The sequence below is a fragment of the Rattus rattus genome, chromosome 1, assembly GCF_011064425.1.
Source record: "Rattus rattus isolate New Zealand chromosome 1, Rrattus_CSIRO_v1, whole genome shotgun sequence".
In the NCBI taxonomy this organism is placed as follows: Eukaryota; Metazoa; Chordata; class Mammalia; order Rodentia; family Muridae; genus Rattus; species Rattus rattus.
Genome location: NC_046154.1, coordinates 91,622,712 through 91,874,368, shown reverse-complemented (window position 1 = coordinate 91,874,368; position 251,657 = coordinate 91,622,712). Strand labels below are relative to the sequence as shown.

The window sequence follows — 251,657 nt, the reverse complement described above, 5'->3', positions numbered from 1 at the left end:
GGGGAGGCTTGAGAGGTGAGGGAACTTTCCGGACCTAGAGCCTTGTTGGAGGACGGATATCATTAAGGGCAAGCTTGGAGAGGGTATACGGCCTTACCATTTCCAGTCCGCTCTCCTGGCTTCCTGTGTGAGGGAATGTGACCTGCTTCCTGCTCAGGTTACCACTGCTGACTCTTCTTCCAGCACCATAAGCCAAAATAAACCCTTCCTTCTGTGATTTGCTTTTGGTGGTGGTATTTATTTATTTTTTTAAATCACAGCACAGAAAAGTAACTGATACATGACAAGGCAGAGACTCCGACTTCTGTGTTTATGGGCAGAGACAGGGAGCCAGTCCTGGCTATGGCAAGAGTTCATCAACACCTTTAGACTGATACCAAAAGAGAGGAGGCAGTCACCAGGCGGAACACTGGAAGCCCAAAGGAAGAGTCAAACCTCCTTGTCCTCGGAGGCATCCATTTCTGGGACCCCTCTCTGTTCAGAGAGTCTGTGACACTTACAAATACATTTTGCTTTTGCACTGCTCTGAACTCTTTTCTGTCATGTAATTCTTTAGCTGACAGAGAAAAAGAATGACCTACTAGCCAGTATCGTATACACACACCAAAGGAGTCAGGGTTGGTCTGAGCCCTGTAGAGGGGGTTTGCCAGCTTGGCTTGGGGAGGAGTGAGGTCAGATCCCAGACTTCAGAGAAAGACTGAAGACTTCAAAGTCAGTCTCAGGATTTACTAAGGAAGACTGCTCCTGCCTTGGAGAACCTCCAGAGGTAGACTTGCCTAAGACCGCCACCTCTGACCCCTGCCACTTCAGCAGCCTGCTCTCTAGCTCTCCACACACTTGCTCTGCAGAGGACTGCTCTCAGCTGCCTTCCACAGACCAGCTAAGAGCCGAGAGCTGTAATGTGCCAGCAGCCTGTGCAGTGCTGGGTACCCCTCTACTGAGAACTTTCCTGTGTGGGGTCCTATGCAAGTCTTTCCTGTTTAAATTGTTAATCCTTCATTGCAGATAAAAGGTCTCCTCACTTTTCTTCAGCTGTGGTCACTCCATTCTTGGAGGGGAGGGGAGGCAAGAACCCAGGGGAGTGTTAGACTGAACAGAGCAATGAAACAGAAGGAGTAAAGCAGGGCATTATCTGCACACATGTGAGAGAGGTCAGGGCCTGCCCTCCCAAGCCATGCTATGCTGTATACACTGTGCTGTCCCACACTGCCTCACGTCGAGATTGTCTGACCTGTCCTTCTCTACATGGGATCCATGAAGACTCTGGAGAGATGTCTTCCTAGGAATAGTATCTGGCATGTGGCTCAAACCTGATCACACACCCATTTCTATACAAGACAACGGCAAAGGGATAAAGATTGTATTGACCAAGATCAGGCATTCTCAGCCCCAGCTCCTGTTTCCTGGGTCATCCCTGCTGTAATTTGGTTTTGGAAAGGCTCCCTAAAGGTCCACGAAGGCTTTGCCCCAGTTAGAGGTTATTGGGAAATGGTGGGAAATGTAGAAGAAAGGCCTAGTAGGATGGCCTTGGGCTGTCGGGAGCTTTTCCTCCCACTAGATTGTGGGAGCCATCCCTTCCTCTGTCTGTTTTCTTCCGAGTCACGAATAAGCTTCAATTTACTCGTGAAATAGGAAGCTCTGCGGCTTGTTCTACCAGGATGTGCCTCCTCACACAGGACCAAAAGCACTGACCGGAAGCTTCAGGTCTCTGGATAAGCTGGTTGGCTCAGGCATTCATTAGAGTAAAAGTGGCCAGGACAACCCCCTACTGATTTCACGAGAATCCCTTTATGTAAGAACCGGACTCAGAATGCAGAATGTTCTAAAATTCTCCCAAGTTATTTTAATCTGCATTCAAGGTTAAGAATTACTACAGTAGGCCAAGCACTGTGGTGGCTTACACCTTTAATCCCAGCACTCAGGAGGCAGAAGGATCTCTATGTGGTTGATGACAGCCCGGTCTACACAGTAAATTCCAGGACCGGCCAGGGCTACACGGTGAGACCCAGTCAGTCTAGGAGGGAGAGGGAGCAGCCCCAATCATGAAGGAAAAAAAAAAAAAAAACAAACAACAACAACAAGTAAGCAAGCAACTTCTGAGCTTAAAGTCTCTTCTCTTGAAACTCTTCACCAAATGGAGAGAAAGGGGGAGAGCCACACTGAAGGACGGGGGATAGAAACTACATTTGTACACTCGGAAGTGAAGCAGAAATCAAGACATCCCCACATCCTCAAACAGCCAGAAATGAAGGGGATTCACCACCACCAAACCAGCCCCATAGAAACAGTGAAAGGTGTCCTCCCCCAGCAGTGGAAGGCTGCTATCCACCCCGGAGGTGTGAGCGCGTGTGAAAGCTAGCAGCAGAGCACACACCCCGGAGAAAGAAAATCAAACCTCAGCTTTCTGAAAAACCACCAAACCACGGAGATGAGCAAGAAAGCAAAATGTACACAGAGCACTGGGAGAAAAAACCAGTAAGCTTGTCTTCTCTTAGCCACAACACTCTCCAATACAAACAGGCTATTTACTCAAGGAAAGATATCAGTGGGAGAGACTCACTGGATGGGTGTTTTAAAAAAAAGAAACAACACAGACACAGTTACATGTGGTCCATAGGAAAGCATCTTCGCTGGAAAGGTATACACGGATAGGAAAGGGAGAGGCGGGGAAAGATCACTGAGCAAACATGAATCAAAAGGGAACAGGAGTCTCTGTGATTGTATTAAATCTAATTCATAATTTCATTGTGCTGGATTAGAAATTCTATTTAAGATGTTAATGAGCTGGGTGTGGTGACGTACTCTTTTAATCCCAGCAGAGGTAAGTACTGAGGCAGGTAGATGGATCTCTGTGAGTTCGAGGCCAGCCTGGTCTACATAGCAAGTTCTAAGCCAGCCAGAGCTGCATAGTGAGACCCTTATCTCAAAAAAGAAAAATAAGAGTTGAATGAGTACACTGTAGCTGTCTTCAGACACCAGAAGAGGGCATCAAATCCCATCACAGATGGTTGTGAGCCACCATGTGGCTGCTGGGAATTGAACTCGGGACCTCTGGAAGAGCAGCCAGCGCTCTCAAAAGATGAGCCATCTCCCCAGCCCTGAGAAACCCTGTCTTGAAAAACCAGCCTTGGATTCATAAGACCATGACTTAAAAAATTATTTTTAAAAAATCCAAGAGTCAATGAAGCGGGCTCTTCATTAATGACTGAATAAAATAAATAAATCGGAGAATTCAACAGGAAGAAATAGCTATTCTAAATAAATACACAATGAATACAGCAGCATTCAGTTATGGAATACAGGCACCATTAGCTATAAAAGGGGAGACAAATTAGAATATATTCAGACCCTTTTTGTATCTTACTCTATTAATATAATTATCCAAATGAAAACATCCACAAGAAAACATTAAATCTATACTGCAGGCCTACATGGTCTAACAGACCGCTGACCTTGCCTGACCTCCAGCAGACTGCAGAATGAGCTGCAGGCTGTATACTTCCTTCTCGTCAGCAAGGGAGCCCGTCCTCTAGGGTAGACCATAGGCTAAGGCTATACATAAGTCGAATCTCAGCAAATTCAGTATAATTCAAATCATGGCATTATCTTCTCTGAGATAAGAGTCAGCAAGAGAAGCTTTAGAAATTGTACAAATACGTGTAAATTAAGCAACATTCTCTTGAATGAACCAGCAGCCATTGAAAAATAAAATAAGAAAAAAAAAGGAAGTTTAAAATGTCTTGAAAGGAACAAAAATGAAAACACAGCATATTGGAACCGCCAGGATTCGGTTAAAAAACAAAACGAAGCCGTGTTCAGAGGAAGTCTACAGGAAAGAGTGCTTGCATCAACAAAGTACAAAGATTGCAGACACACAACCGAACAATGTATCATTTGGAACTAGAAGATAAGAACAAACAGGAACTTAGTAAAAGGAAAGAAATTACAAATAATACTCCCTGTGACAGTCCTGGGGCTGTGGAAGCGGAGGAGGCTCAGGTAGTAAAATGCTTACACTGAAAACACTGGGACCTGAGCTAATTCCCAGAACTCATACACAGCAAGCCCTGAGCGGTGGCCAGACACAGCTGGATCCCTGGGGCTCCCTGGCCGGCTTGGCTAGATTAACCAGTGAGCTTCAATTTAAGACCTCAAACTGTGACCGCTGGAAGGAGGTAGAGGAGAAATGCCTTAGAACAACAGCGTGACAACGATCTTTTGCGTCTGACCCTCCAAGCACACGACATGAAAGCAATAATTGACCAATGCGATCGCATCAAACTAAGAAGCTGGTCCTGCTTCTAAAAGGAATCAAAGAGCGAAGTGCGGGACGGCAGGCAAGACTTACGGACTTCTGACAAGGATTTGTTTCCAGAATCTATAAGGATCTCGACAGAGAAGGGAATCAGAAAAAAAGTGGATTACCTGGGTAGATACTTTAACAAAATGTATTAATGGCCAAGGAGTGTACAAAACATCGTCAATATCACTCATCAAGGTTGGGGATTTAGCTCAGTGGTAGAGCGCTTGCCTAACAAGCACAAGGCCCTGGGTTCGGTCCCCAGCTCTGAAAAAAAAAAAAAAAAAAAGTCACTCATCAACAGGGAGATGCACATCTAGGGGTTGGGGATTTGGCTCAGTGGTAGAGCGTTTGCCTAGTAAGCGCAAGGCCCTGGGTTCTGATCCCCAGCTCTGAAGAAAAAGAAAAAAAAAAAAAAAAAAAAGAAGTTATAACATCCCAGTTAGATTGAGTGCCACTGAAATAAGCGACGAATGGGGTTGGGGGACTGGAGATACCTCGGACTCAGTCTGTCTCAGAGGCTAAGAGGCACAATTATTCTTCTAGAGGACCAGAATTTGGTTTCCAACACCAACATCTAAGAGTTCACAAACCATCTGAAACCCCAGTTCCAAAGAATGTTTCCCTCTTCTAACTTCTGTGGGCACCTGCAAATAGGTCACACACACACACACACACACACACACACACACACACACACACACACACAATAATAGATTTTTTTTAAAAAAATACCAAATAACTGGTAAGGAGAAAGGAAGACACTCATATGCTATTGATGAGAATATGAATTAATAGTGATACTATTATCTCACTGAAGTATCTCAGATCCTTGACTGCAAGTTTCTGGTTGTGTCAAGTGGTGCAGGCTCACATGGTGTCTTACTGAGGCAAGACCCGTGAGAGGGCATGTGATGTTTGGCGAGAGTGTAAATAGGACTCAGCAGACAGTGACGGGATGATTGCATAGCTCCTTGTTGGTCTTGAGTCTCCACTGGAGTTCACTTTGTGAGAGGGCAGAGAACTCCTGGCCCTCCAGCTGGTCCTGGTCGCTTCCATTGATTCTCACCGATTTGGCAGGAGGCCTGGCGGTTTCTGCTGGATCGTGCCACCACTGCTGATTTCTGTTTGGTATCCTGACAAATGGAGATTGAAATCGCCCCCAAAGAACTGCTTCTAAACAGGTCCACACCCCCTTGTCCTTTTGTCTTTTCTCCTCTACCTTTGGATGGTGGGCTAGAGGTGGGGGTCGAAGCATTTGAGAACCCTTATTAAAGTAGGTTTTAAAATTATCTAAACCTACAGATAACTAGAACTTGAAGTCCTCTATGATCCGGCGATCCACTTAATATCCAGCATACTAAAGATCAATGTGTATGTTTAATACACCTGTATTCCCTCATATTACAGCCAGGTAGTGGTCCACGCCTGCAGTTAGAAAGCTGAAGCAGAAGGGTTGCCATCAATTTGAGACTAGCCTGGGCCTCGAAAATAATCCTCAAACCAAAAACTAAGAAGAAGCACCACAAGTTTAGAAGCAAACTTCCTTTTGTTGTTTTATGAGGCAGAATCTTGCTATGCAGTCCAGGGCTTGCCTGGAACTCACTGCCTTCTCGCCTCAGCCTCCCAGTCAGTGAATTACAGTCATGGACCACCACAACCCGCTTTCAATAATGTTCTCTACAGTCACTATTTAACCACAAAGGCCAACCATCCCGAGGCTGGGAAATCTTACTGTCAGTTACTAGCTGGGTCATGAAGAATACATCTAGGATATCCATTGAGCAAACAGTTTTACTTTCAGGAATGAATTCTAGAGAAACATGGGTTCTGAGCAAGAGTACGTATATGCCGAAATGTTTTTTTTACCGCGATACTTTATCATAGGGACAAGTTTGAAGATACCTAAATGTCTTAACTTTGTGTTTCACCACAGGTACAACGGATTACATTGACTCGGAGAACATTCATATGAAGGAAAACTATAAGCTACTTTTAAAAAGCTAAGGTAAGGAACCAGTAAGATGGCTCAGCAGGCAAAGGTGTTTGTCACAAAGGTGTGACTACCTGAGTTTGATCCTTGGAACTCCCTGAAAGGTGGGGTGGAGAGTTAACCCCACAGGGTCGTCCTCCACCTTCACACGCTCACCCGTAAGATACACGTTCACAGTCAAGTGCACATGATGTACACACACACACACACGCACGCACACACACACACACACACACACACAGTTAAGGTAGGTTTGTGGGGGGTATAAACATGAGCTCTGTGATACACTTACCTAAACAAAACCAGAAGTGGGCTCGCTAGTACATGCCTGCTAGTCCAGAATTTGGAAAGGCTGACGTGGGAGAAATATGAGTTTCAGGTCAGCCTGGGCTACATAGGAAGACCCTATGTTAAACATAAAAAAAACAAAACAAAAAAAAAACAAAACAAAAGCAAAACTATGTTTCAATACAGTGTAGCAGATATAAAATCTTCCCTCTGCTTTAAAACTCTATCAGAACTAATGTAAATGTTTCAGTCTTAAAAGAGACAGAAAATGTAATGATAAGCAAAGACCAGTGTTAGAGGAGGATGCTTGCCTCCCCTTTGTCCTCGAAATTTCATATCACCAGAGAAAATAGAAATGGAAGTCCAGCGATGAGATTATCCTACAATGATTGCATAGCCACTGGCAGTAATGAAGCAAGCAAAAGGAGACACAGGAATTCTATGGGCAAGGTTTGGTACCGTATCAGAAGCAATTGCCACACTCTGAAAATCCCAGGGATTTCTCAGAAGGCCACTCTGGGGCAGAGTGACCTGTCTTGTGTGAAAAGAAAATGAACATTTTCAAGGTATCCTTGACTGTTGTAAAGTCACTGAAAAGATCTGCTCTTGGTCATAACATACAGTTTGTTTATTTTTTTCTTTTAAAAAATTTTTAAGTTAAAAATTTTTATTTAAAATTTTAAAAGATTTATTTATTTATTATATATAAGTACACTGTAGCTGTCTTCAGACACACCAGAAGAGGGCATCAGATCGCATTACAGATGGTTGTGAGCCACCATGTGGTTGCTGGGATTTGAACTCAGGACCTCTGGAAGAGCAGTCTGTGCTCTTAACCGCTGAGCCATCTCTCCAGCCCCTAAATTTTTTTAACTTAAAAAAAAATATATTTGTGTGTGTGTGTGTGTGTGTGTGTGTGTGTGTGTGTGTGCACATGAAGGTACTCATGGAGTCCAAAAGAGGAGGGCTTTAGATCTCTCAGATCTGGAGTTACAGGTGGTTGTTAGCCACCAGATAGAAGAGCGTTTAATGACAAAGTATAATGATCTGGGTGCAGTATCTGTAATCTTAGCTCTTGAGAGGCAAAAGCAGGAACATTGAGCGCTCGAGGCCAAAACATTTCTTTTAGGGCTTTAAATTTTATATAAACTATTATATAAACTATTTTGTTCTCTCAAAACAGTTTTCTTTAAAGGTTTCTTTTAATTTATACGTATTCTCGCCTCTTGATGGCAGTCCTATAGGGAACCTCGTATTTTTTTGCCTTAACTCTAATTATAAATTGTCTATCCCGATGCTAACAGTGTCCTAGTGGACAAAATTGAATCTTAAAGTAACACCGCCACCTAGCGGTAGTTTTGACTGTTTGCCTTCATTTCTCTTTGGTGTGCGCATGGACGTCCAGGAGCCGTTGAGGCTGTTATTTGAGAGATTGTGAAATTGCTTCCTAACGCTTCTTGCAGTTCTACATTCCTTGCTGCAATGTCTGAAGGTTCCAATTTCTCCATCCTCTGAACACTGGTTATGTTCTATCCTTTCGATTTTAGCCATTCTAGTGGCTGCAAAGTGACGTAATCTCGTGGTATTTAGATGTATTAATGCTGCTAGGAGTTTCCGGTCCCGTCTGTTGCCTGTTTGCATGTCTTTTGGGGAGAATTTTCTATTCAGATCCTATGGGGTTTTTTGCTTTTGTTTTTGGAGTGTCCCTGAGTTGCTTAGTCTGAAACCATACTTTTGGTCTCAAACGATCCTCCTGCCTCAGCCTCCAACTGCGCTGTTTCTAGATCTTTGATTTTTTTTTCCAACTTAAAAATTTAGCTTTATTTTTTATGTGTGTGTGTGTTTTGTCTGCGTGTGTGTTTGGGCACAAATGTGTGCAGTGCTCACAGAGACAGAAGAGGACCCTGGGTCTTCTGAAACAGGTACTATAGACAGTTGTGAGCAGCTGCATAGGTGCTGGGAATGAATTTGAGGCCTCTGGAAGAGCAGCCAGTGTTCTAACCACTGAGCCATATCTCCAGCCCCTTTGATCACTTTTTTCTTTTATTGTATTTTTTAATTTACATTTTAAATGTTATCCCCTTTCCCGGTTTCGCCTCCAGAAACCCCTATCCCACCTCACCTCCTGCTTCTATGAGGGTGCTCCCTCACCCACCCACCCACCCACTGATCACTTTTTGAAACTACGTGTACCTGTGTGCCACAGTGACTACAGCTTGCAGAAGCCCAGTTCTCCCCTCCCATCAGGTGCATTTAAACTCAGGTGGTCAGGCTTGGCAGTGAGCGCTTTTACCCACGAACTCATTACAGTGGCCCCCCCTTGCCCATTTTAAACTATATGGCCAGTTATCTTTCTTGCTACATTGCCAGTTTTTTCATAAATGCTAGGTTCTAGGTGTTTATCTGGTAGAAGATGTTAAATCTGGTTGGGTATTCTATAGATTGCTCTTCTAATTTGCTCTTTTCTTTTCTAGGTGGGGGGTCTCATGTGAGCAGGCTGGTACCAAACTCACTGTGAAGTCAAGAATGGCCTTGAGTTCTCAATCCACCTACCTCCTCTCCCTAGTGCTCGAAGGACAGCTGTGTCCCACCATGCCCAGCTGTTTTTCCATTCCTTGATAGCACGTTTTGAGAGTGGCTGAAAAAGTCGCTCAGAGGCCTCAGGCAGGCATGGTAACCTGCCTGTAATTCCAGCCTTCGTTCCCAGGCAAACTGGCTAGGAAGATTAGCCGTGTTCTTCTGGTGAGCTCTGGGTTTGATTGAGAGACATTGCCTCAAGGGCATCAACCTTTAGCCACCACATGGACGCAAACACATGTGCACCACATAATTATACCACCACACATGTAAGAACATATAACTCACACAGACATGAAAATGGGGGGCGCAGTTGTTAGGGAGAAAATAAGTTTACTTAGTACCAGGTAAGGGTCAGCAAGCGGGTTGACAGTCCTGTAACTTGAGGCCCCTCTACCTAAGAAGTGCTAATCTGCTCGACCCCCATACCTTCTATCTCTCTTCTGGCTTGTGCTTCTGTTGCTGAGTCAAAACAACTCCAGGCTATGAGTGTTTACCTCCGGGTGTTCTTCTAAGAACTTCAGAGTTCTAGTTCTTACGTTTAGGGTTTTGAGTGGTTGTATGCCGATTTTCCCCCTATGGAGTGTGAAGGTGGGATCTAGTTTTATACACGTGGGTTTCTGGTTATCTTAGCATCCTTGTAATACAGTATGTTTTGGTTCAAACTGAATGATACCTGTATACTCGATGAAAGCGACTGCCAACAGATGGGTTTATTTCTCGACTCTAAGTCCACTGCACTGGTCCACACGCCTCCTTTATGCTAACACTACATTAGTTTTGTCTCTTTGTTTTGAAGATTTATTTAGTTTATGTATATGAGTACGCTGTCTTCAGATACACCAGAACAGGGTGTCAGATCCCATTACAGATGGTTGTGAGCCACCGTGTGGTTGCTGGGATTTGAACTCGGGCCCTCTGGAAGAGCAGCCGGTGCTCCTGACCGCTGAGCCATCTCTCCAGTCCCTTATTAGTTTCTGTTGCTGTTGTTTAACAGAACAGACATTTAAAGAGCGGTCTGATGCTCATCAGAAAGCTGAGCAGAAAGCACAGGTTTCCTCCTGCGCTAATGCTTTAACTGTTGCTGGACAAAATGTCTGACAGAAACATCCGTGGAAGGGTTTATTTTGCCTCACAGTCCATGCCCGTGGGGAAGGCAGCGGTTACACTGTATCCAAAGCCAGGAAGAGGAGAGAAGAACGATGTCGTTCGCATTATTTTCTTCTTTTGACTCAGCCTAAGAGCCCAGCCTATGAAACTGGGCTACCCAATCAGTGTGAGTCCCTCCTCCTCAGTTAAACTTTTCTATAAACGCCTCACAGGCAACATTCAGAGACGTGTTTCCATGGTGATTCTGAAGTCAGTTGGCAGTGAAGATCAGTCACTGACCTGTATGTCCTTTTTATCATTAACACCCCAAACTGGTGGCGTGTCAGAGTCGATGCAATCAATGAGCAGACACTGGCATGGCTGCCAAGTCTGAGGTTTACACCACTGTTCCTGTGTGATGTTGTACATTCTACGGTTTGGTCGTGTCCTGGGACATGTTGTGTGGCTCTCAGACAGAGTCCTACTCAGTTGTTCAGTGTTGCCCTTGAGCTCCCTACGTAGCCCAGGTGGCTTTTGGTCTTGTAACTCTTCTCCTTTCCAAGAAACTGGGATCACAGATATGTCACCGAGACAGGCGACTGCGTTGCTGCTGCCTCCTCCTCCTCTTCCTCTCCCTCCTCCTCCTGTTCTTCTTCCTCCTTCTCTTCTTCCTTCTTCTCCTCCTTCTCCTCTTCTTCCTTCTCATCTTCTTCCTCCTTCTCCTCTTCTTCCTTCTCCTCCTACTCCTCTTCCTCCTCCTCTTCTTCTAATTATTTTATTTTGGGGAGGCTGGAGAGCCGACTCAGTGGTTAAGAGCACTGGCTGCTCTTACAGAGGACCAGGGTTCAATTCTCAGCACCCACACGGTGGCTCAGAGCTATTCTAACACCAAGTCTGGGAATCTGACGCCCCCTTTGGGCCTCCAAGAAAAATGCATGCATGAAGTTCATTACAATATGCAAGCAAACAACTTGTGAGCAAAACACTTCAAAATTATTTTATTCTTTTAATGGTGGCAAAAGTGAGAAAATGTATTAAATAAAAACCCATTTTTTCCAGTGCAGGGAATTAAACTCAGGGTGGCATACATCCTGGAATGGCTCTAACCGTAAGCTTCATGCTCAGTGCCCTATCTTGACCTTTATTAAGTTCACAGCTGAATGAGAGCAAGTCCATCATCTATCCATCTACAGTATTTTAAAAAAACAAAATGCTATTTCTTTTTTCTTTTTTTTTCCAGAGCTGGGGACTGAACCCAGGGCCTTGTGCTTGTTAGGCAAGCGCTCTACCACTGAGCTAAATCCCCAACCAAAATTCTAAAACTCAAATTTTGTGCCCATTAAGCAATGATTCCTCATTTCACCTCTCACCAATGCTGGGCAAACACCATCTCTCTGTCTCCTTTCTATATTTAATGACTTTACATGTCTCATATAACTGCAGTTACATAGCATTTGTTTCTTATGATGGCCCTATTAACTTAAGGTTTTCAAGTTCATTCATGTTGCAGCATGTGCTAGCATGCATGTCCTTACTGCTTAAAACTGTGTAGTGTGGCTGGGAGTTATGAACACCCATGCTTACTTACCTAGCTGAGGTCACCTGACACGGCCAGCAAAAAATTAAACCAGGCTTGGGTTGGAGGGGCCACAGCAAGACAGAGGCTGTGACAGTTTTATTGATAGCAATCAGACTTTGTATACCCTTATTAGAAACAAAATATAATGGCAGTTGCCAGGATCAATACAGGTGTGGTTGCCAGGATACAGTGATGCTTGCAAGCTACGCAGGGCACACAAGATTAACGTCTAAGGGAAGAGCACTGACTGCTCTTCCAGAGGTCCTGAGTTTAAATCCCAGCAACCACATGGTGGCTCACAACCATCCGTAATGGGATCTAATGCCCTCTTCTGGTGTGTCTGAAGACAGCTACAGTGTACTTATATATAGTAACTCTTTAAAAAAGATGAATGTCAAAGACCAATGGTCCCGTCAGACTTCTATCCTTCCTTGGCTACCAAGGAAACATACAGAGAAACACAGATTGGTCTGAAGGCTTCACTGACTGAGGAGTATGAAGTCACATAGTGCCCCAGGAGCCATGCACTCTAACTTGAAAACTCTATAATGCCTCTCAAGGCAGCTAGACCGGGTCAACTCCATGATTCCCCACGGGGAGTAGTGGTGCATGCCTTGAATCCCAAAAGTTGGGAGACAGAGGCAGGAGGATCACTGTGAGTTTGAGGCCAGCCTGGTATACATAGTGAGTTCCGGGATGCTAGGACTACATAGAGAGACCTTGTTTCAAACAAACAAACAAACAAACAAACAAACAAACAAGCAAACGAACAAGACTGATACTACACGACATGCACATGCTACAGTAGGCTTACCATTCCCACCAAAGAACAAACACTTGTAACCTTTGGTTATTGTAAATAATGCTGCTACCAGTACAGTGGCAGGCGCACGAGACTCTCTTTAATTTGCTGGAGTTGTAGCTGGTGAATCATACATCAGTTTTTTTTTGTTTTTTTTTTTTTTCAGAGCTGGGGACCGAACCCAGGGCCTTGCGCTCGCTAGGCAAGCGCTCTACCACTGAGCTAAATCCCCAACCCCATCAGTTTTACTTTAACTTTTCTATCTTCTTATTGGATATTTTCTTTATCTACAATTCAAATATTATCCTCCTTCCCAGGTTCCCCTCTGGAAACCTCCTAATCCATCCTCCTATCCCCTGCCTCCATGAGGGTGCTTCCCGAGCCACCTACCAACCCACCCACTCCCTCCCACCTCCCTGCCCTGGGATTCCTCTACCCTGGGGCATGAAGCCTTCCCAAAACCAAGGGCCTCTCCTCCCATTAATGCCCAATAAGGTCATCCTCTGCTACATATGCAGCTGGAGCCATGGGTCCCTCCATGTGTACTCTTTGGTTGGGGGATTTAGTCCCTGGGAGTTCTGGGGTGTCTGGTTGGCTGATATTTTTGTTTTTTCCTATGGAGTTGCAAATCCCTTCATCTCCTTCAGTCCTTTCTCTAATTCCTCCATTGGGGACTCTATGCTCAGTCCAGTGGTTGGCTACAAGCATCTGCCTCTGTATTTGTCAGGCTCTGGCAGAGCCTCTCAGGAGACAGCTATACCAGGCTCCTGTTAGCATGTACCTCTTGGCATCCCCAATAGTGACTGGGTTTTGTGACTGCATGAAGGATGGAACCCCATGTGTGTCAGTATCTGGATGGCCTTTCCTTCAGTCTCTGCTCCAAACTTTGTCTCTGTATTTCCTCCTATGAATATTTTTGTTCCCCCTTCTAAGAAAGAGTGAAGCATCTGCACTTTGGTCATCCTTCTTCTAGAGCTTCATGTGGTCTGTGGATTGTATCTGAGCTTTTGGGCTAATATCCACTTATCAGTGAGTGCATACCATGTGTATTCTTTTGTAACTGGGCTACCTCACTCAGGATGATATTTTCTAGTTCCATCCATTTGCCTTAGAATTTCATGGAGTCATTGGTTTTAATAGCTGAGTAGTAATCCATTGTGTCAATGTACCACATTTTCTGTATCCATTCCTCTGTTGAAGGACATCTGGGTTCTTACCAGCTTCTGGCTATTATAAATAAGACCACTATGAACATAGTGGAGCATGTGTCTTTGTTGTATGTTGGAGCATCTTTTGGAATAGTACTATGTCCAATTTTTCTATATTGGATATTAGCCCTCTATCAGATGTAGGATTGGTAAAGATCTTTTCCCAATCTATTGGTTGATGTTTTGTCCTATTGACAGTGTCCTTTGCCTTACAGAAGCTTTGCAGTTTTATGAGGTCCCATTTGTTGACTCTTGATCTTAGAGCATAAGCCATTGGTGGTCTGTTCAGGAAAATTTCCCCTCTGCCATGTGTTTAAGACTCTTCCCGGGGTCACTTTTTTCTTCTATTATTTTCTTTTTCTTTTTTTTTTTTTTTTTTTTTTTTTTTTTTTTTTTTTTTGAGCTGGGGACCAACCCAGGGCCTTTGCGCTTCCTAGGCAAGCGCTCTACCACTTTCTAAATCCCCAACCCCTATTATTTTCAGTATATCGTCGGTTTGATGTGGAGGTCTTTGATCAACTTGGACTTGAGCTTTGTACAAAAAGATAAGAATGGAATGATTTGCTTTCTACTAAACGCTGGCTACCAGTTGAACCAGCACCATTTGTTGAAAATGCTTTCTGTTTTCCACTAGCTGGTTTTGGTTTCTTTGCCAAAGATCAAGTGACCATAGATGTGTGGGGATTATTTTTGGGTCTTCAGTTCTATTCCATTGTTTTACCTGTCTGTCTGTGTACCAATACCATACAGTTTTTTTTTTTTTCTTTTATCACTAGTGCTCTGTAATACAGCGTGAGATTAGGGATGGTGATTCCCCCAGAAGTTCTTTTATTGTTGAGCATAGTTTTCATTATCCTGGGTTTTTGTTATTCCAAATGAATTTGCAAATTGTTCTTCCTAACTCTATGAAGAATTGAGTTGGAATTTTGATGGGGATTACATTGAATCTGTAGATTGCTTTCAGCAAGATGGCCATTTTAGGATATTAATCCTGCCAATCTCTGAGCATGAGAGATCTTTTCATCTTCTGAGATCTTCAATTTCTTTCTTCAGAGACTTGAAGTTCTTGTCATACAGATTTTTCACTTGCTTGGTTAGAGTCACACCGAGGTATTTTATATTATTTGGGACTATTGTGAAGGGTGTCATTTCCCAAATTTCTTTCTCAGCCTGTTTATCCTTTGAATAGAGGAAGGCTACTGATTTGTTTGGGTTAATTTTATACCCAGTCACTTTGCTGAAGTTGTTTATCAGGCTTAGTAGTTCTCTGGTGGAACTTTTGGGGTCAGTTAAGTATACTATCATATCATCTGCAAATAGTGATATTTTGACTTCTTCCTTTCCTAATTGTATCCCCTTGACCTCCTTTTGTTGTTTAATTGTTCTGACTAGGACTTCAAGTACTATATTGAATAAATAGAGAGAGAGTGGGCAGCCTTGTCTAGTGCTTGATTTTAGTGGGAATGCATCAAGTTTCTCTCCATTTAGTTTGATGTTAGCTACTGTTTTGTTATATAACTTTTACTATGTTTATTTATGGACCTTGAATTCCTAATCTATCCAAGACTTTTATCGTGAAGGGGTGTTGAATTTTGTCAAATGCTTTCTCAGCATCTAATGAGATGATCATGTGTTTTTCTTTGAGTTTGTTTATATAGTGGATTATGTTGATGGATTTACATATATTGAACCATCGCTGCATCCCTGGGATGAAGCCTACTTGATCATAATGGATGATCATTTTGATGTGTTCTTGGATTTAGTTTGCAAAAATTTTATTGAGTATTTTTGCATCGATACTCATGAGGGAAATTGGTCTGAAGTTCTCTTTCTTTGTTGGGGCTTTGTGTGGTTTAGATATAAGTATAATTGTGGCTTCAAAGAATAAATTGGGTAGTGTTCCTTCTGTTTCTATTTTGTAGAATAGTTTGAAAAGTATTGGTATGAGGTCTTCTTTGAAGGTCTGATAGAATTCTGCACTATATCCCATCTGGTCCTGGGTTTTTTGGTTGGGAGACTTTTAATGACTGCTTCTATTTCTTTAGGAGTTATGGGACTGTTTAGATGATTTATCTGAGCCTGATTTAACTTTGGTACCTGATATCTGTCTAGGAAATTGTCCACTTCCTCCAGTTTTTCAAGTTTTGTTGAGTATAGGCTTTGGTAGTAAGGTCTTATGAGTTTTTAAAGTTCCTCTGATTCCATTGTTATCTCTCCCTTTTCATTTCTGATTTTGTTACTTTGGATACTGTCTCTTTGCCCTCTGGTTAGTCTGGCTAAGGGTTTATCTATCTTGTTGATTTTCTCAAAGAACCAGCTCCTGGTTTTGTTGATTCTTTGTATTGTTCTTTTTGTTTCTACTTGGTTGATTTTGACCTTGAGTTTGATTATTTCCATTATTTCCTGCCATCTAATCCTCTTGGGTGCATTTTTTTTTTTTTTTTTTTTTTTTTTCTTTTTTTTTTTTTCCGGAACTGGGGACCGAACCCAGGGCCTTGTGCTTCCTAGGTAAGCGCTCTACCGCTGAGCTAAATCCCCAGCCCCGCATTTGCTTTTTTGTTCTAGAGCTTTCAGGTGTGCTGTCAAGCTGCTAATGTATGCTCTTTCCAGTTTCTTTTTGGAGGCACTCAGAGTTACAAGTTTTCCTCTCAGCACTGCTTTCATTGTGTCACATAAGTTTGGGTATGTTGTGCCTCCATTTTCATTAAATTCTAAAAAGTCTTTAATTTCTTTATTTCTTCCTTGGCCAAGTTATTATTGAGTAGAACATTGTTTAGCTTCCATGTGTATGTGGGCTTTCTGTTGTTTTTGTTGATATTGAAGACCACTCTTAGTCCAAGGTGATCCAATAGGATGCAAAGGATTAAACCAGTCTTCTTGTTGAGGCCTGTTTTGTAACTAATTATATGGTTAATTTTGGAGAAGTTACCATGAAGTGCTGAGAAGAAGGTATATCCTTTTGTTTTAGGACAGAATGTTCTATAGATGTCTGTTAAATCCATTTGGTTTATAACTTCTGTTAGTTTCACTGTGTTTCTCTTTAGTTTCTGTTTCCCTGATCTGTTCATTGATGAGAGTTGGGTATTGAAGTCTTTCACTATTACTGTGTGAGGTGCAATGTGTTTGAGCTTTAGTAAAGTTTCTTTTCTGAATGTGTGTGCCCTTGCATTTGGAGCATAGATATTCAGAATTGAGAGTTCATGTTGGTAGACTTTTCCTTTGATGAGTATGAAGTGTCCTTCCTTACCTTTTTCGATAACTTTTGGTTGAAAGTCAATTTTATTCAGTATTAGAATGGCTACTCCACCTTGCTTCTTGGGACCATTTGCTTGGAAAGTTGTTTTCCAGCCTTTTACTCTGAGGTGTGTCTGTCTTTGTCACTGAGGTGCGCTTCCTGTATGCAGTAAAATGCTAGGTCCTGTTTATGTATCCAGTGGGTTAGTCTATATCTCTTTATTGGGCAATTGAGTCCATTGATGTTAAAAGATATTAAGGAAAAGTGATTGTTGCTTCCTGTTATTTTCGTTGTTAGATGTAGAGTTATGTTTGTGCGGCTATCTTCTTGAAAGCTTTTTGAAAGATTATTTTCTTGCTTTTTCTAAGGTGTAGTTTCCCTCTTTGTGTTGGAGTTTTCCATCTATTATCTTCTGTAGAGTTGGATTTGTAGAAAGATATTGTGTAAATTTGGTTTTGTCATGGAATATCTTGGTTTCTCCATCTATGTTCACTGAGAGTTTTGTTGGATACAGTAGCCTGGGCTGGCATTTGTATTCTCTTAGCGTCTGTATTACATCTATCCAGGATCTTCTGGCTTTCATAGTCTCTGGCGAGAAGTCTGGTGTGATTTTGATAGGTCTGCCTTTATATGTTACTTGATCTTTTTCCCCTACTGCTTTTAATATTCTTTCTTTGTTTTGTCCATCTGGCATTTTGACCATTATGTGACAGAAGGAGTTTCTTTTCTGGTCCAGTCTATTTGGAGTTCTGTAGGCTTCTTGTATGTTCATGGGCATCTCTTTCTTTAGGTTAAGGAAGTTTTCTTCTATAATTTTGTTGGAGATATTTACTGGCCCTTTAAGTTGGGAGTCTTTGCTCTCTTCTATACCTATTATCCTGAGGTTTGGTCTTCTCATTATGTCCTGGATTTCCTGGATGTTTTGGGCTAGGAGCTTTTTGCATTTTACATTATCTTTGACAGTTGTGTCAATGTTTTCTATGGTATCTTCTGCCCCTGAGATTCTCTCTTCTATCTCTTGTATTCTGTTGGTGATGCCTGCATCTATGACTCCTGATCTCTTCCTTAGGTTTTTCTATCTCCAGGGTTGTCTCCCTTTGTGATTTCTTTATTCTTTCTATTTCCATTTTTAGAATCTGGATAGTTTTGTTCAATTCCTTTGTTGAGGTAAATATTTAAAAACATCTAAACCTTTTATCCCATGTTAGCGCTGGCACCCATAAGGCCACATGACATCGTAGGGTATCTTGCACTGTCTTTAGTACTGGCACCCATGGGGCCACATGGCACTTGGTTCCCTTTTGACCTGCTCTAATACCAGCACCCATGGGGCCACATGGCACTACGGAGTATCCTTGTCTCAGCAGCTCCATGCTGCCCCCAACTAGTCTCTGACCCAGGCAGTCTGCGGGCCGTTCCAGTGTGGCACCTTGCCATGCAGGTCTCTACTGTTAGTTCCAGTACCCATGGGGCCAAATGGAACTAACCATAATGTATCTCTAATTAGTATCTTTCCCGGCAGCTCTCTGCTAGCCCCCAACTCTCTGGTTCCAGCTTTCTGATAAAATCAAGACTCAACAAACTGCAACCCAACAATCAGATTTATATGTTAAATTCTCAATCCACAATACATCTACACAATAAACTCACTATCAATTGACAAGGATATAAAACTCCCACCTCGATTAGATAAATTTGCCTACAGAAATCCATCCCTTAAGAAATATACATAACTACCTTTGCAATTCAAGGCCACCTGGATCTGGATCATCCTTCTCTGTCTCCATCTTTTTTTTTTTTTTTTTTTTTTTTTTTTTGGGACCTGGGGACCGAACCCAGGGCCTTGCGCTTCCTAGGCAAGCGCTCTCCCCCTGAGCTAAATCCCCAACCCCTCTGTCTCCATCTTGATTCTCCTCTCTTTCTCTCCTGCCTTACAAAGCTTTGTCCCAGTCGCCTTACTTTTTACTGTCTAATCATGGCCTTGACCTAATTTGTGCCATCCCTCACCTGTATATAGACATCAAACTACATTTCACCCTTTCTGTCTAATTTAAAAAAAATACTTTTCTCTCAAATGTAAGCTGAGCACAACTATTATCATTTTGTAATTTATAAAGTATAAACTATACCTAACACCCAGTCTAACATTTTATCAGCAAAACAGAACATTTAGTTATCTATTCCAGCTTAAGAAAGACTTAAAATCCATGTTATGCCCTGGCTGGCATGTATAGTCTCTTATAACTATCTAATTTAAATATGTCTTCTCAAAGTTAAACAGCTTGGGTAGGCTATGAGACTATAACGTGTTTCAACCCCATCAGAAATCTGCGAATGACGAATATTATCTGAAAATATAGGAAGCCTAACACAGCTTCCTGAACTGAGACAGGTTAAAGAGACAATTGTCTACTTGCACAGTCAGTCCCCTGTCAGCGACACAGGAGAGCAAGTCTTTGAAAGAATAAAAGGTGCAGCCAAGAAGTCAGAAGTTTAAAAATGCAACCTCACCCCTAAGAAGCCCTAAATACCTCAAATTCCAGACCCTGCCCTCTACCTATAAGTAAAAGGTCACATTTCTTGAGCCTGCTCTCCCAGGAACTAGATAAAAGGACTTAAGATAAGGTCCTTAGATATGCGATTCCAGATCTAGTAAAGATAACAGAAAGCTTCTTCCAGGAACTAGCTGACCATAAAGTTAGATTAAAATCTCAGAGAACCACCTTGAGAAGCAGGAAGCTTCTAGGAACTAGCGGACCATAAAGTTAAGCAGTCTTGAGAGACAGGAAGCTTCTCCTTGTGATTTTCCAATGACACCATCCCTGCCCACTTGGGTTGTGGCTTCTTCCTTTAAATACCCTTTCTCCCAGCCTCTCGGGGTTGAACTCCTGTGCCCCTGCATGGGATATGAGTCTCGACCCCAGTGCACTGATTCCTACCAATAAACCTCATGTTTATTCAGCAAGGATGGTCTCACGTGAGTTATTGGGGGGGCCGCATCATCCCGAGACTTGAGTGAGGGTCTCCCCGCTCTAGGGGTCTTTCATTTGGGGGCTCGTCCGAGATCAGCGACCACCCTCATCTCCGAAGACCCACTTGGAGGTGAGATAGCGTCTGTGTCTTTGTGTCTGTGTTTGTGCCGGCTAAACTCTGGGTCTGTATTTGCTACTCTGGGTCTGTATTTGCTCTCGAGTTCTGGAGTTCTGGTTTTGCAATTGCTCCCATCTCGGGCTGAGAGGGAGGCTCGTGTCTCAGGAGAGACTCAAGTGTGAGCAGTAGATGTGCCAGGGCCTCACCGACTGTGCTGCCCTGGGAGACGTCCCAGGTCGTCTGGGGAAACCCCAGGGACGCCTGGGAGATTCCCGTCTGGGTGCTGGTGAGGATTTGGTGATTCTCCTGGATTGGAGAAGAGACCCACCCTCCCGGTCGTCTGTATTTCCAGAGTGGTCTTTGTGTGTCTTAGGTCTTTGTTTTGTGTTAGAACAGATTCTGGTTGGGAAAGAGGAGTGATGTGGAATCCCTTCATATATGTTTTTGGTGTCACCTTGGGAAGGAGGAGTCAAGTGAAATCCATTCCCCTTCATCTGTCTGTGGTTGAGAAGGAAAAGTGATGTGGAATCCGCTCTCCTTCATCTGTCTTTGGTGAGCTCATGGAAGCTCCCGTCTGAATCAGTTCAGTTTTGTGGTGATCTCACTGCGGCTGCTTGTTTTTGTGTTTTTGTGCGCACTTTTGTTTTTTTGTCTGTTAATCTTTTGATTGTCTTTCTGTGTGACTGAATCGGCGGACCTCTATTTTCTGGACTCTCTTCTAGTTTTCACACCATTCCACTTGAGATGCTTGTTAGTAGCTGTTACAGGAAAGACAGAATCCTATAGAGGCCAGAAAAATGTTCCAGACACCGATGGAAGACCCTCACTTCTGCCTTTCATCTTCAGCCTTCTGGCCTAGGATCATCTGACAAACTTTTGAAGTGCAGAATTATGAAGGGCTGATCATTCTGGGTCAGCAGAAATTATCAGTCGACTATTCTGCAACGTGTCCTTTTCTGGACAGTATTTAGTCTGTACAAGAAATAGGCAATTTCTGCCCAGTGGCTATCTAGTCACAATGTATTACCTCACCTGGAGGTGGAGATGTTCAATTCCTTCCTTGAATCCACCAAAATGGAACTGTTAGGAGCAGATGATAAATAATAAAAATGTCACATTTTGTGAATTTCTGACATTTTTGAAAACCATCTATGTAAGTAATCTGGATTGTTGTCCATCAATTATCTTAATAAATTATCTTGAAAGCACTCTAACCATAAACTTAGAGCCATCAATTTGCTATCTGGCCCTTAACTCACAGGTTTAATCATCTCAGATTATTTTTTAAAGCGGTAAAGTACTGGGTATAAGCCTTGTATACTTAAATGTGTTGTGTAGGTACAATGACTATAATGAGAATAACAATATTAATTTTAATTTTAAATGAATAAGAAATTCATATCAAAGAAAAATCTAAACTTGTATCAACAAATTCTGTATCAGTGTAAAAGATTATAACTTTAACCTCGTAACAAATATAAGGATTTCTACCAAATGAGATTATGGCTGTACAATCAATTTGACCTAATTCCTCCTGTTAAATTATGACTATTTCTAAATTCTCTAGAAAGACAACCTTAGAATAACCACTTTGAGTCTCCCAAAGTTTAGGGAATCTGGGTGATGGCTCTTCAATAGCTTCTTCAAGCTGTATTGAGATATCCTGGGGTGGACGTAGGGGAAATGAGGAAGTGGGTTAGCCCTTAAGAAGGTCACACCAACAATTACTGTAGTCTCTGCTGTCTGTTTTGACTGGATCTGGGCTGAAAGTCCCTGATCAGAAGTCCAAGCGGGCCAGTTCAGCATTCTGACGATAAGTCTCACCAGGCTGAATATTCTTCAATCAATATATAAATCTCAAAACGAAATTTTAGAATTATCAAGATATCTTTTTGTTTGATTTTCTTGAATATAGTTCTTCAGGAAGAACTCTATCAAATCTAATCACTAGAACTCTGGAAGGTGTCCAAAGTCTAATCACCCTTTTTAAAAACACAAAGACAAAACCTTTCTCCTAGAACAACTTGTTCTTTAGTCTGTAACCAGAAAAGCTTGTATCTTGCACTCTCTCCCAGAGAAATAATATAACCTCAAGACTTGAAATCACACCCATTATGAAGATTAAAACAATTTAAGAAACTGGAGTAAACTAAACAAACTTGTATGATCTATCCTGTTAGGCCCTTTTAATCTGTCACGTCAGGAAATCAACTCAAAATGCCCGTGGAGCCCATGTTAAGCGAATCTGAGCCTCCTGCTGTGGTAATTTTCAAGTTAACCACAAACTCTCATTAGCCAGCATTGATGAGACATATGGCCTTAGCAGGATAATTCATAGAACAATTTAATCACATTTGTATGAATAACAATACCAACAAAAAGTAAGCAACTTGTCAAACTAAGATTTTAGCCCGAAATACATCTGTTAAGCTCTCTACCTGGAGCACCAGACTTTTACTTATTAATAACTTCTATAATATATGTCTGTATTCACTCTGCTTTGTGTAAGATTTCTATTTTATAGTAAGTTTTATTTTTTTTAAAGATTTATTTATTTATTATATATAAGTACACTGTAGCTGTCTTCAGATACAACAGAAGAGGGCATCAGATCTCTTTACAGATGGTTGTGAGCCACCATGTGGTTGCTGGGAATTGAACTCAGGACTTCTGGAAGAGCAGTCGGGGCTCTTAACCACTGAGCCATCTCTCCAGCCCTTATAGTAAGTTTTATAACTGGCAAATATCACCGTTCTCTGCTTGGAGTCAGTGACTAACATGCAGCTTGCCTAACCAGGATTTTAACTCAAAATTCCCGTGGAGCCCACGTTAAGCGAATATGGGTGTCCTGAACGACTTAAGAAAGCATTATATCTTTATAGCATCTTTAAAGCAAATAAACCAAACCTACAGCAGGGACCTAGCGCCTGCAAGCAGATGGCCTCTGTGTTTCTTTTGTTTAAGGTTCTTGTGATTATGATATCCCCCTCTTAGGAAATAAAACTTTTTCAGGCTGAAAATCTTTAATTTTTAGTGGATTCTTGCCTAACACGTTGGTTTGCCACCTGCTACAGTAAATATTTTTTTAAAAAAAGTCTAAATCTTTTTAACCCGAGCTAGTGCTAGAATCCATGGGGCCCCATGGCACTGCAGGGTATCTTTGTCTCAGCAGCTCCACAGGCCGTTCCAGCATGGCATCTTCCCATGCTGGTCTCTAGTGTTAGTTCTGGCACTCGTGGGGCCAAATGGAACTAATCATAATTTATCTCTAATTAGTATCTCTCCTGGCTGCTCTCTGCTAGCCTTGAACTCTCTGATTCCAGCTTCCCGGTAAAATCAAGACTCAACAAACTGCAACCCAACAATCAGATTTATATGTTAAATTCTCAATCCACAATACATCCACACCATAAACTCACAACCAATTGATAAGGATATAAACTGCCCACCTGGATAAGATAAATTTGCCTACAGCAATCCATCCCTTAAGAAATTGGCAATTCAAGGCCACCCGGATCTGGGTCATCCTTCTCTGTCTCCATCTTGATTCTCCTCTTCTCTTTCTCTCCTGCCTTACAAAAGCTTTGTCCCTGCCTTATTTTTTACCATCCAGTCATGGCCTTGACCTAACTTGTGCCAGCCCCACTTGCATATAGACATCAACCTACATTCCTTCACCTGTTTGGTTGTGTTTTCCTATAATTGTTTTAGGGATTTTTGCATTTCCTCTTTAAGGGCTTCTGCTTGTTTACCTGTGTTTTCCTGTATTTCTTTAAGGGAGTTATTTATGTCCTTCCTAAGTCCTCAATAATTATCATGAAATGTGTTTTAAAATCCAAATCTTGCTTTTCCTATGAGATGGGGTATCCAGGACTTGCTATAGTGGGAGAACTGGGTTCTGATGATGCCAAGTAGCTCTGGTTTCTGTTGCCTATGTTCTTGTGCTTGCCTCTCGACATCTGGTACTCTCTAGTGCTACCTGTCCTTTCTGTCTCTGACTGAAACCTGTCTCTCCTGTGATCCTGGTTGTGTCAGAACTCAAGAGTCCAGCTGTCTTTGTGGTCCTATGATCCTGAGATCCTGTGATCCTAGGATCCTGGGTGTGTCTGATTTCCTGGGAGCCAAGCTGCCTCTGTGATCCTGAAATCCTGGTCTGACTAAGCTCTTGAGATCCTGTTGTGTCAGAGCTCCTGGGAGTCATGCTTTTTCAGGGTATTGCTGAAGTGGGTGGGGGGCCAGAGCCCTGGGTTTGCTCCAGGCACAGGTACAAGCTGGAAGGAACTGGTGCCTTTGGCTGGAGGGGTTTGGGTTTCCTTGGTTCCTGTGGGGGACACAGTTACGCTGGGTGTTGAGAAAGTTGTTGTGGCCTTATTTGTGATCTCGAGTGTGTCAAAGGTCCAGTGCTCCTCTTGGTTGTGTCTATTCTCCTAGGAGTCGAGCTTCCTCTGTAATCCTGTGATCCTGGGCATTTCAGAGCACCTGGGAGTCAGGCTCCCTCTGGTTATTGTAAGAGTGGGTGCAGAGCCAGCACCCAGGTCTGCGCAGGGTCCAGGTTCAGACAGGAAGGGCCCTATACCACTGGCTGGATGTGGGTTCATGCATCCCTGGATCCTGGGGTACCCAGTTACTCCGGGTGTTGAGGTAGATGTTATGACCTCTCCTGTGATCCTGAACATTTCAGAGCACCTGGGAGTTGGGCTTCCTCTGAGTCTTGTGGGAATGGTGCAGAGCCAATGCCCCAGAGGGCACTGGTTCAGACTGGAAGGGCTTATTTTTACTTTTTTTGAGGAACCACTGTAGTGGGCCAGCCGTGTTTTCATAAGATCTCCAGGCGATTGTGGTGCTTGCTAAAGTTTGAGAACCACAGTCCTGCATGCGGTTCTATCTTCATTTGCACAAATCTTGCTAAGGTCTGTATCCATGTCCCAGCCTACAGGAAGGAGGAAGGAGGAAGGAGGAAGGAGGGAAAAGAAATGGCAGCAAGCACGGCTCTGTAAGGAAGTATGGTAGCTGTTCTTCTTGTTCCTAGGACAAAACACCTGACCAAAGCAACCTAGAGATCTTGGAGAAGCTCCCAGCTGGTGCAGAGGGAGCATGAGGTACCTGGTTACAACATCTAGACAGTGAGAAATGGGCATCTAAGAGAGAAGTGGAGTCAGCATATAAATCTTAAGTCCTGTAGCCCAGTGACTCACCTCTTCAGAGGTGAACCTTCCTAAAGGTCCCACAACCTCCCCAAACAGTACCACCTACAGGCTGGCTCAAACACAATGAGTCATTGGCAAGGAGGGGGGGTTAACTTTGTTTAAATCATAATAGTAATACAGAAGTTGTCTAAGTTCTGCTGATGTGCCACTGGCAAGAACTTCGTCTCATTACAACACTTTCCTATACAATGTTATCACTGTGGTTGTAGAAACAGGTGTTGCCCAGCCATAAAATGAACTCCTGTTCTTATATTTCCAGTTTTGTTTATGGTACCACTGTATTCCCAGGAATTTATAACAGAAATTTGGCAGTCATTTTGAACAACATCTTCTCTTCTTCACTCTGCGTATATCATTAGTTAGATCTGGTTGGTTCTAGTTCTTAAATCTTTTCCTTTCCCACCATTACTCCTTTGGGTCACATCATCTAACATTTTTCTTTTTCCTTTTAATTGGTATCTTATTTCTTTTTTTAAAATTTATTTATTGTATGTGAGTACACTGTCACTGTCTTCAGAAGAGGGCATCAGATTCTATTACAGATAGTTGTGGGCCATCATGTGGTTGCTGGCAATTGAACTCAGGACCTTGGCAAGAGCAATCAGTGTTCTTAATCACTGAGCCATATCTCCTGCCTATCTGATATTTTTCTTATTCATGACATTATTATAAGCTTCTGTGCCTCCATCTTCTTCAAAAGCTATTATTCATACGGCAGCCAGAAGAAACCCCAAAGTCTAAACCAAACTGTCCACATTGTAAACCCATACTTAATATGTCCTCTCCTTCTTACCCATTCCCAACCTCTAGCACTGCTTCTGTTTGTTTTGAAATAGGGTCTTACAATGCAGCTTAAGCTGGCTTCAGCCTCCTGAAGGCTACGTAGAGGCATGGGCACCCAAGGCTGACTTGTATGTTACATTAGTAACATGGAAGGTTGCAGATATTTCCAAATCACACATTAATACCTGTCAAAATGTTTAACATCAGTCAAAAGATTTAATTGCCTAACATTTTTTAAATTTCTTTGAGACAGGATTTCACTATGTAATGCCCACCTGCCTCTGTCTCCAGAGTGCTGGGATCAAAGGTGTGTGTCCCTGTGCTTGGCTATTTATTTTTATGTGTGTCTGTGTGTCTGTGTATGCCTGTTTAGGTGCCTGCAGAGGTCAGAAGGCATTGTGGTCCCCTGGAGCTGTAGTTACTGATGGTTGTAAGCCTCCTGACATGAGTGCTGGGAATAAAACCTGGGTCCTCAGGAAGAGCAGCACTCACTCTTAACCACAAACCCTTCTCTTCGCTTTGTCATTCATTTGCTTATTTATTTATTTTTTTAAGATTTATTTATTCATTATATATGAATACACTGTAGCTGTCGTCAGACAAACCAGAAGAGGGCATCAGATCTCATTACAGATGGTTGTGAGCCACTATGTGGTTGCTGGGATTTGAACTCAAGATCTCTGGAAGAGCATTCAGTGCTCTTAACCACTGACCCATCTCTCCAGTCCTTATTTATTTTTAATTTGAAGATTTAGTTTAGGGCTAGAGAGATGGTTCTGTGGATAAGAGCACTGGTTGCTCTTCCAAAAGATCCAGGGTTTGAATCTCAAAATCTACAAGGCATCTTAACAACCCTCTAACTCCAGATCCAGGGAACCTGGCACCCTCTTCTGGCCTCTTTGGGTAGTGTACACAGGAGGTGCACAAACATGCAAAAAGCAGGAAAAGCACCCATAAACATTAATAATAATGATGAGGAGGATGATAATTCAATTTAAATTTGCTTAGAAAAATTACCTCTAATAATTCAGGAATAAACTTTCCCCTAATGAACACCTGCCCCAGCCAAATAACTTAAGTCTTAAGTGTTGAATTTACAAAATACATTTTATGACTTTTATTTTATTCACTTTTTTCTATTAGTTTGCTTCTTAGCTGAACTGTCTCTGTCTCTCTTTATTTCTCTCTCTCTCTGTCTCTCTCCCCTTTTAGAATACATAGAAATAAAAGCAACATTATTGGAGAAAGAGGAATCTGAGGGGCACAGGGCATTAACACCTTTAAGAGTAAGGAACACTTTAGACGCATGAGGAGGCATCCTCTCTCTACCAAGAATTCTCTGTTACAGACAAATATACAAACCAGTCAAAGCAGCCAAGGGTCAATGGAGCATTGTCATCTGTCGCTAGCTTTTTTTTTTTTTTTAAAGATTTATTTATTTATTTATGTATTTATTTATTTATACGTATGTGGGTACACTGCTGCTGTCTTCAGACACACCAGAAGAGGGCATTGGAGCCCATCACAGATGGTTGTGAGCCACCATGTGGTTGCTGGGATTTGAACTCAGGACCTCTGGAAGAGCGGTCAGCGCTCTAACCACTGAGCCGTCCCTCCAGCCCTGTCGCTAGCTTTCTGAAACATCTGGAACTTACAAACTGGCTACTCACACCTCCTATGTAACCACTGAGATTATGAACTTTTCTACCTGCCGTGTTTCTCAAGTCACTTAAGAGATACTAATATTTGTTGAATAAGTACATTCTTCTATACTCATTAAGAATCATTATCGTAGGTCACAAACTCACATGTCAATAGATGACAGTTAAGGTGATAAAAGAGTAAACAGCCGCAGGTTAAGACTAATTAATAGTTTGATAGCCACAGGTTAATAATACATGATTTTTAATTTGAAGATTTAATTTAGGGCTAGAGAGATTGTTCCGTGGTTAAAAGCACTGGTTGCTGCTCTTTCAAAAGATCCAGGATTTGGCAAATAGGAGCGTACATATGTCTTATTTTTATTATTTTTTTTTAATTTTTTATTTTTTGGAGCTGGGGACCGAACCCAGGGCCTTGCGCTTCCTAGGCAAGCGCTCTACCACTGAGCTAAATCCCCAACCCATGTCTTATTTTTATGAACTAGGCTTTAGATAACAACCTCTTTAACATCTTTTTCTACCGCTACGAAATACAAAACAATTTCATTTCCAGGCTAGCTCAATTAGGTGTAACTCCAAGAACGAAACTGAATTCCAGAATCGACCTCATTCCAGCATTCATTCCAGGACAGAGGATTCCTTCTCCAAATTTGATTTCTGTGGCCCAAATATATGATGAATTCTTGTGGGAGACCTTTGCAAAGATCTCTTCCAGAAGCTCATTGACTGTCTCCAGACACTGGAGGTCAGGCTAAGTTCAGATTCAGTGGCAGCGAAAATGCGACGCTTACCGGCTTACGCAAAACCATTTTTCAGAGGTCTACAAGTGTTCTTCGGAGCGAGAGCCTTGGCTCGGGGAAAAACCGGGGAAAACGACGCCCAGCACCCTCAAGGCAGTTCCCGGAGCGCCCCTCAATCGGCCATCCTGCTGGCCCGGAGCCGGCGACGCGCCGAACTTAGGCAAGCAAGGAAAAGCCTACGTAGTACTGATGCTCTAGACACGCCAGTGGCCCACAGGAGAAACTGATTGTCATCGACAGACCCGGGAAAGGGGTGGGGCGGAGGTGTCTTCCAAAGCGCCTGCGCAGGGCGTTGGTTTCCTGGGTGTCGTTTGTGGAACTGCGGGAGACCCGCCCAGCGCCCGGTGTGCGCAGGCGCACACCGTCTTGTAGGGTCTCTGTCTTGTAGGATCTCTGTCTTGTAGGAGGGCGGGTTCCCGAGCGGGTCTCGGGGCGGGGCCGGGGGCGCGGCTAAATGCGGAGGGAAGGTTCTCCTGTCACTCACAGGTCGCTGCCGTTCCACTGCCACCAAGTTCTCTGAACTGCGAAGGTCATGCTGCCCAACACCGGGTAAGAGGACGGGGATGGGTTGGGTTTAAGGACCAGTCCGCAGGTCGCCCGCGCTACCCAGCGGGCGCGGAGGGGATCGGTGAAGCTGCCGCGCGCTCTGGAACTCCGGCTCGCGAAAAGATAGAGTTGCTGAGACCTGCGCGTGCACGGGACCCCAAAGTTGTGTACTACAGGGACTCAAAAAGTTGTACATTACAGGGGGCAGCGGTGTCAGATACCCCACAGGGAAAGGTTACGAGGGTAGGTGTTCCCCGTCTTCAGTTTGGCCTGGTGACAATGTTGCTTTCAGCTTCTAGGTGAAAGTTCACTTGGGACAATGACTTCAGATTTTCTGTTTGTCTATATGCTTGACTGTAGATTTAAAAATAAATAATCGTGTTTTGAAAACGCTTTTCAAGTTAATAGCGAGTTAAAGGATTTTTATGTTTGTTTGTTTGTTTGTTTTACTTAAAAATGAAGTGTTTTTACCCCAGCCTAGCCAGATGCGGTGACACCTTTTAATTCCAGCACTCAGAGGCAGGGTCAGAAGGATCTATTGATTTCAAGCCCACTTATTTATTTATTGACATATTTGGGCAGCCAGTCACTAGGATTTTACAAAATCAAAACAAATACCCATTAAATAATGTTCTTCCCATTTCTTTTTGCCCTTAGTTCCTGCTAAACTCAGGTAGATCCACTATGTTCTATAAAGTTTGAGTATCTTAAGGGGAGGGACAAGTAAGTTCATTCTGTAGTTAGTTTGACATGTATAGACAGCTAAAACACTTAAATAGTTCAAAGGATATGTCTATTTAAAAATCCAGTTTCTTTCTATTTGTATTCTTTGCACTTATCAATATATTTTGTATAACTTACAGGGACAACATCGCTTTTAGAAAATAGTAGTAGGGCTATTTAGGTGGTAGACTTGCCTTGCCTAGATTTAGCCTGGTTCGGTCCCCAGTGGTGGTGGGTTTACTGTTTACCCTGACATGTCTTGGGGTGTTCTTCCATGCAGCCTGTCCTTGTTCTCTTGTTTTGTTTTTGTTTTTTTGTTATTTTTTGAGACAAGGTTTGTCTGTGACCTAACTATCCTGGAACTCTCTGTAGACCAGGCTGGTCTTGAACTCAGGGAGTTCCTCCTGCCATGAGCCTGACCTTGTCCTCTTTAATGGTTGCAAATTATTATTGAAGACCTGTTTCCTAATGTTAGATTCTGAATCATTTCCAGCTGTTTTGGTATCTTTTTGTTGGTGGTGTTTTTATTTCATCTTTGCTTCCATTATTATTCTTTTGTTTTGTTTTGGTTTGAATTGAGTGTAACCCTGGCTGTCTTTGAACTGGTTATAGACCAGGTTGGTCTTGAACTCACAGACATTTGCCTGCCTTTGCCTCCCAGGGGCTGGGATGAAAGGTCTGTGCCACCTTGCCTGGCTTTCTTATCCCTCTATGTGTTTGTTTAAACATAGGATAAATGTACCATCTAGGATAAATTCTTGAAAGTGAAATTGCTAGAACCGAGAGAATTTTTTTTAATTTTGATATTGTAAGACAGACAGATATTCATCACCAAAGGAATTGCCGTTAAAAGCATGATTGAGAGTACTGAACCCAATCTAGCCAGTCTCAGGTTCCAAAGTTTGAAAAACTGAAGACTTGAGAATAGTCAGAAAGAAAAAAAAAAATACAAAACAAATGAAGTGAACTGACTTCTACAGATATTAAAATAGTTTAATAACAAGAGTAATTAAAATAGTTCTACTACAGATTAAGTAAATAAAGTATTTGGTAACACAAATCCGGTGGCAGGGTGAGAAGGCTCTTTATTATAGTTAAAATTTGTATTATTTTCTTCACTCACGAAGGTGACCCCAGAAGACATTTGACGATCTCTGAGAAGACTGAGTTGAAAGGGAGTGCTGAGTGGCGAAGCCCCTAGGTGGATGTCAACTTCTTACAAGCAGTAAACAGCCCCTGTCCAGTCCAAAGTGTCAGCTCTGCAGGGACTGAGACAGGGTGGTTTAAAGCCATTGCTGTGTCTTTTCACTGACCTGGTTTAACCAGCGAGGTGTTTCTGTCATTGTGTTGTGAGACCTGGGACAGAGTCCAGGGCCGCGAGCTCATGTTTAGGGAAGCACCCTTTCGGCCTCTCGGCCCCAACAGAGCTGGCACCACCAAGATTTTTGTCTGACCTCTGAGAACTTGCGCACTTATTTGAGAAATTTCATTCTTTATTGTGATTCACAAGTCCTCCTGTTTGAGTTTTCTCATAGCATTTGGCTTTGACTGCGGGACTCAGAGAGCATGAATAAATACGGAGTCAGAGTCATCGCTCTGTTCTCTAAGGCTTGATCGTTTCTGTGGCGTGCCTGTGAGGCCACACTAAGATCTGTTGTTCAGGGTGGTATTCTGTCTGATCTCTTTTTCTTTTTTTTTTTTTTTTTTTTAACTGGGGACCAACCTTGGGCCTTGCGCTAAACAGCAGCTCTACCACTGAGCTAAATCCCTCAACCCCTCTGTCTGATCTCTTACAGTCTTACACGGTCTTATTTAGTTATTTCATGATGCTGGACACTGAACTTGCCTGCTTTAGACTGGTTCTGAGCGACCCGCCCCTGGCCCTTACTTTTACACTCTTAGTAAACATTTCATACTTTATGGTGAATGTGTGCACATATGTACTGTATTCATCTTTTCTCATCCGCCTGAGATTTATTCTGGCCTAGGAAATAAGTTAGGAAGCCCACTTCGCTTTGTTCAGATGGCTTCCCCACCATCGCAACCACATTGACCTGACCATTCTTTTTCTTTTTTTCTATTTGTACCACTGTCATAAATGAAGATTTCATGTACATAGGGATCTGTTTCTAGACTCTGTCCTGTGTTACCTACTCTGTCTACTCGTGTATTAGAATCAAATAATTTAAATCACTCTAGCTTTATAAACCTTTAAAATCCAGAAAAGCCAATTCTTTCCTTTTAGGTTATGCTTTAGAAGCTTCTTGTCTATTCTTGGATATCTAGATTTTGAAACTAGAGCTTGAGGCTCGCTTGTCTATATTTTTAATTATTTTCTTTTTTAGTGGTTACATTTTCCATCCCATTTCCTCTAATTTTGAGAGGGACTTAGTAAATCAAAGTCTGGACTGTCTCTGCATTTGCGAGCCCTGGTTACCTGCCAGTGACATTGAGGAGAACACCCTTGCCATTGGTCTTCTGATCCTCACATGAGAGGGCCTTCTTAGATCTGGCTGCCTTTGCCACTCCTGCTTCCAATGCCCTGGACTCTGGATGAGGAGTATGCCCTTTATCCTACTGGGATTCGGTCCAGCTGGATACCAGGCAAAGGGACAAGCCCTGCAAGTCAGTAGTTGTCAGACATTTTCACATGACGACTTAACATTAAACATCTCTGTATTTGTATATTGTTTTTATTTTCATGTGTGTGTATCATGAGTGTTCAGTGCCCTTGGAGGCTATAAGAGGGTGTCAGGTCCCCTAGAGCTAGAATAATGGATGATTATGAGCTGTCTGGTGTGGGTGCCCAGGATTGACTCTGATCCTCTGCAAGAGCACAGAGCTCTTTAACCTCTGAACCATCTCTCTGGCTTCTAAACATCTCTTTAGTTTGTGTGTGTGTGTGTGTGTGTGTGTGTGTGTGTGTGTGTATGTGTACATTTGTTTATTCAGGGACTCACTGCTAGCCTGGGACTGGATAAGTAGGCTGGCCTTGAACTCACAACGATCTCTCTTGCAGTGTGCACTACCACAGCTAGCTTTGTATGTAGGTGTGAGGTATGGAATTGAGACCTGGATGCTTGTGTGGCAAGCTCTTCACTGACTGAGCCATCTCCCTCAGGCCTCTACAGATCTGCCTTGTGTTGTTCTGTTATTAACAGAATAGACGGAATCGTCGTTCTGACTTTTGACAGGAGACGACATTCTTTTTATATTCTCTCATCCGGCTCCCGGCCCTTGTCCTCATTTAGAAGACCCATATCTCTGTCAGTATATAGTTTTCATTATCTGAAATCTCAATGGTGGAGATTTCTCTGTCCTCCTTTCCCTTTTCTTCCCTCCCCCCTCCCCATCTCTCTCCCTTCTTCCTCTCTCTTTTTCTTTATGTCTTTCTTTCAGGTGGAGTCTCTAACCCAGCCTGGAACTTACTGTATATCCCACACTGGCCTTGAATTTTCTTTTTTTAACTCTGCCTTAACTTCTGAGAGCTAGGATTCCAGGCATGTAACCATGCCAGCAAGGAGTTTCTATTGCCACATGTCTAAACTAGCTGGTTTTTATTTCCTGTATGGTACTAATTATCAAACACCTAGGGCTTCATACACAGTAAAACATGCCCTGTTTGTTCTGCTTGGCTTGGAACTTGCTATATAGACCAGGCTGGTCTAGAATTTACAGAGATCTACCTTCCTCTGTCCCCTGCTTCTCAAATATTAGGATTAAAGGCAGGCACTCCCATGTCTGACAACGTTTGGTTGTCTTATACTCTTGTATTTCAGTATTCTATCTGGGAACACTTTGGCTCAAGTAAAGTATCAGAAAGGGGAAAGTATGTGAGTTGTAGATGATACAGTTTTCTGCATAAAAGCTAAAGTAACTTCTAGCATTGCTTGGCAAAACTGGACTTGAGTGTATGTTTCATTTATCTATTGTCTAATAAAGTACCCCAAGTTCACAGGATTAAAACAACTTATTCACAATTCTTGGGATACTTGGAGTTTTCTACCTCATGTACAGTATGCCGAGGTCAAATGTATGAACACACGTCTCACCACACGGCTTGCCCTCCCCCACACACACTCGCACTCGCCTTATAATTTAGCCGTGCAGTCACTTTGCGTATCTGGCTTCTTAGAGGGAGGTAGCAGAGACCGTTGTCACAGTTAAAGTTCTTGTCTCTGTTATAAAGCGTCTACTCCAGGAGGAAAGGGTTCATTTCAGCGCAGCACAGCCCATCACTGAGGGGAGTCAGGCAGGGACTCCGGGCAGGAACAGGAGGGAGCAGAAGCCATGGCGGAGGGCTGTTGTCTGGCTTGCTCACCATGCTTTCTTGTAGCACCCTGGACCACGAGCCCAGAAGCGGTATTGAGAAAGAGGGGGCACTTTCTCAACTGAGGCTTCCTCTTCCTAAGTGTGCCTGATGTCTAGTTAACTTACAATCGGCCAGCATAGCCATCTGTGTTATGTCCTATGGCTTGGAAGTCTAAGAGTTGGATGGCACTTCTATCACAGTCTTTTGGTCAACAAAAGCTAGACAAGGCAGAATTCAGGGAGGAGAAAATATGGTCATTTTCTTGATGGAAGGAGTGTCCCAGAATTTGTGGTCACCTTTGAGATTTCCATCTATCCGTAACAGTGTCATATAAGCTATGGTGTTTGGTATGTGAAGGGAGAGAGATTTCCGCAGCACCCTACCCTTCCCCCATTTCAGTTGGCTTTAGAATCATCTAGGTGGCACGCCTCTGGGTATGTCTGAGGAGCTGAACTGAAGATGGAAGGCCCACCCTCAGTATGAGGAGAAGCACCAGAGCACGGGCTGGGGCCTGAACTAAGCAGAAAGGGGGGAGGAAGAGTAGTAAATTGGCCACGGAGTTTGTCGCTGCAGTCACACTGTGACCAGCCACCTCCCTTTCCCACTACCATGCCTTCCCTGCCGTGAATCCCCTCAAACTGGAAACCCAAATAGACTCTCCATTGATTTAAAACATCTTTAATTTAATTTTATGTGTGCGTAGCTGGGTTTCTATGTGTCTGTGTATCCTACAGAGGTCAGAAGGGGGAGTAGGGTTATTTGAGCCTGGAGTTACAGGCATTCATGAGCTGCCTGAAGTGGGTCTAGGGATCCAATTTCTAGTCCTCTGATAGGACACTTAGCGCTCTTAACTACTGAGCCAACTCTCCAGCACCCCTCATTGCCCTTGAAAGGCATTACCAGACTAGTGGGACCAGAAACCAGTGCGTAAGGAGCAGGTTCACTGGTGGTGTGGAAGAAGTGTGAAGCCTCAAAGCCAATCCACTGGCCCCACTCCGAGCTCTCTGCTTCCTGTTCGAAGCTAAGATGTGGCTTCCCAGCTTCCTGTTCATCAGGCCTGCCTGTGGCCTCTCCATCCCTGCTGGGATGGTGATGGAGTTTCTCCCTCTGGCACAATAAAACCAAATAAACCCTTTGTCTTCTACCAGCTGCTTTGACATGGTATTTATCACAGCAATAGAAAAGTAACTAAGACATGATTGTTCCATATTTCAAAACCACCTCTGCCTGCACCTACACTGATTGTCTACCTCAGCAAAACCAGCAGGGACCTTCTGTTCCTTTGTTAACCAAGTCGCCTACTTTATTGTCATCTAACAGCAGAGTAGGTAGAACATTGAGAGTTAAGATGGAAGGTGTACCAGTTTGGGTATCTGTTGCTGTGAAGAGACACCATGACCATGGCAACTCTTATAAAGGAAAACATTTAATTATAGTTTCAGAGGTTCAGTCCATCGTGGCAAGGATGGCCACTTGCTGGTAGACATGGTGCTGGAGGAGGGCTGAGAGCTCTACATCTGGATTGACAGGAAGAGAATGGGACACGCTAGGCCTGGCTTGAGCTTCTGAGACCTCAAAGTCCACCCCCAGTGACACACTTCTTCCAGCAAGGCCACACGTACTCCAGTGAGGCCACACCTACCAATAGTGCCAGTCCCTATGAGCCTATGGGGCCGTCTCATTCCAACTGCCTCAGAATGAAATGAGATGTAGGGCTGGCAGGATATTTGGATCAGGGCCATTTCTAGTCAGCCTATTCTTGCTCCTTTAGGCTTGTTTAACAGCTTTACTGAGATGTAATCTGTACAGCAGTAAGTCTGTGGCTCTGTCTGCACAGAAAATACTGTCACCACACCCACCACACCCAGTATAAAACCTTTTTTTTCTTCAAGACAGCTTTTCTCTCTGTATCGTGGCTGACCTGGACCTCTGTAGACCAGGCTGGCCTCAAATTCAGAGATTCACCTGCCTCTGCCTCCTGAGCACTGGGATTAAAGGTGTATGCTACCACTTCCTTGCATTTTAAAACTTTTGTCAGCCCAGAAAGAAGCTTCTACCTGGGCTGTCAACTTCTAAACCCTCCCACTCCTGCTCCAGGAGCTGCTGATCTCAAGTCTCTATGGGTCTGCCTGTTCTATCCATGTAATTGAGTCTTGATAATGTGACGTGTGACTGCTTTCTTTTAGACCCTTTATCCATACCGTAGTATATCCTAGTAATTCATTCCATTTCATTACTGAGCACTATTCCACTTTGAGGGTCAGCCGCTCAATCTCTCCACTCATTAACTGATCCACATTTGGGATTTTTCCACTCTAGCTACTATTTTTAGAGAATTTTTTTAAAAGATCAAGTGCTAACAGGCATGGTGGTAAGTCCTGTCATCCTAGCACATGGAAGGCAGAAAGAAGCAGTAGGGTTAGAGGATCAAGGCTGGCCTGTGTGCTTGTCTCAGGGCTGCATCCCCAGCTCCTCTGTAAGGAAAGCTGGACGTGGGCATACTAACTTGTAACCCTGACACACCTGATAGCCCTGTCATGGGTAGGAGTGGGATCCTTAAGGCCACAGCTAGCTCGCTCAGTAGAGACCCTGCCTCAGGAGGCTTGGGTTGGAGAATGATTAGAGAAGGGGACCTGGTCCTCCTCTGCTCTCTGTGCATCCACTTAGTACATGCATCCCCTACACACATACATCCTATACACCACACAGCCTTCTTAATACTTTTTCTATGGAAAAAAAACCTTACATATCTTCTCCTTAAGATTTACTCTGTATTTGAGCAGATTTTGTTTGTAGATCTCAGTAAGATTGGCCAACTGCAGTTGTCATAAAGAATTAATCAGTCATGTACAGTGGCAACATAGTGGGTGGAGGTATAGAGGAAATCATGAAAGTGCGTGTGAGCTGGTATAAGTAAAACAGCGACGTTTCTGATAGGTCACCTTTGCTCTGTTTAGGAAGCTAGCGGGATGCACAGTCTTTATCACAGGGGCGAGCCGAGGCATCGGCAAAGCTATTGCCCTGAAAGCAGCAAAGGACGGAGCCAACATCGTCATTGCTGCGAAGACCACCCAAAGGCACCCGAAACTCCTTGGCACAATCTACACGGCTGCTGAAGAAAGTGAGTGTGACCACCGACGTTTCATACGGGCTGTCCTCACAGTGGCTTCAATACATAATTCCCTGTAGAGTTTAGTGTAAGCTCTTTGAAAGTTACTCTAAAAATAGCTGCACCTAGGGCCAGAGGGTAAAGAAAGGATTTTGCTGTCGAGCCCGACAACCTGAGTTAGGTTCCTAAACCCACACGGTAGGAAAAAATGGCTTTCCAAATTGTCCTCCAACCACAACACACATGCTATGGCATGTACATGTACGTTAAAAAAAACTAAAGAAATAATTCCAGCACTCTGGAGGCAAGGGCAGGTGGATATCTGTGAGTCCCAGGCCAGCCTGGTTACAGAGTAAAAACCAAACAAACCAAGATTACATAGACCCTCAAAAAAAAAAAAAAAAAAAAAAGTACATTTAAAGAACTATTTATTATGTGAGAGAGGGAGTTCTGACTACTTTTCACCTCTAGCCTCTTGAGCAATATGAGAGAGAGCCTAATTAAATCATATCTCGGGGCTGGGACTGTAAGTTGGAGATAGAAAGGCCTGGGTCTCATTCCCAGCACTGTGGGAGCTGGAGGTAGACTGGAAGTGAAGAGGAGACAGCTGAGGTAGAGCCGGGTGAACATGCCAATTGTTTTTAGATGTATTTATTTTGTGCACAGTAGCAAAAGCCTGTGTGTATGTATGTACACTGTTTGTTCCTGGTTCCTGCAGAGCCCGAGCTGGTCTGAAGCTCTATTTAGTCAGTCTGTTGTGGTTCTAAGACCTTGTAATTTATCTCTATTTCTCTGGAAAGGGGAACCTTCTCTTTTTACTATGGTGACGTTAGAATGAAGGTGTAATTCTAAATCCTTGAATGCTTTTCGTTTGCTTCTCTTTAGTTGAAGCAGCTGGAGGGAAGGCCTTGCCATGTGTTGTTGACGTGAGGGACGAGCAGCAAATCAACAGTGCAGTGGAGAAAGCTGTGGAGAGATTTGGAGGTAGTCCCTTGATTCTGACAGAGTCACTTGACATTGATAAAATATTGATAGAAGAACTTCCGGTTGAAGCCGGAAACCACGGGTAGTACCTGACCGCATTTGTGCTCTTCCCCTCTCCCTGCTTCCCTGTGTAACTGTCACATAAACCAGGCCCAGTTAGACGCGACATCAGAGCAGTGAGCGTGCAGGGAAGGTCACCAGGCTGTAGTCGGTCCTCTCTCTTGCCACTACAGTTTGGGGTACATAACTCACTGAAGCAGACTGGTATGTAGCAAGTCACAAACCGCTGTTCCCATCCTAGAGCTAATTAGCGCCCTCTGCATAGCAGTATTTTCCTGAAGTAGAGAACTTTTACCTTTTCACTGATGTTTTCATTTAATCTTATCTTTGTTAGGCATATAACTAAAAACAAGATATATTGCATTTACACAGAAACTGGATAGAGTACACAGAAATTGGGATTATTTTAGGGGTGCGTGTGTGTATTTCTGTTTGGGATTTGAAACTCAAGATCATTCTCTTTCCCCAGTTTCTAAGACCAGAAACGAGCCCTTCCCTTTAAGAACGGGAGCCTTGTGGAGAGGGAGACTAGGGTGCTTGCACAGGGCATGGGTCCTGAGGAGTACTAGAGAGGGTTTGGCCCCAGGGTCCTGGAGCCAGGGAGAGCAGATTGATACATAAGGGTTGAAGCTACAACTTGTAAGGACTCAGCCTCCTTGCAGCTTTCCTTGGAGCACTGTGATTGGCTGTATCCCCAAGGTGCCCATGACAATGAAAATCAGAAGCTGCTGTTTTGAAAGAGTTACTGAGTCTGCATCGGTATATTGATCAGTCATAGAGTCTAATTATATCCGTGTGTGTGTGTGTGTGTGTGTGTGTGTGTGTGTGTGTGTGTGTGTGTGTTATAGACCTATATGGTTTTATGTGTGTGTATCTGTGTGTTTGTGAATCAACTGAGGGGTCAACCATACAAAGGAAATGCTTTGTGTATATGATAGGGAGAGGGGAGGGGAGAGAAGGGGAGGGAAGGGAAGAATAGAGATAAGGATAAAAACTCTGACTTGCATTAAAATGAAAGTGTTTCCTTTGGTAACAGGAATTGATATTTTGGTGAACAATGCCAGTGCTATTAGCCTGACCAACACATTGGAAACTCCGACAAAGAGAGTGGACTTGATGATGAGCGTGAACACCAGGGGCACCTACCTTACGTGAGTCACAGGAGGAGCATGGGGAAGGAAGTCCCGATGTTCTCAGAGAACTTACTACTTAGAAACAGAGGGGGGGGGGTTGGGGATTTAGCTCAGTGGTAGAGCGCTTGCCTAGTAAGCACAAGGCCCTGGGTTCGGTCCCCAGCTCCGAAAAACAAAACAAAACAAAACAGAAACAGAGGGGGACCAAACGGCAGTTTAAAAGCTAGCTGGCATATTTGCCTCTCTGATTAAGCTAATAATATTAGTATCTGTCCTAATTAGGGCCCCATGTCTGTTATGAGACACCATTACCAAAAGCAAGTTGGACCAAAAGAGTTTGTTTGGCTTACACTTGTACATCATACTCCATCATTGAAGGAAGTCAGCACAAGAACTCAAAGAGGGCAAGAATACGGAGGCAGGAAGTGATGCAGAGGCCATGGGGAGTGCTGCTCACTGGCTGTATCAGTCTGCTTTCTTACAGAACCAAGACCGCCAGCCCAGAGGTGGCACCGCCCACAGTGGACTAGGGTCTTCCACATCAGTCACTAATTAAGAACATGCACTCCAGGCTTGCCTACCTCCTGATCTGTGGAGGCATTTTCTTAACTCAGTTCCCTCCTGTCAGATGACTTTAGCTTGTGCTAAGTTAACGTAAAACTAGCCAGCACAATACCTAAGGGCTGTGCTGGGCGTTTTCTTTCTTTTCTTTTTTTTCTTTTTTTCCAGAGCTGGGGACCGAACCCAGGGCCTTGCGCTTGCTAGGCAAGCGCTCTACCACTGAGCCAAATCCCCAACCCCACTGGGTGTTTTCAATACGATGTATAAGACAGAGCTTGTTTTTGTGAAAAGTGGGATGGGTTTGTAATGTTGATGGCACAGCTCACTAGCAGAGCAAGCTGACAAGGTCTTGTCCAATAGATGCTTTCAACGTAAGTGAGAGAGAGGCGCTCCTTCCTCTGAGAGCGAAGTTTGGTCTTATTGCCAGAACGGACTCAGTTTTTCCTGATTTATTGATTGGTTGGGTTCAGTTTCAGTTTTAATGGCAATCAGCTATAGTTTGCCGGTTCTCATTTCGGCCACGCAAAAATGAAACACCCTTGGGAGAGAAAGACAACTTACACAAAAACTCTGAGGAGGCATTGATTGTATTTGATGTGTAAAGTTAAAAATATGCTGAAGGTGTCAGGCATGGTGGTACTCGCCTCGGATCCCAGTACTTGGAAGGCAGAGGCAGCCGCATCACTGAGTTCAAGGCAGCCTGGTCTACAGAATGAGTTGTAAAACAGCCACGGTAACAGAAAAAAACCTGTTCAAAAAACCAAAAAGAAGGAAAAATGTTGGAATTGGTAACAGAGTTTTGTATTTGGAAATAATAGTTAATAACACTAATAATGGAGGCTGGAGAGATGGCTCAGTGGTTAAGAGCACTGACTGCTCTTTCAGAGGTCCTGAGTTCAAATCCCAGCAACCACACGGTGGCTCACAACCATCTGTAATGAGATCTGATGCCCTCTTCTGGTGTGTCTGCTAAGGATGGTGTACATATAATAAATAAGACATCTTTAAAAAAAAAGTGCTGGAGAGATGGCTCAGGTTAAGAGCACCCACTGTCTTCCAAGGTAAAATTCCAGCAACCCACATACTGTAAAGAGATCCGATGCCCTCTTCTGGTGTATCTTAAAAACAGTGTAATATATAATAAATGAATAAATCTTAAAAAAAAAAAAAAGAAAAGAAAAGAAAAGCAAAACAAAAAAAACAGTAATCAACTGCCACAGACCACTCAGACAGAGGACATGGTGGGAGAAGCAGGGCTCTGGTACTCAGGAAGGCACAGGTTCGGTGCAATGACAGACAGACACAACACACTCAGGGAGGTTTGAATCTGCTGCAATTTTACTGAAATCTGCTTTGTGGTTATATACAATGCTTGAACAGGAGCTAATTTTTTGGTCCCTTGCCAGGGTACACTCAAACAATAACCAAGAAAAAGTTTAACAGTTTACATGAAGTACAGAACAGAAAGCAAGACAGGAAATAAATTTTCCTGAGAATCAGACTGGTGCCAGACGGTGGTCATACACCTCATTTACCTCAATCTCTAAATATCATCTCTCGGATAACAACAGGACAGCCGGCTGTAAGGAATCTTTAGTCTTTTATTCTCTCTTAGCCAAAATTCATGTAATTGTCTTTTTAAAGATAGGATAGTTCCTTTTGATAATAGGCAAGCACAGGGACGTGATCTGGCCAAGTGTTCTATAAAATTTAAAGAATAATATAATACTCTGTTTCCATCAATATTAACCCATCTATCACCTTCTTCATCGTATGTCCCTGTGTAGGGCAATGGCTCTGCAGTGGTCCTGTATCCACTCATGCTGTCTTTACCTAAGGAGGGGCCCACCACCTTCCTCTAATTAAATAATGTTTTCTTCCATGTAACTACTTGATAGGAATTCCTAAATGTTTGGATTTTAATTGACGGGACTTTCCCCTATAATAGCCTTAATTCTTTCACAATCTAGGAGGTCTGGATTTTCCACAGTTAATTCTTCCTGTTGTAAGTTATTGATCACAACTTTTAGAGTTTCATTCTGTTTCTATTTAATTTTTGCTAGTGCTTTCAAAAGAGGCATGGTCCATAAAGACCAAATCGGGTCTCCATGTTCCTGTTAGTAGAGAAAGAAACAAAAGAGCCAGTATGTAACTCCCGGTCATACCTATTCCAATCAGCTAGGCAGAAAGTCTGTTCAAGTCGGCTAGGCAGAAAGTCGAGCAGGGAGTGGCCAAGTGTCTCCAGGAGACCACGCTCCGAGGAGCGCGTATCTCTGGCCTGCTGAGCACGGTCGTTTCATGTCAGACGGGCTCCACTGGGCTGGCGCAGCAGTCGACGCCAAACCTCTACATTACATACCAAAGGCATGTTGATTGCACTTTGTACTGGTAGAATAACTAGCATATGTTATGGTGCCCGTAGCAACTTTTTATTTCATGTCCATCCTATGCACTGTCTGAATCATCTCATTTAGATCCTTGGATCAGTCCTAGAGGTAGTGGGTATTACCCATTTCACAGTAACAATTCTGAGAACTAGAAGGCTGTGACATACAACAGGGCAGAAGCAGGATTTGAACCTATGACTGCCTCACAAGTATATTAACTGCTTCTGGAAATTGTGTGTTGAGGTGGGAGAATTTGGGACAGTTATGGTTGAAGATATCCTCAGTTGAACTTAACGCTAATATAGAACATTGGATTTTTTCCATCAAGCAGATCATGGGCTCAGGACATGAAGCAGGATTTCAAAGCATAAAAGTCAGTTCCTTTTATTATATACTTTCTAGAAAACAAAAGAACTCCACAAACAAGTTATACCAGACAGACCACTGAGCGAGTTCAGTTTCTCTGCAGAAGTCCTCTGAAACATAAGCTACTGAATTAACTTGTGCTTTCTCATTTTCAGATCCAAAGCATGTATTCCCTTTTTAAAAAAGAGCAAAGTAGCTCACATTCTCAATCTCAGCCCACCCTTGAACCTGAATCCCATGTGGTTCAAACAGCACTGCGGTAAGTGTTAGCCAAGGGGGAATTTCGTCTGACCTCAGTGGGAGAGGATGCGCCCAGCCCTGCAGAGACTTAATGTACCAGGGTGGGGGGATAACTAGTGGGGGGGGGCATGCTCTCAGAGGAGAAAGGGATAGGGGACGGATTGTGGAAGGGGCTGACTCGGAGGGGGGCCGTGGGCAGGATGTAAAGTGAATAGAAAAAAATTTATCAGGGCAAAAACAAAAACAGAAAATTGGTTGTTTCTACTCAAAAGTTAGTTTCTCAACTAAAGTATTATTGTTGTTTCTTTTAGCGTACACCATTGCCAAATACGGCATGTCTATGTGTGTGCTTGGAATGGCAGAAGAATTTAGAGGTGAAATTGCAGTCAATGCCTTATGGCCTAGAACAGGTTTGTACTTAAATCACTTAACTGGATTTGCATCCCTCCTCCGTACCTTGCTCAAACCCAGTGACTTAGTCATGTGAGGTGAGCTCTCTGTCAGTGAGCTCGTCCCCAGCCTCATCACTGACTCTTGTGAAGCATCTCAGGCCACCTGAGTCTTGGGAAACAAGGCCAACTGTTTACTGTGCACCGTAGCAGCCTTGCTGTCTCCCCGCCTTTACTTGGACTAGTGGCTGACTGCTTGGCAGCATGCATGATGGGAACATCACACTAGAACATATGCAGAGTCTCATGAAAACCAACAGAAGTGTTTCCAGCAAGTTCTGATGGATCTTTAGGTGGAAAGGCTTATTAAGGAAATGGTAGTTGTGGGTGGGCATATGACACACCTGTAGTCCCAGCCACAGAATGACCATTTGAGCATGGGGTTCATAGTACGCCAGAAGGTAGCAATGCTTGTGTAAGCAAAGTGGAATTAGGAAAATAGGATATCTCTAACCCTGGAGAGAAAAGCTTTTAATGTTTGTTTGCTTGTTTGTTTGTTACTGTTTTAGACAGACTCTTTATTATGTAGCTCTGGCTTTCATAGAGCACACTGTGTAGATCAGGCTGGCTTCAAAGTCACAGAGATCCACCTGCCCCCATCTCTGAGGCTGGGATAACTTCCAGCAGGGTAGGAAGGTTTCACCTTTTGGAGAATGTGGCTTTTGAGCATAGATTTGCAAGTGGTTGGAGCAGCCTTGCTGCTGAGAGGAAAGTGTTCAGGGCTGCGGCCTGATGAAAGATCCTGTGGGTGGAAATGCCTGGTGTCAGGATCCAAGAGCAGGGAGAATGCAGCGTACGGAAGGAAGCCAGAGCAGGAAATGATGTGCTGGTGTCAGTGAGGAAATGGGGGCCAGACAGGGGACTTTACTGAGTGAAATGAGTGTTAAACCTAGATTCTGAAGAAGCAAAAGGAAAAACCACTTAGAGGTGACTGAAATAACAGTTACTGATGCTGGTGGCCATGACCAGGACAGTAGCAGTAAAGGTGGGGAGAGGTCTGGTGCTGAGGTAATCCTGAGGTAGCAGCAGCAGGATCTACTGGTGGATTGGATGTGATAGGAGATAAGATGACGTCCATGATGACTGCAAGACTGGAGTAACCAGAGCAGTGGGTTACTTGACTGAGGTGAAGACAGCTTTAGATGAGCAAGATTAGAACTTGACTGTCAGAGCGTCTAGGTAGAGACTGCTGGTAGGCAACTGAACTCATGAGTCTGAGGTTAGCTGTAAGCTCTGGCGGATTATCAGCCACGAATGATAAAACAAATCTCGAGATTAGCTGACATCTGAGAAGTAGTGATAGGGCTATTGTCATTACAATATGTGGTTTGGATTGAAGTCTGGAAGGCAGGCAGGCCACTTCCAGGAACTGTAGTGGGAGCAGACGATCAGTTGTGTCTGTGTCACTACTAGCTCGTACAAAATGAGGACTCACCATTGTTTCCATAATCTGCCCATCTCCTCATGTCATGTACAACATTCACCGTGCAGTGCGTAGTGTGTAAGTAAGGTTGTCTTGTGTCTTCCTTACTGGAATGAAAACCTGGGGATGAAGATGGTGTCTTCTGAGTCAGTCTTATTGTAGGTTTCAGTGAATATGTTTTTAAAGATTTATTTACATATTTTATGTATGTGGGTGTTTTGTCTACATGTACATCTGCACTAGAGGCGTAGGATCCCACGAGATTACAGCAATAGGCATTTATCAGCTGCCCTCTGGTGCTGGGAATTGAACTCAGGACCTCTGGAAGAGCAGCCAGGGCTCTTACCACTGAGCCATCTCTTTAGTCCCAGATTTCAGTGCATATTGATAAATAGTAAGTGGTGATTGAGTGTATAGTATGTCTGCCTTCTGCTAGCTCTAAACTAGACATTCTGCACGAGCTTATGTAATAGGTAGACTTTGACAGGAAGGGTTGAGGGGATTATCAGGATTGACAGGATTTGCTGAGGCCTTGCTTTTGCTCTAAGGAATTTGTTTTAGGTGTTTTACCTGACACTTCAGAGCCAGTGGTTATTATTAGGCCCTAGACTTGATAATATTGAATTCACAGTTGAGTCCCTTGTGATGCATGGAACGAGGAATTACATACAGAGTGCTTCTGAAACACAGCAGGAGGGCCATGTAGCCCATGTTAAAGAGTTAAGAACAAGTTTCAAATGGAGATAGAAATTGAAATGTGATCTCCAGAGGAGGCTGGGGTTAGCAGGGAGAAAACTGGGCTCGTTGTTCATGGACAGCAGGAACAACAGGCAATGACATGCAGCGCAGGAAACCTGTGTGTGGTGGACATAGGAGACTGGGGGTGGATTTGATAGGCCTTGGCTGTCGTTTCCCACTGTACCTGGGCTTCTCCAGTACCTGAGCTTCAGGCTCACTGGAATGTTGGGTAGGGGGCACGGGCATGAGAACTCAGGCTGCAGTCTAATTTGCCAACTTAAGCAACCAGATTTTGTTCTCACTCGTGTGCAGAGGTTGGAACACAGGCTTCACATATGCTAGGCAGGTAGTCTAGAGTTCCTTCGTAGCCTGGAGGCTGGAATTGCAAACTATATTCAGTAGAGAGCTTTTGGAACGCCTTTAAAAAGAAGAGAGTGATAATAAGCAGAGGGGGAAACAGGAGTGATGAAGCCATTCCGTGTTTATGTCGGACATTGAATGACACGTGGGTGATTAGAGAGAGAGGAGGTGGGAACAGGAGCTAGACTGCCGCATTCTTCCTGAGAGAAAATTAAAGTAGACTCCGGAGGGTAGCGGAGCTCAAGGCAGGGGTGGGGTGGTGTCTGGTTCTGTTTTGGTTTGTTAGTTTTGTTTTTTGTTTTTGGGTTTTTTGAGACAGAGTTCCTCTGTGTAATAACCCTGGCTGGCAGCCCTGAATTGTCTGTAGACCAGACTGGCTTTGAATTCACAGAGCTCCACCTGCCTCTGCCCCTCAAGTGCCGGGATTGACTGGCAGCTTCGAGATATCTGTTTTTAAAAACATTCCCTCCTGTATAAAGACTATGTACATCAGGAGCAAGCTCCCTCTGCCACTGCCTTTCAAGGAAAAGGAGATTCATCCTAATTAGTAGAATGGATCCTTGGTAACAGAAAGTCAAAGCAAGAGCAGCCTGCTTGCCTTGGCTGGACTGAGGGTCGCTTCTGCACCCTGACAGCTGTGCCCTTCAGGGTTTAGTACTTTGACTCTGATGAATTCAACACAGACTGAGAAGGGACAAGGAGCCTTATTTTCTGCCCCCATATAGGATCTTTTCATAGTTTCTGCTGAGTAAAGGGAGCGACTGCCTCTTCACTCTTGTCTGGTCTAGACCAGTAGGAAAGTCCGCTTTGGAGCAGACTTACGCATGCAGGGATGAGACTGTCGGCTGCTGATTTGATAATGGCTGAAATTCCACTCACTAACCTTTCACCTCAGTGCTTTTTGTTAGCCGTAACCGGCTTTTCAACTTGCAAGACTGCTGTACGAATTCTGACCATTCCGCAGCAGAAATCAAAGCATGTTTGCTGTGCGGCTCACGAAGGACTTCTGCACGTGTGGTCTGTCGAGTAGCGAGGAGTCTGCTTGTTGTCTCCCAGTTCTGTATGGAGGAACGGCTGTGTTTGTTTCTGTCGCCCTCCCCATCCTTGTTCGGTCTATAGAACATTTAGTTCCCCGACCTTACTTTCCTTTTCATTCCCTTGGTAATTTTGACCCATGGTACTGGCTTGTTATTTCCATGTCCTATGGAGTCGTGTGTGTACATGTTTTCTCCACAGCCATACACACTGCTGCTATGGATATGCTGGGAGGAGCTGGTGTTGAAAGCCAATGTAGAAAAGTTGACATCATTGCAGATGCTGCGTATTCCATTTTCAAAAGGCCAAAAAGTTTTACTGGCAACTTTATTATTGATGAAAATATCTTAAAAGAAGAAGGAATAAAGGATTTTGATATCTATGCAATTACACCAGGTAATACTTATACTAGTTGAAAGTATTAATGTTTTTCCATATTTTATACAGTGAACATACCTGTTTTGTGTGTGTTTGTGCAATTATAAAACGACTATATTCTTTGACAAGCAGTTTTTCATCATAGAGAAAACCTCACCTTAAGAGATAGGGAACTAACAGAAGTGGGATTAGGGCTTTGAAAATGACATGATGATGATGTAGAAGGTTGTTTCAGTTATCCACTTCCAAAGTAGAAAACCAAATGTCTAAAAATCAGTCTTAGAAATCAGAGTGAGGACTTTATTCAGATGTATGACAGATGATAAAGGAGTAGATTATTCTTTTTTTAAAAAAATTAATAAAATCTTTTTAAACATTTATTTATGTATGTATGTATAGGAATGCTCTATTTGCATGTGTACTTGCATGACAGAATATGGGATCAGACAGAAGAGGGCATCCAATCCCAATAGTGGTTGTAAGCCACTGTGTGGTTGCTGGGATTTGAACTCAGGACCTCTGGAAGACTGGAAGAGCAGCCAGTGCTCTTAAACACTGAGACACCTCTCCAGCTCCCTTTTTGTTTGTTTGGTTTTTCAAGATTAGGGTCTCTCTGTAGCCCTGGCCGTCTGTCCTGGAACTCACTCTGTAGACCAGGCCTTGCTGGAACTCACAGAAATCCACCTGCCTCTCCCTCCTGAGTTCTGGGACTAAAGGTGTGTGCTACCACCACCCAGCTAAAATGTTTGTTTTTTAAGAGCACTATCTTAGACTATAAAGATGGATGAACAGCTCCTTCTTAAACATAGTGGTCTGATTTGAGAACTTCTAGAACTCTCCAACGTCCACTGTTTAAAAATAATTTCCTTCAAAATTATAGATGACTATGATAATGGGTTTTTTCTTTATGTGAAATATATTTATACTAAGCAGGTTGCAGTGGTCTTTACTAAACTCCCAGCTACTCAGGGATCCTATATCTTTTTCTGCACTCTGTGGGCTCTCATATACATGTACAGACCACCCCCCATACACACGCACACACACACACACACACACACACACACACACACACACACACACACACTGAAAATAAATCTAGCTGGGTGTGGTGGAACCTGCCTTTAATTCCAGCACTCAGGAGACAGAGTTGGGCAGATCTCTGTGAGTTTAAGGTCAGCCTGGCTACATAGTAAGACCCTCTCTGAAAAAAAAAAGGATTAAAAATTTTTAAAATAAATGTAGAAAACACTTGGCAGGTCAGCTCAGATTGAGAATGCAACTCTCCTCCTCACCGGCTCAGTGGGGTTTAGTGTGCCACCTGCTTTCTCTGAACCCCAATTTCTTTATTATTAAAATAAGAAAACAATTTTTTCTATATGGGATTTCAGAACTATGTGCAAAAATGTTCTTGGCAGAGTACCTGGCACATGCAATATTCAACAGTTAATATTTGCAAGTAGTAAAACAAGTTTATAGCTGCTCTAGTTCTCTGCCTGTGGGTAGATGGATGTGTGGGAGAACCCAAATAAGTCACACTCAGGATCCCCAGATTTGGAGCATGGTAAGAATCCCTCTGGGGCTTTCGTGTCAGTGGGGGGTGTTCTGGGTTCACCTCTGGCCTTGCACATGCTAGCAAACATACACTCTTGCCCTTAAGTGTATTTCCAGCTCTTGGCTTTCTGAGTCAGGGTCTCACTGTGTATTCAGGTTGGTGAACTCATGATCCTCCTGTGTATGCTCCTTAGCTCTGCGCTGTGGGTGTGTCGCATCAGACCTGGGTCACTTTAGGTTTTGAGATATGATGTTATTATGTATAGATTTTTAAATTTGTGGCTGGCAATCTTAGCACTTGGAGTAGAAGCAGAAGGAACGCAAGTTTGAGGCCAGCTTCAGCTGTATAGCAAGATCCTGTCTCCTCCCCACAAAATCCTGCCAAGAACTAACTATAATGAGGTGCTGTGATTTGGAGATATAACAAAAATGAGCTTACTCTTTCCCTAGGTCAGGGAGGAGAAACCTATAGTTCTGAAAGCTCTGTGACCCTCAGTTCTTTCATGCACGCGCCATATAGATGTCAGTTAATATTAAGATAATATTTTGATAGTTAACTTACTTTCTAACCACAACTGTTAGCTGAAAAAAGGCCTAATGAAAGAAAATAGCATTGCTTAGTTCTCATGATAGCAGACAGAGAAATGGAGAAAAGACCCGAAGACATGGATGCTGAGAAGCAAGAGCCCTGCTGTCAGGGTCAAGAGAGAAACTAGTCTTAAGCATGTTGGAGGGCTGTAGGACGACAGGGTCATAAGGATGGTAAACTCAGGCTCCTGGGACTATAAATAACAGCTCTTACTCGTTTTGTTTTATGGTTAGTCTTAGCTAGAAGGCCAATGAGCAACATGACAGGTAGTTTTAAAAATAATCGTATAGCACATGCCTTTAATCCTAGCACTCAGGAGGCAGAGGCAGGCAGATCTCTGTGAGCTTGAGACCAGCCCGTTCTGCATAGTGAATTCAAAGATAGCCAGGGCTATGTAGAATGACCCTATCTCAAAAAATCAAACAATAACAATAGCATCAACAACAATAATTACAGTGGCATATAAAGTAATGACTTAAATATGGTGTTTTCATACAGTTTGTTCTTGGTGTTCTTGCCCACACCCTTTCCCCATCACTCTGTACAGCACCAAAATTCATAGGGAAGCACAAAGACCCCAAATAGCAGAACAGTGCTGGAGGCATTACACACCTGACCTCCAACTCTGCTGCAGAACAGTAGTGACAAGGATATCATGGTTCTGGTGCAGCAGCTGACATGTGGGCCAGGAGACTAGAATTGAGGATCCCAGGATGAGTACACATGGCTGCAGTTACCTAATTTTTGACAAAGGTTGTAAAAATTAGGAGTGGATAAAAGCAGCCTCTTCATCAGATGGTGCTTAGAAAATAATAAACACCCCCCTTAATTAATGGGTTGATGAATTGAGTGGACAGTGGATAAAGAGGAGACAATTTAGTTTGTACAAATCAGATCTCCAGCCAGGATGGTGGTACATGTCTTTACTTCCAGCACTCAGGAGGCAGTGGGTGAGTTCAAGGCCAGCCTGGCCTACACAGTGAGAGATTATGTTTCACAAAACAAAGAGTAGAGAGGGGAGAGGGGAGGGAGAGGGAGAGGGACAGGGAGCAGGAGAAGAGGGGAGGGGAGGGGAAGGGAGGGGGAGAGGAAGGGAGGAGGAGGGGAGGGACGGGAGAGGAGAAGAGAGGAGAAGAGAAGAGAAGAGAAGAGAAGAGAAGAGAAGAGAAGAGCAGAGCAGAGCAGAGCAGAGCAGAGCAGAGCAGAGCAGAGCAGAGCAGACCTTCAGGGCTCTGGGGAATGGTTGAACATGTAAAATGCTTGCAGTGCAATCAAAAGACTTGAGTTTGGATGTCTAGCCTCAATGTACAAAGCTGAGTATATTTTGCATATTTCTAATCCCAGAGCTGGGAGACAGGGAGACAGTGACTAGCTAGGTCAGTGAGCTCAGGCTTCAGTGAGAGACTGTCTGCAATGTAGGTGGACACCCTAGGAAGAGGACACCTGATACCTTTTGGCCTCTACAAACGCAGACAAAGGGCTGTGCACAGCCACACATACATGTAGACACACATGCATATATATATATCCCTATATAAAATAGATATCTGGCCATCGTTCTATGGATTTGTAATACCAGTGCTTGGGAGGTCGAGGCAAGTAGATTGCTGCTAGTTTCCTGATCCATATAGAGAGTTCTAGGCTAGGTAGAACTAGTGAGGCTTTGTCAGAAAACAAAATGAAACAGAAAATTAGATCTTAAGATGAAGTCTGTCATAAGGGAAGCTATAACTGATTTACATAAATTAATCCAACATATTAGATCAAGTAATTTAACAGTTAGTTGCCTGGGGGCTCTTCCCATAGACACAAAAGGATTTTTTTAAAAAGAGATAAGAATTTTATTAAAAGGCTCAAGGGACCTTGGTGGGGGAGCTGGCGGAAGGACTGGAGGAGCGGAGGGGGATTGGAACCCCATAGGAAGAACAATGTCAGCTGGCTGGACCACCCAGTGCTCCCAGGGACTGGACCACTGACCAAGGAGTGCACAGGGAGGGATCCATGGCTCCAGCTGCATATGTAGCATAGGATGGGCCTTGGTTCTGTGGAGGTTTGATGCCCCAGTGTAGGGGATGTTGGCACGGCAGGGTGGGAGTGGGTGGGGGAGGGGGAAGAGGGTGGATGGGATGGGGGTGTGTGGAGGGGTAACTGAGGAGATATCATTTGAGATGTAAATGCAGAAGTAATTAATAAAAAATAATATATAATACAAATATTTTTTAAATAATTTTAGTTTTATAAATTAAAATTGTATTTAAAATTTATTTTAAAAATATTTAAAAAATCCTTATTGTATAATTATTGTAACTTGATTATTTGGGGGTTAATTTTCAGGTCACCCCTTGTTACCAGATTTCTTCTTAGATGAACACCCAGATGCAGTTATAGAGGAAAAAGAATCCTATGGTAAGAATGTAGAGCATATTTTACTTTACTCTTTCTTTTGTGTGTGTGTGGATTTTGCCTGCATGTCTGTCTCTGAACCGTAAGTGTGCCTGGTGCCGCAGAAGTCAGGAGGAGGCGTTGACTTCCCAAGTGGACGGGGTTAGAGATGGGAGCCGTCGTGTGGGTCCCAAGTGGACGGGGTTAGGGATGGGAGCCGTCATGTGGGGGACGGAGACCAGGGTCCTCTAGGAAGGTGTCTTGTGTCCTTCACTGCCGAGTCATCTCTCCAGCACCAAGAGTCTAGAGTATGGTGTTGATCGATCGATTGATTGACTGATTGACAAGGTTTCACTATGTAACCTTGGCTGACCTCAGACTTACAGAGATCCACCTGTCTCTGGGCACCACTATGTCGAGGTAAATCATATTTTAAACAAGAAGATACAAATGTAAACTTAGTTTCGTGTAAAACATAGAGTTGATGTTATGACAATATTGTCTTCTGCCTCTGAGCTCGTGGCTCTCAAGCTTCCTGATGCTGACCCATTAACACAGTTCTTATGCTGTGGTGACCCCGAACCATAGAATTACTTTGTTTCTACCTCAGAACTGTAATTTTGCTAGCTATGAATTAGAATGTAAATATCCTATATGTGGATATCTGTATGTAACCCCTGTGAAAGGGTTGTTTGACTCCCCCCTTCCCTCGGGTCTTGACCAACAGGTTGAGAACCACTGCTCTAAACTATTCTGGAACTTATACATATTATGTAAAATTCTTAGTTAATTCTAAAAAAGGATGTTTTGTTTTATTTTGGTAGCTGTCCCAAGTTTTATATTTTCCTCGACAGCCATCTTTAGATATTTTACGTTGTTATTTGGAGGAACTGTGTCCTATCCAGCACAGTCTTCACAGTTGGTCCTATGTGGCCATGTTATCAGGGAATTCATTTCAAAGGAGGTTTTGGGCATGCCTCGTTTTCTGTTTTTTTCTTTTGTAACTCAGAGACAAGAAGTCTTGAATTGGTATGTGTGCGTGCACGCACACGTGCCTGTGTTACATTTTAATCTTTGTGATCTATTTAAAATAACACCTGAACTGGAGAGATGGCTCAGCGGTTAAGAGCACAGACTGCTCTTCCAGAGGTCCTGAGTTCAAATCCCAGCAACCACATGGTGGCTCACAACCATCTGTAATGGGATCCGATGCCCTCTTCTGGTGTGTCTGAAGACAGTGACAGTGTACTCACATACATTAAATAAATACATCTTTTAAAAAAGCTTATAAGAATAATTTTTCTTCTCACACATGGGTATGCACATTGTGTGGCACACATGTGGAAGTAGGAGACTCCTTGGGAGACGGTTCTATAGGATTTGGAGATAGAACTTAGGTTCATGATGTGAGGGAAGGATTAGGTGGATATATTTTACTTACAGACAAAGTAATATTTATTTGGCTACTAATTCAAGCCAAGTCTTGCAGATCTCTTTCTTACCATGACATCTTCTTTTTTCATTTGGTTTTATAACTCAGATGGGCCAACCAAAAAGGTAATTATTTTTTTTTTTTTTTTTTTTTTTTTTTTTTTTTTTTTTGGAGCTGGGGACAACCTATCCTCCAGGCAAGCGCTTGAGCTAAATCCCCAACCCCAAAAGGTAATTAATATCCTCCAATTGCAGTTACTTTGTGCAAACATTTTATTGTTTAGGAGTGACTTTGTTTGGTTTGGGTGTTTGTAACCTATTTTAAAACCCGACCTTTTACTTAGGAGAGAGAGCTTTTCAGCATTCACAGCCATAACTGACATGGTTGGCTGCCTTTCCCATCAGTTGTGTTTATGCTTCAGATGCCACCTGATGCATTTAAAATCATTTGGCCTCATACTGCCAAAACTTTAAGGCTCTTTATGCAAATTGCCTTACAGACCCTGTGTCAGAAGTGAAAGAAGAGAAGCTGCAGTTGCAGGAGCAGCCACAGCTGCAGGAGCAGCCACAGCAGCAGGAGCAGCCACAGCAGCAGGAGCAGCCACAGCAGCAGGAGCAGCCACAGCTGCAGGAGCAGCCACAGCTGCAGGAGCAGCCACAGCAGCAGGAGCAGCCACAGCTGCAGGAGCAGCCACAGCTGCAGGAGAAGCCACAGCTGCAGGAGCAGCCACAGCTGCAGCAGCAGCCACAACAGCAGCCACAGCAGCGGCCACAGCCGCGGCCACAGCCACAGCCACAGCCACTGCTGCAGTCAGCGCTACCACCAAAACCACACTTTGGAGCTGTGGAAGAGACATTTAGAATTGTTAAGGATTCTCTCAGTGATGAAGTCGTTAGAGCCACACAAGCTGTCTATCAGTTTGAACTCTCAGGTGAGGACCGTGTCCCACCATCTGGAGCTTTTAGAAAACATAGGGCATTTTTGTTGGAAGAAAGCCAGCCTTTGGTACCCAGATAGTTAGCTAGATCCAGGACTACTGAATATAGATACTCAAAAACAGCAAGTAACTATCGGTTCATATTTTCAAGTAAAGATTTGTTTATGTGGAAACAGCTGTAGACTACATTGTCCCGCCATATACTTTCAGTGTTAGAGATACAGTCTCAAAAAAACCAAGCCAAAACCAACTCTTCGTGTTTTCCTATATAATAAAAGTAATATACACTACTGGTAGTTTTAAGAACTACTATAGCTCTGTTATATGTAAACTTTGTTCTCCTTTATGCTGTTCTCTGCCTAATTGTAATCTTCCCTTCTTCCTTTTTGTTTCTGAATTCACGGTCTGTTGCTTCACTCTTTATTTTTTTTTTTGTCCTAAACTCGCTGAACCCTCCATGCTTCTGCTGTGACCTATCTGTCAAAGGCTTAGTTCTGGATTAATCTAACTGTCTGGTTTCCCCAGAGCTGCAGCAAAGTTACCAAGTCTTGTTAGACAAAAACCGAAGCAGTAACATCAGGCGGACTGGTAGATTCCTCTTCAAATAGGTCTGAGCAGCACCTTAGACTTCCTTTCGTTAGCTTACTGCCTCATTTTCCATGGCAGATTACTTTCAGAAACCTGCAAGTTGAGCTTCCTGCATCAGACATAAATCAGTCATCATAGGCCCTCCTCTTCCTCCCAGGTGGATGGAGCTTTTCCCGGTATTGCCTCCCAAGCTTGATGACTTTACATAGACCCTTCCTCACATGTAGAGTTGGACCTGACAGACAGTGACAGTGAAGTAGTCCATGAGTGACACTAGCCATTCCTCCTCTGGTCTCCTCAGGAACTATTCTGCTAACTGTGCCTTGGTTTGAACTTGTGCACATGCAGCCTCCTTTCCAGCGGTTATTGTAATGTTCTCAACTGCAGTCCATCTTTAAGACAGAACATAACAGTAATCCCAAACCACGCTCCCTGTCTTTTTCCTTCAGAGCCACACTTACTTTCTCTGAAGCCCATTCTATTGAACAGAGTTTTCTCCTTCCAGTTTCCTTTGTTCCCCAGGGTTTGCTTTTGCAGTGGTCCTAGATGAGGGCTGTGCACCAGTGGGTTTATCAGCCCTCCCTGCAGCCCCTCTGCAGGAGCCAAGGTGCTTGGGCACTGTCACTTCTGTGTGAATTTCACTGCTCCAGCTTTGCTGTCCCTCTATCAACACACCCATATTACCTCTGTTTCCTCTTTGGAGAAGAACCTGGCTTTTCCTTTTGTTACTCAGTGATCTTCAGAACCTAGCACAGTGCTTAGCCTATAGTAAGTGCTGAGTCTGATGGGGGTGTGAGGATTTTAGCCAGGACAGCATGCTAGGGGATTACTGTAACTGTAGTAATGACGATGTGGGTTTCCACGTAATTTGTCTGTGCAGGTGAAGATGGGGGCACGTGGTTTCTGGATCTGAAGAGTAAAGGCGGGAAGGTTGGACATGGAGAGCCCTCTGACCGGGCAGACGTAGTGATGAGTATGGCCACTGAAGATTTTATCAAAATGTTTTCAGGTGAGTTTTTCAACTATCTTAGTTCACTTGTTTTAAGTGGATAGTTTTGGATATTCAACTTGTTCCTTTTCTAGATAATCAAGGTTCAGAAACATTCCCAAGAATGGGAGTGCCCTGTGCTGAATGCATGTGGTCTTGAGAGGCTGTTCTTAGGCTGCCTCTGTCTCACCTCTCCCTCAGCTGACAAATAGAAAATTGAGGTAGATCCTTCTTTTCTCATCACTGAGAAGCTAACGATGTAACATTGGAAACAATAATCCACAAGGACTACTAAGTAGGCTTCACTCTACCTGAACTAACACACTGTATTTTCAGTATGGCCACTGGAGGCTAGAAGTCAGCAGCACCTCCCTCACCAAATGCCATAAAGGAGACAGGACTGCCTTGTGCCCCAGTACCTGCTTATGTAGGATCTCTATCCTGGGAACCTTTCCCATGATTTTTGTGTTCTGCCCAGTTAGCTCTAAAAATACCAAAATAATTTTAAGGGTGATTTGTTCTATTTCTTCTATTAGAATACTATTCAAATTGGTAAGTTAACACAAAATCTAAAAAGTTAACAACAATACTCTCAACTAAGGCATTATAATATTCTAACCTAAAAATCTTACATGTAAGGAATTTTTTTTTTTCCGGAGCTGAGGACCGAACCCAGGGCCTTGAGCTTGCTAGGCAAGCGCTAAATCCCCAACCCCACATGTAAGGAATTATAAAGTATCACTCATATCTTTGTTAAATGGTATCAAAGTATAGTGTGTGCCCTCCAAAACCCCCTTTTTCAGATCTAATAAGGGATGCTCATGTACATTGTACAGTTTGTATATGATGTTTCAATGACTAAAGTGGAACTAGTGTGTGCGCGCTCTCTATATGTGTGTGCTCTGTGTGTGTGTTCTCTATGCATTGTGTTCTCTTATGTGTGTGTTCTTGAAGCATGTGTGTTCTCTGTGCATGTGTATTCTGTGTGTGTGTGTGCTCTCTATACATGTGTGTTCTCTGTGCATGTGTGTTCTCTCTGTGTGTGTTCTCTATGTGTGTGTGCTCTCTGTGTGTGTTCTCGAAGCATGTGTGTTCTCTGTGCATGTGTATTCTGTGTGTGTGCTCTCTATGAGGTGTGTTTTCTATGTGTGTGTGCTCTCTATGCACACACACATAGGTGCAAATGCCCAAGCATATATACACATGTAGAGGCCAAATGAGGATGTCTGCTCTACCATACTCTTCCATAGTCCCTTCTGACATGCGCTCTCTTGAATCCTGGGGCTAGGCTGGCAGCTAGCAAGGCCAGCAATCCTCCTTTCTCGGATCCCCACTCTGCTGGAGTTACAGGCATGTGTGTAGACACTCAGCTCTTTGCTCAGGCCCTTAAGCTTGTGCAGCGAACATTCCTACCCACCAAACCATCTCCCTACCCTCTTCAGCTTCTACAGTAGCATTACCTGTTTATTGAACAAAACTAGAAAAAGCAATTAAAAAAATAAAAATTATTTTTTACTACACTATTGAAAGGACAACCATCAATTCATTTGGATTAGCATCTTATATGGATTTATGTCCACAAATATATATTTATATATTTGTGTGTGTGTTTATAAAAACAAAATTATATCATTTGATGATCTTTTTAAACTGTACATTATAACATTTTAATTAATTTGTGCCTCCTGTCATTTATAATAGTTTGGAGTATCAAAAACTATGTTTAAGCTGGGCAGTGTTAGTGCATGCCTTTAACCCCATTCTGGAGGCTTCAGAGTTTGAAGCTAGCTTGGTCTATAAAGTGAATTCCAGGATAGCCAAGGCTACACAGACAAACCCTGATTTGAAAAACCAAACCAAACCAAACCAAAACCCTATTTTCTTATTAGAGATTAAATAGCATTTTTGTGCATTTAATAATGATCAGTAAATATTTGTTTGTTTGTTTTTGTTTTTTGAGACAGGGTCTCTCTATGAACTCCTGGCTGTCCTGGATTTTGCTATGGAGAACAGGCTGGCAATGAATTAACAGATATCAATGCCTCTTAAGTACTGGGATTAATGATGTGTAACACCACAGCTAGCCTAAATGTTTGGTAGAAATGAATCGTAGATTTTTTTAAAAAATTAAGATCAGTTTCAATTAAAAATGTATTATGCTGGTTAAGGTGGCACAAGCTTATAATCCCAGCACTTGGGAGGCTAAGGCAGGGAGATTGTGAGTTCAAGGCTCTATGTAGTTTGAAGTCATTCAGAACTATCTATTAAGACCCTGTTTCAATAAACAAAATGAAACAAGAAGTCATTGACAGTGTCTAAATTGAATAAGTTAAATATACCTAATATCTATTGTGTAATTGTTGTGGTTTAAGAATGAATTTAGCTTGAGAGAAAAGTGTTTTTCACTAGGGCTGGAGAGACGGCTCAGTGGTTCAAAGGACCAGCTGCTCTTTCTGAGGAGAAATCCTTGTGGCTAACAAGTTTCTGTAACTCCAGTTCAGGGAATTTGACAAACCCTTTTCTGGCCTTTGCAGGCACTAAATGCACATGCTGCATAGACATATATGCCAGCAAAAACCATACCCATAAAATAGATATAGGTGAATCTTAAAAAAATCATTTTCGTCATTTTATAGAGGTGGTGACCGAGACTCTGATAAATTAACTAATCATCCCAAGATCAGATACTGAGTAACTAGATACTGGAGGTAGGATATGAATCTATATGTCTCCATAGTTATTCTCTAAACTTAGCTTATTATTCAGGTGTGGGGAGGTAGCTGGGTGATGGGGTGTGGCGAGCATGCACATGCCACAGTGAACTGGTGGAGGTCGGGATAATTTTGTAGAAAAAGTGCTGGGCGTCTGACTTGTGTTGTCAGGCTTGCACAGCAAAGGTCTTTACCTGCTGAGCCATCTTGAAGGCCCCGCTTGCTCTTAATTATTCTGCTGCTCTGACTGACCTTCTAATCAATGGGTTGGTGAACCAGCATCTTCCTTTGCATTACTTTAATACAGGACCTCATGTCGTCCAAGCTGGCCTAGAAAACTGTATAGCTGAAGATGAACTAACCCTCCTGTCTCCCCTCAGAGCTGGCACCACCACTCATGGCTCAGTGGCTGCTTTGACCTTTCCTTACAAGCTTGAGACCGTGGGCTTTCCGCTTCGGTCTGTGAGTGAGTGTGTTCTTGCATTTGTTGACGGATTCCCCAGGTCACGAGTTATGGGAGGCACATTTTATACCGGCCGTTTAGATTGGGAACATCCCGCCTTTGCCCTTTCATTGTATTTATGAATGCCTTCCTTAGCATGGGTACACATAAGACCTGGAGCCTAAGATGTCTCTCTTAGAGATCGCAGCCATTTCTATGTCTATTTATCCAGAAGTACAAAAACCTAAGATAACAAATCCCTCTCTTTGACCAGTAGAGGTCACTGTGTGGCAAAACAGGAAGTAATAAAATAAACTGTTGATAGGCTCAATGGCACATGCCTGCACTCCCAGTTTATTAGGGGGCTGAGGCAGGCTGATTGCTTGAGCTAGAAGTTTGTGGCCAGTCTAGACAACAAGGTGAGGTCTCTATCACTTAAGGAAAAAGGAAAGAAAATAAAGTAAGATTACCTTATCTGAGGAGGCGTGCATATGTGTGTATTATTACATTGTGATTAGTAACTTTCTTTCAAAGTTTTTTTCTCTATAGTTCTGCTGTTTTTAAAAAATAATTACCATCTTACTAGAATCTTAAAATTTTGGGTTAGATTCCCCAAAATTGCTAATGGTATTGAACCTTTAAAAATGTGCTTGTTGGTGTCTATTTCTGTAGTGTCTTAGAGAAATGCTTATTCAGTCTTTCTTTGTACACGTTTTAGTAGTATGCATATGGGTGTCTTGTTTGCATGTGAGTCTGAGCACCACTTGCATGTCTGGTGCCCATGGAGACCAGAAGAAGGTGTCAGATCCCCTGAACTGAAGTGGAGCTACAGACTGCTGTGAGCCCCATGAGAATGCTGGGAGCAAACTCAAGTTTTCTAGAAGAGCAGCAAGTGCTCTTAGCCACTGAGACATCTCTTTAGTTCCCTCCTTTAAACTGAGTTGTTTTGTCCATGAATTTTAAGAATTATTTTATATTTCCAGGTATGCTATATGTAAATACTTCTTTTTTATTCATTTTAAAAAAAAGATTTATTCTATCTATCCATCCATCTATCTATATCTATCTATCTATATCTATATCTATCTATAAATGCTGTCTGCATGTACGCCTGCATCCATCCATCTATCTATTTACCTATGTATCTATGTATCTATCTATGTATCTATGTATCTCTCTCTCTCTCTCTCTCTCTCTCTCTCTCTCTCTCTCTCTCTCTCTCTCTCTCTCTCTCCATGCTCTGTCTGCATGTACGCCTGCATCCATCCATCTATCTATGTATCTATCTATGTATGTATCTATCTATCTATCTATAAATGCTCTGTCTGCATGTATGCCTGCGTGCCATAAAGGGCATCAGATCTCATTACAGACGGTTGTGGGCTGCCTTGTGGATGTTGGGAATTGAACTCAGGACCTCTGGAAGAGCAGCCAGTGCTCTTAACCCCTGGGCCATCTCTCCAGCCCCTCATTCACTTTCTTGATGTATTTTGAAGTAACATTTTAGAAGTTTTGATAGGAGTATAGATTTACCTTTTTGTTGTTGCTTATGCTTTTAATGTCGTATCTAAGACTTCCTGCCAAATTCAAGGATACAGAGTTAAAGCTGTACCACTCGTATCAGCTACTTTTCGGTTGATAAATGAGGTAAAATGCCATGACCAAGACAACTTACATAACAAAGAGTTTATTTGCCTTCTGGTTTCAGAGGAAGTGTCCATAGGGGAGGCATGGGGCAGATGCACAGAAGCTGAGAGCTCACATCTCAGCTACACATGAAAGAGGGGAGGGGAGAGGGAGGGAGGAGGGGAGGGGAAAGAGGAGAGGGGAGAGGGGAGAAGAAGGACTGGGAGTGGACAGGGCTGTAAATTCTCAAAGCCATCTTGAAATGGTGTGCTTCCTCCAGTGAGTTTCACATCTGACCAATTCTGTACCCTCATACCTAACCAACACCACAAATTGGGGACCAGGTGTTCAAATATAGGAGCTTACAGGGGACATCTCCATTTAACACATAATACTCCTGTGTTAAGACTTTAAAATTTTACTTCATAATTTAAGTCTAGATCCATTTTGAGTTAATGTTTTACTGTGTGTGTGAGGGGGGGTGGTGAAGTGTGTGTGTGTGAGGTGTGTGTATGGGGTGGGTGGGTGTGCATTCCATGGCACTTCCGTGGAGGTGGAGGACAACATTATAGATTCTGTTTGCTCCTTTAACCTTTATATGGATTCTGGATATTGAACTCAGGTCTCTAGGCTGAGCGATCTCTTCAGCCTCAATATTGTTATTTCTTTATTATTACTACTAACCTCCAAAAGCATGGAATATTTTCGGTTTTTTGCTTCTGCACCTACATTTCATATGTCACAGAGCTGAGAGGTGGGATAGGCCACTAATGTACCCGACATATGTTGTTCCTTATTGGAGAGATGAGCAATGTCTAAATTGGCAGAATGTTAGAAGTTATAAAGGCTGGGCATACCTGAAGCACTGTCATCCATGAGCTGCGTGGCTTTGGCTGAGTTAGAATCCTCTGTGAGCCTCAGTTTTCCTATTAACCTTCTGCTCCAGGTTGAACTGGCACTGAGTTAGTAGTAAATACAAGAAGGGAAGGTATCTTTCTCTGTAGACCAGTATTATTTGTTAGTTGCTACAATTCTTCCTTCCTTCCTTCTTTCCTTCTTTCCTCCCTCCTTCTCTTCCTTTTTTTTTCTCTCCCTCTTTCAATTTTTGGAGATAGGGTTTCTCTGCATAGCCCTGGCATCCTAGAACTTGTTTCTGTAGACCAGGCTGGCCTTAAACTCAGAGATCAACTTGCTTCTGCCTCCCAAGTGTTGGGATTACATAGCTATAATTCTATTTGTAGTGCCTACATTTCTCTGGTTGAAAAATGCTAACATGAACTTTTGTGTTCATAGACTATACTTAAATAATTTTGTAAATAGTGTGTATGTCTGTCTGTGTGTCTGTGTGTCTGTATGTGGGTATGCCCCGGTGTGTGCAAGCATCCTCAGAGACCAGCAGCATCAGACTCCCTGGAACTGGGGTGCTGGGCGTTGTGAGCCACTGGACATAGATGCTAGGAAACAAAGTCAGATCTTCTAAAAGAACCCCTAGCCACTGAGCCATGTCTCCATCCCTACACACTATACTAAACATAAAAACATTTAGTGTATGTGTGTTTCCATGTTTATATGAGTACACACATGCGGGCACCACTGTGCATGTGTAGAGGTCAGGGACAGCCTTGGGTGTCAATCCTCACTGTCCAGCTTTAGACAGGGCGTCTTTGTTGTTCATTACTGTATATGCCATGCTAGCTGTCCACAAGCTTCATGGATTCTCCTGCCTCTGCCTCCCATCCCAAAGTTGGAACACTAGGATTGCAGATGTGCACTACAGTGCCCAGCTTTCCTTGGACTCAGAGGATTTGCACTGCGGGCCTAACACCTGTGCAGCAAGTACTTTACCCCTGAGCTATCTGCCCAGCTCCTAACCACTGTAGGTGAATGGTCTCAGTTGTTTGTCTTGACACAGTGTCACTGTTTAGCTCAGGCTGACTTTGAACTTACTATCTGCCTGACTCAGCTCCCAAGTGCAACAGTTACAAGATGTATGCCATCATGCCCAGCTTAATAATCATTCAGTAAATATTTTGTACATTTTTATACCATTTCATTTCTTCATTTTAAACTTGAAACAGTTAAAGAGTTTAATGAGCTGTAACAGATTGGAAAATTAAATAACATAGTATTTGCCCACCAGAATTCATTGGGGGCTATGTTTCTTTGGTACTGTGACCAGCATATGTGTAAATGTAGCATCCTTAGTTCTTGCCATTACCTTCTGCTGACTGTCTCTTCCGTTATCTTTTGTATTGTAGGGTATTGTTGACATCCAAGTCAGGAAGTGAGAGTCCCTAGATAGTAATGTGACCTGCTGTGTAGACATCTCTGTAACTCTGGAATTCTTCCTAGAGTGCATGTTCTTCAAGTGCCTCATTCCTTAGGACACTAATGTTGCTCTCTGTCTCATTTCTCATTTTAGGGAAGTTAAAGCCAACCATGGCATTTATGTCAGGAAAGTTGAAGATTAAAGGAAACATAGCCCTAGCAATCAAATTGGAGAAGCTAATGACCCACATGAATTCCAGACTGTGAAGGACAAGAAGTAACAATGTTGACTGTTCTCCTTAGAAGTAAGAAGCTCAGCAGTTAAAAATCTGTTGTCTCCCCCACTGTCTTTAAGGACATATATGTTTGTTCTGGAAAAAAAGTAGAATTCTGTATCTATAAGACTTGAAATTGTAACTAAAACAACTAGCCAATCAAGTATGAGTTTAATTAAGTGACATCCTACTACATTGTGGTTTTTCCCCAATTTCCCCTCTATGCCTTTATTTCATTCATTGCCTTCTTGCAGAAAAGTATGTATCATGAACAACCAATTGGTATCAAGGAATAAAATTAGCTGTTTACAAAACTTCTCATGGAAAATGAAGCTACTTTATCTTCACAAAGACAGGTGGGTGAGAGTTGGGTGAGGGAATGTAATTTCTGTAACTCTGACTGGCTTGGAACTCACCCTGTAGACCATGATAGCCTCGAACTCACAGAGATCTGCCTGCCTCTGCCTCCTGAATGCTGGGATTAAAGGCGTGCCCCCCCCCCAAACCTGGCTTTTCTTTTTTTTTTTTTTTTTTAAAGGACTTTTGTTTTGCCCGGCAGTGTTTTATAGACTTCGGAGCATAATACGTGCAGGCAAAATTTTGCTTAACTTACCATAAGCATTTTATATTATTGATCTATTCTACATACCTAAAATTTTCAGCTTTTCCCTTTTTTTCCAAATGGGTTAAGCCGACTGGCCTTAAACTCAGGACAGTCCTCCTGCCTGAGCTTTCTTAGTGCTATTATTCTAGACGTGAGCCACAGTGCCTGGCTATGTTGAGTTTTCAAGTGCTAACATATAAAAATATAGTTAATTTTTTTTTCTTTTTTCTTTTTTCTTTTTTTTTTCCTTCGGAGCTGGGGACCGAACCCAGGGCCTTGTGTTTGCTAGGCAAGCACTCTACCACTGAGCTAAATCCCCAACCCCAGTTAATTTTTTGAGTATGGCTTATGCCCTGCAGTAGTCAAATCTATTCATTACCTTCTCAGCTTCTTAAAAACAGATTTTTTAGATCATGTTATCTTCAAATAAAGATGAATTTATCTCTTTTTCCATTCTATGCGTCTTTGATTTCTTTTTCTCATCATATTGCGCTGACCCATCAATATAATGGTGAATATTAACGGTAAGAACCTGAGGAATAAAGGAAGACCTGTCTCAAGACCAGAACAATAAAAACAAAACTAATGTCATCCAATACACAAATCACTATATAATTTATTTACTAAATGTATATACAAGCTTTTTCCCTCCAGAGTTAACCAACCAGCATCACAATGAATTAGAACCTTAAAAATTCCCTTGTCTTCCTCTTCCTCTATCCCTTCTTTCCTTTGTCTCCTGTGTGGAGTCAGGGGACCACTTGTAGGGACTCAGTTCTCACCTTCCACCATGTGGGTCCTCAGGATTGAATTCAGGTCATCAAGTCTGGAGGCAAGCGCTTAACATACCAAGTCACCTTGGCCCCAATCAGAATATTTTATCACCTGCCCCAACATACACTTTAGTATATGTCCCTGTCAACAAAAGATTTCAGCCCTATGCAACTTCCTCTTGTTACTGACTCGCCTGCTCGACATGTGTGGAGACTCACGCTTCATTCCTAATAGGCTGCCTTCACCTGGTGTAATATTACCAAGGTCTATTCATGCCATATATATGTCAAAATTTGTTTGATACATTTGTTGCATTGACATGCGTTTTGGGGCTTTACATAAGTCACTTGAAACCCTGTTATGCCCTGTCACCGTTGGCGGACTCAAACTTTCCTTCTTGCTCAGGGATTCAGGATTCATGCCAGGTATGGCTCTGTAAAATTCTGCCTCAGTGGCTTATGATACAGTTCACTTGTTTTTCATACCCGTGACTCAAACACTTTCCAAAAAGCTTTCACTTCTTTTTAAAATTATTTAACTTTATGTTTATGAGTGCTATATATATGTATACTATGTGTGTTCCTGGTGCCCAGGGACAGGTTAGAAGAGGGCATCAGGTTCCTGGAACAAGTTACAGATGGTTGTGAGGCACCATGTGGGTGCTGGAATTAATCCTAGGTCTTTTGTAAGAACAAGATCTAACTTTTGGTCATCAGTCTAGAAAGTCACTATTGTGGATTACAGTCAAAACAAATAAAACACATGACAAAATCACAAGGAACATTTCATTCCTTTTTACTGTCAACGAAATTATACATTTATCCCTTTACAGATGGACATTTGAGTTTTTCCAAGTTTGGGGCTATTATGAATAATGCTGCCTGTGAGTGTTCATTTGAATTATTTGTGATGATATATTTTCATTTTTCTTGGTTATATAGCTAGAAGTTCTGCAGCATTGTAAGTAATTTTTTTAAACCTTTGGCATGATTGCCATTTCCAAAGTGCATAGCACCCTTCAATCCCACTAGCACCAAATGAGTTCTCATACCCCCACATCCTCATCAGAGAGTGTTTCCCGCCTTTGTCATATTCATCTTAGAGGATGCACAGTTGGCATCTGTCTTAGGGTTTTACTGCAATGAACAGACACCATGACCAAGGCAATTCTTATAAAGACACCATTTAATTTGGGCTGGCTTACAGGTTCAGAGTTCAGTCCATTATCATCAAGGAGATGGCAGCGTCCAGGTAGGTATGGTACAAAAGGAGCTGAAGTGTTCTACATCTTCATCTGAAGGCTGCTAGGAGAATACTAACCTCCAGGCAGCTAGGACTAAGGTATTAACACCCATATCCACAGTGACATACCTACCCCAACAAGGCCACACCTTCAAATAGTACAACTCCCTGACTTAAGCATCTTCAAACTACCACATTCCTCTCTGTGGTCCTCAAAGGCTTGTTCAAACACATGAGTCTATGAGGGCCATACCCAGCCATAGCATAATAAAAATGTACAATTATTCCAACTTCCAAAGTTCCCATAGTCTATAGCAGTCTCAACAATGTTAAAAGTCCAAATTTCAAAGTCTCTTCTGAGATCCATCCAATCACTTAACAGTAATCCCCAAAGCAAGACAGGACATCAGCTGGGCAAACTCCAAACTCTACATCTCTATGTCTGATGTTAAAGCAGTTTCCAGATCGCCATTCCTTTTTCATCTTTGTTGACTGCCACAAAGTTCTTTCTCCTGGGCTAGTTCCACTCCCTATTAGTAGCTTTCCTCAGCAGATAGCCCACGGCTCTGTCATCTTTAACATCTTGGGGTCTCTAAGGCAACTTCAATGTTACAGCTTCTTGTTCCAATGTCTGGGATCCACTCACAATCTTCTGGGCTCCTCCAAAGGTCACTTCTCCAGCTCTGCTCTCTGTAGCACTCTAAGCTCAGGTTGATCCAATCCACTGCTGCTGCTGTTCTTGGTGATCATCCCATGGTATTGTCATTTCCAATACACTGGGGTCTTCCTCTGCAACTAGGCTTCACCAATAGCCTCTCATAGGCTCTCTTTATGGTGCCAAGACTCAACTTTTTTTTTTTTTTTTTTTTTTTTGGTTTTTTTTTTTTGGAGCTGGGGACCGAAACCAGGGCCTTGCCCTTCCTAGGTAAGCGCTCTACCACTGAGCTAAATCCCCAGCCCCCAAGACTCAACTTTTTTTATATGACCCCTTTGGTCCTGGACCATCAATTACAGCTGAGGCTGCACCTGCACCAGTGGCCTTCCCTGGCCTCTCACAGTGCCAAGCCTCAACTCCTCTTCATATCCCATTCGTACCTTCAAAACCAGTACTATCTGGGAGACTCTTACGCATTACCAAGAACAGCTGCAGCACAGATACAACCTTGGTGATCTCTGGAACACAGCTGCTTTGTACTCTCAGAAAACACTTCCCAGATTTCACCTCAGTGATGCTGGTCTCTTCTTAATTACTGCTAATTTCTTAGCTCTGGCTAATCACCACCAATTGTCCCAGTAGTCCCTTCTATTCTTGACTCTAAAGCCAGAGCCACATGGTTGAAGCTTCCAAGTTCTCCTGCTTGCTGGGGCTGGAGCATGACTCCCTTTATCTATTACCAGCTTTCTGTTTTCCAACTCCCTCACTACCTAAGCTTGGCTGTCCTGGAGCTTGCTCTGTAGACTGATTGTGAACTCAGAGATCTGCATGACTCTGTCTCCTGAGTGCTGGCATCAAAGATGTCTACCACCATGCTTGGACTTAAGCTTTTTGTCACCTAGAACTTGCTCTGTTCCAGGCTGGAAACTCAAGAGATCTCCTTGGCTTTTGTTTCCTGGGATTAAAGTTGTGTACAACTAAATTTAGCTGGGTGGATCCTGTCCCAAAATCCCACTCCCTTAATCTGTTATCTCCTAGAACATAGAATTCAGCTTCATTCTACTTCCTAGTGTCCCTTTAATACTTAAACCATATATTTTGTATTTTTCCTTTCTTAACTTGCTCCTTTTCATTAAAATGTTCTTCTTAAGAGTGATGCTTGCTTTGGGAGCTGTGAGGTGAAGCCGAGCAGGAATGGCTCTGTGGACCTCTGTGATGGGACATCTGGTGGAATCTCACAGGCAGGTAGGTCAGTGGTGTATCTCAAAAACATAATGCACATAAAGCCAATGATGGTATGAGAATAGTGGACAGAAGGGATTTCTGAAAAACACTTCTGAGGCTTTGAAAAAAAAAAAAAAAGAGTGATGCTTAGGGGCTGGAGAGATGGCTCAGTGGTTGGGAGCACTGACTGCTCTTCTAGAGATCCTGAGTTCAAATCCCAGCAACCACATGGTGGCTCACACCATCTGTAATGGGATCTGATGCCCTCTTCTGGTGTGTCTGAGGACAGCTGCAGTGTACTCATATATAATAAATAAATAAATCTTAAAAAAATTAAAAAAGGACTTTAGTAACCACACAACAGAATTTACACCAGGCTGTTTTGAGACTTCCTTTTTCAAAGCAATTAATCTAAATCTCTTCACTTATTCTCAGGCAGATTCTTCTGCCAATGGCAAAAAGCAGTCACATTCTTCACCAAAATATGACAAAAACAGTCTCTATGCCACATACTGAAATTCTTCTCCACTGAAACCTCTTGGGCCAGGTCTACCCAGCTCAAATCACTCACAGCAACAAAGTCTTCCATGTTTCCACTAGGATAGCCCATTAAGCCCCACTTAAAGGATTCCACTGCTTTCTAAATCCAAAGTTCCCAAATCCACATTCTGCACAAAAGCATGGTCCGGTCTATTATAACAGTACTCCAACTCCTGGTACCAACTTCTGTCTTAGGGTTTTACGGCTATGAACATGGCAACTCTTACAAGAACAACATTTAATTGGGGCTGGTTTACAGGTTCAGAGGTTAAGTCTATTATCATCAAGGTGGGAGCATGGCTGTGTACAGGTAGTCACGGTGCAGGAGGAGCTGAGAGTTCTACATCTTCATCTGAAGGCTGCTAGAAGACTGGCTTCCAGGGATCTGGGACTAAAGTGACACACATACCTCATCAAGGCCACATCTTCAAATAGTCCCACTCCCTGGGCCAAGCATATTCAAAACTACCATAGCATCCTATTGTGGTTTTTGGTTTATATGTCCCCAGTGGACTCTATTTTGTTATTTTAAAGTCCTAATGTACTCAAAGCCTCCATTCTGTCATGTATGTATATTAATCACAGCTATTCTAAGGGTTCTATCTAATGACTAGGACATCTGGGACGTGTATATGTTTTGATAGTCCTCTTTTTCATTTTGGTTTTTAATCTTTTTTCCTTGTTATATATATGGTACCAGATATTATGTATTAAATTTTTTTAAAAAGCTCCTCCACCAAAGATTTATTTTTTGCAGGCAGAATATTGGAACTTCATCAACCAGGGATGGAAGTAGTTCAAGGCTGAGTTGTAGACATTGGTGGGACCAGTTTGATCTGATTTTTCTCAAGACAATTTGGTTCATAAACAGCCTCAGTTGAGACACTGAGAGGTATTTGACCAGAACCACCTTCCTATTTAATAACTCTTTCCATTGGTGTCTTAGGGTTACTATTGCTGTGATGAAACACCAAAAGCAAGCTAGGGAGGAAGGCATTTATTTGGCTTACACACACACACACACACACACACACACCACAGTTTATCATTAAAGGAAGTCAGGATGGGAACTCAAATAGGGCGGGAATCTGGAGGCAGGAGCTGATGCAGAGGCCATGGAGGGTGCTGCTTTCTGGCTTGCTCCTCCTGGCTTGCTCAGCCTGCCTCTTCCAGAGCCTGTGACCACCCGTCTCAGGATGGCCCTACCATAGTAGGCTGGAATTTCCCACATCAATCACTAATTTAAAAAATGTCGGGGCTGGAGAGATGGCTCAGTGGTTAAGAGCACCCAAATGCTCTTCCAGAGGTCCTGAGTTCAATTCCCAGCAACCACATGGTGGCTCACAACCATCTGTAAAGAGATCCGATGCCCTCTTTTGGTGTATCTGAAGACAGCTACAGTGTAAAGTAAATCTTTAAAAAAAAGTCTATGTCTTACAAGTTGACCTACATTCCAGTCTTATGGAAGAATTATCTCAATTGAGGCTACCTCCTCTTAGATGTCCCTAGCTTGTGTCAAGTTGACATAAAACTATCCAGTACCATGAGAGAGCTAAAGATAATCTCTTTTACAATATTTTCTGAAGCAGCTTCTTCTCATTGCTTGGTTTCTTGTCCCTTGTGTTGCAGGTAAGGAATCCACAAGTGCTTTGGGGCAAATAGGTATATAGAATGACTGTTTTTAAAAGCAATTACATACAGTTAATTGTGGCAAAAGTAGAATATAAAACTTAGTTTCTCAATTACTTTTAAGATGTATTGGTTGTGTTAAATATATTTAAATTTCTTATTTATGTGTATGCATCTGCATATGTATGTTCTGGTGTGGCTGGGTGCTCATGGAGTCTAGAAAGGTGCGCTGGCTCCCTTGGAGTAGAGCTGCAGGTGTTGTGAACCATAGGATGTAGGTGCTTAGAACTGAGCTTGGGTCTTCCGGAAGAGTAGGAAGAACTCCTCACCACTACACCCCCTCCTGCCCTGAGATTTACATTTGTAATATTTACTTTGTGTGTTTCGTGTGTGGTATGCATATGGAGGTCCAAGGACAACTTAAAGGGACTGGATCTCTTCTTCCACCCTGTGGGTTTGGGATTGAACTCAGGTTGCCATGCTTAAAGGCAAACACCTTCACTCACTCACTTAACCTGAGATTTTGTTTTTAATGCAATCTGTACTATGTACGTATGTATGTATGTATGTATGTATGTATGTATGTATGTATGTATATTGCATGCGCGCGCGCACACACACCACACACACACACGCACATGCACACGCACACACACTCAATTGTGCATTCTCGAGCATGGACTTTGTAGGCAGTATTGTATTGCAATGTCAATGTTAACTATGCTTGAGAGTAGGACCTATAAGTTCCTATTTTGCCTTTTCACACGATTTGGGCAATGTCAGCTATCTCAGGAACATGGGATCATTTAGAATTTGTCCATTTTTGTCGATTCTGGCATGGCTTTGGTAGGGATAGAATGACATGGTTCTGTTGTGCCTCATTTGAGAGTACAAAAGGCCAGCCAGGAGCTGACTCCAGCAATGTAATCACATTAGGGTCTCTTTATTATAATGTGGGCTTACTAACCACTAGCCCACAGGATGGTTTGGTGAAGCAAACTCTCACTGGGACAAGGTTTTATAGAAAATGGAAGCAAGTGAGGGGGTGTCCATTCTGGCAAGCATCTAGTTGAATGTCTATTGTGAGCTGAAAGGTGGGTGCTATGAAGCAAGACCGTATACAATCACAAATGGTCTGAAAGTACATCTGAAACAATCAGACTAATCTTTGGTTGACTGTTGCTAGGAAATAGCTAGGGAGTGACTCTGGCCAAGGACAAGCCATGGGGTCCTTCCTGGGTGCAGCTTGGGTAAGGCTGTGGGCCAAGTTCTCAGGTCTTTTTTTTTTTTTTTTTTTTCCTTTTTAAGATGGAGGCTAGTCACAAGATGAAGTAGGTGTGGCCTCTCAGTTCCTGCCCCTGAGACAGGGCCAGCAGTCATGGGCCTCCACAAGTGCTGATGGCTGTTGTGGGCATAAGGCTTGTTTGTATAATAATGTACATGTTTTCACGATCCTCTGAGGAATGTCCTCCCTGTTAACATTAATAACTCCATGATAATCAGAGACAGAGTAAGTCCAGGAGGCAAAGGTGTGGCTAAATTCATAGCAAAATGGTAAACACCTGGAACCTTTAGGACAGCCTCTATGGCTGTGGAAAAGAACCCTAAAAACATGAGTTGGAAAATATATAATTTCTCAACTGTGCTAAAATATAAGGATGCAATATGAATTCTATAAGGAGCTTCACAGATGTAAAGGAACAGAGGCAGCTGTGCTATGGGCCACCGTGTCAGGAAGATGCTAAGGGAGAAGATGAAGAGAGTTAGGGAGTGGTGATGGAAAGGTGAGACCCCACTCACTACATTTTTTTGTTGGTGTTGATGATTACAAATGCAGGCAGATTCGGGGTTTCAGGATCAGCCTGAGACAGAGCTAATTTAGTCCAGGTGTGAATGGTAATCTAAGGATAAGCTCCCACCAGTTAAATTTACAAAAGCCGGTGATCTCTGAATTCTTTTGCAATGTTAAAAAAGGAAAAAAAAATGTACTTGTCCTTTTCCTAAGAGTCAAGGGACTAAAGTCACAGAATGCTGATTCACCAGATGGTCAAGAGGGAACCTGGGATAAATGAATTGATATGTAAATAAAATCTGGGATTTTGGTCTGCAGGAGGTGAGCTAACAAAGCAATAACAGTTCTTTTTTTTTTTTTTAGAATGTTTTCTCTAGTGAGAGCTGAGCTATCTGGAGATCTCTGGAGAGCAAATATAGTTCAAGACTTCTTTCTAACAGGATTTCTGATTTTCGTTGGAAAAATCCACGGAGATTGAGTACAAATCTTTTAGAAAGAGTACAGCTCTTTTAGAATTTTTGTAGCTCTTTTAGAGTTTTTTTTTCCTAACAAATTTGGTCAGAAATCCTAAGAATTACTTAGAGAGCTGCCAAGCATTTAGAATGTTTTCTAGCAGCTAGCCAGAGAAGGCTGTCTGAAGAGTGACTACAGCTCTTTAAGAATTTTTCTGGCTTTATGATTTTGATCAGAAAACCCAAGAATTACTTTTAGAATTTTTCTAGGCCTGGAGAGATGGCTCAGCGGTTAAGAGCACCCGACTGCTCTTCCAGAGGTCCTGAGTTCAATTCCCAGCAACCACATGGTGGCTCACAACCATCTGTAAAGAGATCCGATGCCCTCTTCTGGTGTGTCTGAAGACAGCTACAGTGTACTTATATAAATAAAAGTAAATAAATCCTTAAAAAAAATGATAATTGCTGCTTAAAAAAAAGAATGTCAGCCTTAAAGTCTTCAGGATTGTGAGGGCAGGTGGAAGCTGCCGTGCAGGAAAGAACTGACTGATGGGCAATTGAAGTTATCTGATGTCCGGATGACCCTGGATCTTTCATTTACAATCTCCTACATTCTCATTTCTCACCTACCCCAGCGGTAGGAATGGCTGAGATTTCCTGTCATAGGAGGAGTGAGCCCAACATGTGGATAGCACCTAAGGCTGACCAGGTTATTTCTAAATAACTTCCTGCCATTATAAATGTCTCAGAAAGGACTCAGGTCTGTGAGAAGAAAAGGAAGTCTGGAGCCAGACTGCTTTGGATGAATCTGAGCTCTAATAACAAACTATGTACTCAAGATTTTTTAGTTTCTCTAAGCCTCGGTTTCTGAAAACTAACACTATAATCATCTTATGAACTGCAATATCACTTCTCAGTATGTACCTGAAAACACAGGGCTGGAGCGATGGCTCAGTGGTTAGGATCACTAGTTGCCCTTCAGGAGGACCCGGTTTTGATTCCCAACCCCCACAAGGGAGCTCCCATTTGACACCCTCTACTGGCCTGGGAGGGCATCAAGGGCATCCCCAGTACAGAGATATTCATGCAGGCAAAACACCCACACACATAAAAACAATTAAAACTTGTAGCTAATTTTCCATAGAAGAGCAATGTTACTAGCACCAGCTTTGTGGCGTTCTTAGGATTACCTGAATTAACAACCCACTAAGTCTTGGCACAAACGTAGCAGGTAGGTGCTATGAAAAGGTTTTTAAACGTACAGCCTTGCCTCAGTAGTGACATGTGTTAAGTAGCCTTCAGGCCCTTGTGTACCAGAGCATCGGTCTGAGAGTTTTAGCTGTTACAACGGCCCCACTCCCTAGGTGGGATGAGTGTGTAGATGCGAAACTTCAGCTCTGAGTTCAGCGAGTCTATTCTTGAGCCAAATAAGAAAGATGGTCCAGCAACATGGATTCATATTGCCCTGAGAGTCGTGCTCCACTGTGGAAGTAGTTACATTAGCTTTTTAAAAATTAGTTACAGAAGAAAGTCCCTAAAATCAAGGCATTTATCAAATGCAGGGACTGCAGGTCAGTGGATTACAGCAAAGTGGGCCACAGGTTTCAGGTACTGATGAGACTTGTAGCTTTCGACTCAGTGGAAGCCAGTAGTCAGCTGACAATACATTTCTTCTTATTATTAATGGTGGTTTTGCCTGCGTGTATGTCTGTGCACCACTGTGTCAGTACCGTAGGGACTGAGCTCCAGACTGTTGTGAGCTTCTGCTGGGAATCAAACTTGGGTATTCTGGAAGAGCAGCCAGTGCTCTTAACCACTGAGCTGTCCCTCCAGACATAGTAAAGGTTTTCCTAAGGCATGAGGACATTAAGTTTGATGGGTAGGCAATACATGCCTTCCAAAGGAACAAAAAATGCCCAAGCTAATTTAGCTCTGGTCTGCAACATTTTAACTCTTCACAGTCATGAAGTTAAATTATTAAGCCTTGTAGAATCTTTAACACCCTGCAGCATTCTTCTTTTTTTCCCCCGAGTGTTCCGGTTTATTACGGGTGTGTAGGTATGATGCGGTGGGGCATTAGGATACTATGGAGTAAGTACACTGTGGGTTCCAGGCCACCTGGCACAGCTCTGGTTGAGGTGTCTGTCACACACCTCTAACGCGATCAGGCTATGCTTACTTCAAGTGTTTAGGAAGTGCTTGGAGACCGGGACATCCCACACGCGAGGAAAGTGGCAGAGACCGTGGGTTCTGTACCTGTCGGAGCGGCGGGGACTGAACTCCGCCGGCTCCGGGCTGCGCGCGTCGGTGGCAGGAGCTTGGCCCGCGCCCTGGTAGGGTAGCGAGCGCCGCGGGTCGAGTGCCTTCCGCGGGCGTCGCTACACACTTCCTGTAGGTCCCGCCGCCTGCGGAGCGCTTCCGGTGCCTGCTGAAGCCGGGGTCCGAGCCCCGCCCGCCCCCTCTCCGGCCCCGCCCGCGCGGCCCGCCCCCGCGCTCCAAGCCGGGCGCGCGGAGCCCGGGCGCACGGGCGGCGCGCGCCGGTGGCCGATCCAGGCTGGCGCCCGCGCCCCACCGCACCACCGCCGTCACCCGCCGCGCAGCCCGCGGGGCACCCTTCCCGCTTCACCGACTCCGGCCCCGGGGCCTCCGGCCGTGGTGCTGCCGTCCTCCGTCCCGCCGTCCCTCCCCGTCCAGCTCGGGCCGCCGGGCTCTCGCAGGCCCCACCGCCCGCGTTCCTATGGACAGACGCACAGACACCTGCAGGTGGGTGAGAGCCCGCTCAGGGCTGGGGAGCAGGCGAGCGCGGGGCCTTTGTGTGTGGGCGGCCGCGCCGTGACCCTCAGAACCTTCCTTTTGTCTGCTCCGGGCCAGCGAGGCGGGAGGGCGCTAGGGGCGGAGGGGTCTGCGGGCGCAGAGACCGGCGCGCACGGGTTCGCGGCCCGCGGCGTCTTGGCGGGGACTGTCCGTGCGCCGGCGTCCCGGAGCCGGGCAGGAGGGCGGGACGGAGGAGGAACGGTCTGCCCAGCTAGTTGCAGACCGGTAAGGCGCCTCGGGGCTCTGCCGGACTAGCTTGGTTGTCGGGAGTTACCGGGAGGTGCGTGTGGGGCGTGTAAAGGAACGTGCGGCGCTTTGCTCCCTTATTTATTGTTTCTAACGGAGGAGGGTTCTCTCCCAAACGCTCCCCCCAGTCTGAGGCTGCGCACAGTGATTTGTGTTTGTTATCAAATAGATCAAGATACCTAGTGTCCTGGAGAGAGGAGGTTGAGCTGACCAGCAACACGTCAGATCAAACAAACAAACAAACAAACAGAAATATGCGGTTTATGTGGTTTTCTTACAGCTGTCTTTAATTTAAAAATGTAAAGGTCAGGTAATGACTTAAATGGAGAAAATCGAACATGGTTGATTTAAAAAAAAACACTTGTATTTATTTTTGTTTTGAAGTTTTGGAGTAAAGTTTTTTTCTCGTGGTCGTTAGGATTATCACTGATAGAGTAGTCTACCAATTAAACAGTTAACCGGAGTGCCCTGTAGTGACCGCTTTTACGGTAGGGCTTGCATCAGAGAGTAAAACACAATGATAGTCTTTCCATGCGGGCTAAAACCTTTGTTTTCCGTTTTAAGAGAGATTTTTTTTCTTTCATAGCATGTGAAGAAAACGTGATGTTAGAAGTGATTTTCCCACCGGTATTTCCTTATTTTACATGAAGCAACTATGTATTCCGTGCATACAAACCAAGGATTGGGTTGGTTGCTTGTTAGATACAGTGTTTTGAAAGGTGTTAGGTGGCAGCTCTGATTTTTCTTATTTGATTAGCTGGCTAACTTCGTGAACAGCTGCTATTATGTTCATATATGATCAAATGATAAATGAAGTCCAGTAAGCATTCATAAAGTTCATTTCATAGACTCATGTTTTCTATGTAGATACGGGTTTATGTCCTATGTTAATCTGCTTTTTCCTCACTTTTAGAAACTTTATTTTTGTCGACTGTGAGAATTCATATTGGCATACTTAAGTCTGACTGTTACCTGGGAGTGGTTTTTGGATTCGTTTTTAATAGTTTTGAGGAGCACTGAACAATGCTAGGTACAGCCATTTGGAGAAAGTGGAAGATTCCTTTAAAAAAAAAATCTAAATTTGAAGGGAAAAATAATATAGTATGAAAGCTCTTTAAATTTCTATTAAATTGTTAAAGATTCAAGAAAAAATATAATTCAATGCACCTTTATTCAAATACCCTATTTTTATCATAAAAGACTTTAATATGCTTTAAAAAGTGACTTTTTGTGAGAAAAAAAATTTACCCTAGATTCCTGCCCCAGTTACATTATGTTAATGATATTGTATACTGAATTTTTATAAGTTATCAGAGTATACATTTGTACAGGATTTATGTTTGGAGGCAGCTACATCAACCATAGTTGATCAGGTTTTGTTGTGACTTCCGGTCTAGATTAGTTAAATGGATTTAAACTACACAAAGGATCAACTCTGTGTTTGTTGCTCTGGTCCACCCTGGCCTAAACCTTTCTGCCCTCCCTTATAGATAGGTTAAAGAGGAGTTGAATTGGGTCTGGTATCGTCAGGGACAGGGAGTTCGAGAACAGCCTCCGAGTCGCATCTCTTTGGCACTGGTTGAAATACTGCAGAAGACAGGCTAGCAAACTGAATTGATTGCTGTGTATCTGTTAGGCAGTCAGTGGTCAGTGGCTGTGATAAGACTGAACAAAGCATCTCTGTGAGATGGGGGAGGTTAACAGAGCCAGGGTTGTGCTGGGAAAGCCTGGGATCAGCACTCGGTGCCTTTATCTGTGCTGGCTGGGAGACAATACCTTGCCTTCTCATTTCTTTCTGACTGGTGTGTCCATGTTAATTTTTTCTGTTTAACTTAACAGTGGTGTAATCAGAAGCATTCCAGAGTGGCTTATATGTATTTTTACTTGTTTCCCTTTTGCTCAGTTGATGTCTATGCAGGCGCATACATTAATTCTTTATCCTGATGGGCTTCTTTTTCTCTTTTAACCTTACAACAAATAAATGCTCCTTGCAAAAATTTTGTATCAGTTGGCCTTTAAAACAAAGTTGCCATTTAGCTGTCTTTTGTTTTCCTAAGCTATGCTAAGCTGTCCTTAGTTAAATCTGGGAGACCTAAAAGTCTACAGGCTTTTTCAGAACTTCCCTATGCTTGGTACTATGGTAATAAAATAGAAAACTGGGAGGTAACAGATTTGCTCTCTAGAGACCTGTAACTTTTGGTCTTGCCCTTTCCTATGATGACTTTTGGTGTGATTGTGTCCATATCCTGGTAGCACACACACACCTGCCACCCCACCCCTGCCACCCCCCTACCTCCCCACCCCCCCCACCAGTCCTCTGTGGCCTGGTGAGAGGAGTGATAAGAACTACTCATTGCAGGTCTTGTCATTTTGCGCTAAGAGCACAAGCCCATGCTGCTTGCTGACATGCAGAATTCATTCTTGGATTAATGTCCTGGTACCAGATGTATGAGGCTGGCTCTGAAGAGACTTTCCCTCCTAAATACTGTCAAATAAAGAAGCTGAAGGTTGGAGAGAAGCCATTTATTTGGAACAGTTTTATTTTATGACAGTTTGTGTTTATAAAGAAACCTGCTCATAATATTTACTTGAGGGATCTACATGGTACCCGAAGAAGCCCCACAGGTTTCTTACCCGCTGGCCCTCCCACTCCCCCACCCCCCCTTTGAGTTTCCACAGAGCTTAGCTGTTCTGTGATACTTCTTGAGTTTGCTTCTGATTAGTTGATTTATGGACTTTATTTACCAGCATGATTGGAGAATTCTTTGGCTAGTCTGAAATTGCACTCTGTCTGTGCTCTGGTCGGTTTCCTAGGAAACAAATGTACTGCATAGATTCCATAATGAGGACTGTGGTTGGCTAGTGACTGTGTAAATTCTGTTGTTTGGTAAAGCTTAGTCTCAAATTCAAATAAAGGTCAAGAAAGCAAAAGTAGTGAAAAATGCAAATTTGGGGATTTTGTTTTGTATCCAGTGCCACCGAGGCTTCTCTGGAGAAAGGCAGGCTCCCCAGTAGTGTTCGTTTGTTTTGCGAAGTCTTACACTTGAAGCAGTTGGGAGATCTTGGTATCTCATACTAGAGATGCTGGTACCTGAGGTTGTTGCTGAAGTGACAACAGCAATGTATTTCAGAAACCTGTTCTTACACTCTCAAATCATGTAGAGAACAAAGGGGCAGGGTGTAGAACATCAGGAATATTTTTATACCTAGAAGGAAGTAACATGTATATTTCAAAAAAAAATTACGCAACTTCTCATGAAATAGAACTTTAAAAACTTAAAAGTATTAGAGGAACTTCTATAAAAATACATTAAAATCATACCATACACTGATGTATTTATAATCCTGTTTTTTTATTTTCTTCTGATCTATCTGAACTTTGCCCTAGAACTGCAAGTTAGAGACCGACTTTCCTCTCTTCCTTACTCCCCTCTGGAACTCTGGCTTCTGTGGCTCTAGATACAGGATGAAGAAGCAGATAGTGCAGCTGCCGGTAGGCAAAGGAAAGACAAGAAACTTACGGAGAGCCAGACCTCCACTAAAACCACTGCCAATGTCCCTCCCTCCCTCCTCCCCCTCCCTCCCCCTCCCCCCCCCCCCCCCCCCCTCCCTCCCCCCCCCCCCCCCCCCCCCCCCCCCCCCCCCCCCCCCCCCCCCCCCCCCCCCCCCCCCCCCCCCCCCCCCTCCCCCCCCCCCCCCCCCCCCCCCCCCCCCCCCCTCCCCCCCCCCCCCCCCCCCCCCCCCCCCCCCCTTCCTTCCTCCCTTCCTTCCTCCTTCCTTCCTCCCTTCCCCCCCCCCCCCCCCCCCCCCCCTCCCCCCCCCCCCCCCCACCCCCCCACCCCCCCCCCCCCCCCCCCCCCCCCCCCCCCCCCCCCCCCCCCCCCCCCCCCCCCCCCCCCCCCCCCCCTCCTCCCCCCCCCCCCTCCTCCCCCCTTCCCCTTCCCCCCTTCCCTCCTCCCTCCCCCTTCCCTCCCCTCCTTCCTCCCTCCCTTCCTCCCTCCCCCTCCCTCCTCCTCCCTCCCCTCCCTCCTCCCTCCCTCCCCTCCTTCTCCTTCCTCCCTCCTCCTCCCCTCCCTTCCTCTCCTCCCTCCCTCCCTTCCTCCCTCCCTCCTTCTCCCTCCTCCTTCCTCCTCCCTTCCTCCTTCTTTCCTCCTTCCCCTCCCCTCCCTTCCCTTCCTCCCTTCCTCCTCCTCCTCTCCCTTCCTTTCCTCCCTCCCCTCCCTTCCCTCCTCCTTCTCCCTCCCCTCCCCTTCTCCCCCCTCCCTTCCTCCCCTCCCTCCCTTCCTTCTTCCTCCCTTCCTCCCCTCTCCTCCCTCCTTCCTCCCTCCCTCCCTCCCTTCCTTCCTTCCTTCCTTCCTTCCTCCCTTCCTCCCTCCCCTCCCCCCCTCCCTCCCTCCCCCCCTCCCCCCCCCCCCCTCCCCCCCCCTCCCCCCCCTCCCCCCCCCCCCCCCCCCCCCCCCCCCCTCCCCCCTCCCCCCCCCCCCCTCCCCCCTCCCCCTCCCCCTCCCCCTCCCCCCCCTCCCCCCCTTTCCCCCTCCCCCACCTCCCCCTCCCCCCCTCCCCCCCTCCCCCCTTCCCTTCTCCCTCCTCTCCTCCCTTTCCCTCCCTTCCCTTTCCCTTCCTCCTTCCCTCCCTCCCCTCCTTTTCTTTTTTCTTTCTTTCTTTTTTCTTTCTTTTTTTCTTTCTTTCTGCTCTACAAAGTGAGTTCAGGAACAGCCAGGGCTAAAATGAAAAAACCCTGTCTCTGGACAAACAGCCCCCTAAACCCCTTTTTTTCTATTGTGGGACTTGCTATGTCAGTCCCAGTTAAGGATGTCTATGAACTGTTGCTCTGGGAGGACTTGGCCTCCCTCTATATAGCATCACACTATGGGTGGCTTAGACAAGAGCTTATTTCTGATAATCCTTCGTGGTAGAAACAGGAGGTCTGGGTTTCTGCATGGTTGGGTTCTTCTGAGTTCCTTAGATTGGTTTCCTTCTGCCTGTCTATGTCTTCATTTTATTTTGTAAAGACGTCAGTCCCTGGAAGGATTATGTGGATTAGATTACCTATACGACTTTATTTTTGTCCCCGCCAGCGGGGACCCAGTTATTCAGGGTCCCGAAGAGGCTTTCTACCTGTGGGCCAAAATGGGGGTGAAGAGAAGAAGGAGACCAAGCAAGATTCTGTTGTCAAGGTCTCGTTTATTGGGATGAACGTTACAGCTTTTAAGGCTTTCAGGTAGGGGGAGTGACCTTTGTGAAATATGAAGGAGGGGGAGATGAGGGTATAGGCAGTGATAGCTGGAGGCAAAGAAGTCAGGCAATGAGGTCAGGTGGTGGAGACACTGGGTGTTGACTGAGGAGATAACTGGTATCTGCTCAGGGAGCTGAGGCATCCCTTGAATGTTATCTTCCTGTGCCGTAAATTCATGGGAGAGGCTTTCATTCAACAATCTTAAGACTTATGGCAGTCATCTTAGGGGTGAGTCTCTGTGGCCAAACAGCCCAGAGTCACCTAGCCACTTTGAGCCATGCAGTCAAAAAGCGGCTAGGCCCAAATCCAATATGGCTCCGTGCATATTTTACCTTAATTACTTCTTTTGAAGGCCTTAGCGCCAAAGATAAGTTACCTTTCTAAGGTGCTGGTGGTGAGGACTTGAAAGATGGGTCTGAGGATGCAATGTGTCCATAGCACAGCCTCTACCTGTACTTACTGGGAGCCCTGTGCACATTCTCACTTTGTTCTGTTTAGTGATTCCTAGTGATATGTGTGTGTGTGTGTGTGCGCGTGCGCGCACGTGTGCACATGCAGGTGGACATGAACCTGTCCGTGTCCACCTGTGGAGGCCAGAGATGAGATAGCTTGTCGTCTTCAATTACTCTGCATCCTTACTTTTTGAGGTAGGATTTCTTGCTGAACCTAGAGCTTAATTGATTCAGTTTGGCTGGCAGGGCAGTGTGCTCCATGATCCTGCTGTCTCTGCGTCATCACAGGGATCGGCATTACAGCTGTGCACTGCTGCACCTGACTTCTCGGGCTCTGAGCCCAGGCCCTCATATTTGCGCTCTCTCTCCAGTCTAAGGTTGGGGAGAAAAAAGTAAGACAGGAGTGTGGGATTGAAAATAAATACAAATATAAGATGTCTTACTAGGTGCTTTTATAACTGACTAGTACAGCACAGTCCCTTTAGAAAACTCGAAGGTTTCTCAGCAAGGCTGCTGGTTTAGCCTCTGATGTGTGGAGTCTGACTGTAGCCCTTACATTTGAATGAATCACTGAGTGTGTGGCATAGTCTTGGGCTTTCGTCAGGTTGAACAGAGGAATGGACATTTGGCTCAGGTAGAAGCTGATGATGTGTTTGGATTTTTTTATGCTAACGACCAGAGTTGCTCCCTGGACCTCACTGCCAGGGGGATTGTACATCTTGTCAAATTTCTTTGTGTTGTGACAGCAGTGTTCTTTTCTCGATGTATATCTTCGGTGTCCGAGTAGGTGTCCCCCTGAATCATTCACGTGCCTTCCAGCATGCTGGCACTTTTGATCCTGAATGTACATGGTTCCATGGGTCAGGGTCTTTTTAACCTATTGATTTGTCACTGAGTAACAGGATCAACTACAGAGCAATGTGTCAACTCTGCTATTAAAAGTAAAGTAGGTAAAGGCTTTATTTTATTCACACTTTTCATATTTGTTATTAATGGTTAAATTAGAAATTTTTGGAATACCAGAGGACTGCATGACCACGGTCAGTGAAAGTGTGAATGCTGCTGATTGGTGACTTGTGAGGACAGGCTTCCTCTGGTGCTGTTTGGTACGATTGTGCTGCTCTCTAGGGAGTTACGCACCATCCTGTGGTTAGTCGTCTAAGTTAAACAGGAGTTTAGGAAGTGGTTCTCTGCATCCTCACTCCTGTCTCCTGTACATAATCAAGTCTCTGGATTCATAGTTACAGTTTCCAAGATTTTATGTAACTTGTGCAATTGTTCTAAAGTCTACAGTTAAATACCTACAGGGAGGGAGGTGTAGCTAGTGACACAACACTTGATTACTTTGCACAAGGCCCTGGGTCTCATTCTCAGCATGTATGTACACAAGCAGTGTGTGCATTCTTCATGTGTAACACAAGCCCTTAGACAGCACTGTGGTGGTTAGAAGTTCATCACATCCTTATAGATGACTCATGTGAAAGATGTTTTTTGCTTTTTATAAGTAAAGCTGTTTATGCATTTATACTTTAAAGGTATAGATTGAATAAAATTTCTTGTATTGACTAATTTCTTGTATTTCTTGTATTTCCCTGCTCAAGTATCTTTAAAAAAAAAATGTTACTTTACTATAGTGATGGGCAACTTGTGTGAGAGGTCAGATAGTGACCCTCTTAGGTTTTCAGGTCATGCTTCTGAATTATAGTTATTTACTGAGCATCTCAGAAGCAGTCAGGGGAATATGTAATGTACACACACAAGCACTGTCTGTGCTCTGTTAAGAGATGTTTGATTGGCCAGCCAGACTGTGAATTGCAATTCGTTACAAATCATAGTTCACAGAATCTTATGCTGCTGTATTGGGTAAAGTGGACAGTTGTCACAGAGGGCTGAGGATTGAACCCAGTGCTCCTGTGTGCTGTATGGGCAGTGTGCCATGGAGCTCTAGCTCCGGTTTGGGTTTTCTTACAGGCAGCTTTATCTCTGCTTATACACCTAAAGGCATTTCCCACTCTGAAAGGAATGTGCCAGAGTATTAACTGCTTCTTGTTAATTCCCCCAGATATATAATGCAGTTTACTATATCAGCCCAACTACGTTAATCTATTATAACCTTTAGTGTTAGTTATATTTCATTTTCTTTGGGGAGCTCCTGTGTTATACATGCTAGATCATCCTGGCTTATCTTTTAAACATAAACCTTTTCTATTTTTAAAGCAGGGCATGAGTATGTAGCCAAGGCTACCTTGGAACTTGCTATGTAGACTAGGTTGGCCTTTAAATCACAAATCTGTCTGAGCAGAGATTGAATATGTTGTAATATCTGGCCAATTACATTTTTAAAAATAATGTCTTCATACTTGCTTACTTGTAAAACAAAATACACTTTTTATTTAAGTGTGAAGTGTTCCTTCACATGTAGAGGTCAGAGGACAGACAGCTTTCTGCTTACGGTGGGATCGAACTCAGCTTGCACCTACTGAGTCACCTCGCCAGCCCTCCTTTACTTTCTCTTTTAAAATATTTATTTATTTATTTACTTATTTATTTGTGTGTGTGTGTGTGTGTGTGTGTGTGTGTGTGTGTGTATGCGCGCGCGTGTGCATGTGTGAGGGCACCCATCAAGGATTGAGGAGAGAGTTGGTTCCCTTGGAGCTCTGCAGTTGCAGACAGTTGTAAGCAGCCTGGCATGGGTTCTGGGACCTGGAGTCAGGTCCTCTAGAAGAGCAGCAAGTGCTTTTAACTGCTGTGCCATCTCTTTACTCCCACCCCACTTTACTTCAAAAATAAGTAGGTTATTCTTGAATGTGTGTAAGGTGTACGTGTGTGTGAGTGACACTGTGCATACAGAGATCAGCAGACAGCTTGTGGAGTCAAATTCCCGTCTCTGCTGAGTGCTGGGGTAGCAGGCGTGTGCCACCTTGCCTGGCTGTTCCCCGTCTTTCTGTGACATCCACCTACCAAGCTTTCGTGTTCCTTCCAGTGTTTCTGGTCTTTGTCCTTTTCTTCTTAGTCTATCTTGAATTTTCTTTGTGCATCCTTCGTCCTCTAGACAGTGTATGTTTCCAGCATTTTGTGTCTAACTGTCCCTCCACTCCCTACCTCAGCTGTGCTGTTCCTTCTGTCTCTGTCTTTCTGGTCGAATGTAGCCCAAGCTGTTCTTGAGCTCCCTATGTAAGCAGGGGCACCTGCTTTGTACCACGTTTGGGGTGCGCCTTTACTGGCTTCAGTATTTGGTTCTTGTTCAGTATCCTCATGGAGCCTTTCACGGGACAGCTTGGCTCTTCCTCCTGTGTAGATTAGATAAGATGGCTGTGCCTGTACTTTAGAATGAGCTCGCTGTGCTAGGGATAGGAAGTTGTCTTAGATTCATGCTTCAAGGTTTTTCCCCTTATTGCCCTTGTGAAGTACCTTTAAACATGGCCACTCAAAAGTCAAAGCAGAATACTATTGTACACTCATTAGAATGGAAAAAGATGGAAATTTAGCAAGTGAGAAAATGCAGCGACTGATACTCTGCGTTGCTGTAGGAATTATACATTGGTACGAGAATGTAAATTGGAACAAACAAATTGGAAAGCTGTTTGGTGGTCTCTCCTAAAACTAAACACTTGCCTGCTTCACGGCGCTCAGTGATTCCACTTGGACATGTTTACTGCCAAAGTAAATGTACTAGGATGACTGGTATAGCGCGGTTTATAATATCCCCGAACAGAATCTTCACTGTGACCATCACTATAGTACATGGTAAAGTGTCACATTGAGCTAACCAAACAAATCACATCTCATAGTATTGATATCTTTGTCTCCTTCCTTAGTGGTCCGCTTTGGTCAGCTGGATATTAGGAAGCCTTACTGCCATAGCAGCTTCATAAATGCATAGACATTGAGGGGAATATTGTCCTGAGACTATAGACAGAGCCCCAGGCCAGAGGCTGTGTGTGTGTGTGTGTGTGTGTGTGTGTGTGTGTGTGTCTGTCTGTCTGTCTGTCTGTCTGTCTGTCTGTGTCTGTGTCTCTGTTTGCGTGTGTCTATGTGTGTGTCAGTGTCTGTGTCTGTGTGTGTGTGTGTGTGTGTGTTTGTGTGTGTGTGTGTGTGTGTGTCAGTGTCTCTCTGTATCTGCGTGTCTCTGTACGTGTGTCTGTGTGACTACCTAGGGGAAGTAGTGGGGGCTCCTTGAATGCAGGGAATGTTCCATGATCTGGTTGTAGGCTGTTATAAACAGTTGGGAAGTAGTAGGAAGATGTTTACTCATTGTTTCCTGATTGCATATCATGTTAGAACACAATGGAAGATAAACTGAGCCTTTCACATAGCCTCTTCTCTCCTACTGTCTGAGGTTGCCCTTTCCCGGTGTCTGTCCCTCCTTTGTGTCACCCAGTCCTCTTTGGTCGGTTGACTCTTGTATGAACAGCTTTTTTCCCCAGGGTCTCTTAAGTCAGTGTTATGGTTGGAGCATGAAGTGTCTGCTTAGGCTGGTGTGTTTAGTGTTTGGTTCTTAGCTGATGGTGATGTTTGGAAGTTCTGGGAACTTTTGAGGTGAAGATGGCTGGAGGCAGTGAATCACTGGGGCTGTGTTCCTGCTCTGGCCTCTTCCTTTGTTCCTTCTCTCTGCTTCCTGGCTGCTTCGAAGTGTGCTGCTCTGCTGTGCCAAACCCTCTCCACCATGATGGACAGACCCCTAAACCGAGCCAAAATAAATCCTCTCCCCTTGAGTTGTTTCTCTCAGGTCAGGGCAGCAGCAGAACTAGTGGAGTGGGTGCTTTGTGATGGCCTGGAAGCTTGAGAACGCGATCAGTTGTTTGTTGATACAGTTTTACTGAAATGAGGGCTATCTTGTTAAGGGTAAAATTTGGAAATTTCATGTCTTCTGTCTTTTAAAATTAGCAGAACTGAACTCTCATACACATAGACCCTTTTGATCCTACCTAGATGATCAGTTTTTCTGTTTATCTAAATAGATATCTGATATAGATCTCACATCTAATGTCTAAATGATAAGCCAGTACTGAAGGTAGTTTAAGTCTTTTACAATGACAGGTTTGTTAATGTTTTCATGGCAGTTTTGGTTTAGAAATTCACTTTATCTGGCCATTTTCAGAAAACTAGGAGCTCAACATTAGTGGGTTTCTCCAATAGTGAAGGTTAGCATTTTGGGGAAGTTCACTGTTTAACTTTTTTGTGGACATATTTCCTTGATGAGTTTAAGTAAAGCAGGCGTGCCTGTGTTTGCCTTTGGAAATGGAGGTCAACAAGCGGAAACCTTTAAAATTATTTTTCTTTCTCTGGACAGTGTCTTACCTTTGAAGTTTTGTATCTTTAGTCCTAGTTCCAGAAAGCATCAATCAGTCCTACTGACAAGTCCATTAAATTGACTGACTTACCCGTCTTATTTGAGTAGCCTTTGAAGATATACCTATGAAATGTTAGCTGAAGTGTCCCTGTGCTCCCTGCAGAGCAGCCCTTGAAAGATAAGCATTGTCTGATATCTTAGTCTTGCAAGTGTCTTCTCTCTTGAACATAAGGAAAGATGCGTAGTCTTATAAATAGCATTTCTCCATGAATATATTGTACTTGTGAACATATTTGATACATGAATTTTTGATTTGTATGTATCCTACTTAAATTTTATCCAACTGGCTATGTTCTTTCTGGCAGTCAAAAGTCTTACCACAAAGTATGTTTTCTATATACACTTCTTTAATGATGTATACATTGATATAAAACCTCTACCTCCCATAAAGGAGTTGACTTTCATATTAAAAATTAGTTTTGAAGCCAGGTGTGGTGGCACATGTCTGTAATGCCACCACCAAGGACAGTGAGGCAGGGGGATTTCTAGCTGGAAGCTGCCTTGGGGCTGCATAAGGAGATATCCTGCCTTAAAAAAGTAAGTAGTAATTTTATAAATTTACCCTGTTGCTCTCCTTTTTTAGGTCATTTTGCTGTTGACATTGGTGTGCTTCGTGTGTGTGTGTGTGTGTGTGTGTGTGTGTGTGTGTGTGTCACATTGAGAGAGCCCCACGCGGATGCGTGTGCATGGTGGAGATGAGGATAACTCTGGGTGTCATTTCTTAGGCTCCTCCACCATCTCTCTCTTCTTGTTTTAAGAAAGGTCACTCAGTGGCCTGCTAGTAGACTAGACTGGCAGGCCAACCACACCAGGGGTGGTTTGAATAAGAATGGCCCCATAAGCTCATATAGGTTAGGTGTAGCCTTGTTAGAGGAAGTGTGTCACTGCTGGTGGGGCTTTGAGGTTTCAAAAGCTCTTGCCAAGTCCGGTCTTTCTGCTGCCTGGATGTAGAACTCTTGGCTACTTCTCCAGCACCGTGTCTGTTTGCCTATGATCATGCTCCCCACCATGATGATAATGGACTAAACCTCTGAACCAGTAAGCAAGCCCACAGTTAAACGCTTTCCTTTATAAAAGTTGTCTTGATCATGGTGTCTCTTCACAGCAGTAGAACAGTGACCAAGACAGAGGTAGGTACCAGGGAACGGGGTATCACTGTCCATGCTGTTTGTTGGCAGAATATAGAGGGTGTTGAGACCTGGGACTAGAGCAGCATTTAGTTGGGGGCTTGCTTTCTTTCAGAAGAGTTGCCTTGGTCGTGGTGTCTTCTCAGTGACTAAGACGGGACACAAGGGCCCTCCTGCCTGTTTGTGCCTGTGTATAGAGTCACTCGAGCACACACATGGCCATGCCCGGCACTTTCTTTCCTTCTCTTTTTCTTCCTGCCTGCCTCTCTTTCTGTCTTTCAGACAGTCTCACTGTGTAGGTCAGGCTGCTCCCAAACTCAGAGAAATCCACCACCTTCTCCCAGTTTTTTGTTTGTTTTTTAAAATGTGGTTTCTGGGGCTCAGACTCAGGTCTCTGCAGTGCAAGGCAGGCACTTTACCAACTAAGCCGTTTCCCCAGCCCATACCTGTCTTCCTAAGAGTATACTATTGATCTGAGAAGCAGGTATTTTCTTACATACAAAAAGCAACAATATGGGATTCTAGATAGTTTTGAGAAAGGTTCACCAATAAAAAGATCAATTGACTATATACTTAAACTTGCCATTGTAGGAAAACGGTTGCTCTGGGGTTAGCTCAGTGAGGTAGAATATTCCCTCTTATGCACAAGGCCCCTCAGTGTTACCCGCAGCACTGCAGATACATATCCATCTGTCCATCCATCCATCCATCCATCCATCCATCCATCCATCCATCCATCCGATTTTAAGAAGGAACAATCAAGAAAATGTAGTAATACTATAATAAAGAATTGATGTCTTTTTGATGTGGTGGGGGTTGAGACAGAGTTTCTCTGTGTAGCCCTGGCTGTCCTGGAACTTGCTCTAAAGACCTGGCCCGGCCTTGAACTCACAGAGATCTACTTGGCTCTGCCTCCTCAGTGCTGGGATTAAAGGTGTGCACCACCACCACCTGGCCAAGAGTTGATGTCTTTCAACATTGTGTTGCTTATTTAATTTTAAATTTGATTTGTTGTATATGTATTGAGTATGTATGTGTGTGTATCCACCTTCTGTGGATCCTACCAGTTCTCTGGGTTTTAGAGTTCACACCCCACAAGGAGGTTCTAGTCGCTGTATTCCTTGATTGTCCTTTGGAAAGCAATTTGACAGTGTGTAAACTGAGGACACAACTACTCCAAGGTATGTTTGAGGGAGAGTGCAGCTAGAGGCATTTGGAAGAGTTCAGAGCAGAGAGGAAATAGTAAACTGAACATGATCAACATACTAGACAGGGCCATGAGGCATGGTTATAGAGCAAGAGAGGAAGACAGAGGCAAGAGAGGAAAGAAGAGCGTGTATAGTTGAAGTAGTAGGTTTATAAGGGGATGAGAAACGGGAAAGCCTGCGAGCTGGAGAAGCTGTTAGGGTGATGGGTCGAGAAGAGCCACAGGTACAAAGTGAGAGACTGGCTGAGCCTGGGGGCCAGCATGCTCTGTGGTGTGTTAATAGGCTCCACAGAGAGCCATTGGCCCCTTCTGACAGTGATAAGAAAATGGCTCCTTTGCTGGAGAATAGGTCCTAGAAATTGGGGTGGGGGTGGGGGTGGGGGGTGGAGTTTCCTTAGGACATGATAGGAAGTTTCAAGAGCCATGAATAAATGCAATCACACTAGTTTAGGAATTCTAATATAAGGGATAGAAAAAAGATACACATCTAAAGCTGATATCCCCAAACCATTTGTTGTCTGTAGTTACTTGTTTGTTTGAATCTTGTTACTTAGTCCAGGGTAGACTTGAATTTGCTATGTAGTTCATACTGACCTAGAGTTTGCATTCTTCCTGCCTCCACTTTCCAAGTCCTGGGATTACAGTGTGCCGCCATGCCCAGCACTGTGGTTCCTTCTGTGCTGCTGTGCAGAGTTGAGTACTTAGGATAGAATCCTTGCAGAACAGAAAATATTTATTAGGCAATTGCTATGTGTTGGGTACTTTTCTGGTCCTGTGAAGTCAGTAAAGACAAAGCCCTCTGCCTTTATAAAAACTTTGATTTGAGTAGGGCTGAGAGACCAAATGAGATAGAAGAGCCCGTAAGAGATAGGTGTTTAAGAGAAAATAGCAGGGAAGAGGGATGAGAGATACTTCAGGCTTAGGGCTTGACATTTGAGATAAGAGTTAACCAAAACCGAACTCACTGAGCTAGGCACACCATAGTCCTAGCACTTATGGGGCAGAGGCCAGTAGATCTCTGTGAATTTGGGGCCAGCCTGGTCTATATAGTGAGCTCCAGGCAGCCAGGACACTGTAGTGAGACCCTATTTTGACAAACAAAAAAGAACTTACTGAAAAAGTGCCTTTTATGTACAGACTTAAAAATAAAGCAAGATGTTTAGAGCAAGTCCATAGAAATATGTATGATGGGCTGGAGAGATGGCTCAGCGGTTAAGAGCACTGGCCACTCTTCCAGAGGTCCTGAGTTCAATTCCCAGCAACCACATGTTGGCTCACAACCATCTGTAATGGGATCTGGTGTGTCTGAAGACAGAGACAGTGTACTCACACACATAAAATAAATAAATAAATCTTAAAAACAGAAAAAGAAATGTGTCTGGTGAAGCTCAGGGTGCAGTGGAGTGAAAGGAGTGAGTGTCAGAAGTGAGTGGAAGAGGAAAGGCCTGGGGAGATGATTGGAAGGGATGGAGAGGGTGTGTGAGATGGCCAGACCATGTAGAAGCTTGTGGCAAACAGAAAATTCCTGCTGTAAAGTTTCAAATAGAAAAAGAAGGGAATAACACTTGTCTTCTACATCTGCCTAATCCTGACAGTTAGCTTAAATATGCATACAGAAAATTCATCGAAAAACTTACAAAAGTAACTGTTAATAGGCTGTTAGTGTAGAAGGGCACAATAGAAAATTTACTGAAATGGCTTCTCCATTTCTCCATTAGGGGGAAGGTTTTGTTGTAGATGAGGGAGGGAGGAGAGAGAGAGAGAGAGAGAGAGAGAGAGAGAGAGAGACAGACAGACAGACAGACAGACAGACAGAGGCTTCTGGAAGATTACAGAGCAAAGAGAGAAGTAAACAGACTGGACATAGGGCTGTCTTCCATGGAAGGGAGAAAAGAGGGAGAGAAAAGTGGAGATACAGTTGGTGTGGGGACCTTGCCATTATGGAGGAGGTGAGAAGGGCTTTGAAGTGTCTGATTGGATACTTGTGAATAGAGACTGTAGGAGCCTGGAGGCCAGCATGGGCTTTGGTCTCCAACCACAGGTGTACGTGAAAGAGTCGTATGTCCCTTCTGCCAAAGGCAGATGAGGGAAGTGACTCCTTGGTAAGCAGGTGGGACAAGACTCATTTCTGGAATAGGGACTGCCTTTTGGAGTTCGGAGGGCTGGAGTTTCCTTTGGATCTGGCACTGTACGTTACGTATTTTTTTCTTTTGCTATACTTCTAGAATTTTGCTGTATTTTATTTATTTATTATGCAATTTTAAAAGTGTGTGTATAGGTCAGAGGGCTCTTTTCCACCTCCCCACAGGGTTTCTCTGTGTAGTCTTTGCTGTCCTGGAACTCATTTTGTAGACAGGCTGGCCTCAAACTGAGACATCCACCTGCCTCTGTCTCCTGAGTGCTGGGATCAAAGGCATGTGCCACCACCTGACTCAGAGGCTGGCTTTCCAGGAGTGCATTCTTGCCTTTCATTTTGTGTTTTGAGGCAAAGTCTTTGTTGTTTCTGCTGCTTTGCTATGTACCCCAGGCTAGCCCTCCATGGACTGTCTTCCCACCTTCCCCACACAGCTTTCCCACACAGGTTCTGGGGATGGAATTAGGGTTGTCAGGGTCATCAGTAAGCTCAGTTACTCACTGAAGCATCTCACCAGCATTTAAAAAAAAAGGATTTTTTTTCTTTTTTTTTAGCTCTACCACTGAGCTAAATCCCCAACCCCAAAAAGGATTTTTAAAAACACAAAAGGTTTTGTATATTTGTGTCTTTGAAAATCTTTGAAATTAAGTATTTCTGTCTTCCCAAGGTGGATGTAATGTGGTTACCGAGAGCAGACAACAGTATCTTTAGCTGTCTAAGGAGTTAGGTTTTCTTACTGTTGATCTTCATGTGTTTGAACCAAGGGACCGTAGAAACTATTTTCTACCCTTGCTTTACTCGATGAAGTAGCCAGCGATCTGGAGAAGTGAAGCAAGCAGGCTTCTGGCTCTTTTGATAGTTTACATCTTCTATCATTTAATCTGTGACTTTCTCGCACCTGAGTGGCTTTTGTGATTGATAATTTGACTAGTCTTCGTTGAAAAAATAAAGTCTTTGTGGAGAAAAGAAGTCTAAGTCTGTTTCAGAAATCACCACAGCAGCGCTGGCCTCAGTAATAGGCACTTTGGCCTGGTTAAGAGCAAACTTTGGCCTCAGTCTTACTGGCTTTGAATTTGTTCTTGGTCACTGTTAACTACTTTCTGGCCTGTAGGGACTGTGCTTTCGTTCCCACATTTACAGCGATGATGCTTCATGTGCAGTACATGCTTCAGAGACTTGTAGTTAAGAATTAAATGAGCTCCTGTGGGTAGAGTGCCAGGCACAAAGGAAATTATTACCGAAGTTTAAATATCTGGAAGACTCCATCATTTCCCTGCCCCCACCCACCCTCCATACCCCTCATGCTCAGAAAATTGAATTCAAGAAAAATTTTAAGCACTCAGTGGTTAAAAGCACTGGCTGCTCTTCTGTAGGCCTTAAGTTCATCTCCCAGTAACCACAGGGTGGCTAACATCTCTAATGCCAGTTCTAGGGTATTTAACTTTCTCTTCTGGTGTCCTTGGGTACCAGGCAAAGGGTGGTGCATATATGAGCATACAGGCAAACACTCATATACATAAAATAAAAATAAATACAATCTTAAATCTTCAAGTATTTATGTCTTTAAAGCCATCTCTCCAGGCCCCCGAGATATATGCCTTAAAGCATTTTTTATTTAAAGTATTGTGTTTGTGTCTTACAGGTCACACAGGTGATTTATTGTGGGCATTTTAAAGCTAGCCCTCTTAATGCAGTAGTATCAGTCATGCACATTTGTGGGCTGAGTGCAGCCTTCTCAGTTAGTTACTGAGTTCTGAGGGAAGGACGCTTGTTTTATTGGCGTTAGACGTTGTGATGTTCTCTGAAGTGACAGTGCTCTGAAATGTGGGGCAGGATTGAATGGCAAGAGGCAGCTCCTAGAAAGGCTGCTCATTTGCTGGAGTGGGCAAGGACTCACTCTGTGCGTATGTAGGTCAGCGTGGTGAAGAGCTTGGTGAACAGACACAGAGGTGAGGAGCGTCCAGTGGAGAGTGGTGGTGACGTAACCACCCTCCAAACATGCCACCACAATCCTGGCATTTGCATATTCTCTAACTCCAGATGCTAAAGACCACTGACCTCACATAGTGACTGTAACCTAAGGACACGTCATTTACAAGTTTAAAACATTTCAAAATATGACAGTAGTTTGGTAAAATTGAAGAATGGAGAAAATGAAATTTAACTCTGTGTACTATGTATGTGGAAAATAATTTGAGATTATTTGTCTCCATTGTAGTTACGGACAGATAACTTTATATCCAGAGGCTGTCTCTAATCTAGTTTGTATTTGTGGCTATTTGGGGCAATGTGTAGAATTCTATTAGTTTCTATTAAGAAAAATGGGAGCAATACCTTTAAGAGGTTTCCTAGCCCCTATGGTGAGATAGAACATTGCAGCCTAAGGCTGTGGTGAGCAGAGTGATCGCATGAGGGCAGACTTGAAGCCAAGCATGGAGGAGCTCTGAGAACACAACACTCCCTTCAAAGGCAAGCTGCCAGTGGCCTCCCTTCTCTCAGCAGACCTCGTCTCTCTTTTTTTCTTTTTTTTTTTTTTTTTTTTTTTTTTTTCTCGAGCTGGGGACCGAACCCAGGGCCTTGCGCTTGCTAGGCAAGCGCTCTACCACTGAGCTAAATCCCCAACCCCAGACCTCGTCTCTTAAGTCTCCACCATGGCCTGGTAATGAATGCTTCAAGTCATAGCTCCATCAATGCTTTAATCATGGAGTCCAGAGCCCTCAGGGTCCAGACGCTTCCAGAAAGGCATCATCTGGCTACCAGGCCTTCAGTGCATGAGCATTTCAGGGGGGTGGGGAGGGCACTTTATATGTAGACCACAATGCACCAGTTTAACCCTAAAAGAGTAACAGGACAAATGTCAGGAGACATCATGTATTTCTACTACACTAGCTTACCACAGACATCCTTATGGTTCTTTGCAGAACCATAGCTTGTAATGCAGGCTTTCTGTGGGCATGTTAACCGTGTCTAAGACCTGAAGGGGACAGCTATTAAGTGTGGTGGTTTTGTAGTGAGTTCTAACAGGTCTCAGGTACTTACACACTCAGTGATTATTGCTTTTATTAATGGTTGTGGTATTTAATTGAACCTAGAGGTCACTTAGAATTTTCTTTGTGCCCTATCACAGGCCTCTGAGAAATTATTTTTAAGGTGTGATTAATATTTATGACTTAGTAGGCAAACTAAAGGTTTTAGTATTTGGGGGTGGAAGGAAGGAAACAAGGAAGGAAGGCATGCATCACCAAAGCCCCTCATGCATCAAGAAAGCATGACATGGGATTAGCATTTTCCCCAGCTCTCCTGCTAAGCCAGGCTCAAGTCCAAGGACTGGCTTGTGACTTTTAGATTCCTCAGGAACACCTTTGATGTTACTTTCTTCTGGGTTTGGGTTGGTGATGTGTGCATAAGAATGCGAAGGAGGATGTGTGGAAATAAGAAAATTACTATGAATGAATGCTTTGGCTTAACTGTTTTTTTTTTTTTTTAAATAGACTTTAAATAGACTTTTTTTTTTTTTTAAAGATTTATTTCTTATATATAAGTACACTGTAGCTGTCTTCAGACACACCAGAAGAGGGCATCAGATCTCATTACAGATGGCTGTGAGCCACCATGTGGTTGCTGGGATTTGAACTCAGAACCTCTGGAAGAGCAGTCAGTGCTCTTAACCACTAAGCCATCTCTCCAGCCCTTGGCTTAACTTTTTGAACGGGGAGTTTTTCTTCTGTGTTACAAGAAGCATTAGTATCAGCAGAGCTTCTGGACACCAGTCCTGCTTTCTGCCCTGGCAGTGTCAAAGTGTTACCCAGAGACACTGTATCTCTCAGCTTTTTTTTTTTTTTTTTGGTTCTTTTTTTGGAGCCGGGGACCGAACCCAGGGCCTTGCGCTTGCTAGGCAAGCGCTCTACCACTGAGCTAAATTCCTAACCCCTGTATCTCTTAGCTTTATTTGTAACTTAATTATTCTGTGTTTTTAAACCCCTTAGAGAATTGGTCAACAACTTTGTGTTAGGCATACTCTATCCCAGGCTAACTGGGGAAATCACTGTAGCACAAGATGGCCTTGAACTCACAAGAGTCCTCCTATCTTCAACCTCCCTAGTGCTGGGATTTCAGGCATGAAACATCACATCCAGCTGGATGTACAGTTTGCTTTAGTGCTAGAACCAAGGCCAGAATTTCTGCTTGCTAGGCAAGTGCTTGGCCACTGAGCCCTACATTGTAGTGGTGTATGGAGCTTAGGATGTGTGTGGACTTAGGCCTGTCCTGCTAACATGCTCTGGTTTCTGCTTGTACTTCAGCATATGACTTTTGTCTAAGAATAGAAACTTAAGGTGTGAGGGAAGGAGAAGGGAATGAGCTGGGCTGCTGGGAAAATGGACTTGTGAGAGAAGAAAGAGTAACATGGTATTTTTTTCATAAGAAATCTATTTAAAAAAAATCCAGATAAAAGTACTAGTAGTGTGCATGTGATTAAATTATTCTTCTGCATTATATGTTATAAAGATACAGTGTCTTCCCACTGGTGTGTTCACAGAAGGATCTAGCAAGGAAAATTAAAAAGCTTACATTCTCATTTTCATTTCTAAGGGAATAAAGAGGGAGAATTCATTATGTAAAGCATTACAAATAAGCATGTATTAAAGCAGCTACATATGATGATGGCGTATTGTCGAACCACCAAGAAAGATAATTTGCATGGAAGGTGATTATTCAGTAGGGCTTTAATTTACAAGAAACATTCCGCCATTTAATTGAGCCCTTTCCACACATGGCTTCACTTCAGTGGATTGCATTTGCTGCGTGCACATGTACAGTGTCATCAGGAGGGTTAAAATTCGATTCAGTCTGACTGGAAGGTAAAACAGCAGCTGAATGCCGTGTCATAAAAGTATACATTATTAAACATCCCAAGATTGGTTTTGGAATCAGTTTTCTGTTGGCTGGTTTGTGCTGTAAAGCTGATGGCTGGTTTTTTTTTCCCTAATAAGATTTTTATATAAGATTATTTGCCTCTTTTGGTCACTAGTTAAATTATATGGTTCAATTTAAAAATTTTTGAGTTTTATATGGCCATTTATCTATATTATGTTATTGTGAATTGATCAAACATAGCCAGTATTCATAGTTAGTACAAAAAGAAAACTATTCACTAATAAAAAACGCACTGAATGAACTTTTCAGCAATTAGCTGATGTGTGATTAAAATGTCCAGAAAGATAATATATTGTAAAGTTTTAAAGATGTACTTTTTATTTTGATTTATGGTCTTGGTGTGTGTGGATGCATAATTCTCTCCTTACAGATGTCTAGGTCAGAGGATAGCCTGTGGAAGTCAGTGTTCTCCTTCCATCTTGTGAGTCCAGCTTGGCTGCAAACATCGTTACATGATGAGCATCTTCTCCAGCCCTGTCAAAAAGATTGTTGACTGGGTGATAGTGGGGTCTGCCTTTAATCCCAGCATCCAGGAAGCAGAGGCAGGTGGATCTCTGTGAGTTCAAGGCCAGCTTGGTCTATAAAAGACAAAACAAAAACTTCCTCCCTTCCCTTCCCTCTTCCCCCTCTCCCCCTCTCCTTCCCCCCTCCCCTCTTCTTCCCCTTCCCCCTTTCCCCCTTTCCCCCCTTTCCCCCTCCCCTCCCCCCTCTTCCTCCCCCCCTCCCCCCTCTTCCCCTCTTCCCTTCCTCCCCTCCCCTCTTCCTCCCCCCCTCTTTCCCCCCCTCCTCTTCCTTCTTCTTCCTCTAAATAGAGAAAAGGTTTTGGGTGAGCCTGGAACTGACTCCTTGTGGATATTTAGTCTTTGAGACATTTAAAATTCTTACTGTGGACGGAAGCACTGAGCTTATGTGTCAGGGAGGAGACACTGAAGTCCTGCAGGCTAAGTCAGCAAAAGAGGATGCCAGCACTATGACGGCCAGAAGACCCGCTGTGTAAGAAAGATAGGCGAGGAAGGAGATAGAAATCTTGGACAGGAAACCATAGGTCGATTACATTTTCATGAAAAGAAATGGCAGAGTATTTGTGAGAATAAGAAGGAAGCTTGAAGTGGAGGTCGAGGAGGCTAAACTTCTTTCACAGTGTGTCCACCACATGTGTGATGAGTGAAGACTTTTTGCTAAGCATAGGGAGGGGAGTGGGTGAGGGTGAAATTGAACAACTAATAAAACTAGTGAGAACGGATTGTAAACAGCCGCTTTGTGAAGAGGAGCTCGACTGAAGGCAGATTGTAAGAAGACACAGAGGGTAGCCCAGAAGGTGGCTTCCCTTGCGTGCATTGCAACAGCCACCTGCATGGTAACTAAGCGGGTCCACCTCTTCCTTAGAAGTTTGCTCCTGAAAGCTGACGTTTTGATTGTGTAAGACCCTGAGTTTTGAGGCTCTATAGGACTAGTTATTTGTAAGATAAGAAAGGTTGAAATTGTTTAGAAAAAGACTGGATGATATTTTAATTATAATATTATTTGTTCTTTGAGAATTTTGTACATGCATGCAATAAATTTTGATTGTATTCAGCCCATACACACACTTCCCTCCAACTCCTCCCAGATGCCATTCTATATTTTCCTCCCAATTCCATGTTGTTGTTGTTGTCTCCCCAACTCCCCCAGTGAGTCCAGTTAGTTTGGTCCAAATAGACCACTAGATGATATCTCTGTACTGGGCAAATCTGTCAGGATATTTTTGGCTATGTACAAGAGGCCTGGATAACTTTATAAACTTTCTCTACAGTACCTTACAGAGTAAGTACTAGTACCTAGCTGTTAGCTAGCCGTTTTGTTGTTCAGTTGTTTCTCTCTCTCTCTCTCTCTCTCTCTCTCTCTCTCTCTCTCTCTCTCTCTCTCTCTCTGTGTTCACAGGGATAAGCATGTGCTGTGGTGCTCGTGTGGAGTTCAGAGGACAGCCTTTGGGTGTCAGTTCTCATCTTGCACCTTGTTAGAGACAGCTTCTCTTTGCTGCTGTGTCAGCCAAGCTGAAGTCTTTGAGCCTCTGAAAAGTCTCTTGCCTCCCCTTGTATTTCTCCCTGTAGTGTTACTGTGAGATTATAGATGTTTATGCTATCAAGTCTGCTTTTACTTGAGTTCATGGGATCTGAGAGTTAAAGATGCTTAGGGGCCAGCCTAAGTCTGCTGATTCAAACCTTTTGAGGCTGAAACTGTTTTTTCTTTTTCTTTTCCTTTTTTCAAGAGTGAACATTTTTCAGTTTTTCCTCTGCTGTTTATGTGTCATTTAGCTACTAAACACAGGTCTGCAAGCAGAGCTGAAGAAAATCACCTTTGACCCCTTTTCCGAGGTCCTTCTTTTTCTTCTTTTCTTTTATTGGATATTTTCTTTATTTGCATTTCAAATGTTATCCCCTTTCCCAGGGTCCCCTCTGGAAACCCTCTATGCCACCCCCAATCCCACCCCACCCCCACCTCTATGAGGATGCTCCCCCACCTACCTACCCACTCCCTCTTGCCTCACTGCCCTGACATTCCCCTACACTGGGACATTGAACCCTCACAGGACCAAGGGCCTCTTCTCCCATAGATGCTGAACAGGCCATCCTCTGCTACATATGCAGTGGAGCCATGGGTCACTCCATGTGTACTCTTTGATTGGTGGTTTAGCCCCTGGGAGCTTTGGGGTGTCTGGTTGGTTGATAATTGTTGTTCTTCCTATGGGATTGCAAACCTCTTCAGCTCCTTCAGTCCTTTCTCTAACTCCTCCACTGGGGACCCTGTTCTCAGTTCAATGGTTGGCTGCCAGCCTCTGTATTTGTCATGCTCTGGCAGAGCCTCTCAGGAGACATCTATATCAGGCTCCTGTCAGCAAGCACTTCTTGGCACCAGCAATAGTGACTGAGTTTGGTGGCTGCATATGGGATGGAGCCCCAGGTCGGGCAGTCTCTGAATGGCCTTTCCTTCAGTGTCTGCTCCATATTTTGTTTCCGTATTTCCTGTGAGTATTTTGTTCCCCCGTCTAAGGACTGTGAAACTGTTTACTTAAGCCCACTGGGTTATATTGGTGCCCAGAAGGTTTGAGAGGCACTAGATAGAGGTAAGAACAATTAGCAGTAACACTAAGGACTCACCTGGATTTAGTGGTCTCTGTGGGCAAGCCATCCTTAGGTTCTGTTGAAGCAAGAGGGGAGAGGAAGAGGAGTGTGTACATGGGGTTGTTATAAATGATGTGCTGTGAGTTCTAAGTGATCAAATGACAGGGTCAGCTGAGTCAGAATAAGTCCATGACAGGAACTCTGACATAGATCTGACCGACCCAGTCACAGGCTCTCCCAGCTTCCTAACCTGTGTATTTAGACTGTAGAATGGTTTGTTAGAAGGACAGTATTTGCTGGAGAGATGGCTCAGAGGTTAAGAGCACTAACTGCTTTTCTAGAGGTTCTGAGTTCAGTTCCCCAGCAACCACATGGTGGCTCACAACCATCTGTAACAGAATCCCATGCAGTCTTCTGTTGTATGTCTGAAGGCAGCTGCAGTGTACTCATATAAATAAAAATAAATACATCTTTTTAAAAAATGAAACAGATGGAACAATATTTAGTTGAAAGCTTGTTATTTCTTGGATTGCTTTTTCTCCCATATAGTCTAGGCTGGCTTTGAACTTAGGATTCTCCTGTCTTCACCTCTTGAGTACTGGGATAAAGCTGTGTGTAACACAGCATTTATTTTTTTCTAGTCTGGGTAAGTCTTGTAACCTCTGAACCAGTTTTGGAATCACTGTGCAACTTATGTGCCTAGCAATTGAGCCTTGTTCAGAGTGTGAAATAGATTTATGGAGACGTTCTATGAACTATGACGTGCATTGCCTGAGTCTGTGTAACACCATTTTCATACTACTTTTCGCCTTTTATAGCTTGTATTTTATTCATGAGGTATTTTTGCCTCATAGCTATGACAAAAGTACAAATCTTGGAGCAGAGTGTGGAAAAGGTGTTGCGACTATTGTAGTCACTTGCCTTTTAATAAAATTCTGTCTTAGAACTGTACCGACTTAGACTGCAAGCAGCGGCACTGTACCCACACACTCAACCAGTGTGTGTGCACGCACGGTGTGTGTGTGTGTGTGTGTGTGTGTGTGTGTGTGTGTGTGTGTGTGTGTGTGAGAGAGAGAGAGAGAGAGAGAGGGTGGGGTGGGGTGGGGAACAGGTTTATTATGATAAAGAATTGGCTTACATGGTTATGAAGACTGGGAAATCACAATTATCTTGGAGCCCTAGGAAAGCCAAGTGTATAAATTCTTATTGGAAACTTTAGACTTGGGGCCTAAGAAGGACAGGTGTCCCTGTTCAAAGACAGGGAATGATGTCTTAGATAAGAAAGCATTGAGTTTCCTCCTACTCTTTTTGTTTGTTTGGATGAGTCTAACATTTTGGGAGTGGGGAGCTGCTTGCTTTACTTGGTTTATGTGTTAATTTCATCCAGAATTACTCTTGTATACATACACAGTAATGTGTGACCAATGTTCAAGTACCCACTAGTCAAGAGAACACCTAAATTTAACCATCATCCCATCAGAATGATGATATTTTGACAGTGTTTTTAAGATAATGGACGTCAGATAACCAGGATAGTGGTCTCTGAGAGGTGACAAACATGTGACAGACTCAGTGGCTGCCTCACCACACTCACTGTGGTGGAGGCTGAATAGCTGCCAGAGTTAAGGTGGAACTGGGAGCTGTGGAGGCCAAGCTCAAAGCAAGTTCATGGGAAATGAAATTATCTGTTTTCATTAGGGTTTTACTGCTTTGAAAAGACATCATGACCGGGGCAACTTTTTTATTTTTTAATTTTAAAGATTATTTATTTATTATATATAAATACACTATAGCTGACACACCAGAAGAGGGCATTAGATCCCATTACAGATGGTTGTGAGCCACCATGTGGTTGCTGGGAATTGAACTCAGGGCCTCTGAAAGATCAGTCAGTGCTCTGAACCACTGAGCCATCTCTCCAGCCTGTGGGGCAACTTTTATAAAGGAACATATTTAATTGAGGCTGCTTAGAGTCTCATTGGAGTCCATTTTCACTATGCTGAGAAGCATGGAGGCACGCGGGCAGACGTTGCTGGAGAAGGAGCCCAGAGTTCTGCATCCTGATCTATAGGCAGCAGGAGACCGTGCGTCACACTGGGCATAACAAACACAGGGGCCTCAAAGCCCGCCCGCACAATGACACGGTTCCTCCAACAAGGCCACACCTCCTAACAGAGCCACTTTTTTTTTTTTTTTTTTTTTTTTTTGGGTTCTTTTTTTCGGAGCTGGGGACCGAACCCAGGGCCTTGCGCTTCCTAGGCAAGCGCTCTACCACTGAGCTAAATCCCCAACCCCAACAGAGCCACTTTTATGGCCAAGCATTTAAACACATGAGTCTTTGGGGGCCATACCTATTCAAACCACCATATTTGCTCACAGATGTCATGGTCCAGTAGAGAAGAACATCAAGAGATTCAGAAGGAAAGAAGGAAGGAAACTTGCAAGGTGTAAGATCAGAACACACAGATCAGTTGTGTTTTATATCACACAAAACCCAAGTTTTCTTTAAAGTATCATCTCAGAGAATAAAATACATTGAAATTAATTTAACCAAGGTGGTAAAAGACTTGTATAGTGAATATTACAAAACATTGCCAAAGTAAAGAGTCACTAAATGAATGGAAATGTGTTCTGTGCTCATCAGTGGAAATGTAACATTGTTAACATGCCAGGACTCTCCAAAGCTATTCTTACCAGAACTGTAACAACAGTTTTAAATGGAAAATGACATCTCTGAATTAATTTGGAGTTGCAAGAGGCCCTAAATGGCCAAAATAGCCTTGAAAAAGAACAGTAAGATGCGTGTGGTTGCGCATGCCTTCGATCCCAGCACTCACGAGTCAGAGGCACGAGAGTCTAAGATCGACAGGCCATAAGTACAGTAGTGTCTGTGTCCAGGTGGCTTTCAGAGTGTGTGCCACGTCTACTCCGTGAAGTAAAGAAAAGTTTCCTCACGTTATGCTGGAGCGATTGTATTTCTGCATCCAAAAGAATGAAGTCATATCTGTCCTTCGCCGTACCTCAGAATAGATCAGCCACCTAGATGTGAGTCAAAACCGTAAAGCTTGGAAAATAGAAAGGAGTAAATCTTCATGACCTTGATTTGTGCAGACTTTAGATGCGACATCAAAAGCGCAACGACTAAAGGTTAGTGGGTGGGGGTTAACTAAGTAGAAATCATCACATTTTAGAACATAAAATATCAGTGATATCACAACTAAAATTGATATATAAGCCAGAAAGTCAGTAAGAATGCAAAAGACCAAACAAAAAAAATCCATCAACCAGCTTCATGTAACTAATTGATAGTTGTGGAACATCTCACGAAGTCTTAGCGAGTCACTTTGTACAAGTTTATGTGGAATACTGACAGAAGGAGCTACATCCTGGCCTTCAGGATGACGCAGTGCGACTTGGTAAGTTGGGAACGTTTGGACTGTGCGGGGTAGTTCTGTGACCACAGTTGGAAGCAGTGGAGGATGGTGAAAGCCCTGGGAAATCCTCAGATACTTACAAAGGTGTGAGCCTGGTGTAGCTAACTTAGAGACCACGAGGCCTGCCTTGGGGTGTGGGGTAGCAGGAAGTATTTTAAGCCAAATGAAAATGAAATCACAACCAGGCAGAGTAACCCCAGCATTTGGGAAGAAGAGGCAGGAAGATCAAACCTTATCTCAAAATCAAACACTAAAGCAAATGCAAACCTAAGCAGAACATGAAAACACAAACAGTTGTGAGAAGCAGCTAGAAGAGCGCTTTAGGAGAGATCTGTAGCAAATAGACAAAGTCGTCTAGCTTTTCCTGTAAAAAAGAAACGACCAAGAAGAAAGCAAATGATAACTGAAAACAGACTATCGGAACTAAAATCTGAAAGAGAAAACAGTAGAGGAAAAGCAATCAAGAGTTAGTCCTTGGGGTCTCGGTAGTAAGCGCACTTGCTGCTCATGCAGAGGGCTGGTGCGTCCTCCATTATACAGCTGGTGACCTATGACTGTGTAACTTTATATACAAAGAGTCTGAGGTCCTCTCCTATCGGTGGATGGTCACTGGCCTGCCAGCTGCCCAAGTCATGACACAGAGATCTTTTATTAATTATGAAAGCTTGGCCTTAGCTTGGGCTTGTTCCAACCAGCTCTTGTACTTACTAACCCACTTACTGCAACCTATGTTCTGTCACGTGGATTGCTACTTACTCTGTTTCGTACATCCCACTTCCTCCATGCTCATTCTTCCCCACAGTTCCTATCTTTGCCCAGAAATCCAACTTCCTATCCTCTCCTGCCTTGCTGTCGTCCATCAGCGCTTTATTAAATCAGTCAGAAGGTGTTGGATGGAGCATTTACAAAGTATGATGCAGCCATAAGAATAACACTACTAAAGTCCGGCCTGCAGTCAGGTCTCTGCTGGTACAGAGGTCAGCATTGGAATAGTACAAAGGCAGCCTTTACGCAGTGCTCACAAAGATCCCCGGACACTGTTCTGACTCCATGGGCACCAGGTGCACATGTGTGCACATATATGCATGCAGGCAAATAGTCATGCACATCCAATACATATATAAATAAAAGATGTGTTCTTTGAGAAGCCTGTTGATAATTTTAGAAAATTTTAGAAATACATTTCCCAATCCGACTAGAAAAATAAGAGACACAGACTGGGCATGAGAGAGACCATCAACTTTAGTACCAGAAGGCACTAAAAAAAGACAGTAACAGATTTTTTTTTTTTAAGATTTACTTATTTATTATATATAAGTACACTGTCCCTGTCTTCAGACACACCAGAAGAGGGCATCGGATCCCATTACAGATGGTTGTGAGCCACCATGTGGTTGCTGGGAATTGAACTCAGTCTACATAGAGAGCCTCAGGGCAACTAGAACTATGCAGAGACCCTGCCTCCAAACAGTCAGGATATGGAGCCTAAACTGGCCATGTCCTGCAGGACTTCCAGTGGAGGGTAAGGACAGCAGCCCACCCACAGAACCTTCAAACGTGTTTTTCAGTGCAGGTTGTTCATTGAACCTGGAGCTACTGGCTAGGCTACACTGGTTGGCCCGAGAGCCTCAGAGATTCCCATCCCTGCCTCTCCAGTGCTTCCATACCCAGCTACCTGGGTATTGGGGATCTGAACTCAGCCAGCACTTTGGCAATGGAGCCATCTCTGAAATCCTCTGTATCAAGCCAGGCCATGGTCATACACGGCTTTAATCCCAGCACTTGGGACACTGAGGCAGGCAGATATCTGAGTTTGAGGCCAGTCTGGTCTACAGAGCAGGCTCCAGAACAGTCAAGGCTACATAGAGAAACCCTGTCTCGAAAAAAGAACCAAAGCAAAATAAAACATAAGAAAAAAAACTTAAAAAAAACCAAAACAAGCAAACAACAACAACAAAAAAAACCACACAGCAACAACCCAAGAAAACCATGTTAAAACTTAGAAAGTTACAGCTTTAGACTCTACAGTTAATTGTGTTACCCCAATAAAACTTTTTTTCCCCTAAAGTTAAAATAGAGAAAGTGTAATAGGAATGGCAAAAACAACAATGAACTTAAAATTCGAATGCTTCACTCCTTCTTTAAAAGGGGAACAAGAATACCCTTGGCAGGGAAGAGAGAGGCAAAGATTAAAACAGAGACTGAAGGAACACCCATTCAGAGCCTGCCCCATATGTGGCCCATACATATACAGCCACCCAATTAGACAAGATGGATGAAGCAAAGAAGTGCAGACCGACAGGAGCCGGATGTAGATCTCTCCTGAGAGACACAGCCAGAATACAGCAAATACAGAGGTGAATGCCAGCAGCAAAACCACTGAACTGAGAATAGGACCCCCTGCTGAAGGAATCAGAGAAAGAACTGAAGAGCTTGAAGGGCTCGAGGACCCCATATGTACAACAATGCCAAGCAAACCAGAGCTTCCAGGGACTAAGCCACTACCTAAAGACTATACATGGACTGACCCTGACTCTGACCTCATAGGTAGAAATGAAGATCCTAGTAAGAGCACCGGTGGAGGGGGAAGCCCTGGGTCCTGCTAAGACTGAACCCCCGGTGAACGGGATTGTTGGGGGGGGGGCGGCAGGGGGGGGGGGAGGGGGAGGGGAACACCCAAAAAGAGGGGGAGGGGGAGGGACTAGGGGGATGTTTGCCCAGAAACCGGGAAAGGGAATAACACTTGAAATGTATATAAGAAATACTCAAGTTAAAAAAAAAAAAAAAAAAAAAAAGAAAAAAAAATGTTAACCCTGAGTGACTGGCTACCAAGCCCGTTCTCGGTGGCTGTTGTTGGTTGTGGTTTCTCTCTAGTTCTTGGAAGCGTTTTGTGTTATTAATAAGGTCTGTTAACTAACATGCAGTCTAATATACATGGGATGTTTATAATGCTGGATTTGTTATGACATCTCAGAACTGCTTTAGGGTCTACTTGAAGTTCTGTAATTTTCCTTGTTATCTTCAGGATATCATGCTTTATTACTTATAAAATTAATTTCAGAGAAACCCCTTCTCAAAGGCCCCTCTTTGGACCTTGTTCTAAATTGCCTTGTTCATCTGAACATTACCACACCTGAATTTGCTCTTCTTAGGGTCTGGTCATGCATGCTCAGTGCTTAAAGGATAAAGAAATATTGTCTGAGGCAAATTAGGTGTAGCAATGTGGGATCCTTTAGTTCTCTGAGGCATTTCCAACAGAGATATGTTTCTGCAAGCCATTCAGTGAGTGAATGCTGGTATACCTTTTAAAGTATAATTTTTTTATTATATATTTCTTTACTTACATTTCAAAGGTTATTCCCCTTCCTGGTTTCTTGTCCATAAGCCCCCATTCCCTACCTTCCCCCTCCCCCATACAGGTATTCCCCCTATACATCCCCCTTATTGCCCTTTCCCATATTCCCCTGTACTGGGGGTCCAACCTTGGCAAGACCAAGGGCTTTCCTTTCCACTGGTGCCTCAATAATAATGTATTCTCTGCTACCTATGCAGTTGGAGCCCTGGGTCAGTCCATGTATAGTCCTTTGGTAGTGGTTTAGTCCCTGCAAGCTCTGGTTGGTTGACATTGTTGTTCTTATGGGGTTGCAAGCTCCTTCAACTCTTTCAATCCTTCCTCTAATTCCCCCCAAGGGGTAAAGTATAATTTTTTTAAAAAGTAATAACTTGCTTCTAATGAAACAAGCAGTATGTAATTTGATGGCAGTGAATTGTATTAATGTAATTGTTAGATTATTATAGTGATATTTCTATAAGTATTGATAAACATCATCTTGTTCCTAATTATATGATATTGCAGAAAGTTGATCATGTACAAGAAAAGGAGGGGTTCAGCCTCTTATGACACCATCTTAATTTTTTTTTATTGGATATTTTTTTATTTACATTTCAAATGTTATTCCTTTTCTGGTTTCCCTTCCAGAACCTCCCACATTCCATCTCTCCTCCCCCTTCTTCTGTGAGGGTGTTCCCCCACCCAACCACCCAACCCTTCCCAACCCCTTCCCTAATATTCCCCTACACTGGGGGGTCCAGCCTTGGCAGTACCAAGGGCTTCTCCTTCCGTTGGTGCCCAACAAGCCATCCTCTGCTACAAATGCAGGTGGAGTCATGGGTCTGTCCATGTGCACTCTTTGGATGGTGGTTTTGTACCCTTTGGATGGTGGTTTTGTACCCTTTGGATGGTGGTTTTGTCCCTGGGAACTCTAGTTGGTTGGTATTGTTCTTATGGGATTGCAAACCCCTTCAGCTCCTTCAATCCTTTCTCTAACTCCTCCAATGGGGACCCCATTCACAGTTCAGTGGTTGGACGCTAGCATTCGCTTCTGTATTTGTCATGCTCTGGCAGAGCCTCTCAGGAGACAGCTGTATCAGGCTCCTGTCAGCAAGCACCTCTTGGCATCAGCAATAGTGTCTGGGTTTGGTGGTTGTATGTATATGGGCTGGATCCCCAGGTGGAGCAGGCTCTGAATGGCCTTTCCTTCAGTCTCTGCTCCAAACTTTGTCACCTTATCTCCTCCTATGAATAGTTTTGTTCCCCCTTCCAAGAAGGACTTCTTTCTTTTTTTTTCTTCTGTTTTTCCCCTTCTAAGTCATCCTTTTTGAGCTTCATGTGGTCTATGGATTCTGAGATTTTGGGCTAATATCCACTTATCAGTGAATGCATACCGTGTGTGTTTTTTCTTTCTTTCTTTTTTTTTTTTTTTGTTATTGGGTTACCAATCAGGATGATATTTTCTAGTTCCATCCACTTGCCTATGAGTTTCATGTAGTCATTGTTTTTGATAGCTGAGTAGTACTCCATTGTGTAGATGTACCACATTTTCTGTATCCATTCCTCTGTTGAGGGGCATCTGGGTTCTTTCCAGTTTCTGACTATTATAAATAAGGCTGCTATGAACATAGTGGATCATGTGTTCTTGTTATATGTTGGAGCATTTTTGGGTAGATACTATCTTAATTAAGATCAAAGAATACTTAAGTTCTGTTTGGGAAAGTGGCCAAGTGAAACAGCTGTTGGTTATTGAATACTTTGGCTCCATTGATTAGATTGGTTAGTAGAAAAGGCATAGAGAATTAAATGCTCTTGCATTCCAACCCTAGGTATAAGAGAGAAGACACAGGAAGATAAGCGTGCCACATGCATTTAGTCAGGGGTGTCTAATTCATTCTCCCTCGGTGGCCTGGAGTGGAAGTGCTGCCTTCAGCTGAGGGCAGCATATGAATGTGCTGACCTCAGATAGCTGGGGACAGAATGAAATTGATATCTCACATAAGTTGTGCATTATTTATTGCGTCTGATAAAGCAGCAACATATGTTTAGTGCTTTTACCTCTGCCTATGTGATACTCTGTACTCTAGGAGTTATAGGTCCCACGTCGACTCTTCTACAGTAAGAGCTTTGGCATTCTATATGAATTACCATTCAGAGACCTAAACTGCAGAGGAAGGAAGGAGGACCAGTGAGAGAGAAGTGTAGACCAGAGATAAACACTCTGCCACTGTGGGGAATGGAATTTCCACTATAGTTAAACACTAGACGTGATTCTGACAAAATCAGTATAAATTTTTAGTTTTTTAAAAAGACTGTAGCTGTCTTCAGACACACCAGAAGAGGGCATCAGATCCCATTACAGATGGTTGTGAATCACCATGTGGTTGCTGGGAATTGAACTCAGGACCTCTGGAAGAGCAGTCAGTGCTCTTAACCACTGAGCCATCTTTCCAGCTCCAAATTTTAATTTTTTTTTCTTTTTCTTTTTTTCAGAGCTGGGGACCGAACCCAGGGCCTTTCGTTTGCTAGGCAAGCGCTCTACCACTGAGCTAAATCTCCAACCCCTTTAATTTTTAAAAACAAGACATCAAAGTAAGAAAACTAGAAATGGTAGCTGGAGATATGGCCCTGTGGGAAGGTGCTTCCTGCACAAACATGAGATCCTGAGTTCCCCTCTCAGCACCCACTACAAAGCTCCAGGGAAAGTGGGGGAGGGCTCGGGAGGAGACAGTGCTGGATCCCAGAAGCTCACTAGGCAGCCGGAGGAGTCAGGTGTCTCCTGGTTTGGTGGTGAAGAGAGCCCGCCTTTAAAAAAATATATACACACACCTCATAAGTAGGAATAAAAAGTGGAAACTAGACATACTCATGTCCTGAGATTTTATTGTGGAAACCATCTCTAGACCACCTGTGGCTTGGGTCAAGACTTCCTGTTGGCCCTTTCCACATCTGCATGTGGCATGCAGTGTTTGCAGTTAGGAAATGTTGACTGACTTCTGTTTACATTTGGTCCGCTTTCCTTCACAGGACGTCCATGCCGCAATCAGTAATTTCCATCCTTATGTTACTCACGCCCTTCTCTGTAGCGCTTTGCCTTGTTTTCTATCATCTTGCAGACTCCTCGCCCTTCGTGTTTAATCTGTGTATTCTTTAACCTTTTCACAAAGGGATTTGGCAGTCCTGTTTCTGGAGGGATGTTGCCTTGCCTAGCTTCCCTGTCTTAAGCTGGTTGGTGGAGGAGGCAGAGACAAGCAGCTCTCTGGTTCTGAGGGCAAGCTGCTCTAAATCGGGAGTTCCAGGACAGAAGGAGTTATGTAGAGAGACTGTCTCAAAAGTCCTAAAGACTTCTGTGGCTTTTTTCTAAATAATCTGAATCATTTAAAATAGTATTTTAAAAGAATGTCTCATTCTAATTTTTAGTTTTATTACATTTTAGTCATAAACCTATATGGTATTTGCCTTTGGGAATTTTGAGATTTGTTTTCTATGCATAAACTTTTTTTTTTTTTTGAGAAATGTGCCCCTAAAGTTTTAGAAAATGGAATATATCCTGTGTAGTCCATTCATTCCAGTTTAGTTTAATTATTCAATGCTTTTTATGTTTCTTAAGCTCCTGTTTTAACTTAACTTTTCATATGACTGAATACTTTCTCTTTTCCCCCTCACAGTGGCCTCTGAGCACCTCTTCCTTTTATTTGTGTCACATTTGGTGTCTCTCTGGTCCCTGGGCTTCACTATACTGACTGTCTGTTTAGTGCTGGCATGACTTCTGGCACCTCCAAGCGGCCCACAATTCCTGGCTTAGTTTTACACCAAGGGAACAATTGGTTTGATGGAGGCAGACATTCTTGTTTGCTTTGACCATGGGCCCAGACCTTCCTTGACCCATTTTATTTCTGTTTATTATGTTTACCTGCAGCCTTAAAGTTAAACATCCTTACCCAGACTGGAGACTAAAAGCCCAGCATCTAACAGAGGAGGACTTGGGGCAGTTGTCGAAGCTTAATCTTGGGTGAACGCCAACATCTAGCACCTGCCTCTTCACAGTGGGTAGAATAGAAATTTGAAATGGCGTGGTCTGGATTGCTTTTACAATGGATGGTGAGGGCAGGGGACATACACACCAAGTTAATGGACATAGATGGCTTGGATTATTAGCAAGGTCCAGGGTATTTGATGATAGCTGGACAGTGTCTCTGTGACACAGCACAGCTGCTTCCATTGGCAGTCACCACCTTCACCTCAGATACCCATTTATTAGCAGCTACTGTTTATTCTCCCTCCCCACAAAGCTCCTCATCTGAGAAGTGACTCAGACACACATGCTTGGGGCAGAGAACCGTTGGTAGAACACTGGGGATGCACACAAGATACCTGTTTTATTAATTGTATTCTTTGTTGGCCAAGTGTTTCCCATCCATACTTTCTTGTATTAAAAAGGCCCTGAAGTTAATGTTTCAGTGATACACACAGTTCTTAAAGAATTGTATATGGGAAAGGTTTAAGAGGTTCTGAGCAGCTGGGGATTTGGCTCAGTGGTAGAGCGCTTGCCTAGCAAGCGAAAGGCCCTGGGTTCAGTCCCCAGCTCCGGGAAAAAAAAAAAAAAAAAAAGTAGTTCTGAGCATAACATTGTTTTACAAAGGTGAATGGGTGAGGAGGGTACGAGGTCCCTGTGCTCACAGATGAGTATTAGGAAACCAGGGATGTTAAACATACAGCGTTGTCTCTTCCAAGGAAGAGACATATGACCTGTTTTCTGCCCAGAAGGCTGAAATGGATGTGGTTAATAGCCTGGTGACTTGTGCACTATCTGTATGACAGAGATCACACCAGATCCTCCCCAGACCTTTAAGATGTCCACAGAACCCATCTTTATGGAAGACATCACATGAACTTTACAAAGAGTTCTGATGAGCCATGCCTTAAGCTTTATTGTACACATGGGGTTGAGTTGATTATATCAGGAAACTTTTTTCCAAATTGTGCTGAACTTAATATGCCTAAAATAAACTGCCTGGTTTCACTCTCAAAGTTTGAATCAGCCCTGGCTACTGGGTTGGTGAACCAGACTTCCTTCTTGTTTCTGATGATACTGTGCTGTCCTCTGTTGTTTCAGAGACCCCTCACAGATGTGTGAAAACACAGAAAACCAGAGTGCAGACAGGATAGCTGGATCACAGGAGTTAGGTCTTTTGTTGAGTTATAACCATTCACAAATCTTTGCCTTTGGCTGCTCCGTGCTCCAAAGGTATCTAGAGTGACACAGACAAGCTGTACCTTAGGACACTCAAACAGTATAACAGAGATGCTTTTTAAACTATACATAACCTAATCTATTAGTGCATTCTCTGCATCTGTATTCCTTTTAGAGGAGGGGAGGAGCAGAGATAACATAATTCAAGGTGGCCTCTAATTTACCAGGCACTAAAGAGATCTTACTTCCTGATCCTCCTGAGTGCTGGGATTAAAGGTATGTCACCATACCTTTACTACCCTGGTACATGTGCTGGGGGTTGAAGCCAGGGTATATGCATGCTAGGCAAGTACTGTACCAGCCAAGCTACTTCCCTGGTCCAACTCTTAATTATACATGTGTATGTATATGTATGTATATATTTAAGTATTCATTGTAGAAGAGGACCGGCTAGTTAGCTTTTTGATGTTATGTGTTGGGGTGAGGGGTGCTAAGGATAGAATCCAAGGCCTTGTACATGCTGGGCACGTACACATCACTGAGCTTCACCCCAGCCTTTAGCAATCCTGAAAGTCCATAAGACCCTGGAACTTTTATAGTTGAAGGAGGACTGTATCTTCATGCCTCCAAATGGTCAATAACCTTTAGTAAATGAGGATTGCATTTCTCAGAGATAATAAATCTCTGATTGATTCTGTTATGTATTAATTTTAGCTTTATACTTCTGGTCATAAGAGTGGTCTGAGAATCACTCTGTATTAATATTCTAAATATTCTAAACCAGTTATTGGCCATCTCTAGACCTTAGACTCTTTAAATTTTTTGTACATCTATTTTATGTGTATGGGTATTTTGCATGCATGGATGCCTGCGTACCACTTTCATGCCTGGTACTGGAGGGTATTGGGTACCCTTGAAACTGGTGTTACAGATGTTTCTGAGCCATCATGTGAGTGCTAGGAATTGAACCTGTGTCCTCTGGGAGAGCGGCCAAGGCACTTAACTGCTAAGCTATCCATCACTACTGAACCTCAGATTGTTTGAACAGACTCACCTTGCGTTTTTTTCCCTCAGAATTCCCCACACAGGAGATTGCAACCAGTGTGAATAAGGAAGACACACGCGTTCAGATTTTGGGCAGATATAATTTTGTCAGAGAAATGGGTATTAAGGTATTAAGTAGGTATTCTTCTCTGTGACGGATCAGACGGTGTTGCTACTGTGCAGTTCTAGAGTTCAAACCTGATGCATTTCCTCCTGTCTGATGAGGTTCTGGTGCCTAATCGGCTGCCTGCTACCCTCCTCTTAGGACTATAAGCACTAAAACTGTTCTCTCCTGGAGTCCACGGCTGCTGACCTCCCTGGAAGCATTGCCCGTCTTGAGGAAGCACGCATTTCCTGTGGCTTTCGTTTATTAGTAACCGTATGTTTCCAGTAATGGTGAGGTGGTTTGATTCTGGAGACCACTGGTGGTCTGCTCATTGTCTGAGGGACTCCTACTCCTAATGGTGCCATTACTCCTGTTTTGCCGGTGTTTATTGGCTGCGGTTATTCATATGTAGAAGGAATTGTCTAGTACCTATTATATAAAGCAGAATTTATCACGTTTCTTGTATAGTTTTCTAGCTTTCACAGGGCTTTGCGACTTTATTGCCTCTGAATGACAAAACCCAAGTCCTTGATTATTATTGTGGTTTTGCCCACCTATTACACTGCATGCCCACAGTGTGAGCATCTCAGTTAACAGTAATGTGGAATACAGAGAGGAAAAGACAGGTTTCGGGGTGGCTGTGACCCTAGTTGTTGGATGTAAGTTGAAAAGTTCCTTCTGTGTTCTTTATTATTTTATTTCTCCATTAAGTAGTTAATGTGTGTTATTGACTCTTCCAGGTTCTTGGCATCCATGTTAGTCCCTTATGTACCAGTATATCAGAATACCTGAAACGGGGCCATTTATAGTCATCAGAAATTTGTCAGCCACAGTTGTAGAGTCAGGGGAAGGCAGAGCTGAGGACTGGCAAAGGCCTCACTGCTTCGTAATGTTGCAGACGGTGAGTAGGTGAGGGAGCTGAGAGGGGCAAACATTCCCTTCATTAAGAAGCCAGCCGCTGTGAAGATACAGCGTCCATGGCCAGTGGCCTTTAAGTCTCACAGTTGAATCAGTGGGATTGGAGGAAGCAGACATTCAAGCCATAGCAGTTTTCTGTGGCTTGCAGGGACATCTCTGGGACGGCATTAAAGAGGTAGAAGTCGCTCCTTCTGTAAGCCTTCTGTTTCTAGTGATGTTATTCAGACATTTAAGACATATTCCCACTCCAGGACTTTCATACTTACACTTTGTCTGGAATGTCCTATGCCCCGATTGTCATATGCCTTGCCTTTTGTAGTTCTTGGTTTTCAGTTTAGGCACTCCCTTTTGAGAATGGCCTCCCCGGCCAGCCTAATTATGGTTTCCATGTAACTCTTTCTGTCTGTGCCTGGTTTAGAAATGTTTTTCCCCGATCAGCCATAACACTAACTACATCTACATTTCTCCCATGATTGACCATTAGGCATATGTAGCCACTTACCTCTCACACATTCACACATTTATTTTCTCTCTTTAATTTTTTCTTAATTTTTTTATTTTATGGGTATGGGTGTTTTGTCTGTTCACCATGTGTGGTCAGAAAAGGGTGTTGGGGCACCTGGAACTTGAGGTACAGATGATTGTGAGGGGCCACGTGGGTAGGAACTGGAGCATGGTCCTCTGGAAGACTCTGCACTCCTAACAGCCCATGTTTACTCTCTTGACTGTCTACTTTCACCCAGCGCTAGAGTACAAGCAGTCCTGGCCTGTCCCCTTGACCTCGTGGGTTTATAATTTTAAAGCAAACAGTGTTAGTCAAACACAGTCAGTCCTCATTATTCCCAGCTGAGTTACAGCAGGAAAACATGCTGCTTCTTGCTGTGGTTCTCACATTATAAACAAGTATAATTTTTGTGCTCAGTGTACTCCCATTATTTTCACTTCATTTGTTTTGTTTTTCTGTTTCCTCTGTGTATCCCTGGCTGTCCTGGAACTCACTCTGTAGACCAGGCTGGCCTCAAACTCAGAGCTCCAGCTGCCCCTGCCTCCCGAGGGCTGGGATGGAAGGCGTGTGCCACCTCGCTTGCCAATTTTGACATCTTTGTACTTCGTGTGTTTGTTGTTGCTCCTTACACTGGCTCCGAGTACTTGTTAACATGTAGTGGTCCCGAGCAGAAGCGGGCTATGATGTACCTACATGTTTGATAAACTCTGTTCTGGCATTGTTTAAAGTGCTTGCCCATGGCTTACATGAACCAACAGTGAACATATATAGATGTGTTTGAAACAAAGGTTATGCACTGATTGGCTGCTAAAAGCTAAATGAACAGATGTTAGTAGGAACATAATTCAGTGCTCCCTCTAGAGCCGTGGAAGGTACGTGCTAGTCTGCTAATGAAGTGTCTGCTGTAGGAGCGGTGGCCAGCTAGGCGCAGTGACTTCATAGGACGCAGCTACCACAGGGGTGCATACCATTTGCATGCTGTGTAAGTGTAAAGAGAAACAGGAGGCTATGGCAGGGTTTAATTGTGGAGTACAGAGGCCTCTTTGGTTAATTTAGAGGACCAAAATCTTGGGAAGTAACGTCTTCATTTAAGGTTTGTAAAATAAGGAAGCATTTTAGTCATGAGTCATGCCACTCCCTTAAGTGCCAGGGATCAAACCCTGTCCTCAGCAAGCACTCCCACTGAACCCCATTTCCAGCCCTGCTCTGTGTGTGATCTTGCTGCTGTTAGCCTGTTAGCACAGGATGGAACTGGAAGAGGAAGCAGCAACTGGACTGCATGACTTCAGAGGCTCTGCTGAGGAGCTTGGAATACGTAATGGGAGTACACTGGGAAGTTTCAAACTGGGAGCCAGGTGATTGGCTTTACATGTCTGAAAGATCTGTCTCCTGCGAGGGGAGTGGTTTGGAGAAGGGGTGGTATGGAATTACAAGTTAATTATGTGTTACTATAATTTAGCAATGGCTCAGTCTGCCTGTATTTGCTCACTGGTGCAGTTTGCCACCCCGCCCCACTCTACTTCTGTATGTCATATGGGTCATTCTGCCTTGTCCTTGTGCACTAAGTCCAGAGGGCTACGATCTGTTGAAGTCATCACCTTACTATTCCACTGTGAATAACACACCCCCTCCTCCGCCCCCTGTGACTCCCCAGACCTCTTGAAGGCCTGGTGTCTGCCTGCATTTCAGTCTGTGCCCATCATTGTGTTTTGCTTAGCATTTAATTTCCCATGTGACAGAAATACCACACACACACACACACACACACACACACACACACACACACACACACCCCCCTTACCCCCTCTTTACCTGTTCGGTGCTTGTTTATCCTGCTTTGCTTATGAGTCCTTTGTTCTTACCATTCCTGGGGTGCATGCTTTGTAGATGCTGATATGGTGCCCTGTGCTACCCAAAACAAGAACTTTACACTCCCTTACTATTCTGTATTCTGTATTAATTCCCCCTCCTCACAATTAGATTTTATTCAGTGTGGTAGGTTGTTTTTAGTGTTCCCAGTGCCATGTCACTTTTAGATTATGGGAAAGATGTAGTAAACATTCGTTGGATACTTGTCAGTTATAGTGTATTGCGTGGAGTGGGGTGGCACATGCCACAGTGTGCCCATAGAAGTCAGAAGAAAACTTTGAGGTCGTTTTCTTTTTACATCTTTGAGATTTCAGGGATTGAACTCAGTTCATAGAATTTTCATGACAAGCACCTTTCTGCTAGGGCACCTCTGACCTCAGTCACTGCTAATTTGTTGACCACAACTAGTTGATACTTTTCTTGATAGCATCTTTTGGTGAATGAAGCAAATAAAGGAATAACGATGAGTAGCAGGAATAACAGCGGTGCTACAAAAGTATTTGCTTATTTGTTTGTTTGTTTATTTTTTTGTTCCTAAATTGCATATTGAATGAGCCCATGAAGATGATTCAGAGGTTAAGAGCACTGATTACTCTTTTAGGAAACCTGTGAGGACCAGAGTTCAATCTCCAATACCCCTATGGCAGCTCACAACCGTCTGTAACTCCAGAGGGTCCGATATTCTCTTGTGGCTACTGCATACTCCAAACATGCTTGTGCACAGTCCTACATTCAGACAAAACACCCATGAATGAGAAACAGCCTGCGTAATTTGGCTGTTTGAACACGTAGTCCCCAGTTAGTGGAACTGTTTGGGAAGGATTAGGCGTTGTGGCCTTGCTAAAGGAGGTGTGTCATTCAAAGAATTACAATCGGGAAGTTCACAAAATGAACAAGGCTTGGGAGCTCTGCTTGAAGGTGACAGAAGCAGTAAGTAATTGCTAGGGAAGGAGAGACTCTTTGGTGGGGCTGCCTGCAAGTTGCCTAGGGAACTGTAATGATGTTGGTTTGGGCTTTTGAGTCATCCTGGTAAACTCATTGATTCAATAATCAATACTTGAATAGAATCATTTCTTTTGTTTGTGTATTTTCTGTTTGGTAAGAATTGAGGCTCGTTCATGTCTCTAGGAAAAGTCACATAACACATACTCTGGATTAGAATCCAATATTTATTTTCTTGCTCAGGTCCTAGCTTTGTCAGCTTCATGTCTCTAGGAAAAAACATCCCTTCCCCCTTCCTTATGTCACCTCCCCATAACACATACTCTGGGATTAGAATCAATATTTATTTTCTTTTAGGTGGTGGCTTAGTCCCTGGAAGCTCTGGTTGCTCAGATTGTCCTAAGCTTTGTCAGCTTTCCCGAGTTCAGTCTCTGATTCGTTGACTTCTCCTGTGTCTCTTCATTACATCTCTGCTTTTTTTTTTTTAACCATTTTTAAAATTTTCTGGTACCACAAGGTTCTCAGCTGTCAGTTTAGAAAATTTAAATAATCTCAGTGATATGGATTGGCATGAATGAACCAGGATGTGAACAGATCTGAATACTTTCAATATTTCTGGGTATGAAAAAGTATTCCTTTAATTCAAAACTTGGGAAGCAGTGGCAGGTGGATCTCTGAGTTTGATCAGGTCTACAGAGTGAGTTCCAGGACAGCTAGGACATGTAGAAAAAAACTTGTCTTGTAAAACAAAAAACAAAATTAATTTTTTCAATTTTGAATTTTTTTGTGATTATTTGTGTAGCTAAATATTGTGTGTATGGCTACAGGTTTTTTTTTAACTTTATTTATTTATTTTTTTTCTATTCTTTTTTTCTATCTGGGGACTGAACCCAGGGCCTTGCGCTTGCTAGGCAAGTGCTCTACCACTGAGCTAAATCCCCAACCCCTATTATTTTTTTAAAGATCTATTTATTTCATGTATATGAGTGTCACTCTCTTCAGACACACCAGAAGAGAGCATTAGATCCCATTACAGATGGTTGTGAGCCACCATGTGGTTGCTGGGAATTGAACTCAGGACCTCAGGAAGAGCAGTCAGTGCTCTTAACTGCTGAGCCATCTCTCCAGCCCCAAGCCACAGGTCTTTTAAATAATTTTTTTCAACTTTTTATTGGGTCTTTGTGAATTTCACGTCGTGCACCCCAATCCCACTTATCCCCCTCTCCTCTCATACCCATCCGCCACTTTTGCAATCTCCCCTGCAATGGATAAAAAAGTAATCTCGTAGAAACTTTAGTTAGTGTCACGGTGTATCCAGCATTCCCTTTGTCTACACTTCTTTGCTTGCAAATGTCCACTGTAATGACTCAAGGCCTTTTGGCTTCTGCTACTTTATCAATACTGAAACCTCCTGTTGTTGTTCTATGTCACAGAAATTCTGTAGTTTGGACCAGCCCCTTCATGCAATCCAGCAGTTCATCAATGGGGTAGACATTGGAATGGGCCAATTCAAAACCCTTGATCTGAGCCTGAGAGGTGTCAGAGATGGTCAGCCCGTTGGCTCTCATGCCCTCTGGACTGACTCCCCAAAGCCCTGCAGATCAGCCCCAGCTCTACTCTGCTGCTCAGGCGAGGTGCAGAGCATGTTCTGGGGTGCACAATCACAGCCAGTCCTCCCACTCTCACAGTCCTGGGGCCAGCTCTCTTATCTGCTGTAAGTGGTGAGTGATGAGGGAGGGGAAGAGGTGTCTCTCCCTTGTCCTTGTCACTGCCCAGCAGACAAGAGGCAGGGCCAGCTCTTCTGTGCTCACACACTTGGGGCCCCCGCTAGCCTGCAACTCCCACATCCAGGGACAGCGCTACTGTGCTGCCCAGGCAAGGTGCAGGGCCTGCTCTGTGCTGCAGCAGGTGGGGATTCTGCTCTCCTGCCTGCTGTAAGTGGTTGGCCATAGTTTTGTGCTTCCTCAGTTTGTTGAGATACAGGTTTCCAGGTCACAGTAGAGACTCGATGTGCCTTCTGCTTTCAGCAGCTCTCCAGATGCATCAGACGGCCGTGCTGAGCGGGAAGATTGCTTCGGCTAAAAATGCACTCCACAATATTTGGCTTTTGGTTGTAATTACCAGTCATGCTTGCCAGAAATTAAGTTTAGCTTTCAAAAGCCTAGAATTGTTAATGTTTTCTCCTCTAGCTAAATCTCTCCGAATCTGTTATGAAACTCAACAATTCCATTACACACCCAGGCAGGCTCTGCTCTCCTGACAGTCTCTAGTAGAATGACATGCCATGTAACTCAGGCTTGACCACAGCCTTGCTTCCAGGAAACTGGTTCCAAGAACAAGTGAAGGACTAGAAGAAAAAAAGCTAAAATCTCAATAGTGAGTCCTTTTATGGTAGAACACCTCTCTTCTGTTTTTAAAGTAGAAACGAATCGTCATGTATTACTATGTAAAGAGGTTTGTTTTTTGTTTTTGTTTTTTTTTTAAAGAGAGTTGTGGGATAGAGCGGTCTTTGGTTCCTCTTTTGGGTTTTATTCCAGATACTCAAAGTTAAGAGGCCTTCTGAAAACAATCCTACTTGGTTTTCCGTATTATTCACTGACTCATTTTCATAATATGTTAATCTTTTCCGATTTCTCTGCATTTTGTTTACTAAAATTAGTATTGAATGGCTCTCCCCTGCTATCATACAAGGCAGGTCAGTAGAAAGGTTAGCATCCTGTGTTGATGTGTTCCACGCTCCAGAGTCGGCTTCACTGGAGCAGAGGTGGTGAGCCTCACTCCAGTTAGGTCACAGTCTGTCACTACTGCAGTGCTGTCAGACACCCATGGAGATAATCTCACATTCCTCCCTGAGGGGCCTCATGGCCCCTGAGAGAGATTCCAGGAGCCTTTAGTAGTAAAAATACCTCATTGTTTAGCTGCTTCTAGGTTTTCAGCTTCTGGTGGTGTGGGAAAGTTCATGACTCAAGCTTGGAATTTGAAGAGCAGCCTTTTCAGGCTGTTAATCCTTGGTATGAGTGTGTGCGTGTGTGGGGGTGGGGGGGGAGGTGAGAGAGAAAGAAAGAGAAAGAGGGAGTGAGGGAGAAGGAGAGGGGAAGGGGGGGAGAGAGAGAGAGGAGGGGGGAGGTTGGTTTAAAGAGCTATGTTCTAGTCTTCAGATATGTTCAAGTTAGTGCAATTAAAGATGGATTTTAAATTTCCTAGTAAATTAAACTTCTCTTCATTCACTTTTGCTTCTTTTTCTCTTAATGAACAATACTTTTTGACTTAACATTTAGAAACATATTTAAAGACACACCTCATAAAAATGACCTTTGACACTAATGACCAATACCCTGTCTCTTCTTTCTAACTGGGAAATACATGCCAGAGAGTGGTGGCAGGATGATCATCTCCTTGGATATGTACCGGTGTATAATGGTTTACCACGTGTGTAGAAGAACAGTGAGGGATTACTGTAGCATCTGGTTGTCCCAGCTGGAGTTAGGATTGTAACACTAAGCACTGGGTCAGCATTTGAGCAGTCTTGTTTCATGGGGTTATGGGATTAGGTTCTGTGGGCTACAGAGTACCGCAGTGCAGCATAAGTAGGAGAGTGCTCCTGTCAGCAGAGTGCTCGGGACATTTTCAGAGTGGGACTTGTCAGTGCACTAGCATACTAACCAGCAGCTGGACAAAGCACCTCTTTTCTTTGAAGCCAACAAGGTAGGCTTTAAAAGCAAGTATAGCCACTTGTCTTATCTGTGCACAAAACTGTCCCAAAGTTGAAAAATAGCATATTATATAATAAAACAACATAACTTGAAATCTAAGCAAATTCTTTTTTAGTTGTTTGTGTGTGTCGTGCCCCCCTACAGGATGCATTTGTAAGCTAGAGGACAGCGTTGGTGTGGCTCCTCACCAGGTCTAGTTGTTTGCCTATGTTCTGTGTGAGCCAGGCTAGCTGGCTTGTGAGTTAGGGGTGGGATAAGCGTCTCTGCCCTTCACCTTGCCAGCAGCATCAAGACGGAAAGGTGCTAGCTATTGCTCTCAGCCTTGCAGTCTCTGGATGTTTGAACTAAGGTCCTCATACTGCTTCACCCACTGAGCAGTCTCCCAGCCCTAAGTGAAAATTTTCTAGTACTCATTTTTTTTTTTTTTTTCCGGAGCTGGGGACCGAACCCAGGGCCTTGCGCTTGCTAGGCAAGCGCTCTACCACTGAGCTAAATCCCCAACCCCTAGTACTCATTTTTTAACATGCAGATAGTATAACAAAAATTCAAACACACAGATAGTATAACAAAAATAAAATCTCCCTAAATAATCTTACCTTCCTTCTCCAAAATTAAGTATATCTTCCAGATTTATAAAATAATGCTCATATGATATTAAAGTATATGTAACTGCATTTCCACTAAACAGGTGATTATAAAATAGCTCCTATGTCCTCCCATCGATTTTAGTCTGATGCGGAGTGGGGTCATGCTTGGTCTCAGAGCTTGTGTTGGGAAAGAGAACAAATCTTTTCACGTGTGAGTTCCCGGGATCAAACTCAGGTTGTCAGGCTCAGTGGCAAGCATCTTCCCCTGCTCTTGCTTCCCCTGCTCCGACAGCATCTCACCATGCCACTCAGGCTGGCTTCGAACTTGCTATGTAACCCAGGTGGACACTAAACTCTTGGCCTTCCTTCCTCTCCCCACCAAGTACTGGTTTTTACAGGCATGTACTATCATGGTTAGCTTTCCCTACTTTAAGTAATGGGTTAGCAGACACACATGGTTAGCTGCTGTTGTTTTGCTTATGTTTATGATATTCTGGGTGAGTGTGGCTTCCAGTCACATTATTAAACCATATCTCAAGATTACTTTTCGTAAAGCTGCGTGTTCTTCAGGGGTGTTCTCACCATATGATTATAGCATCAAAAGAGGCGTGCTAGACAGCCTGGCAGGCCAACAGTAAACCATAGGCCTCTGGTTTCACTTTTGCTCTCAGCACTGATTATTATCTTATTTAACATTCATATGACATTTGCTTATTTGTGCTTATGCATGCATGATTGTGTACATGCCATGATGCATGTGTGGAGGTCAGAGGACAGTTTGTAAGAGTAGGATCTCTCTGACGCATGCATGATTGTGTGCATGCCATGATGCATGTGTGGAGGTCAGAGGACAGTTTGTAAGAGTAGGATCTCTCTGACGCATGCATGATTGTGTGCATGCCATGATGCATGTGTGGAGGTCAGAGGACAGTTTGTAAGAGTAGGATCTCTCTGACTACCGTGTGGATTCCCATGTGAGTTCAGGATCAAACTCAGGTCGTCAGGCTCAGTGGTAAATGCCTTTACCTGCTGAGCCTTCCTGTCAACTCCAAGTGAGTTTTCTCCTCCTACTCCTCCCCTTCTTCCTCTTCCTCTGCCTCCCTGTTTCCTACTCAGTGTGTGTCGGGAGTGAGGATGAGGAGGTCAGAGTAGTTGTTCTTTCTTCCATATGTTGGCTCTGAGGATCTAACTCAGGTCGTCAGTCTTCAGGGCAGACACCTTTGCTGAATGAGCTATGTTGTCGGCCTGCACTTAATTTAAAAAAATTATGTATATGTTTTGTAGTTGTAATATCATTATGCTCTTCATCCTAACACTCAACAGATAGAGGTGGATCTCTCTGAGTTTGAGGTCAGCTTGGTCTACATAGTAAAGTCAAGACCAGCCAACAAGCTACATTGTGAGTGAGACCCTGTCTCAAAAAATACACATAGACAGACAGACAGGCAGGCAGGCAGACAGACAGACATATAGACAGACAGGCAGAGGGCATGGCTCTGTATGGGGGCCATAGCCCAGAGGTAGCAGATCCCTTGAAGCTGGCGTAACAGAGGGTTGTGAGCCACCTGATATGGGTGCTGGCTACCAAACAGGAGAGGATTTGTGAACATACGGAACGTAAAGGGATTTGGCCGCTTTCCTTTCCTCACAGTCCCATTCTATCTGCAAGTTGACTGCTCTTTTCAGTGAGGAGCTGGATGTAAGGAGGAGCCTTTGGCTCCATTACAAGTGAATATAAGAGAAACTGGCTTTTCTCCCACGAACATTTTGGATCAGGAAATAGTGGATCTTGTTTGTAGAGACAGACTCTCTCAGATTCAACTGTATACCTAATTATCTTAATTAATTTCAGAGGTGTATGTGCCCATGCACATCATGCTTTCGTGTGTGTGTGTGTGTGTGTGTGTGTGTGTGTGTGTGTGTGTGTGTGTGTGTGTAGAGAGAGAGAGAGATAGATAGATATCAGTGAGTTTGTTATGGAAACTATATGGCTGTACAAATGACCATAAGCAGTGAAGCCGAAGCACAAAGCTGACCAGTCAATGACTTAGACTGTAGCAGGGTCACTGTACTTCCCTCTAACGAGCAAGGTAACTGTAGTTTAGATTTTACAGACACGTGTCTTGGAGCTTATAAGATCACTTGCGCTCTGCAGGAGATCAAGGCTTGTTGTAAAATTGTATAATGAAGGATAAATGCCAAGAATGGATAAGCAAGCCAGTGGGACACCATGAACAACCCAGACATCTGTGATCTTGTCAATGGATTGTGCTGAGCAGTTAGACATGGAAAAAATGAACACTAAGCATGAGCACAGCACTGAGAGTCTGAGTGAGGTTTCAGATCTAAGTGTTGGTGTGAGGTAGGTAAATACTCGAGAAGCCGGGTCTGTGCTTTAGGAGAGGGGCACAGACATTTGAAACAATAACAGGAAGCCATGATCATCAAGGAAACATAGAGGACCGCTTTGGTGTTAGAACTACCTTGTTGCCAGAAAGTGTGATGCAAGCCGCACAGTGGGGCAGGTCACTTCAGCACTTGTAACTGACAGAGAGATTCCTATCAGAGCCTTAGTGGAGTGGGTTCCTGCAGCCAGATAAGATAGGCAGTGCTATGGAAAGAGCTCTCAGAAGCTGAGAAGTGTATGGCCCAGGACTAGTTAACAATCAGAAGCCGAGAAGTGTATGGCCCAGGACTAGTTAACGATCAGAAGCTGAGAAGTGTATGGCCCAGGACTAGTTAATGAGGACATGGCAGGGAAACCCTGCAGGTGGGCAGGAGACTCTGTTACAGTCTCTTGGGAAAACTCTAGTCACCACAAGTATAGATAGAAAACATCTCCACAGTTGGATAAATGAAATTTGTCTTGAAATTACACCCAAAGCAAAAAAATGAAAGAAGTTGTCCTTCAAACAGAGAGATATAGGAAAAACTTCTATAATAACAAGAAAAAAAACCATGGTAGGAAGTATAAGCAACTTAACAGAAATAGAGAGAAAGGGAAACATGGAAACACTGCAGTAATAAAAATGAAGTAAAAGAAATTGGGCTGTGTGCTAGTTATTAGGCTAGATGTAAACAGATTAAACTCTCCCATTAAAACGTAAATCACCCTATATGTGTTTACAGACTTTAACTCCAACATTGGGGAGGCAGATCTGGGGAGACAGAAGTAGGTGGATCTCTGAGTTTGAGGCCAGACTCATTCTGAAGAGATACTGGGGAGGGAGGAGTGTTAAAGTACTCCTGGAACCTAACTGAGTAGGAGAAATAAAGAAGAATTAAAAAGTATAGGGACAGAAAACACAGTAAATCCCAAAACAAAGCAATCGGTAAATTGCAAGTTCATGCTCTTGAGTTAGACAGTTCAATGCATAATCACATATGAATGTGCAGTGTATTAGGCAAAAACAAACAGGCACAGGGGAACTTGTATCATTCCAGGATTGCATGCTGCTTTTGTGTACGCTGTCCGTATGGGATTCAGGTACTAAATGCAGTTGGGAATTACGATCAGATACATCAGCTGGGCTATATTTGGTGCCCACTCTTACTTTTGCTTCACACTGTTAAATGGTTGATCTTTCTAAAACTTATTACTCTTAGAAGTGTAATATAATACAACTGCTTTGGAAACAGTCTGGCCCTTTTTTAGAGGGTTAAACTTGGGGTTGCTGTATAATTCAAGTTCTACTCCTAGATTATTACTTTCTATGAGTATTAAAAGCAAATGTGGGTGTGAGGTGTCAGTAAAATGGCACAAGTGGTTTGGGTACTTGCTGCCAACTCATGTCAACACGAGTTCAGTCTACACTCATAGCCTACACAATGAAGGAAGACGACTGACTACTGCAAATCTGTGCATGTGCCCTGTGTGTGCGCACCAGGAGTGCAGTCATAGAGCACTTGCCTAGCCTATGCAAGGCCCCTGGATTTGATCCTTAGCATTACATAAAACATGCTTGTACATGCATGTTTATAATGTGTAATTTATAAAGTAGAACAGCCAGAGCTGAAGAGATGGCTATGGTTAAGAACACTGGCTTCTCTTCTTGAGAACCCAGGTTAGTTCCCCACCCCCAGACGCTGGCTCACAGCTGTCTGTAACTTGAGTTCCAGGGGATCCAACACCCTCTTCTAGCTTCATGGATGCCAGGCACACATGGCATGTATATACAGTCATGCAGCTGAAACACTGTACACATAAAATAAAACTAAATAAATCCTGAACAAAAGCCAAACCGTCTAACTGCCTGTCAGCTAACAGGTAATTAAAACGTGGAGTTTCTGTAGAGAGGGAGGGGTATTGTTTGCATATAGAAGGATGTGAACTGTAATACAGATGCATCTTGAGGATGATGCTAAATGAAAGACCGAAGTCATAAAGAATTACACATTTCATTTGCACAAGCAGGTGAACAAATGTGTAGGCATTAAGTGATGTGGTGGAATAGAAGTAAATGTTGCTAGAATAGGAAGTTTCTTTTAAGGGAGATGAAATGCTGTTATGTATTATTTGTTTAGAGACGGTCAAACAGTGTAGCTCAGACTGGCCTGAAACCTAGGGTTCCCCTGCCTCAGCTTCCAGAGAGAGTGCTGTAGTTGTAGAACGTATAGCTGTACACATCCAGCTAACACTAGTCCAAAATTGATTATGGTGATTGTTTTGCAAAAATACACCAGAACTATAGAATTATATGCTTGAAATTGATGTATTTATAGTATGTGAGATATGGTATATGAAATAGATCATGATATAGTTGCTCTGGACGACAAAATACAATTAATTAGTTCATTGACTGTAAATGAACTAATGTGTTTGTGGGGTGATGGTGTAGTGAGCAAAGTACTTGCTGCGCAAGGAGGATCTGAGTTTGGATCCCAAGCAGTGACATAAAAATCACTAGTTATGTGGCCCGAGTGCTAGTGAGGAGGGGCCAGTTTTGACAGGCAGATCCCTGGGCCTCCCTAGCCAGCTTGTCTAGCTAAAACAGTGAGCTCCAGGTTCAGTGAGACTCCTGTCTTAGAAAAGGTGAGAAAGTAATGGAGGAAGACACTCCAAAGCTAACCCATGCCTTCACGCGTTCCCACACAGGAGCACAGCTATGTTTACATGTGCACATGTGCATACGTATATTAAAGATAGAGAAACTGTATGGTTGATGAGTTTGTAAAATGACGATACTGCATAGAATGTGTGTGGATGGAATTATATGGATATGTCATAGATATGTGGATACATAAACTAGGCTCCCAGTATGGGTCACCCAGGTAGGAAAGTCTATTAGGGCTCTCTGGAGAGAGAGATGTGGTGCATCCAGCCTGAGGGCTTTGGAACCAGAGAAACTGATGGAATTCTCATGGCAAAACTGGAGAACCGGGGGCTGCTGTTCAGGCCCTAGACTCAAGTCCATCCATCCATAGAGCTTATGTGTCAGTGTCCAAAGCCAAGAAAGGAAGAGACCAGTTTGCCTTCTGTGTGTGCTTTCTCCAGGTCTGGCTGACGTGTAGTTGGAAAATCCATCTTTTTGCAAGTACAACAGTTTACCAGATAGAAGCAAATGACGCTCATAGCTCTGCTTTATAGAGCGTTCATTTTGTCAATTAAACGTATTAGTTGACTTGTAAGAATGTGGCTCTTAAATATATTCAGGGGATATGAGTACATTCTTATGGATATATTCCTAATGAATCTATTAATATTTATCAGATTTTAAGCTGAGTTCTAAGCTTTTCCAATATAGAAAAGAATAGGTCAAGAATATAGGCTATGAATATGAATATATGCTGATGAAAACATGAATATATTCTTGGTGAATATATTGATATTCATTAAAATTTAAACTAGGTTTTAAAATGTCCCAATATGGTCAAGAACATAGTTCATGAATATGAATATAAACTTATAAAAATGTTCATGAATATATTCATGTTCATTAATTTTAAACTGTATTAAAAAAGTTTTCCCAACAGGGCAGGGAAGAATGTATTCATGAATATATTCATAAGGAGGATATATTCATGAACATAATCATTATAGAGAATATATTCACATTTATTGAATATATTCACAAAGAATATATTCACAGGAATGCTAGCTTATCATAAAACCCTTCACTTTTTTTGCAATCCAGAGAGTTCCTAAAAGCTGCTGCAAAGCAGAGTAAAAAAAACCAATGTACTAAAATTTCACTGAAGTCTTCAAAAAGGGAAGAGTTAAATTTGACACATTCAGCAAACTGTGCTGCTGATGAATGGGCTCCCAGCAAATGGCCTTGCAAATTAATTTAGAGCCCGCTTTCTCAGCATCAAAGGAATCATCATTTATTATCTCATCTACTCTAGGACAACAAAGACAGAAGGAAGGGTTTTGTAAACAGCTAGGCTACGTGAGTGCAGCACAGCGAGACCATGGGAAGTGGGGGCAGCGTCCTTGTGTGGCCTCGGGTGTGAAGGCCTTCTTCACCCCTGATATCTCTGATGGGCAGTAGCTCCCAGGGTTAGATGCCTGCATTTGGGAGCAGACACCACTCACTGACCCTTTGGCTGACCTCGCCTTCCCCCAGTGAGGTATGATTTACATGTGGTAAAACAGAACTTTGTAAGTGCTACATTCCAAAAATACGTGTGAATGCACACACACCGTGCTGGTAATCCACAAAGTGCCCTTCGCCCTCCTAGTGATACAAACTGACTCCTGTCACATGGAGCCTTCTGCCTGTTCTTGAAATTTGTATGTGTGGTTTATGCAGTATTTATTCTGAAATGTATTAGCAGTGTATTTATGATGCTAGCCTGTGAACATACAACACATTTTAGTTTGTTCTCCTAATGTGTACAGTGTTTTGCAGTTTGTCAAGAGTAAGACTACTATTTATGTTGTTGTGTGTTTGGGGCTACGTATACTTATTTCTCGGTGTTTGGCATGTGCACATATCCCAATCCATCCTAAGCAATAGATCTGCTCTGCTTTAAGACAAAAGTAGTAAAGCAGGAAGTTTATAAAAATAAGCATTTGCATAAGTATAAATATATATTTTGTTTGTCCTATAATTTATTTCTCACATCTAGCTCTTGATCTTCTGTAATTCACTGTTTTACTGATGGTATTTGGTTGTAGGAGCTGAGGACTCAGTGTAGTCACCATCCGCACGATGATATAAGTTAATCTTACTCTGAACAAGCGAGCTGGGAAGTCACGTGGCTGGCTTTGCATCCACTTCATCTTAGCGTCTCAGGAGTTCACAGGAAGAGACCCCAAGGCTTCAGACAGTCTGTTGCCCTGAGATCAGTGTGAGGTGGTTTGCACAGCTCATTTCTACCCTGGGCGAAGCTCTGAGCAGCTTGAACACTTGCCAGCAACATTCCAAATTTCTCAGCCCATTTAAAGACCTAAATATTATTACATCTCTTAACATTTTATGGGTCCCAAAAGTAACCATCTATTTCACCAAGCAAAAAAAATAATGATTAAATGTAAGTGGATATTGAGTTTATTAGAGCCCACGTGTTTGCTACAGATTTTGTGTATAATATTGTCTAGTGTTTATACAAAGAATGACAGACTCACTTATCCTCTTCATGGACTTTACCATAAAACTATGATCTTCTGCAGTCTGATTTATATTGCCTATGTGGTAATAATTACCATTTCTGATTAAACATACTTTATTGTATGTAACAGATGCTAAATGTTTAATTTTAATGACTACATATTAGATTCTTAGATTAATCTCTTTATGAATGATTAGTATTTATAAGAAAATTTAGCTGAAGCATAAGAATCATTTGAGCATAGTTTTTTTTTAATAATAGTTTATCATTTCTTATGTTTGTGCCACTGTCTTGTCTGTTAACTAACACAGGATATGGACACTAAGCCTTTTGTGTGTCTTTTGTCATGATAAAGGCACCTTCTTTTCTTCTGTGTACCTAATGACTCTCCTCCCGTTTTCAGACATTTTCCTTTTTAGTTAACATCTTCAGTTAGTGCACACAGTAGTGTGTTTATTGGGATGTTTCGTTTGTATTATTTTTCTTTGCTTATGTTTGTTCTCCTGCTGCCCTTCCCAGTCTCCACTCCCACCGCTCACTGCTGGAGCTCTCATCATAGATGTATAGATCTGTACGTGTGCGCGTGCGCTCTCTCTCGCGCGCTCTCTCTCGCGCTCTCTCTCTCTCTCTCTCTCTCTCTCTCTCTCTCTCTCTCTCTCTCTCTCATTTTGGTTAATATGATGACTCCCAGCTCCACCTGCTTCCCTCAAATTCCATGATTCCATTGTCTCTACAGCCCCTTAATGAGACTCCTAGGCTGGCTCCATTTCTTGGCTTCTGTGAGTTAATTCTATAAATATGGATATGTGAGTGAGGTTGGCTGGCCATGTCTCTGTCAGGGCCTCAGGCAGCCTGCACAGCCTACGCCATCATCTGACCAGAGCACTAGGGAGGGAAGAGAAGTTTCCTTGTTTTTAAAATGGCAAAAACAAATGCACTTAGGCTCAGGACTTGTTTCAACATATCTGAATGTGAAGTATCACTGTTTCACCAGGATGGGAGAGAAACATTCACTATTTTATATTCTCTTTAACCTCTCCACTAATCTGTGACTGGAGCCACAAAATGGGTTCCCAAACTCTAGCATTATTTTTCTATGTATATTAAACACTAGGTCTGGGCTGGAGAGATGGCTCAGTGGTTAAGAGCACTGACTGCTCTTCTAGAGGTCCTGAGTTCAAATCCCAGCAACCATGAGGGCTTATAACCATCTGTAAAGATCAAAGATCCCTAATTCTGGTGTGTCTGAAGACAGCTACAGTGTACCCTATATAATAAATAAATAAATCTTTAAAAAAAAAAAAAAAAAAAGCTGACTGCTCTCAGTGGTCCTGAGTTCAAATCCCAGCAACCATGGTGGCTCCATGACCATCTGTAGTTCTGATGCCCTCTTCTGGTGTGTCTGAGGACAGTGTATCATATACCATAAAATAAATAAACAAACAAACAAATAAATAAACACTAGGTCTGTGCACAATGGGTAGGTTACTTTCAACAGTGTAAGCTGATTTAGCTTTAGAAATGAGGATTATAACGACTTAAAACCAAAGATCCTTAATTGCCTGAGTCATCACGGGGCCGTGTGCCCTTGGAGCAGCTCCCATCTGGTGGTGCTCAGGTGGGGAGTACCATGACGGGTGTGGACAATGACAGGGTTCAGGAGCATCTCTCAGGATGTATCACACTGTAGCAGTTAGCTTTGCATTAGAACTTTTTGTTTTGGTGTGGTTTTTGAGACATGGTTTTTCTGTGTGGTCCCGGCTGTCCGGGAAGAAGATGGGCTGGCATAACCAGCATAGCATTGATGAGAAGGACCGCGCACTAGTCAGTATATCCAGCTACTGGATCAGTGACGCGGCCTACAAAAGACGGAGCAGCCTTTTGGACTTGGCTCATATTTTTCACAAGTCATTATAAATGTACAAGAGTCACTTAGAGAATGAGACTTTGTACATTTATAAAATAACTCAACAATCAGAAGTCATTGTACTTCTAAAGCTAGCAAAAGTTTTTAAAATAGGGCAGTTGGCTAGAGTGGAAAGGAAACAGACACATGCTGTAAAAGAAGTCAGGTGGATCTGCTCTGAAGGTAGTTTGACTAAAAGAATTAAAGAATTCTATTTTTATGCTGTATCTCGGTACTTATCACAAAACAGAAGTATATTAAAAAGATGATCTGGAGCTGGAGAGATGGGTCAGTGATGCTCTGAATCTTGAGACCATTTCTCAGCTCCAGAAGAACACCTTCTGGTTTTCTTGGGCACAAGAATATACATACTCACATACATATACATACACACAGTCACTCACACAAATACATACATACACGTACACACATTCATATACACACTCACATATGCACACATACACACAAATAAATAAAAATGAAATATTTTTCTTAAGAAAGTTAATATAAAAAGATGCTTATTGTTACATATATATTAATAAGCAAAACCAAACTAAGCAAAAATAATCAAAATTCAAGGCCTGATTAATTAGAATTACTGTATTGTTAAAAATCCTATAGGATTGGGGTGGCGAGACAGCCCAGCAGTTAAGAGCCTTTGCTGCTCGTAGAGAGGACCGGAGTTCATTCAGTTCGTAGTATCCATGCAAGGGAGCTGACCGCCACTTCTATTGCTACAAGCTTTGGAGAACTTGACACCTGCTTTGGCCCCTGGACATGCACTTGTACACACGTGTGCCTACACAGGCACAAATCTTTTTTAAAAAATTATGCAGTTATGGTGTTCTAATGCAAACTCTTAGTATTGGTTAAAATGTTAGTACAAACACATCTTCCCTAGAACGTGTGTCAGTGTCTAGGGATGCCCTAATAAGCAGGTCATGTGTTCTAACCTGAGCCCTAGGTGGTGTCAGCTGGCGTGATCTGAGAAGCGTCAGTGCTCCCTTTCCAGTTGTCTATAGTCAGCCAAGCCAGACGTTTCACTGACTCTTAAAGCCAAGTGGAGGGGAGGGCCTACTAAGAAAAAAGAATCAAAATCTGTAGGAAATCTGGAAACTAAGAAAGGAAGATTTCACACACGCACAGATGTACACAGAATGGAAGATGACCCAGAAAGCTAATTAGCCCAGAGCCAAAGAAAAATCTTTCTCCTTCCCACCCCCCACCATTTCCCAGACAAATTAGAGGTGAACTTTCCAAAAAAGAACTCAGACTGCCCCATAAATCAGAGCCGAGGGGCCTGGTTTGGAGTTGCTGCTGTGTCTCCTTGTACCAACCCTTCAGATTAGAGCCAACCTCCAGGCACCATTTTGAAATGGTGTTAAGAATAAGTGAACTTGAGCTGGAGAGCTGGCTCAAAAGTTGAGAGCACTGGCTTCTCTTCCACTGCTGGGTTTGATTCCCAGCAACCAGATGGCAGCTCACAAACCTCTGTAACTTTAGTTCCAGGGGATCCAGTGTCTCTTCTGGTCTCTGCTGTCACCAGGCAGACAGGTGATACACAGACATACCTGCAGGTAAAACACTCATATACATAAAAATATAATTTTTAATTAATAAAAATCTTATAGCCAGGCAGTGGTAGCACATACCTTTAATTGTAGCACTCAGGAGGCAGGGTCAAGGATTCTGAGTTCAAGGATAGCTTGGTCTCCAGGACAGACAGGGCTACACAGAGAAACCCTGTCTCAAAACCAATGAAACAAACAAAAAGTTCATAAAGGAGAAGAAATGAACAGATTTGTAGTTTTAGCCACCAGAGACATTCTGGACACCGTGAATAGACTGGGAAAGTTGGGGGTCAGGCTGAAACCGAGGCTTTATGTCACACTGTGGGTGATCGTAGTATTTACCCTCTGGCTTTATTAGGTACCTCTTAGTGCCAAGTACTGGGGCTGCTTACTCTGCTGTAACAAAACACGTGAGACTGCATGGCTTGCAAAGACCAGAAATGTATTCTTACAGTGTGAAAGCTGGGAAGGTAAGGATGAAAGGTGCTGTCAGATTCCGTGTTTGGTAAGGAGCGCTGGCTTCATTGATAGTCCTCCTCTAGCAGCATCCTCACATGACAGAAGATGGGAGAGAACAGAGGCCTCTGTGTCTTCACACGACACCAAAGCAGAAATGCACAAACAGTTTTCTGTCTATAAGGTACATTTATGAAGGCAGAACCATGATTCAGCCATTTTCTCAGGGCTCTCTCTTAATATTGTTACAGTGGGGATTAAACTTCAGTGTGATTTTGGAGAGGATCACACTATGCCACCATGTAAATTTCATAAGCTACACAGGAGCTGGGTAAGCTGGTGTGCTCCTTGTACTGGTGTCCCAGCACCCAGGAGCAGAAACAAGAGGGAGAAGGCCAGCCACACAGTGGGATATTCGCGCGCGTGTGTGCGCGCGCGCACACACACACACACACACACACACACACACACACACACACACACACACGGAGTGATGGAGAGAAAGGATAGGGTGGTGGTAAATATTGTTTGAATATTTCTACCCCACTATAGATCATTTAGTTCCCAAATAAAAGACACAAACCTTTATGCTTATAAGAAGCCTTAAAACTTTAGAGCTGGGCAGAATCAACCTTATTATTTTGTGTTATTTTGTCTACTTCCTGTCAGTAACCCTGAGGTATCACTTGCCACGTCCTGCCTGGGCCACTCCTACTCCCAACAGGCTGGCCCTCATAGCCATGTGCTCTATCCCCCTGCCCCATGGTGGCTTCCTTCTTCCTCCCCTCACTTGTGGTCTTTGCCTCCAACCCCAAGCCTGGGAACCTTCTTTCCAGCCCCTCTTCTGCCCAGCCCAGACTGTAGGCACCTGTGGATAACGTGGGAACGAGGTTATGAAATAAAAGCTGGTGTACATGAGGATCTGCTCATCTTGGAGCAACCAGATCTTGGGTACAGAGTTTAGCATTTGAATACAAACAGCACTAGACTCACCCCTACGTTCTCCCTTTTTGTTTAAATCAAAAGGCTCTTTCTCTTATAAAAATAAAAAATATACAGTAGGAACTATTATGAAATCTGTGGTGTAATAGTTACATTCATAATGTCCAGTCCATTTGTATTTGTCAGTTTAGGGGAAAATATTCTATCATTTATCCTACCTCGGCGAGTTCAGAGGTTTGTATGTAAATTCTTTTCCTTATCATCTCAAGCATTTAAGTCCTCTAATTTTCATAACTTGCATTACCAACCTTACATTTCTGCTCTTGTCCATATTGCTCAGACTGCAGATGGGTAGCACTGTGTCCTGCTTTTTATGTGGATTCTGTGGATTGCACTTGGGTCTTCAAGTCTGCCTGGCTAGTTTGTATCTTTAACCTCTGAGCCATTCTCTCTATCCCCAATTCCTGAATCTTAATAAACATATTTAAGAATCTCAACTCTGGGTTCAGCCCTTAGTAGCCAACAAGATAGTGACGCCCTTTACTGAGGTCTGAGCGAGCCATTAAGGCAGTGCATATCCTCAGAGCTGACCAGATCCACAGAGGAGCTAGTGAGATGGAGCGGGAGACAGGAGGAACGCCAGGACCAGTGATGAATAATGGAGACCCAGGGACATTGGCAGTGCAGTGTAAGATCTGTAGATGCTGAGAATTCTCTAAATATAACTGTTAGGTCTCACACCCTGGACAGAGGGCTAACTTGGGTGTTAATATGTTACCATATTAAAGCAAGCTCTGGCCACATGCTTCTCCCAGCATCCCTCAGTCCCTACCTTCTTCATGGTCTTCTTGGGTAGCATATCCTATCTACTACCCCTGGCCTTACCTTTCTCCAGTTTCTCTGATTCCTATTAAGCCAGCCATTTTGGTTATGTGGCCCCTTTTGGCTGTTTTGGCCTCTTTGCCTCCTGGTTCCAGGCTCTCCCCTCTCCCCTTTCTCCTCACATGGCCCAGTCCAGTCTGCTGGTCATGTCCACCCTGGACTCCCCCACATGTCTCTGCCTCTGCCTGTGTTTTTCCCTTGTATCTATAATAAAAACTTCAAGCCCTTTTATTCTTTTTTTATTCCGTAACATATTGTTCACTATTCGACAAAATTGATATGCCTTTGAATTAAGAAACTTCAAATACTTTTAATATAGCTGAGAAAATTAATTCAGAATAAGTATGGAATATCATTTTTAATATGGAAGTTTCACTGTGAAAATTAGAATTAAAAATACTTAAGCATAGATAAGTTAGAATGGTTTTCAAGGAAATAAAGATTTGCCTTCAAGAAATAAAAATACAGCTGGAGGAATTTCAGACAAGGTGGTGTGTGTGTGTGTGTGTGTGTGTGTGTGTGTGTGTGTGTGTGTGTGTGTGTGTGTGTGTGTGTGTGTGTGTGTGAACGTACATGGGAGGGCAGGTGTGGAGGCCAGAAGTTGTCTTTGAGTATCTTCTTGTTTCTCTCCACTGATGCTTTGAGGAAGGGTCTCTCACTAACCCTGGCACTCTTCCTCCATTGCCTGGCTGATGGACTCACTCAGGAATCTGCTGTCTCCTTTGTGTGACCCCAGGGCTGTGGTTACAGACAGATGCCACTACATCTGGCTCTGTGTAGTGCTGGGGTTAGATTTAAGATTCTCATGCTTGGGACACAGGCCTTCACTAAGTCCTTCCTAGCTCAAGTGATGTACAATAGAGAAATAGATCAGACTATAAAATCTGAATGAGAAAGTATGGAAAATTTTGTGCTTTTACGAAGGGACCCTAATATTCAAACAAACAATTGATTTTTAAATTTTTTTTGCATCTGTGAGGAAAATGGTCTTCAATATTTTCAAGTGTCAAACCTTATCTTGATGTTTATTGAACTTATTTCAGAGTTTGTTATGAGTAAAAATAGGTTACTCACACCCCAGTGTTGCCATTGCCTACCCTACCCTCCTCTTCTGGAACAATTAACATAGCGTTCAGCACTTGTCATTTTGTTTCTAAAATGAGTCAGAAGAGAGGAGTTATTAGAACGAGATATGAGTAGCTTCAGGTCTCACTCCCATGAGCAAATATGTCACGGTAATGAGACAGATACATCCTCCCTTCCTGAGAGACAGTGATTTATATAAGACTTGTAGGCAGAGTGTTACCACATTTTTAAAAGGTCAGCAACTGCGTAAGAAAGAAAACACACCTCTGTCTGACTGCTTTATCAGTTCTGTGAGTTTCAGAAGGTTGCAGTGCTACAAACCATAAACTCTTTTAACACTTAGTAATTTTGAGAGCTAGTGGCTGGAGTTTCCAGAATTGAACCAGGCCTGTTGGTTCCTTTGGACAAATAAGAGCTTATGTCTGAGTCAGGGGGTGTTGGGGAGGGGTGTTGGCTAGAGTTTGAACTTCAGCAGCCAAGAGGATAACATCAATTATTAATATTGCTTTGGATATTAACTGTCAAGAGTCTGTACCTGATAACCAGATCTCCATGGGTGGAGAACACTATCTAGAGAGAGCATAACATGGGAAGAAAACACTGCTAACAGCAGGTAGGAAAGAAACGAGGAGCCGCAGCAAACCAAGGTGAATGGTAGAGGCAGTACCCCGGGAGTCAAAAGAAAGGGACAGACAGCAGAGAAGCTCAGGGCTGGGGAGACCAGAGACCTGGGGACTGGCTTTCTTCCTGTGGAGGATGCCAGTGAAATTGGCCAAGGCCTTTGGACTGGAGAGGGCGCCTCTTATTCTCATGCTGTTCTCAGAAGTCTAGACCCAGCCAGCTTAGCTCACTCCTAAGGTGGGGTCTTTAGCATCTAGGACAGACTCTTTGTTTGAAAGATACCATTGCTCTCTTGGCCGTGAACGTCGGGGAACATGAGGCAGCATAAGAATACAGTATCATTTACTGTGAGAAGGAATTTTCAGGTTTTCTGCTTACTGTACTTCTTCACATGGGCTATAAAAGCATGAAGCATCATGTCAAATATGCCTGTTGATAGAACACCATTTTTTTTTAATTTCATATATTTTACCCCTCTCTTCCCTTCAACCTCTCCCAAATCCTCCACTTCTCAAATTCATGGCCTCCTTTTCTTTATTTTTATTGCATTTATGCATTTTACCTATGCATACATATAATGGCTGCTGAGTCTATTTCTTGTCACTTGTAAGCGTATGTTTTTAGGGCCTGACCACTTGATATTAGATAACCTGCTGAGAGTTCAGTATGGGGAAGATTGATTCTTCCTTTCTCAATAGTGATTAATTGACTGTGTTCTTTGTGGTGCTTTGTGAGAGCCCTCCTGTCCGTGTTGCTTTTCAGCTGGTGGTGTTTAAGTAGCTATATTGTTGAGACATGAGTGTAGTTTCCCTGTCAAACCTAGAAGACTCAGTCCTCCTAGGCCTCTGGCTCTTACACTCCTTCCTCCCCAGTTCCTCGTGTTCCCTGAACCTGAGGTGTAGAGGCTGTGTTGGAGATACTGCAGGGCTCTATCAGGCTCTATCAGGCGCCCAATGAGTCGTTGTCTAGATTTTTGACCAATCGGGACTTTCTGTAATGGATTCTGTCGCTTTGTTGATGAGGGGGTCAGAGCTTCACTTACTGTGCCTATAAGGGTAAGTATTAAGAACGCAGTGGAAGATTATACTGGTTTGGAAAGGTAGCAGGTTCCTAGGCCTCACCAGCCACTGGTAGTTGACCAAGATTTTAGGACCAGACATTCCTACTGAATGGGGCCCTAAGTTCAATTAGACAGCAGTTGGTTACCCCCACCTTTGGGGATACCTTGCTGTGCTAGCCATTGTGATTTATGGCCTACACAGCTGGGTAGGACCTTTGATTCCTTTTCTCCCTCCTGGGTAGCACCTTCTGACTAGGTGGTGAAAGAAAGCTAGGCCTCTGGGAGGCCTTTGGGTCAGACTCTTGTCTCCCGGTTGGTCCTGTATCAGAGAGTGTAGAACAACATGTAAATGTGATCTGGTGGTGCAGCCAGTGGAGAGATTGGTGCAATGCAATCAATGCACCTCTTGTGATGGCCTTCATCCTTCTCTATGCTGAAGAATGAAGACCTCTATTCAGTGTAAACTGAAAACTTAAGACCGTGAATAATTAGACTTGCTAAGAATTTTGAAATATTCAGATTTTTTAATACTTATTTTTAGGTGTGTAAGCGTCTTGCCTGTGTGCATCTATGTGTATGTAACTGCACTGCATGCTTGCCTGGTGTCTGTGGAGGCCAGAAGGAGGGTACTGGATCCTCTGGAACTGTAGTAAGGCACGTGTGGTTTCAGGAATCCAACCTTGATCCTCTGGAGCTGCGACCCAGCCTTGGGGTTTTTTGTTTTTTATTTTTTTTTTTTGTTTTTTGGGGAAAAGCATAACTAGTTAACAAAGTGTGACTGTGTGTCTCCGTGAGAGTGAGGAGCAGCACAGAGCTGCTGTCCCCACCCCCACCCACCTGCCACTCTTCGAGGGGGTTATTGTTCCGTCTCACTTGAATTCCAGCTTCTAGTTTCATCTTTTCCTCCTGTCATCAGAATGGCTCTAAAGTCACTCTCTTGCTTACAATTAAGTAATGCTTTGCTGTCATCGCCACAACGAAATATTTCCACGAAATATTTCCGTGACCTGTAATACCTTTGTGGTTAGAATTACATTGAATCTACAGCTGGATTAGGAGACAATCTAAGTATTTCGACTTCTGAAATACACTAATATGGTTTACCCACTTATTTGTGACATGCTTATTTTTTCTCATGTCTTTGTACTTTAATTTTTCTCTCCCTGGGTAGCCCTGGCTGTCCTGAAACTCGCTCTATAACCTGGCTGGCCATGAACTCCTAGAACCAGCCGCCTGCCTCTGCCTCCAAGTGCTAGGATTGAAGGTGCGTGCTGCTATCCCAGCTGCTTTGTACAGAAGTCTTCAGCATCTCTTATTAGACTTGCTCCTGTTGCTTTTGCAAGGTTTAATAGTGTTTTCCAGCAGTATTTGGTGAACTCTCTTGGTCTTTAAACTAAACAGGCCTGCCTGCCCCTTACGAATAGGAAGGGTCTGATTTCCTCCTCCCACATGAGGCCTTCTCAGTGACCTCCGCTGTTTTGACCAATCTCAGTGGTTGGATTTCCCAGGGCAGTGTTGAGTAGAAGTGAGAATAAGCGGACGTTCATGTCACATTCACTCAGAGGAAATGATCCATTCTCTCGCATTAAAATATGAATATTAGCCACAAGTGTTCGTAGGTGTTCTTCGTCCATTTGGGGAGTTTTCACAACTGTTACCAGTTTGTTAAGAGGATTTTTTCCCTGCACTTGTGAAGTGATCTTTTGGATTTTCTCCTATAAACTGTTAGTACCTTGCATTTTGTTTGTTTACTTATCTATTGACTTGAATGTTCTGCCTTGTACTTCTGGGATATATTTTGCTTGGTGACGATGTTACCTATATCTGTATTACTGGATTCCTTTTGTTAATGATTTTCGAGGGATCTTTACATAAGCATTTGGAAGTAGTTACAATTATAAGTTTATTACAACAATGTCATCTGTAAGGGTTAGGCTTTCCTCCTTAAAGCTAGTGAGTAAACCCCCCCCCCTCTATTTATTGTTTTTCAAGACAAGTTTTCTCTGTAGCCCTGGCTACCCTTTAACTAACTCTATTGGCCAAGCTGGCCTTGAACTCAGATCCTCCTACCTCTGCCTCCTGAATTCTGGGATTAAAGGTGTGTGCCACCCCCCCCCCTTTTATTTATGTAGAAATAGAATTTTGCCATACAAGCAGGCTAGCCTCAAATTCATAACCTCCATTCTTCAGCCTCCCTGCTGCTGGTATCACAAGTGTGTGCCTCAATGCCCAGCTTCCTGGGATTTTTTTTTTCCCCTAGCATAACAGAATTTACCAGTAAAACTATCAGACCTTTTACTGAAGGACATTTAAAAAATGAGTTTGTTACAGAAATCTTATATGTGAGCACCTGAGATTGGGTAGTTTTAAAACAAGCAGTAAAAAAGGCTTTGAAGAGTTAGGACTTGTAAAGATTGTCCAGCAGGTTGAGGCATCCAATGCCAACTGGAAGCCAGCTTTTCACTTCAGCTTGACTACTAGCTGGTTTTCTTGGGTTTGGGGAAAGTGGCATAATGCTTTTAGATCTGAATATTATTTTCTTTAAAACAATTTTCCTCAAACTATTGAAAAGGTTACTCCCGTGGTCTGCCCTGACTCTAATTCAAGGTTGATAGTTCAGTTCCATTGCTGTTTAAATGCTTGTAAAGGGCAGGGCAGTGGCTCAGGTAAAGTGCACTGCACAAGCATAAGGCCTTCCGTCTGCATCCTTAGCACCCAGCTATGATGACTCACACCCATAATCCCAGTGCTAGATCAGGAGGCTGCCTGCAGTTCACTGGCTAGAGAGCCTGGCCCAATCAACGTGCTGGTTCAGCAAGAGAGTCTGTCTCAAAGGAGTGGAGGGGACAGGAGCTGGAGAGACAGCTCAGCAGGTAAGAGCACCGACCGCTCTCTCAGGGGACTTAGGTTCCACTGTGGTACACAGATACACACGCAGACAAAATGACAGTATACATACAATAAGTAGGATTGGGAAGCAGCTAAGGAGGACCCTCAGGTCAGTCTCCATCTCCCGCAGTCATGCAGTACACCCGTGTCCACATGAACACATACACCAGGCACATACATGCAGAGACATGCACATTCACAAAATGAAGATGAGCTACCATGAAGAGACGCAGAGGCTGAGGGATGCAGGAAGAGCCAGAGGCCGCAAGAAGTGGATAGTGCTGGGCAGTGTGTACCCGGGTCTCATTGGTTCCACCATGCCTGTAGCTCAGGACTGCCTTGTGGGAAGAGAGAGTCTAAACATGGTACGGACTGCACTGAAGGCTGGGTGGTGTTGCAGGACAAGTGCACAGTGCATAGCCAAGCAAGGAGCAGCCCGTCTCCAGCAGTGTCCTTGGGTTCTCTAGACACAGTCTCCTGCAGGATGATCTATGGAACCCCAGGCATTCACACCGTTTTACTTGGTTCCATTTCAGCGAGCACTTTGCCTTTTGAGCGCAGGTCACCCAAGCAAAAGCTAGAGACTGACTTCAGTCTTCAGTGGACAATGCTAGTGGGGATCCTTGAGCTAATGCTGACCCAGGTGGCTCCTAGGCATTTGCTTAATGCTCCACTGAGCAGGAGCTGAAGTTCCATTAGGTAGTGCAGGCTGGAGGGTGGGAATAAGTCCTGGCTACTGCCTGAGGAGTTCTGGTTACTGCCTGAGAGCCCAGGCCACTGCCTGACGATGGGCTCTGTTCCAACAGGGGGTTCCTTGCCCGGATCTTTGGCGCCCCCTACAGAATGCAAGCAGTAATCCTTGCTAGTCAGGTCTACCTGTAGGAACTGCTTGTGCCACAAGCCCTGCCCTCTTCCCAGCTGCCTCCTGTGGAGTGTAACTGACTATCCAGGCTGTTTTGTCTGAAACTTTATGTTGAAAATTCTTAGATGTTTTTCAGGCCTTCTTTACCCAGCTTGACCAAATCCTGTGAGTTCCTGGGTGGTAGACTTTCACTGAGGATGCGGACTGCTGCAATTACCTGTAGGATTCTGTTTGACTTCTGGTTGCCTGCCTCCTTCCCAGTAGGCTCCTAACAGAAATTTCTAGTTCCAGGTCTGGTATTACTTCTCATAGGAGAAGCAATGGTGAGCCCATTTGGTCTGTGGTGTGTATTCACTATGGTGAGAGCAAAATTAATGGGCTAGTGACCCAGTCTGGGTTGAGTGCTTCAAAATATATTTATTGAAAAGAAAAGTGATAACAAAATAAATCTAACAGTAGGAGCTCATCGTTCTGATTCAGGTATAAACCTAAACAAATGTAAAACTCAGCTTCGTAGAACAAACAAATTCCAGTCAGCGTTACCGTGACGGTGGCCCAGACCTGAGGTAAAACTCCCCTGCTGTCATTATGCCGGCTGGTTATGTTGGCAGACACTGGAAGATGCACTGAAGAGGTAGGAGCTAGAGGATCGTGAGTCTGAAGCCGGTCAGGTTACACCTGTGAGCTGGAGAGGTGGCTTGGGGATTAAGAGTCTGTACTACTCTCAGAGCGAAACCAGATTTGGTTCCCAGCACCGTATCAGGTGACTCGGGCACCTGTAACTCCAGCTGTGGGAGAATCTGGTGCCTTTGGCCTCCAATGCACCATCACTCAACATGCATATGCCTATACACAGGCACACATGTAAGTTTAAAAAATGCCGGAGATGGGATGTTATAAAGAGCACAGACTTTAGAGAACAACATAAGGTCAAACATTAGGTCTGCTGCTTACTTTGTGTGAGCACCTTAATTTCTTCTCATTTATAAAATTAAGGCACTAATCTAATTCACTGAATCAAATTATATTTAAGTAATTAGGTTGTTTATACGTCAAGCCCCACAACAGTGCCTGACAGCAGGACTTGACCATTAAATATTAATAATAATGTGTTTACATCATTGGTGTACAGACCTGTAGATGGAAGCAGGAGGCAGAAGCCAGGGAATCTCAGTAAGTTCCAGTGCATCCTGGTCTACGGACCAAGTTCCAGGACACTGAGGGCTACACAAAGAGACCCTGTCTCCAAAAAAAAAAAAAGAAAAAGAAAAACAAACAAACAAAAAACAGAAAAGAAATAGTATTGCCGGGTGGTTGGTGGCGTGCACCTTTAATCTCAGAATTCCCAGGGACGCAAAGGCAGGTGAATCTCTGAGTTGGAGACCAGATTGGTCTGCAGATAAGAGTTCTGGGACATCCAGGGCTACAGGGAGAAAAGAAAAAGGAAAGAAAAACCAAACCTATAGATGGTGCTGGTCTCAATGTTAGAACATCTGTGTCGTGTTTCAGATTTTAAAGGTACATGGACTGTCTCTTGCTTACCATGCAGGGTTATGTTAAAACACTAGACGCTTGTTCACTAGTTTAGGGTAATCATATCTCACACGTAGATGTCTCTCAGAGCAGGAGTCCTTTGGCTTTGATGTTTAGTGGCGTGTCACTTGGTAACTGTATGATGCTGTGTGATCTATTTTGTCAGCCATATGAGGTGTGGGGAATACCGTGTGGAGACAGTTTCAGTCTCTGAGAGTGACCAGGGCAGATAGAGCACGCTGAAGGCCTTTGTGTCTCTCTGTCTAGCTTTCCTCTCATCTGAAGACTCCACAGGCCTTTGTGTCCGCTTCCCTCCCCATCCTTCTGTCCTACTTACAGCCCAGCCAGGGCTTGCAGCCACTGGTTCTGACTCCACCTACTGGTAAAGGAATGATTTAACCCTGTTTCAGTTGTTTATCCTTGGGCCCTCAGAAGGCTTTTTACCTCTACCTGGAATGAACGGTGTCATTTCAGGAATTTAGAATGGCTGTGATGTGTGGCTCAAGAACCCAAGGCTGCCCGTTCTTGCTGCTTTGCACACCTTTTCTATGTTCTTCCTTTTCCTCAAAGACTTCTTCTTCACCTGCTAAGTTTAGTGCCTCAGTCCCTCCTTGTTCTCTAGCGTCCAGCAGATTTGACCTTCCCACTCTCACGTTCACCCTGCAGTGGATCCACACTTTGCTTTCAGCTCTGTCTCCAGGAATGCCGTTTACTAGATGATGGTGGTGAAGAACAGCCCTCTTGCTTAATGCAGATAGTGCCACGTTTCCTGAAGGACCGAGCAAATGACCTCCTGTCACGCTGGAAGAGAATACAGCATGAAGAAAGGCGCCCCCACTCCAGCCCTGCTTCTCTCTCTTCATTGTTTCTTTATTTGCAGGAATTGTAGCAATAAAGGAAACTAACAAACTTTTCTTGAAACTCTGTCCTGTGTGGACGGCCGCTGTCTTACCTTTCCCCCTGTTCCTATGCAGTGGTGATTTCTACGTGCAGCCTACAAGCACACTTCCTTTCTTTATTCCAAATGATTATAGTTGGAAAAGAATGAATTGCGATGTGGGAATGTCTTGGGTAATAACAGTTTCTCATTCTGGTTATTTCCCTTAGGAAAGACACTGCTGATCCTGTAACATGGAGGATTGTCTTCATACCTCATCTGAGAATCTGTCCAAACTGGTCAGCTGGGCCCACAGCCATGGGACCATTTGCAGCCTCATTCCAAACCTGAAACACTTGCTGTCTGAAGGTTCCCATGGGAACCTGACTGCAATGTGGGGCTGCAGTGCTGGCCATGCATACCACTGGCCACTAACAGCTACTTGCAGAGCTGGGTCCCAAGAGAGGGTTTGTTTCCAGGACAACCGAAGTTTTAATTCTGATAGTCCCAGTATAATTGGGGTGCCTTCTGAGACACAGACTAGCCCTGTGGAAAGGTACCCTGGGAGACCTGTGAAGGCAAAGCTGGACTGTAACCGGACCAGAGACTCTTGCGACTTCTCTTACTGCAGTGAGCCCTCTGAACTGGATGAAGCTGGCGAGGAGTATGAAGACGAAAACACACTGTTTGACATGGTTTGCGAATCTTCTGTTACAGATGAGGACAGTGACTTTGAACCCCAAACCCAGAGGCCTCAAAGCATTGGTCGCAAAAGGCCAGGAATAGTCCCATCTTCCATCCATTCAAGTTCCCAGGGACAGATGGTCGATGAATGTAGTAATGATGTCATCATCAAGAAAATCAAGCAAGAGATCCCAGAAGATTACTACATTGTGGCAAATGCAGAGCTGACTGGAGGAGTGGATGGACCAGCCCTTTCACTGACACAGATGGCCAAACCCAAGCCCCAGACTCATGCTGGTCCCTCCTGTATAGGGTCTGCTAAACTGATTCCCCATGTAACATCTGCCATCAACACGGAATTAGACCCACACATTATGTCAGCATCCCCCTCCGTGATCTCCAGACCCATCATCCCAAAGACTGCTAGAGTATCTCTGGCTTCACCAAATAGAGGACCCCCTGGTGCCCATGGCACTGCCCACCAGGTGACCATGCAGATGCCTGTGAGCACATCACATCCTAACAAACAGATCAGTATCCCTTTGTCTGCCCTGCAGCTGCCTGGACAGGATGAGCAAGTTGCTTCGGAGGAGTTCCTGCCCCATTTGCCTAGCCAGGTCTCATCTTGTGAGGTAGCCCTCTCTCCCTCTGTTAACACAGAGCCTGAAGTGAGCTCCAGCCAACAGCAGCCCCCTGTTGCTCCAACCATAACCACTGAAGCCACTGCACAGTGCATTCCAGGTATGGAACTCGAGGTGACCGTAAGTCCCTCATCCGCGTCCCTAAGAGTTCTGCGCCGTCAGCACTTTTAAGCCAGTTGGTTTAGTTAGCGAGAGTACAGTGGTTTCCATTCTCAGACAGAAGCAATGACATAGGTTACATGTAAGGAATACTGTGAAGGAACGCCATCTGAGAAGACTCCATTCAGCAGACGCACCTTAGAGCCGAGGCGGCAGCTGTAAGACGGTGCTGTTGATGACCAGACTTAAGGCCATCCAACCGTAGCTGAACTTGTTATAGTAAATTTAGTTTTGAAAAAGTTCCTTCTCCTGTTAGTATCAAGGCAGTTAAGCCAACTGATGTTGAGTAAGGTCTGTGATATTGGAACCAATTTCCTACTGCCATTCATTTTAGTTAGTGTGATGACATAACTTATTTTTAAAAAAGCAACAGGTAACTTCTTAAAACAAGGGTTTGATCCTGTCTTAAAGCGTAAAAGACTCAGGTAACACACATCTCTGGAGTGGGCCAGCTCGGCCCAATGCACTCTCTTTGACAGAAGTGTAGGCTTCCCATCCATGGCGGCTGCCTCTACAGTTCTGATGCTAATGCTCTTTAGTTTATGCATCTGTTGATTGTCAGAGCTGTGAAGGTGGTTTGTGCCCACACTTCGGGGTCCACAAATCTAAAAGGACAGACACGAGTCCTTTTATGGACAAAGGGTGAGCAGGCACAGAGAACGTAGAAAGCCGAGCACTGTAGCACATTTCATTCTTTTCAAAAGAGCCGTGTGTTTGGGGGGAACGACTTCCTCAAATTAAGTTGCTTTTACAGTACACATTGACAGTTTCATTGTCCGCCTGAGGTCTCCAAAGGGAGCTTAGCACCTTTCTATCACAGTCCTGCACTCAGTGATGGTTCCTGCTGAGAGCGTCATCTAGTGTGTCTTGTTGCTTTGAAAAGTATGCTAGTTGAAAAATCATACATTTTTATTTGGTTGCTTTTCTTAACAGTTTTATTGAAATGTGATTCACATTTTCTGAAAGACGCCCTTTTCCTTTTAAAATGTATTTTATGAGCGTTTCTGTGCATGTGTGTATGTGCACATGCGTGGTCAGTTCCCAGGAGGTCAGAAATGAACATTGGCTTGTGAATCATGGGTACTGGGAACTGAACCCTTGCAAGAGCAGCAAGTGCTGTAACCACTGAGCCACCTCTGACACTAGAAGTTGCTGCCCTTTAAGTGCTTGTGCCCCCCCCCAGAAGCCCCTGTCCCACAGCAGCCACTCTCTCCTCAGTTTGTGAGAGCAACAGCTAATGCGCTCACTTTCTGTGAAGTTACTTACTCTGTATTTCATATAAACTATGGCCTTTTCTGACTTTTCTTTGATTTAATGTGGTGCTTCCAGGATTAGTCCATATTAGAGAATTTTTATTGACATAAAAGTATGTCATACTTTTATTTTTCTTCAACTGATGGTGACATTTGGGCTATTTCCACCTTTGGTCTGTTTGCTACTATGAACATTTATAGACAAGCCAGTCTGTGAGCATTTACTGTGGTTTTCGTGTGCGCATGGCAATGCCTGTAATTAGACCTCAGTATGGGACTGCTGCGCCCATGCTCACTATGTTGTAAGTTTCCAGAAGCCACTAACCTACTTTCTCAAGATTTGATTTAAAGTCTTAGCACTAATGCACAGAGGTTTCTGTTTCTATGATGTCACTAACACATTATTTTCTGTGTTTTAAAAATTGTTCCTTTACTCCCAAAGCACAGGAGGCAGAGGCAGGCAAATCTTTGTGAATTTGAGGCTAACCCTGTTACACAACAAAGACACCCAGGGCTACATAAGAAGACCCTGTCTTAAAACTTACAAACAAAAAATTGCTGTTATTGTGTCTCTATTATTCTAATAACTAATGATTTGAGCATTTTTTTCGTGTTATTGGTCACACACATCATACACATACACACATATTTCTTTTGACAGTTTTCAGATTCTTTGCTCATTTTAAAGTTCAGTTCTCTTTTCTACTTGAGTTGCAAGAGTTCTCTGGAGTTCTTTGTATTCTGGATGAAAGTCCCTTGCGTGGTTGGCAAGTGTTTTCTCCTATTCTCTAGGTTCATACGCTTACCCATTCGTTTGTTCATTATGTATTCATTCATATATTCTTCCTCCCCCCCCACCTTGTCCCCCCTCTCATAGGAAAGTCTTGAACTTCTGATCTTCTTTCCTCCACCTCCCAAGGGCTAGAATTACAGGCATGACCATGCCCAACTATGCTTGCTTTCTTTCTTTACAGTATTTTATATGTTAATTATTGTATAGTCCTGTAGGCATAGGCCAGTCTTCATATTGCGGCAACAACAGCACATGTTTATCAAGCAGCAAACATCTTTACACTGGTCAGTGTGATTGTTAATATGTGGAGGGTGTGATAGTACTTGTCATTTAGAAGGTTGGTTTAGCCCCTCATTCTTTTAAATAGGAGACAGCCTGGCAGAGCTTTCTATATTCTCAAATTGCATTTAATGAAACAATTCAGAAATACATTTTCAGAGTTTTCTGATGTGTTCACCAGTGTACTAAGACTGCTTCTTTGATCCACACTAACCCGGGAAGCAAGTTGTGGAACCCAGCTGTAAACCGCATTTGAATGTCAGTGTATAATGATTTGGGAAAGACATTCAACCTATTTGAAGAAGACATGGTTTTTGTTTTGTATTGTTTTTCAAAACAGGGTTTCTCTGTGTATCCCTGACTGGCTTTAAACTCACTCTATAGACCGTGCTGTCCTCAAATTCAGAGATCTGCCTCTGCCTTCCCAGTGCTGGGATTAAAGGCGTGGCCACCATCACCACAGCCCAACAAAGGAGCAGTTTTAATTTTTTCTTTAGTACACGTGTTACATTAGGGCTCTTTTTTTTTTCTATTTAATTGTGCCTTTTGTATCAGCTGTAAAAATTAGGCATGACCAAAGATAGCATGTAATGCGTCCAGCCATGAACTGATCTGGCATTAGTGGCATTACTCTCACAAGGAGAATTTGACAAGGAGAATTCGTTTGGCCTAGAGTAGAATGTTCGAAAAGAGCACTCTAGAGAATCAGTAATGGCAGGTTTCCAAGGTGGTTCTCATGTTCTGGCCCACCATTCTGAGGAAAGATACCAAATTTCAACATGGTGTTGGCTTCAGAGAAACTAGACTTGAAATAGCAGTGAGATTAATAAAAATCTAATTGACACTTCTGTTTTTGGGAGATTTACATAAACAGCATAATTCACCGTGACTCCCTGGAGTCCAACCTAGGTTCCTTATCTTAAATTTTTGATTTTAACTTCCTTACCTGTGTTTGTGTATTTATTTATACTTGATCATACACATATACAAAACTGTGTGGTTACAGTATAAGTGGACTCTGCACTGTTAATGTATAAAGCACAATTGTGACTAAACAAAAGAGAAAAGCCCTGGGGCGGGAGGACAGCCAAAATTAAGAACAGGCACTTGAACACCGTGGAAGCTCAAGTCTTTATCAGATCATTACAATAATACTACATGGCTTTATAAATTCTATTTAATAATGACTGATAAATGTAAGTGACTCATGGAGTCAGCCTAACACAATGAGAAGTTATTCCATTTTTAGTGGTATTGTGTAGTCCATTTGAATACATTAATAGTAAACTGAGTCACCACGGTATGGCTTTAAGGAAGTCAGAGCCCCTTCCATTGGTGCTATTTCACCAAAAGTGAGCTGAGATAGGAACTCTGCTTCACTCTCCACATCTCTGCCCGTTCACCTGAAGGTGGCTCTGTGAATTCGTCTCTGTGTCTAATAAATGGCTTCACTCTCAGTTTTATTGAACAGCACAAAGCATTATACAGGGAAAGAATGAGGGCTACTTTACAAAAGCCTTTTAACAGATTTTTACATGGAATCAACCCCAGCTGATCCAGATAACAGTAGTATTTCAGATGTCACTGTTAATGAAGCAATATCCACTTGTTGTGGTCAGCATTTATGGTTGGCACTCATTTTATACGATGATGTTCGTCTCTGTTTTTGATGTGTTTGTCAAATGATTATTAAACCATACAGGTATTACTCTAGGAGCAAGGCATGGGGGTGTACGCCTTGTAATTCCAGTTCCAAGGGGAGGCAGATCTTTGTTAAGTCTGAGGCCAGCCTGGTCTACATAATGAGTTCTGGGAGAGCAAAACACAAACAAACAATCAAAAAAAAAAACACAAAAAAAAATTACAGCCGTGCATTAACTTAGGTTGTAAAGACCGATTACATAAAAAATCCAAGACAGTAAGGTTGGTTGTTACATTGTTTTCTTAAAGGCAGGTTAAACAAGCTACGTGCTCAGTGGCAGTCTTAGTGACCTGGAGGTGTATTATTAATTTTGTCTGTGGAGTCCAGCAACAGTTCCAGTTCTGGTCTTTTAGAGTGTAAGAGATGTTGCTGTAACTAGTTACCACGGTACTGATAATTCCTTAGGGTCTGTTCCCTGGTAGGAAATCATCCTTGTTTCGGTTCAGAATTGAATTCCTAAAGTTGTGACTTTCACGTCTTTCCTGTTGTTTGACTCAGTGGACTTCAGCAGTAAGGAAAGTGGGCAGACTTCAGTGGAATTACTAGCAGTAGCTTCTATTCCATTAACTTTCAAGGTTTCTATGACTATAGCTCATTTGAGCGAAATTTAAAGCCCTGTCGTCTCGTGAGTTACGTTTTCATGTTTGTTTCTTAAATATACTCATGCATAACCTTCTGTGAGGTTGTACTGGCTAGTGTTATGCAACTGGACACGGGCTAGAGTAGTCCTAGAGAAGGGAACCTCAGTTGAGAAAAGTTTTCTGTAAGATAGGGCTGCAAGCAAGCTACTAATAAAGCATTTTCTTTATTAGTGATTGACGTGGGAGGGCCCAGTCCATGTGGGTGGGGCCACCCCTGGGCTGTTTGTTGGTCCTCTGTAAGAAAGCAGGCTGAGCGAGCCAGGGAAGGCGCAGACCAGTACACTGCACCCCTCCATGGCCTCTGCATCAGCTCCTGCCTCCAGGTTCCTGCCCTGTTTGGCTCCTGTCCTGGCTTCCTTCAGTGATGGACTTCAATGTGGAAGTGTCAGCCAGGTAAACCCTCTCCTCCCCAGCTGGCTTTTGGTCATGGTGTGTCATCACAGCAGCAGTGACCCTGACCAGGACGAAAAGCAGATCTATCCATCTGACAGGATTTACAATCACCCAGGAGACACACTTGTCCAGAGAGGACTAAGGAAGGAAGGCCTACTCTGAAGTGGGCGGTATCATCTGTTGGCTGTGGGTGACTTAATAAGAAGAGAGAGCCAGGCGCACACTAGCATTGCCCTGGCTCCATGTTCTGCAAGTAGTTGCCACAGGCTCCCATTGCCCAGGAGCCACCCACGAGCGTGCCAACCTCTTCGCTCAAGTTGTTTCTTGCCAGGCATTTGGTCACAGCAGTAAGAAAAAGAACTTATTTCCTCTCAGGTTCCCTTTTATATTTACAAAATAATTTTAGCATATGTGCGCGCGCGCGCGCACACACACACACACACACACACACACACACACACACACACACACATGGCTCCGAAGCTACAAACTTGTATAACATGCTACTATCATGAGTGATGGGGTGATTGTACAGTGGCAGGGGCTTCTGAGTCTAAATATAGCTAAAATTACAAAAGGACCATGAAAGTATAATTGATAAAAAATAAATAGTGTGTTTTTAGATCACACACCATGCATGGAGTTTGTAGGACCTGAAGTTGTTTTGGGTGAATGAGTTGGGGCCAAGAATTAGCATACTCTTTTGGGGGAGTATCTCGGATACATTTATTGATGCCATCTTGTAAATGGTACTTAGATAAGTATACAGCGATGTTCTGGGGTCATGTCTAACATAGTTTGCTTAAGCTTGGCCGACATGATTCGTTTTGAGTGAACTCAGGGAGCAGTTAATGATGTCCGTGGGCAGGTGCAGGATGGGCTAATGTGGGTGTTTATTGCTTGGCTTTAAACTAAACTATCTGAGTTTAGTTAACAGTGTATGGCTTTTGTCAGTACTCCTGTTTTAATGAAGGTCATTAACCCGATTCCTACCCAATTTTGTGGTAAACCTGGGTCTAGCAGGCTTCGTGGGGACCCAGGCATTCTTAACAAGGCTTTGAAGCAGCCTGCAAGCTCTACTCCAGTTGTGTTCAGCTCGCTTTAAAACGGTCCTCAGTGAGAACTTAACCTCAGCTTACAACGGTGAACCCGAGAATCTCGAGGAGCAAAGACCAAATCTACTATTCACTTAAAGCAAGCTGCATTTTGAGGTGCACCTGGGACTGCTCCACCCTAAGCAAGGTTTGAGAGAGCAGCCCCTGCTGGCCTCTTGAAGTCCCTTTTGTAGAAGGCATAAGGTGTTCCCAGCAGGAGAGAGCTGGCTGATACACACTGTTAGAAAGAGACAATGAAAAGAGAAGGAACAAACGAAGTGTAAGCAGCCTGTGAGTGGACCCAGGCAGTTTACACAGGCCTAAGAATTGGGAACGTGTCTTAATTACAGTGGAACCTTGCAAGGACTTGACACAGAGCAAGCAGCTTACTCAGCCTTCTTAACTGCACACAGAACCCTTGCCCAGCAGGTCTGTTGTTTCCCCTGGTTTCCCATTAACCTGCAAGGAATATTCTTCCTGATTTGGTCTCACAACCTAACAGTTTAACAGATTTTTTTTATTAACTTCAAAATTTAGAGAAATATTAAGCTTTTTGACTCTTGTAATAACATTTACCTTAAAAACAATTCATTGTAGAAAGATAAAAACATTTTCTTTCGGGCTGGAGAGATGGCTCAGCGGTTAAGAGCACTGACTGCTCTTCCAGAGGTCCTGAGTTCAATTCCCAGCAACCACATGGTGGCTCACAACCATCTGTAATGGGATCTGATGCCCTCTTCTGGTGTATCTGAAGGCAGCTACAGTGTACTCAGATAAATAAATAAATAAATCTTTAAAAAAAAAAAAACCAAACATTTTCTTTCATTAAATTTTTATTATTTTTCATCTGAAGTGGTTTTTTTTCTGTTTTCTCTCTCTTTTTTCTTTTTTTAAGGCATTTTAAGCTAGTTTAGTTAAAAACCAATAAATAAACACCCACATTAGCAGAGGCTTTCACAGTCAGAATCATTAACTTCACTGTCTTCCTCCTCCACATCTTGTGTCTTGGGAAGATCTTCGGGGTGGCCATAAGAGGTGGAGCTGCTGTCTCCTTGTCAGGCTGGACTTCACCTTCCTCTTCAGGACCTGTTAAAGGACCTGCCTACCTAAGGCCGTCTTCTTCATCTTCCTGTGTGTATGTGTAGGCGTACATTAAACTGGTTAGAGAGTTTTAGTTAGCATATAAAGGGGTACACTCCTCCGTCACCTCCAAATGCTTTGCTGTGTATTGGGTGTGTGCCGCACTCCAGGGCCCTCACACACTGCCTCGCCTCACAGGCATCCAGCGCACTGCGCTGCGGTACCCTGAGGTCTGATGACCACTGAGCAAGACAGAGTTGCCTATTGTGTGGTAATCATGAGACGGCTGTTACATGCAGCCTGCCATTGGCCGAGTGTTGACATGTGAAACCTGAATGTGTTAGAGCTAATGCCCAGTCTGTCATGTCTGTTGAAAATATATTGGTCCTAATTTTGTTGGTGCTATCTTAGGAAATATTAGATTTTCTTAAACTTTCTTGTGATAACAGCTCTCCTTCTTGTCTGTTTAATCTGACATCTTTTCTGCCTTTGGTATTTTATTCAGAAAGTCCTTTCCCTACCTTGAGATCAGATAGTTTGGTGTGTCTCAGTGGTAGAGCTGGCATAGGTCCCAGACATTTGCAATGGTTCAGAAGAACATTTAAAGTGGTTGTGTGGGGCTGGAGAGGTGGCCCAGCCGTTAGGAGCACTGGCTGCTCTTGCAGACTACGGTGTACTTCTCAGCACCCACATGGCGCTCACACCTCAGCCGACGGCAGCCGACACACACTTAACTGTCTGCACCTCTGCTTCTCCCATGTCCCCCTCTCTCTGACATTTAAAACTCTAAAGTAGAATATATTGGGGGATGGGATTTGATATTGTTTTCTGCAAGGTTCTAGAATAATTTATTGAATAGTTCCCATACCAGTGAATTAATGTATCACATTTTTGTTTACAGTTGAATCGGTTTCTAGTTTTCACTTCCATTGTTCTCTGTGTATTTCTCTTACCATCTTTACCCTAAGGCTTTGTTAGGAAACACACCATGTTCAGAAGGAAGTGCTATAGGCTCAACTGGTCACTGTCCTTTTTGAAAAATTACTAATGTAAAATTGAGTTTAATGAGCTTCTAAAAATTAATAAAGGTGTATGTTGCTTCCTGTTATTTGGTTCCTGATGACACAATAATTAATGGTTTCTTTTGTCAGAAATAGAAACCGAGTTAAACCGGAGGGAAAAATTAATTGCCTTATAGATCTTCAGGCAAGCATTTCTCCAGAGTGCAGGTGCCATCTAGTTTCTGCTGGCTTGACCTGGGCTTCCTTCACAGCACTCGCTTCGTCTCCAACAGCTGATTATGTGTGCAGTGGAAGTAGTTGTAGTAGCTGCTGTCAAGTCTGTCAGTGTAGAACCCACGTCACAGCATGTATACTAACCCCTGATCCATATTCCTCCAAGATGTCTGTGCGTCTTCTTGCAGGAAGGTCCTGTCTACCCTTTCTCATACTTCTTACAGGAAAGTGTGAGACAGAAGTGTTGAACGATGAGGGACCGTCAACAAATTCAAGTCTTTTTACCATCATCTTCCCTGTGAAGGAGTCCTTGTCTGATAACTATGGAGCAGGCAGCCTGGCTGTACAGAATTTAAAATAAGATAGTTTTTAATTGATGCCTCCTGCTGGCTAGCAACCACATTTACAAATTAACAATGCGTTTCTAAAAACCAAATGCAAAATTGTAAGCTGAGGCACTGAGGAGAGGGCCTGAGCTCCAATGAACACTGAGGACCAGTACTTCCTGCCAGCGTTGGCGTTGTGTCCTCCTTAGAAAGTTCTGCAGGCTCGTTCACTTGCACTCCTTAGGAAGTGAAGTCAATTCTGATTGTAGCCTGAACTCTTGCTTTCTCTCCCCCTTTTGTCTCCGGGCTATGCCCATTCCTTGTCCACAGGTTAGGCTGTTAGATTATATCCCCAAAAGATGTAAGGAAATCATTTATTTTTCTGAGAATCCTTTTTGAAAGGCGCTAGACTTTAAAGATTATCTATATATCAGAAGCAAGGAAGCCATGTGTGTCTTAGTTTCCCCACTAAGCATCTAAACAAGTCATTGCATTTGACAGTTTTTGAGATCAGCTAGCTATGTGATATGACAAACACTTGTGCTGGGGTGGTGAAGAATCAAAGATGAATGTCTAATTCCCTGTCTGCAGATACTGTTATTTAAAGGGGGCAGACAGACCACCTATTTCTGTGTGTAAGATGTAGTGAGATACGGTGTAGAAGAGTTGATTCGGCTTTCACGAACACGTGGAAGAGCATTGCAAGCAACACGAACAGAGACGGTGACTGTGAACACACGAGGAGTATCGAAGAAATGAACAGAGACGGTAGGACTGTGAACACGTGAGGAGTATCGAAGACAGCAAGGGGTTGAGTGTGGCTCGAGAGCAGATTCAAGGGAGATGCGAGGCTAGTGCGGAAAGACAAGCTGGGGGCAGGTGTGAAAGCTGTGCCTATGACGTCCTAGTGCCCTCACAGTTCATTATCTTACAAGAACATGGTTTATAGGTGTTAGCAGGTAAGAGTGACTGCTCACAGCACACTGAAGGCATTTGGAGAAGAGGGACAGATCATTGTCAAGGGCAGAGTGGAGATCCTTGTTGACTACACATCCCCTGTTTAAAGGCACAGCACAGTTTAGACAGCACCAAAGTCTCCAAGACACAGAAATCTTCAGCAAAGCCATGTGTGCAGTGCTCTGGGTGGACGAGGTTCTAAGGCCTGCTACAGCCATTCATTCACCTGCTAATTAAGCAAAGGCCCACTGTGAGGGGGAGGGAGAGGGGAGGGGAAGGGGAAGGGGAAGGGGAAGTGGGGTGAGGAGGCTCAGGTTGATGGCACTAACTCCCAGTCCTGCTCCCTCAAGATCACCTGGGTGGTTCTGAGTGGGCTCTGGGCCCTGCTTGTGATCCCAACGCTTGGGAGGCTGAAGTAAGCGAATGACAAGAGCACCGTGCGGGCTACATGTCAAACCCCAGTCCAAAAATAATTAAAACCATTTCTTTTTTTTTTTTTTTTTTAAAAAGAACAAACTTGGTTCCAAATAATTGCTAAAGTGTGATTCTGTTAATCGAATTGAATGACTTTGTAAAACTAAGTTGGTTGCCTTTGGATAACACATTTATTAGGAGTGTTTTAGGGTGATTTACGACTAAGAGGGAGTGGCTAGATGAGCAATTAAGCTGCGCTGATAAATGAGAGCCAGTGCTCATAATTTATTCAGGACTCTTTCTCCTCGGCTACAAATGAGCCTGGCTATGTTAAAATTGTAAATTTATTTTTGCAGCCAACTGGTAACCTGGCTCTAAGATTTAAAAATAATATCATTTACTGTGTAGCCCTGCATGGCCTGGAACTCAAGAAATCCTCCCGCCTTTGCCTCCAAGTGCTAGGATTAAAGACACGCAGCACCATGCTTCACAGGGGCTATAATTCTTAGGTCAAAGCAGCATGGGTTGAAATGAATCTTTTTGGTGTTTGTAGCTGAATTCTTAATTCAGTATAAAGCAATTTCAATTTTTTTCAATTGTTTTATTTCATGCATATGAGTGTTTTGCCCAGATATATGCCTATATACTACATGTGTGCCTGGTGCCCAGGGAGGCCAGGATAGGGTATGAGCGCCCATGGAACTGGAGTTACATGCTTGTGACTCACTGTGTGGGTGGGGAATCCAATCCAAGTCCTTTGCAAGAGTAGCCAGGGCTTTTAACCGCTGAGCCATCTCTCTAGCTCCTAGAAAGCAGCTTTTAATATTGCAATTTACAGACTCTAACATTTTATGGCTTTAAAGTCTTCTAGCACAGAGTCTCACTATGCAGCTCTTGGCTGTCCTGAAACTGACTGTGTAGTCAGGATGCAGAGATCTGCCTGCCTCTGCCTCCCGAAGGCTGAGACTAAAGGGCGTTCTCTACCTCCCCCAACTTTCAACTGATTTATTTTTGGTGGGTACTTCTGAAAAATGAGAACTAAGGACAGACTTTTGAGAAAAATTAGGTAGAAACATTTTTCTACTTTCATTCTTTACAACGTATTTCTTTTTAAATTTAAAGTAAGTTTTTAAATGACAAAACCCAAAAACTGAGAAAGTGATAACTTTGTCTCTTTGTGTTAGGCTTTTCCCAGCTGCTCTGAACTCAGACAGCTTAGCCAGCCATAACTAACTCACTGACACAAATTCAAAGGCTGAGGAAAATCAACACAGCTGTAAATGATTTCTATACAGAACGAGTGATTCGGTGGCACCCAGAAGCCCATTCTTTCTTCATTTCAATTATTAGTTTCAGAACTGACAAATTTTGAAAGGAATGAAAAGGATTTGTTTGACTAGGCCCTGTGAGCCTGCAGGTTGGACAGGGCTATGTCTCGAGGTAGCAAGCCAAATGAGTTGTCACAGACCAGAGCCAAGTGGGACTGGACGCAGATAACACTGGAGGGAGAGAACCACTCAAGCCCCACCTGTGAGACTTGGACCTGTATAACTGGCAAGTTCTGGAAATGAGGACAGTGGATTTGGTGAACAGCCCTGCAGCTTTTACAGGCAATTCATGTACATGAAATTGACCCATCTAGGTCCAGCGATGGTTTCTAATAATAGTCCCAGAATCGTGCCCCTCTCACTGCCCTCTAGTGTTTGTGAACTCCATTCCTCTTGCTTTCCCCCACCCCCTACCTTTACCTTCAGTCCTTAATTTTTATTTATGCTCTTTTTTATTTTTTTAAAAATGTTATTTTTAAGATTTCCATCCATGTTTGTGAACTATATTTTTTATTTTATGTATATGGGTATTTTGTATTTCTGTCTTTGCATCCATGGATGCCAGAGGAGTGAATCAGATCCCCCGGAACAGGATTATGAATGGTTGTGAGCCACCATGGGGGTGCTGGGAATCGAACCTGAGTGGGTGCTCTGGAAGATCAGCCAGTGCTTTTAACTACTGAGTCATCTTTCCAGCCCCTCAATGTGTATTTTATTTCCCCAACTTTCCCCTCCGAACTAGACGCTCCCCCATGTCTACTTCCCAACTTCATATCCTCCTTTTGCTGTCAGTAACTCATGAGTTCAGTCAGTCTCACACACACACACACACACACACACACACACACACACACACACACACACCCTACCTCATCTGTCATCACACAGGTTCAGGTTTTCATGTGGACAGATGTTTCCCGTTCTCTTGACATGGACCTCAGGGGTGAGCTTGGCAGGTTACACAGTACCTCTGTGTTGCCATCCTGAGGACTGCTGAATGGTTTCCGTAAATGCTTGTGCCATTTTGTTTCCCATCAACATACGTGGCTCTAACTTCCAGATCCTTGCCAACTTATGTTGCATTTTGCCTTTAATTATAGCTAAACCAAAATTGGATGTGAAGTGCTGTATCTCATTGTAGTTTGAGTTTACATTTCTGTAATGAATGATGATCATGAGCCTATTTTCATTGTGTGGCCATATTTAATACAATAATTTTAGAACATTATAAGCACCCGTATGTTTCTCACTCACTTCAGCAGTGACTAGTAAATCCTGCTACTTGGGTACAAGTGTGTGTGTACAAGTCAGTAAACCATTATTCACCTTTCTTCATCTCAGTGATTTACAGGAACAAAGCTGTTGATTTCCCTATAGAAGTACATATAGCTCATAATAATTGAAGAATAATAACATATAAGTACAAAGTAATACTGTAGTAGCGAAGCAGTGTCTTTGAGCAACACAGCTCAGTGGTCTGCAACATAGTCACACAGTCTGTCTTAGTACACGAAGAAAAGATTAGATTTGCCGCTTTTTATTTGTACTAAGAATTCAGTGTCATTGGTTCTTAATATATTGAATGACAGCAGGGTGGATGGAAAGGCGGTAAGGTGGAGCACCACTTTTGGAGGAGTTAACTCAAAATAATTTTTACCAATGATCTATGTGTGTTGAAATGTCATAATGAAGCCCATTATTTTGTATGCCAACTAGAAAAGTTAATTTTTTTTTCTTTTTCTTTTTTTCGGAGCTGGGGACCGAACCCAGGGCCTTGCGCTTGCTAGGCAAGCGCTCTACCACTGAGCTAAATCCCCAACCCCGAAAAGTTAATTTTTAAAAATTCAGCTTTTCCATGTAGAGGTGTACAACCAAGAAAGTTTGAAGGCCTCTAACATGGTCAGTAAATAAAGTAGTTAAATGTAGTTGAGAGTTAAAGTAACTTATAGTACTTACTTTAATGACTAAATTTCATTCAAGAAGAAAAAAAATGACTTCATATAAAAATTATACTAGCTATTGTTTCTGTGAATCCGAGATTTGATTCAAAGCACACAGTTATGTCTTTTTTGAAAACAGTGTCTAGAATCTTTATTTCCAGATAACTGTAGTTGTCTAACGTTATGTGATGGTCAATGGGTGATGGTTCCCTGCTACAGAGGAGTCAGCTCGTTGTCAAAGGCCTTGCTTTTCTCTAGTGCATATGACTGGATGCTAGAGTGCTGAGCTACATAGGAAACATTTTTTATTTTGCAGCAAGGTTTTTTAGAATGTGCTCTATTGTCATCACTGACCCACTTAGAGAAATTAGCATCTTCCTTCTGTCCATTAGGTTATTGCTTCTTGGGTGGAATTTAATGAATATTAATAACTCAATTCAGAAGGAGGTAATTTATTAGAGTCTTACACATTTCCATTTTTATGTTATTTGTTTTCCTTGTGCTTTATGTACCATACGTCTTTTACTTCAGGTTGATTAATAGCTGCTTTTTGTTTTTTTGCATTATTATGCATTTTCTATATAAGATGTCTTCATATTTTTATTTGTACTGACTAAAATATGCAGTCATAAAATGAGGTGTAAACAGAAAAGAGGAAGTGGTTTCTGATCGCAAGGTTCTGGTAACTTGTGTAGTGGATATCACGATTCATTTCATGCCTGTCGTAGGATACCTCATGTTATGTTTGCTCTCAGTTGCCAAAGCCAGAGAAATTGAACAAGCTCATGACAGGGACCATCACATTCTTCAATTCTGTTGAGCTAATGAACTGATGACATCGATAACTCTTGGATGTTTTGAGATGGGTTGCCCCATATAGCCCTAGCTATCCTGGTACTTACTACATAGACCCAGCTAGCACTGAACTAACGGAAATCCTCCTGCCAAGTGTCACACACCTGACAGAGCAATGCTTCCCTTCCCAGCCCCTTTGAGGATGTGGGTCATTGCTGGCTAGCTCACTGGCCAGGGAGTGTAGGAGCAGCAGTAACAGCAGCACTGCAGAGGCACTCATTATCTCTAATGACTGTAAAATTACCTAAAGGTAATTCAGCTCTCACATGCGGTGATAATGGAATGATACAAACCCCACTTTACAGATGAAGACGCCAAGTCACAGGAAGACGAACGTTACTGGAGGTCAGTCATACTGTAATAACCAGGTGGGGTGTACGGTTCCCACCCTGGAGTGTGGTGCCCAGGGTCACATTCTTGACCCTGGTTCTCTTGAGTCTTCACAGCCTCCTCACTTGCAAAGCAATGCTCTACACCTAATAGCAGCGTCTTCTCTGTTTGTGTCTTCCAAACACCTCACTGCCAAAGCTCCTCTTTCTTTCCTACTTCTAGCCTCCAACTCCTCTGTCTGTCCTCACAGAAGTGGGAAAGTCAGGGTCTGACAGCTGCGGTGCACAGCGCAGAGGCACTGGAAGCTGTGCCTCTCACGCTGAGGCACTGAATGTATCCGCTGAAAGTTGAAACAGATATACAGACAGTAAGACCTCTAGAAGGAAGAGGACATTGGCTTTCAAGGTGGCTCACTCAGCAGGTGAAAGCACTTTGTTAACTGCCCAGACACCGGAGTCCAATCTCCAAGGCTCACGTCTGTAGGGAAAGACCTGACTCCCAGACGTTGTCCTATGCCCTCCACACACACCGTGGCACACACGTTCACCAAAAAGCAAAAAGTAATAATAAATCACTTTTAAAAGACTAGGACATGACTTTCTGTTTTGCAGCTTTCTGTTTTTCTTAACAGTTTTATTGTTTATGTTTTGATACTCATTAATTCACTTACGTGTTTATCAATGCCTGTTCCTCACTTCTTCAGTCATGGATGGATCCATGTGTAAGTAAAGCCCCTTACTTCATGAAGCTTATGCTCTAAGGTTCTTCACATGTGTCAGCCAGATAATCACACAGGTATGCCATGCGTATTGTTAGAGACGCTGTGGTGAGAAAGATGTGAGGACCAGTCGGGTCAGGGGAGGCTTTACGAAGATCTCTGAGGAATGGCCTTTGGCTGTGAGTGAAGGGAGAGACCACGAGAAATGGAGGGCAGATGTGTATTCCTAAAGGAGGACTTTTGTTGTACAAACCCTTTAAATAGACACACTCCTAAGTCACTGAAGGAAGACATTTGAAAACTTGACAGACACCATTGTGGGTGGGAGTGGAGGCTGGGACTGGTGCTGTGGATCAGGGCTGGTGGTAGAATTTCATGGAGGCCGAGCAGGAGAGCAGCCTGGACAGGGGTGGAAATTAGAAGAGTTTTCTTTTTTAACCTTTCCCCCATTCTTTATGAGTTTCACATTATGCCCTCCAATCCCACTCACCTCCATGTCCCCCGCACAGTGTGCCCTCGCACAGTGTGCCCTCGCACAGTGTGCCCTTGCCCAAACAGCTTTACTTGCCAATGTTCACTGCAGTGAGTCGTTGGTGTAGTTCGAGGCCTCTGGCTTCTGCTACACCATCAATACTGGATCCTCACTGGGACTCCTCTAGATACCCTGTTGCCCTGTGCCATGGAGATCCTGAGGTTTGGATCTGTAGGACCAGCCCCTTCGTGTTTGCTAGCAGTTCATGGGTAGGGTAGATGTTGGGCTGGGCCAATTGAAAGCCATGGACCTGGGCCTGGGTGGTAGCAGGGTTGGTCAGCCCACCACTTTCCCACACCCATACTACAAGGCATGGTCTCCAGCAATGCCCAGGCTAGCTCAGCATTGCCCAGACTAGCTCACATAACGCTGCAACCTTCAAGGGGCAGGACCAGTGCTCCTGCCCTCATGCCCTTGCCCTCTGCTGCACCCTCGCCACCAGACCCAGCTCTGCTACACTGCCCAACAGAGGTATGGGCCCAAGTGCTGCAGGCGTCCCTCCCTCGCTCGTGCCCCACACAGTATGTGAGGGACCAGCTCACCTGAACCCTGGCCATCAGGACCTGCTCTCCCAAGTGCACAGCTCTTGGACAGTGGCAGCCCAGACGGACTTCTGAATGGCCTTTGGTGGTAAAAGGAGCCAGAGACACTGACACAGACCCTGCTGTTCCCATGCACGCTAGCATCTCCAGTTCCTCCTGTCTTCACAGTGCTCAAAATGGTCTCCTTCTCCTTCTCTCAGATCTGCCCATCGCACACTGTGGTGCTCATCACAGTGGCTCCCTGTGCGTCTTCCCTAGAGTCTTGTTCTCACTGCAGTGTGAGCAGTTAAACTAGCCTGGTAGTGGCCAGGAGTGCTCTAGAGGCAAGTGAGGAAGGGATTGATTTCTCAGTAACTGTGGATAGTAAGTTCAATTCCAAATCCTGAGTGGCGGGAAGGAATGTATCAGGAATGGTATCTTACTAGGCTGTGTTAGCAGCGGATTGCCTTCTGAATATATGAGAAAGCTGTATTTCCTGGGAAAAATAAAATAGGACACAAAAGGAAAACAAAGACTGCAATTAGAACAGAATGGGCTCTGTTCTTGATAACTAAAGGGTAGTGTTTGTAGTTAGATTTTAAGTGGAGGTCTGAGGGTGTGGGTCAAGCCTTAGAACATTTTGCTAGTTATGTTTAACACCTTGGTTCGTCCTTAGCATTAAAGTGTTGGCTTAAATTTTTAAAACCTACTTTTAATAAGAGTTCTTAAATGCTTTAACCTCCCTTCTAGCCCACCAGGGGTACTGGAAAAGAAAGGTTGTTAGGATGTGGGTGAAGTGACCTGTTTAGAAATAGTTCTTTGGAGCAAATCCAGTCTGCTCTGTCAGCATATCAGCAGTTTGGTTTACACGAATCAGCAGTGATAGATCGATCCACTCACAACACTCACAAAACAGCAACAGCAGGTTCATCCAGAAGAAGCTTCCGGGCTTTACTGTATGCTGCTTAGAAGTCGTTCCTTGGGACAGTTTTAATCTCCTATTGTCAGGATACCAGCAGTCTAGTTCAGTAGTGGCTGGAGAGCAAACAGGAATCAGCAGCATTGGCACAACCCAGGAGAAACAGCCAGGCCTCTGCCAAATGGGCACAAGTCAGCAGGAGCAACCAGGGCCAGCAGGGGCTCCAGGAGGAGTTCTCTATCTTGCCTCTTTCAACAAAGTGAAGATCAGCAAAGACTCGAGACCAATGAAGCATCGCAAAGCTAGCTATGTAAGCCCAACGTCATGATCTGTTGAGCCCTGTTTGTATTCCAAACATCACTTGTCCTCTGCCTCAGCAAAACATCCAGTGAGTCTGTATGAGCTGACATATCCAGAAACTCCCATTTCACTCTGCCAGTCGGCCCGAGGCCACGGAAGGAGCAAGAAGCTACCAGAACAGCACCAGGAGTGTTTGGTACAGTTCTTTCTATGAAGTCATGACAAACAATGACCAGTAAGGAATAGCAAGGCATACAGACACCACCAGTGTCATCCACCATCTGTTGAGTTGTAGTTATACTCCTCCTTGACATCATGTGTCCTTCCACCTGTGTCTACTTCAACGAAACATTCATTCATGTGTCTGCTTTAGCAAAGCATCCTTTCACCCGTGTGCCCCAGCAAACCAGCATTTGACATAACTGTGTTTAAAAAACAAAACAAAACCGACAAACCCAGAAGTTTCCATTTCACTAAAGGAAGGAGAATGTAATTGGAAAACCAAAATGTACCCTGTGTCAATCTCCAGGGGATTGAGTGATGGTCTTATGGGTAGGTTTTGTCTTGGGAGGGGGTTGTTTTGATTTTGTTGTTGTTGCTTTAATCTTTGCTCTGTTTTTTATTTCCTGGATGGGATTTATATTATCCAGAAATCCCTTTTTCATGTATGAATAATTGCCCTTTTAAACCATCTATTTCTTTAAAGTTGAGCTACTTAGAAATTAAAAGTTAGGTATACACAGCAAAGTCAGGGGTGTGTCAGCTCACTGAGGTGCAGTGCTGTCAAGGCTAAATTCCTGAGGTGCAGTGCTATCAAGGCTAAATTCCTGACTATGAGGAAACTAATTTTTACTTTGGGAAATGATTTACTATTGAATCTTTCAATGTTTCTTTTAGGGATCATGTTAAAAGCAGTGGAAAAACATGTATGGGTTGGTTGAAAATGCCTGTGTAAGATACTCTGCGCCGTACACTTAAATTAGTAAAGAAGGAACTATACAAGGGCTAGCCGCCTGGGTGCAGCTGCGGCTTCATCACGGAGTCTGTGGGAAATGTAAATGTTGACTCCGTAATGAATTTATGTGTCTTCAGCCCTGCCTCCAGTCAAGGAAAGCAAGAGTGAAAAGCAGGATTGTTTCTGGATCGTATATGCTCTGCTGTATTTCAGAGTCTGCTGGCAGCAGCACACTGTATATTTTATGTATTACACCAGCGGCAGATATGCAGACACATCAGAAGTTACTCTTGATTCAGTGCCTGGCAGTGTAATAAAAAAGCGATGGTGGTAGGGGTGTTCTATGGTCTCTAATAAGCAATATCTCAACAGGCCCTGTCAGAATCTATGAAAAGTCCCCAAGATGATGTATTATGTTAATTACCGGCGTGTGGCTTTCATGCTGTTAAGCCTACAAATGCAGCTACATTTTGAAGTTGATTTAAGAATATATTTCAGCCAAGATGAAAGTGCTCCTTATTGTGATTAATGTCATACAATATTTATTCTCTTGTTCTCCTTTTGCCTTTGCTTTGGAATGCTTAATTTCTTTCCCTAAGTACAAATTAACCTTGAGATTTAAGCTTTTTCTAGTTTATTTTTAAACCCATTAGATGATCTCCTTTTTGGCGTTTAGTGTCTTATTTTGTTAATTTAAGAGGCCAGCATTTTGAGAGAAAACCCACAATTGTGCCATTGTGTAATTCTGTACTGAATCCTTCAGCCACCATTGCTCATAGTGACACCGTAGATCTGGAGTGGATACAGTTTCCAAAAAGCTGTTTGAGATATAAACTGCCCATAACAAAGTATTTTATTACACATGAAGGTTTATAAAGGTTTACTTATAAAGGTTTGGGGAAATTAGCAAATGCTGTGCTATGCTATGAACAAGCATCAACCGTGGGACTCAGTTGAGACAGAAAGACTATTGTTTTTTGTTGGTGGTGATCAAACCCAGGACTCAGGATTGGCAAGTGCTGGCTCTGTCATTGAGCTTCATTGCCAGCTGGGATGGGGAGATGCGGGCTCAGTGAGTCAGAACACATTTTCTAAGCAGTGATGCAGAAGGGCAGAAGATACATTGTGTACCCAACACTGAACTAAGTAGTATACTTTGCTATCTTACCTGACTTCCATACAATGCTTTTAAGAGATACAATTTTTTTTTCTTTTTTTCGGAGCTGGGGACTGAACCCAGGGCCTTGCGCTTGAGCGCTCTACCACTGAGCTAAATCCCCAACCCAAGAGATACAATTATAACCACTTCAGCTGAAGAAACTAAGGCTTAGGTTTTAAGACAGACATGAGTTTATGTAGCTCAGCTCAAGCACTGCTTCTAAGATTTGAAAAGGATATTATGTTGGCAAAGATCTATTGACCATTGGCCACACTGCCTATGTCAGATGTAGATTAAGATTTTAAAAGGGTCTTGCAATTAAGTAACAGTGTTAATAACTTAATGATTCCAGGGGCTGGAGAGATGACTCAGTGTTAAGGGTGTTTAACTGTTCTTGCAGAGTTCAGTTACCAGCACCCATATTATGATTCACAACTGCCTGTAACTCCAGTTCTGAAAGCCCCAACCCCTCTTCTGGCCGCCACAGTCACATACATAAACCTAGTAACACAACAACAAGCCTTACAGTGGGACTTTCATGGACCTGCCTGTGGTATGAATAATGACACCAGACTTCTGTCACAGTTTAAAGCTTAGGCTTTTGCTGGGGCAGTCTCCCAGCTGCCATTTAAATGTAACCTGAAAGACTCACCTGGTGGCAGCTCTGTTGCTCTCTGCTCCCCTCCGGCCCTGTCAGTTCTCCCTCTTCTGTATTCCCCTCTCTGGGCCACTTCACCTGGAAGTTCTGCCTCTTCTTCCTGCCCAGCTATTGGCCAGCAGCTCTTTTTTATAAGCAATCAGCAGCCTCTAATGCCTCTCTAGATTGCCTTTAGGCAGATGAGGAAGAAAGAATGTTTACAAAATAGAAAACCCAGTGACTGGCCATAGAAATGACAATACCAGAATCCTGCCTGCACTTGGCTCTCTGCCAGTACAGAATTACCTATTGAAAATACAGAGGCACACCTTCATACAAAGTAAAAAGAAAAGAAAAGTAACCCCAACAAAACCGCCCTAGTGTTTAGCAAGTGTCTTGCCTGGGAAGTGAAAATCTCAGACTATAAACCCTGCTCTGTAGGTAATGGATCTGAGACAGCCTGGGCGTGGGCTTCCTGTAAGGAGGACGAGGCCTTTGCAGGCACTCAGACTCTGCACTAATGGGCCATACCTGTGTTATAACCATCTCTGGACTTGTTAAAAATGTAGACCCCTGTACAGTGATAGCAATAGATTAGTTCCATGCTGTGTGGTCTCACCCCCACCTCTCAGCTTTGTGGTCTGATTGAGTTGATAGAGAGATAGCTAGTGGCACAGATAGTGAAGAAGCAGCCCTTTCCTTGCACTTGAGACTCCACGTGTTGGATTAGTAAATGGTACGACATTTTGTGGTCTATTTACTTTTCCTCCTGCTGAGGATATTCTCCAGAGGCTATGTAGTCACATGGTGTACCCATCCAGGATTAAAGCAGGTGACAGATGTCATTGAGTGAATTTTGGTTGGATGAACTGCACTATTCCTAGTTTTATGCTCTCTCTCTCTCTCTCTCTCTCTCTCTCTCTCTGTGTGTGTGTGTGTGTGTGTGTGTGTGTGTGAGATGTGTTATACTACAACTGGGAATAATTTACTGGTCAGGTGACAACAGTAGCAGAGTCACTTGGCTTCACTTAGTCCTAAAAAATAGCGTGGGTTTAAAGTTCTAGCAAAAGACAGAAAGCCAGTAAGGCACAGGCTTAAGAGAGAAGAAAGCCAGTGACGTTTTAGTGTATTTTATGGCAATTGTAAAATTTTCACAATTCCCTATGCTTAAGGCAAATGTAGCTTACTGTTGTAGATATTAAGAGCTGTTGCTACTTTCAAAAATGAAGCATAAATGTTGCCACATAAGTTTTTATGGTCACTAGCAAATTTAGGTTGCCTGTTTCCCAAGATTGTCAAACAGGAATCTTATTTCTCCAACATAGAAAGTCATAAGAAATTTGTTTTCTCAAGCAAAATATGTCTGTGAAGAAGTATCTCATCAATATTATCAGTCAGTGCATTATCTTAGTCAAGATCAGAAAAGGAAGAGGAAGCTGTCCTCTACTTTTATAGATACATAGATTCTGATACAGACTTTTGTTAAAGCATTATTTGTTTTCTTATCCTAGTAGGATGAAGATGCTATCTTGTAGCAGTTTGTGTTATTCTGGGGTGTGTGTGTGTGTGTGTTTGAGATGGTTTTGCTATGAAGCTAGACTGGCCTTAAACTCACAATACTGGCCTCGGATTCCGAAGGGCTATATATATAGGCTTGTAATACTGTGCCCAGCAAGCAGTTTGTTGTGATGGCTAGAGAAACACCCATTTCATACATCATTATATATAGTCGATTGCCAACTGACCCCAGCTGACTGTTAACGGTGTTAAAAATGGGTCAGGTGAGGCTTTGAAGTCTGATTGTGATACCACAAATTTAAATTCCTGGCCCTTGCTTTTTTCTTAATGCTTTCTAAATGCAGTTGGCACAGTTTCTGAAGTGAACTAAGTAACCACCAGATAGGTCAGTAACTGCCCTTTAACCTTAGTGCTGACTCAGCAGCCAGGGCTTGCCGAGCACTCATACCTTTCCAGCCTTGGGGTTGAGTCTCTTGGGCCCCCTGTACAGAGGGAGACGGATGTAGAATAATCAGCACGAGCCAAGCAGCAACGGCAGAGAAGGAGGGAGGGGGGATAGCAGAGGTGAGGATGGCTGCACGTTTGTTTGTTTGTTTGTTTGTTTGTTTAGAATGTAACCTCTGTCGGAGTTTTGACATTTGGGGCTTCTTTGCCTTTAGCACTGTCTGTCTGGTCGTCCCACTGGTCTAGCTTTCTCCTTTCTGACTGTCCCCTAAACAAGAGTCAGCACTTTACACTTGTGAGCTCATCTTTGCCCTTTGCTCACACAGTTTCTTCAGGGATGCCCCACCATCCTTTGTTGCTTAATCAAATGGTACCCGACCTTCCTCTCCCTCCATAGGTCACAGACAGATGAAGCTCCCTTACAGCTCAAGTTCGGAGATCTCAACTCCCACAGAGGCTGCAGCACCTCACAGCGTGGCCTGTTGAACTAGCTTTCTGTGTATAGCCAATCTCCCTAGCTGTGGCATCATCTTCACGGTGGTTAAGGATTTGTCGTTTTACCCTCGGAAGTTCTACAAATGCTCCAGGCTAATGGTACCCATATGTGTGGAGTCATTGCTGATTCCAGCCTTAGCTTCCTGCATATAAATCTGCTCACCAGATATTTTATTTTTCAAATGTAAAATGCATTCTTATTAATAAGCTCATGGACTTATCGTTCACTACTTAGTTTATAGAGAATTAAAACGTTCCTTTGCTAAGCGAAAGGTAAGACAGAACACTCCTTGTTGTACATGGGAACAGTAAAGAAGTTAAACAAGGGGAGTCCTTGTGTATCGCTGCAGATGTACGGCTTTAATATCAGCGCACAGGGATGCCATAGCTAAGTTTGTGCCTGTTTTAAATCGAATGTGGCAGCAGCAGAAGCAAATGCGCCTGGATCTAAATCTAACATAGATCTCCTCAAATTAAATGAGAACATAAGATACTGCACTAATTATGTGTGCTTCCATGTCATCTCCTAACAAGGAAGGGAATAATTGGATTAATGGAGCATGGAGACAGTGAGCTGTGGGGAGCTGGGAAGTGTTCTGGGCGGCTGGCGACATTTGCTGAAAATGCTGGTTTTCTTCACGTCATTTGGACTAGTGTCCTAAAGATTGACTTCAGTTACTATAATCTCCCAAAACTTGTCAACTAGCCCACTTCAGTCCTGGCCTGTCACTTGGTGTATAGGTGAGGTGACCCAGCTCAGCTGTAGAAAAAGGGAGGAAGTTCTAAGGTTTCAGGCTGCTGCCCAGGTGGGTAGGCAGACACTGAGGGGAAGATGAAGCTTTGCAGGGTAGCTCCTTAGATCCTAAGTTACATGCTAGGTCTCTCTCCAGTGGTTAGGCTGTTGGGTGTACAGGCAGGTGGAAGCAGCAGGAGACATTATTTTCACCCCTGCAGGTTTACAGGATTCAAAAACTTGATCTAGGAGCTAGGGATATGGCTCAGTTGGCAAAGTGCTTTCCACGTAAGCATGTGCCTTAGTTAGGGCTTTACTGCTGTGAACAGACACCATGACCATATAAAGGACAACATTTAATTGGGACTGACTTATAGGTTCAGAGGTTCAGACCAATATCAGGCTGGGGAGCATGGCAGCATCCAGGCAGGCATGGTACAGAAGGAGCTGAGAGTTCTCCATCTGAAGGCTGCTGGTGGGAGACTGGGCATTCTTAGGCAGCTAGGAGGAGGGTCTCCAAGCCCACCCCACACTTCCTCCAACAAGGCTACACCTTCTAATAATGCCACTTCCTGGGCCGAGTATGTGCAAACCATCACAGCATGAGGACCTGTTCAGATCCCTGGTACCATAAAAGGCTGGGTGTGGTATTGTGTGCTCATAATTCCATTCCTAGGGAGGCAGAGACAAGAGGATCCCTGTGACTAGGTCAGCTAGGCTAGCACATTGGTGAGTTCTAAGTTCAGTGAGGGATTCTGTCCCACGCGCTACCTCTCGCCAGCAAGAAACACGCGTGGACATAGGAATCCTAGCTGCGACCAAACTTTATTAATATCTTAAGGAGAAGCCCCCGCGCGCCCGCATGGCGCGGCTATATACACCCTAGCGCGGCGCATCCACACCTGATTGGTCGCTTACCCATGATCTCATAAGGCACACCCCGGAATGGGCAAAGACCTGGCACGAAGGCACTCTTGCACATGCACACACAGTTAACTTCCTGAAAGGAAGTCAGCTGGCGCGGCAGAGGCCAGCGCCATCTTGTCTAGCTCGGCCTTCCACGTGGGGCGCAGTGGAAGCCAGCGCCATCTAGTGGTGGCGAATGTTATTGCGGCCCTCTACATCTCCCCCTATTTATTTTATAACAGTCCTGATTTATTTTATATTATTTTATAACAGTCCTGATCACCCTATCGCGTGCAATGAGGAAACCTCAGCGATGTGGAAGGGCTGATCAAAGGATCATTGAGTCTCTCTCATCCCAGTGCAATGGATCCACAGATCCATGGGGTGCAAGAGCAGAGAACTCGGATACCGAGAGAGAGTCTCTCTCATCCCAGTGCAATGGATCCACAGATCCATGGGGTGCAAGAGCAGAGAACTCGGATACCGACTAATATTTTGAAGATAGATAACCAAATTCCAGGGGAGGCCCCATGTACAATGGCCACAAGTGCTTGAGTGATAACGGCCTTGTCACGTTTCTGTTGAGATCTGAGCTTGCAAACCAACCATAGTATGAACACTAATCCACAGCATAGGGCTGCACCAAACAGAGCCACTCCCGATAAGTAGTGGGCATCTCATCTGGTTCACCTCAGCTGTTACCACCAAGGGCCGTAGTCAAGCCACTCCTATAATAGAATTTAGAATTTCCAATTGTTAGTAACTACTCCAGAAAGTTTACCCACTGTGCTTGTCTAACAATAGATTGGGGGAGGATAACTCCAGACACTGCAGACACAATGTCTGTAGCAGTAATGGCTGCTACAATAGCAGCGAAAGTGTCAAGGTCTTTTCCAGGACAGTTCAGGATCAGTCATTTTTCTCTGGAACAACCAGCAGGCAAGGGAAACATGTTTGAGATCTGTACAACCAGGGCAGAGTTCCCCAGTCCACAGCAGCTACAGTCTGTAAAATGACCAGTTAAGGCAGCAAGAGTCACCAGGGAAAATGAGGGGGGCAGCAACGCATGGAGTTCAGTCTTCTCCAGCAAGCAGCAGTGCACAGAGGGTCAGAGAGCGGGCCATAGTGGGATGGGACACACGCAGCGGTAACACTGACTGCAGCAACGCCAAAATCTCTGTGATGACAAAAGGTGAAGGGGAATCTTCTATCTTCCTCTCAGGGCAGAGGAATGACTCCAGGGACCCAAACCAGGAGAGCTGAATCTTCATGTAACCAGGATCAGCAAGTCTCAGCAACCACTCAGGCAGCTGGCACACTCTTGTAGCATCCTGTAGAAAAAACACAAACATTCCCTCTTCCCCATATAAAATATCTGGACAGGATCATGTCAATATGTGGATCTCTCTATTTCACCCAGGCAGAAGTATGCCTAGTTGTAGGGTGCCATAAACTTTGGCATCCAAATTTTAAAATTGAAATAAAAGGAGCATTTATTTAGCATACAGGGATAACTCCCCCTTTCTATTTATTAAGATATAGTAAAGATATTATTTATTAAGGTAAGTCTTCGAGGATTAAATTGAGGACACTGAGCACTTGTATTTATAAATTGACTTGTATACCAAATTATTGTCTCCAGCATTATTGTTTTGGATATATAAAGAATGAGATTTTTTGATTAATTGTTCCTATGTAAGGCCTACAATCTGTCTGGTATCATTGTCCTCCCTTGTTAAGGAGCCAAGGCAATCCAGTTTGAGTTCTTAAATGTCCTATAAAGGAACAGTACTTAGTGCTCTTAACCACTAAGCCATTTCTCTAGCACCTCACAAACTTTATTTACCTAAACATAAGCATTAATTAGAAATGTCAAATCCTGTAAATATTGTCTAATTTCAGTCTTACTAGAAATCCCTGAGCTGGCAGGGCGGGGCTGAGAATTTAAAGTAAGCAAATGGAGTCTTCTTTTTTTCATATCAACTCTATTACCATTTTCAAATTTAGGTATGAGCCTAAGGTTTAAATCAGTTGTCTGAGCCAGAGCACTGAAAGGACAGTGAGTTGTCAGACAATTTATACTGAAATCACTCACTGATTTTAAGTAGAAAACCTGTCTCTAATAAAGCATTAAGTAATTGAAATCAATTGTAAACCACAAGCCACACATTGGCTATCAGTATATGAATTGAAAGCTTGATTTAAAAACAGTGGCTAAACTACGGAATTTAATAATCTGTGTTGAAGCAATAGAAACTCAAGAGAATAAACAAGTGATCCAATCATACATGTAGCCTTTTCATTAGATGAACCACCTATAAATACAGTAAGCGCATTTCCTATGGGTTGTATGCACAAATATACAGGAAGTACAAAAGCATGTAAAGAGTAAAATTATCAATTTTGTCTGAAAAATTTGTATATGTAATAGGCCAAATATCAGTATTTTGTAGTAACCAATTAACTGTTGTTTGGAATAAGATATGTTTTACCAGGTTTCTTTTTAAAATACTTCCATGACTCTAGTCTACAACTCTGTATTAACACAGCTGAAGCTTTATCTCCAATGTGCATAACAAAGACCTAAGTCCTCTGGTAGGGTGAGGTACTTAGCCAATTAACATATCCTTAGAAGCTTGAAATTAGTTTCAAATATTCTTTTCTGGAGTAGTGCAACAGCTACTTCCCAAATGTTAAAGCTCATTTTGAGAGCAAAGATTTGTAGTAAAAATTTCCATATACATTGAAAGATTTAAGTTCTAACTTTTTACATTGAAGAAGCAACAAAATTACCTAATACAAGGCTGTTAGCAATCCTCTAAATCTATCTTGAAATGGCAGTTGGAGTAGGTAAACTGGCTGTAATGTTCTCACAAGTTCCAAAACCTCATCAATCCTATGTAAATCTTGTAACAATCTCTACCTATTTGATTTTTTCTTAATTAAAAATAAGTTTGAGTTAGTCAATGTAACACTGGCAATCCTTAATCACAATCTTTAAGTTCTCTTTGTAACACCAGAGCACAACCACAAGGTCACCTGAGTTCTGAGTACGTGCCTAGGCAGCTGTCCTTGGGGCAGTGGAATTAGCATTAAAATACCGATAGCTTCAGGGCAAACCACAACTTTGGAAAGCAAAACTCGACCTCTAACAAACTAGTACAAAGTTTGACTGCCAATTCCTATATATGAACGCACGATGGCGTAGTCTCTAGTACCTCAACAAAGAGACATTGTCCTAAATTCTTTTAGAAGCCTGGTTTCTAGGATAAGAATTCCATAAAAATATTATCTCAATTTAGACCTGTTTCCCTAGGTTGGCCCATGTCACATGTTATCTAGAATGACTTCATCCAAATTATAGTTTTAAGCCAACCTTTTGTTACCAATGTTATACCTTTTAAACCATATCCAATAACTTGAAAGCCAATAGTCCATAACCAAGGCAAGTAGAGCATATTTACACATTTAAAACCAATCAGAAACAAAATTGAAGTGGCTACACATATCTTTAATATTTAGACCAAACACCATTTTTACCTTTTTAGCTATGATTTTAAGAGAAGCACCTTGTCACCTGTTGAGTCAAATAATAAGTCAGGGATTTCTCTAAGATAAACAGCTCTCAACTCTTGTACCAAAGAAGCTGAGAAGCTGCTGGCGCCTTTAAGATCAGCTCGTGCAGACGCTTAGCTTCTGGGCAACTTCTCCAGCTGACCTATGTTCCTAGCTACAGGTGCAGGGCTCTAAAGGCCTGATTGAAACTGTTTTTTATTCATTTGTTCCCTTTTTGAAACGAGTTAAAACCAATCAAGGTGTAAACGACCGGCAGATAAAGTTTTTACCATTTTTTCTTTTGAACATGAAACATAAAACATTTAAACAACGAGAAACAAAAACCATAGACATACACTGACAGACATGGGGACATCCTGGTGCACCAGGGACAAACAATAGACAAAGAGGGAAAAAACCAGATGGTGTTCACGGTGACTATCCACTCGAGTGGAGTCGATATGGACGATGGATTGTCTCAATTCCTGGACTAGTCCATCAATGTGTTGAAACCCAGTTCCTGTAAGATACTGAGATATATTATCTGAGCAGCACGACTGACGTTCGCCAATGGTATGGAAGTGAAACACAGTCCTGAATATTTTTACTCACAACCCAATTACATTAACTCCATCAAGCTGTGCATGGGCATTGAGATGTCCTTTTGTTTGATTCTCCTGAATAAATTTTCAGGCGGTCTGCCTCTATCAAGCCTAATCAGTATGATTCTGCAAAGCTGTCGTGTCGGCGCACGGACGCCGCGGTGTCCGGCGGGCCGGCGTGGGAGCTTAATCACACCTTTTATAAGCACAAAGACAAAATTTTTCTCCCAAAATACTGTGTTCCTTTTATCTCCTCCCTTTTTCTCACCCGGGGCGTTCTTTCCCCAACCTTTCGCTTCCGCGTTGGAAGGGCCTTTTTTCTTAGGTGCACCTTTTCTCTTTGAGCTCCGTAATTCCTTATCTAACCCTGTTTCTGACATGCCGCCTTGCCCTTCCCCCCAATGCTCTCCGCTTTGCTGTTATAACTGGGCAGCTCCCACGCGACCTCTGACGCCGTTTGGCGGTAACTAGAAACTCAAAGGTCAATAGAAAAAGCCCGAGGGCGGCCAGAGCAACCATAGAGGCTCCTGCCGCATCCGGCAAAGGAGTGAGATGGAACAGATCAAGGCTAAACATGGTCTCTCAGAGTCTTACCCGCATTCCGCAGCTTCTGGATCCCTTCCATGAAATGGAGGCCCTCCTTGGCACCTGGCGATGGTGTGGCTTTTGTCCCGGGTTCTCGGCACCAAATGTCCCACACGCTCCGTCTCGCCCGCAAGAAACACGCGAGGACATAGGAATCCTAGCTGCAACCAAACTTTATTAATATCTTAAGGAGAAGCCCCCGCGCGCCCGCATGGCGCGGCTATATACACCCTAGCGCGGCGCATCCACACCTGATTGGTTGCTTACCCATGATCTCATAAGGCACACCCCCGGAATGGGCAAAGACCTGGCACAAAGGCACTCTTGCACATGCGCACACAGTTAACTTCCTGAAAGGAAGTCAGCTGGCGCGGCAGAGGCCAGCGCCATCTTGTCTAGCTTGGCCTTCCACGTGGGGCGCAGTGGAAGCCAGCGCCATCTAGTGGTGGCGAATGTTATTGCGACCCTCTACAGGATTCTCTCAAAAAATTAAGTGGAAGGGCTGGAGAGACCGGTAAATGATAAAGGGTTGACGTGCAAGAATGAATTTGAATCCTCAGAACTAAATCTAGGTGTGATGATCTAGAATCCCAGGCCCTTTGTGGTGAAGTGGAGGAAGAGGTCCAGATGCTTGTAGGCAAGCTAATCCAGTCTATGCATAGGTGACCTGCCTCGGGATGGAAGGAAAACTGAAGGCTGTCCTCTGACCTCTGCATGTGCACCCACACTCGTGCAAGTGAGTATGCACATATGACATGCAAGTGCAAGGTGGGGAGCAGTGAAGATACCCATGGTCAGCCTCGGACCCATACCAAGTTCAGTGCACACACCTGCACATACTAGACACAGGTACACAGGGACACACACAGACACAGAAAACACTTGGTTTCACTGGAAGAAAATGATTTGTGTCTGTGTTCTTGGCTGCCATACCCTGCTTTGTTAACTTTCCCTGGCCTTTGAGGTTTGCTGAGATGTTGGATTTTATGTGGTGGAACATCACAGTGCAGAGAGCGTGAAGCGGCTGCAATTGCACAGCCATGCGCAAAGCTGAGACAAAAAGAAGCCAGGCCCAAGGTTCTGTTCATCAGCATAGCAGTAGGCTGGCCAGCCAGCCAAGCTACCATATTTCAAGGAATGATGGAAGACGGAATTTTTCTGATATAGTTCACAGGTTCACAGATATTCTGTATGTTATATGTAATTTAAAAAAAAAAACACTTTTAAAAGGAATGGAGCACAAACTTCTAAAACTGGAGACAAATGTGTGATAGTTGTGGTTTGGTTTTACTGTTGGCTTCCTCTGGCCTTACTTGATTTTCTTATCAGCTGATAATGCCTCACTTGTACAGGGTTTGAAAAGCATTTCTTTGCTCTATTCATGCAGAGTGCAGGAGAGTGTCTGTCTTCCCTTCCAGCTGCATTCCAAGCTGCTTGAAAAGAGAGGCTACCACAGCTTACTTGGCTGGTCTCTAGCACATGCAACATGTACTTAAGTAAGCTTGAAACCCAGCAGAAGAGAGGGAAAGCCTTTGGAGAAAGACCGGGCTGAGAATGCCTTGAGGAGGTCAGCTCACAGTGCAGTAGGTTGGAACTGCAAATATGGCTGAGGCAGATGTAGGAGAGCTGCCCACCTGGTTGGGGTCCGGGTCCTGTGTGACTCCTGCAACACATCAGCCCTTTCACAGCTGTCCTCAACTGCCCTGCAGCAGCTGCCCCGGGCTTCTCTGAGTGCCATGCACCTGGTATATGCTCACACGTCCTGAAATCATCCCTCGTTTTTAAATTGATACCCAAAAGGTTTTCAAATCAAATTTCAACTTCCTCCTCTTCCTCCGCATCCTCTTCTTCCTCTTCCTCATCTTTCTCTCTCTCTCTCTCTCTCTCTCTCTCTCTCTCTCTCTCTCTCTCTTTTTTTTTTTGCCTTGCGCTTGCTAGGCAAGTGTTCTACCACTGAGCTAAATCCCCAACCCCTCCTGGTGGGATTCAATGGAGTTACTGAGTAGCCATGGGCACGCACACTGCACAGGTGTGACAGGTGTAATAGATGGATGCAGGTGACAGGTACACAGACTCAGTCTCAGAGCTCAGATGAACGTGAGGGTCTGGAAGTTTTTTTCCCTGAAGTTGCCTGTGAATGTTTATCTCCTGGAAAGCCTTTGAAGTTTGAAAACTGCTTTTAGATATTTGCGTAGCAGCCAAAGTAAACACGTGCTGGCCTCGGCCTCTCCATGTGAATATGGGACTCCGGGAAAGCAGCTGGTGAAAGGTTACACTCAACCCCTGCCTCTTTGTTTTTAATGAAAGGAAAGCTGGCGTCTTTGTTAATATAAAAGCAGTTTCAACTACACAAAGAGACTGAAAGTTTGGCTATTGAGGCATGAAGTCTGTTTGTGCTTGAATTTTAGAAATGTCATATGTCAGGTGTGCCTATGTACATAAGAAATGTGGAAATCTGTCTTAGAATTGTCATTCTAAAGAGGTGGTTATTCCTAGATACACAGTAATGTATGATAATGTTTTATAAAAAGTAGTTTATTCTGTAGAAAGCCTGCATATTAAAACTCTATTATTGGTTTAATAATTACAAAGACTATCACTGAGCAGTCTTGCAAATTAATCTACAGTCTTCCTTTATAAATGCTTCCAATAAACAAAATGCTATTGCCTTATAAACAAGAGTCCTGAGTTGTGTTCTTTTGTTTTAAATTAACTTCTGTGCTTCCCTCTTTAAGACAATAGAAAACCCAGTTTCATTGCATATCAGCAAATAGGCTGGTTTTCTATTGTGTGATTCTGAGTTTTGTCCAGACCATGTCTGATACACAGAACGGGTGTTTTTTTTTAAACCAAGTTGTTTTGTTTTTAGTAGTTTGTTTGTTTGTTTTTCATTGACTTGGTTTCTCTGTGGAGTCTTGGCTATCCTTGAACTATCTGTGTAGACCAGGCTGGCCTCAAACTCACAGAGATCCACTTGTCTCTGCCTCCCAAGTTCTAGGATTAAAGGCTACCACCACCTGGCTAAACCAAGTATTTTTATTAGTAAAGTTAAGGTCTCAAGTTTAAATTAAATGTTACTGAAAGGAAACCACTTAAATAGCAAGTCTTAGACATTTTTTAAAAAATGGATAAAATAGAGTTTCTTACACAGCATATAGGCATAGAACTTGGCCTTTCTGAGTCTGGGTAGGCTTTAAATTTAGACCCCTGCCTCCTGAGGAGCTTCTTAGGGAGCAGGAATTATAGGCTAAGTCACCAAAGCTTGGTTTACCAAGTCTGCTTCCGAGTCTCACCAGGAGCATAGAGATCCTGGTTAAAATGAAGATTCCTAGGCTTGCTGCCAAGTAGTCTGTTTGCTTAGCACCATAAATAAGTCTGAAGCATAGTAAAGTATGAGGCCTGCCACCTTGGACAGTGCTGCTTAATGGATGACCCATAGCTTATGCCACAGTCCTTTCGGCAGAAAGTGGATGATAAATCAAGAAAACAAACCACTGAACCAAGATAGGCCCCCTCTTTTCGCCTCAGTCATAGCGTCTACATTTAGTGTTTCCTCGTTACCATGAAGCTTAGTCCTGATTTTCCTTTAAAATAGTAGATACATTCTGATAACTTCATCACAAACTTTGGCTGTCCATACGGAATCCTTAGAAACTGCACTGGCCTGCATTCCCACAGGAGAGCAGGCGTCCAAGCAAACTGCCATGGAATGCACGTAGCCCTTTCTGAGCTGACTTCCATGATGTGTGACAGTAACAGAGCCACCAGTGGAGCCAGGGCTACCTCCAGTTCACAGATGGAGTGATTGTCCCAGTGGAGGAGGGGTGCCTCACACGCACATAGGACAGAATGCACATCTCTGCCCACGGTTTTCCTCAGAGACTACCCTCAGTGTCCCCGTTACTATAGACCTTCACTCACTAAGCTCCATGACTCGGGGCTAGCAAGATGGCCACGCCAGCCTGGGGACCTGAGGTCAATCCCTGGAGCTGCACGAAAGTGGAAGGATCTGCACCTAGACCCACTCACATGCTAATGCGCACACACCGCACAGTAACAACAAAACATTTTTAAAAAGACGCGCTCTCCGGCTGGAGAGGTGGCTCAGCGGTTAAGAGCACTGACTGCTCTTCCAGAGGTCATGAGTTCAATTCCCAGCAACCACATGGTGGCTCACAACCATCTGTAATGAGATCTGGTGCCCTCTTCTGGCCTGCAGTCACATATGCAGGCAGAATGCTGTACATAAAATAAAATAAATAAATCTTAAAAAAAAAAAAAAAAAAAACGCGCTCTCATTGTCACGTCCGGTACATTTGTGAATCTGAATTTGGCTTCAGTAGTGTGAAAAGCCCAGCCCATCAATGCCAATCTGAAACATTGATCCTTCTTTCCCTTTTTTGGTTATAAGAGGAAACTGTATTTCAGAGTAGCGAGTGCATTGTCTGAACTCACCCACGCCCTCTTTGTCCCTCCCCTTCCCCGTTTGTTGCAGACCAGGATGAAAGGGCGGCTGAGCTCAGCAGGGAGCAGAATGAGAAAACCATCAGGAGCACGCAGACCGCGCTCCGGAACTTCCGGGAGTTCCTCATCAGCAAGTACCCGGCAGAAACCAGAGAGATCTATGTCATCCCTTGCAAGGAGCTAGATGCCTACCTTGCCTCCTTCTTCGTGGACGCCAGGCAGAAGGATGGGTCTGAGTATGAACCCAACAGCTTGGCGAATTACCAGTGTGGGCTGGAACGGTACCTGAAAGAGCACAGGTATGGCTACAGCATCACCAGGGATAAGGAGTTCAAGCGCTCCCAGGAGGCCCTGAAACAGAAGCAGATCGAGCTTCGCTGCAAAGGCAAGGGAAACAAGCCGCACAAGTCCATGAAGCTCACCTTTGCCGATGAGCTCATCCTGCGGAAGAGGGGACTGCTGAGCAGGTACAACCCCGAGGGTCTGCTCAACCTCGTCTGGCTCAACAATACAAAAGCTTTCGGCCACTGCACAGGTTTCCATGGATCCACCTTGAAATGGGGTGATATCCGGCTCCGCGTCACAGAAACTGGGCTTGAGTACTTGGAGTGGATGGGTCAGGACACTGGTGATTTGAATGCCAAAACCAAGAGAGGCGGGACAGACTCCCGAGTTTACGCCACCCAGCATGCCCCACAGACCTGCCCGGTGCAGGACTATAAGGAGTATGCGCAGCGGAGGCCTCCTGCCATGCGCTATGAGGACGCCCCCTTCTACTTGTCCATCAAGCCTGTGGTGAACTTGGCAGCTCTTCACTGGTACAATTGCCAGGCCCTCGGCAAGAACAAGCTAGCCAAGATGGTGAAGACCATGTGTGAGAAGGGCAACATCCCCGGCAGGAAGACCAACTTCAGTGTCTATCAGAGCTGCAGCACCTTGTCTGAGGCCCAGAGCAATCAGCTGGTGCTCATCTGCAACAACCTGAGCCAGCAGGCTGCCCAGTCCGTGGCTGGCCACGCCAACAGCGGCAATTTCATTGTCTCCTCTTACGACTCGTCCTCGGACACGGCCTGAGCTCGGTCAAGACCTCACTTTGGATTCTGTGTCCCAGGAAACCCTCTGCGTACTGCATCGCGTCCCTTCAGCCTGCCCTCACTGCTAACTTTATAAAATGCAAATCTCTATTTTTCTTTTTACAGATAAGCCAGTGGAAATAGTTTAGTATTACTAACAGTATTTGTAGGCTTGAGACCAACACGTGTGCTTGTGGGAGATGACATAATTGCTGTTACAGACTTGGCAAACCATAGTGGTTCTCAGGCAACTGAAGAGAAAGATTTCCGTTTAAAAAGACAGACAGACAAACAAGTCAGAAAGGAAACCGAGAGTCATTCAAGACACTGTGTCCTCAGCTCCTCCTCCTGCCTCACCTCCCGCTTTTAGTCTCCTTCATAGATGGATTTATTTTTTTAATTTTTAAAGATTACATATGAATCAGGAGACCGCTTTCCTGCTCACGCAGTGTTTTGAGCCAGATGAGAAAGTGGCGTCGTAAGGTCAACATGAAGTTATTTGCGTATATTTTTAGTATAGAGTCTTAGCTGTGCCTCGTTTTTCACCGGATATGGAGATCCCACCACGTAAAGAACTTTCCTTTGGGGAGGTGGGGTGTGGAAGAGGAATAAAGGTGCCATTCTTTTTTGTCTCCTTAAAAAATAATATGCAAGGTCTGCTGGGGGCCGGGGGGGTGCTGTTCCCGAGCTCATTCTTAGTGTGGCGCTCGGACCTCAGTAGAATGTTGTCAGTGAAAATGAGTTTGATCATCAGATTTACAAGAAATCTAAAACTACCAAAAACTTTGGGGATATTCGAGTGTTAGATTGTATGTCAAGCATAAGGGAGAAGGAAGAGAATGAATAGAGGCCCCACTAAAAAAACCTGACGCATTTGCAGAGCCACGTTGACTGAAGCTGCAGTGTCCTGTTACTATGTCTAAGCGCTAAATTCCACTCTGTTCCCTGGGGGTTACTTAACTCTGAGCTTAGGGTCAAAGGAGCATTAACACCCATCTTAAACCACAATATTTTGTTACCAGGGTTAGCAGAATCCAAAGCATCCCTTAGTTTCTTCTCAGTCACTAGAAATGCTTTTACCTGTCATAGTCTGTCGTATTCTGTCTGGTTTAGCATTTGTCATGTTTTTAGTCTTTGTTTTCAAGTCTTGTAGACTGCAGTAAATTATTAGTTAAGAACTTCAAAAATCAAGTAAAATAGAGCTAAACTGAGCTGAGCTAGGATCCTCCCCATCCTGTGCAGTCAGTGAGATAAAGGACTGCAAACCATCATTGGTTTGTCATGTCCGAGCGCCCTGCTGGGGCAGGTGTTTATCCTTCAAGTCAACCTTGTAACTCACACTAGCTTGGAAGGGGGTGGGATTTTATATTATGATAAAAAGGCAAATGTTTTTATTTGCTTTGCTAAGTTGTCACAGAGCCAAGCTTTCCTGTGGCTAGGTGGCTCTTTGCATCAATAAGTAATAAGCACACAAGGACTTCTAGGCTGTGGCCTTCTAGTGCAGAAGTGGCAGGTCTGCCTGGGCCAGTGTTGGGGAGATTATCTCCATGAACTTGTCCTTCCAAGAGAAGCATTGGTAAGAAAAGGTGTGTATTAATTTCTATACAAGTACTGTCTACATCTTTTGAACAACCTTAAGGAGAAAGTAGGTTATCTTCATTTCAGGATGAAATTATAAGTCGGTTAGATGAAGAAGTAGTAGTCTGCTTTCCCACTCCAAGCTTTTTCTAGTCACCCTTTTCAGTATGAGCTAGGTGTTGGTTTGAGCCAGACATGAGAGCAGAGCCTTCCATTGCCGAAGGCTGTCTGCTTTAAAGGACAGTGTGTCACTGGGCTGCACGATGTCCTCAAACTCACCCCCAGTTTCCTCCACTTTTAAACACAGGCCTCTCTCCCAGTTCCTCTGCAGAACTTCCCACTCGCCTTCCTCCTCTGGAGCTGGTCCACGAGCTCATGACAAGCCCGTCATAAGGGAGCTTTTGGAAGGCTGTTTTTATGTGCTATGCCTGCCGTCTTTAAGGTTTCTTTAAGGCACAGTCTGTAAATCCTGTTGTGTTGACAGCAGAGTGTTTGAGAAAGGCGGCCTGTCACAGCACTGAACTGAGAGAACAGACTGGCAGTGCTGAGTCCCTGATGGTGTGTGCTGAGGACTGGCCGGGAAACCTGCCCTGCAGACACCCAGACAACAGTACATCAACAATGTGAATTGTTTATTTATTTATATTTTTCTGTGAAAACTAACCAAATAGGAACACTGTGATATTTAGATTAAAACAACCTTTTGAAAAATGGCTTACTAGAAGAAGCATAGCCAGTTTAGAATCTCTTTAATTAAATTTTAAGAGTCTGTGACTACCTCGAAATTCTGTGTTTTTATCTAAACAATACTGAGGACATACCACTGCCGGAAGCTGTTTTTATTATTTGGAATTTAACTTAAATTATTCCACTCTGGCAGAGGCACATGCCAAGGTTTATCGTGGGTATTAGGGCTAGTGTGGAATGTTTCATACATAAGGTATGACAACTATTAAATATTTATATCATAATTTTTAATATCTTTTTTTTCCCGGAGCTGGGGACCGAACCCAGGGCCTTGCGCTTGCTAGGCAAGTGCTTGCTCTACCACTGAGCTAAATCCCCAACCCAATTTTTACTATCTTAAATGTTACCTGTTAATTCATTTTCTCTTAGTTTTTTGTTGTATTTAGTTCAGTTTGGTACAGGATTTCACCACGTAGGCTGAAATGGCTTTAAACTCCTAATCCCCATCCCTCTACATGAGTACTGTGGTTACAAGCAACACTATATACAGCTTTTCCCCTAATGTATTACCTGATCTGTAATATATTGCCTGCATTTTTTTCTGGCATAGGTTAAGTCTCTATTTTCAGTTAGATTCTTATTAGTGGAAACCTGGCATTAACTAACACCAAGATCTGTGATAATAATGAATTTATTGGGATGAAAATTTATGGCCACATAGGCAAATATTTATTGAATATTTAGTCAGTGGGAAGTCAGTAAAGCTGTATAAAATTCTTCTTGCTTTCAAAGAAAATATAAAATGATGTAATGAAAATTTCATTTTGATAACCCAGCACCTACCCACCCCACCCCCCAGTCTCTGTACTGATCCCATTCTGTCTTGTCTTCCGAGCTTTGCGCTTCTGCAGTTACGTAAGCCATTGAGCATTCCACTTTGCTGCAGTGTATCCCACTTTGAGTATTTTATGAAGACTTTTCCTTAGAGCTTCTCCGAACGTCAGTAATACGGTGAAGCCCTTGGGTGGTGGGGTGGTCCCTGTGTTCACATAGCACATGCACATAGAAGAACACAGTGTGTCTCTGTAACGGGTGCCTCTACTTGTCTTTACTAGTAACCATTTTGAGTGATTGTCCTTCATGAAGAAGAAAAGCAGATAGTTTGCCCAGGTCACAGAACGAATAGGTAAGAGCAACTGTCCCTGAAGGACATCTGGGTCCCAAGTCCTGTCCTCTGTGGCTACTGTTCCGGGCGTGGCTTGCCTGTGCTCCTGATAATCCTGCAGGAGGCTCTCTCAAGATAAACTCCCTGGTGTAAGACAGTTTTTTTGAGAAGGGGCCCAACAGGTAGGCTAGGCTGTCATTTCCTACGGCAGAGAGATGGGGCTGCCATGAAAACTTAAGCAATTCTCACCATCAAACAGGTCTGAGAACCCAGGCCTCTGCAGATGCCGTGCTTCCATCACTGCTGGGTTCCTATGGTAACAGATTACCAACAACTCTGAACTACTGTTCTAAGCAGAGAAAAGGAAGATGGATCGCTCAAGGTCCAGCATAACTTAAAAATTGACCCACTGGGTTTGCTAGCACTGAATGAAAGGTCCTATTTGGTATTAAAGGTTGTGGTTTCTTAAAACTATACCATTTCAATATACTAAGTTGAGGTTTAGTGCAATCCATGATGAGTTAGAATCAATATTAGTTAGGTCTTGTTAATAAAACCATTGTCTTTGTTGAATTGTGATCTCAGAGGTTACCCCTAGAAGGGACCTAAGAAGTTGTCTAGTGATAGCCAGGATTTAGACTAGGAAACCCTCTTGCACTGAGGTGATAAGGAAGACTGGTACCTCAGAAAGGACATATGCATGTCTACACTCACACATACTCACTGGGTACCTCAGAACGCGTACTCACGCACGCATGCGCACTTCACACTTACTGGAGTTTCTTGGGCCTCTTTTCCTTTGAGATGCTGTGCTGAGTGGGTCCATGTTTCCTCAGTTAGACACTCTTCCAGTGTTCATCACAGCAGGAAACAGACCCCACCCCACACCACAGAGAGATGAGGTCAGTACCCGAGTCTGACCATCTTGTTGGGACTAGAGCTATCGAACCCTGTCTGTATATAAAACCTTGGTAGAATTTAGAGAATTCCCACCTACGTGGACGTTATCCCTGATTAAAATGTGTATGTCTTCTTTTCCAAACTTTATTTTCAACTCATGTTTTTTGTCTTGTTTTCTAAAGACTGAATCTCACTGTGTAGTTTTGGTAGGCTGGAAGCTCATAGAGATCTGACTGCCTCTGCCTCTGGAGTGCTCAGATTAAAGGTGTGCACCGCCATGCCCAGAATTAGCCCTCACGTTTTTTTTATAGACTGTTTGAATGTGAAACTTCACTTTTCACTGTACAGGATTATGTCCTGACTTTAACCATGCTTCATTGAGAAATGTATTGAGGTAACCTCTAGTATAATTGGCTCTTAATAAATGTCAGTTTGTTCCACTTACATTTAGTTTTCGGTTACACTTGGGGAGGCAGACTACCCACATCTTAAGTATTGGATTCTAGTTGTAGACCATGGACCAGAAGGGAATTTCTGTCCATTGGCATTCTCTGGGGATCAGACCGTACAGTAGCCGTATTACTGGTCTGAGACATAGTTTGTACAATCTGACTATTTGAGACAGACCTTCAGTTGAAAGGATTACATTTTATCAACACAATTAAGATTTTCTAAAGTGAATCTGTTTAGTGATAATGAAGAGGGAATGGTAGCCGATGACACAGGTCGGTAGCAGGGAGATCAGAAACAGAAACGTGCTTCTTGTGTTAGCTTGACTTTTCTTCAGAAAAGGAATTCAAGCATAAGAAATTTCCCAGACATAATTTAAAAACTTATCAGAATCAGTGGAGACAATAAGAAATTTTAGAATTTTTAAAAAATACAGTGTAATTACTTGTCTTTTGCAGACCGTCTGTCTTGGTGTGACACTGGAGTTAGCATTTCTACCATTCTGCGTTTGTTTCAAGTGGGAGCTTTAAGAATGCTTTGGCCTAGTTTTCTCGTTTGTGGTAGTTAGAACTAGGAAGGCATCGCTGATCTAGACTCCTAACAGTTACTGTGCTTACAGTGTGAATAGTGGTTGTTGGTTTTCTGTGTTACAGCATTTTATAAGTCACATACCTTAAACACTTTACTATTAATTTATAATTGATTATTTATACTGGGTGTCCATACTTAGTATGAGTCCAGCCAGATTAACCTTATCTAACTGAACTTTTATACCTATAATCCATATGTTACAACTTTTAAAATAGCATTTATAATTTTAAAAACTTTGCTTTATAACGCATTTGTTTAAAAAAAAAAAAAACTTGCCAAAAACTGTTACACTTTCTATGCATCGTGTGATGACTGAGTGACTCGAAGGCTTTGCATGTTGTTGTAGGTGCTTGTCACGGTGTTTATGGTGTCGTCGTGGGATTGTTAACCATCGCTGCTATCACTGTATACTGTAGTTAGGCTGTGCTGCCCACGTGTGTGTGCTGTGTGCGACTTGAGAAAGTAGTGCTTCGTCCAGTATTTTGAGCCAGCACTTAGTGGCTTCTTCGGAAGGAAACGTAGTTGTCATGTAGTGCCAAACTACTGTTTCATGTGTGTCATTCCATTCCAGAGAGAGCTTTCCTGCCACACACCTGCAAAAAAAAAAAAGGAAAAGAAAACAATTCTGTTTTGTTTTTAAGTATTCCATCACTGAGAATTTTCTTCTTTTAAACTTGAGTGTTTTTACTGTAAAGTCCAGTAGAAGACAGTGGGGCAGCACAGCCTCCCTGGTTAGGTATTTGTAGATTGAATGGTGTAACAGCAGAAGCCTGTGAGTGGACGCGTTGTCTTGGGTGTCATGGCTCCCTGCTGGAATTGCGTCTATAAGAGTAACTAGTAATCTAGGGGCTGGAGAGGTGTGGTGGCTCAGTGGTTAAGAGCGTGTACTGTTCCTCCAGAGGACCCGAGTTTGATTCCCAGGTAACATGTCAGGTATCTGTAATCTAGCGCCAGGCCAAACCTCTGCACATATTTAAACGTAATTAAAGATGATAAAAATTGAATCTGAAGAAGAACTTGATGTGTACTTTATAGTTCCTAGCGTCAGCTTTTGTGTTGAGTGTTTACTTAGGGTTGTGAGGTGTTTCGTGGCCTTACGCCCATCAGGTCTTTTTGCCTGCCTGTCCGTTTAGTCCCCAGTGTTTTCCTCTTGCCTCGATGGTACCATAGACACTAAAGACAGGAACAAAGCTACTTTAACAGATTAACTCCGTCTACTGTATTCACTCAAAATTCAGCACAGGGGAAACTATCATTACACTCTTACTTATTCTCTTACAGCAGTGGTTAAACTATCATAAAATATTAAGCAAAGAAGGCTGCTTCTGAAAGAGCCTTTTACACCAACATGCCAAAACCCCCTCACTTACTGCAGGTTCCCCGTCAGTTCAATAGGTAATAATTACAAGATTCCTTTCATGAAGGAATAATCTCCTTATTACATGGAGGTTTTTTGTGTGACTGTCAGTGGCATAGTGACAACCAATGCTATGTTTAGACACATTGGTGCTAGAATTACTGATCCAATTCTAGGATTATTAAAACTAATTCACCAAGGCCCCTGCCATGTCTTTGCTTAGAGCAGCAGTTCCCAACCCATGGGTTGAGACCCTGTTGGGGGTGTTGAATGACCCCTTCATGGTTCACTGTCAGATATCCTGCCTATCAGATATTTATATTACAATCCATAACAGTAGCAAAATTATAGTTAGGAAGTAGCAATAAGAACAATTCCATGGTTAGGGGAGGTCACCATAGTATGAGGAGCTGTGTTACAGGGTCACAGCATTAGGAAGGTTGAGAGCTTAGAGAAGAAAGAAAGGCAGATTTAACTGAGCGTGGCAGACAGAATATGCTTTAAATGTTCACCCCTCCATGAGATAATGAAGCAATAAAGAAACTGAGTTCTACATGGTGCAGCTTTGCTGTGGTCACCCAGCCCCGGAGCCACACCACAATGTTTCTTGATTCTCGTACTGGGAGATTTCAGACACCAAAGACTGGCCTGGTGGTCCCAGTGACGCAGTCTGAGTTCACAGTGGGCATGTGGGCGTGTGTTTGGATCCTGCTGTCGGCTGTCCTTTCCACTCTCGGATCTTCTGTTTCGAGTATCTCTTTTTTTTTTTTTTTTTTTAAAGATTTATTCTTTTATTATTTATAAGTAACACTGTAGCTGTCTTCACACACACCAGAAGCGGGCATCGGATCTCTTTACAGATGGTTGTGAGCCACCATGTGGTTGCTGGGATTTGAACTCAGGACCTCTGGAAGAGCAGTCGGGTGCTCTTAACCACTGAGCCATCTCTCCAGCCCTCGAATATCTCTTTATGCTAAGGCCTTTATGTCTAGAGTAGTTTTTTGAACAAACACATATACTTGGTGGGTTTTTAATTTATTGTCTCTATTTCCCCTGTGACTGTAAACATGTTTGTTGCTAGAGTTGGACATAGAGTTGCCGGATCAACCTTGTGCTAGGGATCATTTCCCTCTCCTGTGCGGTAATACAAACATTTCACTAAAATCCCAGAGGCCCAAAGGCTGCTGAGGAGACCGGAGTCAGTCTGTGACACAAGTGTGGACGACAAAGAAGCACCTCATGTCTTAGTGGAACGGAGGCTGCATTCAGCTCCAGTGAGGTCCTCTGCTCTGGTTATAAACTACAGACATGTGTTTGTAGCTCCTTTTCTTCCATCCTGAGGACTTAGGGAATAAAAAGACAGACGTATCATTGTAGTTTTATGGTAAGCACAGTTGATGCTTAGGGAATGTCATGAAACCACAGAGGGCTGTGCCGTGCTTTGGGAGTGTGTGACTTGCCCGAGATGGTCGGTTGGCATCTTCTGTGTGTTTTGTAGCCCCTGGCTTCTTTCTATATGATTTATGTGGGGGGAAAACATGTATCTCTGTTGCTCAAGTCATATTCTTAAAGTTTCTTTCAAGCTGCTACAATTATAACTTGTGACAGGAAGTAGAGAAGGGTGAGTCCAAGTGGCAGGAACGTGTGTTAACGTGTGAGATGTATGATGCTCTCTAGGCAGGCGATCTCTACCTGTTGGTGTTTGTAATAATATGAAGCTTTTGTGACTGAGTATATACGGTATCGTTTTCGTCTTTATTTCACTGCTCACCGACCTTTTATACTAAGACGCTTTGTGCTGCTCAACTCACTGTTTGGTTCATTACTGTCTGTGTACTTGTGCTTTAAATAAAACTCTAGCTTTGTGTCCCCGTGGTCGATTCCATCGTCTATACAACGTTTGCCTCTTAGGTAGTGAGATTTTCTTTTGGTTTTTATATTTGTTGGAACAGCCTAAAATTTATGGAAATAAGCAGTCCAATAAATTCAGTCGGTGCGTGTTGATGGCGTCTCCAGTGAGGGTCTGTTTGCTCACACTGTCTTTTCTGTATTTGGGCATGACAACCAGTTTTCAATTAATAAATTATTTTCTGTGAAGTAGCTGTTTTTGTAACTTTACCAACTTAAAAAGCAGGTCAGGGGTTGGGGATTTAGCTCAGTGGTAGAGCGCTTGCCTAGGAAGCGCAAGGCCCTGGGTTCGGTCCCCAGCTCAAAAAAAAAAAAAAAAAAAAAAAAAAAAAAAAAGCAGGTCAATTTTGAAGAAAAAATCAAATTGTTGGCCTGGTATACTGCAGTGGCCCTGGGTTGTTGTCTGTGTACAGAGCCAGGTATTCCATATATGTGTATCTAACCATGAAGGGAACAGCCCCGAAAGAGGAAGCATTTATGTGCACAGCTATTTACAGAAACAGGTAATAAAATTCTTTAGTAATGGCTCTGTAGCTGGTTTATTCATGGGCTTGGTGTAGCTCCAGGCCAATTTATGGGACAGAATACTCCATAGCAGATATTTAACTGTTTGTTTGTGTATTCATTGTGGAGGGCGTGTGTGTGTGTGTGTGTGTGTGTGTGTGTGTGTGTGTATGTTTTCTTTCTGCATGTAGACCCTCTGTGAGCCCTTTTTTCTTATCTCCACAAAAGGATCCCACAGTTTTTAAATACCACTTTGTGCAGATCTAAACACATAGTGGCAGGTTGTAGAGATGGTTCAGAGGTTAGCACGGGCTTCCAGAGGACCTGGGTTTATTCCCAGCACCCACATAGCAGCTCACAACTGCCTTTAACTCCAGTCCCAGGGGATCTCACACTCCTTCTGGTGTCTGCAGGTACATACATGTGCACAGACATACATGTAGGTAAAACCCTGATACCTGCTTTAACAGGCATAGTCTACTGTTTGATCCCCAGATGGTGGCAGCAGATGGAGGGAGATCGTTGGAGATTTGGGGTCTCACTTTGTGCCCCAGCTGACCTGGAACTTCCCTTGTAAATCAGGCTGGCATTGAACTCAGAGCACTGCCTCATTCAGCCTCCCTAGTGCTGGGATTAAAGGTGTGTAGCACCACACCTGGGTGGACCTTAGTATTTTAAAGTATGTCGTTAACTGTTTTGTACAAATATGCCACGGTCTGTTTTAAAATACCTTAATTCAATTATATTCTATTTCTTTACTTTTATAAATTCCTGTTAACTCATGCATACACTTTTGTGTTTCTGATAAGATCCCTTAGACATTTTGAAGAAAAAGTCTTAGATCAAATAAAAAGGAAGGTTTTGTTTTATCCCACATAGTTCCAAAGCCCTAGGGATTTTTACAATGTACAAAAATAATGTATTCATCCTTGCTACAGGACTGAAAGTACTATGGAATCAACAACATGATATGCATCCTTCCGGACTTTTTAAATGAAATTATAAATAGACAACCTTAATTTATTTTCGTGTCAAAATGGCATCGTCCTGCACATGTTATCTGAAAGCAAATTTCCCTTTCTAGCTTTATATCCTGGGGCTTGTTTCCGTAAGCATGTAGAAGGGTGGCACAGCTTTTAATGACAGCCTGTAAACACGCGTCCTCTAATTGCTTCTCCATTAATGAGGTCTGGTAGACATCCTTATCTCTGCACTTAGCTAAAAAAGGCTCCATGAAAGTTCAGACGTAGACACCATGTAATGTTGGCCAAGGTTGCAGCTTCTTTCCCATATTCTGCCCATGTTTAGATGCAGGGTTTTTTAAATTTTATTTTTGTTTTGTTTTGTTTTAAGTCTTTGCCAATTTGTTAAGTGAAATCGGTCTTGTTTTAATTTTAGTGTCTGACTGTTATCAGTGTGTTTCAGTACTGGTGTGCCTTCTGAGTGTTTCCTCGTGAGTCTTCCCTCGCTGGTTTCCAGAAGCTTGCTTGTCCCATGTCCTTTGCTGCCCATCTTACGAACGTTTTCTCCCACTGGACTCCCTGCCTTTTAGAATTCCTTCAGCACCAACGTCTGACCTGCTCACCTGCCTTTGTGCCTTGTGGGCTGGATCATGTGACAAAGGCTTTATATCTGCACTCCCCAGATTCTGCAAATCATCTCCTGTGTGAGAACAGCTTTTTAAACACGAACCACTTAAAAATGTGTGTGCAGTGAGGGGGGTGCGTTAAAATATGAATCAATTTTGGTTTTTTTCTGACTTGACAACCAATTAATTCTTTTTTAATTTTTTTCTTTGTTTGTTAAAACAGGGTTTCTCAGTGTAGCCCTGGAACTTGCTTTGTAGGCCAGGCTGGCCTCAAACTCAGACATCTGCCTGCCTCTGCTACCCCAGTGCTGGGATTAAAATCATAAACCACCACTCCATGCTTGGTTTGTCACATTCTTGTAACACATTTATATCTTAGGGCTCGGCCTCCCAAAGTTTATGTTTATGACTGTCTTCCTCTTTAAAATTCATTTATAAAACATTTTTACTCTCTCAACTAAGCTTTAAAACTAGCCTGAGTAGGGCTAGAGAGATGACTCAGTGGTTCCGGCTGCTCTTCCAGAGGTCCTGAGTTCATGTGTGAAGACAGAGCACTCATATACATCAAATAAGTAAATATGTTTCTAAAATGTATATTTAAGATTAGGCTATCACAAAGGGAGTATCACAAAGGAATTACTTAAAGATTACTTGAATAAAATACCTAATTGACTCCTCCTATCCACATTATATGGTAGTATATAACACTTTATCCAGAAAGTATTTTTTAAAGGTGTATTTGTTTATTTTATTATATATAAGTACACTGTAGCTGTCTTCAGACACACCAGAAGAGGGCACCAGATCCCATTACAGATGGTTGTGAGCCACCATGTGTTTTTTGGGAATTGAACTCAGGGCCTCTGGAAGAGCAATCAAAGTATTTTTAATCTTAAGGAATTTTGGGTTGTTTTCTTAAGTGAATTACACAGAAAAGCACACAGACTGTTAATTGATTTTTTTTTTCCCTGAAGCAAATGTTTCCACAGCCCCCACACAGAGGAATAAGAACCTGGAAGTCTCTTGTGCTCTCCTGGCGTCATCGACAAGGCTACTACTGTATGACCATTCACTTACTTTCTTACTATCGTGCTTACCAGATTCACTCGTGCTTTTACAGTTTATTCCAGTAGTTGATTGCTCACCATTGCACCATGAGAATGAGTCGTTGAGTGTTTTGCAATGTCAGTGTAGTTGGTGTTTTATAGACAAAGGACAGTCTTCAGTTTGGGGCTATTATGCTGTTAGATTTTGGTAAACATTCATATGTGCTGTTGATACGTATGTATACATGTATGTTGGGTATGTTGGGATGCAGTATCATGGATATCATAAATACATGACCAACATGAGCAGATGCTGCCGATGGGTTTCGAAAGTGGCCATGGCTGTATTCTCGCCCCAGCAGAATTCATTAACATCTGGTGTTTCTTCTTCATTGAAGACGTTTTGCTTGTGCATTCGTGGATGATTCCTGGACCATTACTAATTTTACATGAAGTTCATTAAAGTTTTATCTTTTGTGTGTGTGTTGGGGAGGGGGATGTTTCCTGAGTGTGTGGGGTTGTGCATGCATATGTGTTCATGCATGTAGTTCCCTCAGAGGCCAAGTGCTCAGTGAGCATTGGGTTCCCTGGAACTGGAGTTCCAGTGTGAGGTGCCTGCAGGGTGCTAGGATAGAACCCGGGTCCTCTGTAGGAGCTTTAGTGAAACATGGATGATCCTTCTCTCCAGGCCCAAGTGTTGACCATTTCTAATTGAACTGTCTGTCGGCTTTCTCATTTAAAAATGTCTGGCTACTCCAGAGCTGATATCTTAAGGTTTTGTTGTGTTTTGTGTTTATGTTTATGTTTTGAGACAAGACCTCCTGTACTAGGCTGGCCTTGAACTCACTATCTGGGTTACAGTTTGATTAATTTGAAATTGTTGTATTGTTCTTGTTCACGGTATGAGGTAGCAATTCAGTTTTCTTGTTTGTTTGTTTTTTTAAATAAGATTTGTTTTTAAGCCCTTTAATCTTTTATTTTTTTATTTTAAAATTTTTTCTTAGCTCTATTTGTTTATTTATTGTGTGTTTGAGTGTTTTGTGTGCATGTATCACATGTCTATCACATCCATGCTTAGATCCCAGGGAGGTCAAAAGGTGTCCTGGGACTAGAGTTCCAGATGATTGTGAGTGACCATGGGAATTGAATTCTGTATCCATTGCAAGAACAAATGCTCTTAACTACTGAGTCATCTCTAAAGCCCTCATATTATTGTAAAGACTTTTGTGTCTGCTTAGTAACTGAGTTGGTCTGTAGGTTTCTTTGTTTTGTTCTGTTTTAGTGGGAAAGGTACGCTGCCTTATAAGTAGTTGTGAGTAGGTAGAGGAATTGCTCTGTGGATGAGAATACTTTCTACTCTTACAGAGGGCCTGGATTTGCTTCTTAGCACCCACATCAGGTAACTGAGAACTTGGGGATCTGACACCGTCTTCTGATGTCTGTTTGCACTGTACACAACCACAAACATACACATAACTAAAACTAAAACTAAATCTTACAGAAGATATCTAGGTGTGCTGGTGAATGTCCTTGGGAGGCAGAGGTGGGTGGAAAGAAAAAGTAGTTTTATCATTTTGTTCCCTAAAGGTAGGGTAATTTGCTAGTGAATTTCATCTGAACCTGATGATTGCTTTCAGAATATCTTAACTATAGATCCACTTTCTGTAGGCTGTGGAAGACTCTTCTAACTTTATAAATTTTCCTTGTGTTTTAGCAAGTTGTATCTTCTTGGCATGTGTGCTTTCTACTCAAGCTCTAGGTCTACTGGCCTCGTGCTGTTCATGATCTTTCTTCTCTTTGTAAGCTCTAGTGATATTTTTCATTTCTGGTGTAAAACTCATCTTTCTCCACTTTCCCTTGCTAGTATCTAAAATCTTGTCTTTTTAAGTTCGTCTTGGCATTTCCTCTTTACTGTAGGTCGCTGTTCCACTTCCTTCTGGTTTTGTTCCTTCTTTTTTTTTTTTTTTGGAGCTGGGGACCAAACCCAGGGCCTTGTGCTTGCTAGGCAAGTGCTCTACCACTGAGCTAAATCCCCAACCCCTTGTTCCTTCTTTTAACATCACTCGGCGTAGTTCTGTTTCCTTTTCGGAATAGTTGGTAGTGTTTCTTTTTGAGTCTACACAGCTGATGTTATCAGTTTCTCTGTGGCCCACAGTAGCTGCCTCCTAGATCTGGGGCATGCTGTACTGTCCTCCTCATGCAGTTTAAAATGCCTTCTTGTCCCATGAATTCTGTCTGTCCTCAGAAAGAAGATAGTATTTGTCAGATGCGTGTGTGTGGTGCTTGCACATCTGTGTGTAGTATTGACTGTGTTCCCATGTCTTCATATGCGTGTGTGTGGTGCTTGCACATCTGTGTGTAGTATTGACTGTGTTCCCATGTCTTCCCAGGGCTCATCTTTGTGTAAGGATGCCCTGTGTTCCCAGTTATCCACCGGTACATATGTGGGTTTTTTTCCTGTTTTGTGCTTTCATTGTCTTTGGGGGATCAGTGGGAGTGGGGGACCTCTGCTGTGCTTGTATATCTTGGCAAACAAGATGTTATTTGGTTTTTGTGTGCTCACGTGTCCAGATTCAAATCTAGGTTATTAGGTTATCAGTAGTCACTGGTAGGAATTCAGTTTCTCTGAGGGTTCCCATTCGATGCATTTGGACAGAACCCACATCTGCAGGTAATATTGAACACAATGTTGTCCTAGTGGATTTCAACCAGCAGTAGCAAGTGGCTGAAATTCTCATAAATAGGTTTCCCCTGATAGGGCTTGAAAGAAGGCTCAGTGTGCTCAGAGCACTGGCTGATCTTTCGGAGGACCCAGGTTTGGTTCCCAGCACCCAGATGGTGACTGTCATCCTCACTAAATTATTCTCACTGAGATTGTGTCCCTTCAGTACCTGGTACCATTGGTGTCATGATCAGTGAGTGCCATCAAACTCGAGTCTAGAACCGGATCTACCAGTGACTAGCTCGTGGCGTCAACAGCACACTTCTTGCACAGTGATGGCTCTGTGGGATACATCTGATGAGTGTATGAAGCTACCGAGATGTCTGGTGCTGTTTCCTTGTCTGTAAACAGGTGTGATAGTGTACTTGCTCACAGATCACACACCAGCTTTGCAAATTGGCTTCCGTTGATGTTAATCTTATTAATGTCAAGAAAGTCCTACCAGTTTTGGAAGTGGTGAGAACATCACTCCTCAGTGCTTCAGACAGTGCTCGTGCCTGCTCAGTGTTGCTCACTCCTCCCAGAACCCGGATGGTAAAGCAGTTTGTGTGATCCAGGGTTGTGGCAGGATCACGTTGTCAGAAGTGACATCAGGTTTGTGAGAAGCATAGAGATCATCACCATTGGGCACATGCCTGAGGAAAGAGAAAGCAGATGTGGAAACACGGAAAAGGGAGGTTCACATGTGCGGACAGACAACTTCTAGAAGAAAGGTTGAAATCAACGAGTGTGTTGAAGGGCTGGAGAGATGGCTCAGTGGTCAGCACTGGCTGCTTTTCTAGGTGACTCAGGTTCAATTTCCAGCACACATATGGTAGCTTACAACCCCCTGTAACTCCAGTCCCAGGGAATCTGACGCCCTCTTCTGACCTCTCTGGACACTAGACATTCATGTGCTACAAAGACAGACATGCGGACAAACACCTATACATATTATTAAGTATTGATTGTATAGCGCGCGCACACACACACACACACACACACACACACACACACACATGTTGGTGCATGTGTGCTGCTTCTGGGTACAAGAGGATTCTGGGAGTCCATGGAGCCATGAAAACCAAGGCGGGTTAGGTAGAGTGAACTCCAAGACTGCACTTGCTCTATCGTCCTGCTGTCTCTCCAGGACCTGGCCAGATTGTGCTTGAATATACATTCCTCAGTGGGACACTTGGTTTTATCCTCTAGAGTGTAAGGAAAGAGCAGCTCGTGGGTATGGATTTGATTTTCTTTTGACAATTTAAACTGTCTTCTTATCTGAAGATGAGCTTACCCCTCTGTTCCTTAACACTGCTTCCATTTCACCTTCTACTCAAATTTGAAGCTGGTCAGTGATTTGTGTAATCAAGGCTTACGTCAATCTACTCCCCACGAATGCCCGTGTACAGACGTGGGTGTGAGGTGTAAGTGTGTATGCATCATTACTTGGGGGAAGAGATTGAGAGCTCCATTTACTTCAAGGCTGCTCCTGATGGCGCCCAAGTAACTTGAAGCTGTGTTAACAAAGGATGAGTTTCCTTCAGTCTTCCTCCCTCCTATCTTTTTTTTTTTTTAATCTTTTCTAACTACTTCCTTTCTTCTCATCTTTTGCTACTACTGTTGGTAGAAATGCTGATTTTTCTAGTGGTAATTTTAGAATTTTCTAGTATTGACTCCATCCTATTATTGAAATGTTTGGAAGTGTGTTAGCCAATGACAAAATGATCAGGGTTAGAGACAAGGCATAGATTCTCGTACATGTAAATAGTTTTTGGAGACAGGATCTCCCTGTGTAGCCCTGGCTGACCTGGAATTCACTATATGTAGACCAGGCTGGCCTTGTGGCATAGAGATCTGCCTGCCTCCTGAGCGCTGGAATTAGAGGTGTGCCCCACCACTAGAAATGGCTAGAAATTTCACTCCTTTGCTGTCTTTATGGAGTTCTTTGTTACTTAATATCATCTCAGGATGAAACTCGCTAAAGGAGGGGATGGCACATTAATGTCTCTATTGTTTTTATTTCTAGCTTATTCTACTAAGCTCAACAAATTTCCTGTATTTAATATTAATGATGACTTGAATGGTCTGTGTACCAGTGCAGTGAGCCCAAACACCACCAAAGCCACGAGGTACGCCCTAAATGTGTGGCGCTACTGGTGCATGACCAACGGGCTCAAAGACCACACCGACATCACCAAGGTGAGTTCGCTAATTCTCTTGGCTAACTGCACTGAGCTTCCAGTTGCCAGCCATTGTGCTAACTGCTGTGAAGGAACATAAAATACAAAGAAAATTATCCACAGAACAAGTAGGATTTAGAGAGTTTTGTTTTGTTTTGTTTTGTTTTGTTTTGTTTTTTTTTGGTTCTTTTTTTCCAGAGCTGGGGATCGAACCCAGGGCCTTGCGCTTCCTAGGCAAGCGCTCTACCACTGAGCTAAATCCCCAACCCCGAATTTAGAGAGTTTTAATGAATGTGTGTTTGTTAAAATATTCAGGAGAATAAATTCAGGCACATTTCGAGGGAGAGATAGGGGTTGATAGAACTAGAAGGTGAGAGGTCAGTAGAACAGATGATGTGAGAAAGAGAATGGAAAGGCAGAGCCACTTGGCCTCAGTCTGGCTGGACTGAAGCACATCAAGGACTCTCAGGTGACAAGCTCGGGGTCTTGGTTTTGGATTGTTTTGTTTCGTTTTGAGTTTTTTGAGACAGGGTTTCTCTGTGTAGCCCTGGGTATCCTGGGACTCACTCTATAGACCAGGATGGTCTTAAACTCACAGAGATCCACCTGATTCTGCCTCCCAAGTGCTGGGATTAAAGGTGTGCACCACCACCACCACCACCACCACCACCACCACCACCACCACCACCACCACCACCACCACCACCACCACCAAGGGGTCTTGTAAACACTGGGAAACCACTGAAGTCTCTTGGTTTTCCATACTGCATGATCGGATTGTGAGAGCTGTAAGTTTCTAGGGTCAGGCAGGAAGGACTACATTAGAGTTTTTCAAGCAGGAAGGAACATAATAAAAATGGTATTTTAAAGAACGTAATTGGGAGTTATAAACAAATTAGTTATCTAGTATCCTTAGCCCCAGTCCCTTTGTAAAATTATTTGAGATTTGTGAGTAGTGGGGGAAGATTCAAATGGAGGGAGGTTGACTAGAAAGACAATGTTCTGCCTTGAATGCATTCCTCTAAGCCAGGGTCCAGATGGGCATAGCCATCAAGTTGTTGGGATTGTGAGCTTGGAGACAGTGGCAGTGGTGAGGCAGAAGCATGGATCTGAAGGTCTCACAGCCAGAGCCCATTAGTTGAAACCTGACAGCATGTAAGACTTCAGAGTGTGGGTGATGTCCTTAGAGATCAGTAAAGCCGAAACGGAAGCCTGGGTTTCTCCTTCCGGCAGCATGGCACATCAGATTCATTACACATGAGGACAGAAAGCACCCTGGGGTGGGGCAAAAGGAAGGAAAGGAGGGGACACTGACAGTGAGAGCCATTCCTTCTTGGCAAAACCGGTAATGTCAAGGAAGGAGCGACAGCAAATGGCAGGTGACTGCATGACCTTTGGCTAGGGGAGGAACCTTTGGGTTCCTAAAAAAGTTCCAAGCCAGGGAGCTGGTGAGGTAGCTCATTTGTTAGTGTTCACCATGAAGACCTGACTTGAGATCCCCACCATCCACACAGAAAAGGCTGGTCTGGTGGATGCCCAGAGCTCAGTGGCCAGTCACTGAGCTGGATCGGTGAGCTCCAAGTTCAGTGAGAGACCTTCTTCCAAAAGTAAGATGGAGGCGTAATTCAGGAAGATAGCGGATACCTACCTCTGTCCTCCACATGCATGCACTACCTCATGTGTATGTGTACACACACACACACACACACACACACACACACACACACACACACACGCACGCACGCACATCTGAGACAGGAAGATTGATTGTTTGCATGGTAAATAGCAGGCATTGGCTGCCGCCAGACACTCCTGGGGAACCCACAGGCCACTCTGAGCAGAGAAGCAAGAAGGCTAACTGTAGATCTTCACCTCTCCCTCTAGTCCTCCAGGTCCAGTCTCTTAAGTATCAGTCCCAGCTCTGTAGCAGTGGCCTGTCCTCACTCTCCCCATTCCTAGGGGGCTAAACAGATCCTGATTGAACCCCCTGCTTTTCTGCCTCCTGTGGACTCCCTCATCCTTTCCCTAGGCCATCTCCATCCCTAAGGGTCAGCTCCCAATAGCCAGAAACAGATTTTACCTGGAAACCCAGTGGCCGCACCTATCAGGATCCCAGAAGGATTTCCTGCCGTCTTAGTGCATCAGAAACCAAGGTACAAAACAACCACCCCACATAGACCAGACCAGATATCAGCAGCTAGAATGATAATCTTCCCAGTCCCAGATGCCTAGACCCCAGCGTAGAAATGCATAAGAGCCAGGGCAATATGTCTCCACCATGGCCCAGCAGCCCTACCACAGCAGACCCTGACTACTGCAACACAGCTGAAGTATAAGACAAAGACTTAAAATAGACTTTAAAATATGATAGAGCTCCTTAAAGAAGAAATTAATATCCCCTTAAAGAAGTCAATGAAAGCACAAACAAACAGGAGAAGGAAATAAATCAAACGGTTCAAGACCTGAAAGTGGAAATAGAATCAATAAGAAAGCCCAAACTGAGGGAAGTCTGCAAGTGAGAAATTCAGGGACTAGAACAGTAACAATCAGAGGTGAGCTTCATCAACAGAATACAGGAGATGGAAGAGAGAATCCCAGGCATTAAAGGTAAAATAGAAGAAATGAATATCTCAACCTCCCTCCCTCCAAAAAAGTTACATCTAGAAAAACTAGCACAAGACATCCAGGAAATCTGGGACACTGTGAAAAGACCAAATCTAAGAATAATAGGAAAAAGGAACGAGAAGATTCCCAGGTTAAAGGCACAAAAAGTATTTTCAACAAAATTGTAGAAGAAAGTTTGCCTAGCCTAAAGAAGGAGATGCCTATCATGGTACAAGAAGCATAGAGAACACCAGATAGATTGGACCAAAAAAGGGAATCCCTTCAGCACATAACAATCAAAACACAAAAGGAACAGGACAGAGAGCAGTCAGAGCTGCAAGGGGAAACAAGAAGGAATCTATAATGGCAGACTCTTAGAGTTAAACCTGACTTCTCAGTGGAGATTCTAGAAGCCAGAGGACCTGGGCGGATATTCTGTAGAGACCACAGATGTCAGCCTAGATTGCTATACCCAGCAAACTTTTCAATCACAATAGATGGAGAAAACAAGACAGTCTACAATAAAATCCAAACTTTAGCAATATGTGTACAGATCCAGCCCTACAGAAGGTGCTAAAAGGAACTCCAACATAAAGAGGTGAGCTACACCTGAGAAAAAACAAGGAATACATAATCCCACACTTGCACATAAAAAGGAAGTACACCCACACACCACCATCACCATCACCACCACCACCAACAATAACAACAACAATATAACAGGAAACAGCAGTCATTGATTATTGATATCTCTCAACATGATGGTCTCAACTTTCCAGTAAAAAGACATACTAACAAAAATGATGTGAAACCAGGATCCATCCTTCTGTTGCATCCAAGAAACACACCTTAATATGAAAAATAGACATCACATCAATGTAAAGGGACAGAAAAAGATATTCTAAGCAAATGGCCCTAAGAAGCAATTGATGTAGCCATTTTAACATCTGACAGAATAGATTTCAACCAATACGCATCAGCAGAGATAGGGAAGAACCCTACATACTCATCAAAGAAAAAAATCCACCCAGAGACACCAAGACATTGCAATTCTTTTTTTTTTTTTTTTTTTTTTTTGGTTCTTTTTTTTAGCTGGGGACTGAACCCAGGGCCTTGCGCTTCCTAGGCAAGCGCTCTACCACTGAGCTAAATCCCCAACCCGACATTGCAATTCTTAACATCTGTGTCCCAAACAGAAAGGCAGTCAAGCTTGTACAAGAAATACTACTTAAGCTTAAATCACATACTGACCCTCGTGCACTGATAATGGGAGACTTCAATACCCCAGTCCCACCAATAGATACACCATCCAGACAGAAACAAATGCTCGAGTTAACCGTTGTTATAAAGCAAATGGACCTCAGAGATGTTTACAGAACATTTCACTCAAACACAGAAGAATATATATACCTTCTTTTCACAACCACTTAGAACTTTCTGCAAAACTGACCATATAGACACAACACAATTCTCAACAAAGGCAAAATAATGGGAACAACACCCTGCATCCTGTCCGACCACCACTTACCAAAACTGACATTAGCAACAACAGAGACAACAGAAAGCTTACAAACTCACAGGGACCGAACGGCTCACCACTAAAGGGAAACTGGGCCAAGACAGAGGTCAAGAAAGAAATTAAAAGTTTCTAGGATTGAATGAAAGTGAATGGAATACACACCACGTCCAGACTTCCAGGACACAGGGAAGATGGTTCCAGGAGGTGAGCTCGTGGCACTAAGTGCCTATACTACAGAGAGATCTCATACAGTAACCCGACAGCACAACCAAAAGCCCTAGAACAAGTCACACCCCAATATAGTAGATGGCAACAAATAATGAAATCCAGGGCTGAAATCAATAAAAGAGAAACGACCGAACAGAATCAGTGAGGCAAAACATTGGTCATTTGAGAAATTAAGATTGGCAAACATGTCCAAATGAGCTGAAAGATGGAGAGGGGATCCAGATAAAATTAGAAGTGACAAGGGACACAACAGCAGATGCCAAGGAAGTCCAGAGACTCCACAAGGTTGCACGGTGAAAGCTTGTATGCCGCTAAAGGAAAACCTAAGAGAAATGGGTGAGGGCGGGAACACAGGGAGAGACAGCTAAAATGAAGGACCATGTGAGGGGTAGTGTGGAAGCCTATTACAGTAGAAGCGTCCTAAAATATTTATACGTATGTGAAGGCAATCTAAATGAAATCACCAAGTAATGAGGGAGACAGGGCCCCAGCTGGGCATCTCTTGGCACCACGTGAAGCCTCTAGGCCTGAGATTACTGGCTTACAGCTGATTGAGTTGTTGTCCCTAACCAGCCCAGGCTGCTGTCAAGACTATAGGTTGTGTGCACAGACTGTCAGCAAGGCCTCATTGCTGAAGACAACACCTGACAGTGCATTGGACATGGAGAAGTTGACCTGGTGCATATATAGACTATCCCTACCTTCTAACTCAATTGGTATAGGAAGTTACTCTGCAAGCTACACACACACACACACACACACACACACACCAACCCAGTCACAAACCCTTTAGTCCCTTTAATGATGTCCTGCCTGCATGCTAGTACAACAGTGGCAACAAGTGGGAGCAACCAGCTGATACCTGATTCAACTCAAGGCCCCCTCGCTCCACAAGATAGAAAAATCCTTACTGACACTGCTTAGATGACCAAGAACCTGACCAAGAACCTTAGATAGCCCAGGGACGAGTAGATAGGGTAAGACCAAACGCTCCTGTTCTGAAACAATGATAATAACAGCAAAGGTATCAATGAAATGACTCCTCAAGATACTCTGCTCTGCAGAGGTAAGCGCCTGGCTTAACCTGCCTAGAGGCTTTCTCCTACAGCAGGTGGGGACAAGTACAGAGACCACACCCAGACACTATGAGGGAATGAGAGATCTCAGCTCCAAATGGGACATCTCCATAGCTCCCTCCCCTTGGAGATCAGGGAACCCTGCAGAGGAGAGGCAGACAGTGTACGAGCCAGAGAGGGGTGCAGGACGCCATGAAAGGAAGGTCCTCTGAGTCAGTGTGAGCAGACTCAGAGCCTGGGGCAGCACACGGGTCTGAACACGTCCACTGCACATGCATCATGGCTTCCAGTTTAGTGTTTTTATGGGATTCCTCAGTGGGCGAATGAGTGGGTCTCTGATTCTTGTGACTTCTCGTGGGCTCTTTTCCTTCAGTTTGTCTTTTCCAATGTGTTATTTTTTGTTTTATTCTATTTTATTGTATTATTATCCCTTGGAAGCCCATTTGTTTTATAAAGAGACAGAAAGAGTAGATCTGGGTGGGAGGGGAGTTGGGGAGAACTGAGAGGAGCGGAAAGAGGGGAATCCATAACCAGGTTTGTTAAGCATCAGTTCAAGGTGTGTAACTAGTTTAACTGCTTCTCTCAAGTCTGTGGCTGAATGTTCAGTCACAGTGAGCCCGTGGCTATAGACTAGTAAGAGAGCTGAGTATGGCTACTTGGTCTCACAGCGTTTTCTGAGTCCATTGCCCCACAGCCTCACGAGAAAGAATAGAAATCAGTCAAGTATCAACTTTAATTTTCAGTGAACTCTGAACTCTGAGGGTTACTCCTGATTTACATATGAAAAATAATTCATCTTGAGAAGACTTAATTTTGAGAAGAGTTCATTCTTTTACCTAATCTTCAAGTTTCTTTTTAAAAATAATTTTTATTACTTGAGGATTTTATACATGAGACCACTGAAGTCTGTTCTCCCCCAGTAGGCTGTATAGAACCTTCTGGCATTCTGGAAATGACCCAGCAGGGAAGAGGTTTCCTGGTCAGTCTTAAACGTATTTCTTATTTAAAGACTTGTTTGTGTTATGTATATGAGTATACTGTCACTGTCTTAGTTATGTTTCTGGTCACCGTGACCAAATCCCACACAAGAAGCCACTTGAGGTAGGAAATGTTAAGGAATGGCAACAGGGCGAGAAGCTTCTCGCTTACAACTGTGTGAATCCGGGGTTAGAGGAGTCCCCACCTCCTTCCCCCTTTTTCCTGTTTCTGAGCCCGTCGTCCCCTCCTGAGTGCTGGCCTCACAGATGTGCCACTACTTCTGGTGTATGTGGTGCTGGGGACAGAACCCAGAGCTTCTGCGTGCTAGGCAAGCAACTGACCTACTGAACTCCATTCCCAGCCCTCCTTCCCCCCTTTTTATTCAGTCCTAGACCCCATGATTGGAGCTGCCTACAAAGCCCTAGAAACACTGTGGCACCATGGAGTAGCTTAGTCCAGCGGAGGAGGAAGGTTAGCCACTGTGCCTCCCAGTGGCGCGGTCTTGGCGGATCGCCTGCCTGCTGGCGCAGGTGGTCCAACGACTTCTGGAAGGCAGGAGCCGCCTGAGTTCATGACTGGGTCTCCATCCAACACCAGCGAGAAGCCTGGGTGGATGATGGCAGCCTGTGTGCTGACGAACGTGTCAGGGAAATGACTTAGATAAGTATCAGGAGCGCGCGCACACACACACACACACACACACACACACACACACACACACACACACACACACACACACACACACAGATACAGATGTGCTGATGAACATGTGAGGTCAGTGACTGAGATCTAAGTATCAGGAGCACACACACACACACACACACACACACAGATACAGATGTGCTGTGACGAACGTGTCAGGTCAGTGACTGAGATCTAAGTATCAGGAGCACACACACACACACACACACACAGATACAGATGTGCTGATGAACATGTGAGGTCAGTGACTGAGATCTAAGTATCAGGAGCACACACACACACACACACACACACACACAGATACAGATGTGCTGACGAACGTGTCAGGTCAGTGACTGAGATCTAAGTATCAGGAGACACACACACACACACACACACACACACAGATACAGATGTGCTGACTAACGTGTCAGGTCAGTGACTGAGATCTAAGTATCAGGAGCACACACACACACACACACACACACACAGATACAGATGTGCTGATGAACATGTGAGGTCAGTGACTGAGATCTAAGTATCAGGAGCACACACACACACACACACACACACACAGATACAGATGTGCTGACGAACGTGTCAGGTCAGTGACTGAGATCTAAGTATCAGGAGCACACACACACACACACACACACACACACAGATACAGATGTGCTGACGAACGTGTCAGGTCAGTGACTGAGATCTAAGTATCAGGAGCACACACACACACACACACACACACACACAGATACAGATGTGCTGATGAACATGTGAGGTCAGTGACTGAGATCTAAGTATCAGGACACACACACACACACACACACACACACACACACACACACAGATACAGATGTGCTGACGAACATGTCAGGTCAGTGACTTAATCCAAGTATCAGGAGCACACACACACATACACACATAGTAGATACAGAATATTTTTCTTGGTTTTCACAAAATACTATACTACACACTCCAAAATTAAGTCACAATAAAGCAGTTCCAGAAGCATCTACCTACAGAGTGTATTGCTTGCACTAAAAGAAGCAGTTTATTCTGGCCTGTGCCCAAACTGGTTTGCTTATCAAATATTTCCCATTTCCAAGGTGTCCAGTCTCTTAAAAGATATTGCAAGAAGTATTTTTATTTCAACTGTTGAGAGTCAGCTTATTGTGTCGTATGAGGGAAGGCTGGCAGCAGCTTATGAACTCGGCTTCTATCATGTAAGGATCACTGTGACTGACTAGCAGCTCTTACCTAGTAAGGCATGGTGACACACACGTGTAATCGCAGCATTCTGAGCGCAGAACCACCTGGAGAAAGTGTCTGCTGCTTCTTTTTATTTTATTTTTTTTAATTTTGTTTCTTTGACAAGGTCTTACTGTGTGGCCCTGACTAGCCTGTGCTATCTGCTATGTACACCAGGCTAGCCTTGAACTCAGAGGGAACTACCTCCACAGTGTTGGGATGAAAGGCGTGTGCCACCATATCCAGTCATTTATTTGAGTTTAAAATTGTGGTAAAGAACTATTTTTAATGTAAAATGTTGCTACTTTTTTGAAATTTCACACATAAATGTTTTATCATTTCTATCTCCTTACTGTAATTCCTCTCATGCCCCTGCAGCTCCTTCATGTTCCAACCCCATCTCAAATTCATGGCCTTTTCAATAGTGATTTTTATGATTGTTTTATTTGTGTGTGTGTGTATGAGAGTGTGTGTGTGCGTGCATGAGTGTGTGTGTTTTGTGTGTCTATATTTGGAAATTCTATGTGGTCTCACAAAATGAACCCAAATTCTGTGCCTGTCTTTAGCACACGTATGTCACACACTCATACATGACCTGCTGAGTTGGTTTAGTGTTGCTTCTATGCGCATGTGTGTAGGACTGAAGGAGATTAGATGACCTATCTCGGGCTCATCCCTCTCTGTGCAGTCATTGCCTGTAGTCCTTCTTCTAGGGGAGGGGTCTTGTAGGGTAGGGTTTCTCCCATCCATGTTGGCAAGACAACTGGTGTCACTATGCAGGTCTCCTTTAGATGACCATTTATTTGAGATTTCATAGATGCAGCTTTACTCTCCTATATAGAAGACACTACTTATCTCACAGCAGACAGACATCCTGGCCCCCTGGCTGTGAGAATCTTCCCTTGCCCTCTTCCATGATGTTCCCAGAGCCTAAAGCATAGAGATTGTATTGTAGATGTGTCACTTGGGGCTGGCGACCCCACAGGCAGATCTCCCATTGTTTCTGTGGTTGCTGGGATTTGAACTCAGGACCTCTGGAAGAGCAGCCAGTGCTCTTAACCGCTGAGCCATCTCTCCAGCCCATTTTTGTGGATTTCTGTGATGGTCTTTATCTGCTGCAAAGAGAAGCTGTCTTGATGAGGGATAAGAAGTGTGCTTAACTGTGGCTGTAAGGATGAGTGTGTGGACTGGTTAGAGGTTACACTGGTTTAGGAAAGTCACAGTAGTGGGTGCTCTGAGGGGTCTACAACCTCACCAGCCATGGCTGTCAGCTAGGTTTACAGCGGTGGGCATAACGCTCTCCCTTGAGCTGGCGTTAGCTCCAGTTAGATACTCTCGCATAGTCACCAGAGGAAGGGCCACTGCTGCACCCTTCCAGATACTTCCCACGATGGCCGATGCTTAAGCGTACAGCTGAGTAGCATTTGCTGTGCTCACACTGTTCCGCAAGCAACCACTGTTACTCATTCCCGGGATTTTTCCATCCTTCCAAATAAAACTCTCTACTCACTAAACTAATGCAGCCCTCACTTCCTCTTTGTCCCAGCCTGGCCACTCCTATCCTGCCACCTGCCTCTGTGACTCTGTTTACGCTGGGCACTGCAGATGAGTAGAATCTTCACCGTCCTTTATGATTAACTCGTTCTCTGTGTCTGAAGTGGGAAAAGTGAGCCTTGTTTAGCATAACACTTCAAGATTTCGTTTTATGGCTGAAGAAAATATCATGTGTATGTATGTGCCTCATTTTACTATTTACCAGCGGACACTTGGGTTTTCCCCACACTTTGGTCATTATGAAAAGCACTACGGTAAAGCCGCATGCGCCCTTCCGTTGTTGTTTGGGCATACGCTGTCAGTCCTTGTGGATTTAGGCTTGGACTGAGGGAATGGCAGTCCCTACATCCCAACTCACATTGGTTATCACCTCTTTTCTTCCTAATCCTAGTTATCTACTGGGGCGGAGCACACTTCCACACGGTTTTAATTTCCCTGTGCCAGAGAAGAAAAGATTGGGGCTGGGCGGAGAATATCGAATGCCTTGGAGTCCCCTATTGTAGCATTCTGTAAGGTCCAGATTTGTTCAGGTTCGACTGTTTTCCTACAACCAAAGGACCCAGTCAGTGCTGTTTTGTTAATGAGAAAGCTGGTCTCGGGGCTGTTAGCAGCACCGGCTGCTCTTCCCAGCACCCACATGGCAGCTCACAACTGTCTGTAAATCCAAGATCTGACCTCTCACACAGGCATACATGCAGGCACACATACAAAACACCAACATACATAAAGTAAAAATAAATAAATAAAAAGAAAGTTTATCTTATGCTTTGTACACTGCTACTCTAACCTGTGTACTAACCAACTAACAGATCTAACCAGTTGTCAGGAAATGAACTTTCATGTCCTTCCTTCCTTCCTTCCTTCCTTCCTTCCTTCCTTTTCTCCTCCTTTCTTCAATTTAGCATGCCATCCTGCCCCTAACTTTGTAAGGAGAAGTCCAGTTTTCATTGTGGGGCTATTTTTATAGTTCTTGCCTACAAAATACTCTTATTTTTATTAAGCAGATTTCTTGCAACATCAGCTTAAAGTCGGGCCTAAAAAGTTTAAAGTAGATACCACAACTTTAAAATAATTTTCAGTATTTGTGACAGTCCTGTTTCCCCTACCATGTCAGTGTCCATGCATGTAATACTGACCAAGATTGGGTCATCCATACACTGTAATGGTGGCACTTGTGATGCAGTGTGACTGTCATCGTGACTGTGACGTAACAGTCAGGCACTCAGTGTCTTACAAGGTACCATGTTGCCCGGAACTTGTGTGCACCAGAGCCACTGTGTTTGCAACACGCTCTTTAGTATTTGTTTATTGTGCTGTCTCTGTGTGCATGCACATACATACATACCATGGTGTATATGTGATGGTCAAAGGGCAGCTCGTGGAAGTCAGTTCTTGCCTTCTACCTTGTTTCTGAGTCAGGGCTCTTGTTTCTGTTGGCTGAGTCCTCCGGGCTGGGCCAGCCTGAGCCCGTGCAGCCCATCCTCCGGTCTCTGCCGCCCATCTTACTGTAGAAGTGCTGGGTCGCAGATCCATGCTGCCACACACATGGGTTCTGGCCCGTGGCAGGCCTCAGGCTTGTATGAGGCGCACGTTGACCCACTGAGCCATCACCCCAGCCATTGCGTTCTTGGCGTTATAGGAAACTGGATATACCTTATGCAGCATGAAAGGTGCCTGTAGGGTTATCGTAATACAGACTTTTTGTGATAACTATAGATGTGGGTCATAGAAGAACGGAGAGCCTTTGTGCCCCCCCCCATATTGTTAAACTGTTTAAATCCAAAAGAAGTGGTGGGTCAGCAGTCAAACGCTTGCCCAGCACATAGGAGGCGGCTTTGGTTTGACTCCTAGCACTACAGAGACACTGAGTAAAGTCACACAGGTGTAGCGGCTTATATGCCCACATTACACACATGTATGCATGCACACACATTCATACACACACATGCACGCATGCACACTAAACAAAATCATTTAGACTTTATAGATTTTCAAGCTCATGCACATGAAGCACGGTGTCTTTCCTGTTCTTTCCTCTCATTTTATGTTGGCCTTGTTCTGAATATTCTGACGTCCACCTCTATGCTTTTTCTCTTCCTGTCTGACTTGAGAGGACTTGGTTAACTTGTTAGGTCTTTTCAAAGGTTGATGTCTTCCCCTTCATTCTTCATTAATTTAGATTTTTGTTTTTATTGGCTCATTTTATGACTTATGAATCTGATTTACTTTTCTATCTTTGGGAGTATATAATCAGTTTGCTTACTGAGAATAAAGTTTGGTAACAAATCATTTTAGTTTATGTTGTCAGAATATATTTAATGATACTATAATATTAATTATTAATATAATAATACAATAGAGTATATTTATGTTTAATCATAGCTTAGTCAATATTTGTTTTTAAATTGAATTTTTCATAGATATTACATTTGCAAAGATTTTTTTTTTTGCCAGGTGGTGGTGGCACACACCTTTAATCCCAGCACTGAGCAGGGTGTGTGTATGTGTGTGTGTGTGTGTGTGTGTGTGTGTATGTGTGTGTCTGTGTGTACATGTGAGTGTGTGTGTGTGTGTGTGTGTGTGTGTGTGTGTGTGTGTGTACATGTGAGTGTCTGCAAAGGCCAGAAGAGGGCATCTGATGCCTAGAACTGAAGCTACAGGTGCAAGCCCCTGCCTGACGTCTGTTCTAGGCACTGAGCACTTTTCTCTGCTTGAGTAACAAGGACACTAACCTAATTGACACCATCTCTCCAGCCCTAATTTGGCTAATTTTTAATCTATAACTAATCTTGTATTTTCTTTTTGACTCTTGGGCTATCAGCAAAATGAGAAGGGCTAATGATAGTCTCTACTCAAACTTTTATCAGAATTTCCATTTTGTCCAAAGAGTGTAGTGGAGCCTGACCTGACAGAGCAAGGCAATGTACTCTTTACCTCTTCATCTCGAACACAAAGTCAAACTCATAAACTCATAAGACTTAAGACTGATACTGAAAATGTATTGATTATTAAGCTAGAGGTGTGTTAGGATGTAGTCAGGTAAATCCAAGGGGAAGATCACAGAGTCGGATGTTTCTGTGTGAGTAGATGAGTCGGTTCTCTTCCAGTGAAGCCCTTGCTTAGCAGTGGGTACCAAACAGCGTGGGCAGGCATCAAGGACATCAGTGTGGGGATGATTCAGAGATCAGTTACAGAATCCTTTAGAGAGGATGCCTGAACTTTACTAAAGGAGAGGAAAACAAATGGTTTGCAAGCAAAGAGAAGAAAGGGCCTTCTATTGAGGAATGGTCAGTGTCACATTGGTAATCTGTGTCCACATATGTGCTTGAGACAAGTTTGTAAGCAGCCATTGCTGCTCACAAACCCTTAGAAACTCGTGGTCCATGTCCACCATAAGCATTTCTTGTGCACTTTGAGACAGTGGCTACCTGTATATTTTACAGATGAAACCTAGATCATCCAGTTTGAAATTCAGTGCTTTTCTCCTACATTGCATGAAGGGTTCCATCCTCTAGAGGTCAAGAAACGGTCCTCTCCATAGTACAGCCCCTAGTGAGGGTTGGGGGGAGAGGGGTCAGCTGTTCAGATGTCCTCCGATGTATAACTTCAGTGTTTGTCTCATTCGAGATCCCTGCAGTGAAGTTGAACGAGCTGCTTGAGAACTTTTATGTTACTGTCAAGAAGAGTGACGGCTCAGACTTCCTGGCTACCTCACTTCACGCCATTCGCCGCGGCCTGGACCGCATCCTGAAGAACGCTGGTGTGGGCTTTTCCATCACCAGCGGTACCTTCAGCTCCTCCACCAAGAAACTCAAGGAGAAACTGTGGGTCCTGAGTAAGGCAGGGATGTCCGGTGCCCGTTCTCGCAACATTGTCTACTTCTCCCTTTCTGATGAGGAGGAGATGTGGCAGGCAGGGTGTCTAGGAGATGACAGCCCAATTACTCTCCTGTCCACAGTGGTCAAGTACAACAGCCAGTATCTGAATATGCGGACACTGCAGGAGCATGCAGATCTGATGTATGGTGACATTGAGTTGCTCAAAGATCCACAAAACCAGCCCTACTTCGCCCGGACAGACAGTGTCAAGCGGGAGAGCCGGAGTGGTTCGACTAGAGTGTGTCATGGGAAAATCTACCATGAGCACTCCAGGGGACACAAGCAGTGTCCTTACTGCCTCCTCTACAAGTACATGTATATCCACCGGCCACCCACCCAAATGGAAGCCAAGTCCCCCTTCTACCTTACAGCACGGAAGGAGGCCACTGATATGGGCAGCGTGTGGTACGAAGAGCAGCGAATGGGCTTACGCTCTCTCCGGGGAATTGTCCCAAATTTAGCCAGGAAGATCAAGCTGGAAAACTGTGAGAACTTCACCTTCGTCTCCTTCACTCAGGTCTCCAGGCGACTCGGCTCCCATAGCTGCTGCCAGTGAGCGGCTCCCATAGCTGCTGCCAGTGAGCGGCTCCCATAGCTGCTGTCAGTGAGCCCTCAGGGCCAGGTCACAGTCCTGCTTACTCGGTGGCCGCAGCCGGGCCTCACCAAGCAGGTTCTGAAGCCACAGAGGCTGATGTCTTCGCTCCATGATCCAGCTGGCCTCTGTTACTACAGCCGGCCATTCCTCAGACTTGAGATTCACTTTTACATAAAAGTAGATGACTGGATAATTTGGATGTTTTATCTAAATGTGAGACACCTTGTTAAATCAACACAATAGAATATAACACAATATAAAATTACTATATACAAGAGTGAAGAAATTCATTTTATCTAGTGCCTTTTTAGCACAGGTTTTCTTGAAAAAAAAAAGAAAAAGGAAAAAAAATGTTTTGAGTAGTTACTTAAATATCCCAGTAGCCCGGTAGCTTTAGAATGGTATAGAATTATATATGCTTTGTTGGGTTCTTGTTTGTTTGGTTTTGTTTTGTTTTTCCCCCACATAGGGACCTAGAGCAGGAGAGGCAGACATGGAGAAAGCTTGCCTTCAGCACCCCGTGTGTCTTGTTGGTGGGTACTCTGCCAGGGCAGCTGGCTGCTCACCGAGATAAAAGATGCACTTGCTGTGCTGTCCATAGGGGCAGGTTGGTGAAAGGAAGCTGAGCCTCTGAAAGGGTGTGTGGGAGACACCGAGTGCCGTGGACTCGGTGTATGCACCTCGAGGAGTTCTAGTTAGCAGAGGGTGGACTTGGAAAGGCCCCTGTGACCCAGATGTGAAAACCTCCTGAAGCAGAAGTGCCTGCGTCTGTCGGTTCTCCTCTGAGAACACTTGCTGTTTGAACTTCCATTTTGTTTGCTTTGTTCTTTAATCTGCTTTGTACATCTCAAAGTTGTGTTGGCAGGCGTCCCTGGACCTGTGAGCCATGCTTGACTAGGAGAATCAACAGAGTAAGCCACAAGGAAAACACTCCCCGGGCATTGTAAGGACCCTGGGAATCCTGTAGGCTGACAGTAGTACTAGGGACCCTGACTTAGGCAGCCTGCCTGGAAAGCAAGCCCAGCACAGGGACATAGTTACTGGATCAGAGCGTCACGGGAGGGAGGTTATTCCTGCATTTAAAAATCATTTCACACTGATAAAAGTCAACCTGACCATGTGTTATTTAAAAAGCAGACTTTTCTAGTAACTACTGTGAATATATGTTTTTAAAAAGGAGCCCAAAGAGTGCTAATTAATAATAGTAATTTCTACTCTATTTTCTATTCCAGGAAAGACTGCTTTAATTGTACCATTATGTTCTTGTGTGTGCTTTCTAATCCAAATTAAAATTCCAATGCACATTCATATTGCACAAGTCTTTAAATTAGTTATGTCTCTTTCAAAGCATTGTTTTAGTATTTACTTAAAACCATTTAAAGTCACTAGTCACTCAAGTATGTGACTCTTTACCAGAGAAGACTCAGCCAATGCTGCCTTAAGGTCTCATGTTGTTCCCTTTCTAGTGACTACATGTCTAGAGTTCTGTGTACTAGGTGGCCTTCCCCGGGTAGCGATAAGTTTTAGTATCTCACTCTGTGTGTAAATAACAGGATTTGATAGCCAGTGTTCTCACTTGATCCCATGTCTCGGTCTGTGGTGGTTTCCAATCGTGATTTTAGGTTTTGGTTGAGAAGAGATAGGCAAGCCAGGTGGGGCGGCGCACACTGTCAATCCCAGGACTTGGGAGGCTGAATAGGTGGATCTCAATTAAGGCCAGCCTGGTCTACAGAGCTAGTGCGGGGACAGCCAGGGCTACACAGAGAAACCCTGATGGGGGTGGGGGGGTGGGGGGAGGAAGAAGAGAGAGGCATAAAACATTAGTCTTCTTTGGTTTGCTAAACACCCAGAGGGTGTTTTGTTTGTGGCTAGCAGAGTCATCTGTCAGCTCTGCATGGAGGGTGGAGCTGACTTGTACGGCCAAGCTGCACAGCTTGCAGCTTAAGTACGGACCCCTTCCATTTCTTTTAAATAGCTTCAAAATGGCGCCATTAGGTGTGCCGGGGTCTTTTCAACGTTTCCATAAGTAGCAATAACAGTAGCAATAACTGACCGGAGGCTGTTAATCTTCCTGTTACCTGTAACTTCTCAGCATCTCCTAGCCTCTCTGCCTCAGCTTGCTTGCCCATCACCTCCTGGATACACTGTAACTTCTCAGAATTCAGAGGGGAACAATTCTAAAAACTCAGGGGTCAGATCTTCACTTACACCTGGCAGAATGCGAACTCTTTTGAGTTAGAAGGATCGTGGGAGTAAAGAACACGTGTGCTTCAAGGACCGCCATATGCCGTGTACAGCTTTGTACTTGTGCAGATGTGTGCGTGTGAAACACGCTTTAAATCAATGTGTGTGTGGTCAGGCTGGGTGAGCCCGCTAGCATGGCCAAGGAACTCTCTGCGTGGGTGGCCTTGCTTGGGAGGAAGCCAGAGAGCGTGCGGCTGAGGTTCAAATGAAGCAGTCATTCTGTCTTTCTAGTCAGCTCCGTACCATCTCCACAGGAGAAGGGAGGCAGCAGCTACGGCTGTTCTCCACTCACCTCCGGGTTTCTGGGCTCCTCAACTGGCATGGTTATCAAGGACTTTATGTCTGTTGGATCTGGATCTGGGGCAGCAGCTCAGTGGTAGAATGCTTGCCTCGTATGTGCAAGGGCTTGGGTTCAGCACTAAAGAAAGGAAGTCTTTCACTGGTTCACCTAGATGCAAGTTGCCTCTGAGCCCTGCATAAGGGAGGCAGCCATCTGTATTCTGAGAGGACCCCTAGATCTTGGGGGAGATCATTCCACAACACCATTTGTATTGTTCTAACAGGAGCTGAGTTAGGCATGGTGGCATACACCTGCAATCTCAGCACTCAGGAAACTGAGGCAGGAGGCTGGCTATGTGTTCAGGGCCAGCCTGGGCTACAGAGTGAGTCTGTCCCAAAAAACTTAACCTTCATTAATTAGAGTTCTAGAGATGCTCAACCTTTCAGAGCACTGGGTGCTCTTCAGAGGACTTGGGTTCAGTTCTAGACACCCACATGGCAGTTCACAGTCTGTGTCTGACACCCGATTCTGGCCCCTCCAGGCACCAGGCACGAACATAGAGCACAGGCATACATGCAGGTACAACACCCACACCAAACCATAAATAAAAGAATTGTAGCTGCTGCCTCCCTAGAGCCTACAAGCCTCTCTCTGGGGAACAGTCTGCCAGGTAATAGGTTATCATCCTGGTGCAGGAGATCCCACTGGACATGAAGAGGTTATCTGGACAGGAAGCTGTATTTTGGGCATGCAGTGAACTAACTTTCTTTCCTTCTTTCTTTCTTTCTTTCTTTCCTTCTTTCTTTCTTTCTTTCTTTCTTTTTTCTTTTCTTTCTGCTCTTTTTTTTTAAATTAAAATGTTAGTAACACATTACACTCATTTCCTCCATTGCTGAGATTCTGTTCCTTATATTTCTAAACTTGGAGAGGAAACCAAACCTGTAATGTGGTGCAGTGAACACACCCATGCCTATGACTTCTACCTCCAGCACAACCAAGCCTGATACCTCACACACAAGCAAAAACGAGAAGGAAGACCAGAGGGGTCTTCAGGGGCTAAAGGTTTTCCATTGTTTTCTGTATTTTAAAACAATACTGTATCTAACCAAAGCTGTGAAAGGAATGTTCTCTTTGGCCAAGTGGCATGGTCCCCTTTCCCTGGATTTTATTCTACTTTGTCAGCTCAGACCCATAAATGTTGTTTGAAAAAAAAATGTGAAATTCTACTACTTTTTATATTAATTCAGTCTTATTAAAAGCATTGAGTATTTCAGCATGGTCATAGACGTGCTCGTTAAGATCTGAACAAGATGGTATTTATGCGGAAATTGAAATGTCCTGGCAGATCCTAGGCGCTCCTTCACAGCTCACGTGACTCTGTCGTGGTATCACTGGGCCGGCTCATGGCCAGGGCTCACACAAGTCATATGCTAGGCTAGAATTTCTCCTTATACTAGCATGCCTTTCTGAAAATAAATTTTTTTTTCCTAATTTTCAAGTTTCAGAGTTTCTACAGTTAATTTGTCATCTCTAGACAACAATGCCATTTTTGTCTGTTGAAAATAACTGTGGCCATATTGTTACCACTCAAGTGAACAAAATGGTTACATCTCATGCTTTCAGGTGGCTGTCACTGCTTTTATAAGACATTGATTGCTCTTCTAAAAAGAAGGGGAGCTTACTTTATGCATGGGTAAATATGAGTGAGAAGACCCCAAGGAAGCTGGCCGCTTTGCCCTGGATAAGCCCTGCTGCAGTCTGAGCACAGCCCGTTGTGGTGCTGTTAACAGACAGCTGTGAGCGCAGCATAGTGAAAATTTCAAACCCGTGTCCAGTTTGTAATTTCACTTCTAAACAAAAGTTAAGTCTTTGTCAAAAGAGAAACATTGTGTTACTTAAGCCTTGTTCCTGAGATGTCTCTTGTGCTTGTCTACCTGAATGAGTGGATTTAAGCTAACCACAGTTGTGCACACCTCGAACCTCAGAGCCTGGGAGCCGAGGTGGGGGATTGCAAGTTCAAGGCTAGTGAAGCCTAATGGTGGGGCACAGCTGCCCCTCCTCCCGGAGAGGCCAGGAGGATGGTGAGAACTATCCTGGGAAATCCAGACCACCATGTCAGCCACGTTTGACTTACCCACAGTAGTTTGAGCAGGTCCGGCTCTGTGCCCGCCGTCCAGGAGATTTTCCTCCGTCGCTCTGCACAGTCATGTTGTTCATTTCACTCAAGGTCCTCATTGCTTATCTGGTGCAGCTGATATGGAAATTAACCATTTCAGGAAATACTTAGGACCACTCCAACCCCAAAGAAAGAGTGTCTAATGTGTTGGTAAGTACACAGTAGCCCCATCACTACTCATACAGACTACATAGCTTCCTCCTCCCTCACTGAAAGGGAACAGCTCCTAAGCCTCAGGGGCTACTCCTATATCCACCCAGTTTTCAAATGAAGACCCCAGTTGGACCTCCACTGGGAAGGATGCCCCCGAGCTGCCTCCCCCTCTCTTAACATTCACAACCGCTCTGCAGAGTGCATCTAATTATTCCCATGTAGTTGTTAAGCAGCCAAGACTCAGATAAGTTACTCTAACTTCCACGTTCTCACAGAGCTAGAGAAAGTTAACCAAGGTCACATCTTGATTCCAAATCTAATACTCACCAGGAAATCAAAAACCTCCCTCCTTCAGGCCTACTGAAGTCCATTTAACTTTGTAAAAGTTCATTTTGGAACTTTTAGCCAGGCATGGTGGCACACACCTGCGATCCCAGCAGTTGGGAGCGGGAGGCAGGAGGATCAGGGGTTTGTCCATCCTTGGCTACATAAGCTAGCTTTGGCTACTGGCAATTCTGTCTGAAGAGATCATTTAAGAACTAACCAGCCAGGGGCACATTGCAGAATCAGGCCTGGGAAACTAGACGACTTGCTCCTCCAGAGTATAGCTGGGGAGGTTGGGACTTAAACATTAATAGCATACTATCTGGCTGTGAAAAAAAAAAAGTGAATACTGCTTGATGCCTGTGCCCACCCCAAGATGGCTCCTCATGCAGAATAAGGCCCCCAAGCCAGAGCTGCTGAGTCACCCTCTAACTGATGCTACACCGTGAAGGGAGGAGTCTAGAGCTCACCTTCTCTTTGCCAATACACAACCTCATCTATCTCCCTGACTGACTAGAAAGCAGAGGGGACATACAGACGCTAGTGCACTAGAGTGGACAGTCAATGCTGGGTAGCAGGAAGGCATATTTTTATGACTTCTTGTTCATTGTTGGTTTAGAGATCCAGAACACCAGGCAGTAGAAGGGTTCAGCAGTAAAGCACCCCGAGACTTCATGTAGTCACTGGCTTGAACTTACACGGTCCTCCTGCCTCAGATCCCATGTCTGACTGAGAGCATTCTTGTCATAATTGTAAGAGCATAATCTGTTTCTATGTAATGCTAAGTTATCTTACATGGTTAGGGGAGAAAGGCAGCAGAATGGGATGGAAACAAATGGATCAGAAAGAAGGACTCTTAAGGAAAGTTAAAATGGGGATGGAGATGGTTCAGTGGTTAAGAACAGTGACTGCTCTTCCAGAGGTCCTGAGTTCAAATCCCAGCAACCAGAGGATGGCTCACAACCATCTGTAATGAGATCTGATGCCCCCTTCTGGTGTGTCTGAAGACAGCGACACTGTACTTATATAGAATAAATAAATCTTTAAATAAAAAACAGAAAGTTAAAACAGGAGTAGGTTGAAACCTATATGGGCAGAAAACAATACTGAGCCTTAAAAGCAGCAATTAATGTGAGGGACAAATGAGCTTTTTCTGCTTAGAAAGTTTTTGATGAAGATAAAGTTTGAATTTGCTTTTCATGGAAAGACTATAGAGAAACAAGAACTTACCTGACCAAGTCTGTGTTTATAACGCGTCAGTGAAGGCAGGAAGCCATCTCTACGGAAACGAGCATCTGGCTTCCGCTCCTCTGCAGCACCAAGTGCTGAGAAACAGGATTTTAAAGAGAAAGGTTTGCCTTTGGAGTTTTATATGTTCATATCTAAAATATTTGTTATGATAAAGTCCAGCTACCCTGCAGCTCACAAAACCTCATCTAAAATAAATAAGTCTCAGGGTTGGGGATTTGGCTCAGTGGTAGAGCGCTTACCTAGGAAGCGCAAGGTCCTGGGTTCGGTCCCCAGCCCCGGGAAAAAATAAATAAATAAATAAATAAATAAGTCTCTAATTTCAGTGTCTGCGGAGTGATAAACATCGGGTCATTGTCCACTAGAGGAGAGACAGGGTAGAAGTCGTACATCTGAAAATGCCCAGAGTCCTCTCCTGAATGTGCTGTTGTGTCTGAAAGTAAATACAGTGCTACACTGCTGAATTTTATTACTGAATAACCCATGGCACTTAGAAATAGAAAACTCAGATACAACTTTTCAAGTAAAATCTATTTTAGACTTTTCCTACCAACAATTAAAACACTCTCGTGGAAGAGACCATAGTTTTCAAGCGGCCAAAGCCAGGGATTCTCCCCCACCCACTCTGTCCTGGAGTCACAGAACCTGAGCTGGGCCTGCTCACTGTGTCCTGCGTGCTGCTCCGCTCTCCCCCAAATCAGCGACAACAGGTACAGCATTTGACAGTTACTGAATGGGTATATGTCCCTTTTAAAACTAAATACATGGGGAGCTGGAGAGATGGCCCAGGGGTGAAAAGCACTGACTGCTCTTGCAGGGGATGTGGGTTCAATTCCCAACACCCACATAGGAGCTCACAACTGTCTGTGACTCCAGTTCCAGGACATCTGATGCCCTCTTCTGGCCTCCACGGGTGCCAGGCATGCACACGGTGCACAGCTATTTCCTGCACACAAACATCTGTAAAATAAATTCTTAAAAAGCTGGATCAGGAGGAATGGAATGTTCTAGAGTGGAAACGTAAGTTGGATTTTAATCGCAGGAAGCTGGCCAGGGTGGTGGTGCTTTCCTAAATACCTGAAATTCTAGACGTCTGTCCGAGTTCAAGTATTGTGAACGTGTGAGTGTAGCTCAGTGGTAGAGCACCGGCCCTAGGGGTTTTTTTTTTTGTTTGTTTGTTTGTTTGTTTTGTTTGATACAGGGTTTCACTTTGTAGTCTTGGATGACCCAGAACTAATGTAGACAAGGCTGGTTTCGAACTCATAGACATTCACCTACCTGACTCCTCCAGGTGCTGGGACTAAGTGCATGTACCACCATGCCCAGCCAGGCCCTAGTTTTGACACCCAGCTTGGAGTGGCAGCAGGGAGCACAGTAGGAACAGAAACGTGGAAGACACATTCCTTCTGGAACCCAAGTGTTAGTGTTGGCGGTAAAGCTGGGTTTTCTTGTTTTCATTTGCTTGCCCTGGGCAGACTTGAGAACAGGAGCGAGGGTGCCCTCAGCCTCCTCACTCAGCCCCCACAGCAGTGTGTGCTCCTAGCTGTCTGGCCAGGTTAAGCTCTCAACTAGAGTTTCAGTGACCCCAGATGCTTCCTTTAACTTAGCAACACAGGAGTTCGCAGATCACTTTGTGTTTGCTTAGCTTTTCATTCTGGAGTACTGCAAACCCTCTCCTCAGAGACCCACAATCCCTTCTGGGTGGAGACCAGGTCTTCTCTTGCTTAGCTGTGATTGACAAGTCTGACTTTACCACTTACATAAGTAATCTGTTGTCTTAAATTTTAGTGTTTTCTATGTGACAGTTCCTTCTTTTGTTTTCCTCTCCCCCCCCCTTTTTTTTGTAACAAAACTGTGTTTGCAACGTTTTTTATTCTCCTGGGTGTTTTTAAACACACTAGAAAGGTCTTTCTGGCTACTGTTCATTCACTAGTCTGATTTTATTGTACCCTTTCCAACTGTTCCTCCCCTGGTGGCCACATCTGGGAACACAGGGATGTGTACTGGGAGCCGAGGGGCTCTGCAGCTGTCTGGTCAGTGTCTGCCTTGGAAGGTGTTCTTACCCTCTGGTCTAGTAGAATCTCTTACTAATTTGGAATGTTCAGGCTTTGTTTGTTTGTGCTTTGTTGGTTGGTTTTATTCTTGGATATGCAGCTTTACTCTTTAACCCAGATTTTAAAAATAATAAAAAATAATAATGTACATTTTATGTCTGTTTTCTTAAAGTAGCCTAGTTATTCAAACACAACATGCAGCACTGGGCTTGAGCGATTTTACGGCCTGTCACATCCCTGTAAGCGGTGTCTCGCAATGCCGGCACATGAGGACTGGTCCCTTGCCTGCGTCTGACACCCCTGGAGTCATGTTGTCCCAGCTGCTGGTCCTCTGAAAATGTCGCCGACTCAGTCCCTTGGTCTCCCCATCACATACCAGCCACTGTTCGTGCCTATACCTTATGTCTTACTAATAGATTTAAAGCTCTTTGAGTGTTGTTACTCTGAAGGCACTTAGTCCTCAGAACTTCCAAGTGGAAGTCTACTGCTGTCTGTTACAACAGCTAAACTCATTTCTAAGAAACAAAATTTCATGAATATTTCCAGTAGAATAGAATTTGGAGTCTTATTTAGGTTTCTGTTGCTATGGTAAATGTCACGACCGGAAGCAATTTTGGGAGCATTAGAGCTGCAGTACATCAAGAAGGGAGATGAGAACAGCAAGCAGAGGCGGGAACTGGAGCAGAGGCCGTGGAGGACACTATTTACTGCTTGCTCAGCCTGCTTCTTCATAGTAGAGAGGACCGTCAGCCTGTGGATGGCGTCACCCAGCGTGTGCAAGGCCCTCTCCCATCCAGAAAACGGACCACAAGCTTAGGAAAAGGATGATCTGATGGGAGCATTTTCTCACTTGGTTTGCTCTTCCCAAATGACTCTAGATTGTTACTTTGACATAAAGTCAGCCAGCACATGTAACGGTGCAAAGATGAAGATCTTTTCTCAAGAATTATCGATCCTCAAACAAATTAACTGTCTTCTCCGTGTTGCCGTGATGGTTTGAATGAGCTGTTCCTCACTTTTTCAGGCATCTGAGGACCTGGTCCCTAGTTGGTGACACTGGGTAGGCTCAGGAGATAAGGCTTTACTGCAGAAAATATATCACCTGGAGCAGGCTTTGACGTCTCAGAAGCCACCCAGCATTCGCAGTGCACCGTGTTGGCTTCCTGTTGGCAGATGGAACTCTCGCTGCTGCTCCAGTCAACATGCCTGCTGCTGCAGCCACACTTCCCCGCCATGACCGACGCGCGTCCCTCTGGAACCATAAGCCAATTGAACCTGTCCTTCGAGAGTTGTCTTTGTTAAAGTGCTTTGTCACAGCAATAGAAAAGTAACCAAAGAGGCTGGAGAGATGGCTCAGCAGTTAAGAGCACTGACTGCTCTTCCAGAGGTCCTGAGTTCAAATCCCAGCAACCACATGGTGGCTCACAACCATCTGTAATGGGATCCGATGCCCTCTTCTGGTGTGGCTGAAGACAGCTACAGTGTACTCACATAATAAATGAATAAATCTTTAAAAGAAGTGGAAAAGTAACTAAAAACTCTATTGTGCAATAATCATCTGAACTCAAGTTTTAAAACTTTGCTATCGCCTAAGCGTGAAAATGGCTTCAGGCTGCTTGGCTGTGACTCCCTTGTCTGAGGGCTGCTCTGTCTTTGGGAAGAAGCAGGGAAGACTTTACCTAAATGGTCTGTGCTGGTCGCTTTTTGACAACTTGACACAAACATACACACGTTTGGGAAGAGGAACCTCAGTTAAGGAAACGTCCTAGGAACGCGCCACAGGCAGTGGCCCAGGAGTGTTTTCTCCACTGTGGCTGGCGCGGGTGGGTCCAGCCCGCGGAGGGTGGTGCCACCCCAGGCAAGTGAGTTGTGGTAAGAAAGCAGGTGGAGCAAGAGGTAAGCAGCGACTTCCATGGCTTCTGCTTCCGTTCCAGCCTCGTCTCGCGCACTGCACTCCTGCCCTGGCTTCCCTCGGTGATGGCGTCTGAGCCAGGAGCTGTAGGATGAAGGATGCCTTTCCTACTCATGCTGCTTTTGGTCATGTTTCACCACAGCAACAGACGGAAACCTAAGACCGTTTCTTTCCGTCTCGAAAAAACGTAAGGAAGAAAGAGAGAACGGGGCTGGAGAGGATTCCGTTGTGAGAACACCTTGTTGATCGTTCCCATGGGGACCTCCCAAAAGCCCACCACTGCAGCTCCAGGGAGTCTGACTCCGCCAGCCCTTGAGGAGCACCCACATACGCATGTTCATAGCCACACCGCACATACACATAATCTTTTAGGTTTAAAAATACCGAGGGGCCAAAGGATGTAGCTCAGGGTTAGAATACTTGCCTCACACGCACCAGGCCCTGGATTCGATTCAATTCTCAGTACCACAAATCAAAACAAAATTAAAAACTTTTTTTTTTCTTTCAGTGTAAGCTATGGATATTTTTTTTTCCTTTAGGAAAATGCGCTAGGAAGCGCAAGGCCCTGGGTTCGGTCCCCAGCTCTGAAAAAAAGAACCCCCAAAAAAAAAAAAAAAAGGAAAATGCGTATGTGCATATTTTACACACAAAAATCTGTTTTCTTACAAAACCTCTCCCCCAGCACTGGGGTTGGGGATGGAACAACTGATTGAGTGCTTCCAGGGCCCACAGACCTGGGTCTGATCCCTAGCATGGCGCACACCAAGCACGTTGGTGCTCACCTGCGATCCCAGCACTCAGTGTGGAGTCAGAACTTCAAGGTTATCCTCAGGTACATCAGTAAGTTCAAAGCCAACCTGGGATAGATAGAAGACTATGAGACCATGTCTCAAAAAAAGAAAGGAAGGAAAGACTCTCGTACTGGATATTTTCAAAGACAGTTGCTTGGAGACACATCATGTAAAATACTTCTCGAAGGGTAATGGAGGTAACTGAAGACTCAGGTGATCTGCAAACCGAGTCGGTAATTGTCAAAGCCAGTGTGGGTCTATGAAATTCATTACCTGTCTCTGTTCTCTATGTGTCTGACATTTGCCACAAGAACAATTATAAACAAACACAGACGACCAAAAGGCTGTACTAGAGATGGCACAGCCTCAAAGGTGAGTAACTTCAGCTGAAAGGAGAGGCCCAGAGACACGGGAGGGAGCAGTGCCGCTAACAACATGGATGAAAACTGGAGCAGGGTTTAGCTGTATTGTGATGGAAACATCCGGTAAAGAAAGTCGCTCCTGGGGTTGGGGATTTAGCTCAGCGGTAGAGCGCTTGCCTAGGAAGTGCAAGGCCCTGGGTTTGGTCCCCAGCACCCAAAAAAAAAACCAAAAAAAAAAAAAAAAAAAAAAAAAAAGAAAGTCGCTCCTGTGGACAGCCCTATTTGTGCCTTCTAACATGGTTCCTTTACTACAGATCTGTGGGTTACTCAGTAGCCCTAAGACAGGTGTGCTACGATACACAGATGTGTGTTGCTTTTGTGCCAATGTCCCCTACAGATTGGCAAGCTATGCAAGAGGGCCAAGGAGGGCACGTCACCGAGCTGCTGCCGTAGATGAGGCGGCCTCTCTGAGAGCACAAGCCAGATGTGGGGTTCAGGGTACAGGCATGAGGGCCGGGGGCTGTCTGCTGTCCACCATACTTCTAACTATTCCTCCCAGTGCCTACAGCTTCTCCTGACCAGAACGTTTGGGCTTCTCTCAGGTATGTGGCCCCATTTCCCTTCCCCAGTACACTTCCCTTTTCTTCCTCTTCCTCCTGTGGCTTCTGATTCCGTCCTCTCCTTAGTGGCATTCTCACTACCATTTTTGCTGGTAAAACACCAGGGACAGATGTGAGCGACATTAAACAAGAATCATCTCAACAATAAACAAGATTCTTATATTTCTCATGGGATCCCAAAGAAATAAAGAGGAGAAACAAAATTTCCTGCTGGAGTATTTACAGTGTACTCAGCTGCTAAAATGCTCAGCATGCAATCAAGGAAGCAATTTAACATGTTTCTAACACACTAAGCTGTTGTAATCATCGTTAAGAGTTTGGCCAAATTTAAAGGACCCAGTCAATTTTTATGAGCGCATTAGAGCATCTAACGTAGCAATAACAAATGTACTTCTGACAGTTAATAGAAATGCTCTGTTTGTGCTTTGTTATTGCTGTCTGTTCCTTGGCTTACAGCCCAGAATGGAAAGGATACAATTTGACCTCTCTCAGGCAGGGAAGTGTGAGCTTGCCTTGCCTCTGCGCAGTCCTAGGCAGACCTGGGTAATTCACCTCCGCCTCACTTTATTGCTCTCTGGTTTGTCTCAGTGCAACTGCCAGCTGGCATGCAGTCCCCAGGACTCAGACTATGTGCCACTTCCGAGGCCACTTATTGTGCAATGTATTTGATGTTTTATATTTACATTGATCTCGTTTACCAAGCCTAGTGTCGCCTCCCTGCCTCTAATCTCAGTACTTGGGAAGTGGAAGTAGGCAGATCTCTGCGAGTTCAAGGCCATAAGTTCCAGGCCAGCCAAAGCTATAGAGGGGGACCCTGTCTGAGATAGGTCTGTCTGTCTGTCTTAATTTTATATTAAAATCAAAAGTAAATGCCTTAAACAAAAAGACAAGTGTCCCCTATGATTAGTTTCAATTTGCCAAATTCCACTTCTGCCTCTTTCTAGCTCGGAGGTCCTGACCTTTCTGTGCCTCAATTTCTTTTTTTGAAAATTTAAAGATTCGTACATATGACTGTTTTGCCTGTGTGTGTGCATGTGTGTGTGTGTGTGTGTGTGTGTGTGTGTGTGTGTGTGTGTGTGTGTGTGTTTTACAGGGTTCTAGTGGTGTTGACAGTAAGAAGAGAGCATTGGCTCCCTTAGACTGGAGTTACAGACGGTTGTGATCTGCCTGATGATGGATGTTGGGAAATGAACCTGGGTCCTCTATAAGAGCAGCCAGTGCTTTTAACCATTGAACCATCTCTCCAGCTCCAAAGTTTTCTTCATCTTTAAAATGAGGGTAACACCACACACATCTTACCTTGCAGGCTCGTGAGGATTAAGATATACATTATGCATATTATACATAGGTGATCTAGCTATCTATTATCGCGTGGGGCAAGGCCTCATATGCAATAACTATATAGATAAAGCATGCTATCTGTGGTATTGCATGTCCTGTCACTACACAGATGCAGTCTTCTGTATTAAAAACATGTAAGGTTCCCTGCCTTATATATATCCTTCTTAGTAGCACAGTAGCCTTAATGCCACCTCTCCTTCCTCTCCCAAAATGCTTGTGGTGGTCTGAATGAGAATGGTCCCCATAAACTCAGATATTTGAATACTTGGTCACCAGGGAGTGGCACTACTTGAAAGGATTAGGAAGTGTGCCTTGGAGGAAGTGTGTCACTTGAGGGTGGGCTTTGAGATTTCAAACAAATCCATTCCAAGCCCAGAATCTCTCTCTTCCTGCTGCCTGTGGATCCAGATGTGGAGCACCACACCTGCCTACGTGCCACACGCTCCCCACCATGGGCTAATCCTCTGAACTGTGAGCCAGCTGTGGTGAAATGGTGTCCTTGGTAAGAGCTGCCTTGCTCATGGTGTCTTCACAGCAATAGAACACTGGGACAATGTCCTTCAAACCCCGCTCCATCTCTAGATTCTGTCGGGCATCTTCTCCTCTGAAATTCATTTACATAGGTCAACCTTACATAATTTGTTAGGGTGATCTCACCCACTCCCACAGTGGTAGCACACAGAGGCCTAAATTATCTAAACCCTTCTCAACAGCAGTGAAATCACTCAGGGCCTGTTTTCTTAGTTCCTCCGGGTTGGCCGAGGGGCATAAAGCCACCCGAGGCCAAGGCAGTCGTAGGAAGGCCTACGGCTGTAGATTTGCTTCTCTAGCAGAATGCATAAGGCTTTTCTCTTCCTGCATCCTTCCTTCTTCCGCTTGTTAATCTCTCTCTCCCTTACGCACTCGCGCAGACACACACACACACACACACACACACACACACACACACACACACACACACACACGGCCATTAACTGAGGAGGGGAACCTGCAGCAGAGGGTGCTGGGCAGAAGACATCTGATGTGTCATCAGATTTGGAGATGTTAAGTTTGGGGACAGGAAAGAGACACCACCTTTGCATAAGAACAGAGGCACATGAACTTAGATCTCAGGGAGAACATTTATCTAGAAATGAGCTCAGGCTGGACTACAGGAGGATGTGGGAGGATGTGGGGCAATCAGATAAAAGCCAGCATTCCTTGGGAACTTGTGAAAACCGTTTTCTGTCCCCAGGAGTCCCTCCTCTGCTACCTCTAAGGCACATGGTTTGTCCACCCATGAATTGTGCTGTCTCATTTTCTGCAGTTTGCCCTGGCCATGTCCACTGCACTTCTTTTTCTCTCTGCTTTGGATAGTGTCTCTTATTCACGATAAAAACCTTTCCCCTAATAATGGTGCACTGGTGTGGGCAGTTTCTTTTCTGCACCCCCTTTGCGTGCATCCATACAGAGAGATTCACTTTAGAGACTAACCACTACAAGGGGAGATGTGAGTAACAGTGGTATAAACTGAGAATTAATCAAATGATATCACTCAAAGCCATGCTCCTGGACAGATTGACAAAGCAAGACTATAAAAAATACATCTTCAAGGGCTTTCCAATATTCTGTACTTGGAAAGAAAAGCCAGCCACTGAGGCAGAAGGCATAGCCAAGGCAAGAGGAACCATGAGAGTAGAACTGTGGTTCCAGATGATCAGAAATGTAAAGATGTTATACAGCACAAGGTAAACACAAAAATTAACTGCTAGGTTTAAGGGTGTGGAACTTCACTTACAAAAATAATTTTGGTGAATTTATGTTATTATAAGTTTGGCCTGGGTGGGCTCAAGCAGAGAACTGGGGTCAGCCAGCACAGACCACTCTTGGAGCTTGTTAGGTGGGGAGGCAGAAGGAAGGGTAGGAATAGAATAGTTGTAAGCTGAGAGAAGGCAAAAGTAGAGAGCCTTTAAAGTACACTCAATAGGAAAGCCAGGGAGTGGGAGGGAGGAGAACTGGATGGGAAGTAAATTAAAAAAATTCAAATACTTAACAGGAAAAAAAAAAAAAAACAGAAAGAAGGCCCGGGAGTAGGGAGAAAAGGGTAGAAAAATCAACATAATAAAACCAGAGAGTGTAGCCATCCAGGACAAGTGATTAGAGATTCTGTGTGGGAAGCTGCTGTAGAAATCATCAAAACAGTCTCCCAGGGAAGGGACAGTTAACCCAGGCTTGAAAAGGACTGGTCATATTAGAAGGCCTTTGACCATGTTCATGTACACATGCTAAAAACATGGTTCTGTAAGGACAAAGGTAGGAAGGTAGGTGGTGACTACAATCTCAGGGTAAGTGGCCTCAGAACACAATGCAGGTGACAGATATGAGGACAGGGACATGCATTCCCAGTTGTTTCTTCTCCCAGGGAAGCCTTGGAAGCAAAAGATGTCAGGGATCTGGAGACCAGAGTATCTACCAGGTCCAGTTAAGGTGGCTATGGACGGCTGGTGGCTCTGCGATAGCAGCAGCAGTCACAGGCTTAGAGAGGCAGTCAAAGTCCTTCCACGATGAAAAGGGCCACATGGCACTGGACAGACACAGGGCCTTTTGAAAATACAGTTATGGTGGTCAAGCTGAGTGTTCTGGGCAGTCTACATCCCCATAGAGGCAACAGTAAGACTAACTGAATTTACAGCCAGGGTGTAGACTCATGATCTGTGTTCTCTTCAGAAGTCCAAGACACGTGGCTCCTCCAAAGAGAAGACACACCTAAGAATGGCGGCGCAGGGCACTGGGGGAAAGCTGTGTTGCCTATGTGTACTGTGACTGAACCAAAAGTTCCACACAGTGGGGAAGTGATCAGGAAAGGGTGTCATGGAAGGTCAGCACGTACGGTAGAGGCTGATGGCTATCAAAAATAGTATACTAATGCAGGCAGAAGCAGGATTGTGTGGTAAAAAATAAAACAAAACAAAAACAAAAAAAAGTAGAGTTCTGAGTTCCCACTGCCTACCCCATATGACAAATTAATAGTCTGAATTAAGATCTTTGTAAGACAAGTGACAGACAAAAACAAACAAAACAGACCCCCGACCTAACTCTAACTTAATGAGGATCCATCGTCACATCTCAGATTGGACATTTTAGAAGGGAGCCCAGAATCTTGGTATTGACGAAGCCATAGCAGTCATGGGCCCACGATGTCACCGATGAGATTATCTCCCTGCTCTGCCGGTGAGGGTGGTGCCTTCATTCCTAAGTTTGGCTCCACACCATGGCTACCTGGCTGTCAACGGCAATACTTCCTTTTATCCATCCAAAGAGCAACCCCTTTGGAAATTTTCTCAGAGGAGAAAATGCAGCTTTTCTAAAACCCCAGCAAACTCTCCTGAGTCTCATCTGAACCAGTCCTGTGTTCCAGGAATGTGAGGGCTGACTCAGGTGGGACTTACCTGGCCCATGTCTGCAGATGTGGCCGAGTCAGCTTCCACACAGGGAAACATGGCCAATAAAAATGACTGTTAGGAAGAACAGAAGAGCTATGTGAACATTAAATCAACACCCTGACAATATCTGGCCTTTTCTTTTAAAAAGTTCTTGGAGACAGATGTAAAGAAGAAACTTGAAGAGAATATAGGTAGAGAGGGGAGGAGAGCGAAGAGTAATTTAGGGAAAAGATCCAAAGTGAAATGGAAAAGACAGCAAGATCAATGATCAGTGGAGAGCCGAATTATTCATATTCTTTTGCTGTTTCCCAAGTTTATCATTTCTAAGAGTAGATTAGGGTCAAATCTGTTCATCTCTTTCCCTGACTATGCCCCCAAGTGTTCAGGCTCCCAGCTTATACCAAGGGGCTTACCCTAGAATTCAAGTATGATTCCATCCTAGACTCTGGTTCGTTTGGTAAGCATCAGTGCTAGGGACAGAATTTCAGACTTCACGTATAATATGCTCTCACGATGAACTCTAGCTCCAGTCTACCTAAGAGTCATTTCTCAAGTATCAGAAGGTAAATTGTACTTTGGCTGATCCATGATGACCTCTACATACCTGACATCCTCCTGCCTCCATGGAGACATTGCTGAGACATAACTTTTGCTTCGAATATTGTTTTTCCTGCCTGAAAATGTTCCATCTTGTAAGTGAAGTTCAAATGCTGTTCTCTGATACAGCCTTCATTCGTCCCACCATGTTCATAGCCTCAGTTCTCTCTCCAGACTCACTAGTACTTAGGGTATGTTTCCTCCACCCGACATCGTAAGACGTAATAAATAGTACAGTGACTGTGCTCCCTCCTCATGGTCCATGTTCCTTCTTTATTTGTTCTTACAAAGAAAGGAAGGAAGGAAGGAAGGAAGGAAGGAAGGAAAAAACAGATAAAAGGAAGAGGGCTGGAGAGATGGCTCAGCAGTTGAGCACTACTATTCTTCCAGAGGTCCTAAATTCAATTCCCAGCAACCACATGGTGGCTCACAACCATCTGTAATGGGATCTGATGCCCTCTTCTGGTGACAGTGTACTAACATACATAAAATAAGTAAATCTTTAGAAAGGAAGGAAGGAAGGAAGGAAGGAAAGAAGGAAGGAAGGAAGGAAGGAAGCAAGCAAGCAAGCGGAGGGCTGGAGAGATGGCTCAGAGGTTAAGAGCACTGACTGCTCTTCCAGAGGTCCTGAGTTCAAATCCCAGCAACCACATGGTGGCTCACAACCATCTGTAATGGGATCTGATGCCCTCTTCTGATGTATTTGAAGACAGCTACAGTGTACTTATATGTAATCATAAATAAATCTTAAAAAAAAAAAAAAAAATATATAAAAGAAAGCAAGTGGAAGGGAGGCAGGGAGGAAAATACCAGAGGGTTTGTGAAGCACTACAGTGCAGAGATGAACATGAAGGCACTTCCTAACTGGTTAAGTCACAATAGGACTTGTGTTCACTGGTGAGAACCTGTTGGTAGGGTTGAATCAAACTATCACCTTCCATTCTGTTCATCTTCTGTTCTCAGAACCGTTATCTCGCCAAAGCTCTTCCTAACCAGGCGTTGAACTCATGAGGCTGACTCTCTTGCCAAAGACGAGAACTGAAATGATGTAATGAAGTAGCTCACTGATTCGGTGGTAGAAGGAATGAAACAACCATACCTGCCTTTGAGGCGACTGAGACGTTTTGGTTTTATTCTGGCATCATAAACGTACTATTTCAATTATTAGGTGGCTGTCAAAAGTTGTCAAACAAACACCTTTTTGGGAGGCAGAGAGAAGGCTCAAATTATAAAACTAAAAGCAATGTGGACCTAAACTCAACCACTAGCACCCACATAAAAGCCTGGCCTATAAGCCCAGTACTCTGGAGGAGGATCTCTGGGACTCGCTGGCCAGTCAGTCTAGCAAAATCAGTGAGCTTCAGGTTTAGTGGGAGACCCTATTTAAAAATAAGTCAGAGAAAAATCCTTATGTGGCAACCAAGGTTGGATGTGTTTACATTCACTCCTTACCCTTGAAGATGTATGTACTAGAACAGAATGTAAACTAAATACACACATGAACAGTCAGAGAACATTCTTGAAACTAAAGTGCCTATTAACACATGCAGTACACGGTTTGCTTTCTCTATTTTTTTTTTATTTAATGCTGATACAATGCATTAAACCATTAAGCTGCCTTCTCAGTTCATCAACAGGCTGAGACTTGTACTTTAAAATTACTGGCCTTAATAAGGATGACAATAGTCAGTTGTATGCTGTCCCAATTTTCTGTTTGCTTGAGACAGGGTTTCTCTGTGTAGCCCTGGCTGTCCTGGAACTCACTCTGTAGACCAGGCTGGCCTTAAACTCACAGAGCTCTACCTGCCTCTGCCTCCCAAGTTCTGGGATTCAAGGTGTGCGTGCCCACTGCTTGATCCTGTCCCCATGTTACAGATGCCATGGCATAAATCACCCACCCATGATCCCAGCACCGGAGTTTTACTCAGGGCTTTAAGTGAGTCCAGGGCTGTCTCTAACACTGCGATGTCATGCCTGAAACTTAGGTGTCTCACTCTGTAGCCCAGGCTGGCATTGAACTCAGTGATTCTCCTGCCTTAGCTGAGTGCTAGGATTACAGGCATGAACCACCTCACTGGGCTTGACTGGAAATGTGACCTTTGTCTGGGTGTCCCTTCAGTCCCTTGCCAGTTCTATCATCTACAGACCTCTAACCTAGTCAGACTGCCATGTACTCCAAGATGCCTGTCTTGTGCCATAACGGCTTACTTTATGACTTGAATGCCAGAGTGGGATCCTCAACAATGTCACTTCCCCATCTGCAGGTCTCTGTGACCTTTTTGTCCCCCAAACACAGCCCATACCAGAGTAGGAACTAAATATTTACCCACAGGCAGAGGGCCACTGGAAAGTCCTCCTAGTTAGTGGGGTGGTACTGCCAGCATGACAAAATCTAGACTCACCTACGAGATGAGCCTCTGGGCATGCCTTGGGGAATTCTCTGATAGCATTAACTGAGGTAGAAGCTCTGCCCATGGTTGAGCGGCACCGCTCCCTGGCTAGAATACTGGTTTATATAAAGAGTGCAGCAGCATCCATTCTTTGTTCTTATTCTTGACTGTGGATGAAATGTCACCAACTGCTTCAAGCTCCTGCTGTCTTGACTTCCCCTACCATGATGGACTGTGTCTCAAACTGAGAGTCTAGATAAGCCCTTTCTCCCTTAAGTTGTTCATCGGGGCCTTATATCTGACACAGAAAAGAAAAACAAGCACCTAGATCACAAAGTCACATAGTAGTCAACAGTGGAAAAAGTATGCACATTTTATCTTCCTAACATCAGTAGACAGATTTAGAACCATGTCAGTATGTCAAGGGTCACACCAGACGGAAACTTCGTGAAATGCAAGAAAGTGAAGATTACTAGGAGGCCCAGAGAGAAGCTGTATGGGCTTTTGAAGGGACAGGAGCAAGAGGGTCCCTGGCTCAGCAGCAGATACAAGGGAGCAGTGTGATGACTGGGAGAGGTCCATCTTCCTCGATGGAGACATCAGTTCAAGCTCCTAAGGCTGCTGACTGACACTGAGCAGACAGTGCTATGTGGTTGCCTAGATACTGACCCAGCTGAAAAGGTTCAACCCCCCCCAGCACAGAGAGGATGGAGGTCAGTTACACAGGGTGATGAGGCTCGGGGAAACAACACATCTAAACCTTTAAAGTCCTAGGTTCAATCCCTGGGAACAGAAAATGACAGGATCCTTACAAAATAACTCCCTTATAAAATTTAATTTTAATCAAGATGTTTTGTGTAAGGTATTACAGAACTCTCTGAACCATACTTTTCACACTTTAATCAAACTCTAATTCTGTAGGGCGGGAAGGGTAGTAGGAGGCGCATATACAAGTAAGCACCTCCGTTCCTGTTAAAGCTGGGCCCTGGTGAGTAACTTGTTTAACCTTATTTAAAATGGTTTAAAAGGCCGGAATCTGCCAATTTAAAGTTTTCAGTTAGATAAAAAATAGAAAATAAAACCACTCAGGCACACCACTTATGCAGCAGCATGAAGTGAGAATACACGCCCATTACACTCCCAGCTTTCTTCCGCTGACTTTCCTAACAGTGTTTAGTCACATCATGGATTTGCTATCATCATAGCATTTATTTGAAAGATTTAAGATTGGTTGGTAATTTAGTCTGCCTTGGGTTTTCTTTTAAAATTCAGAGTAGGAGAACGAGTTATTAGCTTAAGCCTATTCCTCGATAGCTTGTTTAACACGAGAAACCACAAAGAAGTGTGCAAGCCTCCTCACAGTTCTAAAAGCATCCTCATTTCTTTAAAGTTGGGACTATTAATGGCTCTTTTTTCTGCATTTGGTTGTTTCTTTGAGGCGCAGTCTCACAGGCCTCAGACTGGTCTCAAAACCACTGTCTAGGCAAGGACGGCCATGAACTTGGTCTTCTGCCTCTATTCCTCGAGTGCTGAGGTTACAGTGTGCTGTCAGAGCTTGTCTGTGGTGATGGGGGCAGACCCAGGGCTTCCCACATGTATCCAGTCCCACTTGTTGGAGGGGATGCAGATTTCACGAGAGACCAAGCGACTGAGTCGGAGGGAAAGTCCGATGGCATACAAAGAAGGCAGTCTTGGCCAGCACGGCCAGGCCCTCCTCCGCTGCCGCTGCCTCCACTTCCCAAGGCCTCAGCGTCCCAGCTCCTCTTCTCTTCCCACTCTCACTTATTCCTTTCTTTAAAGAAACAAAAGCTAGGTTCTCCAAAGTCCTGAAAGTCAGAGTTTGTGAGTGAGAACTTTGACATTTGATATTACAAGGTCCTTTTATCACAGACACTTTCTTCATTCGGGGTCAAGGCGAGGCAAAACGGGGAGAATAAGATTCCCAAACGCAGAGTCTTGAGTTATGAAGTAGCCAGATGAGTGCGCATGAGCGTGCTGAGAAAGATAAAAAAATACAAATTACGGAAAAGAAAACAAAAAACAAAAAAAAAAATCCAAAAACAAAAACAACAAAAAACCAATTAAGTTATTAAGAGTCACATTTTTTAATCAAGGCATTAAAATCCCTTACCCTTTCTGAATTCCTGAGATCTAGTTTACTGATAAAGCGGCGTTCATGCTAACTTTGTTTACACAGACACAGTGACACATTCAGATTAGCCTGCTAATCTGGGTACCAGGCACTGCTCAGCAGCCTCTCTATCTATCTCTGTGGGGCTCTCTCCCACCAGCAGTCGCGATGGCTTTGTTCTTTTGGATGAGGAAAAATAGCAGCAAAGGTCAGGTCACAAGACAAAAAGCCTGGGAAAGAGGAGCGGCTTGGGAAGGGATGGGAATGGAGTCACTGGTGACTGAACCTCACCAACACTTAGTGCGGGAATGGAACTGATTTCCCTCTTCATTTCTTTTTTTTAAAGCCTCTTTAGTCATCTGAGGCAAGAGACGGTTTCTATGATGCCCTTTCCAATTCTAGACGCTGCTTAGACGCAGAGGCAATTACACTGTGCCTTTCACATTTTTATCTTCTAAGTTTTATGATGTAGGCTTTGCTCATAGCCTAAGCTGGCCTGGAGCTAAGAGAGATCCCCCATGTCCACCCCTGACGTGCTGCTATGAGAGGCTTACACAGACAACCTATGCAAGAAAGAAAAGGAGGTGCTTCATCAAAGATCTCTGCTAAGCCATCAGATAAGATGAACGCAATACTAAAACTATTACTTTGTTTCCAAGCTGGAACACCACCTATAACAAAACAGGAAGAACTTTTAAATATTTAACATGCAAACAGTGCAGACCATTAAAAAACCCAAATAGTAACCCGGGAAGACAGGTAAATAAAGTAAGACTGTGGCAAATTTGAAATATTCATGGTGCTATTAAACTAGCCAGTTCAATTTTCAAGATCATTCTGTCCAAATATTTTGTGAACGAGAAATGCCTTGGCCAGGCAGAGCAGAGAACCAATCAGGACTGCATTAATACTGTAAAAGCTATTTTCATTACTACTGTAAGGTCCTGCAGTCCCCTGGGCACGAATGAACACTGGTGAACCGCCACAGCTGTACGTGGAACAAGTCATTGATACTGCTCCACTGAGACACCACCTCAGGACTGTGCTGCCTTCCAGAACCCGACTCAGTCCGCTGTGCTCACCTGCAGAGCGGCCTTCTGCTGCGCTGCGATGTGCTGCTGCTCCGCATGGTCCCGGAAGTCCTTACTGAGGGAGGGCCTGGACAGGGAGATGCTAAAACCGACATCTTGGTTACTTAGCTATCCAGCACAGAGATACTCTCATCTTTTTTTAAAAAAATAATTATATAAGATGATTTATTAGATTGGCACATTTTTAATATAGTGAATTACTTTTAAAATTTGAGATTCAGGGGCTGGAGAGATGGCTCAGTGATTACGAGTCCTGATTTAATCCCCAGCAACCATATGGTGGCTCACAGCCATCTGTAATGGGACCCGATGCCCTCTTCTTGTGTGTCCCTACATACATGAAATATACTTTAAAAAAAAGTTCAGCCAAGGCTATACAGCAAAATCATCTCATAAAACTTAAGACCTTCTAGAATAAAAGCACCCCCTCCCCATTGTTTACATTAATTTATGAAGAAAGCCTATGTTATCTGTATGGGAGTTCAAGTAATCTATGTTATAGGTGTCATAATTTACAGCCCCTCCACTTCTAACTCAGCCTGTCAGCATCCTTATTAGTATTAGTATTTTATTCTGTTGGCTGTTTTGTTTTTTTAAGACAGGGTTTCTCTGTGTAGCTCTGGCTGTTCTGGAACCGGACTTCTAAGAAACTGTTAACCAACAGCATGACGCTCATCAATCGTAAAACTGCACATCGCTGTCCGTCTGATAACTAAGCTTACGGTAACCATGTTCCACAGTGTATCAACTGTGAATTTCTAGAAAACTTGACAGTCCCTTATTCATGAGAGTCTAAAGCAGCTACAGAGAGCTGGCTCTGTGCTAGGCGCTGGGATCGACAGGTCTGCAGCACACAGCTCAGACAGCAGCAGCTGTGATGAAATATAACGCCACGGTGTGATGGGAGCGAGCACAATGACCACAGCTAGGAGTCTGTGAGGAAGGGGAGCTTGGGCGCAGACATGATTCTAACAGACTCTGAGGCAGTGCTTTCCCTCCCTGTAAGAATGATTAAGAGTGGCGCTTCCACAGAAGTCAATACCTAGCTCCAGGGTGACTTGCTGAAGATTGGTTCTGCATAAGTAATTTTCTTTTTTCTTTGTCCAGTTCAGCCAAAATTGCAACTCTGTTTTTATTTTGAAAACCTAAAGAAGAAAAGGGAGAGAGAATGAGAAGCATTTTAGAGCCAGGCCATGTAAAAACCAGAAAGTGAAATTCCCGTTCTCTGACATGGCTGCCCACTCACTAGGAAGTCCTTTCCTCCTACTGGCTATTTCCCAACAACCCTGAGAGCATAAAACACTGCCAGATATGGTGGCACACCTATGATCGCAGCTCTTGAGAGACGGAGTTCAAGGCCAGCCTGGGCTACATTAGACCCTATCTCTTAAGACAAACAAATAAAAAAAACAATAGGTCAGTTGGTAGTGTTTGTAAAACACACGCCCTGGATTCAGCCTCCAATACAGTATAAAGCAGATGTCGGTGCATACCTACACCTGTGAGGGGCAGAAAGGTCAGAAGTTCAAGGTCATCCATTCAAGGCCAGTCTGGGCTACACACACCTTGACTTAAAAACAACTACAAAACTCAAAGGACCTAGTACTAGCAGCATATGCCTTTAATTCCAACATTCTCAGGAGGCCGGGACAGACAGGTGGATTGCTATGAGTCCCAGGCCAACCAGCACTAGTTGAACCCTAAAAAAATAAAGGGGGTGGGGGGTGTGCATTTGTGCACTGAGATGGCTCATCAGTTGGGAGCACTGGCTGCTCTCCAGAGGATCTGGGTTCAATCCTCAGCACCCGCCTGGCAGCTCACAATACTTACTCCAGTCTCCGGGCATCCGATGCCATCTTCTAACCTCTGTAGCCCCAGACATGCTCATGGTGTGGACATACATGTAAGCAAAACCCCGATACACATTTAAAAACAAAACCCCCAAAGAACATAGTAGATGAATGGGTACATAAGCAAAATAAAAATGACTGAGGACTTTTAAGATTTATTTTGTGGTTGTGGGGCTGAGGCCTTGGATACACCAAGCAAGCATTCTACCACTAACTACAATCCCAGTGCCAAGATTCTGATCTAAATAGTTTTGTTCACCGAGGTATGGGTTAGACATGTATTGTGGAAAAACACTGGTCCAATATATTGCACAGCCAAATCTACAGGTGTGTAAATTCTTTCATGGAAAATTACTATGTCTATGTGGGCGGACCAGAAAGCTCTCCTAAGAGGTAGGGCACAACTCACAGGGCTACAGATGCCTCTTTTATCAATACTCAGTATTTGACTTGACCCTAAGCTCCACACTTAGAGAAGTTCTCAGCACACGGTGCAGAGTCTGAAACAGGCGGTAGACAGCTATCCGTTTAAGAATCCAAATTAAAGCTGGGCAGTGGTGGCACATGCCTTTGAACCCGGCACTCAGGAGGCAGAAGCAGGTGGATCTAAGTTCAAAACCAGTCTGCTCTACAGACTTTAAGGACATCCAGGGCTACACAGAGAAACCCTGTCTCAAACAAACAAACATAAAACAAACAAACAAACATAAAACAAACAAACAAACAAAAAACCAAATCCAAATTAAATGCCAACATGTCAACGTGAATGACTCCATTTAAATCCTCAGATCTCGAGCCTCCATGCAAACCTATTTCATGATCTGCTAACAAGGGATGTGTGCCCCCAGCAAGCCATTCTTAAGCTTACAATCCTGAACAGACTTGTGTGTGTGTCCTCAAGTGTCTGCTTCTGATGACCCCTTGCTAGAGCAGAGCAGAGCAGAACAAACCCTTAAAGGACATGGGGAGAGCACACAATTAGAGCTCTAGAGACTGGACTATGAAATGAGATTTTCAAGCAGAGTAGACCTAACTAAGCACACTTAGGCACATCTGAGGGATTGTGAGAACTTTACACTACTTTAGAGAGAACTAGTAGGTGGAAAATGTCCCAGAGAGGGAGAGACTGGTTAGGACAGCACAGGATGTAAGATATTCATAGATACTGGCCTAACCAGACATAGCTGTAACTTGTGGTTCTGATTTAACCAAGCACCAGCAACCTGGCTATGGACAGAAGTTTGGGAAAATACATCTACGCTGTATCCACTTTAGCAATTTATCCTCTCCCAGTTTGTCTCTGCTCCTGTTACACCACTAATTTCTAGTAACAGCAGACTCCTTTTGAATAGCTGACCATCAACAGCACATTCTGACATTTCTAAAAAGATGGTTTTATGAGCCTTCCAGAGAGTTCTTCATCCTAATTCTAAACCCCTTTCCTGCTCCCTTAGGAAAATAGGGTATCAGCGTCAACTGCCATGCCACTGAAATGCCTTTTCTCCTCCCCAGGTAGTGAAAAGTGTGTCAGGCAGGCCAAGAATGGAATGTTCAGGTAAGGCGAGCTTGTCCCAAGTATAAGGAAACAGAAAAGGCTAGTTCTGCATAGCAGGAATCTGTACAGTTCTCCCCAGTGTCAGTCAGTGTTTGGTCACACAAGAGCAAAGCAAGCTGATGGTGCCACTGAGTATGTGGAGTAACTTCCACAGTGAGGACACACTACATAGCTGGGTATGGTATGATGACCCAACTCACACTTCGAGGGCACTCTAACTTTGGAGGTAGAAGCAGCAGGATCAGGAGTTCAAGACTGTTTTCAGCTGTATAGTAAGGTTCTAAGGCCAGCATAGGCTATGCTATATCAGACCCCAGTTACCAAAAAACAAAAAACAAAACAAAAAAAAAAAAAAACAAAAAAAAAAAAGAGCTCAAACAAGAAAACTGCTAGGAATTCAAGACCAACCTGGACTACTGGTAATGAATGAACTCTAAGCCAGCATAAGTCAAAAATAAACAAGAGACTGGAAGAGCGAGAGAGACAGGGAGAGAGACAAGAGGAGATACCCAGAATTACACCTTGAGTAACTGTTAGGTTACTCAACTAGTAAGCTTTTGAAATTTGTAGAGGATCTACACTGTATTTTAAAAATCAGCTTATATTCACTGAATGTTTAAGATTTTTGCTTTTGTAATTACTGCTTCATAATCATACATAACACTCCAGAATGCTTTCTTTTTTTTTTTTTTTTTTTTTTTTTTTTTTTTTCGGAGCTGGGGACCCGACCCAGGGCCTTGCGCTTCCTAGGCAAGCGCTCTACCCTGAGCTAAATCCCCAACCCCAGAATGCTTTCAAAATAAAAGAAATATCAAGTTTATACGTTGTTCAAATTAATGAAAATTGAGACTGAAAGTTGATACCTTGGGCTGGGTATAGGACAACACTGAAACCCCACTACTTGAAGGCAGGGCCATGCTGTCACAACCTGGAGGCCAGCCTGGGCTATCCCTTCAGTTTAAAGCCACCCAGCAAGGCACCTCAAAACAAACAAGAAAAACTGCTTGTGTAATAACTTCTTTTTCTTTTCCTTTCTGTAGCAGCTGAGGATGAGCTTGCATTTTTGCTCTTCCTGCCTCTGCCTCTCAAGTGCTGAGAATACAATTAAAAGCCACGCCTTGTTTAGGTTTTAATTTACTGATCCAGAGAACTTTGCCTCTAACCTCTAAGCTCCTTGCCCAAGGACCCATCATTCTTGAGAAGTGGGGGCTGTCGTACATCTAACAAGCCACGTTTTCACTTCCCTAAGCAAGTGTGGTTAACTCAACTGATCACACCTAGGTGGGAGGTGCACAGGCAGGAAGTACGTCAGGATATGCTTGCATCTCACTGGACAAAGGAAGGAAGTATGTAGTCTTATTGGTTTGCTTTTGGAAGCACCTGGCCAACACAGCTCGTGGCCATTTTCTGGAAAACCCAGAATGGCCCTGGCCAGAGTCCATCATCCAGTATTTAATTAAAGCTTGCTTCAAATTTGGCTCAAATTTGTGGTAGTGACCTTATTCTTGCCCGAGGTTTAATACATGCCTGGTTTCATTGAGTGCTGTGTATGGAATCCAGCCCCATGTATATGAGAGGCAAATGTTCTACCAAGTGACCTACATCCACATGACCTACACCCACATGTCTCATTTTGAGGTGATTTATTTCAAATTTCAATTTATTCTCACATTTAAAGAGTTTGGGGACAACATACAAAAGCCCTAGAACCCCAAGATTAGATTAGAATACTAGCTCCTGTTGGTGCTGGTTTGGTTTTGAGGCAGAGCCCCATGTAAGCTCAAGATGGACTCAGATGACCCCAAACTCCTGATTCTCCTGCCTCAACTTCCCTAACCAATCCTTCCCTAAGAAGGGATAAAGTCCTGATATCTCCCCAGAAACCCTCCCTCCCATACATAGGGCATGGTGACCCCTGTGACGCCGAGGCAGGCAGATCTCTGTGAATTCAAGGCCAGTCTGGCTACAAAGCAAGTTCCAGGCCACCCAGTTCTACACAATACATGAGACCCTGTCTCAAAACCAAAACCAGGAAGGAGGAAACCTTCCAACCTACACCAGAGCACTCACTCGGTCCAACCAATTTTGCCTCTTAGTGTCTGGAGTTACAGACAATTATGAGCTGCCACATGGGTGCTGGAAATTGAGCCCAGGACTTCTGAAAGAGCATCCACTACTCTTAGCCATCTCTCCAGTCCCTAAATTTTAAAACATTAAAAAATTATTAATATGAGAAAACAAAGATATAAGTAATTTAATTTGGCATTGTTTCGGAGGTTTTGATGCATGCTGGCTGACTCCATTATCTGGGGCTTGAGGTGAGACAAAATTTCATGGTGGTGAGAGTATATGGCAGAGGCTGTTTGCCTCAGGGCAGCTAAAAAGCACAAAACAGGGCCGAGACGCTCAAAGCCCTCCCCTGACCCCAAACCCAACTCCTCCAATTACATCCTATCTTTTCACAGATGCACCACCTCCTAAGTCTTTTAAATTCTGAATCCATCAAGAGATCAAACCACTGATTAGCTGGATCCCTTATGATTTAACTGCTTCTAACTAATTCTCACACGTCTACTCAATGTGCTTAACTGCCTTCTAGGTAACTCCATCTAATGTCTAAACACATACACAATAGAGAAGTACAGACAGTATACTAAAGATGGTAAAATACAATAAAGACTTAAAATTTTTATTGAGGAGCTGCAGAGATGGCTCAGCGATCGAGAGCAGTGGTCGATATTTCAGAAGACCCAGGTTTGATTTCTAGCACCCACACGGTGGCTGACAACTGTAACTTCAGTCCCAGGGGAGTTAAGATCTTCTTCTAGCCTCCAAGGACATTGCATGCATGTAGTGCACAGACATACATACAGGCAAAACACTCAAACATGTAAAGTAAGAGTTCCAGGCTAGCCAGATGATGGTGGTCCCAGCACTGGTGATGCACAGACAGGCATATCCTTGTGAATTCAGGCCACCCGCATATACAGAGTGAATTTCAGGCCAGCCAGAGCTACACAGAGAAACCCTGTCTTAAAAAACAAATACAAAAATGAAGACACCAAAAACAAAACAAAACAAAACAAAAACCAAACCAAACCAAAACCCTGGGCCAGTCAGGTCTACACAGTAAGATCCTATCTCAAAATAAATAAATGAACGTCAATAAATATTAATTTTTTTTTAACTCTTCACCGAGAATCTGCAAGCCTACAGAACAGGATACAGACTCCCTCTGCTGGTGTCCAACAGCAGCTGCTCTGTGATACCAACGGAATTCCTCAGAGTAATGAAAGTCAAATGACTTACCAACTAATTACTCTTTAGATTTTAGATGCTTCATAGTAGACCTGACTATGAGCCAACCAAAAGCAATACTAACAATAGTTGTTCCTACTGCAATTGCAAAATGAGAGATTACCAGCAGATTTTATCATTAGAACGAGATAATTTAAAATATTTTTATTGTGACTACATTGGATAGCTTTTTTTAAGCATTTTTTTTCCCTTTACTAAAAGGACTTCCCTTAGTTTTCATTTTGGCTCAGTTTTGGCAGAGGTTGGGGAGTACTGAGGATCAAATACAAATTACTTTAATCTGAACCTTTCTAAGTTAATTTTTAAAAGAAGTTAAAAGACCGTAAATACAACGTTTACCTGAGATGATGAGTCAAATATACTTAAAAGTCAAACAGTTCAGGCCTGATGTGGAAAGAGACCAGTTTCAAGTATTTGCATAAAAAAGACTTAAAAAACGATAGCTACATTTATGAGCCAGGTGTAGTGGCACATGCTTCTAATTCCAGCACTAGGGAGAGAGGCAGAGCTCTATGAGGGGGGCCAGCCTGGTCTACATAGTATGTTCCAGGCAGCCAAGACAATACCTTGTCTCAAAAAAAAAAAAAAAAAAAATCTGGAACATACTTGTAACCCTAGCAATTAAGAGGCTGAAGCAGGAATACCACAAGTTCAACACAACATAGATAGCCTTCAAAAAGCTAAAAACATTGAATAAATTTTTTTTCAGCAAAACTTTTTTTTTTAATGTCTTAACAGAAACGTGCCCCTAACTTGATGGGATTAAAGAAAATAACAGGTGAAATGATTGAAGCTTTTACAGCAATGAAGATAAAGCATGGTTATTACCTGACAACAGTTTTAAAAGCAAGAAAAAAACAGATGTCAGAGGAGACAGGAGACAGTTTTCGATGTGGGCTGGGGAGGTGGTTCAGTGGTTAAGCACTTGTTCCCAAAATCATGAGGACCAGGGTTTAGCTCCCTAGAATCCATGTACATGTTGTGTAATTTCAGCCTTGGAAGGCAGAGAGGAGAACCCTGGAGAAAGCTGGCTAGCAAGAGTAGCCAACGGGCAAGCTCTGGATTTGACTGAGAGACCCTGCCTCAGTGAATTAGGTGCAAAGTGCTGGAAGATGATTCTCCATGTTAATCTCCAGTCTCCACATGTATGCATGCCCACCCCTACACACATGCTCCCACACATGCAAACATGCATATACACAGATGCACACTCTACACAAGTAAATGGAAGGAAAAAGTTTACGATGTGAATCACTAATCTTAACAGGTTGAAATAAAGAATTAGTAATATTAGAAAATAAGCTGCTGATACAGTGTTAAGCTGATTTTAAATTGGGGGATTCCACTTTGCTACTCATAATTCTGGACACAGTAACTGCTCTATAGTAAATTTTCTCTACTTCAAATACATTTATTGTATGGGAGAACGTTCCTAGTAATAACAGAAATCCCAGCATGCATTACCTTGTCCTGAAGGATTTGCTGCCATCTTCCTATTCTGTGTCAATTATATTCAGTGGCCACTGATCAGGACTTTACAATCATCTGTAAAAAAATTTATGTGCACACATAAAATGCACTGGCCTTAATTACAGTCTCAAAACCGTGAAGAACAGCTAGGCTGAGTTGGGTTTCTTAGTCTCTTCAGAAAGATAAACGTAAGCACAGGCTTAAATCAGAAACTTAGCTCTGCAAGTTCCTCATGCACTTCATTAAATGAACATTTTTTTTAGTCTTGAAGTTGTTAATACCAACATTTAGCATTATTTTTAATTTACATCAAGATGTATTTACCAAATAGATCAACCTCTTGAAAGTATCCACATAATCAGTGCTAAGAAGAAAAATAAAATTCTATAAAAATCACTCTCAGGTCATTTACTGTGCTGGTAAAAGAAAGGAAGAAAGGAAGGAAGGAAGGAAAGAAAGAGCGAGCGAGCGAGCCAACCAACCAACCTAACAAGTATCTACACTGCACCAGATATTGTGTAAGATGTTTCCCCCCAAAAATGTTTTTAATGAGCATTTTTATATATGTGGAGGCCAACTGTCACACGACTAAGCAAACTTAGACTCCTGGTTTCTTTGTGTGTGTGGTATATGCCCAGTGGTGAGCATGAGTGAGTAAGATAGAAAAAGGCACTGGATGGTTGCCTTGTGCTACCACTCTCCACCTTGTTCCTTTGAAAACAGGGTCTCTCACTGAGCCTGAAGCTAGGCTGGCTGCCAGCCATCCTCACCGATCCTCCGTCTCTGCCTTCCCTCAGCTCTGGGGTGCAGGAGCTACAGCCACACCTTGTGCTTCCGACATGGATGCCGGAGATTCCAACACAGACCCTAATGCTTGGGCAGCAAGTGCTCTTACCAGCTGGGCCACCTCTCCAACTCCAAGCCTGCTTATCGCTAAGTTTAGAAATTAAGTTTTGTATTAGGCCAGGGCGAAATCACAAGACAAACTCCTCGACCGTTGAGTTTCATTCAAGTAATCACACGGCGTGGAGGAGGAAAACCAATTTAATAATGGTTTCTTTAATGCGCTCTTTAAAAACATGCCCGCACACCGCGGTAATTCCAGCACTCGGGAAGAAAAGGCAGAAGAACCGCGAGTACCCGGCCAACGAGGGCTACACAGCCAGACCCTGACTCAAAACAAAACAAGGCGCGAACAAGGTTGCGGAAGTAGAGAACTATTGTTGAGCGAAGACACGAGCTCTGAGCAGTTGCCAGGCTTAAAGGACTCGCGACTCCTGCGGCTGGAGCACAGCGTGAGCGAAGCCGAGCTAACACTGAAGGCGATCAAGGCCACCCTGAGAAAGGGTCAGGATGTCCCAGGAGTCCCTGCCCGCGGGTGAAGTGGGCGAAACCCAACGGGAAGTGAGAAACCCTCGTACGCTAGTCCGCGCGAGGCCGCTGCCCGATGGCCAGCGTTAGGGTCACACTTTTTCTGTCCTTTATACTTACCCGGAATGCGAGGAACCTCGAGAAACCTCGCTGTCCGGTCGCCGCTGTGCAGGGGGGCGCGCCCACGCAGAACCCGGCGAGAGTGCAGCAATGCGCCGCGCTACAACATTCCCGCCGGCACCAGCTTCCGCCTCCTGACTGACAGAGCCCCTGGAGGCGGAAGTCCCGCCTATCGACTGGACCCAACGGACGCTACCCAAGGTGATTTGTAGTTTAATCGCTTCTTCGGCGGGAAAGGGTTTCCCTTCCGAAGAATGACAGTCGAAGAGGCTCACGGGAGATGCAGGCCGTACAGCTGGGGGCGGAGCCCAACGCTGATTGGCAGGAATGGAGCCGGGTCCCTAGCACCGAAATTGATTTTTTTTTCCCTGTCCTTCGAGTTTTCAGGAGACTAGCTGTCTGTCTTCAGAATTTAACCCCGATGTTAATCCACTTCAGTAGAGCTCAGAGGGAGGTTGAGCACACTTTCAGGTTTTCACAACCTTCCTAGGAATATTTTTGTTGCCTACCGTCTGAATAAATAATTATACACAAGGAGAGCACTAAATAGGTACAAGTTTTCACTACTGTGCACAATCTGAATTTTAAAAATGAAAGTGTCGGCTGAGAGTAGTGGGGCATGCCTTTGATCCCAGCACTCTTGGAGGCAGAGACGGATCTAAGTTTGAGACCATCCAGGTGTGCATAGCGAGCTCCAGAACAGTCAGGACTACACAGAAAGACCCTGTCTGCAAAGCAAACAAACAAAAAGGGGAACATCACACCAAGACGCTACTGGAAACTACCTAATGCTGGGTAGCCGCACGCTAAATCTAGATGTTTACCTTAAGAAGTAAACGTGTTTGGCACACGGTGGCGCTAGGGAAGCAGAGGCAAGCGTATCTCTGAATTCAAGGCCAACCTTCTCTACAAAGTGAGATCCCGGACAGCCAGGGCGACTCAGGGAAACTCTATTTTGAAAAAAACAAAACTAAAAGAAGTAAACACGTTTTGATGTGTGTTGTGTGTTCTATGGTTATTAACCACTTTCCACAACTTGCACATATGCTCTGTATTAATATTTGGGATGCTGGAGATGTACCTAAATTGGTAGAGAACTTGTCCAGGGTACAGGAGGCCCTGAATTTGATACCTCTCACCACATAAAATTGGGTATGGTAGTGTATACTTCTTAATCCAGCCTCGGGAATTTGGTGGGAAGAGGATCACAAGGTACATAGATACATAGCAAGTTTGAGGCCAGTATTGACTACATAAACCTTATTTCTAAAATAATAAATGTTTGTTATTGTTTCCAATGCACAACGGTAAGTTCAACACCAAGAATTTACTTAGTTCACAGCAAAAAAAAAAAAAAAAAAGAAAAAAAAGTTGAGTGTTTTCCATGTGCTGGGTGCCTGCTGTCCATCAGCTTGTGTCTGCCTGTGACTTGTATCTGGGAAACAGAGATGTTACTACATTGTATCCAGCCATGAGCTGAGCAAAAGCCCACAAACTCTGCCAGATTCTTAACTTCCGAATACTGTCTTTGCTCTAGAACGGCAGTTTTCAATCTGTGTACAGGGATTTCATATAAGGTAGCCTTCATATCGGATATTTACACTGATTCTTAGCAGTAGCAAAGTTGTAGTTAGGAAGCAGCAGAGAAAACAATCTTATGTTTGGGGGTCACCACAACAAGAGAAACTGTACTAAAGGGTCAAAGCATTAGGGATTCCTCTAGAACCAGCTCTTAGTGATTTTTTTCCCCCATTGAGACAGGGTTTTGGTACTTAGAGGCTGTCCTTGAACTCACCTTGTAGCCCAGGCTGCAGACTGGAAAACTCCTGTCTCACCTTCCTGAGTCCTGGCACTTACAGGCCTGTACCCTCATACCCAGTTCTATTAATTACTTTAATTAAAATATAAAGCATGTTGGTAATAAGTACATTTGAGTCTCTTCTGTGATCTTCTGGAAAAATGCAACCTTATTCAAGCTTAAAAGTCTTAACAAATTCTTTCAGTTAAAAGGTCGAAGTGAGGCTGGGTGTGACTTAAAAAGATAAATGGGTTCTATATTCTTAGGAGAATTTTTTTGTCCTGTTGCCTGAGTAGTCAGTACAGGAAACAGGGCACAGGAAGCTCTTTAATTCCTAAACAGGAAAAAAAAAAGATTTAATTAGATGAAAGTGTTTACTACCCTAATCATGACCTGGTGAATACATACATCTCACTATTACAGTGCATTGCCTACATATGTACAATTAAAACATTACACATTAAAATAATGGACATTCTGAAAGAACATTGTTTAAGGAGTGGAAGAAAATTCTTCCAAAACATTTTGTAGTTTCTTGGCCAGTTCAGTATGTGAGGATTGGGGGAGCATGACCAGCAGGAATATAAGTTTCACTCAGGACCAATTGTTTGGCCTTTTGTTTTGTGAATAGCAGTCCTTGAAAACAGTTCGTCTTCTCCCTGACAGTGCTGGAACTTCTATAGGCCAGCCAGAGATACATAGGGAGACCCCGTCTCAAAAACAAGGGGAAGGAGGTGTTGAAATAATTTTGTATAAGCGAAAGGAGCCTGAACCGTAGAACCACTTAGGAAACTGTGAATACACTCTCTTTCCTTTCTCTTTTTCTGTGCTGCCCAGGCTAGTCTCAAGCGTGTGGGCTCAAGTTCTACAGCTTCCAGAGCCGCTGGGCCTAGGATGTATAAAGCGTTGGTTACATTTATTTATCTGTTTTAGTCGTGTGTGTATGAGTGTTTTGCCTGCATGCATGTATGTGGAAGTCTGGTGCTTATGGAATTCAGAAAAGAGTGTTGGGTTCCATGGGTCTGGATGTACAGGTGGATGTACAGAAACAGAACCTGGGTCCTCCGGAAGAGCAGAAAGTGTTTTGTTGTTGTTGGTGGTGGTGGTGGTGGTGGTGATGGTGGTGGTGGTGGTTTGGTTGTCTGGTTGGTTTGTTTTTGAGACACTGTTAGGCTTGGAAGAGGATCATCTAGTTAAGGGAACTGGCCTGATTCCTTTAGAATGAAATTATCTTTGAGATATTCTCTACAAGGATAGTTAAGTTTGATGAGCGAGAGGTGGGGGAGCGGGGGAGACTTTCACCGACTTGTCCAGTAGATGGCAGCAAAGAGCAGAGCATAGGACTTACAAGAGCGAAGACCAGGCACTGTGACCAGACAATGAAAGACGAATAGTTTGCTACTGACTGTGAAGGTATTGGATGTTGGTCGCCTAAGGATTATACCGGTAAGTGGGTACTTGTATCCAAACATTTTACTCTCCCTCCATCCCCATGCCTTGGTGTGTGATAACATGTGGTTGGACTTGAACATTTCCTACTTTGCATGAAGACAGGAAAAGCTTATCCTTAAAGGAAAGGTGGGCTTAACTCCAAAAGCACATGGTTTGATGGTTCAGTGAAGCAGAAGAAAGTTCTGGAAACCATAGGGGAAATAGGTGTCACTTAACGAATCCTCACTGTGTCCTAGAACCTCCACATGCATTTTCTCAAGGCCAACCTTTTAGAAGGATATGGCTGTTGCCTTCCTATTTCAAAGGTGACGATACATTGAGACTCTGAGAAATAAAGCAACTTGTCCAAAACGCCACAATTGTTGTGTTTGTTTATGATAGAGAACTGACCCAGTAGAAGATGCTCCTTGTGTTTATAACCACCAAGAATGCTAATGGCTCCGAGAAGTGGTGGCACATCCTTTAGTCCCGGCATGGAGGCAGAAGCAGGGGCGTCTTTGCTGGGGTTTGGTCTGTTGCTATGCACTGTGATGCTAAATGCTGGCCCTGGTTGCCACTGGGACAAGAAAATTCTCACATACACCAAAGGATGCTATGTGGCCTTGCTCTTTAAAACTAATGGTTCCCTCTCTCTTCTCTGCTCTCTTGCCCTCTTTCCCTCTGTCTCTTCTCTCCCCATTCTCCTCCCCGTTTCCCTCCTCGTGCTCATGGCCGGCCTTTACTTCTCCCCTCTTCTACTCTTCTTCTCTCATTAAAATTCTCCATGTGGAAAGAAAAAAAAAAACAAACCATTGGTTGGATAAAGATAAGGACAGTCTAGAGTTGCGCAGAAGAGAGGTAGGTGGAGTTTTGGTTCCCAGGCTTGGGGTCTGAGAAGGATCATGAAGGAAGAAGAAGAAGGCAGAGAGAGGAGAGGACACTGTGGGGCAGTGAGTCACGAGAACATGGCCGTTGGAGTTAAGAGCAGCCCAGATGCAACGTAGCATCTGGTTATTGATAGGGAAGTGGGTACTACTGTAACCACACTTTCCCCTATCTCCCTCCATCACCATGCCTGGCTATGAGATAGCATGTAGTTGGCCGTGAACATTTCCTACGTTGTGTGAAGACAGGAAAAGCAGACACATGGTTCTAGGTTACTAGCTGCCACTCTTTAGCATGTGATAATTTGTAATTAGATGGAAGCCTGTCCCATTATTGGCGTTGTTGAACCCTGGTGTTTTCTATGGTTGTTCAGAGGTTTGCTGAATTGCACTAGGCTTCCTGTGGGATGGGCTGCATGATGGCCGATGTATTATTTCCTAACTCCTATTTAGAATTGGAGTGCCTCTAGAGAACCAAGTTTCCAGTATTCTAGTATTATCCAAGTGCCTAGAAGAATGCCAGACACGTACGGTGTTGGCTAATGCTTAATTAAAGCCCAGTTAGAGTTGACGTGTGGAGCTAGAGACGGACATTAGCAGTAGGGTGCTTGCCTAATGCCCGAGGCCCTAAGTTCAATGCTCCAGAAGAAAAATGCTGAAACTCACTCACTCATTCAACAAATAGCTAATGACTCACGTGCTGTGTGAGGCACCGGAAAAACACACGTAAAATGATGTGTTCTTGTCTCTGCGAGATACTTTTGCCAGGCGTGGACATAGCACACACCCATAATCCCAGCAAAGGCAGGAGAATCTCTTTGAGTGTGAGGCTAGCCTGGAAAGCTTGTTGGCTCTCTGCTAAAGCAAATATGGGGGGGGGTCATACATGAGGGGCCAACTACTTGCCAATAGAAGTGCCAGAATAAAACCTACCTTGTGGTGTCTTGAGCGTGAAATTTGAGCTAGAACTGTGAGACACAAGTATCTACTATTTAAGCAATGATATTTTATTATGGCTGCCCCTTGCTTTAATATGATATGTAATAGATTTGTCATATTAAACTTCAGTGTAACTTCCTTCCTTTCTCCCTTCCTTCCCTCCCTCCTTCCCCCCTTTCTAATGAAGACTGGCCTTGAATTCCCAACGTAGCGGGAGAGGGCCTTGAGTTTACGATCCTCCTGATTTTGTCTCCCAGGTCCTGGGATCCCAGGTGGGACCACCATGCTAGATTTATGTGACACTGGGGATCAAACCCAGGGTCTCATGCTTGCTGGGCAAGCACTCTACCAGCTGAGTGTATAATATACACTTAAAATAATTTATAAAGTAGTACATCCCAACCTATCACTTCTGTTTTTGTTTTTTTTGTTTTTTTTTTAAGATTTATTTATTATGTATACAGCATTGCACCTGCATATACACCTGCAGGCCAGAAGAGGGCACCAAATCTCATTATAGATGGTTGTGAGCCACCATGTGGTTGCTGGGAATTGAACTCATGGCCTCTGGATGAGCAGACAGTGCTCTTAACCGCTGAGCCATCTCTCCAGCCCCACTTCTGGTTTTTAAAAAGATTTATTTCCTGCGTATGGGTGTTTTGCCTGCATGTCTGCCTGTGTATCACTAGTATGCAATGCCTGCAGAGACCAGAAGAGAACATCATATCCCCTGGGTCTGGAATTACAGACAATTGTTAGGTGCTGGAACCCCAACCAAGGTCCTCTGGAGGAACAGTGCTCTTAGCCACTGAGTCATCTCTCCAGCCCCACAGCCTATCACCTCTGAAACTACATACTGCTTCAAGTTATTTAATTAGAGGTTTCAATTGTTTCCACACTGGAGTGAATATTTTCTCCAAAATAAAATGACTTCAAAACTACTTATGTATAATTTCAGGCTGGAGAGACAGCTCAGTAGTTAAGAGCACTGACTGCTCTTCCAGAGGTCCTGAGTTCAAATCCCAGCAACCACATAGTGGCTGGCTCATAACCATCTGTAATGAGATCCCCTCTTCTGGTGTGTCTGAAGACAGCTACGATGTACTTCTATATAATAAATAAATAAATCTTTTTTTTAAAGATGCATAATTGTACAAGAACTGCCCAACTTTCATTATCAATAGGCAGTGGCTTTTGTAAAAAAAATTTCATTTTATTATTATAATACAAATAGCTATTTTGTTGATAAAAGGCAAACCCTTTTATAATATACACTTAAAATAATTTATAAAGTAGGTATGTATACATTTATTTTGCTATGAATTAAATATCAAGATTATTCAGATATGACTAGAAACAGTTGTCTTTGATATTGCATCAACTTTCAGCCATTTCCAAGGCCCAGCTTTATGTTAGCTTGATTTATAACCTTTAAATGTTTAGACAGGTGCTGGAGTCATGGCGGAGTGGCGGAGTACTTACCCAGCAGGCACAAGGCCCTGTGCTTAATCCCCGGTCCTGCCAAAAATAAAATAAAGTAAATATCTAGAAACACAAAATCTAAGCCTGCATCCGTATTCTTGCCCTTGGCCCCCAAATATCCATATGAACTTAAAAAAACACATTCCACCTTCTGTCTTCTGTATATTCCTTACTTACCAGAAGTCTAAGCTGACATATTTGATCATCCTTTCTCTCTCTCTCTCTCTCTCTCTCTCTCTCTCTCTCTCTCTCTCTCTCTCTCTCCCCCACCACTTTCCTTCCTCCCCACTCCCTCCTTTTGACAATACTTGGCATTGACCCTTTATAGATGTAAGGCGAATCTTCCACTACAGAACTATAGTTCTGGCCAACTAAATGACCTACTTTAAATCCTTGCAAATAAAGTAAAACACACACACACACACACACACACACACACACACACACACACACACACACCCCAAAATTAACCAGACCTAAAGCCTGTGCAGCTTAATGGAGTGACACACAGTTAGAATCGGTGCTAGAAACGGAAGCTGCGAAGCTTCACTTTAAATTTTCCACTTTCAGTACTGAGTGTGTTTTATACACTTAGCTACCACCACCGCAATCAAAAAGCCATTGAACTTCCTAGTTGTAATTCTGTCCTGATTTCCTTTATATTTTTATTACATATTTATTTATGTATAGTATGTGTGTGAGTGCACACATGCCACAGTGAACCATGTAGAGTCAGAGGATGTTGTATGTGAGACTTTAAATGACACATACATCTGCTCACCCCAGCGGGGAACCTGTAACACACAGAAATAACAATTCTACCACAGTTAAACTTGGTGAACCAACGAATCTTTGTCGGGGTTACTTACAGGACTAGGGATGACTCAAGGGAGGGGTTTTACCAAAAGTTCATCCCAGGCAAGCGGCAGTCAGGCAAGTCCTTGGCACAGCTTGCACAGAGCTCCATAGGCCCAAGAGACTTCTCTTGGCAGCTGGGCTGGCCAGTGTCTCCTCCCCCAGCATTGTTTACTGTGTCTGTAGCCCAATAATTTCATAATCTTATGCAAATAAAGGACAGATAACCGATCTCATTAGTCAGTAAAATCATGGTCATCTAGACGATTCAGAATATCCTGCTACTTCATATTTAGATTTCCAGAAAGTCATTATCTAAGCAGTGGGTCTCAATCTGCTGAGTCAAACTCCTCACGAACCCTTTCACAGGGGTTGCAGATCAAGTATTCTGCATATCGGATATCTACATTATGATTCCTAACTGTGGCAAAATTACAGTTATGAAGTAGTAACAAGATAATTTTAGGGTTGGGTTCACTACAAGATGAGGAAAAGTATTAAAGGGTTGCAGCCTTGGATAGGTTGAGAGCCACTGGTCTAAGTGAAAACACTGAAGACGGCTCCAGTTACGAATACACGCTAATTATCCAAATAGCAACAGGATGACAGACAAACCCTGAGGTTGAAAGAAAACGAACACATTCTAGTTGGAGGTAACAATGAAGCTTTTTTCTAAAGTCCATCTACAGTGGGCTTCACACCCTATGACATAACTGTGCCCGTTAACACAGTTTTCAAAATACATTGTTCAAAGGGAGGTTGCAGAAGGATGTTTGTAGGGGAGGAGGAAGCCACACAGCTGTAAGGTGGAGCTCCAGGCTTCTTCATACCAACAGTCTTTGTTAACATACAGTAGCATGGAATCTACGTTTCTCAAAAGGGCCATGGATACTTTGGGAATTCTCTCACTTTCATAGGGGAGAAACACAGGCATAGAGTAGGAGTCACAAATGCATTGTTTGTACTCAAAAGGGTGAGGCAAGAGAATGTTACAAGTTCAAGGCTAGCCTGGGCTGTAAGTTCCAGGTTAGTCTAGGTAACACAGTGGAAAGCCGAAAGCTACTAACAAGTAAAAAATAACTTCAAGGAGGAGGAGAAGGAGAAGGTAGGGGAAGAGGAGGGAGGAGGAGGCAGGAGGGGGAGGAGGAGGAGGGGGAGGAGGAAGAGGAGGAAGAGGAGGAGGAAGAGGAAGAGGAGGAAGAGGAGGAGGAAGAGGAAGAGGAAGAGGAAGAAGAAGAAGAAGAAGAAGAAGAAGAAGAAGAAGAAGAAGAAGAAGAAGAAGAAGAAGAAGAAGAAGAAGAAGAAGAAGAAGAAGAAGAAGGGCTGAGAGATGGCTCAAGAAGAAGCACCCGACTGGGGGCTGGGGATTTAGCTCAGTGGTAGAGCGCTACCTAGGAAGCTGTTAGGTCCCCAGCTCCAAAAAAAAAAGAACAAAAAAAAAAAAGAGAGAGGTCATGAGTTCAATTCCCAGCAACCACATGGTGGCTCACAACCATCTGTAAAGAGATCCGATACTGCATGCCCTCTTCTGGTGTATCTGAAGACAGCTACAGTGTACTTATATATAATAAATGAATAAATCTTTAAAAAAAAAAAAAAAGA

General features: G+C 43.7%; 3 protein-coding genes and 2 non-coding genes across 7 annotated transcripts; 4 read left to right on the top strand and 1 right to left on the bottom strand.

Moving 5' to 3' along the window:
• The first annotated feature begins 28,989 nt into the window (after positions 1-28,989).
• On the top strand, positions 28,990-64,270 carry Hsdl2 (hydroxysteroid dehydrogenase like 2). Its single transcript, XM_032903466.1, has 11 exons — positions 28,990-29,161; positions 37,151-37,314; positions 38,188-38,286; positions 39,383-39,497; positions 42,949-43,052; positions 43,345-43,443; positions 47,240-47,434; positions 51,894-51,965; positions 53,873-54,304; positions 55,779-55,907; positions 63,088-64,270. Exons 1-11 carry the CDS (start codon positions 29,145-29,147, stop codon positions 63,198-63,200), a joined length of 1,539 nt encoding a protein of 512 aa, XP_032759357.1. The 5' UTR covers positions 28,990-29,144; the 3' UTR covers positions 63,201-64,270.
• Positions 64,271-67,767: 3,497 nt separating this feature from the next.
• LOC116890609 lies at positions 67,768-67,827 on the top strand. Its single transcript, XR_004386760.1, has one exon. It is a non-coding gene; the product is annotated as a small nucleolar RNA SNORD75 (small nucleolar RNA).
• Positions 67,828-72,307: 4,480 nt separating this feature from the next.
• LOC116890422 lies at positions 72,308-72,366 on the top strand. The gene has a single exon (XR_004386621.1). It is a non-coding gene; the product is annotated as a U7 small nuclear RNA (small nuclear RNA).
• A 2,257-nt stretch (positions 72,367-74,623) lies between these two features.
• On the top strand, positions 74,624-211,426 carry Kiaa1958 (KIAA1958 ortholog). 2 transcript variants are annotated; one of them, XM_032903455.1, is made up of 5 exons: positions 74,624-74,883; positions 142,838-144,032; positions 195,332-195,504; positions 209,001-209,801; positions 209,854-211,426. In XM_032903455.1, exons 2-5 carry the CDS (start codon positions 142,862-142,864, stop codon positions 209,857-209,859), a joined length of 2,151 nt encoding a protein of 716 aa, XP_032759346.1. In that variant the 5' UTR covers positions 74,624-74,883; positions 142,838-142,861; the 3' UTR covers positions 209,860-211,426. The 2 variants fall into 2 exon arrangements, with proteins under 2 accessions (XP_032759346.1, XP_032759337.1); XM_032903446.1 differs by lacking the exons at positions 209,001-209,801; positions 209,854-211,426 and adding an exon at positions 177,786-179,441 and having other exon boundaries at positions 195,332-195,413.
• A 17,501-nt stretch (positions 211,427-228,927) lies between these two features.
• Inip (INTS3 and NABP interacting protein) lies at positions 228,928-242,827 on the bottom strand. Of its 2 annotated transcripts, XM_032903423.1 has the most exons (5): positions 242,667-242,827; positions 241,170-241,250; positions 234,025-234,127; positions 232,974-233,064; positions 228,928-231,755 (listed from the first exon to the last, which is right to left on the bottom strand). In XM_032903423.1, the coding sequence occupies exons 2-5, from the start codon at positions 241,192-241,194 to the stop codon at positions 231,660-231,662; spliced, it is 315 nt and encodes a 104-aa protein (XP_032759314.1). In that variant the 5' UTR covers positions 241,195-241,250; positions 242,667-242,827; the 3' UTR covers positions 228,928-231,659. The 2 variants fall into 2 exon arrangements, with proteins under 2 accessions (XP_032759314.1, XP_032759323.1); XM_032903432.1 differs by lacking the exon at positions 241,170-241,250 and having other exon boundaries at positions 231,415-231,755; positions 242,667-242,826.
• Between the last annotated feature and the right edge of the window lie 8,830 nt (positions 242,828-251,657).

Excerpts from the sequence above, each read along its gene's own strand:
- Kiaa1958 (XM_032903446.1), top strand. The coding sequence starts at position 142,862 with ATGGAGGATTGTCTTCATACCTCATCTGAGAATCTGTCCAAACTGGTC. Across the intron at positions 144,033-177,785 it reads CACTGCACAGTGCATTCCAG|ACCAGGATGAAAGGGCGGCT; the intron begins GTATGGAACTCG and ends CGTTTGTTGCAG.
- Hsdl2 (XM_032903466.1), top strand. Across the intron at positions 43,053-43,344 it reads GTGGTTCAAACAGCACTGCG|CGTACACCATTGCCAAATAC; the intron begins GTAAGTGTTAGC and ends TGTTTCTTTTAG. Across the intron at positions 43,444-47,239 it reads TGCCTTATGGCCTAGAACAG|CCATACACACTGCTGCTATG; the intron begins GTTTGTACTTAA and ends TTTTCTCCACAG.
- Inip (XM_032903423.1), bottom strand. The coding sequence starts at position 241,194 with ATGGCAGCAAATCCTTCAGGACAAG. Across the intron at positions 234,128-241,169 it reads AGCAAATCCTTCAGGACAAG|GTTTTCAAAATAAAAACAGA; the intron begins GTAATGCATGCT and ends TTTCTTCTTTAG. Across the intron at positions 231,756-232,973 it reads AGCAGAAGGCCGCTCTGCAG|CACGCTCATGCGCACTCATC; the intron begins GTGAGCACAGCG and ends TATCTTTCTCAG.